The 288,358-nt window shown below is 40.9% G+C and overlaps 9 protein-coding genes across 10 annotated transcripts; 3 read left to right on the plus strand and 6 right to left on the minus strand.

The window, feature by feature from the left end:
* Positions 1-10,079: 10,079 nt before the first annotated feature.
* LOC139198985 (stromal interaction molecule 2-like) lies at positions 10,080-21,803 on the minus strand. The gene is made up of 14 exons (XM_070827981.1): positions 21,719-21,803; positions 21,330-21,492; positions 18,362-18,492; positions 17,038-17,149; positions 16,410-16,521; positions 16,150-16,265; positions 15,795-15,972; positions 15,532-15,709; positions 15,209-15,370; positions 14,928-15,028; positions 14,578-14,831; positions 13,672-13,858; positions 12,015-13,498; positions 10,080-11,914 (listed from the first exon to the last, which is right to left on the minus strand). The coding sequence occupies exons 2-13, from the start codon at positions 21,451-21,453 to the stop codon at positions 12,031-12,033; spliced, it is 3,123 nt and encodes a 1,040-aa protein (XP_070684082.1). The 5' UTR covers positions 21,454-21,492; positions 21,719-21,803; the 3' UTR covers positions 10,080-11,914; positions 12,015-12,030.
* A 1,206-nt stretch (positions 21,804-23,009) lies between these two features.
* LOC139225691 (recombining binding protein suppressor of hairless-like) lies at positions 23,010-30,240 on the minus strand. The gene is made up of 11 exons (XM_070856522.1): positions 30,142-30,240; positions 29,314-29,352; positions 29,106-29,201; positions 28,817-28,982; positions 28,340-28,514; positions 28,111-28,248; positions 27,807-27,919; positions 27,470-27,610; positions 26,074-26,229; positions 25,810-25,913; positions 23,010-25,727 (listed from the first exon to the last, which is right to left on the minus strand). Exons 1-11 carry the CDS (start codon positions 30,159-30,161, stop codon positions 25,385-25,387), a joined length of 1,491 nt encoding a protein of 496 aa, XP_070712623.1. The 5' UTR covers positions 30,162-30,240; the 3' UTR covers positions 23,010-25,384.
* Positions 30,241-30,830: 590 nt separating this feature from the next.
* On the minus strand, positions 30,831-41,413 carry hgsnat (heparan-alpha-glucosaminide N-acetyltransferase). Of its 2 annotated transcripts, none has more exons than XM_070827565.1 (18): positions 41,230-41,413; positions 40,244-40,359; positions 39,992-40,128; positions 38,913-39,031; positions 37,751-37,820; positions 37,402-37,471; positions 37,088-37,191; positions 36,641-36,717; positions 36,499-36,529; positions 35,563-35,723; positions 35,301-35,416; positions 34,958-35,079; positions 34,466-34,592; positions 34,171-34,257; positions 33,956-34,033; positions 33,694-33,764; positions 32,435-32,547; positions 30,831-32,125 (listed from the first exon to the last, which is right to left on the minus strand). In XM_070827565.1, exons 1-18 carry the CDS (start codon positions 41,399-41,401, stop codon positions 31,944-31,946), a joined length of 1,953 nt encoding a protein of 650 aa, XP_070683666.1. In that variant the 5' UTR covers positions 41,402-41,413; the 3' UTR covers positions 30,831-31,943. The 2 variants fall into 2 exon arrangements, with proteins under 2 accessions (XP_070683666.1, XP_070683667.1); XM_070827566.1 differs by lacking the exon at positions 41,230-41,413 and adding an exon at positions 40,696-40,988.
* Positions 41,414-42,243: 830 nt separating this feature from the next.
* Positions 42,244-44,698, plus strand: LOC139198654 (dynactin subunit 6-like). Its single transcript, XM_070827567.1, has 7 exons — positions 42,244-42,334; positions 42,542-42,606; positions 42,765-42,870; positions 43,022-43,107; positions 43,204-43,251; positions 43,396-43,538; positions 44,241-44,698. The coding sequence occupies exons 1-7, from the start codon at positions 42,306-42,308 to the stop codon at positions 44,331-44,333; spliced, it is 570 nt and encodes a 189-aa protein (XP_070683668.1). The 5' UTR covers positions 42,244-42,305; the 3' UTR covers positions 44,334-44,698.
* Positions 44,699-44,822: 124 nt separating this feature from the next.
* gtf2e2 (general transcription factor IIE, polypeptide 2, beta) lies at positions 44,823-56,005 on the minus strand. Its single transcript, XM_070827703.1, has 8 exons — positions 55,830-56,005; positions 54,854-55,018; positions 48,525-48,607; positions 47,750-47,857; positions 47,051-47,233; positions 46,755-46,848; positions 45,779-45,894; positions 44,823-45,618 (listed from the first exon to the last, which is right to left on the minus strand). The coding sequence occupies exons 2-8, from the start codon at positions 55,011-55,013 to the stop codon at positions 45,499-45,501; spliced, it is 864 nt and encodes a 287-aa protein (XP_070683804.1). The 5' UTR covers positions 55,014-55,018; positions 55,830-56,005; the 3' UTR covers positions 44,823-45,498.
* On the plus strand, positions 49,653-52,694 carry smim18 (small integral membrane protein 18). The gene is made up of 2 exons (XM_070828476.1): positions 49,653-49,769; positions 52,210-52,694. Exon 2 carries the CDS (start codon positions 52,215-52,217, stop codon positions 52,536-52,538), a length of 324 nt encoding a protein of 107 aa, XP_070684577.1. The 5' UTR covers positions 49,653-49,769; positions 52,210-52,214; the 3' UTR covers positions 52,539-52,694.
* A 39,424-nt stretch (positions 56,006-95,429) lies between the features above and the next one.
* On the minus strand, positions 95,430-188,752 carry adgrl3.1 (adhesion G protein-coupled receptor L3.1). Its single transcript, XM_070854726.1, has 25 exons — positions 188,671-188,752; positions 173,719-173,884; positions 168,607-168,820; positions 155,461-155,570; positions 148,225-148,239; positions 146,230-147,018; positions 134,201-134,602; positions 132,974-133,077; positions 131,987-132,172; positions 130,410-130,448; positions 124,872-125,055; positions 120,606-120,728; positions 120,179-120,384; positions 118,641-118,817; positions 117,440-117,649; positions 112,200-112,420; positions 109,269-109,335; positions 108,243-108,334; positions 105,195-105,363; positions 103,627-103,806; positions 102,977-103,070; positions 100,804-100,932; positions 100,029-100,046; positions 99,017-99,319; positions 95,430-98,080 (listed from the first exon to the last, which is right to left on the minus strand). The coding sequence occupies exons 2-25, from the start codon at positions 173,876-173,878 to the stop codon at positions 97,437-97,439; spliced, it is 4,836 nt and encodes a 1,611-aa protein (XP_070710827.1). The 5' UTR covers positions 173,879-173,884; positions 188,671-188,752; the 3' UTR covers positions 95,430-97,436.
* A 13,341-nt stretch (positions 188,753-202,093) lies between these two features.
* Positions 202,094-238,344, plus strand: LOC139225717 (multiple PDZ domain protein). The gene is made up of 42 exons (XM_070856552.1): positions 202,094-202,106; positions 202,891-203,057; positions 204,349-204,576; positions 204,862-204,930; positions 205,139-205,261; positions 206,226-206,309; positions 207,920-208,027; positions 208,272-208,374; positions 208,571-208,662; positions 209,101-209,314; positions 209,683-209,757; positions 210,378-210,457; positions 210,670-210,816; positions 211,755-211,940; positions 212,111-212,272; positions 212,676-212,885; positions 213,794-213,976; positions 215,568-215,691; positions 217,718-217,916; positions 221,605-221,934; positions 223,553-223,747; positions 224,930-225,107; positions 225,780-225,890; positions 226,273-226,338; positions 226,835-226,906; positions 227,381-227,480; positions 228,651-228,859; positions 229,274-229,365; positions 229,495-229,624; positions 231,052-231,126; positions 231,230-231,574; positions 231,706-231,789; positions 232,503-232,696; positions 233,948-234,095; positions 234,209-234,280; positions 234,472-234,602; positions 235,185-235,206; positions 235,446-235,568; positions 236,314-236,418; positions 237,073-237,176; positions 237,754-237,877; positions 238,198-238,344. The coding sequence occupies exons 1-42, from the start codon at positions 202,094-202,096 to the stop codon at positions 238,342-238,344; spliced, it is 5,724 nt and encodes a 1,907-aa protein (XP_070712653.1).
* Positions 238,345-243,113: 4,769 nt separating this feature from the next.
* On the minus strand, positions 243,114-248,711 carry tyrp1b (tyrosinase-related protein 1b). Its single transcript, XM_070856619.1, has 9 exons — positions 248,668-248,711; positions 247,393-247,751; positions 247,018-247,126; positions 246,065-246,278; positions 245,533-245,737; positions 244,147-244,314; positions 243,681-243,860; positions 243,442-243,588; positions 243,114-243,360 (listed from the first exon to the last, which is right to left on the minus strand). Exons 1-9 carry the CDS (start codon positions 248,679-248,681, stop codon positions 243,155-243,157), a joined length of 1,602 nt encoding a protein of 533 aa, XP_070712720.1. The 5' UTR covers positions 248,682-248,711; the 3' UTR covers positions 243,114-243,154.
* Positions 248,712-288,358: the final 39,647 nt, after the last annotated feature.

Consider the following 288,358-nt stretch of genomic DNA (forward strand, 5'->3'; position numbering starts at 1 on the left):
GTCTGTATTTGCATGCGCTTTTCTAGACCTTTTTACATGACATCCTCATTCACCCATTCACACATCATTCATACAGGAGGAATCTACGTTGGAGGAGACTATTCTTTCATACTTTCATTTTCTGAAGTTATGGAGTAAGTTGGGCTTCAGTGTCTTGCCCAAGGACACTTCAACATGTGGACTTGGAGGAGCCGGGATCAATGTCACCGATCGTCCGGTTGATGGTCGACCCGCTCTACCTCTGAGCCAAAACTGCGCTCTCAAATAAATCCTCACACGCATATAAGTCCTCACACTAAAATATGTTTATACTTTAACCAAATACATTATTAATAGCTGTAATCCATTTGTGGCAGAACCTTAGTGTTGTGCAGGCTGACTCACTGGCATTGCTTACTGGCACAGTTCAATATAATGGAGCCGTCACTAACATTAATAAATAATTAAAACATTATAATAACCTGTGTTTGTCATACAAAGACAGGTCAAAATGTTGGCTGAGATACATTTTAGAAGAAGAGAGTTCAGAGCTCTGACTCCAGCACCTGTTAACTCGTCCATTCTTCTATGATGTCATAATGAATGAATGAGAAGTGGTATTCATTCGTCACTCCATCATTTAGGTCCCCACTGCAAAGATGAGCAACAATTTACAAGCCAACTAAAACATTATTCAGCATTTCTATTCACCTCTTTTGCTTTGACACATGGTGTCAAGTTAAGAGTCACCCTGCGTCCACTGATCAACACAACGTAATTTGTTTCAAGCAACGGCACATTTGCTGATGGAAGGCCCTCACAGAACTTACAGCAGATTCTGTAGGAAGTGCTGTGATGAGATATCAGAAAGCTCAACAGATCTCAGTGAGCTCCATCGCACATTATAAATAATCAGCTATGCACAGGCCTTGAAGCAGAAAATATATTTGTTGTTGATTCAAATTTGCTTCATGTTTAATTTTTTGATTGAAACTGATCTTCATTTCACAACTTCATAATGGTTATGCTGACTACTCGTCTGTACACAATAGCCACGTTCAAGCAATTTCTGTTTTTATCTTGTCTTAGCCATCAGCCCATATACCCTTTATCATCAGAATAAAAGTCAAAATAATGAATGTGTCCCTTGGACATATCCCAAACAAATATAATTTCATCTTTATATTATTTATTACAGACTGCCCCCACCGCCTTATTTCAAAGATGTTCCAGGATGATAAAGAGTTGACAATAAGGCTAACCTATGTGATCAGTATGGCTCCAGGAAACCCACAGTGACAAACAGCCCCTCATATGACTGCAGAGCTCAGCAGGCAGACACACTGGAGCTGCCGATTAATGACCTGATGAACATGCTCATGCACAGCATCACTGTTTACATTGTTTATCAGGGGAAATTGAGACACACACACACACACGCACACACACAGACATATCACACATCACATCAAACGAGTTCACATAGAAAGCGTGAGTTGTTCCCTTTCTCTGGTCTGGTCTGGTCTACCAACTCCTGAGCATGATGCTGATTAGAGCAGTGACAATGAATCAAAATAGTAACACCTCACAACCAAAACAGTGAGGTGAAAGATTCCAGAAAGGTCCGTACAGCTAAGGGAAACTGAGGGAGTTAGGCATTAATTCTCTGTGGGTGCGTTCATACAAGTGACTACTTTCACATCCAGTCGTTTGATGCATTGCTGAGATGAAACTATATGAGTACAACAGCAGTCTGGGCATGAGATAACTTCCCCTTTGAACACACATGAATTTCAAAAGTGATTGATGATAACCAACCTCACAAACCGGATGATATTGTCATGGAGATCTAGAAAGTCTCACAGTGTATCAAACTGTGGCAACAGACTGCCTGTGGACATCTGAAGGGAAAAACAGTGTAACACATTGCTGTAATGCTCTTCCTCAAAGCAAAGGCAGAAACAAACCATATTTAATTTATCAAAGAGCAATGGTGGTCACACCTTATATGTGTGCATGTGCATGCTCGTGTGCAATATAAGTTGAGCTTTATAAGGAAAGAGCAGCTTTATTGGTCATTGTTGAAGGCTCTGTGTTGTGGGAAATGGCATTTTCAGGTATGAATTAGATGAAAAATTACCTGCTACACCTCCCCTTGTCTGTCACTAATCATACACCCCCACTTTTAACTATAACAATCTCCCATGGGTGTGGTACAGTATTATATGGTATTATATGGTATTCTATGGTATACCATGGCATGTTACAGTAATCTACGGTAATGTTTGGTGTTGTACGGTAATCTATGGTATTCTGCGGTGTTCTATGGTAATGTGTGGTAATCTATGGTATTCTATGGTAATGTATGGTAATTTATGGTATTCTATGGAATGGTGTGGTATCTCTGGTACCTAGATGCAAATTGTCACAATGGCTGCTGGCACCTGGATTCAAATGGCATCTGCACATTATTGATACAACTTCATGTTTTATCCAGAGAAAATAGGTCCTGTTGCATTTGTCACTTTTATCTTTTCAGTCCTTCTTTCTTCACTTTATTGCATTACTTTGGTGAACAGAATATCTTCTGTGTCTGTTCTCTTTAGCTGCTTTTGTTATACAGAGCTTTTAAGTTGTTGTCAGATGTTAGGTGTTATAATGTAACAATGTTTAAATCTTGTCTACAGCTTTCCATAAGGAGCCTAAAGCTGACACCAGAGGCCAGGCTCGTATACCATTTTCATGCCACATACTTCTAATTCTCAGACAAAAGAGTGGCTAATATTTATCATGGCTTCATTGCATTTGGTGTTCCAGGAGTGGGCCCCTTCCACTGAGCACGCTGTCTCGTTGGCATAGCTCACCGGCTCGCCTGAATGTACAGTAATTGAGTCATCATTAATCATCATTAACAAATAACACCTGTGCTTTTGTTCGACAAAATGTTGACCACAGGAAATGTCTGTTGGCTGCCATGTTTCCATGTGTCTCCTACTACAGCCGTCTTTCAATTTCTGCACCTTCTCTCGCTCACAGAAGTCATGCACTGCGGTAAATTATAGTTTTACACCAATTCAAGTCAGGGAGCCACCATAAACGCATCCTAATTATGCAAAAAACCCTGACGAAATCTTTCACACAGCAGATTAGAGGATTAAAGGGACTCTTAAACCAGAGATTACATCATTCGTTTCACTAAAGTTAGTTCAGCAATTAATATTATCAGATATTTCTAGGAAGATTCTCAGTCATTCACCTCATGGGATTTCTAGAGGTGCTAATTCAAAGGCAATTGGACTTGTTGGAGAATGTTTTATTATGTATTTTATTGTGTACAGGTAAAGTTAGTATGAGATATAACAAGTGAAAATTTCTTGATAACCTTGTTTACATCTGAAATCATTCTGTAACTATATCAAAGTTTCTCAGTGTGCCTCTAAAAAAAGAATTTGTTTTTGTATGGTGTTTACCTTAGTGAGTCTTGGCCACAGTTCAGCTACCTGTAAAAAAGCCTGCACAGAACTCACTGTGCAACAAAATACTCCAGGTATTATATGGCTCTTGTCAAAGACGCTTCAGGGGCAGCTTGAAGCATAGTGGGTATGATCTAATCACCAAGTGTAGTATTTACTCTACATGATGCCCAGAATATCACATTCTGTAGCATTACCACAATAGAAAACAACCATCGAAGAAAACGTTCCTTTGAACTAGCCAGTCACAACATGACGCTCGAAGGTTCAAGACATATTTGCTTGAATTTTTGAAAATGATACATTAATTGATGATAATTAAACCTCAGAGACATATGTTCTTGTCAATGTTATCTAGAAAGTGTCATATCATGTCAAACTGTGGCAGCGGACTGGCCGAGAGACAGATTAATTATTATGCCACAGTGTGAAATACCTGCTCTTAACCAGACAAAAACAAAACCACCTTTTGTTCATCTGAGACATGTTTTGTTCTCATTCAGACAAAGCAAACCTTTGTGTTTCACAGAACATTGTGTCTGTGTGGTAAGGAGATAGCTGTTATAGAACAGCAGAAAGTCAGTGGTTTCCCTCCAAATTACACCCAAGACATGCAAGTATGCATACAGGAACAGGCTGCATCGATGGTATTATAGTATGTTTATGTGGCTTTGGCCATCGAGCTTTCAGACATTTTTTTTCCCTGTTATCTCACCTCCTCATATCCCCTGAGGTGATATGTGCTGTCAGACTCTGTGTAAGAGCAGACAAGGGTACAATGTATTTCTAATAGTTGTCATCTGTTAACAACATCACAAAGTTCAAAATGTGAGTCAAGAAAAACAGTCAAAGTTTTCATCAAGACATTTCTCAACAGATCAATCTTAATGTGTTTTTTTGGTAGAAAATAGTTGCTACTTGGTTTCTCTAGAAGGTAATTTCCTTCTTCATAACTCTTATTTTCCCAGTCTGCTTCCATAGATTGCATTGAAACTAATTGGAAGACTGTCCATTTCTGGCTTATATGCATCCAAATAACCATGTACGTAATGGCAACACAAAATATAATGTGAAGCCAACATTTGCCATATAACAGACATAACCAAAAGTCTCCAGGCAATAAGTGTCAGCTCTAACATCTCAGGTGGAGGCTCTGGATTTCTGAAGAAATCTTATTCCAACTTCACATCAGCGCCCAGACCATCACGCAGCATCACACTGGTAGAAAACAACCACAGATGAAGATGTTGCACTTGACTGGTTAATTAACATGCACATTTTACATGCAGAGGTTATTTGACATTTCTTAGTAAGGGCTCTTTGGTTGCTCTCTTTCAACCTCTTCATCATCACACATGGATGGGCTGCACATTATTCTCACTGTCTCATGGTTCATTTTGTCAGAGAACTTACTTACTGTAAGGCAATGTTGCCTTATGATATCTTGTTACCTTAGTGCTTCAGTGACCAAAGAGACAAACACATGGATATCACATGGATGAGATGAGATGCTTTGTACAAGATTTAGCAACTAGCAACTTTCCATTTGCAGCTCCTGTTAAATTATACTCTACAAAAAAATGAAATAGGAAAAATGATATGTTATGTATTACATTGTGCTAGTTTCATTACAGAATATGCATGATTTAGATACAGGCTGTAGTCTATGATCATTTATAAAATAGCAGCTGTCCATGATTTTTATTTATAAGTAACCAGTCAGCAGTGTGCCACTTATTACTGTCCATGAATTTTATTTTGCAGGCACGCAGTTGACATGCAGAGGTTAATATTTCCTGTCAGATAGGGTATTCACTTCCTGGTTAACAGCATCAGAAAAACCCACAGCATGTTTAGACAAACACATCATGCCTTTATTGACCATTAGCATTTAATAGAAGCTTTCCATCACAGCCAACAATGAATGATGGAGAGGAACAGGCTATCTTATCCACTGCTGAATCAAATAAGTCAGCAGGCATCAGCTGTCATGCTATTGTGATTTGACTGTGACTGTGAATTGATTGTCCATACTTAGTCAGCCACAGTGCATAACAATGGCCTCAAACAAAAAAATTAATGCTTTTCAGAGCTTTGGAAATGTGCGTTTTTCATTTTATGTCTTCAGTTCTTTTTGTCTTTTTTATTATATATTTGTGATGAGTTTACAAGAAGACATGATGCAGTTACAGTAAAGTTAATATTACCCAAATCATGTAGCCCATGTGATCAGTAAGGTTCACAGGATACCCACATATAATCATATTTCTGTGTTGGGTTTAGATGGTTTTGGGAGGGTTCACTGTGCCCCAGGTCCTACCTCATAGTATCAGAGCGTGGAGTGAGCCAGTATAAAGGTGGTGGTATATTAAAGACACACCATTCGTCTGCATCTTTTTGTCTGAATCACAAATATCTTGTGGGCATTTAATAGCTTGAAGTCAATATTTTTGCTTGTTTCTCCTCACTAAATCATAGATCAACTGCTTTTAGCAACTTCTTTCAGAGACATTCAAGACAACTGAACTTTTGGGGCAAAAAGAGGAGGGTGGAGAGATGGCAATGGTGTAAGCTCTCAACAGTTGAACATATTGGCTCCAGTTAAAACTCTCCTGACCTCTAGTGGGTGTGATAAGTAATAACCCAAAAAGTCTGCAAGATAAGTTTGGACTCCAAGCTGTCAAATTTAATAATACCCTGCTATGTTGCTTCTAAATACTGCATCTTTTATATCTAATATTATGACTAAATAAACCTGTCAGTATTGCTTCCGTTTGAGAAAATCAAGATCCCTGGTGCAACAAAAGGACAAAGCCAGAAGATTCCTAGAGGAAAGCACAAGAAATCTGATTTTTGAAATTGTTGCCTGAACAGAGAGAATCCAAAGAAAGTACAACTCTTGAGCAAGCAAAAGCAAAACAGTCTGTCTTAGTTGTGACTAGTGACAAAGTCATCATCACCAATCAGGTAATAATGCATCATCAAGCAATATTATGTGACGTTCATATGATTTTCAATGGATATTGAAACAGGTATACAATAAAACAATCAATGCCCAAACTATCACATAGCATTACATTAATAGAAAACTGCCACAAAATAAAATGCCTGCTGCAATGTGCAATCCTGTAACGCTGTGTGTATTTGAATCTGCTTTTACTGTGTTGGTATTCTAGGAGTTGTTACTTGGATTTCTGGATCAGTGTTGGACACTGACAGTCACACGAGGAGACAACATCACTCTCTACCGTGAATGCAAATTATCACCTGGTATATATATAGTGTGGGCCATATTAGGATGAACATATTGTAATGTTGTACTGAACTACTAATGTGAAATTTAAATACATGACATTAGAAGTGTGTGTTTTTCACATTGATCCTCTTATGCATCCTTTGTTTCTGGAAATTTCTGCATTTGAGAAACCGAAAACAGCTTCACACATGGAATAAAAATGTTCCAGAATTATTATAACCTTGCTGGCATAAAATCAATCACCAATGTGTTACATTTTGGTTATGGAGATACTGACAATTTTTATATTAAATTGAATTGAAAATCGCTCTAAGCTGGAAAGATCAGTGAGTAACAAGATGAATGTTAAGCATTTTATTTGCATCTTTTTTTTTCATAGAAAGATTTTAAATGTTTTCCTGAATTCAGGAAAAAAAAAAGCCAGAGGCAAAAAAAAATAAAAAATAGAAAAATGTAATCCACATATGTTTTTTATGTTTCCAGATTCCACCTCATGTTCTCACTCCAGCGACTCAAGCTCTGTTTTTGTTGTGTCCTGGATGGTGGCGTTTGCTCCAACCTTCGCTGTTCTCTCTCTTTATTACTTCTGCCAGAACACAGGTACCTACCGTTATCTCAAGTCAAATTGTGTTAAATGAATTATTCTTTACATTTAAGGGCAGCTGTTAGTTTGGATCACCATATTTACAAAGATACTGTGTGCAGTGGGGGTCTTCTCTGGAATGATGCTGTATTCATTTTTGCAGATGAAGAACCTCAAATTCTCCATTTAGGACCCAACACCAGAGATGAAATCAAGACAGAATCAGGTAATGAACGGTCAGAATTGGGAAACTGGTATTGTAATTCAAAATGACAAATGTCAAATTGCCTCTCAGAATGAAGACATGTATTAAGGAGGAGGTTAAGGATGCACAAACACACCAAAAGGCAGAGGATGGACAGAGAGAGCACATTTGTTTTATTCAACATAAACCAATTAGAATGAAAGACTAGAGTTTGCATCCAGATCAATGGTTTAAGTTGGCATTTCCTCTTGCTTTACTGTTGATTTATACAGTACAAATTAAATATTGATTTAGGAAATAGCATAATATAGAATAATATAATGTAGTACAATATAAACATTTAATCTTAATTTAGAATTGTTGTAATGTGATATCGTTAAGGCTGTTATTTTAATAGAATTTATTTGGGACCATGAAAGAAAACACTTATGTCAAGATGCTCTCTGATTGTGGTTTTTACTTCCTCCCAAATATTTAGACCATCCTGCTCAATGGTAACATTTTTATTAAGAAACAGGGCAGTTTTCTCTCACAGCCAACACTGCAAAGAACGATGCAGGTGAATGAGTTACTCACTGCTGCTCAAATCTGACAGCAGGCATCAGATAACTTGTCACTGCGATTCACTGTGAATTTACTGTCCATTCTGTTGGTGTTCATCTATTTTGTTTTTTTCTTTCATGCAGTCATTTTGCTTATCGTCAGTTCATGCTTTGACCATACATGCCAGTCTGTTTCCAAGAAGTTACAACACAAACACACAGCATGTAGTTCAACTTTACAGGAAACCCTCAGGGACAAACAGCCCCTCACACGACTGCAGAGCTCAACACGCAGACAGATTGAAGCTGCAGATTAGCGGCCTGCTGAAGATTTTGGTGGCTGGAAGGTTTTACTGTTAATCAGTAAAAAACGTATCTTAGATGTTTAGAGCATAGACCATCTGTTATTTTTAAAAACAGATTGATTCCAACACAACATAAGAGTCCTAAAACTAGACCAGTTCACTGGGAAAACTGTTGCAGCCACTCTCCTGACCTCTAGTGGAAATGATGAGTTAAAACCAAACCAAAAAGCCCACCAGAAGTGCTTTGGTGTCTGAATTACGTTATATGGTGTGATTTTTTTTTCTACTTTTCTACTTTTTTCTACATACTGTTTGCTAGAACTTAACTTAATTATTATCTCTGACCAGGCAAAAAATGATTTCTGTATTTCTTTGGCTGTGTATTCACACAACAAGAATAATGTAATAACTTTCATAACTGTGATGAAGGGAAGAAAATGAAAATAATGTAATATAATTATTTTTTTGTTTATTTAGGTACTTTGACAATGTTAATATATTGAGCTAGACCACAAACATTTAGAGCTTTTTACTCACTGCAGAAAAAAACCCAAAGACAGACTGAAAAAAAATATTTCAAAGATCTGATCCACACTATGTTTCTTACCCAGACTGCAGTCCATGCCATGTGGTACCTGTTGTATCTTGGATGATGTAGTCCACTCCAGCCGTAACTGTTTTCTCCTCCTTCTTCTTCTTCTTGATTTTGCTTCATCATTTCAGTCAGATAGCATGTACCTTTTGAGAAAAAAAAAAAGCTGGTGTAATAATGCTCCATTCATTGTGCAGATGAAGAACATTAAGTTCGTCAGAAAAGCCCCCAGAGAAAAGACACTTTTAGAGGGACAAGAAGAGGGAATTATATAACAAAAACTAAAGAACCTCTCGACCTTCCATGATTTCATCAACATTTTGTTTAATTTTATTGAAGTTTTATTGTTGTAAATGTAAAACAGCACCAATGCAACTGTCTCTGAGTAGTGCACTAGAGGCGCTATGTATGTTACTCATTGACAAGGAAGGACAAAGACACCAGTATGCACAGGGCTTGAATGAGATATGCTTTATAAATAGTCATCACTCATCATGAAACTGGCTGGATTCAAAAAGTATAAAGTTAACAGTTCATTTTCATCTTTTTCAGATGTTAAACAAAGTGAGATATGTTATTGATTAACTTTAACAACAACTGCTTATATTATTTCAAATAATAAAATGTCTGATTTTAAGATTGCATCAATTCTGCTTATAGATTACTCACTGGGACTAAATCAGTTGTTCTTTTCTAATGTAAGAACATCACCCATCAAGTTTCCAAATTACTGAGAGTGCCGGCTCTATTCAGCTGAAACTTCAGATTGGACTGTAACGCTCAAGAGGAAAGATTGAGAGCGGCTGCTGGGATTAAATATTCAATATATTAGCTTGTTTGAGTGTGTCACATTGTAATTAGATACCAGTCTCCCTTTCTACCACTGGACGTTAAAAGCAATACTTGTTCCCTCTAAGAATATTCAATTTTCTGTCAGTGTCTGGCTAAGTGTTTTATGGTAATTCTAATGTATTTTATTATGCTGACATTTCATTTCATTTTGCAGTGTAGGAAGAATTATGAAGAAACATGTTTTCTTTATGGGACAACTCCTAATACACCAGCACTATATTCATTTTGTATGTTGCAATTTAACATTTCACATTTCTTTTCACAATGAATTGAGAGGGTTTTTGTGGTGGCAACGTTTAGGTACTTTATTGTAGAACAATACATAATATTTAATTAACTAATTTCACCACTTGTTAATTTCCTCTAGCATCAGTTGTTAATAAATCATCAGATAACAACAGCCTATTAAAATCTTACATTCATATTACAATGCAGTGCCCGGCCTTGTCTAAGACAAGGGAAAACATTGTATTCATATGTTTCTTATAGTAAACCTGAAATAAAGAAATTAATTGCATGTAAAAACTTATTCCAGTAAGCAAATTTTAAATCAATTAAAAGCTACATTTCTGAATTATTTTAATCAAAATAGACAACTCGTGGTACTGACTTTAGACCTGTAAACAATAAAAGACACATAAATCCTCCATAAACATCAACAATTCAAGCATTCAAAATGTGCATTGAAATGCAAACATTTTTTTACAAAAGACGGCTTGTAAGCCAACAGTTGATGAGCATTTGGCAAATCAAAGCAGAACATTTTCAATAAAACTTGGGTTGTCCCAGGCCGATCCACAAGATCAGGATCAAGACAGAATCTTTTTTAAACGGGTCAGTAATGGATATGTTAAGTCAGACCCATTTCCAAACCTGTGCACAATTTGTTTGTTCCTTGTTCACCAGTTTTCAACTATGCTCCATTGCACTTCATGAAAAAACTTCCACAGTGCTAAAACCGAGCATGAAACCAGCATGTAAATAATAGAGCGCACAAAATTAATAAAAAGCAGTCAGTAGTTTCAATTATGACAGCATGTGCACTGGGAAACAATATTTTTATTTTCTTTTAAATTTTGTGTCTATTCCAGCAACGTCTTGCAGGTGAATCACACCTTAAAAGTGCTGATGTTGATTGAAAATGGTATTTGAACTTTTGATCATTCTAGAGATAAAAAGAGGCCTCTTGCTACAACAGTTTCACACTGACACACCTCTTCCCTTGTATTTTTCTACATATGAAGCATGATTGAGTAATCTACACAAAATATCATATGAAAGCATTAAAAATATTTATTTTTTAAATGAATGAATTTATTTTCATAGTACATAGCTGTCAAACATATTTAAGGCCCCTGAAAGTAAGTAAGTAAGTAAGTAAGTAAGTAAATCCTAAGTAAATCCTGAGTAACAATAAATAGTCAAGACTAGATAAGCAGCAAAAAAAATTTAAATTAAAAGAAAAATATTGTTTATTAAGAGTCTAAACTCAGCTAACCTGCTTCATCAGGACTGTGTACGTGTGGATTGATAATTTGATGATCACACAACCACTCCTGTCATTAGATTCTGATTCAAATGTTGCTAAAACCTTATTGTTGGATGGTAATTTGTGATTATGGTCTGCGAGCACTGGGATTGGCACATCACGCTTTTTAGACTACATTTCTATCATAAAAGAATGTATTTGTTATGTACTACAGTCAATGTCTTTATTGGAGGTTTAAACTGAATTCATTGCATTGCCTCTGTCATACAGAATAGCAGCGTCAGTTTGAACAACATCATCTAATCTTTCAATCAAAAGGGCAAAGCCTCAAACAATCCGCATCTAAAATAATATATGGTATATTAACCATATGTCTACATAAGACTTAATATTCGAATAAAATCAGCTTAAAATACAAAATAAATAATGTAACAACTCTGCGCTGAGATTCGTATTGATCTCATACAAGTGACTTATGTGTCTTGTATTTTCTTGAGATATAACAATCGTAAATGTACTGCAATTCCGTCAGTACTTTTAACATCAAACTCAGAATGGAAACATCGATATACTTTCATGCTGTTATTCTGGACACCACTGGCTCTTAAAATGTCTAGCTTTAGGTAACATTATGCTTTCTTAAACTTTGTGTCTGTTCAATAAAATATACCTTCAATGAGGTTCTCAGACTCAGTTTTTTTGGTTCAATAAAATATTAACAAAAAGATAAAAAGATACAATTCTAAGCTTGTTGTCAGAGAAGTCCACTCTGAAGCTTCTCTGGAGTTGACTCATTTTTCTTTTTAAAAAGATTTTTGAGCTTTAAGGATTTCTTGCTCTTTTCTTTGTGCTTGCGACTCTCAGTCTCACGGGGTGATGCAGCAGATGGGATGGAAACCTTCGGTGGCTCCACCTCTGCTTGCAGCCTGCTGTGGGGCAGGTTGGGTGTTGAGGCAGAGAGGCTGGTTGGGGTCGTAGCCATGGCGGTGCAGGACTTCTCAAGGATTCCATCATACACAAGCTGGCTCAGCGGGCCAACAGTGAAGAGGTCTGATGATGACTTCCATGGCATGTGGGAGGTTACCATAAGGTCTGGCTGGCCAATACGACCTGGATATGAACTTAATTCAGATGCCCCCAACTCTTCCCCCAGTATTGATTGTTCAGGTATTTCCGCTGGAACGTCAACTCTGTCCCAAGAGATTTTTCCTGTGGGAGTGTCTATTGAACTGTCAATGTAATCTCTGGGCATTCTTGGTATTCTCCTTCTGAGAGAACCAGCAGACATATCAAGTTCATCTCTCAGTATCCTCCTGCTTGTTGGTTCTAAGATAAACTCGTGCGTCTCTGTAGAGGATGAGGTATCCATAAGTGTGTCGAACCTCTCTCTGGGTAGCATCTTTATGGACGCAGTATCTCCACAATACTCCAGCTCATCTCTGTATATATTTCTTGTTCTGGTGGTCTCTGTCAATTTGTCCATTGCTAATGCCCTCGCAGAGGAATCAAGCTGGTATTCTCCTTTATTCCACATAAGCTTTCTAGAACCTGTGTCTAGGGACATTCCCATTGAATCTCTCGCAAGCTTCTTTCTGGATACCGAGTCAAATGGACGCTCAACATCATCTCGTATTATCTTTCTTGAGGCGCTGTCCATTGAAGCTCCCATCATATCTCTTGATATCTTCCTTGGTGCCACCTCTGTTGGTGCTTCTAATTCATTCCAAAGAATCTTTCTCATGTCCCGAGGTAAATCACTTATCAAATCCCCTATTGTCTCTTTCTCTGCTCTCCTGACTGAAAATTCAAATTCTGCATCCAACTCATTGGAAAACCCCTTTCTGATTGATGCATTAATGGGAACTTCACTCCTGTCTCTGGATATCTTCCTTGATGTAGCCTCTATCAAAGACTCCTCTTTGGGCATCTTCAAAGAAGGGGTTTCCAAAGAAGTATCCAACACTTTATCTTTTGCCAACTTCCTGTAGGATGCATCTACACAAGCTTCAAGCTCCTCTATAGAAATTTTGCGAACTGGAGATTCAATCGGAGCAGCTTCTACTTCTTTACTCAAAGGCTTTGCAATAGAGCTGTCTAAAAGCAACTCAGTCTCATCTTGATAGAGCCTTTGAGAGGAAGTGTCAACAGTGGAACTTGTGAACATTTTGCCGAGAGGAGGTGAAGTCATGTATTCTGCATCTGGAAACATCTCTTGGGAGTCTCTATTAGCGAAAGAAAGGAAAGGAATAAAAAGGGAAGGAAGGGACAAGGATGGAAAGAAGGAAGGAATGATCAATTCCTGTATCAACATAAATGGTGCTGAAACACAGAAGTTTGGTATCAGCAGTGTGTAAAAACAAATTGGCCTCTAAAAGTTGTGGGCAGGAAGACGTACTGTTTCTTCAGAGTTTTCAGGAAGAGCCCCTGCTCCTCATCAAGGCAAGGATATGGGGCTCGGATGGGAATGAGAAGGTCCGGGTCCGAGGAGATCATGGAGGCTGGTGTCTGAGTGATGACGCCTGGGCGACGAGACCGACATATGGTGGATCCCTGAGTTCGAGGAGAGCGCTTCAGTGGTGGAACTGGAATTGGAGAAAGGCCAAAGATGTACCAATCAGCAAAGGTGACCAACCCACACATAACAGACTGTGGTGTAGTGGTAACAATACATATATGCACCCAGTTTATGACCATAAAGGCTTTGTGAAACATGTGGTTCTAGTAGCTTGGTGCCATAGAGACTACTCACAGGGCTTGTTGGTGCAAACAACTGTAATAGTAACCACTGTCATGCTAGTCCTATTCAGTCACAGTAAGTTTTCAAGGTTTCTTTCTATTTGCACTCTGTACTCTGTAAAGCATTGTTAGCTTAAGTCTTCACAGGATAATAAGTTCAAGCATCATTGACTCTTGGTACTTAAGTGTCTGCCAACTGTGTCTCCTTTGTGGAACAGTTAATACTGTGAAAGAGGAGGTTAAATACAAATAATAAATACAACTCAGCTAATAAGCCACTATTGCTTCCTCCATTTTGTAATGTCCAGCTCTCTGGCTCCGTCAAGGTGGCTTGTTGGTCACACTAATTTCATTTTACAGTTTAACAAAGTGTAACTAAATTTGTGTGGATTCACTTCTGCACTGAGAGCAAATCCACTGATTGCAGCATTTCTGTTTCTGTAATTTGGCCTCAGTAATACTGGAGCTGGTCATGCCATGGTCCCAGCAGTCACCAGATCTGAGCTCGATTGAACAATTTGTGGACACTAAAGAAGAAAAAAAACTAATCATTTCTGTTTCTTACCTGGAATCTGTGGTAAGATTGGAGAAGCAGACTCTTCTAACAGGTCCTCTATAGATCCATGGACGGAGCTGTGGCATGAACAAGGTGGTTGGGGCACTCGGGGCAAACCAAGGGCAATTGCGTCTGAGTAGAGCTGGGCAGTGAGTGCTGTTAGGCCAGGATTCCTAATGATGGGGAAGCCACAGAGGCGCTCAATCTGCTGCCAGCGATGAAGGCGCTCACGTAGGCAGGAAGTTACTTCAGACAAGGCATTCCTTTGGGAGACATACAAGGGCCTTTGTGATATCCAGTATGTTACACATACTGTGACAGACACAAGCAAATCCTGCACAGGAAATGTTGTCACTCACTTTGCCTCCAGGATCTTTTGGTCAACTTGGTCAAGAGAGGAGCTGTGGGCGACATGGAGAGTCCCGAGCACAGAACTCCTCTTCTTCTTAATCTTCTCAGCCTGCAAGGAAGTATGGGTGCAGGTCAGTTGACACATATGTAGGTAACTAGTTAGAAAACAGAAAAAATTACTACATTCATAATAATGTGTCTCAACAGGGCCTTTTAATTTTTTGGGGTATCCCGTGCAGACACTAAAAATATCACTGCTATGTTTTTGTCTCCCTTTTTCATCCTTTACCTCCTCTTTGGCGATGGCAAGTTGTAGTTCTGCACTCTGCTTCTTGACATTGTAATACTGGACCTCTACCTCATGCGTTAGCTGCAGCCACTGCTGGAGGGCCTCGGAGGCAGTCCAGCTAGCATGCATGTCCTTTTCTGCCTGCTTCAGTGCTCCAAGGACCTGAAAGGATGGCATCAGTCAAATGTTAGAGATCAGTATGTAGAATAACTTGTGCTGTTATCTGTTTCTTTAAATCATTTAAACTTTCCAAACTATATTAAGTGTCTGGTGCAGTATTTGCCAAGTATGCCCTCTTCTTGTATGGTATGCGGTGTGCCTACCTGCTCTAGCTCTTCCTCTGCATATCGGAGGCGGCTGAGCTCACTGACAGCCCCCTGCCTCAGCTCGTGCAGACGGTGAGCCTCCTCCTGTGCCCCCATGATCTCATCCCTCATCTTCTCCTCCAGGTTCTGTTTCTCCTCTGCGACATTACGTTTTTCTTCCTGGGCTCGCTCCAGTCTGAGAAAGGGAACTGTTTTTAGTGCAATCAAGCAAAACAAATCAGTGTATATGTGCAGTAAATGAGGGACTGCTAAACACTCACTGTTCCTGCAGATCTATGAGGCTCTGCTCAGCCCTCTGCAGACTCTCTAAATCTTTCATCATCCTGGTGATGTGGATTTTACTGGCTTTGCTCTGGGCCTGGGCAAACCAGCAGCCTCCAACTCCCATCACCACCGAGACAATTAGCAGCAGATCCTTCATGTAATTATGAGGAGGGCCTATGTTGGAATTCAAGGTCATGATTATTAATAGATGGATCATAAATGCATCAAATACTGGAGAAATCTGGGGAAACTGGTAGTTACACAAACTAAAGAGGCAAGTAGGCAGAACAACGGACACATTAAATAGACATAAGAGTAGGGAGAGGGAAGAGGGCGAGGACTTCTTCTTACGTGTAGGTGGTCCAAACAGGACGACATCCAAAGCTTTGATATTGAGCTTCTGTTTGTCTCTCTGGTCCAGAACTCTCAGATGGCCACTCAGGAATGAAGGCTCATTAGCTGCAATCCTGCACGCAGATGTCATAGGCACTTCAGTGTGTCAATATGACTCTTAACAACAACTGACTTGTTTTTACAGTGACTAGCCTGGACAACAGCACACAAGAGAGTTAGTCTTGGTTGACTGTAGCATCGTCATATGATATTCTCACCTTGGGAGTGTGTTACCATTGACCTTGAAGTCTTTAAAGTTCCTCTCATACTGTGGCAACTCAACAAACTCCTTCAACCAGCGGATCACTTCATCTTGAGTCCAATTGTGTACTGAGGAGTGAGACACAGTGAGATAAAAAGTGAGACAAAGTAGAGCTGGATACCTTTGGACATAAACACATACAGTACACTCTTTCTGGCTCTCTGGGGGGGAAAAAAAGGGGCACCAGCTGAATGCAGCGCACAGAAAGTCATGATGCATTTTTTGGTAAGCTGAAAGAGTCCAAACCCTGGGTAACATAAAAACTTGTTTTATTATGTGATCCAGGTTATAACTTCTACACCTCTGTAATAAAGACACAGGCAACTATTAACTATTAAAGCATTTAGAAGCATGTTGAGGCCAATTGATTTTCTAGCATTTAGGGCACCCTAGAGGACACTTTATCATGTTGTCTGGACTTGAAGGCCACCTTCAAAGGCACTTTATCGCATTTTCTTGCACATTAGTCCACCCTTTAGGGCATTTCATCATGTTTTATCTACCAAAGAGGCATCCGAGAGGGCACTTTTGCATCATTCTCTTTGGACATGGGTGCACCGGGGGGGAGTAATCGACACACACACCTTCAGATGATTTCCAGCCTCTCCAGAGCTCCTCAATTGTAATGTGCTGGTCCTCTCTGTGCAGGTTGCTGTGTTTGTTGGTCTGCTGCTGCTTCATGTCTTCAATGATGAACTGCAGGGAAGTGAAAGTTTAAAAAAAAACTGTTTAAATTGGGTAGGTGTTATATACTTGGATTTCAATCTATGAATAAGGAGAGGCTGTTTTGAGATTGTGTTTATTTAGAATGCATGCAGAAGCATGAGTGTGTATTGCAAACCTCAGCACTTGTGTGTGTGTGCGTGCGTTCGTGCATGCGTGTGAGAGAGTGTGAGTGTGTTAGTGCTATCTTGGAATGTGTCCTTGGCTGTAAACGGGAGCTTCAGATGATGGCTGAGGGAATCTTGGGGCTGTGCTCTGATGAGCTCAAGCCCCTCCCCTGATGTCTCTATGGCAACTGCAACCCGAGCCCCTGGATACTGTATCCCCAAACTGCATTCTGGAAGGCCAAGGCATTCTAGAATTCTGGGTTTACTACCAATGTCACACACAACCAGAGGCTCACACACTCCTAGGACAAAATACGTGTTCACTCTCGGTATGATTTACCCCGCACACAAAAAATATGCAAAAGCAAACACGAAATCACAAACACACTTTCACATGCAGTAAACATGCTTTTACGCCTATTTTATATAGTCTGTACTTTACACACACATACAAAGCAACCCACAGTGATGAAACACACATGTTTACATGACTAAATGAGAAATGGGTTTTGCGCTTGGCTCATTAAGAAGTTTTTGTGCTTGGAAGATATATGAAAAACCTTTTTTTTTCATATTTACAAATGTATTTCACCAATAACATTTATTCATTTTTGCATGGTTATTTATTTATTTTACAAAAGACAGTCATGCATTTACCAAATACTAAAATCTGACAACTTGAAATACTTCTCTCCTTAGTTTTTTTGCAGAGGGCATCACACTACTGAGGCAAGCAGCGTGTCTGTCAGTTTGTTTGTGATGATTATAACAATCTGGCTGAAGAATAAGAAAAGCTGGAGTCGGGAAACATTAAGAGGAGTTTCTACTTCAGAGTATGACTGTGAAGGTCACCAGTGTTACAGTATTCTATTAGTGCAAACCAATTTTGACCCTGAGCCAAAAGCAAAGTAATACTGTTGCTATCCTTGAAGTAGCATTTGACTCTACCACCAGCCAGGACACCTGTTGTTGTATTGCTTTACACTGTCTGTCTCTAGCATGCAAGAACATACACGCACAGGGATTTACAACAGCTAAGAAATTGGGGTACACGTGTCTTGAAGAATGAGTTTTATACCTCCACACTCTCCTCCACTTCAATCCCTCCATCTTGGTCATCATCCATCATCTGATGGATGCCTCGCAGGGCCTCCAGGCTGTAGCGATCCGCCTCGCTCATACATGGTGGAGTCACCACCATGCAGGGGTCTACATGGGTCATGAAGGCAATGACATTATCATCATTATTTCATTCAGTTTATGCATAGCGTTCCTTTCATTTGTCCCCCTCTTCTCTCTGGGTTTTGTGTCAACTTCTATCGACAGTACTAGTACATATACTGCATTGAGGGAATGTGGATAATAAACTAATTGCATCAGTATAATACATTTGTCGACAAAACAATGTCACCTCAAGATGCATTTAGTAGCTACTACATGGAGTAAATGGAAGTAATACTGATATGATAATCACATTTGTATGAGTGCCTATAGACCATCGGTACCAAAGCAGACTTTTACAGCTACACTTTTAAGTAACTGTGAACTGGCACCCATCAGCTCAAACTACAGAATCCCATCAATGAATGGTCCAGATTAGTGTCATGAAAACAAATGTTTGTTACCACCGTAACAGCTTTGACTGGTTTGATCAACAAATCTGAGGTTCAATCCCCAACTCCAGGACACTGTGTGCCGAATGCACTTGGTCATATGCAAGTGAGGATTCTGGAAAATCAGCCGTCATGGATAAAACTGTTGTAATTAGATTTTAAATCCTACAGTGTGTTCCAGGTTTAAATATGATATGGAAACACTTCAACAGGAGAAGATGACATGTCATACTGAGTCAGAGCCCATTTTTGTCCATGCTGAATGAGGGACTCGAGATCAAAGGTCTGCTAGTAAAACCGACTATTAAAGTAAGCTCCAAGAACACTAGCACCTCCTAGTTCACAGTGTAAGGAGAGCCACGGGAAGAGTGAATTCTTACTTCTGACATTAACCTTTTTCCTAAAATAGTGGCATTAATGGCAGAGGTAATAGTATTTTTCCTCGTGTGGGACAAATCCACTCCCATGGTCAGTACAGGATCATAGGAGTATGTTAGTGTAAGATGATCCTGTGACATCAGCCTCATTACTGCTAGATGAGCATCAAGTGTGTTTGGAGAGGGTTTCTATAGCTGCAGAAAAAAATAATACCAGCTGAACATTAGGGAATAAAATGGCTTGAAGTGATTATTGCTTTTGTGATTTATGTGTGCACTGGATACATGACATTGATGGGCGAGCAGTCCAGGGTGTACCCCGCCACCAGCCCAGTGTCAGCTGGGATTGGTTCCAGCCCCTCCTAGACCCTTAAGGATAGGCGATGGATGGATGGATACACGACAGACGTAAGCCATTCTTTTTTCAAGATAATTATTGGCATGGTAATAAATAGTTCGAATTCTTGACAATCTCTTGCTTCACTTGAAATCGTCAGTATCCTTAAATATTGGAACCTTAATTATCTTTGAAAGTGGTCCATGTTTGGCTGCTAACACCAGGAGCTGTATACCCATGTACAGAGCAAAGACATCAGTCCCGTGGTTGTTGATGAAATCTACATTTCTCACCAGTGAGGAAACGTCTCAGCTGCATGGGTATCAAATAGCAATGGTGTATGCAAAGTCCCTCCGCATATGTGTGTGTGTGTGTGTGTGTGTGTGTGTGTGTGTGTGTGTTGTTGGTGTCCCTGTGGGACCTCTGCCTGTGAACTGGGTTTAACCCTATTTACACAAGTTGGAGTTGTGGGCAAATAGGGCTGGAGCACAAAGCATTTAGAACAACTAGTTGTGAGGTCATACTGTCAAAATAAAACAGTTCTTGACATAGTCCTGCAAAATTTAGGAAAGAAGAGGTTTTTTAAATATTATTAAATGTAATAAGAAAAAAAGGTTTTCTTTGGTAACGTGCAAGATTCACAAAGACTGAAATTAAGTGTTTTAACTGCAGTTATTAATTAGATCTTCGACAGATATTCCCTCGGGACCGAGCTGTTTCTTGTTTCCATACTTTTGTATAATAATACTTTGTACCTCAGTACCTACTTTGTACCTGAGTGAGTCACTGTAGTGTCCAGTCCAACATAATGCTGCCCCAGCTAACAGCTAACATATTTTGCAACGGTACGATCCTGGTGGGTTTTAGCCTTTAAACCTTTACTGAAATGAGGCAATAGCTATACATTTCAGAAGGCACTGCAAGGTTTATTATGGGAGAAGGAGGATGGGAGCAAGAGGTGAAATGCTGCCCCCTATTTGTTTGGAGCAGGTGGTACGGTTCTACACATCGTTCCTTTAATAGACACTAAAACAATGTTATTTCAATATGTCCTGACTTGCCAATATTACTAAAAATTATGACTACAAAAAACTGATGTGTGATTTATTTTACATACATTTTTAACATAAATAATGGCATTTTTTTCCAATAGCTCCCACATTGTGTGACCCAGTGACTCCAAAACAGTGGCAGAAATTATTACAACACTGGACTAATAGGACACATCTCTTCATATTGGATTTTAGCACTTCTTGTGTTGTTTTATTAATATTTCTACGAAAGATCCTTTTTTTGTATGCAGTGGTGACTTCTGGACACCTGGACAAATAGGACAAGCCCCAATATTTTCAATTTTAGCACTTTTTCTATTAGCTATTGAGTATTTTAAAAGGAAAACTGTGTCTTGTGTGGCCTGTTTAGTAATAATTCAGGTATGAATCTAGAGTCACTGCGTCACATTACATGGAAGATATTGATAATTTAAATTTTTTTTTATTTATTTAATATATACAAGTCAGCATGAAATAACTTTTTGTGATTTTTGTGCAAATGAAACTACCAGTACCACTAATACTACTAATATCACTACTAACTACTACAACAGATTTGATTCGATGCAAATACTTTGTCAAACCTAATAATAAGAAGAAATCCTGTCCTTATTTCCTATGTGATCCAGTCTGCCTGTTGCTGCCATGACGCATCATTCAGGCCTACCTGTTGGGTCGAAACCTGCGCTCCCACCGGGGAAGGTGAAACCCTGGAGGTCTCCGGCGCCCTGCGCGGCCACAAAGAGCGCAGCGGGGAAAACGAGGAGCAACAGAGGGGGCAGAGGCAGCATTTTAAGGCGGCAGGTAAAATCGTCTTCCACTGAGAAACTCTTCAGATCAGACGAAGAAAGAACATATAAGGCACCAGCCCCCGTTTAGGAGGCACCAGTGTCAGTCTGCGACAAGTGTTAAGCGATCTGTGTTGCTATTACGGGTACAGCCAGAGGCGAGACGTGATAGCCTACTGAGGATTCACTTGATAAATCTGGTGAACTGAATTTTTACTGTAACAGGAAATGTAAAAAAAAGAAGAGAAAAAAAAAAGTTCACACAAACTTCAGAAAGTTTGCAGAAATGACTTGCAGAGTCATCCAAACATGATGGGCTGTGCGTAGAAATAGGTTACTCCACAAGTGGGAAAATATTCCGGCAAAAATGACAGATAATACTATAAAATATCCATACTGGGCCTGATAAAAAAAAAGTTAACAGAAAAAGTCCCGAGGCACATCCATCATAAATACAATCCACTGTTCTGACCACAGGCACAGCAGACCCCAGGAGAGGAGCATGGAAACACACTTTGTGGGTCAGATGTGGAGCTGGGAAGGTGACATAGGTTTATAATCCTGCTAATGGTGCAGCCTGTCCGTCTTGTCCATGTGGGGTGTTTTGCGTCTAATCGTGCTTGTCCCGTGCTCTGTCCTCTCTTCTGTCCCCCCTTTCCCATCAGAAACGTAGAGATGTGACGGTCTTACCAGGAACTGACTGCCTATCCACCCCGTCTCTCTCTCTCTCTCTCTCTCTCTCTCCCCCTCTCTAGCAACAGGGCCCCTGGCACTTTATTATGTTTCCTAACTGACTCCCCACCCAACACCGGGAGGTCAAAACTCAAAATCTGCTTCAGTGTTGATCCACTGACCTCAATATGCAGGTTTTGGGTAGACTTGGACATTTGTAACAGAATCTAACAACTGCTTATAATGTGAAACAAATTGAATGGATTATTTGTAGCTCAAGTTTTCATCGAGCCTGGTTTGGGTGGAGGATAAATTAAATGCCCGTCAGACAGCACTATGGGAAGTTGCATTAGATCAAGACTCACGCCGTGGCCAGACTGTCTGGGTCTGACAGCTGAATCCTTGTTCACAGATCTTCAAGCTATGTAGATGGACTTAGTAAATGTTTGTACACCTGTTCATAGGCTTTCTAATGTCTATAAGCGGCTTGCAGTTCTTTCAAACACACTCCGACGCACGCTGTATGCCTCCTTCAACTAAAATTTAATCGAAACGTGTGAGCGACACAAACAGAACACAGGAATACACACACACTTTAACAGTAACAAAGTGTCAGGTTTCATTCCAGAAATTCGGCTCCCAGTTTAAAAATAGTGGGGCACATTTAACCTCTACCCTGCAGAGCATGCCCAAGTGACAAGTGTCTCGTAAGGCCCCAGCAGAATCAGGATCAGGATCAGTGAGTATACAGTATAGTATGTGGGTTTAACATGTCTGCATCTAACCATAGTCACTGATGATGATGAGACAGAATGGAATAATTAAAAAAAAGGATTGAAATACTTAAAATAAACAGCACCAAGACACTTATATGAAACATTCAGCGTGTTTTTTTTATTCATGACCTATCACTGAACAGTGGCAGATTTACTCAGTTATACAGTAGGTTGAAAAGAATGCACAAATTTCATCTGAAGGCAAGACATGAGAGTAAAGATACCAATTCCTTAAACAGATGAGCAATGAAAATGCTCATAAAGCTGCCAGTATGTTGATATGATGGGGTCAATTTAGCATTCTAGCTCACAGTTGACCTTGTGGGTTTACAGTACTAACAGTCACAGTCACACAGCGTGTAGCACTTGGTGACTTGACTGACCAAAACATCAAAGTAAGGCACAGGTGAGAGAGCAGAGACAAAGAAGTAATTATCGTGGTAGACCGTAGATCTAACGTCTGGGCAGTACAGTGACCAACACTTCAATAATATGGAATGAACCAAGATTTTTTTCAAATGTGCAAGGAGGGTGACCGAAAACGCCACATCGCTCCACCTCTGCAAAACCAGACAGCTACAACGTTGTTGGAATAAACTGCTGCGACCGATCTGATATAAAACGCTGAATCAAACCAAGAGATGATGCATCAATCTGACGAATGTATACTGAGGGCATGAAAAGAAAACAGAGCCTGTTCTGATGGGGCTCGATGGTGCCACAAAGAGGTGTCGCTGGATTGTTCTGATTTAAATACTTAGCTATACAACCATGAATCTACTTCTTACACCTGATGAAAACACAACAGGAAGACATTAATGATGTACAGTATGATACAAAAAAAAAAACATAATGGAAATGTGGATTCTTTGTGAGAAATTTCAAGCAGGACAGATACTGCTGGTAGTGTTTTTTAGGGCAAAATAACCCGATTGACAAAATGTCATTTCTGACTAGCTTAGTAAATCAATCCAAAATTCTTATTAATACATAATTCTTATGTTCAACTCTCTAAAAAGTTAGGCACAGAGACAGAGCTAGAAGTTTGAATCTGTACAAATCATCCCCCTCATTGCAGAAGACCCAGAGCACAACCACAGCTGACTGTACTGAAATTAGTTCTACTGTGTTTGCAGTCAGATGCCATGTTTGACAAAACACGATTCAATGAGGCTCAATCCCAAAGCACCATAGCTGAGCTGAAGTGGACTGTGGATACAGCGCTACAAGCTACAAGCAGAGACGACGTTAAAGCTCTTCCTCCAGAACGTCAGCACAAACTCAAAGTAAACTCAAGGTCCCTCCAAAAATACTGTGCCATGTACACAGAATGAAATCTTTCACAAGGCTCGACAGATGTTAGTTTTGACTTTCATTCTTTGTTTGAATTAGTAGTAATTTACATAAAGCTGCTTCTGTAATTTTGTTCAAAGGCTTCATAAGCAGCACTGCAGTGTACATGGCTATGTTAACGAGGGAAAGATTATGTTTGGACTTGAGTTTATGCGCAAAAAAACAGCATACTGATTAACCAACACAGACCTTGGTCTTCCATAGTACACTGAAATCATATCACACATTATCACACACATACACTGCGCTCATAAAAAATATGATACTTGATATAAAAAGTATTTTTCAGATTGCTCAGTTAAGCCAAGTGACCCAGAAGATAGGTCAGCTCAGCCAAAACCTTAGCCTCAACATTTCTCTTTCGTTGTTGTCCAGCACGTAGGCCAGTTAAAACTGCTGTAATGACTGTTATTATGAGCAATTATGAATTTGGCGATCTAGTTCCCATACACACCAGTGACGATTAAACGACAAGCCCTTGAGACAAAACTCAAATACCTCCTTGACAACATGACAACTTCTATTTGGTAGCAAAAGTGAACTTAATATGCAGTATCATACAAAAAAAGAAAAACATCAAAATGTACCTCCGCAAAAGCTTATAAAATATAATACGAATAAAATAATATAATAATATTCCTTGGTCCGTAAAAACTATGTTACTCTTACAACAAATTTTTCCCTTGTACTCAACAGATAAATCAACAAGCTTTTCAGTAAAAACATGACAGAGAGCGTAGTGAGAATAGCTTCCAAATCCAAAAGCAAAAAAAAAAAAAAGACCAAAAAACCCCAAAATGGTTCTTGTACAAATCAGGTTGTTGTGGGAGTTAGAGCGCAGATTCATCTTCTTTTAGGTGAAGGTCTTGGATATTAAGGTCCTTTGCGGTGGATTTTTGACGTGTCCACAACAAACCAGGAGATGGAGCTAAAGAGGGGTTTCCTCTAACCTTGTCATTTGCTTCCATCTCTCTTTAGCATTCACAGTTGCTCTCTGGATGAAGAGTTTTCGAGTCAGTGTGCAATTCTTAACAGGTCCATGAGCCTCTTTAGAAAGTACAAGCACACATTTTCTCACTCAGTCATTCAAGGCACGCATACATACGTAACAAACGCACACAGAATAAGTATTACTATGACAGCACCGACATGGTCAACGCCCCTGACGCCATGCCTGAGTCACTACTGCTGTAAGCCCCATGGCCGTCCCCGAGCCCGCCCAACAAGGATGATGGTGAGGACGAAGATGCGGGTGATGAAGAGGAGGTGCTGTGTGATCGCAGAATGGCCCCCGCAGCACTGCAGTGGGGTCGGGGCCCTGGTTCCGGGGTGTAGGTGAAGGTGAGGGCGGTGGAGTAGATGATTCCATCATTGCGGACCAGCGTGACAGGGACCTGAACCGGCTGCCTCACCCAGCGCCAGCCCTCCCTGAAGGCCGAAATGTCCGGCACCACACACAGGACGCTCTCTCCACATCTAAGAAGGCAGACGAGTCAGACAAGGTTTGAGTGCTCGAGCCACGACGCGCTAATGTGCCCACACTGATACAAACTCCCACCTGTACATGGTGTCGGCCTCCACATCTCCGAACCACACTCTGAGGTTAGGGGTGAAGTTCTGTCCTGTCAGCTCCAACATTGCCACATCTCCTCCGCCGTTTAACTTGACACAGGCATACCAAAAAAGGTTGTATGTCTTTAAAAGGTCCCTACAAGCTGAGTAAAAACTTTAAGGGGAAGTAGCTGGTAACCAGAATGGCACTCGTGTTTGCTGATAAAATGCATTACAAGCGTATTTTTGACAGAAAGGGCTGTGTGCGTACCTGCAGACTTTCCACCACAGGGACAGGTGTGACCGGTGTGGGAACGGGGCCCATACCCTCATAAAAGGTGTACTCTGCCTTGTCAGTGCTAATGATAGTCCAGGAAGCTCCATCGTTAATAATCTCCTTGTTAGTCTCTTTGGAGCACTGTGTAGCCTGGGTGGGAAAAAAAAAAACCAACACAGAAGTAAATTTCACTTCCAACGTCTGAGTCTAACAAGGAGAAAAACACACCTGTGCAAGCTACCATAGTGTCAAGTAAGAGTTTTCCAATGATGGGGACAAATACTTGACTTTCTTGCCTTGCCCTGGACTGCTCATTAAAACAGATGGTTAGACCTCTTGTGGGTACTAATTTCACAACACATACCTGCTGGTAGGCAATGCTCTCAGCAGACAGGTTAATATTGTGTTGTCTACAGGCAAAAACAGCATCACTATCTCAGCTCACGGTAACACTTTTTGAAAAAAGCCACTGATAGAAACATCACAGAGGGAACATACTACTAGCTTATATATTCTTACTTTTTCAACATCATTTTCACCCAACAAAATAAGCTAAAATGAGCGAGCCACATTTCTGATCATAAAATTGGCCTTTTTTTTGACGTGCTGGACTTTATACATAATCTTCTGAACAGAGTTGGGAAGTGAGAGTAGCTCTTTATGTCTGCTACAGGTCAAAAATGTCAATTCATTTTCGCTATAAAATATTGGGTGGCTCATAGTTTGAGCACTTACTCTGGCTGGGATGGCATGAAGCCCTCCCAAAAGATAAACAACTGTGTCAGAAATTGTCTGAATAATAGCTTGAAGGTACAAGCTTGTGTAGTTAAAAACGTTCCACAAAATCATCCAATCACTGAGCTGAAGAATGTGTTTACTTAAACCACTAACAGCAGGTGGAAGCTTAAGATTACACTGTTGAGAATACTGATAATACATGCAGAAGCTTAATAATACAACCTGCAGCTTAAACCAATTTGATGTTTGAATGCTGTGTACACTTTGAATGAATTTGGCAACTGTGGTGCCTATGGTGCCCTGTGTGTTGTTGCCAACTGCAACGACAAGGCAAATTGAATTACTACAGCTCTGATTTGCGTCTCCACCAGGCTTCTTATCCATAGCAACAGCAGTCGAGTTTCACGGGTATTTTATGTAGAGCCTTCTATTGTGCAAATCTGACGGACAGAACTTGATTATCAAAAATAAACTGATGGACAATATGAAACTATTTGAAGGAGTTCCATGTTTAAATGTTAAGTTACACCGTTACTGTGTGTTTTTGTTAATGCAAAAAAATGGAACCAAGATTTTACAAGAAAGAAGATTTAAAAAGCTGAAAATCCCTCCAAAAAACTACTTCCTTGTGTGTGTGTGTGTGTGTACGTACCTGGAACTGGATGATCCTCTCCTGTGAGAGACAGAGATACATTCTGTCCGTATCTTTCAGGTAGAAGGCACACTTGTGAAGCTGGGACACTGGGTCATCTGCATCCATTAATGCAGTCTGTTTGTCCACTTTGCGAATGACCTGAGGAATTGAGGCAAACACACCCATCATAAATACACAGACATAAATAATGCACATATGTGCAAATTAAAGCAAACACATTTGCACAGATCCAAACGCCCCTTCGTTTACATTCAAATACACCAGTGGTATGACGGCTCCCTTCCTCACAAACAACAGACAACTGGTATATGAACTGACACGGACAGATGCATACCAGTCTGGGCAGGGCCATGCCAGTAACAGAACAGACCAGTTTGACCGTCTGGCCATAGTGAATATAGCCATCACGCACAGCAAACTCCTCTCCTTCAGACTCCTCGTCATCCACTAAAAAAAAATGACACAGACCACAACAGTCATTAAAACTCCGTCTCTGCTTTTATGCAGTTTATGTGTTTTTGCTTTTATGCAGGTCAGGTGTTTAAAATCAATAGAAATGGCAACCAAGGACAAGACAGGATCGAATAAAATGTAAAAAAAAACAGAAAAAGAACCGATAAAGAGAATTTGTGACTTACAGAGATGGATGTAAAAGGCACCCCATTGTTGGGAGCTAGCAAGAAAGTTTCCCCCTTCCACATGTAGATATCTGGTACTAACTGTCTGGGAACGCAGGCGGTTAAACAACGCCACCTTAGTTCCTGAAGCTATACACACTGGGGAGAGAAGAAAAACAGTAAGACACAAAGAGGATCTTTAAATGAACTAGTGTATGTGTTTGTGTGTGTGGCACATCCTTCAACTCACAATCCGCATTTTTCAAGGACTGTTTCTTCTTGGAGGGCTTGGAGATGACCTTGATCCTCTTGCTGAGGAAGACTCCTATGTTTGCGCTGTTGCCGTACAACATCTTCACTGACAGCATGAAGTGTTTCCTTTTATCTGAGTCGCTGATGTACAGCGTCTTAGCTGTGCAGAAGTGCTAAAGCATGGAAGAGGATTCATGTTAGGGGGTTTTGTGTGCGTCTTTGTTCGTCTCCCTTTCACTGTTTTCTTCATCAGTGGATTTGGTGCAATAGGAAAACATGAGCAAGAACATCAGCTGCAGCACGGACACAGTTAACGGGGTTTTGCAGCAGCAAACAGAGGATATGGTCAAACTGCAAAACAAGCAACTGTACATTTCATGCTGTGGTTACTTTGCATGGTTTATCAGTAGTAAGGCAGAGCAAAAAGTACCTTGTCGTGTGTGCAGTACTGTGATATTATAAAATGCCTACCCACCTTCCCCTCCAGATTGAGCTGCTGCATCTCCTGCTCACTGTTGCCTATCCCAATGAAAGCACATGGCTGGGCCTCCTGCTCTGTACAACCCTCCTTCTCCATTTTCTCTAACTTCTTCTTCCAGCCACTGCCCATTAGATACACACATGGTGGAGGGCAGAAAAACCTAATCCACATAAACAGAGGTCAAAAAACATGGCAGAGTTCCAATGCATCTGTTTTTAACTATACATTTCTCCATGAAACACACACATTCAGTGTATACAGCTTTCCACAGTCCCACACAAACCTTTTTTCATTGCCATATGACTTTTGTGCAACTTTTGCATGTAGTATGAGCACTGTTTGATCATCTCTCCCCTTCAAGTAGTTCCTCATAGCCTCCCTGAAACAGGGGGAAACGTGTTAAAACAGCCCAGCACAATTTGTTCCAAAATCAACTTAAATCGAGTCCTTTTCATTTAGCGTGCAGCACCAATTTAAACGTTTCCCTCTACCTTGTCAAACGCTGAGGCTGCGGTCCCTCACCAAACTTCCTGCAAAACAAAAACATCAGGGTGCTAAGTGTTTACACGTGGTTTCGGTGGTGTGGTGATGGAGCAGAGACAGACCAAAGAAAACACTAAGGTGAAAAAACTAATAGACAAGTGCACAATGTCAGTGACATCTGTAATGCAGAGGTAATGTAATGTGCTGTAATAACTCTCAGATCAACGTGTAAGATCACAGATTCATACTTGGTAAATGGTTTGCCTCTGATTCTTGGCTGTTTTTACACTTAAAACACAATAATGTAATAATGTAGTTTATCATTACACTGGTACAGTAACACTATGAACTCAGTCTCTTTTTGATGTGGAAAAACTTAAACCAATAGATGTATGCTGAGAACGATGCTTCACTAAAGTAGCCACACTGTGCTGTAACTATAGCAACTGGTATCACATTAATGTACAGATATGAGTGACTTTAGTTTGGAGACATTACATTGATGCTGTAAACAACTTGTTGAAACAGAGAATAAATGGGCACAGGAGAGAAAGTTAAGGGAAACTGCAAAACTGCTGAGTCACAAAAACTTTCTGCAATAGTCTGAAACAGAGTCAATATTGTAGGACATCTCAACAAATGGCAGAGGAACCAGGCGACAGTCCGAAGAATAGTTTTGCACAACTGAGCCACAAAGTAGCTCTGTGTGGGGTAAGCTCAGGCGGACAGTACTGACACCAAAAACAACTCCACAAAAACACTACTGACTGGCAACGCTTCGTCACAGGAAAACAAAACTTTTTGTACAACATCATGCTTTAAATTTCAGCACTTACCCCGTAACAACGGGCGCCATCTTCCAAATAAACCCCCTGAAAAAAAGAAGAAGAAAAAACACAGTCCAACAATCGCGAGATCCCTCCCCCAGCCCCTTCACCGAGGCCGACAACAGAGGAGGCAGACTGGAGGGGGAGAGAGAGAGAGAGAGAGAGGGGAGGGGGGGGCGACGGACGGAGAAGAGGGGGAGGGAGTGGCGACGGACGGGGGGCAGACGCCAAAACAACAGGCGTGGGAAAGTTACAAAATCACGCGAGAACTGGAAAACTCTCACAATAGACATGAATGAAGACGGGGCGATTATATCGCGAGATGCGAATCGACTCTAACAACTTGGCTTTTTTTTTTTTTTTCACAAGGCACCATCGCTGTAACTCGATTCCCACGCCTTATTGAGCAATAAAACAAAGTACACCTCTCTGCGTTGAAGAGCTGTAAACACAGCCTGAAAGTGACTAAGTAATGCGAACTGTAACACTGGAAACATACAGTGTATTCATCTATATGTTCTTCACATGAGCTTTATAAAGAATAGTTGTTATTCTTACAGGAACATCAGAACTGTGTGTCCTCTACCTTAAAGACCTAAAGACTGATCAGAAAAAAAAATATTACAACATTTAAAATCACTCTCAAACTCAAACAGCAAAATCAAAATTTATTACATAAAATTATTTTCAAATGGCAAATATAAAAAATAAATGTATAAAAGTTAACAAAATTAATTCCATCAATTTAGACAGTAAGATGTGAACAATTATTCTAAAATCTCTTACAGCATTTGGATATTCTGCAAATTGATTTTACAAAATGTGTTAAGTAATAAGTATACTGACTAATGAAAAAGTAGAGGAGGCCACATTCATACAGTTTTGTAGGAATAGTGGCGACACAGTTTTATGGCGAAATAAGACAGCATCAAATTGAGATTTTCAGATCTCACAATTATACCAATGTACATCGAGAACAGAAACAGCAACTGAAAAATAGCAAACTTTTGGCAAGAGAAAGGCAAATAATAGCGCAGCGTTATACGTCACAAACCACTGGACACATGCCAAGCGAGTGAGCAGTGTCCAAAGGGGGGGGGCAGGGGATTGCAAATGGAAAACACTTGCACCTGAACAAACCTACAGACTCACAGTAATAAATGATGATTAAGCCTACACAGATTAACAGTTAACTAATGTTTAACCTTCATATTTTAAAACCTCTGTATACGATTTCCCCTTGTTTAAATATCACTTTCATCCTCCAATCTGTAGAGAAAGGTCACAATGCATTACTGTCTCCTTCTGCTCTGGAAGAGTCACTTTCACACTTCAGTTTTCAGAGCAATGTGACAGCACTTGAGATGGAAGCAGGGGTTCTCCCAAGAGGAAGTCAACAAGGGCTTGTTAAACCACATGCTGTAGTCTATGGTGCAAGACGATGATGTCTATCACACATAGTCAAACAGCAGAATAACAATGTTAGTCTGCTATTCTTGGACAAAATCTTCCTGAGTCAGTTAAGATATTTGGCAGGGGTCAGCTGCTTCATATCTAAAGGTCTTTGGAAGAAGTCTTTAAACATTTATGGTCCTATAAAGTAGTGCCTAAAGATTTTTAAAAAATGTTAAAACAAAAAAGAGGTGGCGCTTGAAAGTGGAGAGCCATATATGTTCAGAGACAGAGACAAAATAAATCAGCCTCCTCTTTCCTGCTCTGCAGGTTTTCAGATTTTAACTCCAGCAGTTCTGATGCAAACAATGCCCTCCGGTATTGTTGTCTGAACATCCCATCAGTTATGGTCTCCACTTCTAAATCTTCCAGAAGATCTTCTTCCTGTAGAGCACGTAGGAGATGAAGACCCAACAGGAAGTAGCCACGAGGTTCTGGGTGAGGTGCTCAGCGTGGGATTGACTGTTGGCCATGCGCCAGCGGAAGGGGAAGTACTCCTCAAATATTTCGTGGCCCACGTACACGAGGATAGAGTTCATACCTGGAATTATGAGTGAAGCAAAGGTCACAGTTATAGAGATGATCACACTCATAGTCCAGCTCTAAAAGAAGAATTTGAAATTGGTAAATCTTGTGTTTTTATCCTAACAGACAGATCATGGCAGACATTAGTTCAGTCTTGAGACTTGTAATAATAATGTATAATTACTAATATCTCCACAAATACCGGACCTCTGTATCCATATCAAACTTTATAAAAACTCCTGTAACTAGCTTGAGCTGTACTCGTTTAAAGTCAAAAACAACAACTGAATGGCAGGTATGTGACCATGCAATGGTCTTTGCTCACCAGGGTAGTAGAAAGGTGCTCCAGACCACCACTTCTTCACATCCACTGCATAGTAGACCAGCACTAGCAGCACATATGCAAAACAGGCCAGTGTTGTCACATAGGACAGAGACCTAGAGGTGACATACGCAGACACATGCAGCATTGTTAAAGACATATCCCTGTGTGTTTGGGCACCTTTCATTTGCTTGGAGAGTTTCCATTAATATATAAATATAAATATAAATATAAAAGACACAGCAAGTCCACGCCAGTAATTTGAAGCCCATTATTAACAGGGGCTTGTGCTGCCTGTGTCAATGATCGGATGCACTGGGATGGGTGACCAGCTTGGCCTTGAGCTTAAAGTTTAAGCTCATTACACTTTTGACTTGGACAGTATTTTTGTGAAATATCTATCTGATGAACATTTAGGACTTTAGAGGTAGCTGGTTAGGAAAGACAGCAAATGTGGTAAACATGGACAGTACTGGAAATTTGTTATTATACAATATGAGTGTGAAGTTGGACAGGGCTTCAAATAGTGTCTATTTAAATGATTAAAAAACCAAGTGAGGATAAGAATGCACCAAAAGTACAAAACATGCATGAAACAAAAGACCTAGTGAAAAGTCCCATGTTATGCAAATTTTTCATTGCTCAGTACTTGTTTTGGTGGTCCTACTTGATCAGGTTTACATGGTTTAATGTTAAAAAAACAACAACCATTATTTTACTTATACCAGACATGGTTGGTACAACTGTTTTCAGCCTCTGTCTTCACACTCTGTTTTAGCAGAAAAGAACAGTCTGCATGTTCTGCTTTTGCCTTCAACATCTTCATGTGAACAGGAGCTGGTGTTAGTGAGGAAACAATGATGGTGGACAGCGAGGTGAATTCAGGAGGTTTTCAGTGGGCGGGAACAGCCTGCTGAGGGGCTGGACACGGTCACGTGATCAACAGATCCCCTTATGACATTATAAGGGGGGACAAATCTGAACGGTGTATTTCCTCAAACATTTACTGAAAGAAAGAGCAGGAGAAGAAGAGGGAGGAAGGTCTTTTCTCAGAGTCTGATGGTCTCTAGACACACCAGGGACACATTTATGTTGAAAAGACATTAAAGAGCATTTTGCATAATATGGGAGCTTTAACATGAAGTTATCAGACAGGGTGGTACCAACAGTACTTTTAAACTGCCCATTCCTTGCAGCTACTTCCCCAAACAGATACCAAAAAGCAATGGTTTCATCTGAGAGTGCAGAAAAGCAAATCTCACCATAGGTTCTTGTTGACAGGAATGAAGCCCTGGTCCGTGGAACACTTGGTCAGGACTGCTGATATGACTCCCTGTGTGTTACAAGAGACTTTATTATTCACACAGCAAAAGGGTCATGAAATAAATGTGCAGAATAAAATTCACAAACCTATTTAAATAAAAAAATGACTCATTTAATATAGTTAGAAGTAACAATAAATTGATACGTGTGTGCACATACTGCAGAGGCATAAGATGTGATATAACAAGTTAATGTGCTTACCAGGAAGAGTCCCCATATAAGAAACCTTGACATAATACTTCTGTGGAGATCTCTGTAGTGTAAGATTATTTTTCCTGCCTGGGGACAATTAAAAAAATACATTTAAAACATGTATTGTCATCATCATCATCATTATTACTCATTTTAACATCTGAAATGTGAATAAAAGAAAGAGACAAGAAAGCTAAAGAACCAGATAAAAACACATTACAAACCTGTAATCCAAGAAAAGCCATGAGGATAGAGTTGATACTGCCGAGAACACCCTCTGGATCATACGCCATATGAGTTGCATAAATCACCTTCATTCAAACGGAAATAGAATTGGATTTTTGTAAATATACTTAAGCTCAGACACATTGTATCAGCTCTAATGTGAGCGTGGTTGTGGTTCGTAGGACTATATCTGAGAGAAACCTGATATGTAAATTCTAGCTTAACATCCATTGTTATAAAAAGACTAAATGCGACTACTGCTGGTATATTTGGGTTGTTTTGCTGGTCACTAACCCGTGACGAGGGATTCTGGTAGATGTGGTTTTCTCCAAGCAGCCAGCGGTCAATAGCACCAGCTGCACCACCAGTGCAGTTAGCATACAGGCCCATGTCCCCAATCCCACCTGGACCCAGATAGCCTCTGTTCAGGAGAGAGGGGTGAAGTCAGTGTTGTCAATCAGTGTAGGAAAAAGGGCATCAAAAGCAAGGCTAAGGTTTAAAAGCAAACATGAATGTAAAGATTTTAAGGGATTTAATTTATCCTGATTTAGATTTTGGCTCAGCTTATTTTCCCGCTTCTAAATGATTTTTTATCAATTAATTTATGATACATTACTATTAAAGCATAGTGTGATCAGACAGAGCTGCCACTGAGTTTCATACAAATGCAAAGGACCAAAGACACATAAATACTTTTCAGCAGTGGACAAAACCTTGTTGCTTGTTGCGCATTTTCTTTATTACAAGATTACAACAAGACACACAAACATGTGCTGTTTGACTCACGTTGGGCAGTCTGGTACAGGAAGTAGAAAAGTGAAGCAGAGCCAGGCGATTTCTAAGAGGAGCACACACAGCCAGGCCGGCCAGTACAGCAAGATGTCAAGGCCAGGGGACCAACAGGCATCCTGAAAAACATAAACACTCCTCAATCAAACACTATTGTTCTCCTTTAAAATGCATTTAGCACAAATGCATTCATGACGGACAGATAAACATGGAATAACATCAGAATTAATTCATGCTTTTATGTATCCGGAGTAGATATGGCAATTTCATTTTAGGCAACTCTTGTAGCAGTTCAACACCAGTTACAAAGAAGAAGTGTAAAATGGAGCTGATGGCTGACCGTCGTAAGGATGTCAAGATGACCTCTTGCCACCAACAGATCCAGGCAGGCCACAACTAGGTATGACCAGGACAGGCGCTGCAACACCCCAGGGATCCGCAGGTTGTCCCAGGATACTGTGGAATGGATGAGGGTGGAGCCATGAGCACACAACAGCCAGGAAGTCCAACAAGTCCACAGTGTGCACTAGTTTTAAAGATCATGGTCTATTCATCATTTCTAATGTCATAGTCAACATAAAAAAAAAGGTTTTTACACTCACATGGTCCTTGGCAGTAGTTTGGGTTGATGATGAAGACACCGATGATGAAGAGCTGCAGGCTCCTCCACACAACTTTCCCCAGCAGTGAGGTGCGAGTGGAGCCTGCGCGAAGCAGGGAGTTGACTGACAGAGCGATGGATGTCCCCATTATAAACACAAACCTGGTGGAGGGAGTACAAAGTGTGAAAAAATGAGACAAAAAGAGGAGAAACAGGAAACTGAAACAAGGTCCATTCAAATTATGAGCCTTGTTTTTACACAGGAACAAGGGAACAATATGGTTTTATTGGTTTATTCAATTTTCTTTTTAGTGATAAGTGATATTTTAGCATGGAGTCCATTTTCAAATCCAATTGCCATGAAGTTAAAGTTAAAAATCTTTATTGCCTGTTAAAACATTTCGGTTTATGGACAGAGTTAGCAAAAAACCCACAAAAAAAAACCCACTTAAAAATATATGACTCCAACACAAAAAAAACACAAACTGTAGCAACATATACAACAAAGTGGCAAAGACCATTTTGTCAGAGCAACAGAGGATGTAATATCAATATCAGATCATACAATCAAGATGCAATAAATAGAAAATGATTATAATACATTTATTTTATGTGCAATGTCCATAATGTAAATGAATCTGCAGTACGTGTTGGAGGTGTGTTGGAGTGGATATTTTTAAGTGCGTTTTTTATTTTTTTCTAACTCTGTCCGTAAACCGAAATTTTCTAAAAAGCAATTTTAACTTGCTTCATGGCAACTGGATTTGAAAATGGACTCTACGCTAAAATATCACTTAAAAGAAAATTGAATAAACCAATAGACCAAAAGAAAAAGCCTTATCGTTCCCTTGTTCCTGTGTAAAAACAAGGCTCGTAATTTGAATGGACCTTGTTATGCCAGAGGAACTCTGAAGAAGAAAATTTAAACTGAACTCACCAAGGGAAGACGAGGTCTGCAACAGTCAGGCCTGGAAGGAGACAAATGGGAAACACAGACTTCAATATCAACTATAATACCAAGGTCGATATCTGATCAATGTTAGACATGGTTAAAAAAAGCAGAACCAGTTAAGGCTCACCATTCCAGCTTGAGTGTCTAAAGAACCAGTATCGTCCCCCTCCATAGTTCACAAACACCATAATGACTAAGGAGATTCTGACAGAAAATGGAGAAAATGCATCAATGAGAAAACACCAAACAAAGCAAGCCAAGTTACACGGCTATGTTTGTTTCAAACGACGCATCAAAGTTCAGAGAAAACAGAAACATGTGATAAATGGTTTACTTTAGGAGGGAAAAAAAAAAAAACAGAAAAAATGCCGCAAATTCAAGGCAGCAGATCCATGTTAATATTATCAGTAAGGACTCATTAATGAGTGACTATTCCAGTGTCCGCAGCCAAAACGTCACACAGCAGAAGAATCACATGCTACAATATATAATGGCAGACCGGGCCGAGTCGTAACTCAGTTAATATCTTTATTGGGGCAAGCTGAGCTGCAGGGGTGAGGGAGGGTGAGCCTACCCCCTGAATGTGTCCAGAGATCGCAGCCTCTTGCTGGGGCTGGGTGGTGGAGGGAGGATGTTGTCAGTAACTGGTGCCACTGGCCTGCCAGGGGAGCCCAGCTCCTAAATGATGAGCATTAGAAATCAACACTGCTCAGTAGGAAGCGTACACACTTAAGCACACAGAGTTACATTTGGCAAATACTTTATAATACAAATCCTAAGAAATAAAAGGTATTTGGTTATATATTTGACTGTAGTTATTGTGCTGTCTTGACTAAATACTGCTGTACAGTTTGTGGTTGGAGGAACGCCTTCTGCACAAACACTCACCGAGTTGATGAGCCTCTCTGTCTCCATGGAGCCAGCAATTCGGAAGAGGATACCCTTTACAACATCAAGCCTGGACAAGAAGTAATCAATCTGATTAGGAGTAATTCTACAATACACACAAGCTCACATTTCACACTAGAAGCGCACACTCTCTGTGGCAAGAGCCACAGCACTGCTACAAACACCTCAACAAAACATGGAGATCGAATTCATTTAAAATATCATAAGTAAAGGTGGTCTTGTTTGTATATGTACACTAAACTGTGCGGCTTTTTGTTTTCGGTATCAAAATAATCACAACACTACTTTGGAATTTACTGAATAAATAGAAACCAAATATTAAAGTTACCCTAATATTGCTTTTCCAATTGCAGACACCAGAGCCAGTCCAGCAAAGATAAGAGAAGCGACCAGGATTGCTGCGTGGAGAGAGGCAGACATTATTTACATGTAGCATCTTCTTTGCATAGACCTATACCTATATATAGCATCAAACACTTGGCATATATAAAATTCATTTGTTTATTTTTGTCAATTCACAAAATGCAAAGTGAGCGAACAGACGAAAAATCTAAATCAAATCAGTATTTGGTGTGACCACCCTTTGCATTCAAAACGGCATCAGTTCTTCTACACTTGCACAAAGTCAGGCGTTTTGTAGGATCATAGATGTATGATTAACCAATTTTACCAAACAGGTGCTAATGATCAGTAATTTCAAATGTAGGTTGAAACACAGTCATTAAGTTCTGTGTAGGAGGCTGAAAACTGGGCGAGGAAACTCTGCTACCAAGGTGAGGTTGTGGAAGACAGTTTCATGTCACAGGTCATCGTGGCAAGACTGAGCACAGCAACAAGACACAAGGTAGTTATACTGCATCAGCAAAGTCTCTCCCAGGCAAAGGAGGAGGTTCCCTGCAAGTTTGGGGCTGCATTCTGCAAATGGAGTTGGGGATTTGGTCAGAGTTAATGTGTCCTTAATGCTGAGAAATACGGGCAGATACTTATCCATCATGCAACACCATCAGGGAGGCGTCCGATTGGCCCCAAATTTAATCTGCAGCAGGACAACGACCGAAAACATACAGCCAATGTCATTAGGAGCTATCATCAGTATAAAGAAGAACAAAGGGTCCTGGCCTGTGTGGCCCCCACAGAGCCCTGATCTCAACATCGTCTAGTCTGTCTGGGATCACATGAAGAGACAGAAGGATCTGAGGCAGCCGACATCCACAGAAGATCTGTGGTTAGTTCTCCGAGATGTTTGGAGCAACCTTCCTGCCCAGTTCCTTGAAAAACCATGAGCAAGTGTACCAAGAGGAATTGATGCTGTTTTGAAGACAAAGGGTGGTCACACATTGATTTGATTTGGATTTTTCTTCTGTTCGCTCACTTCGCATTTCGTAAATTGATAAAAAATAAACAATTAAATTGTATATGTTTGAAGGCATTCTTACTTTTTTGCACCATATTGTACGTCCATGACATACAAGCTTATGAATGCGACTCACGTATGTAGCTGTTAACAGGGTCTGCATCAGTCACTATGGAGCAGTTGACCACTGAGGAGTCATTCAGATTTTTCACCCACAGAGAGTAGTTCCCGTGCTCGCCAAAGTGGAATGGCACGCTGGAAAATAAAAATGAGATGCTAGCCAGGCAGCAAAACCAGCCAGAGTCTGTCTGTCTGTCTGTCTGTCTGTCTGTCTGTCTGTCTGTCTGTCTGTCTGTCTGTCTGTCTGCTCATAGTCATGACTATAATGACAATTTGTCATGTTTAATCAGTATTTGTGCTCCTCTACCTTTAACCTGTTTGAACTATGACAACCCTTTTGCACTCAGAGGAATTTGGGGATGTGGTTGCTTATCTGTTTGCCACTGAGAGCAGCCACATGGTTCCCATTAACAATATAGCATCATAACCATCATGACCAAAGTCAAAGGCAACTTCATCATTGAGCATCTGTATTTCAATCATCTCTCACCGCATCGATTTAACTGCAAAATTTTTCACTTCAGAGTTTCACATTGACTTTTTATTCTATATATGCAAATGCTTTTCACAATAACACACAATCCTTGATAAAAAAGTGTAAGAAATTCTGCTGGGTGTCAAGTATGTCTGTTTAAGTGTTACATTTTTTCAGTCTGCGCCTCTAGCCCTATGTGGGATTGGCTCCAGCCCCCCCATGACCCTTAAGGATAAGAAATATAGACAATGGATGAATGGATGGATGGATTTTACAGTCTGCTTTTTGTGAAAATGTCTTTCCCTTTTATGCTGGATGGTTGGGCAGTGAATATTATTTTTTAAGATGTGCTGCAGCATTTCAACTGTGAGGTGGATCTGTGAGGATCTGAAAATGTTTTATTCATCACTGCCTTCTGCCTTGTAAGACCATCTCTCTGAAGAATATCAAAAGTATTACATGTGTTTGTAAAACATATATTTAGGTCAGGCTGACAGATAAAGTGTAAGTGAGACTTTAAGAGTGGATTTCAAGCTGATATTCCCAAACATTATATACTGTATGTTTTATATAGTCCCTGTTCTAGTCTATGTGAAACATGTCTGTGCTCTTAAACTTACGTGCAGAGCTCCAGGTTGACAGGAGTGCTGTTGAGCTGTACAGTGATTTCATGCTGTGTGCTCACAACAAAGTCTACCGAACTGGGCTGGCCGGGACTGGGCCCTGCATGTACCACCCCCAGCTGCTGGTACAAACACTGGCACACATGCAAACAAGGGTCCTGATCAGATCATCGCCACCATCCTCATCTCAAACAACTCCTGCAGCCACAGAATCAACTGGAGGAGAATATTTGATGCGTGTGAGCTCACCTGGTAGCAGCGCTCTGACATCCAGGACACCACCAAGTCAGTGTCCAGCTCATTGTTGACTGTCAGAAATGCCGTATCCATCCTCAGGACTATGTGCTTCTGATGAGGGTGGCCAGCTGGATTAAGAGAGAGAGGGAAGATCAGTAGAAATCCATTCGCAAATCCATTAGCTGAACAGAAATAGAAAACATGCACAGTAAAATCCACAGTCCACAGTGCAGCTGACCACACCCAGATGTGAAGACACTGTTAACAGACGTTATGATCATTACTATTCTCATGATCAGAAACCCATAACACGATATACTGGATACTGCACTGATTAGAATCCATCTTTCCTGACTCCAAGATGACAAACACACTGCACAAGTCAGAGAAATCATACCGAGAAGGCTTTGCTCCTGATGCCTTAGCTGAGGCTACAGCTGTGCAGCTAGCTTTCAGTAACTTACCTCAAACCTGTGGTTCACTGTTATCGTTATGGACAGGAGACCTATTCCATACCAAAGTGTGTGGCAGCGGCATCGATAGCAGTGAAATAAGCTGCTCAGTCTAACAGCAGGCTAGAGGCAGTCAGCTAAGGCTGCTGGCTGGAAGAGGAGAGGAGAGCATGTGAGAGGGCTGAAGTTATGGCTGCACAGCTCTGCGGTCACATGCTGAATTAATCCGTAAACTACCAGCTCCGGGAGGGAGGTTCAAACTGCTGGAGCTCAGTCTTGTTGGACTGTCAGCTGTTTACTTCAACTGGTGCTGTTTGGCGATTAACCACAGTTAGCCCCGAGCTAACAGGTTTTATGACCACGAGACCAACATATCTATGGTGGCGAACTTTTAGTTTGTAGATGAAGGTCACTGTTGTTGTAACAAGGCGTTTTAAACGCATTAAGAGCTGAAGGGGATGTGAAACCGTGCTGGACATGTAGGTGGTTAGCTAAAGCTAGGCTAGCTATCCCTGTTTCCACTTGTCAACAGTCCTGAGTACTCACAGGTGGACACTTCAGCGGTCAGTGGCACCACGCAAACAGCTACAACCAAACCAATGGCAGCAAAGGAAAACCCATTATATTTCTCTGGTGGTATCATTTCTTTGTGCCCTTCCTTCAGCCCCACGACTGAAGATGCGTCTTTCGGGCTCTTCCTTACTTTCCTCTTTCCCATAGCAGACACCACTTCCGATCCTTCCTTGTTTTGACATTGTAGTGGGAGCGGTGAGGGACAAAGTACAAGGTTACCGCTACCCTCAACAGATCGATACGTAAGGGATCAATTCTATTAAATTTCTGTCTATCCACCTACTGTCTTCTAAGGGGGGCATTGAAGTCACCATGACGGGTTGATCTCGTGTGTGAGATAAAGTTCGCCCTCTTCAAATTGCTGTTGTAAATGGCCAGTTTATTTTGACTGAATCACTTAATCTGTAGCCTACAAAACACCTCAGAAAACGTGCATTAAAGCTTTTTCTTTATGGTGTTGTTAGGTGTCTTCACACTGTTGTTACGGTGTCGTTGGCCCCAGTCATGCTCTCATGTTACTTCACTGTCAAGTCACTTCGCATCCCTTTGGTTTGCCAAGGGGAAACGTCTGTATCTCTAAATGTATTTTCGTGGTCCAACAGACGTACCCTGTATGTCCGGAGAGATAAAAGGTCTGGCAGGTGCAAAAAACAACATTTAAATCCATTATTTCCGCAGGCTGCCTGGCCTCGTGGCTGTGGCCGAAGCAGTCTGTGGAAATGTTGGATTTACTCGTTTATTTTCCGCCCCGGAGAAATATTTCACTTTCCCAGAACAGACATGACAAAACACATTTGTTGGATCACATAAGATTCACCCCGCTGCTGGATAAAAGCTATAATGTGACACAATAATAATTTACGTCTGTGTTAAATGGTGTCTTTCTATGATAATTTTCAGACTAAAGAGTTTTTTACTCTGCTTACTGCTGCTTCCGTCTTTTATCAGATTGTTAAAACTGACGCATGCGCACACGCTGCGAAAGCAAGGACTCACAATCGATAACCGAGTGAATCTACGGCGCCTCCCGTCGGACTCCATCCACCACAATGGCAGATAAACAAAACCATCAGAAAAGGTAATATTCATGTTAGCCCGTTCATTGCGTTAACCCTCTAAGTTGAAACTTAATAGTAAACAAGAAGATGACTAAATAGCTACAATGAAGTAACAATGTAGTATGTTTTTAAAACCTTAGAGAAATGGCTAGCTAAGCTAGCAACGTTAGCAAATAGTTTCACCCTTTTTCTCTAATTTCCTCTGTCACTGCTTTGCTGTTTTGCAGTGTCAAAATAGCTGCTGGAGCCGTGGTCTGTGTTGAAAGTGAAATTAGAGGAGATGTCACCATTGGTAAGATATTTCACTCTTGTTCAGCTGCAATGAGCAACTGCTGACTTGTCAAAACTTGCATTTCTTTAACTCAAATCGGATCACACTGTCAGCTGATTTCACAGGTTTAAAGTAACCCAACGATATTGTAACCTTTTGAATTTTGTGTGTGTCCTCAGGTCCCAGGACAGTAGTCCACCCAAAAGCTCGTATCATTGCAGAGGCAGGACCCATCGTGATTGGAGAGGGAAATTTGATCGAGGAGCAAGCTCTGATCATTAATAGGTCATTTAATATCCACTGTACCTCAATCCATAACTTGTGCATCACTCTTACACATACAGGATGGGTAGTCTTTGCATAGGAGCTGTTCCTGTGTTGAAGTTATCCTTACCTGCATCATAATACTTACAGAGTTGCTCGCTCTACCCAACAGTTACCCAGAAAACATCACACCAGACTCTGAGGTGGAACCAAAGACCATGACCATTGGCATGAACAATGTTTTTGAAGTTGGATGTGGTATCCTTTTGATGTATAAGTCAAATGATCTCATATTGTAATATTTTTGTGAATGTTAATCAAACATCAAACATTTCCTTAGCTAACAACTAACAGTATCACAAGCTCTGAAAATTGGGGACAACAACGTGATTGAATCTAAAGGTGAGATGTTTGCATTTTTTTATTGACTTTAGGTTTGTTGATGTGTGAGAAACATAAAATCTGCAGAGAAGGAGGATGAAACGTCACAAGCAGATGAATGAAGCCACTCACCGAATCAAATATTGTCTGTCTTCTGTTTTGTAGCTGACGTTGGTAGGAATGTGATCCTCACCAGTGGCTGTATCATTGGAGCCTTCTGTCAGGTCAACACCTGTGAAGTCATACCTGAGAACACGGTCATTTACGGCTCTGGATGTATGAGGCGGGTTCAGACGGAGAGACCACAGGTATGGATGTGGATGATTGGAGTGTAATCGGGCACACTGGGTTTGTGAATAGCTTTGCGATTTCTAAACCAGAGCATGTCATTACATTTTGTACTCACGGGGGGAGAGACTCTGTCAGTTAGGTGTTAAATGAACTCTACGGGTGGTGATGATTTAGTAGATTGTATGGTAATTGTACAGGTTTAATGCTTGTGCACCCACCTTGTATATGGCGTCTGTGTAGACAGGCAATTTCCACGTAATAATTCTGAGCAGTTATGTTTTTGTGGACCTTGAGTTAGATTTAGCTTTTTTTGTCAAACTTTTTTAGATTCATTTCAGACAATATGTAGTGTGTAGTGTGTTTTGTCTCAATAAGCCTAGCGTAAACATGTCTATGAGCATGTCTGTGTATATTGTGCACTATGATAAAACCCTGATCACATAAGAGTTTGCACATTACCGGATCTGCATGCAAAGAACAACAGTGGGATTCTGGGTAACATTACCATAATAAACTGTACCATCATTTGTGTTACAGTATTGCAGCTTTTACTTTTGTTGGGTATTTCCTTACATACTATGCTCAACCTATTCAGGAAAACGCTATAAATGTTTGTATTTCAGGTCTACTGTAGTTTGGAGTTGTTTGAAGTTTGAAAGCATTGTGAAAAACAAGTCTTATGTCCTCGGCTTAACATGTTTGTTTTGTCATCTTTACAGCCCCAGACTCTTCAGCTCGACTTTCTGATGAAGATTTTGCCAAACTACCACCATTTGAAGAAAACTGTTAAAGCAGGCCACAATGCTAGCTAAAATTGGACCGTGTGCTTTTTAAGTTGAATTGTAAACGGAAGAAAAACTCGTATTTAAATAGATCTTGACAGAGGGAAGCATGAATGTATATAGTTATGTATGTATCTAGCTTCATCACTACTTTCTCTCAATTACTGCTAAATATTTTCTACTCTAACTGCAACAGCTGATTAAGCATTTTGTCTTTATCTTGCTGTGCTGTTGTACCGTTTTCTAAGATTAATTAAATAACCTCAAAAATGCTGGTGGTGTGCACCGTGCACTAATTTATGATCACTGTGGTTACCAGGAATTTCATCACTAGGTTATAAACAGTGCAGTAAGAATTAGATTTTCAGTGTACGTCCACATTTTGAAAATGGAGAGAGACACTAACAGTAAACGAAACATAAGTATTTTCTTTAATTCTCAGTTGTAATTTCTTAATATAAAATGGCAACTAACAGATTTAATAGAACTGATGTCAGTAAATCAAACAACGAGGCAGTATCCTATAATGTAACAGTGTCATTTATTAAAATGAATTCAAAAGGTTTTTGTATTTTAAACCACTGCAGTGGTGCTGCAAAGTAAAAAGAATTTAAATATTTTGAAATTCCACGAAAAAGCAATGTCCAGGATGTTTGATACTGGGTGAGAGACCTCATTGTGATGCACTGCACAACACAAGCACGTCTTCTGCAGTTCCTATTAAAATGATGGAAGGCTGCCATTTTCTTCGGCCCCTTCAAACAAAACCTTAAACACACCTCTTTGCAACATACTCAAAATGAAAAAAAAAAAAAAGTATTTACACACTTTAATGTCATTTACATTTTAACAGTAAGTTTGTGGCACCCCCCTTTAAGGATGGTACTTTTGGTAAGGGCATTCAGTGTCCTAGATGGTCTCAGTACTCTTTTCCTCCAATGTCCTTCAGTCGTCACTGATCAATTAAAAAACTAAAAAGGATTCCACAACACAGTTGCTATTAACTCCATGTAATACAAGACCACTGATCACTGAGAGGAGTGCAAATAAAGGAAAAGAAGCTAGTTTGTTTAACATAACAGACGGCAAGAAGTCTTTGTATCCGAGTGTGGCCGGGGTCTCCGTCTCCAGCCATTTCTGATGAACAGATTCTAGGTCACTCCTCCGGGGTCACAAAGCAGTGAGGAAAGGGATTTCACTTCTTAACAGGAACACCATCTGAATAGTCCTCCAGCACGCCTGCCAAGTGGTTGTTGTGGGTCTTGAAGTGTCTCTTCCTCTGCCCACCTTGCTTCTTCCTCTTTTGAACTGGCAACTGCAGGGAGCACAGAAACGCAATCAGCACTCATTATGATGCTTGATTAACAAAGGCAAACATTCAGCGTTTAAGTGTCATTTCTGGTAAAATAAATGATGCCGAATCTATTCAAATTTGGGAAGCTAGAATGGGAGAAGGGAGACCAGGGGACACTGACCACTTTCTTTGGTCCTGTTTCTTGCATGGAGGAGATGCCTTGTTTTTTCAGGTACTCTTCAATCTTCTCTTCATCCATGGAATCAACGGGAACGCTCCTCCACAGTTTCTGGAATTCTACAATTACAAGACGGGTTTTTGAGACAAATGCACAGATCAATTATTTCATGATTCTGACCAAATTAAGTGCAGGCCTAGGTGAAATAGACAGAATTAATGTCAAAGTACACATGGATACTTTCTGACTGTATCTGAGAAGACAAACACGTAAATGTTAGAGTAAGGTGCGATAAATGTGACAGTTTTCAAATACTGTCAAACCATTTCTGATCAAATTATGTGACGTGCACTTATGTTATCATCTCTTTTGTGATGCGTTTACATAACTTCATCACGATACTTCTGTCACTATCCAGGGGAAGGTCATGTAACAACACCCAGATTTAATTGAGTTGAATGCTTTACCTATTACTACCCCTATCTACCCCATTTCACAAAATGAGAACTGTCCCTTTAATAAGCGTTATCTAAAATATAAATTTGCCACGGATAGGACAGACTGACAAACGTTCATCAGAAGTCTGATGCCTGAATGTTAAACGGCCCTTCCCGCAATGATGCAAAAGTCAGTATAAAGGGATTGTTGCTCCTGCTGAACGTGAGAGTGACGTTCACTAACACATTATGATGCTCAGCAGCCAGCTGAGGTTTTGTGAAGCATACTCATTCTCTCTTTTCAAATCTACATGACTGTAAAAGATACTCCACACCGATGGGCCATTCAGGCTGCTGGGTGGTCAACTCAAATCTTTGTCTGTTAGAGCCTTTGGTGTTTTGTATTCTAATATGAAGACTCAACCGATCATCAAAAACTACAGCAGTCAAATACAGAGAGCCAGTAACAGACACAAAGACAGGCAGAGAGAGAGAGAGAGAGAGAGAGAGAGTCAGTTGACTGACAGCTGACTTATGCTCACCTTCATCTACCATAAACTGGCAGTGCTTGTCGTTGTAGAATAGGATCTTCTTCTTATCTGGTCTTGTCACAAAGATGATCTGATCCCCCAAAGCCTGTGAACACATGAGAGCTCACGTCGCGGCTAACACATCCTTATTGTTTAGTCACCATGGCTTTCATTCATCATACAAGGGTGTGAGCCAGAAGTCTGAGTCCCATCTGTTAATCAACAGACTGTAAAGTACAAAGTAAATGTTTTTTTTTGTGTGCAGCCATACGTGTGTTTTAGCATGAATTATATTTATTGTGTGTTACCTTGATGGCCTTGGCTGAGTTGGGCAGTCCCTCCTCCACGTCGTCCAGCAGCACTCCTCCCAGGCCCAGCTGGTCGTGTTTGTCCAGCAGCCTCAGTAAGGCTTTCTTGTCCTTTAGATTGTACTTGGGCTTGAAGCCATACGTCCCATCCCGGACATCAATTTTTGGGTTGTTGACCAAGGCCTGAGATTGGAGGAATGGTTTTAAGTAGCTGCCAAGTTAGGAGATGAGCATTTAAAAAATTTCGTGATTTAAGTATTATGTGAATTTACTAAAATAACAAATTAAATCAAATTCCACTGAACAAATTTGTTTTTTGTGCTTTTCATCTCTTTAAAAATAAAGAGGATAAACAATTTGTGTTACGCAATCAAAACATGCACACTTGTTTGAACAGACGATTTTCAGTTTCAGATTTTCAGTCAGCAGCTGATGTTTTTCCTTCAGGTCTTGCAGCTTTCTACTATTACCAAGGTTATATTCAATAACAAGGTATTGAATGTTGTATGTTGTGACTTCTTTCTTTCACAACATACGGGCGGTTGTTATATAGAGGAGGTGTTGCCAGCGGCTCACATCAGCCTACAGATGACTTTGAGGGAAAACTAAGTGTTGTGAGGATTTCTGTAAAAGACGTCAGTGAAATGGTGTGTGGTGACAGTCAATGGGCAGTATCATACGTAAGAAACATTAACACACCTCAGTCATGAGCCACTGTTTCTGTTTCATGCTGATGTCGAGAAGTTTGGTCTCATCCAGGATCTCATCTAGGGTCAGGAAGTGTGTGTCTCCATTCTGATGCCTCGTCTGAGAGTTAAGGATAGAAAATCACATGGGTTTACATAAAGACAACACAGATGCAGAGTCAACAACTGATAAAGTATGCCACATTTTATCAGCCACATTTTTAAAGCAATTATTGGCCCCGTATTTTTACTTGGGTTTTACCCAAATGTCTACAGTGATTTTCTGCCTTAAATCCAACTGTCGGGGTAATTTACACGCTTTAAAACTCTGTGTATTCAACAGATGGCACAAAAAATGCACACATTAAAAGAAAATCTGTCAACTTGAGTGTGAGCTCTGCAGCGAGGAATGAGTCAGACAACTAGTGTGACAGGCCCTGGCTGCCTCACTGCAGAGCCACAGCATGATAAACAAGCTGTTAACACATGAAAAGAAAGACTGGGGACCAAATGTTACGCCGCGGACACAACTGACTCACTGGGCTGACACAACAGACAACAGGTCAAGTTTTGTAAAGAGCTTTGATGAAGATGACGACAGTCTTAAAATCTATCAATCAAGAGGATGCTGTTCAGACAGCTTTAATCAACTGGGACAGGAATGGCATCCATGAGACTGGAATTCACCATTGTCTAAAAGAGTGCTCAGCTATAGGGGCAAAAAACGTTACCACTTAACTGCTAGAGAACGTTCCATTTAAAAAACAAAAATGCTTCCAGAGGCTTACCTTCATATAATTGACTATCTTGGCTAGGCAGCCAAACTTGTATCCAGAGCTTGTCTTGATGTTGAAGTTACCATTACTGGACTCTGTGGAGAGAAACGACAGTTGACGCGAAACATTTAGATGTCACATTGTTTATTGTGAAGGAACACTAATCTTTATCAATCGAAAAGAATTTGTTAATTTCTCATTAACAAATCCATGAAAACACCAAAATCAACGCTACATGAATCCTCTCAATGCTTTCTGACCCCCTCTCTCGGTCTGTGGCACTCACACTCTATTTGTTCATACTGAAAACAGGTGACAAATATATAATTTCATGTAAAAAAAAGAAAAGGCCATGTAATTTCCTGAAACAGTGGTGCATTCTAGTCTGAAGCCAACTTTACAGGCGTAAATAGTGTATTTCTTGGGACTATTTACAGCCGTAAATGAACACACATTTGGTGTGGTAGTGAGTATTTACAGCAGCAGCAGGACAGTGTGTGAGGGATCGACTCAAAATAAGCTACAGCATGTGTACTAATGCAGGATGAAGTCAACCAGTGCAACAATGTGGCTCACTGTTTTTGATATTTTTTGGATAACAATGGAGCTCTATGTCAGGCTTTGGCTACACAGGCAAAACTTGGTAGTTGGATCAATATATTGTTCGTTTGGTCTTTTCTGGGATTTGTTGACAATAAGGGAAATACAGAATATCACCAGGCTTATCCTAAATATACTGCAGGAGATACTGTGAGAGTAATCTGATGAGAATGATTTGAACTCTGGCCAGCTGGTCCTATTCTCTGTTGGAGTCCAATAATGCTGCCCCCCCCCCCCCCGGAGACCGTCTGAGGTCTGGGCTCGCCAATCAAAGCTGAAAACAGACACTGATTCATGAATGATTCATGGTGTGGGCGGGAGCTTCTGTTGCTGTGAGCTGCACTGTGGGCAGGACACTGGAATTGTGACAGGCCGGTTAGCGAATGGTGCAGAGGCAGGGCTAGAGGAAAAGAGCCAATGATGAGGAGAGGCCCGTGTCGTTCAGCTGAGACATGAAGAGCTGCAAGGAGTGGCGGAGGGGGCGAGCGAGTGCACGAGCGACGGCTGACAGTGCATGAGAGTGCCGAGGAGGAAAACAGGTTGAGGAGTGAACGCGGAGGAGGGAGAGAGTGGAAGACTGAGCGAAAGGTGGAGCACCAAAAAGAGGAGAGTGCATCTGTTGACTTGCATCTTCTAAACACTGAGCCAGACACACAGGTGAGTCTGCATATTTTCCCAAATAGCATCACCAGAATAATGTGCGCGCATTTCACATCAACCAATTATAACAATCCTCAGTGTGAATCTAAGCTATAGGCTGTGAACTGTTCTTGGTCTGAGTATGGCTATGACTGTAAACGGTATTTAGGTGACTAATCCAGCATTTAAAGGGTAAGTCATACATTTTTAATGCTGCAGATCTATTTATGAATTCCCTCTGCAATACATCATCATATCTAGCAACTATGTGCATAAAAATGTAATTTTATCCTCTAACAATAATTAAGATTAGAGCTTTGGGTGGCACTTGTACTATTAAACCAAGATTGAGAAAACACATTTAATAGATTAAACTAAACAAAATAAATCTGTTTGTCTGCAGCTTGAATACCAAGCATCAGAAATTCCAGTGTGTGTTTGTATGTCTGCATGTGTGCTCATGTGCATCATCTCTGTTTGCGGGCAATCCATGAGTCGGTGCAAACTGCAGCTCTTAAGACAAATCAATGAGGGGCTGACAGCTGTGAGGAGCCAGCCTGGGGCATTAGGAGTATATAAGTGTGTTTGGTGTGTGTGTGTGTGTGTGTGTGTGTGTGTGTGTGTGTGTGTGTGTGTGTGTGTGTGTGTGTGTTAGTGAGGGGCAGGCGCTGTGTATCCGGAGAGCAATATCTGGTCCTACATCACCTTTAAGAGCCTGGCTGGGGCGGGGCTCATTTAGGGTGATAACAGATGCTGTGGGGAGCCAATCTGTCCTTATGTGTGTGTGTGTGTGTGTGTGTGTGTGTGTGTGACTGCGCTGACAAAAGAAAGGGGTGAGGGAGACCATGGGTCGAGAATACCAGTTGAGACACATTAGTAAGGAAGGCTGTTGTCATGGCAATGAGTTCAAGTGAAGTTGATATCATGAGTCTGTGATAAGGGGATGCTAAAGAGGGAACAGGGAGTCAAGTTGCATCAACTGAGGAGAAAATACCACAAAATACTTATCACAATCTGTGCACGCTGTAAACAGATGTACTTCAGTCTGCTTACCATCCTCTTAGTAGTCATCATTAGTTTCTTGCCTTACCTAGGCTGATATAATAATAATAATATCATATTACACGTATTTTGGAAGCATGCAGGAAAAGTGAAACATGCCAATTTGTATCTTGAAATATGCACAGAGGCTAAGCAGACTTTGCAACAAATTGATTTGTTTCATAAAGTGCGTATATGTTGTTTTGAGACTTCTTTGACAAAACAAACCCATCAAAAATGGGTTTGTTTTCAGTTGTCTTGAGACAACTGAAGCCACCACAACGCTGGCTTCTATCATGTTACAGTTTCAGGTAACACGGAAAAACAACGGTCGAATCACGCAAAGAGTAATCGCTTATTTCTGCATGCACACCCACAAATACAGGTCTTACCAAGACGTCACCCAAATGTACCGTACGCATTTGAAAACCGAGTGTAAAAAGAAGCACTTCTGCCCCTCTGCCTCAACTCATCCCTGTGGTTCACTCAAGTAATCTGGGTCAGCCTCCTTGCTCTCAGTACATGACATAAAAATGTCTGTGATTTTGTGTGTGTGTGTGCGTGTGTGTGTTTAGAGCATGCATGTGCGTGTGTGTGTGTGGGCAGAGATACTGGCACACTGTTCCCTGAGGATATAAAATGGTAGGCTTTGGCAGAAAATGTGAAAGGATAGCTGAAGAGAGACAAACGGCCCGACTGTGTGCACATTGCTGAGCATCTTTTAACTTCATTACTAGATTGCAGTTCCTTCGCTACAACATTTTTGTCAGGCGTTATGGCCGAAGCGGTGCAAACCGAGCGTAGGTGCCACATCTCACTGTGCAGCTATCCTTTTCTACTCTGCTTTTAAGTCTATTTTTGTTCCGAGCAGATGGCCTCAGTGGGGTTTATGCTCTTTTGAAATATAACCTTTTGCTCTCATAACACTTCTCATTTAACTTAAAACCCATTTCTGCAGGCCAAGGTTCATTTTGTGTCTAAACTGACACTGCAATTTATCATCTTTCAATATCCTATATGATTGATAATGATGTTGTACTAGCATAATAACATTACAGCAGAGAAGTTCTGATGGTTTTAAAAAAGGGAATGGCTTTCCCATTCTGTCTGTGGCCTCCAGTGAGACTGCCCACTTATCAAACAGTACATTAGCTGCGCAGTGAAAATGAAACTCACACATGATCTGTACAGATTCTTTTTTTAAAAGTCATTCCAAAGCCACAGAATCCTAAATATAATGCCCTAAAGAGCAATTCTCCTACAGCTTTCATTTCCTAATCATTCTCTCACCATGGAAACGTAAAAGTATTTTACAACCATCGCTCTCTAATTTGGTCTTCCTATTGCAATTACCACCTCGCACTGTTGCAGGCATTAACAATCTGTCTCTCTCCCTGTTTTTGTTGCTTCAAACCAGAAATCATGGCCAACATCACCACCACTATACACCCAAGCAATCTGCCATGGCACCAAGAGGCGGCCCCTCTCTCCCATGTCTCCTTGCAGGTCCAGGAGGTGTACCCGTTCCATGATGGCTGGAATGTGGCCTGCTTCATCATCCTTTTACTGTTCATCCTCACTGTCCTGTCTCTGGCTGCCTTGGCCGTGCTCTATGAGCTACTGGACTGCGGGTGCTGTGCCAAAGGGAAGACACATCAGCAGCTACAGGAGGAGGGGCCGGGAAGCTGCAGCAAGCTCATGACCAGCATCTGCAAGGAGCCAGCATCCCACACTGAAGTAGTATAGGGGCAGCAAGGATGAAGATGAGGAAGAGCAGGAATTGGGGTTTCATTGCTGAACTGGAAAACCCCACAGCGTTGACCCTTATGCCCTAAGAGAAGAACTTCTAAAATAGCCCAATAGTGGTGCTCACACTGCTCACACTTGAGAGGATGCAAAGGGAAGAGACAAGATGAGGTGGTAAAACGATGTAAAAAAAGGAAGGGGGCAGTTTGTCACCAAATTACAATGCGTCTAATTAGCTTTTCATTTCAATTAGGAGGGAATCTTCACACATCTACATTCACTACCACTTAACACACAGGGCAGATGCTGAAAGCCATATTTTCCACAATACAATCAGAAGAAAGACAGAGCACTCAAATAGTCTAGTAATAAGAGTATTGGAACTAGTTCTAATAGCAAAAAAAAACTTGTAACACTAAACACTTGTCAGAACCAGAAAGAAAAAAAACATTCTAGTTCAGTGTCACCTGCCCTGTGAGTACTGCACGTACTTGTGACCTGCTGGATGCAAATGAGCTTCTATGAGATGCGGTGAAACGTTGTAAACTGACAGAAAACGCTGTCTAATCTAAGGACTTATCCCAGTTTCCCAACAGGACCTCATAAACTACAAACAAGTGATCAAGCTTCGTTGGACATTGCTGCTTTGGACAAAACCTGTGTTTCTCTGTTCTTTAGTCAATTGTATGCCTGTGATGTTAACATGTTTAGTATTGCAACATTATCTCATGACAAGTGACACTTCAGTGCTGCACAGTGATGTAATTTATCATGTCATATTGAGCACAATGTATGATATCATATGCCTTACCCCAAAAATGCCTAATAAATTGTCACTGAATTATGCACCAGAGTTTTTTCTGCCAAGCCTTAATTGTAGTGATCTGTGATGAAAAAGAAGATGTGTTTAATTGTTGCTAACTTTTTTTCAAATGGTTCAACAGAGCCCTCAAATTAGCATCGCATTATTGACTATGATTGTTTGTGTGTACCTTCCTGTCTTAGGTGAAAGTGTGTCCCCTGTAGGCCAAAAACACACATGTAAACATGTATGTTTCCAGACAAAATTTCTACCATGGGAAGCCAAAAGACGCTGCATAAGCTTGAAGAAAGTGGTGCAACAACTTCCAGAGGCTGATGGATGCTCTAAAAGTCTTTAGTTTATCAGAAAACAGAACAGATTTAGCTGTGAAACACCTGTAAAAACACTGGACATTCCACTTCTATTTATCCACGCTCATTTGCAACAGTGGAGCAATGTGGTTTCATGTTTCAATGACCGCAAGCTGCCTTATTCAGGTTTGCTAGGTGCCAGTCAATAAGAAGTTATATTAGCATGTATGCATAAGACAGCATAAACATAAAATATACAAAAACGGCTAAAATATTTGGGGGGTGCATTATATAGATATATGTAAACATTTCATTAACCGAAAAATATGTTTTGTGTTTTTCTTATTGTTGATAATATGTTCTGAAAGGAGGGCAGCACAGTGGAGCAGGTATTAAACTTTTCTGTGTGGAGTTTGCATGTTCTCCCCATGCTTGCATCCTCCCGCAGTTCCAAGACATGCAGGTTAGGTTATCTGGTGACTCTACACTGTGACTGTGAGCATCAGTGGTTGTCTGTCTCTATGTGTTCGCCCTGTGATTGACTGGTGTCCAGACCAGGGTGTACCTCTCGCCCCAAAGTCAGCTGGGATTGGCTCTAGCCCCCCCCCACAACCCTGAAGGATAAGCGGTATAGACAATGGATGGATGTTTCGAAAGGCTTACAAGCAGTACAATTTTAATATATGATCAATATATATGAATTATACAAGAAATAATACAAGAAATGTAATGATGCCAAAAACAACCATCATTACAATTGACATCTTTAGTGGTCTCTAAAGTTGCTGCTCAGAAGAATCACAGTTTAAATAAGAATCAATAAAATACTTTTTTCACTTTCTGATCCATCATCACTGCCTAATCTCCACTGCACAGACATCTGAATTCCCACTGAAGTGTTCTGTGTTACGGATAGCAAAACTGCAAGAGATCTCAACAAGGCCCTTTACATATATACAAAAGTGTTAAAAAAAATAAAAAAAATAAATTATATATACACACACATATATATATATATATATATATATATATATATATAAATATATATATATATATAAAAATATATATATATATATAAATATATATAAATATATATATATATAAATATATATATATATATATATATATATATATATATATATATATATATATAATATATATTATATATTATATATATATTTTTTTAAGTCTTCTTCACTTACCAGCACCATGTTTGGACCCTGAAGAGCTCTCCTTGTCAACTTTAGGCTTCTTCTTCTTGTGTGATCCAGAGTCTGAGGCAGCCTGTCTCTTCTCTACAGCTGGAGTGGACAGAGCTCTTTTCTTGAACAGCTCCCTCTCTCTCAGCAGAGCTGGATCCATCCTGGCTGAAAGGGCACAAAACGCATCAAAAGCAGCAACAATTTTAATTACACAAAATTAAAGGCAACTTAACTTATCTCCCTGTTGTCTGACTTGCTTTAATCTCTCTCCAAACAGAGTCAACATTTCACATAAACCAGATACTTTTCACGTGTTTTCATGTTGGTATGCAAACAGGTGACACACTGTAACCATGGCCGGATTACTACACATGTAAGTCAGAGATCAACCTGCACTTCAGTGCTGTGCTACAGTGCCTGATCCTACGGCTTTTTAAATAGGTCATTTGATTTAAGACACGTACATTTAAAAATATCCACCAGCTGAGTTTTGTCAATGGACTCCTCAACACAACACTGACAATCTTTAGGGTGGGCCTACGGTTCAGAGGCTTAGTCTGTGTGGTAATCCAGCCTTGACTAGATCTGGCACTGTTGTAATTGAACCCAGCAAACAACACCTTCACTGAGAGGTCATATAAATACTGTATGAACACGAGTGATCAGCACCTATTTAAACTGGCGTCAGAGCAGATTAGGCCCCATGAACAGCTAACATTAGTTAGCTAGTTAGTTAGTTCGTCTACCAGCCGGGTTAGTTAGTCCACATTGTTCCAAGGTAGCCTGACGTTGTTGCTTTGTTGTGATAATGTAACCAACAAAATAGCTGCAGCCAACGTTATCTGCTTCTCGAAAGGTTCCGGACTACGTAGGATATTTGGATAACAACATAGATAAACAAACGTAACGACACTTGGCTAGTTAGTTAGCTTAGTTAGCTTGCCCATTTGTTCAACGTTATCTAATTGAACGTTACCTGGCACTTAGTTCCGGTTAGTCCAGGAGGACTATCTAATTACGGAGGATATGAAAGAGGAGGAAAACGCCCTCTTCAGCAAATCACCGCACTGCCTTGCTCCCTCACAGGTAATATAACTTAACGTTAGCTAACTAACTTCATGCACAATACATCTCTTTTTTTCTCATGCTTCACTTCCGGTCTTGTTCGAGTTTTCGGATATCAACTGCCAATCCTTGGACGACGTCATCACGTATGAAAGTATTCACAAAACAACAGAAAAAGACAAAACAGTAGTAGTTTGTATTATATTATACTAGTATACTACGATAAAAGAATAATTTAACAAGAGATAAAATATTCATTTAAGCAAAGTAAAAAATTAGCAGTACATTTAAATGACAGATGTTTAATATTATTTTTACAAAACACATAAAAGGTACAATCCAAATAGTGTAGGAAATAATATTATCTAATTCTTAAAATGCATATCTGATAAAGGAAATGCAATATAGGTAGATAGGTAGACAGGTAGACAAATTGTTGACAGTCCAGAATACATGTTCTCAGTGGTACTGCTGGGTGTGTATATATATATATATATATATATATATATACATATATATATATTATTTTTTATTTTTAAATAACTCTGATTATCACATCTCATGATTTTTTAAGCATCTACACTCCTTGACAAGGGCTGGTTGTAAATTAAACAAGGGCACCACGTAGTGGTTAGTTAATGCCACTGCTTCACACACACATATTTCTTTTCCTCCCCTACAGGTTATAGTGAAAAGTAAATTCTAAAATTCTACCAGGGTTGTTAGGTGTTTTAAAATGTTTTTGGTCTCAAAGGTGGTGGCTGAGTGAATATTTCAAGCAAGGTTTAATCATCTTCAACTTAAAGGGTAATGGAACTCAGCCAAATGATGTGCAGGTTTGGCTGACTGAAAGTGGTGAAATATTGATCTGGAGAAATTGTCTGCTGTGACTTAAGGGCTATCCAAGCGGAACAGGGATTTTAAGGGTAAATATGGAGAGTCTCTATATTCTGACTCTCAAATCAGCTCTAATTAGATTCCTCCAAGCTCAGCATGAATGGCATTTTCAGCGCATTGGCATGAGAGAGGAAACCTTGTGATAGATGCCAGGAGATCAAAACCAAGGCAACAAACAAGGACAGGACCAAAATTGAGGGACAAATATTGATGTGCCGCTACATTTATCATTTATACACTTGTGCACTGTTTGGTCATGCTGCCTGGTGAGTCATAGTCCCTACACACTGTACCAAAATAAACAGATGAAACAACCTCACAAACAAGTTTTCGCTCATTGGCTGTTTCCACTGGTAAAAATATAGTAAAAATGAAATAATGTCACTTCACTAAAACAGAACTGACACAATCTTAGACGGAACATAAATGAATTTGTGCATTGTGCACAAAAACTGCATTTGTTCAAGTTAAGTACAAACATGACATCTGCAGTGTGATTGTGTGAAAAGTTACAGACCACAATGATGAAAACCCTGGCATCCACTGTGTCAGACCGGATTCTGTGACTTTGTAGTTTTCTAGGGAGTAATGTATGGAGGCAAACCCTTCAGGAATTTAGATGTGAGGCTCTTACAGCACTTTTTAGCCCATTGGTGCCCTCTGGCACCCTTTCAAAGAAATATTCCTCTCCCTAAAGGAATTTGCCATCACTATGTGCCTATAGTGCAACTTTGGCCGAGGATGAGGCTATAATCTACTCAGCTCATTGATCAATAAATATGATTTAGCTTTGCTTGTCACTACTCACTGCAAAGATGTGCAATATGGGAGGCTGGAGCTGGTGAAAGTTAAAAGAAAAGGCCATAATGTCTGCACTGCAGAAGCGGTTGTTACGAAACTGAGTATATCAGTACATCAGCTCATCCAACTGAAGCTGGACTTTGCTGACTGAAGTGAGAAGGCAACACCCACACTGTGTATTCAGGTGAGAGAGGAGGTGGCACAAAGCAGCAGTATAACCAAGTGACCAAATCAAATAGAGAGCTAAGCACTCAGGAGCAGCAGAGTGTGGAGTATAAGATACAGAGTAGAGCTGGACTATGTCGTTCAGCTCAAACTGTAAGAGGGGAATAGAGGGCATTTTTCCAAATTAGTTCTCAATTCCTGCACATGTGCATAAGCTTTCACGCATGGATTAATTGGAGCAGGATTTAACATAAAAGATGTTCCCTCGTTTTATTCAAGAATTATGCAGTAACTTAATTGCTTCAATTCGAAAGCCTCTTAGATATTAACATAAAGAATCATTCCACAGCTTTCTTTTTTTTTGTTGTGATTGGCTTGAAGACACTGTAAGAGTGTTTTCTTTGTGAGGTGAGGTGAGCTGCAGCACTTTATTGATTTGACTCTTGACATTTGACTCTAATTCAAATGTTGCAAAAGCTTTTGGTGTCATCACGGTTTCACTTTCTATGACCCTGCCTATAAAGCAGTGTACGATTTAGAAATTGATGAAATGACAACAGAAATCAGTTAAAAAAAAATTCAAAACGGTGAAAAGCCAACAGTTTCACAATAAATGATATGTTCATACACCACACTAGTAGATTTGGACATGCTCCCTGAACTGGTTTTTACAACCCACAGTGAGAGAAAATACCCAAATTTGACACTGAGTTTGCTCTCCTTTGTCTCCTACTGTGTGCTAGCTGGTTATCCCCCATGCATTTGTTTTAAGGACATTAACGTGTAAATAATAATGCAACAGCTCTCTGATTACTTCCTCAGATTTAGTTTATGATGTGTACTGTGCATTCTCTTTTAAAAGCGCCACCAGAGGTTTTTTATACACTGGAAAGCAAATCACATAAACCATATAAAGTGTACTGTTAGCTTCTCCATAGGGCTATGAAAACTTAAATAGGAGCGTGTGTGCATATTTGTGTACATTAGTCAGATATTTCTGGTCTAAACTCAAAATCCTTAGATGTTGATATTAAAAAAAAAAAAAAAAGATTCAATATGCTCTTATTCCAAAATTCATGCAGCAAAAGAGTAAAACATTTTGCAAAAAATATTGCAGGAAACTTTTTCTACGTGCAGGTTCAGAACAGAACGCAAAAACAGGCATCACTTCATTCAGCTTGCGGATCATAGAACAAATTAGCATCTCCAAAACTCATAATTAATGATTCAGCAGGCCAGTCAAAGAAGTGAGCCCACATGAATGATTAAATATGTGCTAACCTAATTTAGGGACTAATCCATAATAAATGAATTACACTGTTTAGACATAGCAGAGAAAGAATGGAAAAGAGAAGGAGAAGATTTGGACATCAGAGAATAGTGAGACTTATGAAGTGACAACTTAAATTATTCTGCTTCGGATGGGCCAACCTCACCATTGCCTCAACTACAGTCACTTTCAAGCCACAGCAACCTGGGTAAGTCAAGGCATGACCATGGCCAATTAGACAGATGCTGTTAACATCATCATGGAGTGAAGTGAAGTGGTGACTGAATTAGATTCATTGTAGGAGTAACGATGTTTCCTTTATCAAACTGTAAAAGTTTAGTGTTCTGTTGTTTTTCACAGGGAGAAACTGTGAGGGGCAGTCATTTATTAGCAAATGTGTGTGTGTGTGTGTGTGTGTGTGAGAGAGAGAGAGAGATAAGAGGGTGTTCGTGTATTATATATTATAGCAACAGAGAGAGATAGTCAGCCCTGTAATCTAGAGGTGAGGAATAACATCAAAGAGAAGAGCGAGTGAAATCCTGGAGCTGCAGCCAACCAGTGCAAATCCCTGTGGAGGAGAAAATCTCAAGTGACAGCTTTCAATTACAACAGTATGAGAGAGAGAGTGTGTGTGTGTGTGTGTGTGTGTGTGTACTACCTGTCAGCACTTCTGGGCTTTACTGACAGTAAGATGTCACAGCTTCTGAATTGAAAGCACCTCATGTATACACAAAAAAGCCACACACACACACACACACACACACACACACACACACACACACACACACACTCACACACACACACACACACACACACACACACACACACACACACACACACACACACACACGTTTTCTTTTTCTTTCTTTGTCTTGTTCTCACATTTTCTGTGCTGTATTCTCAGGTGTCTCAAGTTGAACTGCTGCTGGACCTAAACCCAGCAAAGAGGAGTCAGATACTGCACACTGGAACTCACTGTATTACTGTACATTGTGTGTAGGTGTGTGCAATTTGTGCCCATGAGTGCTTGAGACCGCTTCACGGACATAGATTGTATTTTGCAGTCTTTACTCAGATGAAGCAAAGGCCACCAGTGAACAAAACATAATCAAGGATTATGTGATATTCATTCATTTGTTAGTTTATTTATCAGGGACACTAATACATATTTTCTAACAGAAAAAAGAAACAGACGTATGCAAGACATCCAGCTGAAGCTAATGTCTCTCCCTGTGTATACACACAAACATTACACTCATACTTGACTATAGAAAATATCATCCCAAATCCATGGGCTACAATAATCTTTCAACAGGGAAGGTTTTCCACAAGATTTTGGAGCCTGGCTGCAGGGATTTGCTGCCATTCAGACTGGCAGTGAAGTTGGGCTATGATGGTGGGCGGTAAAGGTTTAGCTCTCAGTTGGTGTTCGACTTCATCTCAGAGGTGTTGAATGGTGTTGAGGTCAGGACTCTGACCAGTCGGGTTCTTCGTTTCCGAACTCTGAAAATCATTTCTTCATGGCTAGCTGTGGCCACAAAACTGGATGCATGTTGTTGTTTGTAATATCACTGTATGCTGCAGCATTGATTGAACTGGAACTGAAGCTCAGGCCATGAAAAATAGCCACAAACCAAAGGTACACAAAGGTATGTGTCCATATACTTTTGGCCACGCTGCACTGCGATATGTAATATACAAAATCAGCTATACAATTTTAGGTAAGTGTGATGTGCTCATCAATTTAACACTAATCCTAGCTTATTGACATTTTAGGTGGGCTGGCACTGAAGTAGATTCAAAGTGCTATGTATCCATTTTGTAAACAAATTGTCAGAATTCATATGCATGCATAACATTAATTAGTAATTATTAACATTTTATTTTACAGTGGGGCCTTGTGGAGACAAGCATTATGTCAGTGGAAGAAAAGTGTGAGTGCCAAATGCTGTATTACTGCAATGAAATAATCTTGTGAGGAGGGATTTTAAAAGCTAAATCTACAATCGAGCTACCCATAAGGTGGCAGTAGAACAGCATTAGTTTCTGCTGCAGCCTGGTGAGTGACTCATCGAACTAGAAGAGCTGCAGCCTCTCAGACAGATAGAGAAGATAAAAACAGCCAAACCTGCTGTATTGACCCCAGTCTCAGGGCTGTAGCTCATCTGCTAACCTTTCAGAATGAAAAGCTCGCCGTGGCTACAGAAGCATCTAGATTTCCCTTTTAAATATAAATAGAGAAGATCACGGAGTAAAGCGGCTCTAATAGAGGAGACGTAGAGGTCTGACATGCTGTCACGCTCTAAACCAGGCCAGCAGTCTGTGGCTTTGTTCAGACACTTTTTTAGTGTGCCCTTTCTTCAGACCTTGCATCAAAGAAATCAATGATCTGATTTTGACTGACTGGTGGGAAGTGCTCTGGTCAAGTCAGGCAGTGTTTGCTAAATCTGACAATTTAAAAGAAGGAAGAGATGCCTCTTAAGGGATTTGAACAAGCTCACTTGCTGTGAGGTGGCTGGTGAGGCATCGTTATGTAAGACGGCACAGACACTCAAGGATGGGGCAGGGTTTTGTTGCCGAGGCAGTTTTTCCAACTGTTCTGTACTTTGTAGCAAAAATCATTTCCCAGAATGAGTCTTATATGCTTGTGAATGTGAGATGGTGAACAGCATTAATGCATTATTCTGCTGTTTATGTAACCGGACAAGGGGGAATTTGGTGAATATACAGCAAGGGTTAAAGGCTCTCCCTCCTGTTTCTACTGTTTACCTCTGAAAAACACACACACATGTCTGTATCATTAATCTTGTGGGGACCTTCAGTGACTATACTCATCCCCTTAGCTTCATTCCCTGAAGTAAACCTCCATCAGGAAATGCCAAACAATAACTCCTAACCTATCGGTGCTTGAGCACAAACATCTGTGTGTCCTACCACTAGATGCATGCACAGTGTGTGTTAGCGTGTGGTTGTGTGGGTGGCACCTGAGCTCTCTGGGACAGCTAGGTGAAACGAGTGTGTGCTGTCCAAACCCTGCAGGGGCAAACTAATCCTGATTCCTGATGTTAATCTGAGTATTGAGCTCCTGTGTGGGGGGCCATGCTGACACCTGATGGTGTGGAGGTCAAAGCTGTGTGTGCATGTGTGTGTGTATGAGCGATGCTCCTTTTGCCCTTTCCAAATGTCACAGAAGGGCCAACTCCTGAGGAGCAGGCCCATAATGTGGGCACACACATTGTGTGTGTGTGTGTGTGTGTGTGTGTGTGTGTGTGTGTATGTGTGTATGCCGTGTGTGTCATGATAATCTCCACTATTAAGCCCCTCAAACGCATCATTTCTTCTGATGTTTGTGTGTGTGCAGACAAAAAAGTGTGTTTGTGTGCAGTCTGTCTCTCTGCTGCATCCCATTCTCCATTCTCTTATTGAATCTTTAATAATCATCGTCCGCATTACAGTGAAGTTCACAAACAAAGTGTTCAAAACAACATCTGCTTACCACGTTCCAAACATTTTTCCCAAGTGTTTTATAGTTAAGTTTCGATTTATATTTATGAAGTATTCTCCTTAAGTTAGAAATGCAAAAGTCAAAGCATTCAAGTATCAGTATAGTAAGTGAATGGAGGCCCACTTTTTCTAATACTGCCATGTTACACTGACTAGATTTGTTTGTTGAAGTAGCCCTGCTATGAAATAATTAGTTAACACGTCCCCATTTATCTTTTTACTCAAATGGATTCCTTACCCATGCGACTAATGTGGATGAAAACAAAAACGAGTGCTCCATGGTGCTGGATCCATGCTAGCATTGTCCGCCTACAGTCTGTCACCAGTCGGTCCTAATCTATTCCTTACGGCATAAAAAAACAATTAGCAGAGCCACAGTGTTTGCCTGAGAATTGTTGACCACCACTGCCAAAGAGAAATAGAAAACGTATGTGTCAAGAATTGCTTTATGATGCTAATGTTTGTTTTTTTCATGGGGATTTTTCAGCAGCACATCATTTTTGCCAGCTGGGAGTGTGCAAAAGAAGACAATGAACAACTGCAAACAGGCAATGTTTGGTGTATGCCTTCTCTTCTCTTTTCATTGCTTATGCTTCATTTTTTGTTTCTTCTCTTTCTTTTTTTGTTGTTGGCTTCTACATTTGAGAGAGTGGTGTTTTTGTTGCACACACTGATTAATTTGTCCAGAATTACAGGTATAATACAGGATTGATTTCCCTTTAGCCACCACACTACAGTACAATTTTCACTCAATTTTAGCCAGAACAATAGAATGATTTGAGTTGCACAGCAGATCAAACTGCACGTCTCACATTGAGAAGCACCTGAGGTGTGTTTATAAGCATTAATTCACCAAAACATTATGAAAAACAATTTAAATGTGCCCATTGCTTCTATATTCCATTAGTACATCCTGATAAAAAGGTACATATTTGCAGCTTTTAGACTCAAACTCTGCAGGAGACTAGGAGCGGTGGTGGTACTGATGGCAGGGGGTTGCAAAAATAAAGCCAGAATGCAGTATATAAAACAGTTTCTATGATAATCATAACACAACAGTTTTTTTTTTCTTTTACTAGATACAACCCATAATGATGATGTTTGAGCTCTTACAAACTGCAAAATATTGTCATTATTAGAGCATCAAAACTCCCAACACAGTGAAGCTTCCACATTACCATTAGAGGCACCACAACTTTAAAGTTTACCAAGAGAATAAAATTACTTTCCAGTGATGTTGTTACATCCTGGTGATATGGTACTAATAGTTTATATATATGTTTCAATCCAAAGAAACTTACTCACCAGACTCTTCAAGAGTAATACTGGACTTATTGTAAACGCATGATTTAGAAAAACAGTCTATGGAAATTAGAACCCATTGAAATGCCATAATTGGGGGTGCACAATGTGATAGGAATATTGTCCTGAGTCTAGAGGCTGGATACTGGGGTTGATGTTTGGTGAGTGAAGAGCAATGCGGAGATCTAGACGAATAAGGAGCAGAACTTCTGATGAGCACGACGGAAGGACCCCTACGAGCTGGATGTGATGAGGAGTGGATGTGAAAGGGGTGGAGGAGGGTCACATTGATTTGCCTGAAATGACAAGTGACAACAGCAGAGAGAAACTTTGACAGCTACGAGATGATTGACTCATGAGGAATGAGTTTGTTTTTAGGGGCATTTGCTTTTTAAGGGCAATCATGTCACGACAAAGGGGCCCCCTTGTAGACGGTTTGACGCAAAAAAGAGAAGAAATTTGACATGATCCAGTGGTAACTTCGGTGAATGATGATAACATTCAGAGTCAACAGCCCGGCGAGGAAAGAGGTAGTGCTTATACCACTCTGGAGTAGAAAAATGAAAAAAGAAAGAAGTAGAAAAGAAGAAACAGGCCAAAAGTACAGGAAAATCTTATTGAGAGCGATTTTGAATTTTTTTTTCCTTACTTGAACTATTTCCATGCTGTTAGTTGAAATGAAAAATGTTCTTTGATAGCAAGCTAATGTGATCAAGGCTACATTAAAATGCTGCTACGGTCCTACCTAACGTTAATATTAGCTCATGCAGTTTTGGATCAAAAGATCATGACACATATTTTATTTTTTTCAATGTTCTTTATATATGTCTTGTTCTTTTTATGGGATATGCTGGCAAAAAAAAAAGATATAGAGAAAGACATTGAATGACTCACCAGAATTATTTAATAAGAATGATTGATGAGCCATGCATGGCACATTATTGCTTTACTAATATTACTGATAACCTGTTAATAAAATGACAAAAATAGCAGTTTTACTAAAGCTCATCTTTTTCTGTTGTGGGCCAACTCACTCATGTTTTGGAGAGTTCCTCTTATGTTCCAGGGTGGATCGTTGTGTCTTTTCTACTCAACCAACTGGACAGAAAACAGACGTTGTGGGAACAGGAAGGGTCAGTCACTTGTGTGTGTGTGTGTGTGTGTGTGTTTGTGTCCCGATTGTGTATGTGCTTGCATGTGTGTGCATGCATATCTGTGTGGGGGCGTGTGTGTATTTGTATGCTTAAATTATCCAGGAATTCCCCTGATATCAGCTGGCACATTACATCCCAGCCTCTCTCATATTCCTCTTCCTTTTTATAAGTGTTTCCCAGGCCAAAATGGAAAACCAATTGAATAATGAAGTACAATCTCATCCAATATTTCACATATTTCCCATCTTATCGCCACTAATGAGGCAAACAGGCTAGCTTAATAGGTTGTTTAGGCTGGATATTATTGACAATTTACAGGCCACCACTTTAGAAAACTGAGAAAAAGAGACAAGTTCATATTCTATCTCCCTACTAGTTCAAATTATATTCAAGAGGGTAATGGATAACATCGTTATTGTGCATATAGCACAGAATGAGCATAACATTTATCCACAAAATTCATATTCCAGCCCATATTGTCATTTGGTATAAACTTCTTCTTTGTTGTATTGTGTCATGTGCTGTCATTTTGTTTTATTTTTTTCACAAAATAAAGACTCATAGATTGCCTCTGCCCACCTGATGAATGGAAGTTCAATATTTACTCTCCTTTCAGCTGTTTCCACTAATGACTGAGAAAAATATCTGTGTTAGGAGTTTGTGGGTGGAAACTTAGGTATGTAACAAAAAGAAGCTAAAAGGCTCCATAGAGTCTGAGGTGAACGTTCAACACTTAACAGTCATTTAATTCATTCAAATCTAACAAAGCTGATGTTTAGCATCATGTTTGCCATGTTAAGCATCATAGTTTAGAAAGCTAACATTTGCTATTAAGCATTGTACATAAAGTAAGTCAGCTGACGCAAACGTCACCCGTTTTTGCAAGTGAGGCTAAAAAATGATTGAGTGCAGCTTAAAGTACATGCAGTGAGGTTATTAATTGCAATATGAGCAACATGATGACTAAAACCCATAATATTTAGATCACTAGGAGAATAGTAATAGGAATGTAGCACATGCTGTTGCATAATCAAGACAATCGTCTAAAGTTGGTGTTCTGGCCTTGTAGGCTGAATGTGGAGCATCAAGCTCTCTTCCATTTTGAGTGAGATTTACTAGTCATTATGAGGAGATGATTGCCTCTGTCCAGCATGCGTCTCTCCTCCCACACGCCCCTTCATCCCTCTTTATTGCAGCTTCCGCAGCACGTCGAGCACATGCAGCCGCAGATCCTTCAGAAGACGCTGCCATAACTACTCATTCACTTTTGTGTATACTTGTTCTGTATGTGTGTGTATAAGTGTGTGTGTGTGTGTGTGTGTGTGTGTGTAAGCGTTTAAACCTGCATCCACACACACAACACCTTCACACACACACACACACACACACACACACATATGTTTACACACAGGGTCTAGAATATCAATCCAGCTAAGTCCCAGCTATCACCAGGCACTTTGGCGTCAATAGATGAGGGTATGGAGGGAACATGGAAGTGGTCTGTGTGTGTGTTTGTGTGTGTGTGTGTGTGTGCGTGTGTGTGCGCACGTCTGTGTATGTGAGAGAGAGAAAGAGAGAGAGAGAGAGAAAGAAAGGGGGGGGGGGGCAGACAGACAGAAAATAAAGCTGATAGAATCTTATATGAGCATTTCTGTTCCTGTGAATCTCTTCATTTCATAAGTGTATATATGAGTATTTAGGCAACAGCCTACTATATAACACTACATGTATATATGGTTATCAAAGGTGACACCTTATGATTCATTGCCTTTGAGATTGATGCAATAGTGTTTAGTTTATGTATTCATTAGGATCTCTCCCCTAACAGCTTGTTGCCACATAGATGTTTATTAAAACCAATGATGGTGCTAAAATTAAATTCTTTGTGTCTCTCACAGTTTTCCACTTCCTCTCCCCTGTTGCAAAGTTAACACCACGAATCCTGTTTTCTCTCTCTGTGTCTTGCTTTCTCCCATCTCACTCTCCCTGAATGAGCCTGGGTGTGTGGCGTAGGCAGCAGTGATATTTCAGTTGTGGGTATTATTAGTCTCTCTGGGAAGCTCCACCTGTAAACAAGTCACGCCACTGTCAGAGAAGGAGGTGAAACCGACTGTGAGGCATGGGCAGCAGGGGGATGCAGTGGGAGTGACACACTAATGAGTATATTATGTACACTTATGAATAACCATGGAATAGAGACAGAGACAGATATTAAAGAAATATGTCACCCAAAATTAGCATTTTTGTATTTATTCTCTCTCCCACTCCATAATGAAATGTGTGATGAAAAAGTTTGCAGCAACAAACTACCAAAAGTCCTACCGACTTCGGATACAAAGTTGATGTAGACCGCACACTAGCAAAAATCTCCCATCTTTTTTGTAAATTGTTTTTTCATTGCACAATTTAATCACAAATTTAATTAATCACTTAATGACTTGTTTTAATATATCAATTAATTAATCAATTATAATAGATAGTTTTAACTCCCTCTGTGACTATTCAGATGCTCAATTGATTATGATTGTGGAGGTTAGAGGGATGTTGCTGTCTAGTTTATGTTACATTATTTTCATGGGAAAAAGGGCAGAACTGAACAGAAATGTTTGATGTAGTAGATTGAGAATTTTCTTACAGGTGAGATGTTGTTATCTGAATGCTTCATTCTCTGTGAAGTTCAAACTTTTCATCTGGCATAAATGACTCATTAAACCTTGTGAGGAGGGGAGAGCGGGGGTGTAGTCGTCCTTTAAAGTATGGACACAGTTAATCCTCTTTTCACCATGATCACAAACAATTATATCATAGTGGCTGGAAGAGGGTGATAATAGTTACAAACGGTGGCACTTTATGAGCACAGACAAGCGGACCACTCTCACCGTAGAAAAATGCTTGGATGTCCTTTATTTGCTAGTGAGTCACATTAACTTCACATCTTTAAATGAAAGTGTGGATGGAGTGGAGACAAATGAGTCATTAGGCATTATGTGAATACATTAGTAAATGGAAAAGTAAAAAATGTCAAATGTAAAAAAAAAGAAAAATCCATTGCAAATTTATTCAATTAGCTATGATTTAAAGATAGAATAATGAAGCAGAATTATTAATTGGCACATGTAAAGTTTTAAAATTGTTTTTTCATTGCACAATTTAATCACAAATTTAATTAATCACTTAATGACTTGTTTTAATATATCAATTAATTAATCAATTATAATTAAGCACTGCAAAAAGGCTTTAATTATTTCAGTGGCACACTTCAGTCTTTATACAAATTGCCCCCAAGGGACATAAAACATATATTGAATTGCGCTGACTGGAATGAACCTTGACCACATGAAGCACTGATGTCTGGTCAGCTTTAACACTGCGAGGCTACAGGTCTGTTACTGAGTCACTGTCACAACATGTGGCAGCTGTTATCAGAGCCAAAGGTGGCACTGAACGGCTTTTCCACTTTTTTCCGGTCACTGAGATAAACTGAAACAAGCAGAGTGTGTGAGTATCTGTGTGTTTGTGCACACACCTATACGTGTGGAGGGTCTCGTAGTTCGAGCAGTCACTATAAATCAGCTTCAGCAGCTTGTTTCTAAAGAACCTCTTGAACTGAGGATTAGTAAACTGTTCTCATTGTGTCACATTTTCACACGAAGCTCCTGAGAAGACTCACATTATATTTCTGAGTGTTGCCTGTTTATACAAATTGCATCATATGTGTCGGTCTCCAAAATAATGTTTGTGTTTCTCTGTAATGCCAGAACATGGAAAGAAATGAGTAATTGATTGGCTGGGTCATCTATATTTTGTTAAATGCCAATATATTAATTGATGGTTTTAGGCTCTCTTTTGCTAGTTCAATAGCAAAAAAAATGTAATCTGTTTCATTAATGGCATTTTGTATCATTGAAGGCCAATAAAACTCAATTAGTTATGAGCAAACTGATACATTCACATTATGCCTGTGTCACTGCATATTGTAAAGTATGTTGTTTCATATTGGATTGTTTAAAAAGATACTTAATAAAGATATTAATGACTTCAGTGATTAATAGCAATGATGTGCATTTCTCAACAAGGTACGCCAATAAAAGATGCATGTGGGAGACGTAATGTAGCTCTGACTTTAATTTTTCTGTGACTGCATGCAGTGCTAAAGCAATTTCTGCACCCAGCTGAGCTGAACACAGCCTCTGTGCTTCAGACATGTCAAATTCACAACTTCTGCCACCCAACCTCCACTCGCGCTCTCCTTTTAACTCCTGCTTTTTAATATCACTTTCACTTTTGCTATCTTCACAAATCTCTTAACGCAACCACTCCTCTCACTCTCTCGCACACACACTCTCACTGTCTCATTTCCTCACACACCCGGCAATCTTTTCAAAATCACTTCCTTGATTCACATCTTTGCCCTCCCTATTTATGAGCACTTTATTGAGAAGCAGAGAGGTGGCAGAAAAACAGACATAATTGCCTAGGGTAGTAAGTTATTGGAAAATGGATGAATTGCTTTCTTCAGGGAAGAGCTGTGAGAGTGTCAGGAATAAAGTAGGCTCTTTAATAATACTGAAGGTCAGGTGCAGGGGTGTTAGGGTGTGATTTCTTTATGCTGCAGCAGTATGGGGGATGAATAAACACATACAGCATTTTACTCTTTCCCTTTCTGCATATGCAATTTATCAGTGTGTGCTTTTGAGGGCATGTGTGTGTGTGTGTGTGTGTGTGTGTGTTACAGTAGGAGATTGGATCCGCTGATGTTGTTATTCTTTGCCAGCTGGGCTTGGCTGACTAAGGTTAGGGCTCCTTTTGATAGGGTCATGCAAGTTCATCTCCATGGTTACAATCAGACATCCACAAGGTGGTTCAGTCACATCAAGTGAGAATGGATCTATAACACAAAGGGATATCACTGAGAGGGGCATACACAGTCAGCCTAATAACAGCAAGTTGGTGTTACTTGTGTCACTTTGTGACATTTTCATTTTCTCATTTCCAACTATTTCAAATCAGGTATTTCTGGTATTAGGATAGTTTTAATGAAGCATCTCTTTCGGCAGTCGTTGCCACTTACACATTTTGGAAGCAATTTTGCTCTAGTCTGTTGCTTCTTGAAAGGTTGATTTTATACTCCTATTGTATTGTTACACCAATCAATTATCATGAACGTTTAGAAGGTAAAAGTTGATATGAGCAAAAAGCATCACTTGGGAAGCAAAAGACTAGCTTTTAGCCTGTCAGCAGGCCTGTCATCATAAATATTTTCCCTTCTGGTATGTCTTCCTGTTAAGAATCTTAACAATAGTACCTTATTTTTTTATTTAATATTCTCTGTAGCAACAGAGTCACGATGATCACATTCTCAGTAAAGGGACAAGGTTGTTTTCTCTGAATTCACATGGGGTCTTTGCCAAGAACAATATATATATATTATGTTGCAGGAAGATGTTGCCAACCAAGATAAATGCAGCTGAAACTATAGACAACTCTGTGATTGTTCACAGATTGTTGATTATTATTTTGGACAAGTGTTTACAAATTGATAAGACTATTAAACTCACAGTATGCTCCGAACCAAATCTGACTTGATGTGACCGTTCAGGCAAAATAGAGGGTTTGCTGCATTTGCTTTTCCTTGCCTAAGTTTAAAAAGCTGTCCAGCTGAGACCAAATCCTACATGCATTCCTGGAAAAGTGATATGATGTAACATCCCAAGTATTGTGAGTTCCTAGGTTGTTGTCATACAGTGAGTTATCAGTTCTGAATTGTTGTTCTTGTATATTTACATATGAAATTATATGGCCTCAGCCTTTAGCAATAGTTGCTCTGACTGACTAATCTAGATCTAGGTGATAGAACAACAGCGTAAAGACTCAACAGTGACAATGTCTTAGCAAAAAAGGGGGGAAAGCGAAAGTGTTATTTAAACAGAATAAAAACCTTTCTGACTCTTTAAAAATGTTCTATATTATTGTTAATGACCAGTCCCTCTGAGACTCAGAATAGTTGTAAGCAGTTATGGAAGAATGAATGCATCCGCCGTCTCTAATTAAAACTGGTATTACCATCCTAGTCTTGAATTGATGATTTAAAAAGAAACTGTATTTCTCAGCATGCCCCTGTGGTGTGATCTTTAAAACCTGACACACAAGAGAGTGTAATATTAAATATATATGTATATATGAATGTAATATAAAATGTGAAAAGTGTATGAGTGAAATCAATTACTCACTTAATGGCCTTTACTTCTATAATATCTCTCGCATCTCCTTAACTTAGCCTATCGAATTAGTCAATGCAGGCAGATGGGCACTCGATGAAAATAGATGTAAAAGCAGTTATGTCCACATCCAGCAGACCAGGGACAGTCAGCACAGCGCTGCCATTCTGTGGGTGGACTCCCTGTGACCAATCAGTGAAAACTGTCCGGGAGTGCCAGGAGTTAGAGCTGGTGGAAGCTCCAGCAGACTTTGTTGATGTTTGTTGAAGTGTTTGAAGGCAGAATGATGGAGTCTTCTGCATTTTTGCCTGTTAGAGTTATTTTTGTTGAGGTGTGTTAATCTTTCCCATTATAATCTGTCATTTGTTACATTACTTTAAAAAGCATTCACGTCTATCTAATTTTGTAAAAAGTAATAAGATTATTTCAGTTGTAACTAATTGAGGAGCAATCATAATAAGTAACTACTGCATACATAATCCCAATAGACTTTTCTTTATTTCTGCATATCTCACCTAAATAACTTATCTCTAAAAGTGATATCAATCACCTGTCATTAGTATCCTGTTCAGGATTTGATAGATAATGTAGACATGGGCAACATTTCCTCTGCTACGCAACCTCATGCAAGATATCATTTCTCTCTGTGTTACTGCTGCTCTACCCATCAAAAACTGATATTAGCCTGTTCGGTAGAGGTTGAGGAATTCTCACAATTTTCCGCAACAGGCTGTTTTCTGATGAGGTGTTTCAACAGATTGCTCGCTGAGGTGGCTTCAGTGGACGGAAGATTCTTAGAAAGACATTTTTTCATTTAGCTTGATACTGACAGCTAATGAGGGGAGAGAGAGGAGGGATGCAGATGCCACATGGATGCACTAGCCTGGATTCAGTTTATGCTGAATGGTTTTTATTCTTTTCCTCCAACGTGGCACCAATTCAAATAAAGATCTCCACGTTTTCCCTCAGTGAGGACAATGAGCCAAGCCAAATTGATTTTCCTTGATAATTAAAAGGGGTTTTATTCAATGGCAAATAACTTTCTTACTCTTCTGTGTTACTGAGAGGAAGAACTGGTGTGAGTACATTAATGTCCAACACTAGTTAGAAATGCCACAAGTGTATTCGTGCCCGGCTGACGTAACATTGAATCAGACTTGTAATGATTTAGGCTTGGGGCAAGTTCGGATGGTATGTTGGGAATATAAAAAAAAAGATAGTGAGGTAGAGAGGTGTGTGTGTGTGTGTGTGTGTGTGTGTGTGAGAGATACACATTCATTCGTGTGTGTGAGATAGGGAAATGGAGCGTCAGAGGATGGGATTGGTAGGGACTGAAACCTATCGTAATTACAAGCCTTGCAGACAGCCCCAAAACTGCAAACGCAGAGCAGCACTTGTGTTGTGCGGTTCTGAGAGTTTGGCTTTTTTATCTGTAGACAAGCGACGCCTCGTGCCTTCTCTGCCTGATCCCCCGTGGAGGACACAAGACCTGACATCACTCACACAGAGAAACACCTCAGTGTACATCCATCTACACATATACAGCATTCAAATGTCTGTACATGCCCACACACGTGCATGCATTTCCCAACAAAAGAGTTTCTCAGTGGGAAACTGGGACAAACTGTTCTGGCAAGGGAAATGTCTGTGCTCAGAGAGCAAATCTAACTGTTTGGCAGCAAACGAAGCGGACGGGCAGGCTTGCTTGTGCGCTGGAGTGGCTGCACACACACATATTTATCATAAAGTAGCAGGCCACAGTGGCAGATGTAAAATGGATGACATCTGGCTGTAGGGAGGTCTTCCCTTTGCGTTCATGTTTGTCCTATTATCCTGAGAAATGGAGGGAGAAGTGGCTAAATTTGGCATGACTTCTCAAGATCCAGCGGTAAACAAAATCCCTGTCACGGAAGAATATTAATATTACCTGTAGACAAATAGTAACCCAATGCATGGAAGATGAGCAGAGAAAGGTTGAGCTGAAAAGGCAATGAGAAGAGCTGAAAATAGGATGTTCAGGAATCAAGAAGACAAGATATGAGAGCAGGGAGAAATAAAAGTAGATGGGTGTGGGGAGGAGGGAAAGCAGAGGAGAGGAAACAGAAAAGGAAAGAAAAGAGAAACAGTAGAGCAAAGTTCAGAGTTTTTTTTTTTTGTGTTTGCTCTCATTTTTTCTCACTTTCATTCAGTCTCTCTTTCTATGTCTCTCCCCCACTGTTGCTCTCATGGGAACTAAGTTTTGAGATGCTGAGTGTTTACCAGTTTGTGTGTGTGTGAGTGTGTGTGTGTGTGTGTGTGTGTGTGTGTGTGTGTGTGTGTTTGTGTGTGTGTGTCGGTGCGTGTATGTGTGTGGGAGGTGGTAAATTGAGCAGGTGTATCAGGAACAAAAGAGCAGGGAAGATCAGTGAGTCAACTATTGCCATGCTGTGTGTGTTTGAACGTATTTGTGAGTGCCTGCGTGTGTGTGCGACTGAGTGAGCGTGCGACTGCATGTGTGTGTGTGTGTGTGTGTGTGTGTGTGTGTGTGTGTGTGGGCGCGCATGACAGAGAAAGAGGGAGTGTAATATAACTGTCAACCTGGGGGATTTGTCAGGGAAACAACACATGGTGAATCCCACTTAATGTGCAAGTAAATACACACACTCATGCACAGTGACACACACATGCACATACACAGAGCTGGATTATGTTGATTTCTGTAAATTCCAGTAGGCACTCAGCTGCAAATATGCTTCTGATTGTCTCTTGGTTTGAGGTGAAGAAGTGGCTCTTGACAAACAGAAAGCCTTCCAAAGCTTAGGTTTTATTTTTTGAACATCAGTCTTTATAAACTGTCACTGTTGTTCCCTTGAGCACACAGGACAAGACATCTTCTGTTCACATACTCTACAGCGGCAGACAAAACATTATGACAGCTCAGCGTTCATTTATTGCACAATGTGGGCACAATGTGTGTGTTACAATATGCAAATCCCATTCAAATGTAATAACCTGAACACGAGTCAGTCTGTAAAATCATTCAGTACCGTTGCCACTGCAAGTCGTGGGCTCCAGGTGATAGCAATAAAGAGCTCCGTCTACTAGGAGGGGGGGGGGGGAAAAGCTATTTTCACCAAAATGACTTTCATGTCGAAGATCACAAATAAACAGTAAACATTTAAGCAGATACACAATTTGTCAAAAAAAAGTTCTCTTTTTTTCTTGCATTTGATCTCTATGTTTCAGAACTTTAATGAGGTGCAGCGTGGGTGCTGCTTCTCTTTCCTTCCCCATCGTATTTCCTGCCTCCTTCTACTCCCACTAATCATCTTTTTTATCAAACACACCCCAGTCCAGCTGAACTACTCCACAGGGGTTACTGACAGTGGTTAAAATGATTGTCAGTTTCTTACTGAGTTGTGTACAACTGCCTCATAAGATCCAAGATGCCACATTTTGAGACATTAAACACACACATAAATATTTAGGGTAGATACTGACCATGCATCTACCCTAAACATTTATGTGTGTGTTTGTAACTGTCTATACTATGAGAGGCTTCCTGCTATGGGCAGTGTTGCAGGGGAGTGATGTTTAGTTAGGCTGTTCAGTGCTGAGGAAAGTTTCCATCCAAATATACCACAAATTTACTAAACATTGATTCATCGAGATAAGAAGTGTGAGGTGCTGATGCTCCGGTCAGGTGCCATTATACCACTGAAGAAGAAGAGGGTGCTATAAGATTAGGGCCAGTCATATCTCAAATGGTGGGAATAAAAAAATATGATGGAAATATGCCATTTTGTTTTGTGTATTAATTTGGGGAGGGTAAGTAGACTGTTGGCGGCTGTTTTTGTCACATTTTGTTTTTTTATCGATACAGCAACTTTTTCACCTACCCCAAGTATAAAAACGTTTTCGAGATTCTACAACTTTTTACATACATTTCAACATTTCCCCTCATATTTTATAAAACATATGTTGAAATACATACACAGAAAAACAGGTGGATAGAAGCCCATCTTTAGACAGTGGCAAAGAGGTACAATCAGGCTTTTTCAACAATGCAAATGACCTGTTACTGACCATTTACTTCTTCAGTACTCCTGTTGACTTGTCAACACTTGTCACTGAAAGATGATGATGTTGTTTTTTTTGATTAAAACAGAAACAGACAGTTAACACAGACACAATCATAGAGCTAAAGTATTCTGCATGTTTTTGCATATTTTTGGTGGGTTTGTTTTGTTTCAAGCAATGACATTTTTTATTTGTTTTTTTGAGACTGAATGGCACATTTATAGAGGATCTTTTAGTCTTACTGGTTTTTCAGAAAAGATGACTGTTTGCATTTTATTTGTCACCTACCTTTTTTTTATTAGTCATTTCACCATGTGTGCTTGCTGCTTTTAACTCCACTGGGATTTGATCCATGTTCACCATGTTCCTCTGTGATTCTGGAGGCGGTGTACTTCACCGCAAGATTATGTTCAGCATTGATGAACACACAAAACCTGAGAGAAACAGGAGTAGGCTGGTGGAAGAAAATGAACCTGATGGTTCTAAATTTACACACACTTAAACATTCACAACACTTTTTCCTTCTTGTGGACATGCTGAGTGGACACAAAGGTTTTGTGGTGGAGGTCCTTGGCCCCCCAGCGTTCAAGCAGCTTCTGGCTGCAGATTCAGACCGGGTCAACTAACATTACTGGTGTTTATCAGTACAGATATGAGAGGGTCAGAGCACCGGATTTAAGTATTAAGTATAAGTATGCTCTAAGTGCTGAAGCCCAGTTATAATGGTCCTTAATGTGTTCATACTTTTGTTGTACAGTTGAAGAAATACAAACATTTTCCCTTTTGTTTTCATTTAGATTATCTGACCATATGTAAATGCTTGAGTCCTTTTTGCATTTCTTTGTTTTCCCAAAAAAATGTGACTCCCAAGCTACAGTTTGGTATGCAGTACATAGTCGATTTTGTGTGGTATTCGCATTAGATAGATAGATAGATAGATAGATAGATATTGCAGGACACTGCTGATGTCAGTGAAGGCTTTGCTTTCATTGTTAGATTTCCTGTTAGTGCGTATGTTGGTGTGTTTGTTTGTGTCTCTGTGTGTGTGAGTTACACTGGTCACAGTGAGACAAAAGTTTCCCTACAAGGAATTATGAAAACTGTCAGATCAAGAGAAAAATGTCATTATCTGTGTAAGGTTCTCATTTGACAGATGGAATGTGGGTGTCAATATCTCAGCCTGCGCTGGTGCCTTTATGTATGCATGTACTGTAGGCGTTCAGTCCCTTTTACCTGCATTCTCTCTCTCTCTCTCTCTCTCTCTCTCTCTCCCTGTTTCTCTGTATGTTCTACCAACCCTCCTTCTCTCTTTAACTATGCAGTAAATTTTGTGGTTTGCAGATAACTCAGGGTAGGAGGAAGAGCCTGGTGCTACGTGGGTGTTTAAGAGGGTTAGATAGAAAAGATGGAGCAAGAGGAAAGGAGAGGCGGAAATAGTGAGAAAGAGAGGGCAGGAGGGATGGTGTGAGCACATGCACACGTGTCCTCTTTACTTGTATATGATGCATTTCATACCTTTAAATCAAAAACCTATTAACAGCATAGGGAGTGTGTTGAAATCAAGTCATAATCAACACTGATTCTCGAGAATCAATTCACATGATCATGTACATTTCAAGATATTGATGGTATTTTCATTGTTCATCCACATGCCCTGGCAAAATAGGTTGTGCTAAAAGTTGCAGATTTTGGTGTCGAGGCCACACTTTGTATTGCAGGGTCATGTGACCCACACTGGCCCAAAAAGGCCAAATGATAAGTCTAAGAGTGGTAACGTTATTTAGAGGGCTAAACGTTAGTTAACGTTCTAGCTAGTAACTGTAACCAGCATACATTTCTGTGAAAGATGAGTTCCCATCTGCATATATTTGAAAATGAGCATGGTGTTACAGAGGTGGGCGTCAACATTCTTTTTTTCTTCACAAGTTCATGACGTAGAAAGGTCCCACCAGTTGGCTCTATCTCAGCATTGTCCTTGTCCAAGTAGAGCTCTGCGTGGAACTGTGTTTATGATCCCAGTCCCATTGGATTTCTGACCATTATTGCCCATACCTGCAATGTAAGTCTTCCACTTCTACCCTCTCACACAATGTGTGTGAGAAGGTGTTAAACGCCCACTCCACATTTGCGTTGGGTCTCGTGGGAAACGCAGGAACCCAATCCTAATGCAATCCTCTAGTGCATACCTGTCCGTAATAATGAAGGGAAATTACGTTTTCCTCCTCTGCATTTAAACAAAAGATACTCTAATAATTTCCTCTGTTTAAACATAACACTTTGATTTGATATTTATTGATCATTTGACTAAATGATTGTCCTCTTTGGTCATTATGAGCCACTGTATCTTGTATCCATGGCAGCGCCAATGAACGTGCTCAGATTCAATCTGTCTCATTCACGTCATGTAAGAGGACTTTCTTAATGTTCAGGTGGTCGTTATTCTCAGTAAACCAGCAGTAATTTCAAAACGGTGTTGATCTTTGATTAACACATAAAGGAACTAATTAATTCTACTTTTTGAGTGCCCGCACTTACCCGCAGCTTCCTGCGAGATGTTCATTGGATCCCATGTGATCCAATCCTATGCACAACACAGCACTCTATCCAACACCGCACCTCAGGATGGGTAAAAACATATTTACAAATGAAGGTAATGAGACATTTTATTGAGGCAGGGACTTCGTCTCTTTGGATCTTTTAGTCTCTCAATCATTCAAGTTAAGCAACTGATTTACCCCAGCTGGGTTGTTTTTTAGTCCCTTCACTACAAACTACACTACAGAGAGGTTTAATAAGAGTATATTGTTTAACACAGCAAATAATCTTAGTTAGTTTCCTCTTTTTTAACTTCTTGGCCATGTTTCCTCTGCTTTTGATTGTCAGACTCTCTGCTCAGAGGTCAGCACTGCCAAGTCCTGCCATTGCTTAAACCTTGTGAGCACATCAATTGAGCAGTGATTCAAGGCCTTTAAACTCCAAAACAAGAGCACTGGTTGTTTCAAATGAACAAATCACAAAAAAACAACACATGTTCACATTTAGGTGACTCTTGTGTGTGGGGAGCAAAGCATGAAGTTGGTGGAAGATATTATAGCGTGGAAGCTCAATGTTCATTTGGAGTCTCCTACTGATAGTCAGTGTCTCTTGGCTTGGGTCATTCCCTGACCTCAACCAAATGGTTATTATTATGACCATGATGACAAAGGTCCCCCAGCCTTATTTATGGTAATTTTATCCCAAAATTACTATTTTGATCTTTCCCTTAACACAACCAAGTCATTTTTCTGTCTAAACCTAACCAAACCAGACAAATTACGTCATCTTGCTGATAGGAGCGGCAGATCAGATATCATGATGGACAAACATATTTTTGAAGGACCTCTTTGTATGCTTTTTTGTTCCAGTCACACAGGATGTCACCAACTTGTAAAAAAAATGGATAATACATTTGAATTTTTTTAAGGAACTCATCTCTGGTGTTTTTGGTGCAAACAGCAGGTGGCAGTTGTGAATCTCAGTTTATCCTTTCTCTATATGTAAAAGTTAGATGATTTTTAAAGTTCCTGCTGAGATCCATGGTGTCTGTAGGAGTGACTCTTTCAGGCCTGAGGTGTTGTTTGGTGTGTGTTGGTGGACTATCCAACTTTAAGTGTGACATAGAATGAATATGTGGGCAGACAACAGTGTCTGGTGTTGGCAAAAGTGCAAAATGCATTTTGCATTGTACTGGCCACCTGGACTGTTAGCCCACTTATGATATATGTGGCAAAAACATAGAAGTGAGTTATATGAGCCCGATTTGTTCAAGGTGGCTCACTGAGTTTACATTGTAAACAGGTAATGTATACTAGTGTTAATGTCAATGTCTATAAGATTAACAGTGTATAGTTGGTGTTCATTTCATCCAGGGGCCAATAAAGACTTTTGAATTTAATGAATTAGTTTTGGGAGGACATACAGAATATACACTATTGTCCAAAATGTATGGAACTCTTACTGTCCATGATACATTACGAAACAGAAACAAAAATAGATATTGCATGAGAGTGAGAGACTGATTAAGTGGTCAGAACATGCCAATTATTTTAGAAAAATATCATTTCAGGCATGTGGTACAAGTGACAAATCAGGTTTGCCAGTTTTAGCTTGGCCAGAGTGCTCTGACATCCAAGGTCATATCATTTAAGTGGAACATTTCGATATCGTGGGTGGAGGTCAGTCGCGGCAAGGTAAAGCTAGAAAACACTATGCCGATGGGAATAAAGACGATGCAGGTAAAATAAGTCATTACTTTTCCCCAAAAAAAACTAAAGGAATTACATGTGCTAGGATTATTTTTCAGATATGGAGAGACAGAAAGACTCAGCCAGCTGACCGGTGGCCAGATGGACACAGTATCAGTTTGGATTGACACTTGCTTTGGCTAAAAGCAACAGCCAAACTCACTGTGGTTTCCAAACAGTGAATGTTTTTTCAAATGACTTTCCAAAAATGTTGCATTTAAGTTGATAATAGAGGAAACTCACAATCTCAAATTTACAACTACGCACATTTGTGTTGGTGGCCTTATCATCAACAATAGGTCAATAGGTGTAATAAGTAACTCCCTTTTGATCCCATAGGGTGCTCTATTTACTCTCCACTTTAAGACCTACATTTAGCACAAACCACTTGTAATTGTCTATTCTGCCAGACAGTAAGTGCAATAGGTATAAATGCAAAGCGGGGGAGTGATCACTTACAATCTAAAGAGTTTTGTTATTTACATATTTCTCACTTATTAGCTATACCATGGGCCTCCATACAATTTTACTAGTGGTATTAACTCATCTAAGCAGTGGTCTTTATCAATAAAATTCAAGATTACATACCATGTGATCATGTCAAAAAATAGAATACTTCATTCAGTTTCATATACACTATTTCACCAGAATCCTTAAGTTTTCTGTAGTACTGCCACTGGAGTATCTTTTTTGAAAATACAGAACAATGTTGAAAACTATGTTGAAATAGCTCTTTGAATGTACACTCTAAGAAATCTTTGCAATATTCATAGAACACATTCATTAGAGATAATACTTCTCTGTGCTGTTTGGGAGTTCAAGGACAAAGAAGGGATAAAGAAGAAGAAAGGAGAGAACATAAATTCACTGTTTGATAATGCAAGGAATAGAAGATATGGGGTTAAAAGAAGAGATGGGTTTAAAAGATAGGTGGTGCGATGGCGTGAGTGGATGGAAGATGAAGGAAGTGGGCTGGAGACTGGAGGTTTTTTCCCGTATGTCTCCCACCACCAGCAGTGAGCAGATGTTGGACCCACAGGCCTCCACCAGCATGGAGCCCCTAAAGTTGGCACTGTGGCAACCACACCAAACACACACATGCAGAGCATTCACATACACTTGCATGCACTTATACATGTGTGGACATACACATCCCAGAGCACTGAACCATTTCTGTTCCACTGTTTTGTATAATGAGGTCGCAGAGTTGGGCGAATGCGCAGTGAGGTGGTGACAGCAGAGTCAAATGCATTGAACAGCTTCATTCATACTCAGATGGCGGTGGGTTAAAAGTGCAATGGGTATTATTTTGTGTGCGAAAAAAACCCTCCATCTTAACAAGTATTTGTGTTATGATGAAATTTGTATTGTGACGAAACTACAAGGCGCATGATGACATTTTGGATTGATTACAAAACAAGAAGAGTTTGTGTTTTCCTAATGCAATCCATGACATACTGTAAAACAGTTTCCTACAAAATCCAATCCTGTGGGACACAATGAGGTTCTCATCTCTTTTCTTGATGATCTCATTTATTTATGTCATGTCTCATCATCAATACTTTCTCGATGGTTAAATGCTACATGAAGCTTTAATAAAATTATTTTGATAAAAGATTGCAAATTTCCCACATACAACAAAGCAGTACCTTCGACCTCCACTTTAATATCCATTGGAAGCTGACATGAACACACACACGCACACACACACACCGACACACACACTCGCGTGCACAAATGACAGCAGGAGCTCTGGGTCAATGAACATGTGGCAGTAGATGAGAGACCACAAGAGAGAAAGATGAATATTTGAAGCTTAGCACAGCAGATCTGTAAGCCATCAATCAATCTGTAGATTCCATGGTGATCCTGTTTTTATGAGGCTACATGTGTGTGTTGTGGGTGCGTGTCAGTGTTTGTAAGCGTGAGATGCAGAGACAGTTTACAAATGTGTCTCTCTATGTTTATGTGCAGGAATCTACTATATGTGTGAGAGTTGACGGTGTCTAATTCACTGACGACAAATTTAGCCTGAAGTTTCAGTATATTTAATATTATTCAGTCCTCACTTCTTTTACTCACTTTGTGAATGCTTGTATTAAAACATAACTGAGAGGTCTAACAGTCTGCTACTAGCTGAGTGATCCTTAAAAAAAGTCACTTCATGGGATCGCAGATCTCAAATGAAGGTAACCAATAGGTCAAGAGGTCACACAGCTCGACCACTGTGCTGTGTTGGCTGTTTTCTACCTACCTTAGGGCTATTGTCCACCTACACTAGCTCATTACAGATTCCAGCAGATAACGTGATTGAGATTCACAAAGAGAATTGGTCATAAAATGTATTAGTATTTGAGAAAAATAAAGAAGAGAAAATAAAATGTATTAGTATTTGAGAAAAATAAAGAAGAGAAAATAAAATGTATTAGTATTTGAGAAAGGAGGGCACAAATGTCTGTGCCAGATTTCATGTCAGTCCATCCAATACTGTCATATTTCAGTCTGAACCAAAAATGTCATCCTGCTGGTGGAGGTGGAGGAAAAGACAGGAGATCACTAAAATCATTTGAATTTGTCATCTGGACACCATTAACTCTGTCCTGGAGTACCTGGCAAAACATTCACTGGTTATTGGGACATTTTACTGAATGAAAAATGTCAACAACATGGTGACACTGATGGAAAAGTCAGGGGATCACCTAAGTCAGTAGGCTTCAACCTTTGGGGACCACGAATGTTTGTACAAAATTGAACTGCAGTCCATCCAATATCTGGACCAGAGGGTGGACCAACTAACTGACTGATTGGCAGACACTTCCTTCCCTGGAGCCACGCTACACTTTGACTTAAAAGGGAAGAAACCTCAGGGGAGGCAATTTAGGGTGGTTTCACACCAGTTTTTGGTCTGATTAAATCGGTCTCTGAATTTTTTTCATCTTTAGTGCAATTCATTTGGGGAGGTGTGAACACAGCAATCATGCTCAACCAGACCAAAAGAACCAAAATCAGAACCACAATCACCAAAAGACCCTTTAGAGAGGGTGGTTTTGGTCCTGTCGCAAAAGAACTCTGGAGCAATTAGTTTGTGGTAGGAACGTGACCCAACCTCGATCTGACCAGTCGTACTCCACAAGCTTGAGCTAAACTGCCCCTGTAGCCATATGTGCTTTGCATTTTAGGATGCAGAAGAGCACTCTGTGGTCCATGTTAACTTGCAGAGCAATGTTACTCTCACAGAAATATTCATTAGTCCAAAGCACAGGATCTTCTTCCTGTGTTTACTTTCTTGCTCCTGCCCCAGACACATATGACCAATAAATGGTGTGAACATTCTCACATATGTGATTTGTAGTGATGCATTTGCCTGGATTTTTCTTCATGTGAAAAAAAACCCAAAACAAGGGGGCAACGCTTTAAGTTTAAAACTCATCAACTGATTTGCACCAGAGTAAACAAACTACAGATATGAAAAAGACATACTCCACCCTCGGGCAGCAATAGGAGCCAGAGAAAGAGAAATTTAATGAAATAATACAAAGTTGTGACAATACAAAAAGGAAGAGGAGATGTCAAAGACACCGTGTTAATGTTCATCTATCCATCTGCTGAAATGACAAGCACTTATATGACAGTGGAGATATTAATGTTGTGCTTCACTATACGGTGAATAGCACGTGGTGCAGACCGCATGTTTCTTTGTCTGTGGAACTACAGACTCCATTCTCCAGTGTCCCCCAGTTTCACAGATAGGTGTGAAATCACCCCTGCACCCAGCTCCACAGTCACCATTGGCCAAAGTGGGACACATGATTTTACGACCTCAGGCCAACAAAACCAGTTTACCCCATTGAACTCTCTTTTTCCCATTGTCTCCCCTGGAGGAGAGACGTCTGTCCTGAGGAGGACAGACCAGCTCTTTTTCCTGGACCTCTCCTCACAAGCCCACGGTAGCGACACAAGGTCCTGCCTGAACTAAACAGACCAGCGCCAGCAGGTACGACCCGGAGTCTGTCAGCTGATAACCAACAACAGCACACCAGCAAGTTGGAACAGAGCTGCTAACTAACAGGAACAAAGGAGTGACCGGATTCCTCCAGCCTGCAACCACACAGCAACGGACAAGAACCACACCTTTCCTCCAGCAACAGGCTGAGAAAGCAGCATCCTCAAGGACTCTTCTTCTCCCCTTTTAAGGACTAGTAACAAACTCTAACTGGGCATAATTAGCATAGCATTACTGCATACATGGTTTACCCCTGTTAATGTATTGACTTGCTTTAATGTTCATTGAGTTTGATTATTGTGATGTGTTGTAGTTACTGTGCAGCCATTAAGTTTAGTTGATGTTAGTTTGTTCACACAGACACAGAGTCTACACACAACTAACCACCTTTTCTTAACCTGGCACCTTTATCTCTCACACACAGTTTTCAACAGGCCACCAAGGGACAAAGCTAAGCTAACAGCACTTAGCCTCCTTTGTCTCCTTTGCCCCACACCCCAGGGGGTCTGGCCATCATCATTTGGGCTCTCCCCCACCTTTGTGGGCCCATCTCACACACACACACACACACACACACACACACACACACACACACACACACACTCTTCCTATTATTTGTTAGTTTAGTCATAGAGACTTAGTTAGATTGTTTGATTGATTTTGTTCTGTTTTAATAAATGTTTTAATACCTGCTGTCTTCTTTAATGTTGTACAAGGGTGAACACTGCCACCTCTACACTGTCAAGAACTCCAAAATCCTTCAGCTAGCTATCAATGTGGTAATTTTGGTAGTAATTATTAAATTAATTATAAAACATAATTCCTAATTGATAGTTTAGTATTTTTACGAGACTAAATCAGTTAAAACGACTATCCTTTCCTCGTTTTTCGAGGTGGTGCCCCAATCGAGGTGGACTTTATTCAAAGTTCCATTCATTTAATAATTATTAATTATCTTTGATAATTATTAATTATTTCTGATAGCCAAATTGAACTTTACCACTTGTTAAATCACAACATTAATAAAGAAGAACCCATATGTGTTGCTGTGGAGGTTTATGCTGTATGTAAATTCACTCTATTCAACCCATGAAAAAAAAAAACTATGTAAAGGGACCAGTTTTCCTGTTATTGTTATTCAGTCCAATCTACTCAGATGGATATAACAGGATGGCTATTGGTATTCAGCCCATCAGTCTGAATTCAGGGTATCAGCACTCAGCCCAGCAGTCTGCTGCCCCTGACCTGATGGGCAGAGATGGCTGTCTGTCCACATGAGAGCTGGGATCCTTTGGGTTGGATTTGTTCTGATGATGGTGCAATCCCCAGATTGTCATCTTATGCCTGGTCCTATGATTGGATGAGCAGGTCTGGATGTGGGACTGTGTGTGTGTGTGTGTGTGTGTGTGTGTGTGTATGTGCGTGCGTGCACATAGGTGTGTATATTTCTCCTCCTGTGTTTTTGTGTGAATTTATATGACCTAAAAGTAAAAACTTTCACCCTCATATTACCCATGCTGTTTCTTCTTGTTCCCTCTTCCTTTTTGGTGTTTATAGAATAGAACAGATGTATTTGGTTTTGGATGGGAAACCGAGCATGTAGACACGGTTCAAATATGTTTTTTACACCACACACACCACATGAACATATGAGGAAACAAAAGAAAAGTTCAAACTAAAGGGGCAAATAAATAACGACGGTAAATAACAAAAACAGATAATTACCTATTTGTGCAAATATAACCACTATATGCTTAATTGTTATATATAGAGATTAGGCAATTAAAATTGTATAATTGAATTAATCATTCTTTTATTGGCTCAGATCATTCTAGATAAACGACTTGGTATTTTCCTCTTAACAATATGCCTATACAGATTCAAATCCAGTTAATTCAGTGCATCTCAAAGTTTTTGTGTACTTCCTGTCTGTAAGCTTCTGTAAGCCTTAAATAATAAAGATAAAATCTATGATCTTAGGAACTGGCACAGGAGTAAGCTGATAAACCAATCTGCATACCTTAATGCTTGTTGCTGGAAGTAATGCTTGCTTGAAATTTCACCAATGATATTCTCTTCCTAAACTGCTTTTTTCTCTTTCTCTGTTTATTCTTCCTCCTATATGGATATATTCATCTACTTGCCACCAACAAGATGTTTGGAGCTGCAGTCCCGAGCATTTTCAAATGAAACTTCCAGACAACTAATAGTCTCTATTTTTAGGAAGAACCTGAAACATCAGATCTTATCAATGCAGCATTCTGATGTTTGTTCTAAAAAGCAGAGCACTTGTCCTTCCTAAAGAGTCCTTCTTTTTTTTTCCTTCTTGCGACATTGTTTTCCAATAAATCAACCATCATTGCTCATCTTTGAGAGACTCTTCGCAGTCAAAGAGTCAAGAGATCAAACCCCCCTTTATATGTCCCTCGACAAACAGAGGTAACATTTGAGCAAAGCGATCCTCAATCAAAGGTTGAGATACCCTTGCGGATCTGAGGGTTAAGAGTGCGTGTGCGTATGCGTGTGCATATGTGCGTGCGTGCTTGAGAGTGAGGGGTAATTGAGGCGCTTCATCCCTGAGTTTTGATAAGGGGACTAATGGTGCATGCGGTTGCCGTGGAAACCTTTGTTTGAACATAACAGTACAAGGATCTTCATTCCTCCACACATAGAGAGTATGCTCTCTTTCTCTCTCTCTCTTTCTCTGTCTCTGTCATATGAGAGCATAGTTCTTGCATCAGTAATTTGAAAAGAGGGAGCAGAAACATAATGAAGAGTCCTTGGATGCAACAGCAAACAGCCAGCTTTTTAATCGTTTTCCCACCTATGACGGTTGAGTATCTACCATCAAATAGTAGTGTCAGGGTTTGAATGTGGCCAAAGCGCAGGAGAATGTTGAACAAGCGCATAAAAAGGCTGCAGTTCATCAAAACACGCACAAATATGGAGGATAAAGGATATACACAACGTAGCACACAACACGCACACATGCATCCTCCCAGGTGGCCGGCATTCATGCCGAGAGCATGTTGGTAAATTGTTAATATTGTGAGGTGCATTGCGGTTTATACATTTGAATGGTTCTTAAATTACATTTTAAATTTAGATGAGCTGTTTCAGTTAGCTGACAAATGTGTTGTCCTGTTCACTGAGGGAGGGCTCGGAGCATCTAGTTGCTACAGAGGCAGTTCAGGAAGGACCAAGCAGCCAATCAAAATGCACGATACTTCATCTTTGCACACCACGCTCATGCCTGGGTTTGATAATCAGGCATCCTTTTTGAGCAGTGAGAGAAGTACAGTGTGTGTGTGTGTGTGTGTGTGTGTGTGTGTGCGCGCGCACATGCGCATGCTCATATGCCTGTGTTAAGTTTTTGGACTGTGGAAATTAATTAACAGTCTTTCAATCAGGCACATCCATTATAGCAGGTAATCATGCTAGCAGAAATTCAATCAAATTGAATGTTTGATGATGCTTTTGCAATTTCTTCTGTAAACTCCAAGATTTACACAGTCCTTTCTCACGCAAAATACCTATTGGTTATTGTCAATAGCCTACTGTACCAACCAGGCTCATCCACTGACTCTACGCAAATATCTATGATCTATGCAAATAATGCATGTACATGCAGGATGGAGATATGAGCCTGTAAATGTTTGCACCCAATATTCAACCCACATACTTCACTAGCAGTGCGCCCAAAGCCAAACACTTTGTTTTCAGGAGTTTTGTGTAGGTGCTCTTCTTTCTTGCATTCACTGATTTATGTGAGCTAACTATAGCTCACATAAATCTTCAGAAACTTGACTGGAGTTTGAGATTCAGAGCCATGGAGCTGCATATATGTGTGTGTGTGTATATATATATATATATATGTATATATAAATATATAAATATAAAAGAGCTCTCTCCTCATTCTATGTTATAAATACACACCAACATGCTCTGACTTAACTGATTTTTCCAGTATTTTCTGAGATGTTCTTAATCTAGGTTCAAATATTTTCTCGGGATCTACAACAGTAACATAGAATAAGAAATAATAATAATAAAAAGAAAAACCTTGAAACCTACTCAAGCTTCATTCTCAACTTAACGCAGGGTTTATCCACAAGGAGCTGGAGGGTGAAGGAGGCTACGGGCCAACTAGAACAGCTTCAGTGAAAGAGAGGAAGACAGACAAAATAAATAAGTCTCGCTGGTCAAATTTATCTCACAAGGTGTCGCTCGGAGCAACGATGTAGTGTAGCCATAGCAACTGGCACCCAGCTTCTCCTGAAGGGAATGCGAAAAAGATTCATGATTCATATCCAAACAACAGCCTGAGACTCCAAATATACTGAGGTAAACTGCCACCCCCAGACAGTCAAGCTGACAGCTGTGAGGAGGAGGGGCCAAGCAGAAAACAAACAAACAAAAACAATCACATTCGGTCTTCCTAGCTGCATCACTTGTGGTCATTGTTTTCTGTTTGCCCCTTGTGATCTCAGCCATGTTGACTTGTACTGACAAAATGCATGGTGGTAAGAGGCGGTAGCTTTGTCATGCCAGCAGGATGGAATACAGTGGAACAAAGTAAGACTGGCAGCTTTGCTAGTGAGTCAGCTCCTGTGGATACACACAGATTAATTTCCAGTTCACCAGTGGACCAGAAAATGGATAATGTAACTGATATGATAATGAGTTTTATATTAGTTAGAGATAAGAACAACTGCCAGCAATATTCTGATCCATAGTTTCATGTTGCTGTACAAAAACAAAAAAAAAAAAAAGTGCAACTTTTTATATTTGCTCCCGAGCCATTAAAACACCACATCCACTGCCAATGAAAACATAATAACCACACCAGAACTACTTGTGAACCACATTTAGTAGACTTGAGAATACCATTCTGAATCGTAATAACCAAGATTAGGATCTCTTCATTACCAATAGTTCCCCATTCTCACACTCACGCTGCAATCCAGTCCTGCTCAAGTAAGCGGCAGCAATCAAGGCCCTGCCTGCTGGGCTCACTATAAGGCAGCTGTGCCTCATTACCAATCAGAAGGAAAGGATAGACAGGCCCCTTGGGAGACATCCGTTTGGACTGGGGTGCTGTGGGAGGTAAAGTGTGGAGGATGCTCGTCCTCTCGCCTGTTTGTTACATGTTTTCCGTGTCTGCATGTCATTCACACCTTACTTGCTGCTGGATAACTTCTAGCAGCAAGCACTTCAGTCATTCTTAGCTTTATTTCCACCTTTTTTTCACATTACATTTTTGCAGTGTTGCCTGCAGATTTTCCCATTTATTTATAATGGGAAAACACCAGTGTAGCAAGTAGGATTATTGGCTAAATTACAATTTGAAGTTGAATTTGTAGAACAGACATGCACAGAAAATCAGCTTATTTAGGAGCCCAATGTGTGTGAATACTACAGACAAGGACACTTAGGTACGTTTTAGATAAGATATTGTATTGCAATAATTGAAAAAAAAAAAAGACAATCGACCTTTTCCGTTCTTTCAGTTTCTGGAGTCCAGAGTTTAGGGGATTCATGGTTAGCTCATTAAAGCAAGTTTGGTGTCTGGGTAGTCAATGCAAACCTGGCAGGGCAACCGCAGAATGTAGCGATTTTAAGAAAAAGAATCAGTTGAGATCGCTGGACATTCAATTCTAACAGCACGCCGACCAGCCAGATTGGAGTAACAGGAAGAGGATGTGACCTCACTTAACCCAGATATTTATACTTTTGGGAGTGGTTGGGGTATTTGTTAACTCTTTAGCCTGGGTTACCCCATCCTAATTTTATTTTTATTTTCCCATCACGACTGAAAACTGATTAAGCCAAAACACGTATCTGCCTCAGTCAGAGGCTACTTCTGTCTGCTCCATTGCAGATATGCCCTGCATCAGTTATTTTCAAAAATACATTAAAAACAAGTTGCGTTGAGTCATATTGCCGCCTTCCCTAATGTAATACATCAGGATGACCACGACCACGATTATTTTAAAACCTAGTAAATAAAAAAATCATAAACAGGTTAATTCTCCATCACATTTTAAATCATTTCTTAAAAGTAATTATTATGAACATTTAATTACCTTTTCTATAGTTTATCTTTGTTTCTTTCCTTGCTTATTTATTTATATTTTTACTGAGGGTTGCAACAATGCTTTGAAAAGTGCTATTTAAGATAGGAAGAGCAGCTTACGTGCTTTGGATATTTATGTTTTACATCCACTTCTCAGTCTGGTGCAATGAGCTCAACAAACAGAGTTTATTTTACAAATGGTTTTTGTTAGTTTGTTTTACTGATGACTGGTGTCAGACATTAGTTCACATAAGCTATATAAGCTACGATAATCGCCCATCAAGACAGAGCGAGTAACAGTGTGAGGTGTGCATGCTGTTTCTCTGCACTAGGACGAGTGGACGGAAACATAGTTCTTTTTAATTTTAGACATTTCATATTTGTTTGGGCACAGCCTGCATAATTATGCTGTCATGGTAAAACCAGAGCTACTTTTTCTGTCCACTAGAAAAATTCACGACAGTTACAACGATTTAACCATCCCTAAACCAGACCTAACACTTATGTCATCAGCCACAGTCGTTATTACAGCTTATTAACATATGCAATTAGCTAGCATTGGTGTTTAAAGTCTACTTGAATATGTGTAATTCTATTTACATCCAGACACACTATTTTCATTTGGCACCAGGCAGAAATGATCAAAGTGTGATAGTAAATTCTGCTTTCGCTTCTCTTTCCTCTGTATCAAGAAGAGGGAGGGTAGACTTTGGTCTCTCGTTTGAGCCTGAAAGTCAGACCAATATGCAACAGACCATAATATGCCAATTGACATAGTACCTCTGCAGTATATGACAAACTCAGTCCTGTGTAATGACTGGCAGCAAACAAGATCCTTTTTTTCTTGTGAAGTAGTGTGCCGGCACAAAAACAGTCCACAGGTTTTAAACAAGTTTAAAATGCACTCCAATACCTTGCTACAGGAAAATGTTCACGCGTGCCATGAGGGTTGATGGTACATCTCTTCATTTGCAGCAGCTTGCCTCCTGTGTGACCATGGTAAATTATTAATTGAGAGTGTTTCCTTTTTCCTGCTCTTTGCTCTATTATACATTTAGAATTATGTGTGATTTGGACATCTGGGACAATCTAATCAGTCCTTTTGCAAGTGAGACTCGATCAATTTTAAAGAAGTGAGTGAATCAATTTCAGAATATAATTTTACATGGGTCTGGCCTACTGTACTAGCTCTCCACAAAAGCACACTGGCTGTAACCCAGCGCATATCTGTCATATACACTAGTGACTAGCCTTCTCCCTCTCCCAGCCATCGCAGCAATAGTCTAAATGTCAGTGTTTTCTGGGTTCCTAATGTGTTCCTAAAATAGTATCTCCATTGCTGAGCCGCCGTGAAAAGGCACGCTCCAGAAAAGCATAGTGAGTCTGACTCACAGCAGAGGCAGCAGAAACACCATGCCATCCCAAAGCCAATTAAACATGCATGGGGGTGTATGTGACCTCAAAAAAGCCATAGGATGGATGGCCACACTTTCCCCCATCTTTTCCACTCTGCAGCTCGCCCTCTGTCACTCTTTCACAAAGGCCCTTCTTTCCCCCTTTTTGCCAATTAGAGTGAATTATTCAGGGTGGCATGTATGTACCTGTTAAGTGTTTTTCTTCCAATGACCACACTCACGGAAAATTGAGGTGATGAGATGATGAGAGAGTGCACATGATGGCTGTGCATTTACACACTAGAATACACACACACACACACACAGAGGTCAGTGCAGGGACCCCTGTGCATTTGTTCCAGGGGTCAGAGCAAGGCTAGCCATTAAGAAGCTAATATGAAGTGGCTTAGAGAAGACTAATTAGCTTTCTCTCACAGCGAGTTCTAATCAACTACGGAATGGCCACTTGATGATGGATGGAATTCCTGGACAATACAATTAAAACTGAATAATTTGATACAATAAATTCCAACGGCAGCCCAGGAATTCTAGAATGTGAGGTCACGTGTTCTATTCCATTCTTTCCCATCAGAACCAAAACCAGATACCAGGCCAGAAAAATACGCCTCTTGAGCTTTATAGTGCTTGACAGTGCAGAAGAAGGAAATGGGATGGAAATCCTGAAATGTCATACTGTATATGAATGGGCTGATTTCCCGCATTTAATCAAATTCAAACTCAGCTTTAAATGTCATAGTTGCCTTGATTAACTGAGACCACAATGTAATATCAGTTTCACAATGGGGGTTGCTTATTATCATGCCATTCATCGCTAGCACTGGAATCCACTTGCGTACCAGGTTGCATCCATCACAAAGTATTTAGGGAATTACTCGCTGGGAGAAAAGAGCACACTGATTAGCTTTAAAACTAGGTCAGCCAAACAACCTTTTGTTTATGGATAAACAATATTAAAACATTTGTATGATATGAGCAAACTCCATCAGCTGATGAAGAATGTCATATATGGTTAAAAGCCCAAGGAAAAAGACAGTAAGTGGAACTTTAGTTATTTGTTGAAATGTGTATTGCATATACTGTATACGAAATATTATTCCCTCAATTACTGACTGAATTTTTCAACCAGTCTGTGAGCACGTCTTCTAAGTGCAGTCTGTGACATCCTGGCTTGCTTGATTTGAATTTTCCTATTGCTATTTCTCAGCATAGTCTGAAGAATTGCAAGAACATTTCTGAATATGTACTCCTTCAAATACTCGGAACTATTTTAAGCTACGAGTGGCTTTGCAAGAAGTTATTCTTGCAGTTCTTGTTTAGATTTTTGTAGATCGCGCATTACACTCTCCACATTTGGATTCACTCAGCTTGCCACAGTCATTAATTAATCATATACAATAAACAGATTGATTCCCTTTAATTTATACTGTTGCTCATCCTCACAGGCTCTGCCTTTGGTTTGTGAGCTGAGTCTGAGAGACATGTCACCTTGTAAGACATACTGAATGCCTTCCCTTGAAGGAGGGAAACAGAGAGAGTGGGAAGATAACACAGCCAGGCAGCACTAACCGATCAGAGCACTCCAGCAGAGATATGACCCACATAGACCGATGCTCGTTTAATCAGCCTGCTACTGGCAGCGTAGCAGGGAAAGAGGGAGTGCGAGGGAAGGAGGGACAAGGTTAGTGTGAGTGTTAGGAGGCTCCAGTTAGTTTTGAAGAAAGCTTAAATACATTTATATAAAATGCTATTTCTTTTTACCTTTCTTCTTTTTCCTTTCCTCACATTCCTTTTTTCTTTCCTTTTTTCACTGGTCTCCTGGCATTTTCTCATTATTTTCCAACTCACCATAGTCTGTTATTTTCTTTTCTTTCCTTTCTATAAACCGAATCTGTGATCAAAGCAGAAAAAAGATAGTGAAAGTCCTCAATAATACAAAGACACTGCAGAGATTACACCCAAGGAGTGTTTGTGGTGGCACTACTACAAATAAAAGCGTATATGGCTATTTTGTGAATCTGTTATTATTTATCCTAAACCAAATTTGTTTTCTCTCTTTTAATACATGTAATAGAAATTCATCACAATTGTATAGGATACTAAACATTATAACCATACATTGTCACTTTTCATAGCATTACTCAGTGGTACATCAAGTCTGGAAGTCTACAGCAACAACAAACACAAACCAAACTAACATCAGTGTGGGAGAAACTATATATGGATGATTGTAGAGTGCAATGTTAATACAGTGCGACTTGTTCCTGTCATGTGTGAGCCTTGTCACAATGTCAAGTATTCAGAAGAATTGAGTCTGAATACCTAGCTAGGATACTAGTGAGTGGAAAGATGTGTGAACATGATTACTGCCTTCCTTAATGGATGCTACTCTGAGTTTCCATGTAGTTATATGCATGAAGGACTGACCTTTAGGGTTTGGAAGACGTAGATAATCACTTTAAGACAAACCAGCTGTGAATTGACTGTGCACCTGTGCATCTAACTCTCATTTAGCGCCATTTTGATCAAATGGAGCTCAGAGTGGCCTCATGTTGAAGAAATTGTCTCATCAATTGGAGAACCATGGCTGTGTGTAACCAAAACTTTTTTAAAGACCAACACACACCTACGGCGTCTTGTCACCAGAAAAGCAGTGCTTTTATCACTTTTGCCTTGGCTATGGGTGTCAATTGAAGTGTGTCGAATGACTTGACACTGCATGACGCTGGAGCATCTGTACACTGCCAGTAATGAGAGCAATGCTGCCTCCCAACAATCTGAGCTGAGATGCCCAGCTTCAGAATGAGATGGTGTACCAAAAAAAGCCTCCATTGTGTGAAAATGTGCATGCAGGGCTACAGCCCATCGCAAACAGGTTATTTACTCTGCATACAAATTGTGTCACACACAAGCAGCGCTGCTTAAAGCAAATGGGTCCGACGCCAACAAGGTTTTGCCAGTCTCGCAAGACGCTACAGTTGAATGGGAAGAGCATAGAGGCTTGCACAGCCCTGCCCTCCAGAGGCAGAAATTAATGGAAAAGATAACTAGTCATCCCTCATCTGGGATTTACCACAGTCCACCAAGGGAATCATTATGAACGGTTATTGCTGGTCTGCACTAAGCACCTGCTCCACAAAGAAGGTGCCTACCTCTACAGAAGGAACAGTGGAACACATACCTCATCCAGAGGGGACCTTCGCTACAATGCTTATGTTTGCTTGATGCCAGGGCTGGAGTGTGCCCTAACATTTGATGTTAGAGGCACAGACCTGTTGTCTAACACCCACAATCCAGTACGAAGGCCTGGACCTTGACAGTGACAGGCCCGGGAGCTCTGGTTTGACAAAGACAAACATGGTCTGTTTTCTAATAGGCTCGTGTTTTATGTACAGCATACACATTCAGGGCACTGACAGGACTAACTTTAGGCAGCAGGCTGCACAAGTCATGGCAGGAATACAGCTGCCTCAATTAGAAGGAGGCAGCAACAGCAGGAGAGCAGCTTCATATAACTGGTATTTTCCCATTCTTGCGTCTTAAACTGCAGCCAGCATTTCCTTGAGAGTACAATGGGGCATGACATTGTCTAGGAATTCTCAAAAAAAGTGCAGCATCACACGGGCCGAACCAGGGAGAGGATATGTCTGCTGTGATCTGCAACATGTCTCAGGAATCGCCCACCTACCTGAGGTACCTGAGGACCCTTCAATGTCTCCTCCACTTCAGGGTGTCAGTATCTAGGATAACATATTTTTAGATTAAATATCTTATGGAAGGTATTTGATCTAAGTAGTAAGGCTGTCCTCTTATGCAAACATAAGTCTAGTACACATACACCAACCTGCTTTCCACTTAGCCCTAAGGTGACCATTGGCGGTTAAGTGCACAGGTACTTTTATGCTGTGAATAGCCATTTGCAGGTGGTTTGTTTGGAAGTAATTAGTAATCGCCTGACCCTTGTGGGTCACTCCTTTATACATATAGAATATGTAAATATATGTAGTGAAATAACATAATGGAGAGCTGTGGAATGCACATATACTTGCCAGACACAAAGTTCTTCCAAAATTAGTTACTTACTATTATTCTGTGAAAGTTTGCCTACGTATCCATACAGACTTACACAGAAATGTATAATCTCATCTCAGAATGAAACAGAAATGCACGTAGCAAAACATTGGCACTCCTACAGTATGTAATTTCCCTAAATGGCTAGAAAGGCACATTTGAAGTGAAAACATTGTTGGGTTTAACTCTGTGTTTGCGTTTAATTTCGATGTAATAGCTGATAACACTCAAGAGACAGAAAAAAACGCAAAGCTATGTCAGTAATTTATTTGTTGGCAAACAACTTTCACTGTTACAACAAATATTAGTTATGAGATCATTCAACTTGGAACCCATACAAAAAGAATAAATAATTAGCAATAATATTGTAATAATAATCATGATCATAATAATTTAAAAAAAGAACCATAAAACAAACCCAGTGCCACTTTATTTACTTTTGCCTAAAGTCAGCTTTCTTTCCTCTAAGCTTGTTTTGCTGTCTTTAAACCAATAAACAGATAAATAAATAATTTCTCTCTTGGGGACATGGAGGGGGCTTGTGGGATACATGTGCAAGCTACACTTCATACACTTATGAAATTTTCCTCCTGAATAAGTAAACATTGGCTTTCCACATTGGACAGTGCTGCTGTGAGCAGAGTTTTCACATCTTCAGTACACATACATGGTGTAATATGGCATTTCACAGGTGGGATCCACCAGTTTTCAAATAGAAGATTTTTTTTTTTTTTCAGTTTAGAGAACAACATTTATTATTCTCTGCATTCTTTTTCTGTACAATTAGATCTCATCCAGCACAGCAAGATAATGTCAATTGGTATTATATTTGGCAATAGAGAGGATATGCTTCATACACCATTGTTTTGTTATACCAAATATCTGGTGTCTTTGTAATATCTTTTTCACTGAGGGTCCTCTTTGTGCCTAAAGGAAGGAAATGCTTTATTCTAAAACAAATGAGATGAGACCCACTTCCAGCAAAGACTAAAACGTAGCATTTCCATAGTAACCATCTCTTTCACAACTTTGTCACTTCATGTTCCCTTCAGTTTTAAATCTACACAGTGGTAAAGTATATAGTAACAATTGATTTGCAAAATGTAAGTGACAGTGGTGTTGCTATAAAAGGACCAGAATGAAGTGTGCGTAGGGTATATGCGTATTAATTAAGGAGTGCTTAACTGTCTCTGTATTTACGAAAGAATGCCATGACAGATTTTTCCTGGCTTGTTCTGCAGTCTACACGTGACCAGAACATATCATGACATTTCAGAACAGTTCCACAGACAAAAGGCTTGCAACTTAAAATTGAAAAATAAAAGACTTGGTCATATGCAACATTTCTATCTGTATCTGTATTCTGTACAATACATAGAAACAGTTTGTGATTTCTTTATAATCCTTTGATAACTGAAAACTTTTACAGAAGAAAGGAGAAGAAACGGAACCCATTCTTTTTTTTAAAACTCAGTCTGTTGTAATATGATCTTCCTTCTTTGTTTTCAGTGAAATACACAGTAGCCGCAGTCACTACAACTTGCAGGAATGTTACACCAGCCCAGACAAAACTCCAGTTTAGCAGATACGGACAGGAAGAGAATTCAGAACATCAGCGTGATATGGTTACAGTTCGGTTGCCCAATAAAATAGTTTTTGGGATGATCGGTAGTGAGGGTATATATCATACATCCTCCACTTGTTTGGCAGGTAGTGGGGCGGAGCCTCTTTAAGGCCAGTTTATGTTGTGAGCACACTCTACCCTTTGGAGGGGTGGAAACGTTTTCCCAGTACGTGTCTTTAAGAGTGAGACAGAGAGACAGACATACAGACAAACAGACAGGCAGCTCCTTTAACCAGGGCTGGGGGCTATGCCCCTGTAGTGGTGGTGGTAGTGGAGACTATATGCTATGATCTGCTAGAGGTCCATATTGGGGAACTTGTAGGGCTTCGGTCAATCCAAGATTCCAAATTAAAGTAACAGGTAGGGTAAAATTACAGAATCCCTCCCCCTTCCTCTCCTTTCCAGGTTAAAAGTTCTATTTCTGTTTGATGTTCCCAGAAAGTCTCTCAGACCCGCCCTCTCAGTCTGCACCATGTATGACAATACATTCAGTCCCTGCTTTCAATTCAACAGCCATACTTCAACCATATTGTCATGAACCATAGTTAAAGTCACACACAGCACATCAGTCCAGGGGCGGGCCAGCTCAGTCTGTCAGTCAACAACACAGAATGTTTTTCGTTGGAAGGTTGGAAGTGTGAAACTGGGCAGGGGAGGGACAGAAGTCTCTTGATTGGCTCTATAGACTGGTAACCAGGTGGGAAGGGTCTATTGGAGGCTCCTCAGGCGACGAATCAGACTCCTCCTTGCTGCCGGACACCATGTATCCATCACTGCCACCACGGCCCATGTGGTAGTAGCTCTGTAGCTCGTGAAGGTGATTCCTGGAGCCCAAGTTTGGCATGCTTTTATAATAGACATCATCCAGCTCTGGAGCAGTGGCACTCTTACAAGGCTGCAGCTCCCCGGAGCTGTCTTCCTCTCCATCTGTTAAACCATTCATCTGCCCATCCGGGAGGTCCGTCAGCACTGGCATGCTGGTGTACAGCGAGTCTCTGTGGTTGGGCGAATGTGTGTGCTCATCAGTATGCTCATTGGTCAGCAGGGGGAAGAAGCTCTCGCTGGTCTCCTGGGGAATGCGCCGTGGTCGGGAGAAGCTGTGGGGGGGTGGCGGAGGTGGAGGGTGGCTGTCTGGTGGAGGAGGCCGTGGCGGCAGGAGCGGAGCATTGGACTCTTCTCTGATAATCTCCAATCCCAGGTTCTCCTCATGAGGGAAGGCTGCAGGGTTGTCCAGCATCATGGGACCATTATCCTCTTTACTGCTGCCCACACACCCACCAACTCCACTGCTGCTGCTGCTGCTGCTACCTCCTGCCATGCTCCCTGAAAGGCAGAAACAGCACTTATAATGTATTTGTGCAATTTTATGCTAGTATGGTGACATGTGGGGACGATTTTTGCACTCCACAGTGGAGATTTGTGTGGTAACTAGTTGTTTTAAAGTGGCTATAATCAATATTTTAGTTGTAACAGTGGTTAAATTGTACATGTTTTATGTGTAATCTGAAAGAGGTTACTCATAGTTACAAACCCACAGAATGACCACCTGACTCTGCAGTTTCCCTCAGTTTTATGGAGGTTTTCATTGTCTTTGAACCCCAGTGGTTTGGTTTGGTTTGGTTCACCATACCACTCTCATCAGCGTCGTTTTCAGGCACAGCAGGCAACTGTTTTCAGCAGAAAACCCCCCATATACCATTGTTCACTACCTGCCCAGCACCAAGCTGCAGACTGGCAAATATAGTGACTTGCTGGGGAACACAGTTGAGCATTTGGAAGCTGAACTGGCAGATATCTGCCTTTGGAGTTGCTGGAGTCCAAGTACAGCAAAATGGAGAGTGAGTTTTGGACTTACATTCACTAGGTGGTCAGAAACACAACTCCAAATGCTGATGTTCCGCAGTACGTGCTGGATTGTAAATAGCCTACCAAGTTTTTCATATTAACTTAGAAGGTGACGATATGTCAGTGTTGTGCTCGCAGGTTGCTTCAGCTGCCCCCAAGTAGCTGAACCAACCTGCAGCTATCAGTTATTGCATGTTTAATCTGTTCATTTGCAACATACATACTCATATTCCTATCAGTGTTATAAATGTTGCCAGCAAAGCACATAGAGGAATCTAAATCTGGCAGTGTTTAATTATTCTTTACAGGAAGCCACCATCAACAATTCCTAGTTGTGTGCTTAGCATCCCTGTCTAGATAAACCAAAAGTGCGTGACTGTCTAAACCGGAAGTTATGTAGATCAAACCAGTCACCTCCATTGGCCATGCTGCTGTTGACCAGCTTGTTCATCAGGTTGTGATTGCGCTCAGTGGTGGCTCTCTCATGGTTGTTGAGGTAGGATGGGATGTAGTTGGAGGTCAGCTCCTTGAGGATCTTCTTCTCTAGGGTCGTCTCCTTGTGGTTGCTGTGGGTGCTGTAGCCGCCACTACGGTCTAGGATCTGGACGCAATCACTCAAGTACTCACTGCTGGCCATGCTGTAGTTGTTGGCATGGTTACCATTAAGAGGGAGTGTATCCATAACACTGGAGTCTCTTGCGTTGTTCAGGATGCCCTCTGAAGAACAAATAATTTAAAAAAAAGTAATAATTATTATGATTCTTAAATAAACTAAGTGGATTTCTCAGAAGAGAGATTTTAATTATTGTTTGATATAGCATGTGCTGTGAATTGAGGATTAAAACGTAGCAATGATAATTTTCTTGGAAGGAAAACTGCTTCAAGCATCCATAATTCATTTAAGAGAAACCTCAGAAGTGCTTTCTTCTCTCAATTACTGCCAGCACTACAGCAATACACAAAAAGAGATTTAGAGTTCTGCAAAATAAGATAAATGTTTTGAAGTGACACTTAAAGTTATTACATTGTGAGTAATTTTAAGGGCAAACCTACTGAATCTCAATTGTAACTCAATTGTCAATTTGCGCATTTGAGCCACAATATTTAAACTAAATGAAATTCAATGGTAATGCATATTTTTTTTAAATATTGTAGATATATTGACCTCAGGAAAATAACTTCTAAATAGAATTCTTTTTTTAGAAAATGAATGGAAACAAGTGTGACAAATCAAATGTATTACATGGACTGATGAAGGATTTGTAAAAAAAAGAAAAAAAAGAGCTTTAGCATGGCTGACAGCCAAACAAAACTACTTTCTGGATGTAGATTGGACTGAAAATGTGAGGCTGAGTGTTTTCAAAGCAAGAAAAGACAGAAGAAAGTCTATGCTATTGAAGTAGTTGAGTATTAATTGAGCCCATACTTGTGTCTCGGTAAGGTGCTAATGGACAGCATTAGAGAGAAGGGAGAAAAGAGACAGATGTGAGTTTAGACATCGAGAGAAACAACTTTTAGCAGCTACAAAATCAATAGTTGCACAGTAATTGGATGCATAATGAAAAATGTTTAACAACCCTGTATTTCAGGGACTTAACTGGCTGCTATGATATGATGTACTATATATTTATCACAGAGAAAACCAAAAAGCATACCTCACAAATGATTTTTAAAACATAGAATATATATATGTATATATATATATATATATAAATATACACACAATAGACATGCATTAAGACAAGAAATACACAAGTCCCATCTGACACATACAAAATTACATTCAAAAATAAGCATGTACTGTATAAAATAATTAACACAAACTAGTACAAACATTTCATGGCTCCCAAGTAGCGTATAAAAGATATAATGAATCTTCAACATATAGTGTGTATCTATAGCAGACAACAATTCAGCATGCAAATTTGTTACAATGCTTTGATAAATCATTAACAGTATTTCTTATCTTCATTTATGTGCTGTGAAAACTGCCCACTGGGTGTCCTCTGTGAAAGATTATTGCAGTTTGATTGATTGCCTCACTTGGGAGCCATAATATAGCTAGATCAGATATGCAGCCAGAAGTGCATCACAATAGCAAACATTTTTAAATTAAATAACCATGCAAAATACATCTAATGTAGTGAAAAAACAACTCTAAGCTAAGTGTTGTATGCTGATAATAGGAACATCAGGCACACCTTGGGTGTTGTACATGCCCACAGCAGGGTTGTTATAGACTGCAGAGTCCCCCAGGAGAGTGTTATAAGGATTGTTAGTACCATGGGGACGAAGGAGAGCATTAGTTATAAGATGATTAGCCATGGCTCCTGGTACAGGCAGATAGAGAGAGAGGAAGAGCAACAGCCAAGTCGAGGGAGGAAGACAGAGGAAAAGCAACAGCCAAGTCAAGAGAGAAAAAGAAAGAAGTACTCAAGAAAAAAAGGGGAGAGATAGAGGTTCAAGGAGAGAGCGTGTAGACGTTGCAGAGTGGAAGTAAGCAAGAAGGAAAAAGAAGGGAGAGTGAGATGGAAAGGGAGTGTGTGGAAGAAAGAGGGAGAGAAGAGGACAAGTGAATCAAACAAGCAAACATAGTTTGAGGTGAAAGCCAAGAAAAAGCTTGACAAGTCATTCTTGCAGCCACTGCATACAGGCCGAGGGAGGGGATGAGAGAGAGACAGAGAGAGACAAACAGAGAGCAGCATAGCTTGGAGAAGATTGTGCTGCAGTTCAACACGCTTGAGCAGAATAGCAGGACTACAGGATAGTTAATGGACAAGTGGACCACAAAAAAGTGTTCTCAGTGCATTTTCTTCCCTAGGTGGGAGACAGATCATGTACACATAAAGACACTGCAGGAAAACAGAAGACAAAAGACCACGGCAGCTCCTGTACATTCATCCTCTCCTCATGTTTCATGAGAATACATGTTTCTCATGTATTCTCTCTCTGTATCAAACAACACAGTACTTATACCACTACTCCTAAGTGTATTTTTATGTCATATATTTTAAAAAACACTGGTCAGAGTGAAAAACCTGAGGCACTAAAGCACCTCTGTGGAGGCATTTATTTTTCTAAGAGGCAAAGATGTTTAGCTAAAAGAAAAATCCCGACATTTTAGTTATCTACAGTTCAGTTCATATTAGTAAAACTGAATTACTGTTGTATTTCCCTGTCAGACACTATACGTTGGCCAGCAGCATGAACTTGGCTAACAAAGTAGAGCCCCAGGTGGAGTAAATAAAAATGGAATGTGGTTCAGAATACTGAGCGAATTTCTGGGAATCAGGGTAGATAAACTGATTATATATATATATATATATATATATATATATATATATATCTCCTATCAGAATATGCCATTCATTCCACCCATCCTTATTCACTCAGTCACTCAGTATGTAGTCATTTCAAATCTACTTGCTAAGTAGCTCTCTGCACTATACATTTAAGTGTGAGGGAAGGAAGAGGCGGGGGTGTCTTAAGCCCTGCCTCACTAAGTGTGTGATAATTCAGGCGCTGACACACACCGTGTCTGCTTTAGCATCCATCTGTCATGCTAACAGCTTATTAGTGGCCTGAGGAAGTGAGGGCCACACCTCGACTTAGAGACTAACAAATGGCACTGTGTGTGTGTGTGCGTGCGCGTGTCAAAATGTCTAGCCATTTGGGTGCCTATGTCCTCATTACCCTGGCCCTCAGACAACTATACTGATGGAATCCATTCTTACTCTGGCGGGACAGCGATAGACAGCTCAAAATACCGTAGAAATACAGTGAACTGAGCCTAATACTCATTTAAAATCTTGGTAACTACAGTAGCCTTCATATAATGAGCTAAGCTAGGGTTCATTATAGAGATTCTCAGGTGAAAAACATTTCTAATGTAGAGGTAAAAACACACTCAAAGTACATTTTAGAAGAAGTAACTTCACCTGAAGTGACACACTACTACATCTGACTAATATTAAAGCATTAATTTAATGCAACTCTGCATAACTGCTGGTGTTCAGCTCAAGATCTGCACACATTCTTTAATTTAAGGTATGATTCAGCCACAAATGACTGTCTTTGAAAAAAAAAGAATAGAAGCTTTCTGTATCTCAGTCAACTCTGCAGTCTGTAGATTTATAATGGGACCACAAACTGATGTTTCAGTTTTGACAAGAGTCTGGTACTAACTCTCCCTTCAGTGAAGTCATCCTTTGAAACAGCAAAAAAGTAGTAAGTGATATTTACACTCTATTCTGCTAATCTTGGACTCCTACCACTTAACTAAATGACAGCGTATGCTGTCTGAGCCTCCCTCTATTAATAAAGTAGATATGGTGACAGTGATGAGGACACAAATGGTAGGTATCCCGTGGTTACCTCTGTTGAGCGTGGCGGAGCTGTTGATGTCTCCAGTGATGAAGGAAGACTCCTGTTTCCTCACAGTGTCATTCCACATTCGCCTGATACGACTCTATACACAGGAGAAAAGAAGCAAGAGAGACAAAGGAGGGGGGGAAACAGAGGTAGAGGTAGGTATGGACAAATACACAGAGGAGTAGCAGTAATGAAGGGGAGGGTGAATAAATGGAAGGTACAGGGACATGTCAAAGGAGAGAAAACGTGACAAAAAAAGTGGGAAAAATATGGTAAGAAAGATAATATATATGGGGGTATGGTGTGCAAAGGAAGAGCAAATTAGTGCAGGAGAGGCAGTAAAGGAAAACGCAAAGCAGCGACCAGCAAGGGAGAAACAGGTGGGGAAAAATAATCACCCGTCAATGCCATTTATACTCCATCTACGTGTGTGTCAGTATCAATATCTGAAGTTGTAAGTCAGGGTTTGGGCTATCTCACTTCCAACACAAAATCCACTTTTTTAAGCCTGCACATATATAACATTCTGACCTAATCACATGTGTGCCACATTAAAAGAGTGTTTTTTCTTTTTTGTTAAAATCCACTGAACTAAATCTAGTTAAAAGTGAACAGCGATAACCCAAGACCCTAATGGCGCGCTCCGGCCTCACCTGAGAGTCTGCTGTGCTGTAGCGTCCAGGTGTGCAGGCAGGTAAGCTCACCTGTGAGCCTGTGGAGTAGCGGCCAGGCGTCCGTGACGTGGTGGTCTTACTGGAGGAGGAGATGGACGTCTCCACGCTCTTGCCGCTGCAGCAGTGAGTACGAAGACATTTGCCGTACTCTTTACGTACCTGCACACGGTGGAGAGAGTTACACACAGACACACTAAGTACATATATAACCCAAAAAGCACAAATGAAGGAGGAGGAACTGATAAATGTTCCATGTTTAACTTGCCCATATTGAAGCATACATCTTAGATGATATAGCCGACCGTAAGAAACAGACTGGAAGAGCTTAACTTGATATAGTGTCCCTGTTCGTTTCTTCTTCTACTCAAATTCCTTGTGCAAACATTAACTCCATAAAAATTTAGACATTAAAGGATTAACTTCATAAACTTTCCCCCCCATCAACATCCACCCCAAATGTTATTATAGCCACGTATCCATCTGAAATGGACATATTCCTTCGGGAGACATATGATGCACTTGTATACACAGAACATCTGCATTTAGATCCCAATCAAGTTAGAACAAATAGGACTGTAATTGCTTTTTAACAAGCCTGTTGGACTGGCAGACGTGTATTGCCACATACTCTGTTTGAACAGCTGTGTGGTGAGTTGCTCCATGCATCTTGGGAGAAACCATGTTGGGCCGCAGCCAAAGAAAACCTCAGCACAGTTCTGAGGACATATCTCTCAGGATACCTGATCCCACGGCCTAACACATACCTAAGTACAAATACACACGCACATACACATTCACGCTGCACTTGTTTACTGGTAGTACACTTAAAACTAAAAATTCTCTGTGGGACGGCAGCCAGACGAGAGTATTAAGAATTTGATGAATTTTCTTTCCATATTCTACTCCTCTTCTATACTCCCAGGCACTGCCAGTGTGTGGGAGACTCTGTAAAAATATCCCAGGATGTGTAGGCTCTTCCTGGAAGCTGTATATAACTCAAATATAAAAAGAGGAACATTTGTACTCACAAATGCATCTAATCCTTTGGGCCAACCAAACCCAAAACATATATAAAGATATAAAGGAGGTCTTTTTTTGTTTGTTTACAAGCCGTGGGCGTTATATCAGTGTGAGCAAAGTTGATGTATGAAATCATAGAAATATTTAGAGGAGTGTAAATATAATCACTTTGCCACTTTGACATCAAAACAGACATATACTGCATTTCCTTTAATTTGAGCTAAATATTATTGAGGACGACCCTCCCTGATGATAAAAAAAAAAAAAAAAAATTTCTTTCTGTTGGGGAAGACAGAAACACTGTAAGACTAACAGCTTGGCTTGTTACCTGCTACAACGAGGCATGACAGACAGCGAAAAAGTGAGAGCGTTGAGCAGCCTGTTGGGTTACAGATTGACCAATCAAAGGTGTGACAGCTCTGCAGATACTTTTGGTGTGTCCCTGCTGATCAATGGTTGCATGCGCGTGCCTGTGTGTGTTTGTATTTGTCTGCCTGTCTATTTCTGTCCAGCTTTGTCTCCCTCACCTTCTTCTGCAGTATGCAGTGAAAGATGAAGATGAACATGCCCTGCAGAGAGTTGAAGATGGTGAAAAGGTAGGCCATGATGACGGTGCTCTCGTTGATGTACATCAGGCCGAAAGCCCAGGTCAGGCCCAGCAAACACAGCAGGGCTATGGCCCCGATCACCCAAGACCTATAGAGGAGGGGAAGTAGTTGAAAGGCTCAGACAATTACTGTATGTCCCATCACTTAAAACTTCATTCAATATCCTACATTCTCATCAATGTCACCATTTGCTATGTCAGATAACATAACAAGTATATATATTAGGTTAGCAGTAACATGAGAGGCGTATCTCTTTCCCTGGATCAGAAAAGCAATTCTGCCAAGTTTTACACATATGGGACCATGAGGTAGGAGAAAAGGGGTTAGAGAGGGTTCATTCACAGTCCCAATGCTATGGGAGTGGGATGGAGAAAACAGTGGGAGGTTTTGCCTAAAAGAATTACACTCTTACAAGAAGGGTGAGAGAATAGAGAGAGAGAGTGGATTTGCTCATCTAGATACCATCTCGAGCAAGGGAGGAGAGGTTATAAGCCAGCTGACGTCAGCCAAGAGAATAGAGAGAGTCAAGGATACAAGACTTTTTTTTTTTTTTCCAGAGTTAGATCCAGACTCTACCACTCACTTCTTGTGCACAAGTACATGACAGAGTGTAAAAGCCATTTCCACAGGCAAAAGTAGGCACTGAAGTCTGTTAGTTCAATTGTGACTATAACAATTTATTGGAATTAAATTTAATAAAAAGTTTTCAAGGCTGTGAACCTCCATTTCAAATAAAGCCTATGCAGAAGTGAGTCATAAAGGCCAAATGTCAGAGGAATCCGGACGAGTCGAGGCATGTGTATGCATTGTAAGTCCTCCCCTGAGCATGTGCATGTGATTGTGCGTGCGGCCAAGTGAGTGGCTCCACTGGGCAGTAAGTAGAGGGACATTACAGCCATTATAAATGACATTTCCCACTAAAGGTCACAGTTTCAGGTCTGCCACAGCCGAGTAGATGGCTGTTAATTTGATTGGCTGACTGGGCAGTGATCACCTCTCATGTGAGGGATGGAGACAAAGAAAGGGGATAAGGAAAGAAGAGGGGGGTGAACTGAGAAAAACACAGAGGGGGGGATATTAGAAGAGTCAGGAGGAAGGAAGAGAGAAAGAGGAGGGAAGTAAGTGAGTGAGACTGAGGTGATTGATTCGATGTTGCCCTCTGTGGCACCATTCAGGCGAGACAGAACCTCCAATAAAGCTCGTCTGACGACCCTCTTCAATAAAGGGTACACTCATCCCTCTCTTTTCCATCCCTTCATTCCACCTCTTCCTCCAGTGCTCCCTTGAGTCATGGTTTCTTTATCAGCTCTGTTTCCCCTCATTCACATCTCACCATTATAATATTTCAATAGCACATTAAGTCTATAGGTCATAGGAGCTCACAAATCACACATCAACAAGTAATCCATTTTACAAGGCAGGTTAATGGTTAATTTAGGGATATGCATAGACTCTAGGTAGGTTCAACAGACAAACAAGACGGCAAGAAAACCAATGAAAAATGTCTCCAGGAAGACGAAAGGCATCCTGATTGGAGAGTGGCCTTACCAGAGCCAATCCACAACAAAGACAACTTATGATGGCTTGGAGTTAAAGAGACAAAGAAAACAAAAGGAAGAAAAATAATAAGAAAAAAGGGGCATGATGATGATTAACAAGTACACGAACCACTATAAGACAAGACTAATGAAGTGAAATAGATTAAAATCTATTCAGCCTTTAGTGTGCTCAGAATGAAGAGGGAAAGTCATTAAAAAGGAAAAAAAAAAAGATTCAAAAGCATCATATTCTAAATCGTTCTTTGATTTTCATCTTTCATCAGGCTTTTTGATTACATTCCCCTGAACTGCACTGAAGCAAAGATCAGCTGGTTTCTGAAACGCTTCCCACTTGAAGTCCTACTTAAAAACTGCTGTCATGAAAGATACATTGGCAGTAATATTTAAAGGATAAATCAAAGGAGTAAGCCATTTTGTGATTTACGTTATAAATTCTGAGCTGCGCCTCAGTAAGGCGTTGCGCTGCGAGCCACAGCATATTGTTTGAATTAGACTGAGCCTTTTGTCTTAAGCTGCACTGGAACGACAAATAACAAAATCCTGATTAGTTAGATTAGTAGACAGAGTTTCAGCGTCTAGTGAGAGTGAAGTCATATTTTAGGACATTCTCTAAGGGAGATATGGGTAATAAAATCAGGACTGAGAATTATAATATGATAAATGCAATGAGGAACATCTTGAAATGATGTAAGACAAAGGTGAAATCTGCTTCATCGGACAAAAAAAAAAAAAAAAAAAAAGGACATTGCTGGACATTTGGGAAATACATTTATTTGCTTTCTTGCTGAGAATTTGATTAGAAGATGGATGCAGCAGCCACTCTGTAAAGTCTGTAAGTCAGTAAATGTGAAGTTAAAGCCAGCAGCCTAGCTAAGCTTAGTCTTAAAACCGGAAAACAGCCAGCTGGGCGGTGTTTACGGGGAAGTAAATCTAAAGCTCGCTTGATTAAATTTTTTTCCTTGTACTGAAAGTTGCGTGCGCGACTATTTGTTTCCCTTCTAAGGAATAGTCTAGCACATTACTTCCCCTAAAACCACAACTTGTTATTCTTTCATTACACTGTACATATCGAACAAACAAGACATGTTAAATTGTGAGCTGCTGATAGAACTTTGTTGTCTTCAGAGAGAAAAGCTGCAAAGTTCTAGGTATTGGCTATTTTGGTCACCTATTTCCCCTTGTTTCCAGTCTTCATGCTAAGCTAAGCTAACCGACTCCTGGCTCCAGCTATACATTGAACAGGCAGATTTGAGAGTGCTATCAATCTTCTGATTTAGCTCTCGGCAACACAGCAATTAAGCGTATTTCCCTCCAATCTAACCCGCAGACGCAAGCATGCGTAATCACAGCACTTTTAAAACCAGGCGTGATGGTGTGATGGCAGGACTGTGTGCATACATGCACTTACTTGATGTTGTCCAGACATCCAGAGTCTGGTTTGAGAATGGCCGTATGATGGAACATCTTATAAAGAGCGATACCGAGGAAGATTACGTTCAGCTGAAACACACAGACACACGCACATACAAGTTAATATTCTGCAGCAACAAGCCTAATTAAAGACACAATGTCACCACAACAATTCACTCACAGGCAGGGCATATCATTTCATTTTCCCTTCCAGCAGTAATTGGCTTGGGGACACAGTATCAGCCCACAATCAACAGCCTTTTATGTGCTCAAAATACAGCAGCTTGAGCATCGGGGAAAATACAGTAGTCATTACATCCATTGAGGATCATTGTTACAATAGAAATCCAATTCTCACAGATGCTGTCTATTCCATTGCCCTGCTAATGCATAGATGGGGCAGTTTAATACTGACTGTCTGCACTGTTGTGCTGGCTCTTTGTGGCTATATATGTTACCAATGGGCATCGAGTCAAAATAGAGAAATCCCACCTGCACCAATCCCACTTACAGCCCCCGTTAGATCAGTGATAGCCTGCCTGACATTTCTTAAATGAGAACAGAGCATCAGTGTACATGCTGACATTCACCTAATTGGGAGCATCATTCCCAAACACTGCTTTTTATATATTCTTCTTCTTCTTTTTCTGTCTGTGTGTCTGCCTACTCTACTAAATTAGCACGGCCGAGAGGAAGTACAGCACCCGGATCATCAAAAAGTGCCTAACAGCGACATCACTTTTGTTGCGCTCTTATCATAATCTGCGGTTTGTGTGCTACACCCTATGTCCAAAGGTTTCCAGTTTGTTGAGAGTTAATCCGCAAGTGGGAATGATTAAGTTGACATGTAATGTTCCTTCTGCTTCCACTTATACTGCTGAGGAGCTCAGGCATACCTTGCGGGAGATTAACGAACACCCTAATGTAACCCGTCGTTCCTGCACAAACACATGGCAGCCATGTCTACTTTGTACATGCAGTGCTATGTCGAGTGTGTGTGAGCATGCATGTATGTGCATCTCACCATAATGATCAGCGTAGCAGGGCCTATGAAGCTCCAGATAAAGTATGTGTCCAATCGCAGCCAGCACCTAGAGGGACAGAGACAGGGAGAGAGAGGGAGAGAGAGAGAGAGAGAGAGAGAAAAAGTGAGCACAAGGGACAGACAGTGAGAGAGAGAGAGAGAGAGACGGAGAGAGAGAGAGAGATCATGCATGAGAAACAGGGAAGACGAACAGAAGAGGTAAAACACGTAGGGATTAAAAACATGCTCTAGTCTCAGATGGATGTAGGGTAGCAAGGATTTACCGTCAGAGGACAGGACATGCATCATAGTTACACACACACAAAGAAAGACACGCACATGTACACACACACACACACACACACACACACAAAAGAGGTAAGGAGGAAAAAAAAAACTGGTACATTACATGACATACAGTATGTCAAATCCCAACAGAGGGAGGACAAAAGGCATGGGGGGGGGGTGAAAAAGTGAAAGAGATGAAGAACAGTGAAAAAGGTGTTGCAGGATGAAGGAAATAGACTGTTCACACACCTCAAACATACATCACACACAGAGGAGGAGACAGCGAGGGATGAGGACCTGTGATAAATAAACCTTTACTTCCCCCTTAGGGCACAGATATATGACACGGCCACATCCGGTCGCAAAAATATGACATGGCTGTGTTCATTTGAATACTGAGTTATGGATGCAGCCCTCATACTGGGCTATTTATGGAGTCTGGGAATGGCTGTGGTGAGGTTAAAAGGAGAGAGGAGGGACACACACACACACACACACACACACACACACACACACACACACACACACACACACACACACACACACACACACACACACACACACACACACACACACACACACACACTCATAATATATACACACAAACATGCACATACACATTCAGAGACAGGAGACATGCATGAACACACATTACCACACGCGCACACAAACACACACACATTCATTTTCTTGGTTGTAAAAGATATACTGCTGTATGCTAAATTATATTGCCCCAAACATCTTCACTCATCAATCGCAGCAAGCAGGGGAGTTAAAAAAAAACACCCCAGAGTGCCCTCCACTGAGGTCAGAACCAACGGGTTGCAGAAAAAGGTGCCAGAGAAAAACCGCTGGAGCAAATGGCCGACTGATTCATGACCAGCTGCTTTTGAATTATTAATCTTTCAATTTCCACCACATTAGAGAGCCCTCCATTATGGGTCCTTGCCTGTGTCACTGTATCCACCATTAGGGCTCCTTTGCTAAGTCATAGCGACCTTCATTATGGGAGGTGAATGAGACTCAGTGCCACTGGCGACTATGGGGGAGAATGGGGTGCATTATGTGACAAGGTGACACAGCAGGAATGGCAGATGATATTTTCAGAGGTTTTGGTCTCAACGTGTTATGTCAAACATGATAAGGGGCAACATTTTCAGAGCTGGTCTGATTAATGAGTCATATAACTTATTTTCTGTTTTTTACTTTGCTATCAAAATACTTCTCCTATTCAACTTCATTACAAACACATGAGGCATGAGGCAATTAAAAACAGAACCATTGATTGGTTGAGTGACATATTATTTCAAAATGCAAGAAAATACAAGTAAATATTTTTCGGTGACGTGAATCTTTTACACCCTCATTGATTAGTGCAATTTGTGTGATAGGCTCTATGTTATTCTCCCAACACATACCACTTCTTCTTGCATTTTTACTGTTAAACCACAGCAACTGTCTCAAGACAAGTCTCCCAGTCTCTTAGCTAATGGCATGCAGTCTGATTATTCATCCAGCACTTGGCATTCAGACTCTCATGTTTTAATGATAATCCCACAATGAAATATTAATCTAAGTGGCATAAGGATTGGTGTGGCTTGACGGTTAAACGCCGCTAAATTCTTCTTCCTCTACGTCTTCAAACCTTTACGAGGTGATGTGTAGTTAGTGGAAAGCGGCAGCGGCAACTAGAAAAGGCCTCAAGAGCAGCAGAGAACGTGAGCATTTGAGCATGTGAATCATTTAACAGTCCTATAGTGTCCTGTCACTTTTCACTTCCTGTATAGAGCTGCTCATTTATTAGCAATTGATGGTAGAGATTTTTTTTAATGCAAAATCCACACTGTTAATGTGCTCTTTATGATTTCATACAGTTATGGAACAAAGGGGATGTCACTGGCTGTGCACCAGATACATTATATGCACATAATATGCTTATGCACTGCTTAACTGAATGGAGTGGACAAGTCATGCTTGTAAAAGTGTTAATATGCTCACTCTGGTGTATTTATAGGTGGCCTACTATGCATGTACTTCATATGAATGAGATGCTGGCTGCCTTTTCTTGGATTCACCCTATGACTTGGGGTTGGATAAGTCAAGCATGCATGAATACGTTACCATGTGCTCTTCATGTATGTGTTCATTCCACTCACCATTCTGCACTTCCTCTAGGGAAGCCTGCTTTTTTTTTTTTTTTGAGCCCACACAAGTGCAAACCAGTATGGCTGTGTGTGCACACCCTGACAGACTACTCCAGCACTTCCGTCTCCATCCCTCCATTCTCACACTCTCACACTTAAACCATTCCTTTTCTCCCCCCAATCTGCTCCACTGTGAATCCCTTCCTTCTGTCCATTAAATCCTTCCATATTCACACACTGTCACTGCTGTGCTCATGCAGGCACTCTGTGGTGCATCCTCCCCTGCTTGTCCCCATACTTCCCCCTCTTCCTTGCATCTCTCCCCTCTCGACCTCTCTGAACTGTATTGATGCTTCAGAAGTGCCACAGCTTGTGGAGTCCACTGTGACAGACGCAGCCAAAATGACAGCAGGCACTCCAGCCTCCCTCCCTTCTTCCCGCGCCCCATCATCCATCCTTCATTCATGCTCTGCTCTCTTCGCCACCCCTCTATCCTTACACTCGGTCAGTGCCGTAGCTCCTGTAGTCCACTGCAGCGGAGACGGCAACTATGACAGCGGGCACCCCATATCCTGCCAGGTAGAAGTACTTAGTCCTGGAGTGTTCGCTCTCAAACACCTCTACCAGCATGATGTAGAGCTGCACTCCTTCCAGGAACATCCAGGTGAAGGCTGCCAAGAAGAAGAAATGGAGCAAGGCTGCAAAGACCGCACAAGCAATCTGGTGATGGAAAGAAAAGATGGAGGATTTTAAAAATTACAGTAGCACTACACACAATATTGCTCAGAGAATATTTAATGTGGTAGACACTTGCACTGATGAGTTAAAAAGTGGGAAAAAGACACAAACTCGAAAGGCGATAAGGGAACAGTACAAGTCAGACAAAAAAAACATTTATCATATTCACATAAGGAATGAAATGTGAGGAATTAAAGATTGGGCTGCAAATACTGGAACAGACCAAAAAGGGAGAGGATAGAGTAAATAGAAACTCACAATCATAACAATAATTACAGGTGACAGACTGACTCAAAATCACTTCAAAGACAGCAATATTAGTTGAGCCCTGTCACACTTTCCTCCACGTCTACAAGTCATCTAAGAAGATAAATGAAAAAAATATAAGTGACAAGTTGGTGCTGCAGCCCCTGCTGATTGACCACATTTCAAATAAAAATAACAAAGTACTTCGAAAAGGGGCTGAGAGAAAGAGAAGGGTGGTGGTGGTGGTGGGGGGTGTTAGTGAGAAGGGCTAACATCTCAGCAACACTGGAAAATACAATGTGATTTTTGTCAATGCTAAGGATGAACAAAAATGAGTGGAGCTGATGCAAAAATGAGTCAGCAGATTGGTATGAAAGAGACAAAGCAGATATAAAATCCGACACACTTCCGAGCCTGGAAAAAGCCAGCAATAACATCAGTGTAGGTTCTAAATAGAGCTGAACTGGATGTTTTAAGTGAACTACCTACTCAAAACATTGTACAAGTTCTTAATTTAGTTTTTTTTGTGAAATGGTAATTATTAATATCAACAAGGTATTACCAGGAACATATAGAGCAAATATCTAACTAAAATGGAAGGAGTCTCTGTCTGTCTGTCTGTCTGTCTGTCTGTCCTGTCATTTTCTCGCCAGCCGTTCATCTAACAGCTACAGCTCGCTCTCCATCGCTCACTACAGTGTTTTCAAGAACAGATGAGAAAAGAGAGACCAGAGATGTTACATCGTAGCAAAATCAAACATTTCAAGCATCAGGAATTTCAAAAAGAATATGGGCTTTATCCATAGACAGTGAATGGGCCTTTGCCTTCATTGAGGCATAAAATGCTTTTGTGAGCTTTTGCACCCAAATGACGAGTGTACTCTAACATTGCTATAGAACGCAATGTCATAGCAGCGGTATTGCTCAGGACCCTAGGAAGTGCAGTGTCCACTGTGAAGTTGTTTGCATGAGCAGTTTTCGAGGATGTCAAGGAATCATTTGCGAACAGGCACATTTTAAACGGCACTGCACTAGTCAAATAAAAATTAGAACATTAGTACCCACCAGCGGTTATAGAGTCACACTGAAATTGAGTGAATGGATTTTAAATCACATTGTTAGTAGCCAGTGAATAGTGACGGATGAAAGGGATGTAAAAGAGTTAGAGAGGCAGATGATAAAATACTTAGAAAACCCAGTGAGAGAGTCTCCTGAATGTAAAAAAAGACAAAAAAACAGAGCAGCAAAGGATGAGCAGTAGGAAAATGAAAGAGGGGTATCAAACCTGAAACCGCATTAACAATTTAGGCAATAGGACGGGAAGAAAAGAGGAGTGCTTAAGAAGAGAGGGCGAGGAAAGAATGAGCAGGGAGATCTAGCCCATCATGTTCATGGCTATGTTCTAATCTAAAGAGTCACTCCTAAATCACTGAATGGGAAAGCTAACAGACAGACTTTTATAATGGAGGGGTTTGCAGTAAGAGACAATTACCTAATGTCTGAGAGACAATGAGTTTAGGGGGCGAGGGAGTCACTCATTTCCATTTCTAATGATCGCAGAGTGTAGCTTACACACACAAAGACACGCACGCACACACAGGTAAAAGAAAAAAAAAAAAAAAAAAGAAAAGAAAAAAGTGGCTGCTCATGCAAAGTCATTTAGTTTTCCTGCTGGAATTACTGGCTTAACCGGCTGCGAGCTAAGTGACGCTGAGGATGTTAATGGAGGTCACAAATAGTCACCAGTAATTAACAGAAGAGCGGCACACACAAATACAGCGGCGCACATACATACAAAGAAACATGATCCCCTCCAACACAAACACACACACACACACAGACAAAGAAAAATGCACAACCCTGTCAAAATACATTCTATCAATTTGTTTTGTCTTTTCATTTGCAATGTTTGAATGTTTTCTCATTGGACCTTCAGCCGGACACAAAGGCCTGAGGCTGCATTAAAGCTTGTTGAATACTATGGAGGAAATAAAGGATACAGCCCTGAGCACTTCCTCCCCCCAGACATACACTATTACGTAATGATTCAACCAGCTCACAGACAAAGAAAGCATACGCTACCTAGCCACGCTGTGCACACACATAGTACATAGTACTAAGACGATGACGGGAACAGGATTTCCAACAGTCTGTGCTGATTCTATTTCAGTGACCTTGCCCAGAGGAATTAAAGGAGGATGTCTCATCTCAGAATCTGACCAAACGATTTTTGTGTAAGTGCTTGCACCCAAGTGAGGTTTAAAGTCCTAATCCATGATTGGCGTATTCAATGCGGACCATATGGATTATACAACATTGGCTGTGATTGGAATGCAGACCATGTGGACTCTGATGGCTGGAGCCAAAACAGCACTGTACATTATTAGGGATGGAGCTTGATATTGCTTGGTTCGCTGATATGTAATAATTGCTTCACAAATTGTAGCTCAGTGATTTTAAAAAACCTCCACACTCTCTGTGGGCAAGACTATTTGTTGTGGGTGTCTTTGCAGTTAAGGATGTATTTGAAAATGTCTCAAACATCTCTATTCCACACGTAATAAAATATAATATTAGAACGCGACACACTAAGTTTAATTTATTAGCTTGTGTAAATTGCATTCCATATGGTATGAAGCTCAACCAGCCACTAAATACACGCACAAGACATTTCACAAGCTAACACCTTAAGCTGACAGCTAATAAATGGGCTTGTTGGCTCATAACAGAGGTCAAGGTCTTCTTTCCATATAGCTATAGATTTTTTTTATTGGACTTCCTCTTATGCAGTTGTGAGCAGCAAAGTAGTACTGTAATAGAAGGTCCCAATCTGGTAAGGTTTGGGTTGTGGGGGGTGAGAAGCAGAACGAGACCAATTAGTTCATAACTACTGAAGTTACTTTAGCCCTAATTGCACACACTTCAGTGGCTGCAGAGAGCAGCATAGCTGTCAGAATCACATTTAACAACATTTCCACCATCCAGTCCACTAGAGCCAGTTAACATGCTACTGTAAAGAAGGTGTCAGAGGTTGAGAGGTTTGGCCATCACCAATAACCGCTATGACCATAGAGATGTAAAGCATGCTGCATTCATGACCAGTTATCAGTTTTTAGTTAAACGCAGAGCTGACTCTGAAGAAGAAGGATCACTATGTGTTACTTGACATTCTGATGCAGACAATGATATACAGCCAGTTCATACTGACACAGTGACCCAGAATAAACCCCAAGGTTGGTCTGAATGTCAACATGAGTCTTCTGACCTGGCCTGAACCCTGCTCACAAGCTGTTTACAACATGGTACTCTAGAGTAATTTTCAGGTTTGACGTGAACAAATGTTTCTACAGCAACTGAAATTAGATGAAATTTCTATACACTTATTATAAATCTATATATTACATATTGGCAGAATGTACTTCACAAACAAAGAATTCTGCTCCTTTCAGTCTCAGAGATACTTGAAAATTATTGATTGCAGAGCATTAACTTTTCATAAGAAGATCAGATAAAGAAAGTCAGTGACAACATTTTTCTTTCATGATCAATATCCAGACAAAGTGTTGCAAAATCACTTTAACAGAACTTAACTTCTGTTAACCATACAGGCCTGGATTTATACAGGGTAATTTTACAGTTTATCAATGATGTGTGCACACTCGGGTCTTGTGTGATCTCGATGTCGGCACTCTATAGGAATGGACAAATGCAGGGTGAACCCATATTCACAATCCTGCCTCTTATGGGCATTGTTCGCGAAAGATTTACTGTTCAGCAAACATCCTCCTCACAACCAACAGGATTTCCAGGCAAAAGGCATAGACTGCAGCTACTGTAGCCTGAGGGGGGAAATGACTAAGAAAAACAACTGAAGACTGAAGCACAGCATAAACGTCATCAGAGCTAAAACAAAGCTAATAGCTTTAATATGTTATCTGGCCAATAAGCAAGTCTGTGTAATGTACACATACACACTGCATTGTAAAATACTTCTGTGGAACAGACCAAATAACAGGAAGATTTGTTTTTTTTGTACCCTACATATTTATTATATTTAAGGCAATTTGCCGTTCAAGAAGTACAATAACCTACCTGTGCTAATTGACTAATGTTAGAACGATGTTTTAGTCTCTTTTTCTGCCTTGGTTGATAATCCTTTCTGAATTAGCCACAAACTGTTATACAGTTAATCTGAGGAAGCTCCTAGTGCTCAGTATAGTAATGATGTCATGGAAAACTGAGCAGTTTCAGTAGAGACAAAGGCGGCATGATATGATTTTGCTGGTTTTTCCTTTAACAATTTATGAGAAAAAAAAAGTTGTATAATCCAGGCTGGTTTGAATACACAGATATGGTTTGTTTAACAACCACCCAGAGAAACTTCTGTTTTCGATTTATTCCGGGAACACTGCATGTACCAAATGTGCTGTTTCTTATTCGTGTAGCAGAAATGTGGTCAACCACTGACAGCAAGTTAGTAAACATTTCACAATTTACTCTGCCAACAATGCAGTATGATCAGTGGTATTGGTCAGTGGACAGTTATGCCAAGCCTGCGCCAACCCAGCATGAATAATGAGGCACATTTTGAAAAGTGGCCTATGTGCAAAATATTTGTTTTTATTGATCTATTTTAACTATTCATTCTAATAAAAGTGGACTGTCTATACCCTTTAGGCAAAGATTATGCAAGCACACATGTTGTACATTGTACACACACAGACGCACACACAAAGAAAATCCCGCCCTTCTTACCGGCTGATCGGCCCTGTTGATCCCGACCAGGAACAGTGACTCAGCGATGAAGAGGCTGATACAGAGGTTCTTGTGGATGGTGTTGCGGTCACTCTGCAGCCCACGGAAGAAGCAAAAGGTGAAGATGCAGATAAGTAGGCAAACCAGCGACAACAGGATCCCCACCCATGTGATGACATCCAGGAGCAGGTCGTGCATGCTGTCTGCTTTCTGTGGGAAAGTGCAAAAAAAAAAGAGACAATCTTAAGTGGGTTATCTAATAGCCAATTATAGCTGCTATATTTAGCTCGGATTAGCCTTGGTTTGCTAAAAACATACATGAGTCATGTTGTTGTAACATGAAACATACTGTATGAGCCGACAAACATCCCCCCCTCCCCTGACTGATGTGAGTCTGGCTCTGTGTCGCGGAGCGTTCAGGGCCACAGCGTTACGCTGTGTTGCACAGGTGTGCTGGCTCTATCCATCAGTGTCCTGCAACCTGGCAGGCAGAGCAATGTTCAACATAGCACTGCTGTGATGGATCTACTGCTCAAATCCTCACACTGTGTTCGCAAAGGGCTGCCAAGCTAGCTCTGACCATGACCCCTTTAGAAGTAACACACATCCTCTGGCCCAGAGGGAGAGACTGGGTGTCACACAATATCCAGAGTTACAAGAGCCGATTTGTGAGAAGGAACTTGGTCTTAACGTAACAAAAGAGGAGACAAAAAGTACTTATCCCACACACGGCGCGACAATGGGATTTTTATCCACCGCCCACATGGCTCATGGATATCAAAATAAATTAGCAACTTCACCTTCTGAACAATCAAATATAATTTTTATAATAAAATAGGACCGGCAGCTTTTGCCTCTGATGTAGATTTCTATGGTAAATTAATATGCATCTGTTTTAGTGATCCACAACTCCATAGACTGAATGTTTTAAAGTGCATATATTTTTGTCAAGTCAATGCCATCATCTGGCTTGACGAGCCAATTGTAAAATTTCTTCTGCCAAGTATGATTACTCACTACTGGAGAGTCTGGAGAGTGATAATCTATTTTCCAGATGTTGTGGTCTCTTTCTCTTCCTTCCTTCCCCTTTTTTTAGAGTCTGTTGACCAGCCTTGCCAGCCCCGGCTAATCAAATGATGAACAACTGACCCTTTGATCCTGCCCATCCCCCTCTGGCAGACACAGCAGAATAAACGCCTACCTTGACCTCCACATGGGCCATGAGCACCGCAAAGCTGGTGAGGTGTGTGCAGGAGCAGCTGGTGTGTGTGCGATTGGTAGCCAGCAGACGACAGTCCTGTGTAGACCAGAATCCCGTCATGGTGCGCTTGGAGTAGCTCCAGAACGAACAGTTGGGATTGAAGTTCTCTTCCGAATGCTATGGGCAAGGGAGGGGGAGGAAGGGAGAGAGAGTGAGAGAGAGAAGACGAGGCCGCGAGGAAGAAATCGTGAGAGACAGCGACGAAAAGGAGGAGGGGTGGGGGTACAGGAAGACGCAGAACAGATACTTAGTCATGGGGAGGTAGGAGGTAGAAACGGGAGTGGTGGGAGAGCCAAAAAAAGTGAGAAAAATGGTGGGAGGTAATGGTGGAGAAAGGAATGGAGAGGAAGAAACACAGAGAGGGAGTCAAGCACACACAACAACAAAACAACAAACAGAAGGGACAGAATGCGAGAGTGCAGCAACAAATAAACATAGAGCCATGGCAGGAGGTGACAGTGCTGCGTCCGTGCTTGTTGTGTGAGATTCTTGAGTGTAAGAGCTGTTTGTGTTGTGTAAACTGATGAAGCTGTGTGTGTTGGGTTTGTTAAGTTACTCTCAAAATGAGCAAGTGAAATCGTGAGGACTTTTTTGCTGCCAACAAGCTGGATCACCAACTGGAACAGCATTTGCTGCATTGAGCACCACAATTCATTCAGTATGAAGTACTGTGGAATTATACCTTAATTCGGTCTGTAATTATTATTAACACCAGAGCTGTTCTTCGTTGGCATCTGGAGCGAGTCAGTGACATAAGTCTAGGAAATCAAGCCCACAGCAGTGAGGGCCAATTCAAGTCTAAGGTCCTCGTTTTTGGGAGCATGACAGTCTCAAGTCGAAGGAGGGAGCATCCGTTACTCTATATTTATCTTACTGCCAACAAATTCCACGAAAAGACATGCATTAGTTCATTTCTCAATACCTTCCAACCTCATCTCAATACTGTGGTACTTAGGCCCAATCATTCCAAAGGAAGACTAAATGATCTTTAAAAATGAGCCAAAATTTAAGTTTCCTTTTTTTTCCATTAAGGTTGAATAATTTCCTGAAACAGCTGGGCACAGTGGGTTTTAGCAAACAAGGAGTAAATAGTGCATTTGCTCTGAACTATTTTTGGCGGTGGATTAACACACATTTGCTGCTCTAGTAAGTATTTATAGCACCAGAATGATGTATATGAAATTGAATCAAGCATCCATGTTCATTCTAATATGAGAACATGTCACCCAGTGCTACAGTGTGGCTCCGTTATGCGTTTTTCTAAAAGTTTTTGGACAACAATGGAGGTCTACGCCACAGAGGAACAAAGAATTTCAAGTTTGACCATATTTGTTAGTAGGTTAGTGGTTTTAGTCTTTTCATGGGATTTATTATAAATAAAAAAAATATTACCAGCCTTATCTGTTAACCTCAATTTCAGTGCCATTATCAAACAGCAAGATTTTTTTTATTGTTTACAAAAACAGTCACTTTCTTACCTGCAGGTGTTTGACAGTGAAGACCACTGGCTCAGACAGGTAAACCTTATTGCTCTCCTTGTTAATGGATGCTGTGATGACCGGGGAGTTGACGATAACAGAGTAATTAGGGTAGACCGCCTCACTGCTCAGTCTAACGCTTGCATTCTCTGTGGACAGGTAGGAACCCAAGTTCCTGTACAGGACAAAGGCCATCCTGATCTCACCTGGAAGAAGACACAAAGGTTCATGGAGGAGGCGCAACTTGAGAATTGTTGGCTTAAACCAAGATGACAGAATAGATGAAGGATGTGAGAAAGAGCGAGAGATTACATGTGGGAAAAATCATTGCAAGTGCGATAGACAGAGGGAGAGAGATAGAGAGAGAGGGGTCATAGACCTCATAATGAGAGTGAGAGGAAGAGAAGATGTGAGATTTCTCTTCTACCGTTTCTGCCGTGTTGCTTGAGAGTGCTGGCTGACAGCTGGATGGAGTTTCCATGTAGTTCTGACTGAGGAAATGTCAGGTCTGCGAGGTTCCCATCCGTGCTCAGCCTCGCCACTTCCAGCTCTGGAATACATGCACACACACACACACCATAATGTCAAGTCATAGCATAGCACGTTACATCAGGTTTGTTTTGCAGCCTCTTGTAATAACTGTGTTTTCTCACTAAGTGCTTCATAGTAGAACACAGGCATGAATCCTGAAGCTGTTTCTAGCTCCTTCTAAACAAAATTAAAAAAAAAAAAAAGGATGACACGCATCAAAGTGAAATAACTTTTTATACTAAAAAAGGCAACAATGTCTCCAGGCAACTGGTCCAACACATCGAGGCAGATAATCCAGCCTCTCTCTTGTATTGTGGGAATCTAATTTCACCATCCAGGTTCGTTAGCACATTCTGATTACGGCTCTGTAATGTATTAGATAAAGTTTCTAATTAAGGACTAATTATACCTTTGGTGTATCGCTATCTTGTGCTTCTGAGTGATTTGGTGATTTAGACACTGCTTTCATGGTGGAAACAGCTCCCTGATCAAATAAACAACACAAGGACATGCTCAGATGGAAATGAGAGCGCAAGAGGAGGAGGAGGAGGAGTGGGAGAAGAGGGTGAAAGGAAAAGATGTCGAGGAGGTCAAGCAGAAGTGCTGGAAAAGAGGTAAAACCTAAAGTGGGTAGTCAAAGGAGCAGAATGGATGAGAGATAGAAATGAGAAGATACAGAGAGGGGGAGAGGAGTAGAGTGGCAATAGGTGGAAAGAAGACCATGTTCTCTACTCTACTCTTCGCAGAGTACGAGGGCGCAAAGGCTTGAGGTACTAAGGTCAGGAAGCGAGGAAATGGAGGCAAAGCGCAGCAGACATAAACACAGACACTGATATGCAAATACTGGCAAAAAGAAAGAGAAACACAGGATAAGTGTTCGTCTTACACAGGAGCCAAACTAAACGTTCAAGATATGTACACACACACACACACACACACACACACACACACACACACACACATAAACATACCCGCACACATGCACATACATGTACATACACATCCACACCCACACACAGCGGCGGGGTATCAAAACACGCTGAGTCTAATCTAATTAAAGCATCCTTGTCATGACAATCCTCCTCCTAAGAAACACACTTGTTCATTATCGTTATCACACACGCACGCTGTTACCGCTGTGTTATCCCTTCAAATCACTGTTTTGGTTCTAATAATAACACTATTTCTTCATCTGCCTAACACTGCACCGCACAGTCGCATACACAATCTAACACAATAATATCACCTACAGTAGCTGCAGTGGCTTCTTTAAAAATGCGTCATTCAAATAATATATTCCTGTCGCTCACTCTCCTCTGAAAGACTTATGAAAAAGAAAAAGAAGGGGGGGTGAGGAAGGGGGTTTAAAAAGTGCAATGAGGAGAGGAGAGAGGGAGGAGACGGAGAGAGAGGGAAGTGAGGATGGAAGAAGAGAAAAGAGAGATGAGAGGCGGTATCGGGCCGGTTATGAATAAAGGGAAGAGATAATCACAGTGGATCTGCCCACTGGATTAGCTGGAAGGGAAGATTAACGGCACAAAAAGGAGAGGAATGTGGAGACAAAATTTCCCACAAAATAGATGATTTCCTGTTTTAAGTTCTTCAGAGATGTGCTAGCCTACATCTCCATGACTGTTTATGTAACCTTGTTCATGCGGTAACGTTCAGGAGGGAACAAACTGGATGGGATACGAGCGCGTAAGGTGAAATTGTGCAAGATGGCGGTTGCGTTCAAACTCAAACGAGAACATGACAAAGCCATGCTGTATCAGGTGACTGTGTGGAACCTGTCTCTGCCGTCTGTTTGTGAAAAGAAAAAATGCTGTGGTGTTATCACCACGTTGTGTGACTTAAATAGCTGTGATTTAATTGCTTACTGATGTGAGAGTGAGCAAAAAAAAAACCCCTTGCAGCATCATTTGACATTCCACCACAACCATCACCCTCAAGCACGCACTCATCCAGTCTTCATTTTCACTCATCTTCCTCTCTCTTATCCTTCCTGCACCTCCTCCGTGACTTTTCATCTCTGACTAAGTTACATACAAGCCCAGTGAATCCTAGTAATGGGGAGGAAATGTTGAAATATCAAATCAAGAGGGGAGTAAACAGGATGATAATCAAGGAAAACATAAGTGAGAGCAACTCTCTGGTCTGGGTGCAGATGAAACGATGGCTCACAGATATAGCATCATCCAAAGGCATGAAAAGAAAAGAGGTTTTTCGCTCTCCAGTATTTCTGCCTCATTCCATGGCCCAATGATGAGAGGATCAGTGAGAGAAAATGAGAAGAGATGATGGAAGGAGGAGAAAGAGAGGAGAGGAAAGTGATGTGCACAACACCATAATAACTAGCTTTGTTCTGCTTTGTCAATTCCGCCTACAAGTGGAGGGAAGAAAATACGGAAAATAAATAAATAAATAAAGAATTTGTCTCTGGCAAACAATTCATCCCTGCCTTAGAAGCCTGGAGCCCATTTTTTCCCTACATTATGTCAGATGAGGATTATTCTCTGTGGATTTGACCCTTTGAAGCCACTCACACAACAACCTGGACCTCTTCGTCATGAGCTCTTTTGACATGTGTTTTATGTACATGGAGTCCGTTGCAAATGCTGTTTTGTGAATGCTACCAAAATGTTGAATTTTCGCACAAATAATTGATCTCATCTCTGTAATCACAGCTATACTTAAATATTTGAGTTATTAATTCTTTTCTTTTTCTCTCTTGCTTCTATATGGACACTTATGGGGGCAGTCAGGTATTAAGGGTACTTTTTTTGATAATGTTTTAGCACAAATGAGTAATTTGTCCATTCTCATTAGTAATAAGTCCAAACAGCCTACTGATGGATAGCTATGAGTAATTGAACAGCATGACCTGTGTTGAATCCAGAGACAGAGAGCCACTCAGGCAAGAGGCCAGGTTTTAGTGTTTAAGATTTAGTATCCGTACAGTTTTACCATACATTTTATGTTTTTTCAGTAGTTCTTTTGTACACTTGCTAGCCAGTTTGGGCCAAAAGCTGCATGCAGTGCAAATTAAACACTTTGGAGCATTGTCGCATCCTGGATAATCAAAATGAGCTCCTTCTGTTTTACACAGTTTGATTCTGATTTTAGACGGAGATACACGAGAATGTGATGGTTATCTTTGACATCCCTTTAATGTTCATTATGGGGTAACAGATTTCTGTTGTGTTTCCTTTGTGTTTATTCATGAACACAAACAAATTATTAATTTGACAGAGTGATTTATCGAGTAGCATACAGAAAAATGATTAAATATTTCACACTAATGAGTCAGTCTGACTTTCCTGTCACAATCCGTCAATATCTCTTATGTAAAATCTATTCGCAGCCATATGAAGCCACAGAGATCCAAAAATGCATCTTTTCCACAATTATCCCCCCAACCCCCCCCACACAGAACTATAGTGATGTTTAACATATGCATTTGATATCCTAAATTAGCTACCTGTCAATACTGCTTCAGCTTTGAAGTATTTCATATTCTTGTTCCATTATACTTAAACAGCCCAGATTGAAACTGATCTTTCAAGTTTCTCTCAAAAACATTGTTACGCCACACTTCTATCCATGTCTATTCGTGTACATTCACATGTTCAGAATGTGAATGTGAGTGTGTAATTATGCACATGAAACATGATGTTATATTTTGACGCACTTTGAAGTTATATGGTATACCTTGTTTCTCGTTTGTACTATAAAACATAGATCTGAGGCGGCGGGTTGCATCTTACAATAATATTACATCATATTCTTAGATCTTTAGCAGCCTGAGCTGGTTTACGCTTTCCTAAGATCTTAGAAAATAGAAAACTGTAAAATCTTTGAAATCTAAGAGCCACATTTCTGTATAATAGGGGCACTCTCTAGAAATTCCCCCCCTCTGCTACACTGTTTCCAGGTAAAGTCAACAAATCGCAAATATCCTTTTGCTCCAGTTGAGCCACATTTCGCACTCCTACAGTTCAACACCTGAGACATGAACAGTGCAGCCACAGCCCTCAACGCTTGGCCACTATGTAGCTTCACTAGAGCAAATGGAGGTTAAGTTCCTCGCTTGAGGGCAATCGCTACAGGCTCCTTAACAGTTCCAAGGTCCGACTGAGTTTGGAAAACGGGAAAATGTACTCACGGATGTTGTCAGTGGTCTCCTGCACAGTGTCAGTCTTGAGGAGGTTGTCAGCTAACATAAAAGCCCCCGTCTCCACAGTATCGAGGAGCAGAGTGGCCGAGTGCAGCTGCTCGCTGGTGGGCAGCTCTCTCCATGCTGTCTGGGCTCGTGGCTGCAGCAAATGATTCACAGTGTCCACCATAGCCTGGGGCAGCAGTAGAAACAGGGGTCACATGGAGGAAGCCAGTGCTAACACTTTCATCACTTTTAGTCAATGATGCTTATATGAAAATTAATGCAAATCCATTCATAGTACGAGTAACATTGCTACATCGTAACTACTGAAGACAGTAGTCAGTGGGATGCAACAGTGAGAATGCAGTGGCGTTTCATTTATCATGTTGATAAATCATGACAACAAAAAAATGTCAGCAATGCAAATGTAGCATTCCCATGCAGACATAACAAAGGCAAAAACACAGAATTTCCTAACTTGTAGTCCACACTTTTCACTGTTCATTACCACCTTTTTTCCCACATTCTCTTTATAAAAGCATGTTGTGATCGAAAATTCATCACAGATGTTCCGAAAATTAAGCTAAGCTAATTAGCAGATTGCAATCAGCATGTGTCTACACCCCCAAAACCTTTTTTTTTTTTTTTTTTTGAAGCAACAGTCTTATCTTTGAGTTGGAAAACTCGTGCTTGAGGGATTGAGAAGAAATTAGTTTTATCAGATAATGTCTGCTGGGTCACATCCAGCCGCGCAGAACAGTTTTGAATCCAAAAATATTACCAAACAGAGAAGAGCTGGCTCGCATAGATGAAATGTTTTCTGTGAAACAATACTTATTTTGTCTCCAGCTCACATTCCTTTATGCTCTTAAGAATTCACCTCCTCATTTTCAGACATGAACACCACACATAAGCAGACGCACACATTTTTAAAAGACCCTGGGAGAGATAAAGAAACAGAGAGAAAAGAGAGAGCCGGCGGAGAGGGGGGAAGGAGAGAGGGGGAGCCATGGGAGAGCGATAAAACAGTCCAGTGAGTCCATGGTGACAGGCGTCCGCTGGGAACAAGGGAGGCGGAAAAACGAATACAGGTGCTATCAAACACACACATCTCACACCGCCGTCTGTCTCTTTATTTTCTCCTTCTCTTGCTCTGACTGTAAACCACCCTTTCCACATACACGCTCCCATCTCTCACATATCTCTCGCTCTTTCAGTGCATCTCTCTCATGAGGAGAGTGGATGGGAAAGTAGAAAAAGGAACACAGGTGCCATTATACAAGCAAAGAGGGTCTCCAGTGGGGAATTGCAAGGGCAGGGGGGATATGTGAGAGACATCAGTTTATTGGCATTCACACATCAACCATTTGACTTCCTCCCTGCCCCTTTTACTCAGGGTTAGGGAGAAGTGAGAGACCATGAGGGAGGAGGGAAGACAACATCAGTGATTGTCGAGAAGTAAAGCGTGTGTTTGTGCGTGTGTGTGCAGTGGTTTGGGAAAGTGCCCTAGATGGAGAAACACTGCAGATGATGACTCACATGAGTGTTGATGGCATGTGCTACAAAAACGTGCAGTTGGCCTCTGGAATTATAACTAATCCTACCTGTTTATTTTGGGGGTGTGATATCCACATGTAGATACAGTATATCAGACACATAAAATGAGTGCTTAGCCAACAACCTAATATGATAATATTATGTCCTCTTTTAGCGCTAGCAACTAATTAGCTGGGATGCATACCGGATGAGTTTGGGAGGGCTACATGTAAACAAAAACTAATTAATCCACTGCTTCGGCAAACAACCAGAATAAGCAGGAGTGGATATGAAGCGCACAGATGCATATACGTACACCAGCAAAACTGTTTGAATCTCATCGTTTCACTGACTGTGACAGAGGACTACACGCTTCAGTGCTCCTGTAAAGGAAAAACCTGATTTATTACAACTTGGGTATTTTTTTTTGTAGTTTTGCCCATCATTTATATCAAACATGATAACACTGCAGTCAGCAAAGTGATGAAATTTGGTAACACAATGACCAACAGAGAACACGAGGAGTCAGACAAATCAGACTGGTGACAAACAAGCTTGAGGAGAATCAACTGATCAATTTGTCAATTAACAAAGCCATTTTTCAAGTACAAAAAGCCAAACAAACTGTAATATCTTTGTATTTTGGGCAGTTGGTCAAATAACTTCAGGACTTGACTTTGGCTTCATGAAATTCATGAAATTCTATTGGGCATTTTTCATTATTCTCTGATATTTTACTGAAAAAAATGAGTAATTGATCAATCTGGAAGATGATTAACATAGTAATCAATAATGTAAATAAGCACTAATTACACCTAAAACCAGAATTTCCTGTTATCTGCTTGCAATGTGGAAATAACACTTTCTCTGCGATCTGAGTGCACAACCAGTGTGTACATGAATGAGTCCATATGCGCTGACATATACTGTACATGCCATACTACAATGTGGCAGTGCATTTGTTTAATGTGCAGGTATGTGTTTTTGCATATTGTATGGGATGCATGTGTGCTCTTATGAGTGTTGGCACTAAAATGTGTGTGTGTGTGTGTGTGTGTGTGTGTGTGTGTGTGTGTGTGTGTGTTTTAGGGTGTGCACAAGGGGCTGGGAGAAGCATTGCAGTGCATCATTCTGCTCCACTTGCTTTACAGTAGCAGTCAAGGCAACAGAGAGAGACAGAGGAGAGGATGCTCTGTAGGCACGGCAAATATGACAGCAGTGGCATTGCTTTCCATTCGCTCAAGCTGGTGCTGCTGCTCCCAAAACGCTCACTTTGATGTGTTTCAGATAACCCCCCCTTTTCTACTCTCATTAAACTTTTCATTGCTTTTTATTGAACTTTTGATTATCTTGCATTTTCAATTTCATATAATTTCTTCATTGAAATTTAATTCGCCGGCGCTGAGATTGCATCTGTAGAGGAGAGAGATAGGTAAGGAGAAGAAGGGGTGTGATTTCCTTGAGGTCCAGACATCTCCACATCAGAAAGTCAATGATGTTGGAATATATGTGTTTGTGTGAGAGTGTGTGTGTGCGTGTGCGTGTGTGGGGGTGTGCCTGTAAGCTTCAGTGCCGTTAGTGACATTTCTATCTGCACAAGTATGAGGACTTGAGGGCTAAAATGGAGACAGGTTTTTTTTAGGGGTCTTCAAAGAGGGGAGAGACTCTGCAGAGACAGATAAGGGTGTCGTTTGTGTGCATGTATGTGTGCGTTTGTGTCTATGTGTGGCTATGTATTACAGGGTAGGCACACACGTGTGTGCACATACACACACACACACACAGCGTGCACGGTCACACACACACATACACACACCAGTAAATGGGGCAGAAGTGAAATGCTTTGAAGCGTTGGGGTAATCCAGCGTAAACAGCAGCAGCAAGACAGACTAGAGCTGGGCTGCTCTACTACTCCCAGCCACACGAGGGGAACACGGGCACACGCACGTGTGCATGCATGTACAGTATGTGTACACACATGCACAGTAGGACACATTTCCTAAAATGTCGGAGTTGGGATGTTAGAAGTATGGAAAGGGGCAAGAGTAAAGGAAAGAAAGGATTTTTTTTTCTTTTACTTGCTTGGCTGAGCTCTGAGAAAGTGCATGTTTTGAAAATGTTTTCATCAGAGAAGCAGGCTTATCTGTCAGTTGTTGTTGGAGTTTGTCTTCCCTGACAGGATGAGTTTGCAGCTAAATCAGGCTTTAAATTCACAGCATGCCGTGTTCTGACCCGCCATCCATAAATAGAGGGCAAATTAGACATTGTCATTGAGCATCACTGACTCCTCGCTGCCCCCTTTATTGTTTTCTCTGTCTCTCACATTCCATTTCTGTTTCTGCGAATCTCTTCTCTTTAATTTCTGATCTCCCCTCCCTCGCTCTTTCTCAGTCTACCTTGCAGACTCTACCTCCCTCCACCTATCCAGCCTACAGCATCAAAGCCTCTCCACACCACCAACTTCATCATGAATAAATTGCCAATTTAGTATACATGAAACAAGTCCCCAGTTCCCCAAACGAAGGGAGAGAGGAGGAGAGATGAAGTGTGAGAGGGAGAGAGAAAGAGAGGGAGAGAGAAGGAGAGAGAGAATTCAATTATTTTTTGTCTCTATTAAGAACCCAAACCTCCTGCCCACTCTCCTCACTTGGCAATTAGTGCTGTAGATAATTAACGAGGAGAGGGCAGCACCACACCACATCCCTAATCACGCACATTTCTATCTGACGGAGTAAGGGACTGTTGGTATAATTTTGTTTCACATTACTAAGGCTAATTATATAATCGATCAATCCCAACCCCCTGCAGTACCCCAAGGTGTGTGGTGGACCGTTTTGAGTTGAACCTATAACTAGCGATCTGAAAGCACCTTCTCTTTCTTAAAAGCATCTTTGCAGCATTTATTGGATTAAGGAGATGCCACCACCAAACGTCGGACTGTTTTGATGCGATGGCATAAGATCATTGTTGAAAATATATTTATATATTTGTGCCATGTCCATGTGAGTGTGTGTGTGTGTCAGCTTGCATATAGTCCTAAGCCATGTTCTATGATGTGACATTGCTGACTGGTGCTGACGTTAAGACTTTTTCAGGGGGAGAGTGGAAAAAAAGCCTGCATCAGGAGAAAAAGAGCTAGCCCATCAAGGGTGTGTATGTGTGTGTGTGTGTGTGTTGGAGGATGCAGAGAGAGAAAAAGAGAGACTCTGCAGTCTATCTTCAGCACATGGATGAGGAAGGTGGGGTCCTTTGATGTTCTGAATAGTGATTTTAGCTGACCAGAAACATGCCTAAACGATGTTAGATTTTCTGTTCATGGGGGTGAGCCCATGGCATCAACACAGACAAACATCAATACAAGCAGACCAACAAGGATGAAAAATTAATTATCACTGAGCCACAAACACAAGCTGGTATTATTTTGAAGGCACTAAGGCCATGACCAAGCAATATGCAAAAGAATATCCATCATACTCAGTTCGGTCTCTCTGATACAGCGGCAAAGAGGGCATTTCATTGAATGGAGATAGATAGCGAGTCATTTGGTTTCAGGCAGGCCTGTTTACAATTCTGCAGACAGAACTGCAAAATAGATGAGCTATTATTGATATTGATCATGGTCTCTTATCAGTACCATTGATTTTGAATGCAAAGAAAAAAGAAAAATTGAAAACAAAAGAATGTCAGTGAACCCTTTGAGGAGACAGACATTTTGTTAGTAAACATCATGTAGATGGCTACCAGCGATTCTGATGCATACCGTGGTTCAGGACCAGAATAGACATATTAAATGGCTGCCCTCCTCAAAGGGTTGGGGATACAAATGATAAGACAACTGCTGCAGCATGGAATTACAATTCTACGTAGAGCATTGTAAAGTGTGATCACACGCATACACACACAAAAGCTTTCTTTGCGGATTACATGCTGAGTGTGAAGAACAAAACAAAAAGATGCTTGCGACTATGGTGTGGCAAAGTAATCAATGACACCAGGAAGCGGAAATACCTGTGTGAAAAACCTGCAGGACCTTTCTCTCTTCTGAAGCTGCAAATTCAAACAATTCAGCTGTTAGCGATATAACACCTCTCAATCATACACACACATATACAAAGGCATTCACACACACTTCATTAACGTTGCACAAGAAGACTTAAGTGGCTGAAGTATATTGCTATTATTTTCACTCACCTTTATTTTCATTGTTTCTCCTGTGACCATCTTTCTTTTGCTCTTTCTGCTTTTTCTACAATTTCTTTTTTCCACATTGTTGTCCTGATTTCCTCTGCTACTCCATTCCCTTTTCTACACATTCTCTGCCTCTACCATCAAGTGAATTGATGGCCTTAATTACTATGCCACTCGTGCGTGATTGGTCATATTCGATTTCCTAACAAAAATTAGCATAATAAGAAGGCATATTACTCAATTAGGTATATATAATTGGGTCATTATTGAAATCAGGAAGAATGCTTTTCCTCTTCTATGGAGGACTTTTTTCTACAAATTCAACCTTTAACAGGCCATTTGGTCAACAGCAAAACACAGATTAATTGATTCCACTTACACATGCTCCAGTATGTATTCACTTCACATGTGTTACTGAATTACTTAGAGAGGGAGCACAGGAGATGTAAAGAGTGTGATAGCGCGACGGAGGCAGAAAAGGAGAGTGAAAATAAAGCAGATCCTGAGACTTACGAGCTAATGCGGAGGAAAAAAGGCAGTGAAGTGACTGTATAAGAGGTGGCACCAGCTGTCAATCTGACTGCAAAACCCCGCCTATCACTGTTGACCTCAGCAGAGACAATCAAGAAACAGTCCGCCATCCAGGCAGTCAGTCAATTAGCCAGCCAAGCCAGCCAGTCAGCCATTCCCCAAAGATTTAACTCACTTTAACTGAATGCCTACATGAACAAAATACAGAACTAAATTCTTTCCTTGTCTACCGGAGTAGTAAAACAGATCCTTTGCATACTCAGGATCAGGTTTCCATTAATGTAATCCTGCAGTAAGCACTCAATCCTGCTTGTCGACAGCATCTTCATAGCCATAGCTCAAAGACTGAACTTCATTAAACAATGACCTATGACGTAAAATGTGTCCCAAGCCTGTTTTCATCTCAAGTACCGTATGTTTTAATGAGAAGAACTCCCAGGGCAAGACAGACTTTTATTAAATTTCGCTCCTGATCTGAAAAGAGTTGAGGAACCGTGCCAAAGACTAAAAGCAGTTATCTATCACCCATAATGTTGAGCAAAACTTGTTACGAAAGCACACACTCATAGAAGAGCATAAAATAATGTCTAAAAGCAGCTATTCATCATCTTGAACTCCAAAGTGTAATAGTTTTTCATCAAACTCTGCACACAGAGATTTTTTTAACCCCTGAAGAAAAAGTGAGACAAAAACACTAACCACTGATGCTATTCATCTTATTGTTAACTTGGAAGAGTCCCTCTACATGTTCCCTTTTCTCTTAATTTCTTGTCTGTACCTTCCCCCATACCAATGCCTGCAAGAAACTCATTTATCTCACTCAATCTCTCACTACATATTGACTTAGCGTGTCGTGGTTGCAGTACCTTGGTGAGGCTGCGGGCCGCGCTGTCCTTGCCCCCGGGGGTGAGGTTCCTGAGCTGGACGTCCAGCAGTTCGACCAGTTGGGCCATGGCCCGCACTGTGGATGGCACATCGCCAGGACGCAGCAGCCCTTTGGTCTGCTCTGCCAGCTCCTTGGCCACAATTGCTGCTGTCTCGCCCGAACGGAGCTGGGGAGGAATAAAGTGAAAGAATGAGAGGGAAGAATTGAAAAAAAAAAAAAAAGTCAGATGAGGTGACAAGTGTAGGGGAAGTTGGGAGGAGAGGAGAAAGTTGGTGAGAGCATGAAGAGGAGGAGAGTGAGAGGACGGAAAGAGAAAAATATAGCAAAAGACAGATGGAAAAATAAAGGACAGGCGAGGAGGGGTAAAGGACAGATGGGAGAGAAGTAAACGTAACAATGGAGGTGAGCAAGACGAGAACAAGGATGGGATGGTGGAGCATGAAGAGTGATTAGGTTATTTGAAGGGGAAGTTACTGCAGTGCTTCCGGCACCTTATAACTGTTATCATAAATAAATTTACTAATACTTTACAGAAACATCTCCCACTGTGGCTTTTTTTTTTTCTCCATTTATTGTCTTATAGAGAAAATCCTTGAAGCCTTGTGGCTCAAGTGAGAACAGACACAAAGCAGTATATTAAATGTACAGTAAGAAGTTAGGATAATTAGGGAAGAGTAAATTCCAGATTAAACGCATATAGTGGAATCAAACACAATAATGTTTTCCATGCTTAAAGATAACAGCGCAGTGTAAGTGAATGACATTATTGGACATTATTTCCATCCCCCTTTGGCTATACAAAATCCCTCTGATCTCAAACAAGACTTAGGTTAACAAATGAGGATGGATACGTGGCCTAAATCTGCCCCTGAGGTCAGAGCGTCTTCATGCGTGAGAAATTGCTGCAGGACTATATCCATACCACATACCCTTAAACCGTGGGGCCAGCAGCAGCATTCAGACTTACTTTCTGCATGATGTGGTTGACCCAGGGCGACGTGCAGTTGCTGAGGTCAGGGCCTTGGGGATCCCAGTAGCCCAAATGAGCCACGCACATGTATGTGGCCACGCCTGCAACACAAGCAAAGCAAGCAGGGTAAGACAGCACTGACATTCACCGCGAGACGTGAAGACTCTTGAGGGGCCTGGGGTTCACCAAGCAGTTTGTGTGTGTGTGTGTGTGTGTGTGTGTGTGTGTGTTTGTTTATGTCTGGTAGTTGGAGGAGAGAAGAATTATCCTTGTCGTCTGAGCTTACTGGTTAAAATAGTCCAAAGGAAAGAATTAGTCCAAAGGAAGTGCATGTGTGTGTTGTGAGGATTTATACTACTACTCTACTAGTAGATTTTCAAAAGGAATTGTATGTGCTGTAATGTCTATGTTTTACTTTTTAAACACCCTTAATTCCACCTTTGCACCCATCTTACTCCTCTCCAAAATCCAAGAGCATGTTCCATTGCTGAAAAGTTTATCCATCACTGTCAGGTCTTCCCTGTGGGCTGCCGCTTTTACATCTCATGATAATGCATGATCATTCATCATTCAGTCTTTTTAGTAATTTCTATCATTTAAATGTCAAGTCAAATCAATTTATTCAAGGCGCACATTGAAAAACAACAAACGTTGACCCATGTGGGGAAATCTGAAATTAAATTAAACTGTTCAAATTAAAATAAATTGAAAATAATTCTCTCTTTATCTTAATTGCACATAATATTCATTGTTTTTAAATGTGTTCTATAAATATATTGACTTGGCTTGAATACATTTAATTACTGGAGATGGTGGCTAGTTACTTTACAGGGTCAGGCTTCATGTGCAAACACACACAACTCATAAAATGTGATGCACTGTTTGAATTGCCAGCAAGCAGCATGTGAAGTATATAGACCAGCTACAACATTCATATACTTTTTACAGCTGTGGTCATAAAAGATGCTGTGCTCTGCTGCTTTTGTATCCAATTGTGGTATTGACACTTTTACTTTAGATAATAGTTTGAAAATGTGCCCACCTTTGGAAATGAAACACCACTAACATGGTTCAGTTAAGATTTTACAACATTTTGCCAAGAGTATGCTAAGAACAGAGCAGATGAAGGTGCAAACAAACAAAACATAAGTAACATATGCTGTATGCAATAAGTCTACTACGCAAGTTCTTCCTGCCATCCACCCACCCATGCAGCTTCCTTACCCAGTGTCCCTACAGGGCAGGGCTGCTTGGCTGTCTGGCCTTGCTGTGTCCGGGGCCATGATATGTCAGCTGTCACTCTTGGATTACAGAAGTCTTGAGGAGGCAGGACAGGCGGCTGTGGTGCAGCGGGAGGGACCTGCACTGGAGGGGAGCGTCCTCCAGCTTTCTGATTGGTGTCGGGGATCTGGTTGGCGTCGGATGACGAGCCGCCGGCAGGAACCAAGACAGGCTGGCGAACCGTGGTGGTGGTTCGATAGCGCTGCCCGGGAGAGGTGGTGAGGAGAGGCCGCGGGGTGGTGTAGTAGGGAGGAGAACGAGTGGTGGTGGTGCGGCTAGTAGATGAAGAAGATGAGCCGCCACCACCTCCTCGATTAGGAGGGATCATGGGAGGTGGACGATAGTCTGGAAAAAAAAGAGAGGATTTAAATTTACAACACATCGCCTTGGTTATTGTGAGAGGTGAGAAGTGAGAGCCAGGACCCAAAATGCATTGCATAGATCTGCGAGTCCAGATTTTTTTTTCATTATGAGCTCTTCATTCCAGAAGGAGAGTTCAAAATATATTCCCAGGATGGCAAAGTAAGAACAAGAGTTAAAAGAATTGTGATCAAGCAAACCATCTGTGTGAGCACAAAGTGATGTGAGCGATGGCCTACAAGCATAAATAATATTATAGTGACAGACTCAAACACATTTGCAGCTCCAAACAGCTTTGACAGGGAGTAGCTCATGTTTCTGATGACTCCCCAATGCTAGTGTTTCATCCCTCATCAATGCAGTTATCTGCCAGGTCTCTGTGGGGGATTATTTATTGTCTCTTTATTAGTGAGTCCTGGATATGTTTTTCAGTCAATGACAATTACTAAAAAGAGCAGAAATGTGTGCACTAAAGTGCTTCAATAATTGTAATAATGTATAAATGCAAGATCTCCAAGCAAGACCAACAATTACCAGTCTCTCCTATGGGACTGGTACACAGTAGTGGTTTTTGCTGCCCATCCTGGCAGAAAAAAAACATTCTTTCAGTGTCATGCATGATTCATAACACCATGACATCACGAGAGGCAGGAAGGCCACTTAAATGCACATGACACACACTTTTATTGTCAATATTTCATTGTAAAGAGGCTCAATTATTCACATTGGCGCTGTTCAGGGGACAGATATAAAGAATGAATGGATGAGGAGAGAGAGAGGAACAGAGCGTGTGTTTGTAAATGTTACAGTGTCCTTTTGTGAACATACTACACTGTCTCACTCCATCTGCCAACCTCCCGTTGCTTTCAACTGCACATGGTCCAGATCAATATTGCAGGATCGAAAGTTGGGTACAGGGAAATAATTATATACAGCTTTCCCTCATTTTCCCTTTGAATTATTTCATTGGCCTCGAATCATTTGGAAGTCATTATGTGTAACACTGCATACAGGTGGAGCCCATTTTCCAGAAAAGTCAGAGACCTTCTTTAACAAAGCAGGGAATAGCTTTGTCTGCCACTGCGAACACTTTTATTGTACAGCTGACACTGCTTAACCATATTTTTGAATATAAATGTAAATTATACTATAATAGGAATTTGTACAAATTGCACAAAACCTGTGCATCAAGTTTGAACCTGTAGAAGTTCCACATCATGTGAATTAGTTTGGATAACTCCAAATGTTTTTTATATTTCATACACTAATATGCTTTTGTACCTGACACTTTCAGATACAGCTACAAATGAGTGCTGTTGAGTCCAAATCAACACTAAATATACTTTGCTTGCACGTCTATATGGCAAAAAAAGTGCTTTGATTTCATGTTCCTTTTAAAAAGTACACATAAAGGAGATAGAGGCAAACAGATTTAATACAGAGGCAACTCCTAGATCACAGAGCTACTCAAATATGAATTCTCACAATTTCTTGTAATAACACTTAATAATTTCACCATGTCAGGCTCCATGTTTAGAATGAACACATTCTGTAAGCACGGTAAAAAAAACCCGTAAAGCTAACAGTGAAAGCTGAAAGCTGAACCTGGCTGAACTTGCCCAAAAAGATTTTCCTCACCATCTACATGCCGACCAGCAACTATGAATAAAATTTATTTTTTTCTGAAGGGTGTCCAATACACCGACATCACGCTACATGATTTCTGGGTAATGGAGTCCTTCAAGCTCTCAAAAATTCAGCTATCGCATGCTGGCAGTTGAGGAAGCAAAAGTGTGCAGTTGCCTTGTGCTGCTTTGACTCCCTGATGTTAAAATTCTCAATTCCATGGTTTTCAGCGAAAATAGAAAGGCACGGGCACTTGTGTTTCTCTGTTTAAAGGGTTGGTGTGCCTAAGGCCATAATATGTACTACATTCTGGCCATTGACATTGAATGGTTATAGAGTTTGTCATCTCTCAGTGGAGTTGTATGTTTTGCTCAGGAAATAGGTATGCATTTAACCAATACAGGCTGGCGTAATTGGACATATTTCTAACTGCAATGGGAATTCGGTGTACTGCAGATAGACTGTACAGTGTGAGAGTGGAATCAAAGTCATTAACATGCGCCTGATGTGAGGGGACTAGATTTCTGTGAGGTCTGATTTGAGGTGTGATGAGCACAAAATTAGTTTACTGCAGGGTTTTGGTAGATGTTACTATTTTTTGATTTCTTTTTTTTTTTCCTGTGGGGGTGAAAGGAAGGTGTGAGTGTGGAGAACAAAGTGTGAGTGTGTGGACTGGTGGGTGGTAGAAACGAGTGGGTATTTATATTATTTACTGTGAACTGAAGTCCCTTCCTGTGGATTTTAAGTTTAATTAAAGACACAATACCTCTCTCTCTTTCTCTCTCTCTCTCTCTCTCTCTCTCTCTCTCTCTCTCTCCCCCTCTGTCTGTCTGTCTGTCTGATTGACTGACAGCCATGTAACATCCTCCTGTACGTTCTGTTGTCTTCCTCCACAACTCAATGGAGTGTTTCCGTACCTAAACTGTGCTGCTCCCCGTTCCTGAATCACTGCCGCCCTGCCTCATGCATTCTCCATGGAACATTGCCATCAATCATGCGTAGCAGCAGTGGCCTAGGGACTAGCTGTCAATCTGTGTGTATGTGTGTGTGTGTACTTATGAAACCTAGTGTGTTTGTGTGTGAGAGTGTGTGTGTGTGTGTGTGTGTGTGTGTGTGTGTGTGTGTGTGTGTGTGTGTGTGTGTGTGTGTGTGTGTGTGTGTGTGTGTGTGTGTGTGTGTGTGTGTGTGTGTGTGTGTGCATGTATCTGCACTCAAACGGGAAGCTCCATTAGAGGCTCTGCCACAACAATAGAAGAGTAATGGTGTGTGTGTGTGTGTCTGAGGTTGATGTCTGCTGTCATTTGAGTACAGGAGGAGAAAACACAGGGGCTGGCAGCTTGAGGTGAGGTAACACAAAAGCCTGCAAGCATCACAGGCAAGGGGCCACAACACTTCACTACCCGAGCATCTCTATCTCTCTTCCTTCCTCTGCTGTTCTCTTGACATTTTCCACCTGATTTGAATCGCTCACTCAACTTTCTGCCACACTTTTTTCCTACCTATTTCAATTTCTGTATTTTCCAACAAGTACACTCCTGTGTCTTTATCTTGTACTCGTTTGCACACTGTTGTGCATCATTTGGATAAAAAAAAAAAGATCTTGTAATTTGATGAACTCATTACTGGCATCACTCTGGATGCAGTGAAACATGCTGTGGGGAACTACAGGAACATGACATAACAGCTTCATGAAACATTTATAGAAAAAAAAGGCTAGAGGTTGTACTCATGGGGACTGACATATCTCTGTGTTTAAGCTTAGGAAGCCTTAAGTAAATGTGCTATGACAACTTCATGATGTCTGCTAACCTAAACGTTGCACTCTTTGCCAACGCTGATGCCACAAGAACAGAAACAGAGCATGTGGCAAAAAGCTACAGTCACAAATTCAGTTAAGATTTTTGCATTGTATTTATCCCCTGCACATGCATGTGAGTGACATGTTTTGACACATATGTTTTAGGAAAATCTTCAGTTATCATATCACATGCCTTTGTGTACCACTAGACAAGTAGATGTATGATAACATGGATCTTCAACAGCTACATCCTACCACAGAAATATGGAAAATCACATTTGTTTGCTCGCTTCCCTCAGGATAAAGTCTTACTGCAGCATTAACTATCCCTTTTAGCCTTGGGCAATATGTTTGGAATCACTCACAAAATATTAATAAGGATATCAATATAATAGAATATGGCATATGCATGCAAAATAGAGGGAGCTTCAAAACGTGCACGTCAAATGTAGGCACAAGGCTATTTGAGAACAGAATAAATGGAAAGACAGCTACGGCTTGTTTTTTTTGGAGGTTGTACTGTACATGCATGCAAGATCAGATGAAAAATCAGTGAATCAAATAATTCCTTTAAAAATGAAGAAAATATTGTTGAACTTTAAATTTAATTTATTGCATTTGGCAATATGCATCTAATATATTAAGAGAACTCTTAATAACATATCACGTATAATATAGTATGACATCATAACGATACAATACCACAAATAGCTGATAGCCCTAATTCTATTCTATTCTACTCATTAAAGTACATCTGCTGAGGAAGATTATTTGGTATGATCGAAAGCTCCATAATGATGAGACTGTTTTCGTCGACTATTCTATTCTATTCTATTCTATTCTATTTCCAGGCCTATAGTAAGCCCAGGGGAAGGTGAGACAATGGCAGACTGGCAGTAAACTTGTTCCTGGAGTTGTCTGTCTGTCACCACACTGAGAGGGGCCATAGAGACACTGTCAGTCTGCCTGGGATGCTGCCACAAGATCATCTGACGTGTGTGTGTGTATTACTGTGTGGAGCGATGTTTCTCTGTGTGGGTAAGACTGCCTGCCTCTGCCTCTGCCTCTGCTCTGTTGCCGAGAATGCTCTTGTTGACTTCTCACTCGGCAAACAGAGGGATCGTAAATCCACAAAACAGAAGGTAGAAGGCAGGGAGGAGAGAGGAGAGGGAGAATGAACTTCCCCTGGCAAGTTTCCCACATAGTCGGAAAAGCTGCCGACAGCAAGCGAGAGAGAGGAAGAGTGAAACAGAGGCAAAGAGAAGAGGGATTGGAATTAAGACGGGAGTTTCTCAGCACTGAGACGAAGTGTCTATTATACTTGTATAGTCTTCTTAATATGCAAGATGATTACTTTCTTTCAGCTTTCTTAAAAGTTACTGACTACCTCCCTCTACACGCACACATCTTTTGAAGAGTAGGGAGGGCTGGATCCAGAGGGGTAACAGCAAAATGATAATCTGGAGGGCACAAAGCTTTCTAGGTTGGATAGGAGCACAGACATTGAATAGGGCTGCATACTGCGATAACGCACAGCCCCTATGGCTGGAGTGCACACACACAAATGTACACACACTCGCTTGTACAGACACTTACTTTTCCTTAAGTAGTGCACCAAGCAACACACGCGCACACACACTTGTGTTTACACACACAGTTGAACAGAAATTTACTTTTCACTCACTCATGAGCAATGCAATACACACACTCATATGCACACAGAGCTTGTGGCGAGGGGCTCCAGCCTGCTGATAAGACAGAATGGAGCACTTCAAAGCAGTGATACTTGGAGATAGAAAACAACCTCAACTAATAGAGCCTCCCTCAAAATGGCTGCCAGGCACCACCACGTTCCACAGCTAATGTGTCACATAGAGAAACATCACCGCTCAGCCCTGTTGGCTTACCAGTTGCATAATCATGTCATCCCTCTGCTGAGGTTGGAGACACCTGCAGCAAGTTTGCCAATTACATGCTTCTTTCTTAATCAGGGGAAGTTCCCTTTTTCAAAGCAAAAAGCTAATGGGACAGACCAATTTTTTTTTTGTTTTTCTGTTTAATAATGGAGAGAACCATCAGCATGTCCCTTTAAAGTCCAGACTGCTGCCTCTCCTATTCCAGACATGCACTGAATTTATGTCGTATGTCGTATTTATGTATTATTTTGTGGGGACAACAGGTATGAATATATAGTAGGCATCCAGCAAAATCCTATTACTGTGTTAGAATCAGAGCCGACCCTCTAGCTAGTGACCCTGTGGCTATTCAATATTTTGCACCCTATAATTCATCACTATAATCCATCATTTAGAGATTAATAGTGTTTCCACTTTGTTGCTCTCCTGCACATTTTTCTACATTTCAAAAATGAAATCTGAATGGAGCACAGCTACGGTGGCACGCTCGGCTCACTGCTCTCTTCCGTATTTACTTCCTGCAAGGCTGTGGGTTTCCCTTCCACCCTGTTGTCCTGGCTACTAGGCCTGCTTAATTTGGCATCTGGTTTTTGGCAGAGGAGAAGCTGTGCAGAGGCCAAATGCACGCAGAGGGCCTGGCTGGGGCAATCCAATCGATAAGGACACACTGCAGGCAAGGAACAGGTGCACCACACACTCTGAAGCAGAGTTCAGTCTCTGCTGAGACGGCTGTGTCGTAATCTGTTTGGGAGAGATGGAGATAGGCAGGCAGGCAGAAGGCAGGAGGTAAAGAGACGAAGAAGAGAGAGGGCAGGAGTGAGAATGGGAGTGTGAAACACACGCTTTATACAAACAAAGTGTGTGTATTCACGTTGGCTTGTACAATAGTGTTTATTTGTATACGGGAATGTGGACTGTTTTTTTTCTTTAACAGTATGAAATCTATTTTCTAAAGAAATGACGTCCAACAACACACATATTGATTCTGACTGAATATAGAATAGGACTGAATATAGAATATAGCATTGATAGCACGTTTTGTGATTGTTTGCAAAACACAAACCATTGAATTCAATTCAGTTCCAAGTAAACCTGCTCTCATTTTGACAGAGCTGAATCATTCCAAGTGATGTGAAGACTGAGGTCTGTCAAGGATGTTGCACTAAAAGGCATGCACACAGAGAGAGAAACACACATACACACACACACACACACACACATCCTAGTGTGACAAGCCCAAAATGTGCTGAGGGTTAGTCTAATCAGTGATCTGGTGAAAGAGGGTCTCCACTTCAACCATTAACTCTTGTTATTCTTCCACTTTAGTGTGTTTCCAACATTTCCTGCACTGCTTTGCCCTGTCGCTTGATTGCAATCTGGTGCCTAGGAAGAAAAAAACAGAGAGGAGAGGCTAAGTGGGGGAGGATGGTGTAAATAAGTGGAGAGGGGGTAAAGACAATAGCAACTCCATGCTTGACTTCCTTAGGAAATGGAAGACTGTGATTCCAGCCATTAAGAGTTCAAAGGTGAACCTTTAAATTTCTCTAAACTGACAGAGTGGCATGTAGAGGTCATCCCTCTATAACTGTGTATTTAATAGATTAGAATAGAATGCCAGCGTTTGATTACTCTCTAATTACGATTGAAGATATCATTTCTGACACTTAAACATTTGGCTGCAGTAAGCAGTGGGTTAGTATAATTGAGTTTTTATTTGTGGATAGATGGATTTCACTCTGAGTTAACTGTAACACAAAAAATTATGCTTGAGCAAAATGCATTCAAACTGTCAAATCAATGAAGACAAATGCAAAAAATACATATATATCTTTTCATTCTGTACAGCACAATTTAGGTTGGCAAAATGAGTTGTGCAGATAGGTGCAGAGGTTTAGGTGTTTGTTTCGAAGCGGCAAAACTGTAGCAACAGTTTTTTTAATTTGCAAACTGAATATTGCAGATGTATGTAAAAGCACTGAAATGATCTTGCACAGTGAATGACCTTAACATAAGGTGTTTTGATAAAGTTTAAGTGATTACTATAAAATACTTGTAATCAATGGTAAAACAGTGTATTTTTGTCTCCTGATTATTTCTTTAACATTTACTTTATACGGCAGAACAAAAATACCTCAAGTGTTGCTTGGGAAACTTTAATGATTTCATACCTTTTCCTGCAAATTTCAGTGCGCTGGTTCTATCCTGCAGAATATGTAATCAGATTGTCTCACCTGAGCTTAAGAATAACTAAAGAGATCATCACCTTAAAGGGCTAAAGTGAGACAGCACTAGGAGGGTAACATGTAGTACTTGTAACACCTTAAGGATGTGAAAATTTGCACCAGAGAAGACTGAGCAAAAAACACAGAGAAGTGTAGCATGAGAAAACAAGAATAGAGAGAGAAAGAAAACAAGGGTGAAGCAAAAATGGGTAAGGCAGCATTTGCATGTTGGGATCTATTCAGTTTTAGCCCTGTTTTCCCCACCCCTCCTGAAGATGCAGATAACATGAATTATTTTTGCGACTTTGTTGGGAAAACTTTCTGAAGTGTGGCAGACTGAACGTGATAAATTATTCAAATGTTTCATCGGAGCCATGCTGCTTGCGTGGGGCAGGCCTCTATAATATGCATGTAAGAAGACATGATGAAACAACTTCATAAACACTAGAGAGTGAGAGAGGGTTTGGGAGGGGGGGTGCAGGGTGGAAGGAAAGGGTAGTGCAGAGACAAGTGACTCTGACTCTGTGTAGACATTCCCGCACTAGGCCTCTATGATATATACATCTAAGGACACTCGATGAAATAGCCCTGTGTGATGTGGGAAAGAGTTGAGTGCAGAAAAGGAGGGCAGATTAAGCGGGAGATAAGGACGGCTGAGAGAAAAACAATGGAAAGCAGAGTTAACGATAAAGACATATGAGAAGGGGAAGTATTGAGATTCCTGCCATTGTGAGTGTATGTGTTTGTGTGTGTGAGACAGGGAGAGAAAGAATGGATATTTAACAGACAAAGAGGAAACACAAACAGACAAGGGAAACAATAAATGTAGGGAGGCAGTTCACTTTCTTCTTACCAAGGGAAAAAGAATATGCTTTTCTGCTGCATGCTGCATCAACGGTGTGATGGAATACATAGGAGTAAACCTAAATCTATTAGCTGTTGGCCTAAGGTGAACTAAACCTTGCTTTTTTATTTCATCCCTGTGATATTTAAATTCTTATGCTTAAAGCAAACCTCATAATAGACAGGACTAAGTTAGACTTCAGTGTGGAGATCAATTCGATACTTATTTCAATACCTTATACATTGAGGGATATAAACTCTTTCTTCCTAAACCCTTTTTGCTTATTTATTCTCAACCACCAATGCTAGAATATTGCTTAAATGTAGAGGTGCTCATTTGGCTTAAATTAAGATATATCTGATCAAAATAGTACTTTAAAATACCTAACCCTACTGTAGATTAACAAAGAATATAGGGAATCTGCAACAGTGAGTCCAAAAAATAAACTGGCTAGTCCAAATGGTGATAATATTTCAAAATGATCGTATTCTAAAGCATCCAGTGAGCTGCCTTTGTTAGCTAGTTGGACAGACAAAACACAGTAATTGGTGCTTTCTGTGTTTTACCCCAATTACACACAGTGCTCAGTGCCCTACCTCGGCCTTCCCTTACTCCCTGGCCCATTTCCTGTCTCATTTTATATGTTTAAGGAGTCCATATGAGCTGAAACAAAAGCAGGGCAAGCATTACGCTACATCAGTAATGAGTGGAAACCCTCAGAATGGCCCCTTTCCTTGGCCTGTTTCCTGAAAGAAAAAAACACCAGGGCTGGAACACAGCAAGTTTGACCATAGTCACCTTACAGAATATGCTAAATATATTCATAGTGATCCTAAAAAGAAAAACACCTTTCTTAGACAAGTCTGAAGTGCAAAATATAGGGTCTGAATACAACAACAAAATAAAACTTGAATGAATCGACTCTTCGCCTCATTTTCCGAAGAATGGGAAAATCATGCAGTTAAAGTAGTTAATTTATCCCTTGTCTTCATTGAGTGAGGGAGCGAAGCGAGGAGGAGAGTAAAGGAGTGGAGCAGCATTGATTCTATGTATTTATCTCCGGCTGGTCAGCAGCCTGGCTTGTTGCTGTGCACTGGAGGTCATTCTCCACATTGAATCCCCATTGATCTCCTCTTTAAAGCCTCCTGAGACACCCAGAGCTCCATTATGAGAATGATCACACTCTCAAGCGTACACCAATAAACACATGTGCACGCTCATGAATAGAGAAACACAAACTCATACTGTAAGTACTTCAGCACATTAGGACAGGGCCATGCACATCATTATGTATGCATAAACACACACATACACACATTTTTACACCACAGCCTCCGTTCACACACGCACACTGATCGGTAGAAACCAAGTTTAATGCTGCCTCTCTCTATAATTCCTTGTACTGCGCCTCCTAACTGCGTGTAAGAGCATGCATTAATTCAGACATCATTTAATAAGACACGCAGCCAGACTGCCTTGACCACTCCATAGAAAAGTGCTGAAAGGCAATTACGTTGGGCAAATAGCCCTTCAGGCTCCAGGGGCCTAAGCCCTTCTATCCAGAGGAAGGAAGGAGGGAAGGGTGGACTCTAACCTCACACCAGAGTTAAAAGAAAGTCACTCTGGGTTAGACAGTATTCCTTGCACAGTGATGCTAGTTAAAATCTGCATTGGTGGTTGATCTAAATCACCTGGGTCAGAATGGGTCAGACACCGTACAGCTTAGATAAATAGACATAACTATAGGTTTCATACAGAAGATCGGCATATGATGTTCTGTTTTTTAACCAAACCTCAACCTGCATTTCATCTGATTTCCTAATTCGAAAAAAAATACGATCATCCCAGGGTAAAGGATAACTTCACCTGAATTACTTAAATGTTCTTGCTTGTCTCCAGTGGTATCTAGTCATTCTGCCACCAACCCAACACAGAGATCAATGGTTCATGTTTGTGATGCTCAAAGGATTTCAAAGCTACACTTAAAGCAGCAAATATACTTAATATTTGTAAAGTTATGGGACTTAAATTCCTAAAAATGATATTGAATAAAATATGGTAAAAGTCTTCATAGAGAGGGGAACTGCTTGGTGATAATAATCTGTTGGGTTTGTCGCTGTGAGCGGCTCCTTTCACATGATATGTAAGCCATTAGATCTGCTCTTGACATAAAAATATTGATGAGTGCAGCTTTAAAAAATTAAACAGCAAAGTGCCTCTCCAGAGAAAATGTTCTGGTTCATCCAAATACCTCACTGGCAACTATTTTCATTAGAAATGCTTTCTAATGAAGAAATAGTAACTATGAAAACTGCTGATATCGTGTTCTAGCGGTAATATGCGTGAAACTTCATTTGCAGATTTGAGTATCTGTGAATGATCACAACCAGAGATAAACCTTTGGCAGCAGCCTCATATGGATAAGTCATCAATAAACAAAAACAAAAAAAGAGTCAAACAAAGGTGTCTTCCGATTGTAATCATAAACGGTATCAGCTCCTCCTCCTTCCAGACAGTCTTGGCTCCATTCTTGAAGAATCCATTATGATTTGTTAAGAAGCTGGGGGAACTAAAGAGAAGGCTGGCAAGTGGTACAGTAAAAGGCTCAAAGCATTTACAGTATGTAAGGCTCAGCGTAACATCACAAGAGATCGTCCTCTGAAAGATCAAGGTAGTCTCTATGATGTGTATGTGAGTTGGTCTTTGCTTAAGTAAAGCAGGAATAGCAACTCGTCTACGATTTAAATGACATTACAATATCGAGGACCAGTTCTTGAAATATTCTCCAGCTGCTTTTTTTTTCATTCTTTCTGAAAACATGCAGATGTCATGGGTGGGACAGTCATAATTGAGAATCGTGACAGCACAGATGGTGCTTTTCTTTTTCTTCCTTTTTAAGTCATTTTACAGAATTAATTATTGGAGGAAGATTAGTGGCTGTAAGCATTCCTTATGTCAAAACAACAACAAAAAAAAAGCATTTATCATTATGATTATTAAAACGAACGAATATTAAAAGCACCAAAAATATGCCAGGGTATTTCATGTGAAGATTTAAAACTCAAATCAGAGCCTGTCCAATAAAATTAATGGGAAATGTACAAAAACATCATATTTTTCATCTCATAGACATTGTAAGTCAAAAACCATGAAGAAAAAAGAGATTAAGTGCTACTACTAGGAACTGGTTTGAAGTTGGGACCTACCATTGTTGCCAAAGTCCAGCGAGTACTTGACCACGTGGTAGTTATTCCACACGTACAGCAGGTTGTCTCTCGGGTTGTAATCCACTGCAGCGATGTACTGGTAGGAATTAGGGAACGGTATGTTAACCGTCATCTCCTTGCTCTTATCGGTGCTGTACATGTAGTCGATTTTGTTCCCCGTCCCTTCATTGTCGTCATCTTCATAGACGGTTTTCACAACGTACAGGACTCCGCAGATCATGAAAGCGTTGGAGGCCGAGCGTTTGTCGTAGCTGGTGTCCCACGAGCCTTCAATGCGCAGAGTGTACGGGTTGAGCTGGCTCACCACGATGCGCCCGTTGTTCTGCTCTGTTGCGTAGATCACCCACAGTCCATTCTCGTCCACCGCTAGGTCAATGTCCGACTTGCCCCCCCAGCGGTATGGTGAGGTGTCATGGTAGTTTGCATTGGCAATGATGGCCTCACCACTCTTGATGCGAGTGCGCAGGTCAAACTTTACAATGTTGCGGGTGCGCTCCTTGTTGAAGAACAGCGCACCATCATAGACGACAAAACCGGTCCCATCTACACGATGTGGGAGTTTGTAGGTGGTGGTGGGACGGCCTGCTATGAAGTCCTCCTTCGACGAGTACTCTGTCAGTGTGTCTGTGCGGTACGGCGTCCAGGGCATGTAGTAGATCTTATCTGAGGCCTGCAGTGGGTCTTTGCACCATGCACCAGACTGGTGATCTGACTCAAAGAGGTGTTCGCTTTGGTACACTCCTCTCAGAATGCCAGGGCAGAGAAACACTGAGGGACCAATGACAACATTTTAACATTAGATAAATTGTTATGCAGTTGCTGTAAAATGTCAACTATTCTCTCTAGATTTTCTGACAGTGCCTGTGAAATGTTTGCCTCTTTTCATAAATGCTACATTGTGTTTTAACTTAACCTTAACCACCAGTGAGTGACGATGACATGATAAGCTTACTGTGTTGTGATTTGGATGTTGTATAGTCACTGTCATTCTTAAGCACGGCAACAGCATGCCTCCTATTCAACAGATAATACCCAGCTCTCACAGCTACGAGAAAAAAAAGAAAATGGCACATTTTGTTCTACTTCCCCCCTTTTCCTCTATTCCCATTTCTCCTTCCCTCCCCGGCTCCTCATTAGTCTCATAGCTCTTTCTTCCTTTCTTGCGCTTTCTATCTCTGTCAGGAACAACCAACTGTAGAACCCAACACGTCTTTTATCGCCTGCTGTTTCTGCAATTGTTACAATAATTCATTTCCCACTCCGCGCTTGGTATTTCCATTTTGGAATACTGGGGTCATGTTTTATGAGTGATGTGGGAGACACAGTAAATTCTGGGAAGCCAGTGCGACCTTTGTAATTTAACTGGAATGCTGTCACACACACACACACACACACACACACACACACACACACACACACACACACACACACACACACACACACACACACACACACACACACACACACACACACACACACACACACACACACACACACACACACACACATACCAGATGTGCATTGTGGTTTTCCCATTCCTCCCAATAATATAATTCCAGATCCTACACAAAGGGCTGGGAATATTGATTGAATTTTCATTGGCCATTCAAAGCACTCGCATAATTTTCATATCACGCAGAAGCATTTGAAATATTAAATGTCAATGTAATTCTCTGTTCATTGGCTCATCATAAAAATGTGCTCAACCCGTGGAGAGTTTGTTAAGTGACATTCTATGCGATACCATGGAATAATATGGGCCTAGAGTGTGTCTAATGAGAACCAGTGTTTCGAAATTGCCTCTATATGCTATGATCAAGCTGTCTTAATATAGCAGCAGTGACTTTGAAAGGGATGTCAGTCTGCCAGAAGGTACAAAACGCTGCAGGCGCTGGCATCAAAAAGTGACACCCAACCCGGATTTTGAGCATGTGTGCATGTGTGAATGTGGGCGTGCTTGTTTCACAGACTTACCTTTTTGTTCTACTTCTGCATGAGCCATAGGCAAAAGATTTGAAGGAAAAAGAGAGAGAGAAAGAAAGAGGTAGAGACAAGAGACAAAAATAGATTAATGATGCAATAATAAGGAAATCATGATAATACAATCTCAGATCTTCATAATCGTTCTCATATTTCATCCTAACCTTGTGAGAGTGCCAGGATGCTCTCCATGTGTGATTGGTAATAACATTACGTAAGCGTCTGAGGGAGACTGCACTGCAATGGGGAAGCTATCTGACAGTAATGCATCTCACATATGTAACACACACAGACACATATGGGGGTACAGACATACTCGTGCCATGCAGACACAGCGAGTGGGAGAGGGATACTGACCGCAAACACACAGGAGCACGGAAACAAAATGGGAAAACGCAGACAAATTCATAGTATCCTTTGTAGTCCTTTCCCCACTGAAGGGCAAAATACAGCAATACAAAATCACCTGAGATAACTTGCTCTTTAATGTATGCTAATAGCAACAGCGCAATGAAAACCAGAAAATTGATTTGATTACTGGGATTGCATTTCAGTGGACCAGCCAAAACTGCCACATTAAAATGCTTTCTGATGCATAGTGGGTGAGCAAATGCTTTGTGTATGTCACCTACTCTGTGTGACTCTGCGTATGAGTGAGCAATCATCTGTGTGTGGAGGTGGGAGCACGCTGAATGCACTGGTTTGCCTCAACCCCAACACCAATTCCCTGTCTATTACATTCAAAGCTTTATCCTTAGAGTTTCGACGCAGGGTTGTAAGAATCGCCCCGCAATGAAATGTGCGCACTTGCTCGAAGCCTCTTAAACATATGAATTCCATTCCACCTTGCTCCCAAGGGAACTGAGTGAAATGTGAACATGGCAGAAACCTAATCCTGCAGGCAGTGCCCTTGTGTCTTTCAAGACCGTTAGAGACCCGCTGAATGGAACTGGTCCCCCGAGACAAGAAACGAGGAGAGGGGAGGAGAAGGGAGGAGAGGAGAGGAGAGGAGAGGAGAGGAGAGGAGAGGAGAGGAGAGGAGAGATGAAGAGTCACAGACAGAGTCCTCAAAGGAAAAACATTTGGAAGGACTTCCGGATGGCACATGTTTATATATAGCACAAGTGCACTACATATTGCACAGTACACGCATAAATTCTTTAACACATTAAAGCCAAAACTCATCATCAACCACAAGACATACACAAACACGTGATGCACAGAAACACACAGATGTACGCGCACACACGCATACACAAGCAACCATTAAATCCTAGGCTCATGAAAAATGCATGGTAACTAGTGCGGCTTAGCACAACTCCCGATAAATAAGCAATCTCTGGAAGGAGATCGTGTTAAACCTAAAACAAGTGTGTATATGCGTGTGCATGCATGTGCTTGTGCGTGTGTGTTGTGTAAGTGTGCTGTTACAAGTGAAGCTTTAAAATGGTTCACCACAAGGAAGCAGTTCCCTTGTGAGAAAAGCCGGGAAAGAAAGCAGATAGTGTGCCGGTGCAGGGCGGTGTGTGCGATGGAAAGGCAGATACTGATGTGCCAAATGCACACACGTACTTGCACACACATTTTTAAACAATACAAAGAGACACATTGTGGTTGAGAAGACGGGAATTAATGACACAAAACAACAAAGATGTCACATCACCCAAGTCTCTTTTCCAACCTCCCAGACACAAAGGAAAACACTCAGAGTTCAAGGTTGCCAGCAAGTAATAGATTTCAAATGAAAAAGTGTGGCAGCAACAAGTATACCAAATGGCACACAAAATGTCAAACAAATGTCATTCAATTTGTATTGCTGCTCGTTGTTTCACTAGATTAGCGGATGCCTCTGCTGGTGACCTCATTGCAGGATTTTTTCCAATGCCTGTTTTTAATCTCCATGACAAGGATGAGAAATTAAAGTTTTTTTCCCCAAATCAAAGAGAGCACAGTTCATCTCTCAGTGCACAGAATCTGAGCAAGCGAGCATAGGTGAGACATTTGTTGAAAGGTTTTCGCAAAGGTTAGCTCAAGCATGCAAGATGATGCAAAAGACGAGATGTGTTTTGTGCCACTGCTAATTCAGTGCAGAGAATGGCTAAAGGAAGTAGCGAGGAAATATGGAATGTGATAACTTGTTTGGAAACAAGGACAAGAATGTCCTTGTTTCCAAGAAAACCTCAACAAGAACGCATCTTCTCTCAATCTTTTTCTCAGCGGGATTCATAATTGAATTCTGCAGAGGTGCTTCATGTTTTTATCCATCCAGTATCTTTGACTGATCATTTGCAAAACCACTTAGACTGCACTACTGAATAGTTAGTTCTGCAGCTACAAGAGAAAAAAAAAAAAAAATCTGCTCATTTATTCATAGCCAGGCTTTGAATGAATATTAGAAAACAATAGCAGAACAATAACATTAACAGCTCAGTTGTGAGAATGTGCTGCCTGTCTAGTTTCACATTCATTAAAAATCATCTAAATATTCATTAATATCTGTGTTGGTATCTTCTCAATTTTTCAAAATTGCTTTAATCACATGAACAGCTTTGACATCATACCTTGGATGTCTTTTTCCCTGCCTCTTTCTATTTCTAATACACACACACACACACACACACACACACACACACACACACACACACACACACACACACACACACACACACACACACACACACACACACACACACACACACACACACACACACACACACACAGAAGCAGCATTAACCTGACTGTACTGCAGTGTAAAGATAATTAGCATTTTTATTGAAAGCATATGGGTTATTAAGTAGGTATTCGTCTAGGAGGAAAGGCAGCGTGTGTGTGTGTGTGTGTGTGTGCTCATGAGCGTGTGTAATATGTGTGTATGTGTGGGGCGGCAGACGAGTGGCGACAGCAGCCCTACCACTATTATCTCTGATCTCCAATCAGCTCAGTCGGCTAAAGCCCAAGGTCATTTATGGACACAGACATTTTCTTCGTTCTCCCTCCATTATTCTATTCTTTCTCACTGTCCTCTCATCCTCACCTGCCATTCCCTTCCGTCATTTCATGCTGTGCCTTTCTCCTTGTTCATTCTCCCTGTTACGTCCTCTAGATTTCCACCCCTTCCCCCGTCCCAAACCCTGTCCACCTCTCACGCTGTGTCTTTTATCAGTTAATTCATTCTTTCTGTTCCTCGTCTGCTGGCCTCGTCTAACCTATTTCTCTCTATCTCTGTTTCAGCTGTCGCTCTCGCTCTCCCGCTCCCTCACTCCGTCTCTCTCCTTCTGTCTCTTTGGTTCTTTTCCATCTTCCCTCGCTCTCTGTGGGAAACACAAAATTGCCTGCATATGTGTACACACACACACACAAACACACACACACACACACACACACAAACATGCAGTATACTGTACATGCACATACAGAAAGAAACGCACGCTCACAAGGATGAGCAGTTGTTTCCACGACAACACACACACACACAGTCATACAGTTCTTCTCCTGTTATCACGATGAAGTTATTCCAAGGGTCCAATCTGACAGAAGTCCTTAATTGGACAAACAAGAAGGTGATTTTATCTTTTAATTAGCTTTCCTACTGAGCCAAGTTCTATTGTCTTAAATAGACTGCATGGGTATTGCATAACATATCACTGGCTTTTCTGATTAATACATTAAATGTGGTAGTGGGCTAATTGCTTCATAATGGCAGTTGGAGAGCGAGGGTCTCCTGCATGAAGATGAAGAAATGGATAGATACATTCCAAAGTGTTTTTCTCGCTTCTTCTTCTTTTTTTTTTTTTTTTTAAATGGATAACTGTGAATGAAACAATACAAATCAGCGCATATCTTTTTCTGCAGCATAGCTTAATTGTGTAGATTAAATGTATTCATGTGTGAGAGCTGCCTCGGAGAAGCACTCTGGACAGTCGTGTGCTAATGTATGGATATTTATAGTCCGCCTGAAGTGTTATGAGCAAGTACTGTATACACAGGTGGCTAATTACTGCCAAAGCTAGCTGGCTAGTTTGGCACATGACTGCCACACACTCATACCACAGAGAGTCAGAGAGAGAAAGCAAGAGAGCACTTGATTTTTAGCTTTGGAAAACAGCCAAAAAACCTGCGGTGCAGGGAGGAGAGATGAAGAGCTGTGAAGGTAGCGCAAGCCAAAAATCCTCAAGAAAAAAGGAGGGGAGATGGAGGGGCAAAATTTCCCTGAAAACTGAACCGTGCATAATTTAATTACCTGTTTTACAACCCACTTTGAGATTTGTTTACAATATCCATGTAGTGGGAAACATAACAGCTCTACTTCAACGTCAGTGCTCAGGAAAAGAACATCTACGGTATGAAGTGGTGTCTCTTTGAAGCTCACCTCATTTTCTTTCCGTGCAATCAGTCTTGATTAGCAGCTGGCCTTAGAGGTGTTCACTAGGGGTCAGGTGTTTACCCTCAACAACCAGCACTACCAGTGGGGGCTTTATGTTGAGGGACACCCACTTGAGTTATGGATGTCCCTTGATGTTACAGCCATTTGTGTGCACTAAAGCCAACCATGCCTTCGAATGTAAATATGATGATTGGTTAAAGTTGCAGCCAGTGAGAGTTTTAGGAATGCGACAGTTTGAGTACACTGTCGTATATTTCAGAAAACAAGCCTCTTTTATCGATCCGTCTTGATTTATGGCAACATTTTGGAGATATATCACCGCTTAATGTCTTGCAAAACGTATCTCTCACAACAGCGCAGCTGACAGCATTGATTTGCTATGTCAAGCAGGCCAGCTTGATCGTAGACAGCTGGATCGCCGGCCTGAATGTCAGCGAACAGGAGAATCTTATTCTAAGATTCGGTCATTATTAAGCCTTTCAAAGAAAATTGATTTCATAAATATTTGAGCGTTCTGTTAAGAGTATTGCCAGGTAAAGCTTGAGATATTCTCAGACCAAACATTGTAAAATGTGGAGTCATGGTAAGACTTGTTTCACCTTTATACAACATATTTTCCTCTGCGACATTGTGCAATATTTCTCATGGTTAAACACACAAGAGCCAGGTAGTGTATCACAGCGCTACTTGATCCAGCCTGGACACTTAGTCAGTACACGGAAACTGCTAATGTACTGTCAAATGTTCTCTCTCTCTCTCTCTCTTGCTTCAAACCTCCTTCTCCATCTTCTGCAACAGTGCTCCATCTCTCTCTCTCCCTCCGTCCCTCCGTCTGTTAGCTGAGCTCTCCAATGACTTTGGTTTCAGATGCTATTTCTATCTATTTTTGTGTGTAAGGGAGGGGGAGCTTTACCCTGACGGCCCCGCTGTTTATCAGATCAGCAGGCAACTCATCTCCCTTTGCACTCAGTTGTTCCTAAGCTACTGTTCTTTGCAGTGATTAATCTATGAAATACGTAGTGCGGTATTTTCAAGCAGACGGGCAGTTACAACAACGATAAAGACGGAACATGCAGGCAAGTTTGGATGAGACAAGAGTGAAAACACACACTGACACACACCCTGTTTTGATGCACGCATACGTGTGGTGTGCGGTGTGTGAGTGTGTGCGCGCGCACTTGGTGGGGCATTAAGTAGGTATCAGGTTGTGTTTCCATCTGCTCCAGAGAGGGCTCTGATAGTCCTATTATTTAATCTGCTGGTCATTCTAGACGCCAGGCAAGAGCCGTTTAGCCAGACATAATTGAATGCTTCAGTGTGAGAGATCACCTTGGCCGCCTGTATGGACCGTGGTGCCAAGGCTGCACACTCAGGCAACGTTAGGCAAAGACTCAAAATAAGTACCTGTTATTTCTGCAGCACAGGTTTTATGTATGTATAAAAATTCAAAAAAAAGTTCAAAATATTTATTGAAACCAGTCAACTCATATCTTACACACACATTTCTTATTGAAAAAATGAAATGCTTATATAAAAAAATGAATATTCTAAACACAAAAGTTTGTCTACAACACTTGAAACTAATTCTGCTTAATTACCTCACTTTTAAAAAGAACTGACAATAACTTGAAACAAAGCAGTTCACTCATGAGATTTTGCTTCACGTGTCTTCGAAACAAGTGAGGATCAGTTGACTATTTTTGACAAAGGTAAGATTTACAGACAAAATGGACTTAAGGACAATAAGATATATTCACTTCATGCGTAATTATGTGAGCTTTACAAACAAAATCATCTATCCAGGTCATGTAATGTGAAATATTCAGTACAATATTATATTTAAAACATTTGATTATCATCTATTTTAATCTATTATTAGTTATGTTTGGAATCTGTGACAAACTCAAACTGCAGCAGGTCTTTTATTTGATTGAAAAAGTTGTATTTTCAACATTGTGTATTTTTTCCTGTGCGCAGTGCCTGTCCTCTACTTATTCAGTATTATGTCTCATCTCATTGTACTATTACTTTGTACTATTTTTTTTTTCAAACAACAACTGAGTTTTCACTGGCTTAGCTGTCTTCTGTTAAGGTTTTCCATCTTGACATACAGCAAAAATCAAAGATGAAAAAAAAAAAATCAAATCAAATTTGAATGCCTCTTGTGACAAGAAAATAATTTCATATTTTGCTTTTTTCAAAAAACAGACACAGAAGTTGCCTTTTAGCTTTGCCTTTGCACAAACCCTCTAAGCTGGAATGTTGCGTGAAATAAACATCAAGGACAAACAGACGCCTCCACCGTGAACCCTTATGCATTCATCATGCAGTGCGCTGTAACCTAGATTTGGGGGAAAACTATGCACATGTTGGGATGTTTTGCAACCACGTCCCATGAATGTCTCACTCCAGTGAGTACGACCTCCCAGTGTGTTATCTGAAAGCCAAAGGTCATATCACCATCTGTCATCACTGAAGCCCTTCCTGGCCCTTTCTCATCCTTCCTCCCTCAGACTTTCCCAGTCATCATAACTTCCCATATTAACTTAAATTACTGGCATTCATTCTGGATTCCAACTGCATGTTGCTGTTGGTAAGTATGAAAAACGTCAGGCTTTTCACAACCTAATTTAAGACCACAAGCAAACATGCATCAAGATCTTAAAATTGGATTACATTAACAGCTTTAAAGTAAAAGACTGGAACATGTCGCTGACATTCACATTAAGTGGATGAATAATGTTACTGAAGACGCAACGCAGTATATGTTGAGAAGTTGTGCCACAGACGTAAGAGGTCAGAGACATTTTTAATACATAGATACAAAAACAAAACGGGTTACTTACTATATGGGACGCACTCATATTGGACTTCCAAGTATTTATATGTGCCAGGGCAGGGGTCAGGGAAGACGTCTGGGCCAGCCACCACTGCACACTGGGTACGGTTGTTACATCTACAGGGGGGAGAGGCAAATGTGTTAGTCCAGAAGCACAGATAAATGCTCACTTTCACCCACTGAAAGATACACGCATGTCTGTGTGATGCAAAATACTATAGCTAATACTAATACTGCTATAATACAGCACTAGGATCCTGACACGTTTGAGATGTTATTGCCACTTACACATTTACCACATTCACCCTGACGCTCAAGAGGCATCTGAGTTTAAGGACCCTTTAGAATGAAAAAAGGGCAGATATGTCCTTACTGGTACACCTGAAGTAAACATCACGTTAATGAATCATTGTGTTCACTCATACACAAGGTGGTTCGCAATGGCTGCTTAAGAGCTGTTGTGCAATACCACTTCTAGTGTATATATATATATATATATATATATGAGTGTGTGTGCGTGTGTGTAGCACTGAGAACAATAACCTATGGCTTTAAGAGCATTTTGCCCTAGACTCTAGATAATTAATTTCAATTATCAGGGGGACCCTCGCCTCTGACACGAAAAAAGTAAGTATTTCTCACTATTATTACATTACAGGTTATGTAAAGCAGCTCACCATCTACATTCACTATGCGCTTTTGAGGGTTTGTGTTTGCATGCACGAAGTGTTGTGGCTATAAAAATGTATATATGACATTTATGTGTAAGTGTTTATAATTAAACATGCCGAGGCCAGTCCTCACAACCAAAGATGATTTGTTGGGGGATAGTTGGAGCCCATATATTATCATGATGGATGCATGTAATAACACAAAATGCTACCCCACACTGACATACCACTTTATCTCAATGGCACTTCCTGGTTCAAATAAATTATTGAAATAGCGTGAATGAAGACTATCATGTGCAAGACTAAGAACAAGGAATGCATGAGGAGAAAATGCCCATTTTGAGAAGGGCGAAGAGTGATTTCTCTTCTCATCTGAATATTTTCTTTCAATTAGTACAACTGTTCCGCCTTTCCCTCTCTCCCTCTCTGTGCACCTGTCAAACAGGTGACATTTACATTAAAAAAGATTCAGATTCTCCCACTGAGATATTTTTAATGAGCATGCCAAACCCCTCAAGTCTCTTTTCTTACAGTATCATTCAACAATTTGAATAATGAAATATGCATGAGAGCTAATTTCATTTTAGTTTAGATATTCACATATAACAAAGAGAGCTAATGTATGTACGTATATTGGTGTCTACTGCTGACCAATGTGTCTGTGGTCAAGTGAGGGGTTACTGGAGTTTCAAAGGTTTAAAACTCTGTGTGTTGCAATGTCTGTCATATTCTAATAACAATACCCTCCAGTCTTCTCTCCTCTCTCCTTCCCTTCTTTTCTCTCGCCTCTGTGCTTTTTAATTTCTTGCCCCGGTGCCTTCATCATCGGTCACCTGTCATCAGTGCAAGTTGTGGACTGGGGGGGACATAAACTGACACACCGCCACAGCTTTGCTCACAACACCCACCAATGGGCGATGACTGACTGGCCCACAATAGAAAATCACAGCGCTAAAATCCCAATTTAATGACCTCAAATACTGGCTTGTGCAAAAAAAAAATCATCCAATAGTTATGATGTCATCACACTTGGAGATGAAAACCCGCGATTTGAGCTACCTGTTTCACTCAAAACTTTGTGCTCAAGAGTGCTGCCACAGGTGTGAGTGTGGGATTAATTATTTCCACACACAAACTCTAAGGAGAAAAAAACCTGAACACTGTTAAGACCAAGAAACCTCAGGAGCTTATAGAAATGTCTCATCCCTGAAGAGGAAGAGGGAAAAAATCCAACTGACACCAATAGATGCTAGCGAACTAGGCAGTGAAACCACATGACATCAAAAAGTCATTGCACAAAGCCAACAGAATGCATAAGTAACAGGAATATAATACATTAAAAAAGCCCCGATGCAGGGAACAGGCAGAGTAGAAGAAAGAGGAGATGCACACGTGTTTGTGGAGAGCAAAAGGGGAGAAATTTAGGTTTTGCACTAGTGTGTGTGTGCATTTATTTCTACTTTATGATACTGCAAAAAAGGCTAAATTCTTGGGACTTTCACGGCTGAGTCATAAAGCACTGAAGGTTATTGACTAGTATTTTAAATAGAGGGTATAGAATAAAGACGTGGCTTAATCTCTAGAATGCTCCATCTCTCCGCTATCACTCCTTCCTCTGGTCTATTTTTGTCAGGACTAACTTTCTTTTTCTTTTCCCCACACTCTCTAAGCTCAGATAATAAACTAATTTCTTTCTCAGCTTTTGTCTTCATCCTTCCCACCAAGGAATTATTCCTCTCCGTTCCTCCTTCTTTGTCTCTCATTCTGACTGTCTGTTTTTTTCCCGTCTGTTTATCTGTCTTAAACCCACTTAGCTGCAGTTTCCGAAGTCACACCCAGATATATGTGGTAGGCCTCTTATTGCCGGCTCTGTCCTCTCTCCCTCCTTAATATCTTTCTCATTCCTGCCTCCCTCAGGGCGTCATCTCCAGCCTCCCTCTGTTTCTCCCTCGATCCCTCCATCCTCAGTAAAGCCAATGCTGACGTCACCGTTCTGTCTGAGCCAGTAGTCTGAGTCACATCCAAAAAAGACTCCCTTATGTCCCCAGTACCTCCATCTCCCCTTTTTCTTCTCTGTTACTCTCATTCCATCTTTGCCAATGTGTTTATCCAGCAGCCTAACAAAACATAAAAACGTTAGCAATAATTCACAATTCAGTCCTCTATGCATTCTGACCCATGATGAATGTAGATGCAGAACATACCTCACCACCTTTGTGACATATTGCTTTTTTTTTTTTACATTCTTTCAAACATAGAAATAGCTCAGTATTTTTCGTGTGTGTTTTTCTTGGTGTTGGCAGAAAAGCTCCTTTTTTTAATTAGCATGACCACATCAAAACAAGGCAGTGGCCTGGATACCGCCTTGCCTGCTGGCTTTCTTCCCTGCAACGTGCAACACACACACACTCGCAAACACACAAACAAACTATTCACTAACAAAGCCGAGCTGTGGCAGGCAGGAAAAGAGAAAGCTGCGATGCTGCAGTGGGTGCTGCTGTTGTTATTGTCTCTGATGTTTTTCACTTTGTTTGGCAGACCTCCCTTCACTCCTTCTCTGTCTCTCTGTCTCTATCTCTCATATAAACATAACTGACTGACTGATGATTTGATGAGGCTGATGCTGGCTAATGGAGTGTGTGTGTGTGTGTGTGTGTGTGTGTGTGTGTGTGTGTGTGTGTGTGTGTGTGCCGGCACATGCGTGTGTCTGCGAGCAGATATGAAACGGAATAAATATTTGTGACTGTGTGTCTGAGTGCATGCATGTCTGCCTGCATGTGTGTATGTGCTCAAGTGCAGATGTGTTGAGGAACTATATAATTACAGAGCAAGAGAGCTGGGAACTAATCCTCATGAGTTGAAAGAGGTGTCTGAGAGTGAGTGACGCACAAAGCCTCAGCTCAGTCTTCTGGAATCAACATTCGAATATAGTCAAAGCACTATGCAACGCTGTCTGAGTCATCTGCAACACTGTGTGAACATGCTTAACACATACAAGCTTTCTTGATGTCTGAATACGCACACAAACACATACACACAGAGCAAAACTAGGAAGTTATCCACATAAACAAACATTCAAGGCCGATAACAGTATATCCAGTATATCAACAATTGAGAACAGAACTGGAGCTTTATGTACATTGAGACATTATACACATATACAAATATTCTAGATCAACGGCAGGACATTAACATACGGCTGCAGAGACCTGAACTAAATAAGCATATTAACAGTGTTCAATGATAACTTTTATGTTGATACATATTAAACTACTGTATCGTATGCGGTTCAATATCTTGCACAAGGTGACTTTCACATAAGGACAGGAGGTGTCTGGGATCAAACTACTGACTCTCCGATTAAGAAGCAACTTGCCCCATCCGAGCTACAACCAATATATCCCATCCTCAGGATAGTGTCATGTGATGCCACTGAACCAACCCGGTGACAACATTGGAAATTCGACCATGAAATGCAATTGAAAGCTCTACAGAGAGCTAATTAGTGGACCTTAAGTGAAGTCATGCTAAATATTCCTTTATAAGCCACAGATCTTATTTTTGAGAGAGTTAGTGTTTATCTTCATGAGTAATTTGGCAAACGTTTAGCCCGTGAAGGTCCAGGGCTCATGGAAAATGGTGTTTGTCAGAGCCTGCTGAAGAATCAGATAAGCAATACCTTTTCAAAAACCTTATCTAAACATATGAAGCGAGCCACTGACATACTGTTGAGAAGGGCTCAGTTCAAAGGCTGGATTTTTAGTTATTAGTGTTGTTACGAATGGCAGTGGGATTTTTTTTCTTACTTCTAGAACCGAACCTTGAAGTTTTCTTTGGCTCTCTAAATTTTATGAAAGATAATTAATGGTAATGACAGTCTGAGCATTTGTGTCCTGATTAAAGATTATTACAACAAAACGCTATAAAAATACACATGTTGTGGTCTGAAAATTCCAGCTATATTTATCAAAGAACAAACACAGGCTGCTTCCAAATCTCTAAAGTATAGATAAGAGTGATTTGGACACAGTCTAAATATTTTCATTTTTCTATTTCTAAAAAAAAATATTTTTTTATATATTGGACAAATCTAAATATTCAGGAACTGAGCTTACAATGCCTGAACCGCCCGCTAGCATCTTTTGGCCTCTCTTTTCGCACCAGTGGGAACATTGATGGTTCAGAATACTGAGAAATCTCTTGGTAGGGAACTAACAGTGCACGTAATGTCACCATTTTATTTTACTCAGCTGGTTCATCCTCGCTGCGAGGTAACTTGCGGAAAACAAACTGGAAAAACATTTCCTGTTTTGGACAGTTGGACCCGTACATGCTCCCAGAATAGGGGTGACTGTGGGGATGGTTGGGAAAGAGAAACACAGGCTGAATTTAATTGAAACAAAAATTGGAAGAGTAGAAAATGAATGTTGATGTCAAACTGCATGCTGATATTCAGTTGTGTGCAAGCCAAATGTAATGTAATGTGATTGTGATCACGTCTTTGCCTTTTCTTTAATGAAGAATCCATTTTGTTAATTCTCAATGCTGTCGCAAATTTAGTGATTTTAGTAATTACTTTTTTTGTAAATAACATAAATCCCATATTTCCCCTTCTGTTTACTGTCATTCAATTTCGCCACAGTTTGATGGAAAATTAAAAATACATTACAAATACACATTTGCCACCATTTAGGTCTACAAACAATAAGATTTAACAAAACATGTCATGGATTATTACTACATAATACCACTATATAGTACACTGTATCAGTACTCCAAATTATACCTAAAAATAGAATGGATACAGTATTGTAGAAGGCCTAAAGCTAGCCTAAGCTTCTAATACATTCTGGGAAGAAATTAAAATCCTCAAACTTGGAGAAAAGGCAGAGGGAGTCGAGCAGTTGGAAAAATGTAAAATAAAAGACAGTTTGTGAAAATAACAAGAGGAATGGGGACAGATGATTTCACAGGGCTCTTTATATCCTGCGGGAGTTCAGGAAACCCATTTGACAGCAGACAGAGCATAGTTACTGTATCTCGCTACAGGATAAAAAGCTGTTAGGCTGGCCACACACTCTCCCTCCCTCCCTCTCTCTCACATACACACACACACACAAACAACACATATGAGATTCTGCTGCTACTGGCCTCATTTCTGGTTTATTAGCTCCCTGATGTGGTTATACACACATATACAGTGGGGCTGTTTGGAGATGGACAAATAGAGTGGTAGGAATGGATGTGGAAGAGGACGCATAAAAATGGAGGATGTGGGCGGATGCAGAGGAACTGGGATGTAGTAAGTAATTGAAGAGTGATGCACGGACTGTGATTGACAGAGGTAAGCGAATAGGGAGCAAAAGACAGGTGTCTGTATGTGTGTTTGTGTGAGTAAGAGTGTGCATACTGTATGTCTACCATAGGGTATACCGAAGCAGATGCATCGCATCCTTTGCCAGCACCACCACACTTACAAAGAAATGACAGATCCGTCTCTCTCCGTCTCCCACATACATACAATACACCCAAACACACACATATACATACACACAAACACTGACACACTCCTCTGCTGTCCCTGAATGCATTTCTGTCAGCTCTCGAACAGCCTGTCAGACAAGCCACAGGTAAAATAATGTTGTTTTCCCTACTGGGAAAAAGCTTTGAAATGTGTTACATTATTAATATGTGGCTGGAGGATGTCATTCTCCCACTTTCCTCCCATTCTTTCTGAGCATGTCAAGCATCATTATTGACATACAGATGTGTATACCAATGTACTGGCTATGCTATGTGTCAATTATGGAGCATCTGTCAAACAAACTGCACCTCCCTGTTCACAATTCTCATGAATATCCTTCGGAAACTTGGACATTTTGAATCCAGCAAATTGCAGGGGCATCACCTGCTTGCACCGACACATTTTTGTGAACGGATTGTTTTAAAAGTTACATGCATTTCTGCAGCCTGCATAATGGCTGTGATATTTTAAGACAATATATGAATGTCAAATATGTGGGGATATGAAATTGGTATACATTTTAAACTGGATATTGAAACTTGGTATGTGATGTATTTTAATTCAACCTTTAAAATAGATTAATTTTCATGGTAATAATAAATCATATTTGAATAATATTTTTTCATTTTTATGTTTTTTTTTTTAAATATGCTAACACGATGGCCTCTCTCTTCCTTGCAGGCCCATGACCAAGGACAGTTTTTGAGCTCCACCATCTCTCCTTTCCTCCCCTCTCCTCTCCCGCTGGTAACCATGGCAACTTTCACGTCGTCCGATTCCAGGACACACTCAGGGAGTCTTCCTCCTGATTCCACCTAGCAACATTCCTGTGCTGTGTTCCTCTCTGCGTTACATCTGTGTGAGCGTGTGTGCATTTCTCTCTTTCACTCTCTTTCTTCACAGTTTAATCCAAGACCACCTGCTTGCACAAACTCCAAATCCTCCTAAAAGCTAAAAGACGAGTAGCATTTCAGACAGCTGGGCTGTCTCTCTTAGTTGGTGAAAAGCAGAGGAGCGTGCAAGACACCATCGCCGCCAAGACGACAGAGCCACGCCACACTGAGACACTGTCTTATAGGATTTAGTCATCCTCCTGTCATTATGCACAAAAAATGCATGCTGTTGTGTGTATGTATATATGTATGTATGTGCATGTGCAGGGGAAGGAGGGCTGCTCCTTGTGTCCTGGTCTGGTTTTGCACTTCAATGTCAATGTCAGTGTATCAAGTCAGTTTGGAAGTCAGTCAATGTCTACATGCCAGCCTGTCTGAGGCACTGACTCACATGCATAGTCTCTAGATGTGTCAGGCATTGTGTGTGTGTATGTGGAAGAGAGAGAGACAGAGAGAAAGAGAGAGAGTGTGTCGTGTCTAGACCACTCTCAAACCATTCTCAGGCAGCCATGTAGCTTAGGTGCTTGGTGAAGCATGGTAACTAAGGTTAGCAGAGCTGTGGCGACAGGAGAAAAGGGTCAGACAGTGTCAGGCTTTGACATGTGGAAATACAGAGGTACTGGGAGAGCGGCACAGCTTTCAGACGGGGTGAATGCATATTGGTACGTGAGTGGGTGGATAGAGAACGCAGCTATGTGTAAGGGACACTAATGTTATGTGTTGATGAGATTACAAAGGAATATTTGTGTTTCAGGACTGACTGTCTGCCAGAATATGTCCATCTTTAAGTGTATCTGCGCTGCAAATTCTCTCTAGATATATGCATCTATCTTTGTATGTGTGTGTGCACATATGCATGCATGTGTGTGGGCCCTAATTACCGCACTGAGCAAGGGTGACAGTTGGGCCCTCAGGGTGCCGCAGGGCATCTCCTGTAACCGTGGTGACTATATGAGGGTGGCAGCACATGTACGCACACACATATACACACACACACACACACACGCAAACACACACACATTAAGTAGGACATTTCCAGATATGACCTCATTCAGCAGGAAGCAGGATAGTTAATGGAGGGAGGAGAGAAGAAGAGTGAATAGATTAAGGCAAAAAAAAAAAACTTAGAGATAGATATAACAAGATATAATTGTAAATATCCCAGTGAGTCCATCCCTGCAAGACAACACACATGTATACACACTCAGAACACCCAGTAGTCACAGTGCACAGCTCAGTGCAAAACTTAAGTTTAGCAGATAATATTGTTTTGTACTTAGAGTCACTGGGTTGGAATAATGATCAAAGATGTTGTGTAAAGTTTAGACCAATTATTTATCGGTGTCTCTGTCATTATCTGTTCAGCATTTCTCTTCTTCTTCTCCTCCTGTGTTTGCAGAGATGGATGGGAAGACAGATGAAATGCAGGTACTCCAAAAAGTGCCAGACTGTATGGCATAGTTCACTGGTTACACAGTCCTGGGCTGCACCACATGGCTAGCACTAGATTGCAGTCTATGATTCAAGTGGTTTTCTATAATTCACAGAGTCAAAGGAAAAGAACTTCAGAGGTTTCTTTACAGTCTCCCGCGTGAATGGTTCAAACGTGCGGGTGCACACTCGCTAACACACATACAAAAGCATACAACTATAGATGGATACATTCGCACACACTGGCACGTACACACAAATGTCTTCACACACTAGCACACTAGCCTGGTGCTTTGAAGGCTGAGACTCAGTTCTAAAGAGACAGGCTGCCACAAGAAGTTGACCAAGCTTGGGAACTGATGAGAAACTCTCTCACTTTCTCTTTGAGTGTGTGCTTGTGGATGTGCGTAAGAGAGTGTGTGAGCATGCATGCATGAACAAGTAAGCATGTTCATGAATGCATGCATGTGTATTCATCGGTGTGTGTGCACACAGTGCTGGTGCATGGTTGTGTGGTTACTGCCATTGTGCACATAGGTTCCCTGGGGCCATTGAAGGCTGGGGTTTGATCTAGAGACTTGGGATGTTTCTCTGACCTTCAACCCTTGTGCATTTGGTCAAGATGGAGCCAAAATGTAGAAAACATACGATTGAATAGAGGCGACACGTTGAACCCCATAAGCCCCTGCACTTCAGCCTCAGCCCCACCTTTCTCATGAGCTGGGAATGAAAGTGAATGGAAAAACAGGAAAAGGCGATGAAAACTAAAACAGATGGTGAGTAAGAAAGGAAAAGTGACAGTGAGGGTGAGAAGTAGGGGGCGAGAAGCAATTTGAGGAACGAGAAGAGGGAAGAAAATAACTGGAAATGGAGTGACAAAAATGGAAATATCAAGAGAGTGACAGAGAGGAGAATAATAGATGAAGCATGTTGTTATTTAATACTTCCAAAAGTAAAGGAGAGAAGCGCAGCAGAGAAGGGGGGGGGGGGACAACTCTCTACCCCTGTCTTTCTTGTTGAAGTGGTTTCCCTTTGTGTTGAGGGACTACTTCAAGATGGGTACTGCAGGAAAAGAGAGTGAAGGGAGAGAAAAAAGAGAGGGAGAAGGGCAAACAAGGTGACAAGGTGGGAGAGGCAGTACAGAGGTGTCAAGGGAAAGTCTGTTTGAAGTCAAGAAGTAATTTTCTAACATGGTAGCTGTGGCAGAGGTAGCAAAACAGAGTTTGTGTGCCTGTGCGCACTGACTACACATTCTTCAGTGTCCACACTTGCAGCCTCAAGTGCCTGAATGCATGTGTGTGAGATTGAGAGGGAGAATAAGAGAGAGTGCGCTGAAAGGTACTCGGTCCATGAAGCACTCAAGTATCAGTAAGGGACAAGGAGTGCATTGTGAAGCATCTCTGTGGAAGCCATCAAGTCACTTTTATGTCAATACATCGCTATAACTTGCAGGCATTCCACCATTTTGGCTTGCAGGTCGCTCGCTGTGCAGAATTGAACAACCCAAACCTTCAAATGCCTCTGTTGTCCTGATATAACTCTCCCCAGTGACACGTTAATGTACACTCAGCTGAACCACACCCTAGCTATAGCCAACACCGCTGCTTACATAATGGTAAATACAATGAAATTGATCCTCAATTTTGAGAAACCAAATATAGAGTGCAGTGGAGAAGATCTGTGCCAATGGTGTGACCCCAATAAAACAATAAGTATTCGTACATTTTCTTAATTAAATAATAAATGTATAATCTAAATAAATTTGAAGTAAGCTGCAACAGGCCTTAAAACAAAGAATATTCAGTAGCCATTTGGAAATAGAGGCTTTTCAGTTCAAAACGCGATAAAACGGAGTGAGTCATTGAACAGAGGCCAGTATATCGCTAAAACAGATTAAGCGTAACTTTCATGGCCACGGCTTTGTTTCCCCTTCAACCCAGTGTATCCCAATGGGGAGATAATCTGGGAAATGCAGCGATATCAGGTCCTCTCTAGGTTGCCTGAGAAGCCTTGTGAGACCCTCTGGAGATATGAGGCTTTGATATCAAGACCAATTATGTGGTATAGGCGCACATACACACACAAACATGCGCGCACACCCATACACACACACTCACTGGCCTTGGAGAGTGGTAGAGAGGAAAACAAAGAGAGAATGTGATACTGAGGAAACACTGGGCAGGCGGAACATGCTCTGATTTTATCAGCCAGTTGAGCTGGGCTTGAAAACCAGAGACGATACAGACATAGAGGGAACGACAGAGGGGAAACCAGACAGGCTAAAACAGACTGAAGAAGAGGGGTGTGTGAGTATGGGAAAGAGCTAAAAGCACACATAAGCACACACAAACCCAACGCAGTGTGTGCAAAAATCCCAATACAGCCTTCAAAATGCATTAACAAGCGAATGAACACTGGCATTAGAAATGTGGATGAACACGTATTCAAAGATTCACTGTGTGCATTTATGTGCAACGCTGGTGCTCTTGAAACACACCACACACTGTGTGCACGGGCATATCTGTGCTTCATTCGTGTTTGTGCGCATACAGTATTGTGTGCACGTAAACACACAAAGGCTCACTCTCAGCCTCTTTCATCACACACACCCACTGAAAATATATGTGATAAACAGTTGTTTCCGGTCTGAGTCACCTCCATAGAGGATCCCTCAAGATTAAGTTTGGCCTCTGGCTCTGCTAATTGGAGCTTAAAGTCTGGTGTAGCCCCTGGGCAGTGTATGCTGTGTGTGGCACATGCAGTGTGTATCTGTGTGTGTGTGTGTGTGTGTGCGCGCATGTGTATAAATTATGGATGGCAAGGGCTGTAGGAGAGTGGCCACACAAGCTGCAGCTGCTAGAGCGAGTGGAGAGACCAAGCCAGGCCAAAGCAATCGCAATCAGAGCACCACCACATGACACAGACAGGTGGTTTGATAGAGAGACAGAGAGAGAAAGATGACAACAATATTGAGACAGAAAAAAGATGAGAGAGAAGCTAATGGGACAGCAGGAAAGAGCACTCAAAGTCAGAGTAACACATGATCTGAAAAATTGAGATACTAATGGTGACATTAATGAATTATTTATATCCAGACATTCTCATTACACAGAGCATTCTTTTCCCCTCACTGCTATTTTTATTCTGCTATTATTTTCCAGTTAGTTCACCATCATCATACCTGCCCAGTAGAAAAAGCTGATTCTGTCGGGTGTAGAGATCGCGTGATATTAAAGACAATACGATTAACTAAAAGCCAAAAGACCACTTCCCCATAATTATAGCTGGTACCTGTAAAACTTAACTGCTTTGTCAACCGAGTAAGTGTTAGCAAAATGTTAATCAAAAACAAAATGACTCAAGCAGTAAGTAAAACAGCACACTGTCTCCGGTTATTAAAAGTACAATCTGTAATTTGGAACAATAGTGACCGCTGTGCAGAATTAAGTGAGAGAGGAGGAGGAATGACGTTAACTTTGGCAGCATCACATAGAATTACAACATTTTGCAGCCAAAATATAAGAAAGCATTTTTTTTTTCCAGGAGAGGTGATAGGTGGAAGAAATTAGAATTAAAATTTAGCATCAGCAATTTATTGATTTCTCTCTCTATTTTATATCTAAAACTGCTGTTATCTACACCCTTAAAATCAAATTTGCATTGTATCAAGCTCTTGCTTAGGCCACTGAGACTCATTTAGCCACTTTTTAATGATGGTTGGGAGTTAATGCATAGTTGGCCAATAAAACTATGAAGCCTAACCAGCCTGTGAAGTGTCATGCTTAATTTGTGAGATCCATATCTTAATGGCTTTGTTGGCATTTCGCAACAGTAAAGTGCACATTTCAGGGATTGCTAGATGACTGAAGAAAATTAAAACTAAGCATGTATTGTAACCCTCGTGCAATGATAAACTGCTAATTCTTTGGAGCACTGCTCAAGGCTTCAGTTGCTGTGCTCCTAACAGCACAGTCAGGAGAGGAGGCGATCACACTGGCCAACAGTAGGGGAAGTGTTACCTGAGTAATTTCCATTGTCTGATAAGGTCCTGCACTTGTACGACATTGTACTGCATGTACAGGAGCAGCAGAACTGCATAGGGTGGGGCTCACAGCACAGGCTGCACTGCTTTGCACACGTTCCCCATCACCTTCCTCCTTTTATCCGTTACACTACATCTGACAGGTGTGCTGCATAATCTTTATGCTGTTGTTGTTTGCCGTCAACTTTGTGAAAGTGGGTTAACGTGTGAGTAATGCAGAACTTGACACTGATACTTCACCAGGATGAATACTGAATGAATAGTTGACGCTGCACACCTACTATAGCTTGGATATCTGGGACTAAGAGATGTTTGTCTCTTCTGCTGTACAATTAAGTAAAACAAGTGTCTGGCTGGCCTGTCATGGCTGTACTATGTGGCAAACCTAATCAATAAAGTAATACACAGAATTATTTTCACTGTGGATGTCCAATTTGTTCTACAGTCCTCTCCAAATGGGAAACTGAAGGTAAAATCATGACAACAACGGTTCTGTGGAAGCATCGGACAAATGGCAGCACTGGGTTTCACCCTCTTACATGCACTTGCACTTTACACATCACTCACACAAACACATATAATGTACACTGACCTGAGCGACATGATCTTGTATGCATCAGGCAGGTAGCATCGTGTGTTCTCCATCTGGGCGGGGTCTGAGTCGCAGATCTTGTCATCTGTGCGGCCGTAGTTGGCGCTCTCAATCATGATGACATCCGTGCCAGGGCAGCGCAGCTCGATGGGGTAGGACTCACAAGACAGCTCCCTGCGCACCACTGCCATGGGGATAGGGGCACGGCCATAGGCTGGACACACAGAAAAACAAACAATTGATACAAAGATTATGTTAAATGTAATGATAACTGTCTCTCCTAACTACTGGAAGACTGGAATATTAGACTTATTTGTAGGGCTGTCTTTAAAAATGTGTGCACTGGAGGCATAAATTGTACAAGCACAGATTGTGTTCAACTCAAACTGCATTTGTACCCTTGTCATACAGACTAATTATCCACACTATCTGAAAACAATAGCATCACTGAAGATTTTAATAAAGGCATGTCCACTGTCGCAAGTGAACTAACTTGGTAATTACAGTTTTGCAGTTAGCAGTTTTAGACATCACTCTAGATAGAGAGTAATTGGCTGGCAATTTCAACAGGCATTTAGTGCTGCAGATATTATTCAAAAATGGCAATGCCTAATTATTCTCAGAAGTTGCAAATTTGATGCATAAATCCACTCTTACTGTACTGAAATAGGAAGCATGTCATTAATTCCAATGAGATTGAAACTACTGATCTGTCCCAGATCTTTTTTACTGCTGTTGCTTTACTTCCTTCTTCCTTGATGGTTTAATGAGAAGAAGTGATGAAGCCACTTTAATGATGAAACATCTGCAAGACCAAACAGCAATCAAGTTGCCACTGGCTAATTAGGTCTAGATGTTCTATAAGTTAAATGTCTGGCAATCTTAACAGAGGGAACCACATTTTGTGGTGCAGAGAGGCATGGCATTTGATGGGGCATGTGCTCTTCATAGTCTCATCAAATCCCAACACAGCACGTGCTGCACCCAAAACGCACAAGAAAATAAATGAATAGAAAATATGCAAAAACGCTTCAGGACAATATGAGCTTGCAGCTCTGCTTCCGCAATGCCTCAAGCACAGGTGAAACAAATTTCATTAAGGATTGCTCGGTTCCATTAAGAGCCCCGGGAAACCATGACACTGAGCCAGCATGCAAAATACCAGGACCCTGAAACTAGCTCATAAATGGAATGCAGGCATTTCTAATGTTATCATTTACACCAGTGCTTTTCCTGCAGTGTCAAAATGTCTGTTGTGAAAAGGAACCATCAGGACTATAATGTGGCAATACACATTCTTTGTTTTTTATTTTATTTATATTATATAGGTTATGTCTAAGTATATATATTACTGGCATTAAATTGTATTAATAATTGTATTATTAAGTTTTTGTTGTAGTAAAAGTGTGATATAGCTCATGCTTAATTATGTGTTTATTAACTCGCCATATGTATTGTCTTGTGATTAGCGTAGGGTGCTGTGATATTGATGGTGTGGGGCTGGATGTTCCCAGGGATTTTGGTTGTTGTGGTGTAGCTTGGATGTTGTTATTCTCTGTTCTTGACAGCAGTGATCCCTGGGTGCATCAGCTATCATCCCTTGATAGATAGGTTATCAGCTGAGGTGTTCACTTGTGTTGTTCGGTTTTGTAATCACACAGCCCTAATGCAACTCCAATGTAGATTTTATTTTAGACAGCTTCGTATTGTGTGTCACATGCTGTCAAGGCCTTCAAAATCATTTCTTAAAAGCACATGCACACATACGCATGTGCAAACACACGTGCATGTACAAACACACACACACAATGAACAGACACCTACAATTCAAACACAGACCTACAACATCCCTGAAAAGCGAGGCATAACACCACCTTCCTTGCTCTCCCTGTCACAATAACCATAGCAACCCTGCCCTCCCTCCCATGGCTCTCTCATTGGCTGGAGGAGCGTCATGGTTACACGAATGCAGCAAAGAATCTGAATGAGCTCAATGACACTCTGCCCGGGCTCTACTTAATACTGCCCTTCACCACTTCACATACACACACACACACGCATACATACATACGTGCATACAAATGCTCTGAGTGATGACATGTAGGGGCAGAAATTCATAGTCAGTGTAGCCAATCTGTGTGGTGCTGGTACCCGAGGGCACTACACTGATAATGGCAGGAGCTAGCTTAGAGATAAGACTGATATATAAGTGACATTTACTGAAAATGTCCTCTTCAATGAACACAGCCACGTATGTCACCGTAGGCTGTGATTAGACCTTAAGCACACATTCAGATAGGGTGTGTGTCTCAGTAGCGGCTGCGGATTTGAAGGACTTTGTGAGGCTTTTTTCTGTGTGTGTGAGAAGGGAGCGCTTAGGGCACTGGGTCATTATTGTGTTAATATGAGTGTTAGTTTATTAGGTTTTCAATGGTTGCATCATGTCCGCCTTCGTGAGCATGAATGTAAATTTTGAGGAGAGGGTTTTGAAGCGTGAGAGGATCAATACATAGTATTGTAAGGCAGCTGTCTAGACTGGCTTTGGATCAGATGTCTTACAGTGTTGCCTTACAGGCTCCCCGCTGGGCATAAAGAGAGCATTATGACGCAAACACACACACCCACACACCCAATTCAAATAAGGGGTCTATCTGTATTCCAATTAAAAGCCAGTCTGCCTTCATAAGCAGCGATAAATTACTCTAACTTGCACACACCGTCCTGTCTCGTCTGTCACTTTTCAATTTATCTATTCAACTGCCTCACCTATAAAACTGCACTTGTTTAACCTGCCACCAAAGGACTGACTCTGCACACAGTGTATTTCTGTCATTTCGAAACAAGCAAGTGCAATCACACAGCACCTCTTCATACACATGACACGCACATACGGTAGGATATGCGCCAACATTTAGCTCTCTGTCTTTGCACGTATGCAGTAATGTGTGAGCTAGCAAGCACATGTTAATGTGTCTGTCATTAGTTGTGTAAGTGGTGACAGAACCTTGGCAGCCACAGACAGTACAGACAATCTTATTCAGACACTCTCATTGCCTCAGGGGGCTGAAACAAAAGGATATCGATTTTTACATTTGGGCCAAGAACAAGAGAGTGGCGAAAGAGGTGGATAGATGGAAAGAAGGAGAAGGACAGGGTGAGTGGGAAAAGGAGAGAGATTTAAAAGGTGATCTCTCACTTGAACTGTCAAAGCATTTGGCCAGTCTTGCTGTCTAAAATGTGGGTCTTCAGAGTTAGAGCAAAAAACAAGACATATTCTAAGTGCAAAAGATATTTTAAGAATAAGACTTGAAATATTTGGCTTTTCTTCCTGTCAAGAAATCTTATGGAAACAACAAAACCAACAATAAAATGATCCTAAAATCAAGTATTGCCTGTGTAGTCAAAGCCTTATGTTATATTGTTTTCCAAAAACTGTTTATGTCCAGTATATTAAAATCACTGCTCACCAAATAAAGGCTTGCAGGAGGGGTTGCAGCCGACACTTAATGTATGATAGGAAAAACAATCAGTACTCTCCAGTCAAGCGCAATTCTTATTTTTACACTCTCTTCCTTTTGATCTATTGAACAAGGTTCTTGACTATACAGCACGTATTGAGGACTATTATTTTGTTGGATGTTGTCTTTTTATGATATTTACTGACAGGAAAATATAGAATAACAACAACCTTACCTTTAATGCTGTGAAATGTCCCTGTATCTGCCACAGTTTGTTTGAAGTAGCATTTTTTCAGCACCAATATGATCAACAAGTCTCACATTATATCACGTTAAACAACGTTCCAGAAATATACTCTAAACCCCTCAACAAAAAAAAAATCTCTGATTTATATTCAAAAATCCATGCTTTCGTATTCTCTTTTATTTGTCTTCACATAACCCTGAAATAATGACAAGCCACGGCTCGGTGGAAAAGATGGGTGTGCTTGCTGCTGTGTGTCCTCAAGCTAAACTGTCTTTGTTTCAACTAATCCTTGCTAAGTATAAACAGCATGATTTGCATATGTCGACTTATTCTTTAGACACTGATACAAATACCTTTGACTGAAACTCATCTCTTGGTGTTAAAGCAAAGCTCCTGGTGTTTGTGTGTCTAAGTGGCTGCCTATGAGCACTTCCCGTGTGTGCTTGTAACAAAGATCTGTGTCCAAGTCGGTATACAGCATTTCATCGTTTAAAGTAAATCATCTGTGCACATGCATGTCAGCAGGCATGTGAACAAGTATATGCTTGACTCTGTGTGTGTGTGTGTGTGTGTGTGTGTGTCTGCACTCGCGTCGGTTTTTCCTCACAACAGTGTGATTGACAGCAGCCATTAATAGGATTAAGTCCAAGTGGGCCAGAGCTCCCTCTAGGAGTCTTCAAAGCCCACCGTCACTGGGGAGAGGAGGAAACATACAGACAACCTACTGGGGCTGCATCTGCACTGCATGTGTGTGCACTGTGTAAATGTGTGTGTGAGGGGGAACGTGGAGGAGTGAGGGAAAGATGTTAACGTGCACCGCAATAAGACTGAGGATATGTGTTAATGAACAAGTGAGTTAAGTGTTTCCTTGGTTTTGCAGCTGTGTTTCGAGCAAGTGCTTGGATGTGTGCGGGTTGATAAGGAGTCAGAGCTGTACAGTCACGGCTTCAGTTTGTAGTTGTGAGCCTATATAAAGTAAATATGAACGTGTGGGACCAAACTGTGGAAACATGCCTGGTAATGTGTGCAGATTTATGTTCATAACCAGGAAAATAGAGACGCCTCTGATGAAATGCCATTCGGTCTGCAACTTATACCATCTCCTCTTGTAAAATGTGTTGCTAATGACATTAACAATGTCTCTGTTCTATTTCAATATCCCAGTAAGCTATGACAGTGTGACTGACAATGGGCCAGCATGCACAATACCAGGACACTGAAACCAAAGCTGCTAAATGGAATTCGGGTATCATTCATTGTACTATTTACACCTGTGTTTTTCCTACGGTGACAGATCCAAAAAAACGTCCATGAAAAGTGGGGTGAAATACAGTACGTATGTGCATTCCACTGTCCAGGATGTACATGTGTATTCAGTCCTGTTCTGTGTGTGGTCTTGTATCTTACCAATGGTGATGGGAGCGAACAAGGTTGAGACGAAGAGCAGGCATCGGATCCACATGGCGTCTGAGGTTGACCTGGAAGTAGATATGGAGGTACTTCCTGCTGAGCCCAGACGGACTTGTGGTGAGCTGTTTTTGTCACAGCTCAGTGTTCCTGACACCATACAGGCCTGCAAATTAACACATAGAGATGATTTGTTCAATTGCATGCCATATCTAAACAAGTTCTCTATGTAATGGACATATCTGTATAAGGCACATACAGTGTATACACCATTAAACATATCTATACTCTCTGTATAACACACAGATTGTATTTATCCCCGTCAGCTGCTGATGCAAGTACCATGAACAACCATTGTCAACCATAATCTAATTATTATATCTGCTAATAAACTGTGAATTTTCACAATTTTGAAAAGTCACAAGCACATATTCATTAACAGTTTACCAAGAATTTACAACAAAGAAGCAACATCAACAATCTCTAAAATTGCCTCTGTAAAGGTTAGGTCTCTTTCAAACAGCAATCAGCTTCCTGATCATTACTGACAAACAGCTTATATAACAAACAGTTATCGCACTTTATTTATAAAGTTTATGCAGCGAAGGAAAAGATTCCCCTGACATCATATTTTCTCTGTTCATTTATGGCAGATTGATGCTTTAACAAATAGCACTTTACAAAGGTCAATGCAGCTTCCTGTAGACATATGTCACAGTAGACTAGACAGTAATCAATAATTATTTTTAATGATGCTGAAAGAAATATGCATGGAAAGCATGGAATGATAAGGAAGCATAGTTTGTTATAGTTTGATTGTCATCAAAAACCCTATAGTAACTCTAGCCTGACACAATATTTTTAACTCTCTAGAATATGAAGTATATGCAGATTATCAGGAAAAGTAAAGCAGGAAGGAAATTTTTTTGTCAATTTAGAACGGCAGTGGTAGTGAATAGAGCCTTCAAATAGAGAAGATATAGAGATGATGAAAAGTTAAATGAGATAAGATTGAGAAACATCATCCAATACAGTTGTGAGTGAAAATGAAATGATACTGAACATGGCACACTAACAAAAACGTGTACAAATGCATATTTCACAAGACAACAGGCCATAATCCACGAGCAACAAAACCTATGAAGCAAATGCAAGACTAGATGTGAAATATTCTGCTTAGTAGACAAAAATAGCAAAACACAATACAATGGTGCGTAAAGTTTGCACAATAATGCTGTTGTCTGTACTAAGATTCACTTCACTTGGTATTCCACATCAGCATCAAAGTGTGAAATATATTGATGTTCCAATCTAATTGTTCATTTCATGGTCTATCAGTGATAAACAATTAATAAGAGGATGGTCTCTGAGATTAGTTACAGCAGTGACAGACTGGTAAGCATCCGTTCTCCTCCTTTTATCTAAACTGATTAAGCTGACCAGTGTTGTTCAGTCACTTGCTCACACACCAACTCGCTCAACCGACAGCTAACTCAATCACTTTGTTTCTGCACTCCCGGATTCACTTTTTAATCATGAAAAATTAGGATATTTACCCATTTCCTCTGTAAAACACACCGAGTTGTGTGTGTTTCATATTTTCTAAGTCTGCAGAAGGGTCATTGCATCACCCAGTCATTACGCAATCATCCTAGTTGATGAAAAAAAAATCATGGGAGTAGTTCAAAAGTGCCCTGTTTTGTCCTTAAATGTTCCCAGTTCTCAATGGAACCCATACCCAGCTCCAAATAAACATGCATGTAGAGTTTCTGTGAGTGTGTGCCTGACTAAGAGAGTCTGCAGAAATTTGCAACAGCCGGGGACAGATGGAGTACAGCAGACAGCCAAAGCCATGGGAAATACATCATGTGTAACAGAGACTATTGATCAGTATGACCATATCATTTTGGCCCAGCAGAGACCAAGACAATAGCCAGCTATCTCAGTCATGCCATGCTGTGAAGGCAAATAGCTGCTTTGGCACAGTCTCTCCCTTAGATATGTTTGGATAGCTATAACTACTGATATAAGAATACTAGGTTTTATTTATAGTAACTGTCAGAATGACACAGACCCCTCTATAACCACCAGAGACGTACCACATATACATAATGCATCTTCTGAACATCCACAATGACAAAAAGCCGCCCGCTGCAGACCGGTCAGATAGACAGATATGCCCAGAGGCACATGTTCACTGCAGAATCTGAATCTCTGGAAACAGACCCATACCAGAGACAAACAGTATGATAAGAGATGTGTAGTCATCTGGGGTTTTATTGTCTTTGTCCTTTTTAGGATGTCAAAATAAATCCCTGGAATTGAAAATTAATTTAAAATTATTGCAATTTAACAAAAACAGGCTGACATTAGAAAAGTCGGAACAATCCCACAAGAAAATTCTATTAGTATTCCACCATTAGATTATCAAAAAAAATGCATCCAGTTTATATTCTGCAGCCTTTTTGATTGGTAGTTCTGAATAGTGGTAAATAGTTTAATCAAGCGGAAGGTAATTCCTTTAGTTCATGCTCAAAGTACAATCTGATTCAGTGACACGAATATACACATTTCCATTTGATAAGTGTGTAAAAGCTTGCCATCGGCTGAGAGGGAGGAAAACAAGTTTTAACTACCAACAACGTTGACATGTGACTTTGAGAAATATCATGGAGAGTTTCTGTTTTTGTTTTTTTTTTCTTTTAAAGTGAGCTCTTAATCAGCCTGGTGTCTTGATATCAAAATTTGGTTTTCAACAGAGCATAGATTTGTTACACAAACCAAAACAGGATCAACAGAGGGAAGGGGAGTAAGAGTAATCCCTTCCAGTTTGGATCACCTCAGGCATTCTTTTAAACCTTAAAATGACCTTGCTGCTCCGACAAACACATTCACCTTTCTAAATATCAGGTAGTGCAATTGATTCAATGGAGAGTGATCGCATCTGCCAACAGTTCCATAATGGCACCAAAGTGATAGAATCACAATAGACTCCCATGCTTTAATCTTCCCCTCGCTTAAACAACTCAACAAGCTGCCCCCATTTGATTGATTGGTCCCTAACTCGGTTGAACATGAGCAATCTGACCAGCTGTCCCCAGCTAGACACAGGAGGCATACACTGACATATGGCCGGACGCCACCAGTCACAGCATTCCACTGTTCCATAATTCAAAAGCTATTCCATCACCCCGTATGCTCCACCACCATCTCACCCATCAGTTGATTAACCCCCTCTTTTCCGCCACACTCACTGTGCCTTTACGGACAATAGTTGCGTGACAGCCATGAGCAGACCAGGACTAATTTAAACTCAAGTCACTCAAGTTATGTTCATAATTCAGCAGGGCTGCATGCTCCCATATGCTCAGATAATGACGTAAAAATGTCTTCCATCTCCATAGACAATGGTAATCGCCCAAAGCATCTAACCTGTTTCCTTTCATTATCTTAATCTGTTGATTGGTTAATATATCATGAATAAACAGGCAGTAATGGTGCTAATTATCAGAACATATGTGATGTGTTTACACCCCATATTCATCAGTTGATTGTGCACATAAGGTTTGACAAACATCATATGCCCCATCTGAACCCACTCACTGCTAAAATGATGAAATAATCGAGCCATATATTTTAAATGAATTCAATATTTCCTTTCCTGAGCGAGTTATATCTCACCGGAGACTCTCCCTGGCAGATAAGCAGCATCTGCATAAAACTGAGCAAAGCATCAACTAACAAGCAGGATCAGACCAAAACAAATAGCCGTTCATGGATCCAAGTCCTTCGCTTTACCTGCTGTTTCTAGCTGTCTCTGCTCCAGTTATATCTGCTTGGTAGATGTCTATTAATTATTCCAGCACTATGAACATGCATTACATTTTTGTTCCTTTCAGACTATTTTGCCACCAAAATTTATAGTGTACAACATTCACAATATATGTGACAAAAAATAGTGATAATAATTAAATTAATGTGACCTTACTACATGGAGGTAATTTTTTTTTAACAACAGCCTATTATTTAGTGTACCACTAGGACAATTTGCTCCCCAAAAGTCTTACATGCACAAGTGACTTGGTTTCTATGTCCTATATTTTCCTGCCCTGAATCTTTATTTCCTACAGGGTGGGCATTAAAAGAGCTGTTGCTGGGGCCACTAACTCACAGACTATATTGCATGCATCCATGAACTAATTGATGTTGGGCTGATTCTGTGCACCAAGGCGGTCTGACCCTATGTGTGTGTGTGTGTGTGTGAGTATGTGTGTGTGTAGTCTCTTAACGAGAGTCCTGCCTGTCACAGCACTCCTCATTCGGGGATTCTCTCTTTCACTAATGAGTGCTGACCGGATTGGGCTACCTTGTCAACGCACATCACGCGCATGTACACGTGCACGCGTCCTCAAATACACACATTTACACACACACACATGCTTATCACTAGGAGACCAGATGCCCTTCTCCCTCAGCCTCCAGGCAGAGTCTCAAATGTGTCCATGCTGCGTTTGTAGTCTACCCCGTGCTTGTGCCTAAAAGAATACCATGTGGACGTGTGTGTGTGTGTGTGTGTGTGTGTAAAATAAATAAAAAGCATAAAAAACAAAAAGGAAAGATCTAGATACTATACAAATTCTAATATTTTGGAGTCCATCTGTAACAATATTTACGTATTCTCCCTAAGCAGAGTGGAAGTAAACTAGGTGGGATTCTTCAGTTGTGACAGTTTTGAAAGAAAGCATGTGCATAAGCCCCTCAATTTGTAAAATCATTTGTTAAAATATTTGTTGAGATAGTACAGCCAGAGGAGGAATTTTTTGTGTTTGTACAAAAGATAATAATGCACTGAAGCATATATGCTGAAATGTTCTATTATAGACATACATATTTAATCACACCTATTTGTTGTGCAGTAGGCTATGATTTTACAGGAGCAGCAGCTCAGCAGCTTCTGCATCCTTTTTTCCCCTTGCCATTTTTTTTCATTTAGTTTTTCTTCACCTGTTCTTTTCCCCTCTCTTTAGTCTTTTCAGTTATTCATTCTTTGCTCTGCTGGAGAGAAGTCTGAGCGGAACAAAGCTCAGGGGGCCATGCACCGTGTTCAGTAAAATGGCATGTGTCCGCCAAGCTACGGTAAATTACCTCCAGTTGGCTTGCTAGGGGTAGGTTTAACCACCATGGACCATTACAGTGTGCATGTGTGTGCGTGTATGCGCGTCAGTGCCTGTATGTGATGGAGAGGTTTGAATGGGGTTGTGTGGGTGACAGAGTGTGAGTAGGTATGGGTAGTGTGGCATATTATCATCAGCCCAGGTAGACAGTCTCTGAGAATTTTGATTAGACTGACCATGCACACACACACATACACACACACAAATTCAGGTAGCTAATTTGGCAGTGTGGAGCTGAAGAGATGACTAATCAGGATAGGAACTGGTGGGAGTCTGGCCTGTGGCCTATAATGAGAGACAGAAGACACAAGCACACACTGTTTGCACATGCAAACAAGCACATACACACACTAAGCGTGCACAATGCAAACAAAGACACACATATACAACAAGCATACACACACTTAAACCATCATGAGTGATTTTGAATAGAGGGCCAACCCTCATAATTGCCCTGTGCTGATGAAACCTAAGATACTGATTAGCAGCGAGTGGCCCCTCCTGTGACCAGAGGCTTAGGGAAAACATACTGTCAACTCCTTACAATATGGATGTCTTGACATGTCGGCCACAACACGTATCTGTACTGTTGCATGTGTCAGGGTGTTTTGGGGTGGGGGGAGTTCACATACAAGCCCCCTCGGACCACATTAAAATCACAATTAATAATGTCACATGTTTGTGCGTGCCAAATTTTAACACAACAAGACAAACAGTCATGTCATCTTGTGTCTCTCGTTTTTAATGCATACATTTGGCTGGTACGGCCAGATGCATTGTGGCTGCTCCCACTGGCTATTTTCTAAAATGTACAGAACATACACACAGATGAGTGACCATATGTGTGCATATGTAGGTGGGTGAGGGGCTGGTTTACTGTAGGAATGTGCACAATTGTCATTGTGCCCCCAAGACAAGTGGCCTGGTTGGCAATTTATTTCATACAGCGCTGGTTGTAAATCCTTTGTGTGGCTTCACAGCAAAGAACTGCAGAGTGGTGGAGTGTAGCCTTAAAGGTATAGGTCACCCCAACATCAATGTGACATGTTTTGGTCATTGTGGTTTCAATTCAAAGTCCTCAGAGAAAAATGAATGTCAGTAGTTTAGCACTGTCTGGTCCGATTGATTTTTGTAATCCCCCTATTTGTTGGTTTAAAATTTCTCATTGCACCTTTTTCATAATTTAATCAAAGCATTAATTTTATTTCAACATGTTATATTCAGAATAATGTGACTGTGGCAGAGCAGAGCAAGGCTGAATCTGGCCTCTTTTGCATTTAACATGAGAAAAACTAATTTTTATTTTAAAGAGATCTATCCCTTTAAAATAATTTCCACACTAAAATAGTTCAAAGCTCTGGGCTGCGCACCTCATCCTCTCCCTCCATGTTAGACATTCTATGCCCGTCAGAAAATTGCGTCTGGGGAGGCTCCGGCTTTGACCGGACCACTGCTGTTTCCGCATGGCTGCCTCTGGCTGCTCCGAGGACGCTCCCAGAAATCCGATGCACCAAAACCACCCTGAAAATCCACCGCCAACGACCTCATCTGTAAGGCACTGCCGTTTTGATTCTGCACCGCCTGGCGGCTAGACACCACACTCTGTTCTGCTCTGCTCTGCTCTGAACTTTCTAATGCTCCAGTCTAATCAACTCTACGCGCCCTCCCTCCCTCATGAGACAAGACAGGCTGAGGCAGAGATGTGCAAGAGAGAATGGAGCATGGAGCAGCGTGAAGCAGAGGTGGGGAGATGAAGGATATGAAAGGAAGGGAGAAGATGGAGGAAGAGATACTTGGATGAGGTCAGAAAAGAAAAAGGCTGAGGGTGATTGAGATGGAAAGATGGGATAAAGGAGAGGATACAGAGGGAGGGATGGAGACCCAGAGGATGGGGGGGTGCAGCGGGAGAGAGAGGGAGTGCCAAAAGCGATCAGAGGGTCGAGAAGAATCTTAAAACAAGTTAATAACCTAAGGCCTTTATCTTTTTCCTTCCTGTCAATCGATTTGGTACCCTCAAATAGCCTCCTTCATCAAGATTCATAAAACAAAACCTGAAGACATCAGATAGCGGTATAAAAAAGATCAAGTGTTGAAGTTAACAGGAAATATATCTATATCAAATTTATATGGCACATTTTTTCACAAAGAAAACATTATAAACTATATTTCCCTATAAAGCCAAAAAGTAGGAAATAGCTACATATTATGGTCAAAACTGAGCTGAGCTTTTTTTTCAACATATAAAAATGATAATGCCGTAGAATTGTATAATTGAAAAGGCAACATGTATGCACATGTACCGTGCACACATGTAATAGTAGTAATAGTAGCCTTGCTTCGCTGCCCCTTAGACTGTCCAGACAGAGTGCAATATCTGATTTTATTAACTACTTCTACCATCTGTTACAAACTTCAGCTAAGTAGCCTTCACACTTCCGACCACCTCAACCTTACTCTTTCTGCAGTAACTGCTGTTACTGCTGGATACAGTTGGTTTCATTGCAGCAAATTACTCTTCACTCCTGTTTGTGTCTGGTCAATATTTGCCACCTTAGAGTGGTTGATTAAGTGGTTGAGTCTTTAGCTAATGACAAAGCAATAAAAACAAAGCAAATATGAATAAATCATAGCAGAAAACAAACAACTGTGCCACATGAAGTATACACGCAAGCACACACGCAAGCACACAGTCTTACAGTACAGCAAGCACAAAGTCTTTTGAATCTGCGTGGCAGTGCAGCTGAGTAACCCATAAGGGGGAAGTTAATGGTTTACAAAACTGCCTCTGATACAATCAATTATGTCAACTAGAGATGCAGTGATGTTGATTCCACTGCCACGGCTGTTGTTTTCCTCCCTTTGATTCATCTGTCTTCTCCTTCATACCACCCTTTCTCTCCCCCATCGCCATCTCCCTCTCTTCCTCTCTGTCACTGCTCTGAACCCAGTACTGTCACAATGGATCCGTCAAAGCCATGCCTTACAGCGAGAAGCAGAGAGGGGCAAAGTTTGTGTGTGTGTGTGTGTGTGTGTGTGTGTGTTTGTGAGACAGAGGAAAAGAGAGAGAGAGGGAGAAAGTTGTCCTGTACTGTACAGAGAACAGCCACCTCAGCAATGAATGATGCTACATCAAAGAGGAAGCAGACAAACAGGCAGGATACGACACTCGTGGCCTAGATTTAAACCCTCATGAAAGGCCCATGCTTGGTTAGCCGGAGAATACACCAGAATGTTCACATGCAGCCTATGTTTTTGAGCTTTTTCTTCAATTTATAAATATTTTTTTTCCAATTCTGTTCTCTTCCTCTATTTATTTTCATCCCCTATTGTTATCCTCAATCCATTCTTGCTCACTTATCTGCTTTTAACTGTAGCTCTTCCCTCTTGCTGCCTTTTTCTTCCATTGAGTCTTTTTTCTCCTGCTGTCCCCTCTATCATCCACCCTGTCAATCCAGCTCCCTCTGTTGCTCTGCAAAGAAGATTAAAAATGTTTGCCGTCTTCAGGTCCTCTATACCCATTGTTCTCCATTTCAAAATAACCTCAGATGAAAGACTTCTGTAGATTCTCAGGCCCTAGATAATGAGATTCCTACTTAGGCAGTGTTTTTTTTTTCCCCTCTTTCTAAATGCTAGATAGATCCCAATACTTTCTCAGAAGTACACGCATGCAAACTTTCAAAGATATTCAGAATCAGCAAATTATAGTTCAAAAACTCAGACCAAATGTAGGTTCCACTGATTCAGTTAGGAAAAAAAGGGATTTCTGCATAAGACATTAGGACCGAACCTTTGCCTCTTGCATTACAGAGCAGATATGAACTGTGTATATCAGAGTCTTGAAATATTTATTCAAAGAGGCCTTTCTGGGGCGCTTACAGGGCCTTGTTCATAATTTAATAATGCATAAGCACCAACATTGGAATATAAATATAAAAGGAGCCACTTAACGCTGGATTGTCTAACTGCTGAGAAAATGGCATTGGAAATACAGAGAGATATAGCTAAAAGGAGAGTACATTCATTTGCAGACTGTCACCTTGACTCCTGTGTAAGAAAAGGCACTAGAGGAAATATTTCCTTCAATGCTATATTGAAGGAACATTAACGCTACAATTTTTTTGAGTCACTTTGCCGGCTGTGTTGATCAGAGCTATGCTATGTGTAAAATGTCTCATGACAGGTGTCCACAGTGGTATGGGAATATTTGTCAGCAAACACTGTTGTTAGATATTACATTTTCACTTCTCTCTGAAAATCAAAACCGAAGAAGAGTTTTTCTTCAAAGTTTACTGGGAATGAGGAGGTGCGGCGGTGGTTATTCAGCTCAAGAAATGTACCTGGCACATTAATACATAAAAATCAAGACTTGTTACTGTTCCCTGCTGGGCCGAGGCTGAGTTTTAGTTTTTTTGTGTGCGGTTGTAAAAAAAGGTTTGGCATATCAACAGATTGAAGTTCAAACCCTCATCAGGCTTATGAAGAAAACCTCCAAATACCATTCCTGTGGTATCAAACATATGTATAGAGTCTTTCACCCCCTATATGCACTGCATCCCGTACTATTATAATGATATTCAATGGTTTTTGAAATGCAAGCCTGTAAGAATGACTATTCTGTGATTGCGAGGCAATGTGGTTATTTTCTTCACCGCCACAGACCACAACTGTTGCATTTTTGATAAGCTGTATCTATCACTATTCTGAGATAGCATAAAACTGGTGATACAATGAGCTCCAGCAAGATGTATGGGTAGTGATTTTGAAGCAATCAATGAGGACAGCAAAGGTAAACACAGTGCTAAATGTCAGCTATGGTGATTGCGCTGCTACAATATCATCTCAGGCGGGAGACCTAAATAACCAAAATCAATAATCTAATCATTTCATATTCAAATCACGCAGGGTAGAGGTCCAGATCTTATTGCAATTTCATATCCCTGGTGTGCTGATGTATTCCAATCAACAAACAAGAGCAGGCAGCTGCATTGAAAATACAGTAATTGAAAGGAGCAGTGGATGGACCACAACGGTTATGTGCTGTGTATCTCCATTCTGTAATAGATTTTTGAATGTTTATAGTTTCCTGTATCTGATGCTGATACACATGTCGTATGCCATACCGTACATGTACATGCTACTGGGCTTTCATTCTATTTCAAACACAATGGCATTTTGCACAATTTATTGTTGAGTTTCATATTTTAAACTGACATATACACTGTTGTATATTACAGTGAGCACCGAAATAGTGGGAGAATAGTTTACTCTAAAATTACAAAGTCACAAAGTTCAAACAAAAGAAAACTAGAGTGTGCAATACTATGTGCACTCCTTGTTTCATCAATGCTTAATTGAGCCAGTGTGAAATATTTGATCAAAAATTCATCCTCTGCTGCTCAGATCTCATATTCAGGTTGTAGCTGGATATCTTGAACATTGATTCCCTATCAAAATTGTAATTCTGAATAGATCCAAGTTCCGAAAACACAAGTTGACTGAGAGGGTCACATAGGATGTCAGTGGGGTGTGCATTATTCCATGCGACAGCCTCAAAAGTTGGCACAGCAGCATATATGCTTTGACGGTATTAACAGCACAATCAGTTTTCTACCTTTAACCAAGTCAGCCATCTTTTGTTTTTCTACATGTTGCATGATAAAACATAACGAAATTAAATGTATTTAAGTTTTGACAATTGGAGTTTTTTTCTTACATTTTAATACACCTAAATGTATCAAGCAAATTGTATATGACTTAGTGCCAGGAGGAATGGAGTTAACACAGGCTTGTGATACTTCACTAACTAGTGTTTTTGTCGGAATCTATGCTGAAGCGCCTAAGTAGAACAACAAATCTCTACAGTATGCGATAGGGATAATTGAACTAGTAAACAGGCACATGGAGGGAAAACATCTGTGCGTGCATCTGCTCGTCATCACGCCAAGCCCGTTGGAAATCCACATTCACAATATACTGTACATTACACAATTAGCAGCGGTTTATGAGCAGAACGCCACAAATAGGAGAAGAAGCAGTGGGGAAGAGAGAGTGATAGTAACTGCCATAACTTGTTTTGTTTCACACAGGCTCTTCACACAAATAAGATGGCTTATCCTTCCAGGAATACAGTGGCCCTAAATAGCTGCTTTCTTCCAAGTTGTTGACAAAGAGCATCTCTCTGGGCTATTCCCTGTTGTCAAGTGTGTGTGTGTGTGTGTGTGTGTGTTGTGGAGGGTGTGTGGGGGATTGAACCACTATGGTAGCAATGTGTTTGGAAGTGGTGTGTGTGTGTGCAAGTCTTTGTTTATACATTTACATCAGTGTGTATGTGTGCTTCTTTAGGTGTCTGAGTGTGTGTGTGTGTGTGTGTGTGTGTGTGTGTGTGTGTGTGTGTGTGTGTGTGTGTGTGTGTGTGTGTGTGCTCCCCTGCTGCCCTGTCCTGATCCTAGGGAAGAAAAAAAGTGCACACGAGGGACAGATTGGTATGTTTAGCACAGTCAACAGGATACTGAGCCACCAGGCAGCATCACGCATTAACAATAAACAATATAATAATGAACTAAAATCAACTGAATTCATCCTGACTGTCACTGATGCAGTACATCAAATTAGTAATGAAACTATTAACACTCAAAGCTGGAATAATAACTGAAAATGCCACCCATTTGTAGGCTATGAAGTCATAAGCCTCATTTAGCGTGGCTCATTGACTACGAAAGAACACACTCATGTTTGCATGAACAGCTGAGGGGGAGCAGTTGAGAGGAAGGAAGGCCGGACCACATTCACACATTAACACAGTCACACCTGGGAGCTGCACAGCACAGCCGCACAGTCTCGCACTATTGGGCACTGAGCTGCTCCACTGGAACAGTTAAAGGTTAAGTGCCCAGAGGTCGCAGCCCTGATGGTAGTTGTTGAGGGATTTAAACTGCCAGGATTTTCACAGCTACTGTACTACTCAGATTTTAAACTGTGACCTTTAAGTCACAAGCTCATTTCCTCTGAGCCTATCTGTTACTGCAGGTCAATACATGACTGGTGAGGCTAAAAGTGGAGATGCTGTACTGAGATAGTCAGGTGGTATTCTACTCGTGTGTATGAGCAGAGATTTGTATCCCTTTAATGTGGTACAGATTTCTTTATGTTGTCTTATTCTAATATAGTTTGTGCCTTGTATTGCTCTGGCTGTATTTCCTAGTTGGGTTCTAAACTTAATGTGCATATTTATAGTTGAGGTTGTGTTTTGTAATGTCACCTGTGTATTTGTTGTTAAGTTTTATGTATGTTAAAGGCTCGATAGATAGATAGATAGATAGATAGATAGATAGATAGATAGATAGATAGATAGATAGATAGATAGATAGATAGATAGATAGATAGATAGATAGATAGATAGATAGATAGATAGATAGATAGATAGATAGATAGATAGATTTGAGTGATGTTTAGTCGTTGCCCTGGCAACTCTATTGTCATTCCTCAGTTTCCCCCTCCATTACAGTATCTGTCAGGTCTAGTGTTTCAGAGACATCTGTTTCATGCACAGCATACGTGTGTCTGTTGTGTTTGTGTGCTCGTGTGCATGTGTGCACACAAGGGAAGACGGCTGAGTCTAATTGCACAGACCCATCTGCTGATTCTGGAAAAAAGGCTTGCATCTTACAGACACAAAAAGTACAGACAAAAACACACAGGCACTGACAAGCAAACACGCACGCGCGCACACACACACGCACACACACGCCACAAGTGCTTGCCTCAAAGCCTTCAACTTGGACCCTGGACAATCTGAACCCATTCTCTGGCAGCTGTGTGGACGGCATTGACTGGCATGGCTTAAAATATGGACTCTATTGTCTTAGGACAAAGGCCTCTCCACTCAAGGCAAAGGTCACATTATAAGACAATAAGCCTGTATTCATGGGGGGTGGTGACAGGGGAGCAAGGAGGGTTTGTGTGCATGCGTGCGTGTGCGTGTGTGTGTATGTGTGAGACATCAGGTGCAATTTGTGTGAGGGCTGCTATAGCAGGAAATTTCTTCAGCTCTTTTATGCATGTTGGTTTTACAAGCAGATAAGGATTTTTTTAAATTCAGTTTTAGACCTAGTTTTCAGTTACAGTGCTTGTTACGTTTGGTATAAATGCACCATGTCCAGATGAGCATATCTGCTTATCTGCCCATGCATATGTGTACTGTACTGCCGTGTGGTTCACTTTACATGTAATCATTGTTTAACCAATGAAACTGATACGCATTGTATTTCAATCTGCACTCTCCTTACTAATGTGGTAAATGACGATTGCGTGTTTGTGCATGCAGATCAGGAAACACCTGTTTTACACAGAGAAAAAGGACACATCCCCCATATGAAGAATGATATATCCCTTTTCCTATTGTTCTCCTATGTCTCTCATTGTTTCAGTGAAATAAAAACAAAATGCGGCCTTGATATCACAGAATTACATTTCAAAGCAACTATTCAGAGTCATGAGAGTCAAAGAAGGAAATCATGCGTGGTGTGGTGACACACACAGAACAGGAAGTGTATTAAAATGGAAAGACAAACACACACACACACACACAGGCACACACTTGGGTCACATCACTAAATAAATCCAAACTGAGACAATGTAGAGATAATGAGGATAAACAAATGTTTTAGCTTCAAGCTGAATTAAAAACCCATTGCCACAACCTCTGTTGTAAAAAATAAAACTCAAAATTAGCAGATCTTTTGATTCTTATAATTTATATTTTCACATGACCTGTCCCACACACGTCCTTGTGTATTTCCTTTAATACTTTATTCAAGTGGTAGGACACTTTAGTGAAATGACCTTGGCCATTAAAAAGATAAAACTAACAACATAACAAACTGCCAAACCACACAGAAGGAGAGCATGGCACACACAAGGGAGCGCACCATCATTCACATTGCTCTCAGTCAATTCAATCAATTAGAAGAAGGATCCCACATGAAAACATGGCCTCAGGGTTTTTATACAGCAAAGATGCAACATATTTCTCCTCTCAGTGAAAAACTGATGTCAACCGGGATACTCTGACTAGCTGTCAATATCCAAGAACTGCATCCTCCTCTATCGTCAATAAATTGAATGTGCAATTCATCAGCCCAACTCTAGGAGACAGTATTTCTAATTAAAAAGGAGCTCGTAAATTCGACATTTTACAGGCCCAGCGCAGCTTGTAAATACACTGTAAATAAGTTGTAGTGAGTGGCTTCATGGGCAGATGAAGGTCTTGGTTTGTGGTTTAACTCCTGTTGATACCTTCCAAGAACGGCAGGCTGATTGCAATTAATTTGATATTTTTTCTTTTTTGTGCTCACAGCACACACTGCCCAAACACATTACTATTCTATTCTATCCTATTTTGTTGTTATATACGCTGCATATTGCATACTGCTCTGTATTCTTTTTGAAGCTCGGTGGGTCATATCTGATTGGATTAGTAGTTTGAGAGGACGCATTTGTCGGGCCAATTAGAGCACTTCCTGGCACAGATGGAACCCTCAGATCTCCAGGGAGAACGCCGGGTCATATTTGGGTTCTAAAAAAGCAAAATGTGTACTGTAGAGTCTGCAAAAACAACACACCAGGTGTGTATATATATTTGCGTGACTATCCCCCAGGCCTGAATAAGCCCGCTGTAAATAAAAATGCATTCTGAGTCAACATCCCTGGTTAAATATGGCTAAAATTATCATAAGGCGAGATACAGTGCAGTCAAACTTGCACGCACACATATTCTTACCTGTTCTTGTGTACTTTGCTTTGTCAAAGTGAAATGAAGCCCCAGAGAATCACATCTCAATGGCAGCTGGACGTCCTAGTCCTGGAGAGACAGAGAGAGAGGGTAGAGAGTAAAAGGGAGAGACAGAAAGGCAAAGAGGGAGACAGAAATATAGAGGGGTAGAAGGGTGGGGGTTAGTCAAGCTCAGTGGAGTGTAGTCCTTGTCATTTTTCACAATAGAGACAGATAGCCATAATATGTAGTGAATGTGGGGTGCAATGTGAATAATGGCCCCCTCCAGATTGCGTGAACAGCAATAACCCACTCAAACACCAAGTACAAACATCAAGAACCAGACAGTTCACAAGCCACTTTCTTTCATGATTGCTTGTTTAGTGTTTGTGCGCCTGTGTGTGTGTGTGTGTGTGTGTGTATGCACACGTGCACATGTGTGTGCTCTGCCTCATAATGACCTCTTAAGTGTGGGGGTATCAAAGTCTATAATGGTCTATTTCTGAGCTCGCTGGCAGTTTACAGCTAAAAAGCTCTCTTGTGCCATGATAACTGGTTTATATGGGTGGCATTTCACTGCCAAATGCCAGAGACACTTTACAGAAAGGGAAATTGTTAGCTCTGTTACTACAATGCAGAGTGGCAGTTATTCACAGTTACAATGTCTCTTATATCTTTTTGTATCTGTGCCTTGTCTCCCTACCTCCCTCTGCATCTTCCCCTGTTTTCCATAACTATATATATTTTTTTCACAATGCCCACCTCCACTCCACCCTCCTCCCCACCGTCTCTTGTGGTTAAGCTTTGCGGTCTCATCTCACCAGGGTTAATCTCAATATGAATGTGTGTATAGTGACTGACACTGTACATGGGTTTGTGTGTGGCCCTCTTGGCACAAAAACATTAGTTTTGTGTGTTTGTGTGTGTGTATATTTTGCTGTTTCTATTGAGAGGGCTGATGGGGCCGAGGAAACAGCATATCTGTGTTTGGCCTTGAATTTTTCTGTTCCAGAGCTTTTGTCTGCGTGCCATGCAAGATTTCACAAGCATACAAAAACAAGTGCATCAACATGCTGTAGTACATATACGCACACATCCATATATAGTGTCAGAGCCTGGACCTGTGTGGAGCTCTCTGGCAGGGCTGTGCAGTAATTAGCCAGTACAGGAGGCCACGAGCAATATCTCTATGGCTTGATGGATGGATAAAACAACAAAAGATGGGTTCACTGTATTTGCTTGTGTACATGCATGCCTTTGCTTGCGTATGCATGTGAATGAGTGTATACCCCCAGTGTTATATGTGTATGTGCACACTACAATGCAGGAGCATTGCCAGAAGCAACAGAGCACTGGCGAGAAATAAGTTAGAGGCTAAGCTCCCCCACCTTTACAGCACCTTCGTTCAAGTCTCGTTTGCTTGTCTCAGAACACGGTATACATTATTCACTCTGAGCTGGTCAACAATGGAGGGATCAATGAATGAGGAATGGAGGAAGAGAGGTGGAAAAGGATCAGGTACGGATGCACAGGCGAGTTGGTGAGGGAACAAGTTTGTATTAGGAGTTGGAACTAGGTGGGGAATGAGACTTTCCATTAGGACTCGTTTATGTGAACAAGTGGAGAGGGGGAAAGGGGAGATTAAAGATGCAGCCTTTGCAAAAGTCCATGTATGCATCGCTTTGTTCCCTCCCTGAAGAGGAATTCTTCATTAAATCCTAATTTTTTTTTCTCGTTGTTGCTTTCAGAGGGCACAAGTCGACAGTTTGCCAGGGAACACTCTGGAAAGCTGCAACTGAATGAAACAAATGATTTATTATATTCTGTCTATGGACACATCAGCCCGGTATCACTAGGAATTATATTCATATTAGAACCTTTAGGGTCCTATATTATGCTTATTCTAAAGTTCATACTCATGTTTGGAGGTCCTACTAAAAGAGATTTACTTGGTTTATTGTTATCATTATTTCCCCCCATAGCAGACGTGGCTGCTGCAGCTGGTTTCAGCCTCTTTCTATACGCTCTATTTTAGAAGAACAGTACAGAAGATCTGCTGTTTTGCTCTCGCCTTAAACATCCTTGTATTACTGGGGCATGATCAACGGGTCCCCTTATGACATCACACGGGTAGACAAATCTAAACAGCACGTTTTCACGCACATTTACTGAATGACAGAGCGGGAGAAAAAGAGAGAGGACGGCCTTTTTTTTAAAGTTTGGTGGTCTCCAGGCACACCGGGGCAAACATTTATGCTGAAAAGCATTTTGCATAATATGAGGCCTTTAACCTCAGGTGGCCATACAGGACACAGCCCTTTCTTTTAATGTCTTTTTTGTTGCTGTTGACCATTTTGCTAACCAATAACCACCAACAACAGTTGAATATAGTCCACGCTGATGTCAACCAATAGCTCAATTTCCTACGTCTGCACAGGCATAATTTCAGGTTTTCCCTTCTATGGTAACTTTTTTTAGTAACCATAGTGGCTGACTACCATTTTGACAGTAAGGATAAGATTGAACAGCGTTTGAGTTCATAAGAGGGGACAGAAGTAAGATTTTGATCAAATGACGGTGAGAGGGCTCCTCTGAGAGCAACCAGCAGAGCAAAGATGAAGACAACACAGAGAGAGATTTAGATGGGAAAATGATGAACGCTCATAGCGTTCTCTACTGTACGAGTGAGGGCAGGGCGCTGGCTGAGAGGGTTTTGGATGGCGAGTGGCTTAGCCTGACTGAACAATGGATGTACGTGATGAGGACAAGGAAGAGGTTCAATGTCTTCCAGCAAAAGAAAAAAAATCAAGAAAAAAAAACAACACAATAGATTGGACATGATAGATGCTGACCATTTTCTCACAGTAAAACAATGGTGTTTTCTATTATGAGAGGCAATGGTTGTATTGATGTCCCATGTCACCCCCATTACTCATGAGCCTGCTGTATGTAATTAGGATGACTCTACAGTATGCTATCATTGTTTTTTTCATGTATTACCCTGTGTAATTATGCTTCAGACAACAAACTGTGCCATAAGAGAGCAGCGTTTGGTACTGATGCCTGTTGGTGGAGATTTACGGCCCTTTCAAATGAGGCAACGTGGTGCCTTATTTTAAAAGGGTGGAGTCCCCTATATGTCCATGTTAAAATCACAATTCTCCCCCCGGCCTTCAATAGATTCGATATAAGCATAAAGAATATGGAGCAGTAGTGTGTATGGTCTACCCAGGCGTAAAATTAAAGACTCTTGTATGTGCCCCACATAAATCTTTGAAGGAAAGAGAGAGAGAAAAAGAGAAAGGGAGAGAGGGGGGATGAAGAGGGGAGGTGTGCATGATGAAACAAAAAACTGGTTGATTTGTCCAGCGATCATGACCCACTGAACTGTAATCAACTGTACTCAGCCCCAGACAATAAGATGTTTCAATACACAGACACACACAAAGAAAACGATACACATCGATATACATCATTCTAACCATAAAAATGGCTGATAGTAATTGCCTGACATTGGTTTTACACAAAGATTGGTTTTACAATTCCAAATATCATTCATCAAAGGCTTGCTTCAGCTCACACTCACTCTACAATAAAGGTCCTTGTCCAATTCCAGCTCACTCCCATCTTGATACTCGCGATGGATACTATCTCATCTATCATACATTCGTCTGAGAGAGAGCGAATCAGAGGGTTCAAAACACACGTAAGCACACTGCAGGAGAGCAGGCATACAATTTCTTACATGGTTAGAAAACAGACATGTGGTCCATGTAAGTTATTGCTGCAGGCCCACAGGCCAGAGAGGTACCCATCTGTCTTGGTGTGACACTATCAGGCTCCCTTGCAAAACACAGAGGTGGTAAAATGGTTTTATTGCGAAATGTGAAAGATATGTCGGGGGAAAAACTGGCGGGTGCTGATACATGCCAAAGGGGCATGGCGCTTTTATCTCAAATGAGTTGTATTATCCTCAGTGGAGACTGAATTGCACAAGATATTTTAGAGTCACATGTTGTGAATGCGCTAAAGGTAGCATAGCAGATTTGAGCACAGGATTTAACCTAAGACAGACCTAACCTAAGGCTATATGTACACTTGAGACTTGATAACATGAGGGTAAAAACACAAAACAGTGCAAATGATATAAACATACATTATCAAGCCACTGATCACTACTACTTCTGTTAATATCTTTGTTCCATCAAGCATGACCATCTAGTCATACTTGCCCTTCTTCAGCCTATCACACTGCACCATCAACTAAGCTCCAGATCAATACTCCCTGGCACATATTCTCACTCTCAAAGACTTGGAATGAAAATGCCATTCGATATCAATCAAGATCACAGCTGTGCCACTGAACAGGCACAATAAATGACAATATTATTTTTTCTAATTTACCATCAACGACAAGTCGCATCAGAGCGCTTCGAGCTAGATCTTTCAGCCTGGTTTATGCTGAAAGGAACCAGATGAACAGGGAGTGGAAGATGTATGTAATGCAGTTAAAGTAAAAGCCCAGTAAGCAGGAAATTTAAGAGGGGCCTAGGGATGATGGTATTACAGCAGACGCTGATTGTAGACAATCTGCTGAAGAAGGAAAAGATATGGAAAATATCATTGGATCCAGTATGGTGGATGTAAAAAGCATGCAAACATTTCAAAAGCTGGGGGGGGAAGGGGAAATTGCCACAATTGAAGAATCTGGAGAGAATCTGTCATATTTCAATGTGATCATTCGATACGAGTGACACAATGTAACTGTTGCTGGTTGGAGTAAACGGTGCTCAAAAAACGAGGTCATTGCAATCAAACCAGAATTCCCCTTCCATTGTCTCAGCCCCTCGCTCACTAGAGTAACCAACCCGGTCCTTTATTTGCAACACTGAATCAGTTTCACAAACAATACTACATTTTCAAACTGTGCTGTAGTTTCCTCCATTGATAAGAAATGCTGTGTTATACCACGGCACTTGGAGATTTATGCCCCCAGCCCTGTGATGACCTCATTGTTCATTGCCCCATAATTCAAATCTGCTCCGCTGTGTTGCATCACATTGTGTATGACTCATTTCCAAGCACCCCATTCTCTAAACAAGTGAGGCCTCCTCAGCACATTATAGTCGACCGCACAAACAACACAGCAAAGAATTTCCCCATCAATATTGTGGTGACTAACTTAAGACTTGCATATGTACGGCACACACACACACACACACACACACACACACACATACAGCAACACACTGTTTAAATGGACTGAACTGGGAAGAGAGGAGGGGGCAAGTGCTATTGTAAATGATTTCCTGCAGAGACCAAAATAATCGGCAGACCTTTGAGTGAGCTTCTTACAATCACTCTGGCCTTGTACGCTGATGCTCCCTAATGGCACTGTGTGTGTCACTAAATATACAGCTGCAGGCAATGTCTATGTGTGCTAGCACACAAGTACGAATGTGTGTGTGGTAATTGATGTGTATCCCATTAACGTGTATTTAGGCTATGTGGGAAGAAATACATGCATGCATGAGAGTGTGTGTGTGTGTGTTTGTGCTTCTATTTAGAGGTGACAGCTTTGTGGGGGTGCAGGGAGGTGAAGGGCAGAGAGGAGAAGTGTGGACAGGGGATGTGTTGACTTTTTTTTTTTGTGATAGAAGGATAACAACTACTGAGTGATTGAAAGGTTTCAAAATGGTTTTAAAAGAACAGTGGGCTGTGGATGCAGTACCTAACTTAGAAAGCAGCTGCTTAAACATGTAGCCCAGAGACTAATCGAGTGCTGACAGTACAGGCTTTTTGCAGTATAAAACAGAGTTAGCCAGCTGAGACTTTTCATTCTATGTCACAGCTTAGACTTCGAGTTGCAACATTTAGGCTACAAGGTTACTGTAAACTGTGCACAGCATGGTTTAAGTCAAGACAGCCAAGATGAACAGTTTAAAAAAATCAATAACGTTACATACTGCCATCTTTTTCAGATTGTTATCTAGAATAATTGCATAAAAAATGGCATTAAAGTACTTTTTCACAGCCTCCTCGCTCCACTTCCAAATGGCACAATAATAACCTTCATCTTCACTTTATATAGCCCTCTTCAAAACAGTATTACAAGGTGCTTTGCAACCAATAAAGCCATAATAAATAAAAGTCAATGATGACATAAAGCTGGACATGAAATAAATTCACGGCTGCCTAAGAAATAAATTAAAGACTAAGACTGGTCAACTGGCACCTGGTCAAAGCAAAACAAATAAAAGTATGTCTTAAAAGAATAAACACTATTGTGAGATGTGTTTACCCACCTAAGCCTCTCAGAATGATCACTCCGAAGCTAAGCCAACGTGATGGTGAAGTACAAGCAACCAGCATGTGTTCAGTGTTACAGCGGACAATTCATAATATCTGATTTTCTCTTTAGGATTTTTATGGCTGGAAGGTAGCAAGAAATACAAAGTGGAGAAGAGCAAAAGACATCAGCACATCGCCACAATTCTAACATCCTAATAAATGGCTGTGGGGCAATTTCAGAATTAATTTACAGTGATTGATTTCTCAATAATTTTTATCCCGTGTGAGATGATTCACAACCTAAGGTCCTTAGGCTTGTTTAATTTGGCTGTTATAAAACTCTGATTAAAAACAAGATGCAATCAAACCATTGAGGATGTTTGAGGACTTTTAACCTTGTTCAACAGGTTTGTTTTTGCTACTTGGAGCTGTTTTCTTCAGAAAATATAGTGTAAGTACTACCCTAGTCGTAGTATTATTACTATTTATGTAATTCACTATCAAATAAGTCATTGAAAAGCAGCATAATTTAGGAGTTGGGACAAGACAGTGATTGAAATTTTTGCTTAATACTTACTTAATATATAAAAAATGTAAATATATATATATATATATATATATATATATATATTAAAAAAAAGATGATTAATTTCTTTTTTGCCAATCCACTCAACTGTCTGTTTCCCCTCTAACTATTAGATTTAATCCCATAATAGTGTATTAAACCAAATCATTTCTGGGCCATCTTTCTTTATCTGACCTATACTTAAGAGCCACTGAATCAGATCCGCTGCTGACTTGGCATCACAGCACTGCTCACCTTGTTTAACAGTATGACCGTAACAAACATCACTATAGCCACTGAGCAGGATTACAACATGTATCACTTTCAGCGATGCACACAAACAGCCCAGTTTGCAAAGGGCACGAGCAGTCAGGCCAACAGTGTACGTTTCCTCCAATCGGCCCCAAAATACAGACAGATAATAGGCTGTGGTGGTCTGAGCAGAAAGCCCTCCAACAGTTCCATATTTAGGCAGAGTGAGACATCTATCTCTAGAGGGCTATTCTAGTCGAGGCCATAGGAGCAATGACTCAGTGAATGCCCTGAGATCTGACAGCCTGTCGTCTACTACTGATTTTCCCCTTTCCTCAGCATATATCTAATCAGGTAGCAAAGTAACTGCGTAGTCCTCTCGCATGATCTGCACCTCTAATGATATCGAAGGCTGGTAGCTCCAGTCGGTGGTGGAAAATTCAGACAGCTATGGTTATTCTTTGAGGGAAGGAAAGGGTAGGAGGAAGGATGTGTTAACACATGACCGAGTGCTTTAGGTGGATGAGGAAGACGAGCAAGGATCTGGCCTCATTATTTCAATACGGGAGAGAGATGTCGTCTAGCGCAGGAAAGGGCTTTTGAATTAGGTTAAACTCAGCACACAGAGTGGGGTTGAGACTAGGAATGTGAATCATCATCGCATTAGGAAACAGTGCAGGGAAATTCAACAGCTCCGCTTTCATTGAAACTTAATATTATTATTGCAGCATTAAGACTTGTTTTGGTTTTCCTCGCAGCTTAAGCCACAAGAGTGACAATTTATTTATGCAGGAAGGCTGGTTGTTCTGTGAACACAATAAACACCACCTTTTGCTTATCTACAAGGCTCTCTGACACAAACCTTTACCTTGCTATGCATAAATTAACTAAATAGAGGACTGGGGCCCGGGAACCACAAATTCTTTTGGAAATGCTTGTTAAAATGGTTCTTGGGAAATAAGCCCTTAGGTTCTATGTGCCCACTAAACAGAATTAATTGCACAAGTGTTAAAGTTCAACTCTCTAATAACCCTTGACGATGGAAATGGAGACTTCAGTAACGAGCAGTTACACTTGCTACAAAACTGATTATATGCCTGCTTGTTTTAATATTCATGGGTGTATATGTGTCTGTTAGTGTCTGTCTGCAATGGATCACGCTGTCCGCCAAGGTTTATTTTCATTATCTCGAGGTTTCGATGTGCACACAAGATGTTCAACATATGATCCCTTATTTAAATCACAGGCTGTTTCATTTATTGGGTTGGATGTCGTTTTTGGAGCCATCCGCCTACACCAAATATTGTGTTACATGAACAGCTCCAAACAAAGGAAGTCAGCCCTCAGTCAATCAAGCAGAACAATCCAAATTAGCACAACCATCGTAATTTGCACCCTGTTTTCCCCACCAAGGAGCTCTGTCTTTCTTGTGCATCATAACAAGTGAAATGAGTCAGTGACCTAATTAAAGGAGGACAGACAGACATACAGTCAGCAGAAAGCTTGATTGCTGCTGTTGCACATATTATACAGCTTCAGGTGCTTCAACAGCATCAATGATGTGTGGGTGACCCACGATGCTCTTTGACACGCCTTGCATTCACGGCGAGATGTCTGACAAACAACCCGTGGCTGTCTGGAGAGGCTATCGGAAGCCTGTCAGATAAGTAAACCAAAAACATCCACTGTGGCTGGTGAAAGTTTGGACAGGCAAACACAAACACTGTTCAGGCTACATTTTCCTCCACTGTTAAAAACAGATGAACAACTTGTCAGACGCCTACAACCGAAGGCTGCAGGATTTGGGCGGCAAAATCCAAGAATGTTTTCAACAAACACATCTTTTAATTTCAATTTTAAGCAAATAATCAAATCGATGTTCAAATGCAACCAAGGAACTGTAGGATCACTTGGTATCCTTTAACAGATGCACTGATGACAGATGATTTAGTGATATTCATCTCATCCACAAACATAATAATCTCCTTGGAGACAGGTCTGTGCTTTAACAGATGCTGCCAAAATGGCAGCCGAGAAAACCTATGTAAAAATTCTCCAACATAGACATACAGATAACTGCCTACACTGACCATTTTCCCTCCTGCTCAGTGGATTCCTTGTAGACACTTTTCCAAGCTGCCGCATTGACAGATGAGTCAACGTATTGTCAACCACTCCAACCTTCAGAGCCTACGTCCACCCTTAATATCACGTTGAAAATCTACAGTTTGTACACAGTATGTGTTCTGATGGCCATTTAGATGTTGAGAGTGATGATTCAAAAGAGCCAGTCCACAGCCACCCAAGCAGACACAGACAGCGAATGACTACTGAGGGGCGCTTTGATTGCCAGATATCTGCATTCATTTATGAGGCAGAGCGCTTTATAATCAACCATATAGTTCATCATCCATATGGACACACAAAAGGATTAGGCTGTGTGTGTGTGTGTGTTTTCAAAGAGGAGCCTGCTGAGTACACTGAATATCTACGCTCACACAAATCTGAAGCGAGGGGGGGGGGTGCTCTTTAACAGTTCAGGTCAAGATTGAAGAATTGTGCAACCTTCAGTAGTTTTCAGTAGCACACCAAGGTCATCTGTAACCCCTGACGCCACTTCAGTAAATAAGAGCCACAGCTTTCACTCATGAATCCGCATGATTGACGTATCCTCGGGTGCACTGGCCTGCTGGATGCTCCTTTTCTTACAGAGTAGCTGGATTTACTCTGGATTTCCAGACTGCGGCTGACAAACCAGCACAGCCACACAAAAAAAACGGCCAACTGCATTCCAATATAGTCAAATGACAGCCACATGAAACAGGAGCAGAAAACCTGAGGAGGTGAACACTGTCATCTATCATGCCAAAAGCTTGTCATTTATCTTTGCGCCCTGCAGTGAGGCAGACAGATGCGGCCACAGAATAATAATCATGTGTATACCTTGGCTTCATAGGATAATGTGATTGCATTGATTATTTGCCGGAGAGGTAATAGGTATCATTGCTTATTACTTCGCCTTGGCGGCATTTCACATCCGAGCGACGCCCATCCAGCCACAAGTCGCTGGACCATCATCTGTACAAATACGTGAACTATATATTGCATTTCAGCCCTCTCGTCCATTAGCCCCTTAAGTACAATAATCGCAGGCCACATTCCCATGGGCATCCGTGAGAACCAAAGTCAGCGCTGCCATATAGCTTTCGGAGCAGGTCAGTGACAGACACAAGTTACCATATAACCGAGAGGTTTAGCGACGTTCACCAGCCATGTCTGCAAAAAAAAAAAAAAAAAAAAAAATCTACAGCATTTGTGCAGGAATAAAGAGCGGATCCTTACCGTATCATCAGTCGCAGCGATATAGGCGCATAAACACACACATCCAGCGCGCAGAGGAGTCAGGAATAACCTTTTCTGCGTTCTTTCATTCAGTCCCCGGAACGCGGGCTAGGTCTTGGATTAGAAATATATCTTCCAGGTCGATAAATAATTTCACTGATTGGCGCCTCGACTCCGGGTCTGTGGTTAATTCTTGCTGCCGCAAAATCAGAACGTCGTGGGCAAATATGAAGAGATGGAGACAGAGCAGAGGGTGTAATAAACCAATAGCTGCGTGCTCAGTATCCCGATCAGCGCTCACACAGAAAGGATGTAACGCGTCCGTCCAAATGCAGTAAGTCCAGTGAAGTGCTTGAGGAGGACAGAGGCGTATCTCTCCCTCTATCCGTCTGTCTGTATCCTTTCCTCCCTCCCTCCCTTTCCCTCTCTTTATCTCTCTCGGCCGCCTTTATGTTCTTACTGACTTCTGCTGAAGTCCACAGACGCAGGGCGCAGCGGAGCAGAGGACCGTGGTCTACTCACACACATACACACACACACGCGGAGAGAGAGAGAGAAAGAGAGAGAGAGAGGGGTCAGAAATGACAAACCAATTTGGAGGCGCGGTGGATGCTCGGTTGATCGAGCGCAGCCCGGCGAGAGGAGCGTTGCGTTGCAGGCGGGCGGGGAGCCGAGGGTGGGTGGAGGGCTGGGGAGGAGGGGGCGATGATGCCTGCCTGGGGGATGCAGAGAGAGAGAGAGAGAGAGGGAGAGGGAGAGAGAGAGAGAGACGAAGTGGGGTGTGCGGTGGAAAACATGGAACTGGATCTGGCTCCTAAATCTCTGGACCTAGGGCTCCACCTGCCGTGTGGAAAAAAACACAGGGGCTCCCAAACTCTGCACGGTTCCCACTGGAGCATCACTGCATGTGATTTTGACTCGAGATGCCCCCCAACTAGGAGCTGCTTTTAGTTGCTGCGGTTGTTGTTAGAGACAACTTTGTATATGATCGCGTAATTGTGCCTTTGGGCGACAACTTACCAGCAGTTACCATTCATTGCCACTCTTGACAGCTAAAAGGAATAAAAGCGAAATCACAAATTACAATGCTCATTGAAGCTTCTCACGGCCTCCCGGAACCCATTCCTTATGGTCCCTGGACCACAGTTTTGGTGATTTGGAAAGCCAGAAATTAAATGTGGACTGTGTGGGCCTACAATAAACAGCGTAAGGCGGTGTGCCCAGCACGGATCTACTGGGCAAACATAATATCGAGAAAACGGCAAATACATGGCAGCAATGAGCTGGATGTGTTATTAGGGAAAAGAAAAGTCAATCAAAATAAATAAATAATAAATAAACATAATGAATAAATGAATTCTAAATTGAAAAATGCTGTACGTAATCCCAGGCCGTGTGCGTAAATCATTATGACTGAATACAATCAAAGTGTGTAGCTACATATCCTTCCATGGTAACCTGCTTCTCTAGCTCCAGGTAAGCATTGCCTACATTTTGACTTCAGTCGTAGTAATACTATTTCTAATATAATTGTAATTATTATGGCAGTCTTTTTTTTCCCCCTCTCTCTCAATACTTTTCCTCATAAGGAGCTATTTGGCGCTGGGACTCTGCAGGCCAACTGAAGGAGTTTGTAGTTTACTTGGTTGTCAGCATACTATTCATTATGGTGACAGCCATTAATTCATTATACACAGCGTTGGACGCAGAGTCCCACTATAATGTATTACAGGATTACTGTAGGCTAGCTTTCATTAGGGATGAGCCCTCTGTGCCTGAAGATCAGAGGGTGACATGCGCACTGCACGGAGCGCTCTCAAGCCGCGAACACAATGCTGGGAAATAAAGCGCACTGCTTGCCTCTTGCTGTTTTTTTTTTTTTTTGCCGTATCTCATTAAGCTGTAATGAATAGTCCCATCGAGAAAGTGTCATTCTTGATATTTGCTACTGGCATATTTGCCCCGCGGACCGGTGGAGGTGGTGGATGCGCTGTGCTTGGAGCTCAGTGGGGACCTGTTGATAGCCCACCGGCGCTGCAATGGAGGTGAGATGAGTCTTTCTGCAACAAGCGATTCTGAACTGTCCGTGATGTCCGTCTGTTCGTCACAGTAATAGGTCTAATGTGCCTGGGTCATTTGTGAAGAAATTAACTTGTGGAATATATATCAAATTAGTAGCTAATGGGCCCGCGTAATTACTGTAACTCATTCATCTGTAATGTTTTTTTTTTTTTCTGAAGCAGTCACTATCGCTTTGAAATCAACAGGTATACGATATTGATTTCATTAGGCTGCCGTGAAGAGCATATACGTACGGCGATACCCCTCGTGCCTATCAATGGCCTCTAATTAGATTTCAGATGAGACGTTGTCATTTCCAGCCCATCGTTTTGCAAATCAAATCATGTCATTGGTACCATGCTTTGATGCTATACAGGCTTCCCCTCAAGTCAGAATGGTCGGGAGGCCATGTGTCGCTGTTAATTACCATCACTGGCTGATAAAGCCTTTTGGAGAAGATTTAAATCCTGCTAAAGAGCATTAGTGCACAAGCAAGGCGCTTGCAAGCAAGCATGGCACAGGCCTCGGAGGAGAGGATATAGAGGTGACATGATACATGTTATAGAATAGATCTAAAGTGCATATCTGTACACTAATTATTCTTTTGCACATGAGCAGGAGGGGCATTACAATCTTTCTGCCACAATCTATCTGGCATAAATGTAATAAAAATGTTTCCACAGTGGTGATGTGTTCAAGGAGAAACCTCACTTTTGGCACTTTTAATGCATATTTGTGTGACACTCAACATGTAGGGTGTCACGAAAATGTAAGATCTGCACAAGGTCATGCAAAAAGAGAAAAGGTTTGTGTTATTTTGCTGTTATTCCTATTGCAGGTGCCAAACAGAGAAGAATGACATTTAACTGAGACAGAAAGCCACAAAAGAAACAATTTACTGGAACAATCTGTCAGACTGCGATGGAGATCATGGGTAAGTGCATTCGATGACCTGCAGATGCAGTAGCGCTGCTAAAAGCCAAACCTGTTCCAGTAACCTCAGTAAGACTCCTCTCGCCAATGCCATCGCCAGAGGCTTACAATTAAGGTGTCAGGCATGGCTGTTACAGCCAGCCAGGAGGGAATAGTTACATGTGCAGGTGGCACAAGACACACAGTCTGGTCGGTAGTCAAAACTTTGTGGTGAGGAGTTTACAGGGTCTTAACCTTCTGCCACATGCAATTACTGCAATTGTGGCTTGCGTTCATTAGCTGCTGCTCCTCTTAATAAACAAGGGCAATATGACCTGACACAATATGCTCTTTTTTTTTCCTTGGCTTTTTAGTTTTTCAGAGGAGTTAACACATCCTCTTTTAATACTATTTTACTGTAATTATTTTGTAGCAATCTTGCCAAGGAACATTTTGCTTAATGGCTCAAAATTGGATGTTTGAATGTCCACTCAAATATCTAAAACACACACTGTTTTTAAAAACTTATCACGCCCGGGGATCGCTGTTGACAGAGGATGTCTCTCTGGATTCTCAAGACACAGATGTGTTTTAACAAAATGATTTTGCAAGACTTGACAAAATTCTCTCTATTTTCCCACCGGTCCCTACTAAGTGTTGACATTTCATAGCTTGTTACCAAAGGTGTGGGTTTGTGTCAGGGTCACACAGCAGCTGCTGCAACATGTGGAAGCTACAGTAGCGCGAAAGCCAAATGGGAGAAATCCTGTTCTGAATGACACAAATGATATACAATTTCTCTGCAGATACTCAGCGTGCCTTGGAGGCTGTGGAGCGACTGCAAGCCAAACTGAAGGAGAGAGGAGAGGCCCCCACACAGGAGAAACTCTCCCTGCTTAAGACTGTCCTGCAGAGTCCCCTGTTCCATCATATACTCAGCTTACAGCAAGCTCAGCGGAAGCCTCTGGTGAAGGTACAGCGTGAGCATGACTGCGTGGGTGTTTGGTGTATATTGAATGGTGGGGAAGAAGCCGGAATCATTCCCATAATACTGAATGCAGGAACCAAACTGGATGAGTAATCAGCTTACCTAAGCTTACCACTAAAGCCCTGAGAAAGAGAGAGAGAGAGAGAGAGAGAGAGAGGGAGAGAGAGAGGGAGGGAGAGAGCAAGAGAGTGAGAAAGAGGGGAAGGGAGAAATGGCTATATATTATGCCAAGTATGGAGTTTGCAGAAGTCTTCTGTAACATTGTCATAAGTTTTGGCAAAAGTTCTGCTTCATCCTAACACACACATATGCACAGTATGTGCTTAAACATGGTGCTGTTTGAGAAATATGACACCATCAAGGTATTTAACTTGTTTGTCCGTGGTAATCATTGTGGCTTTGTAATTGTTTGTTGTGGTGTACAGTAATAGGCTAACTCTATAAGCACCACCGTCTACACACACACACAAGTATTATTCCATTAGCTTTGTGTGGTGTGAGCCTGCAACCATTTAGCATCTCTGCATTCCAGGAAACATGGCGGCAGATTTTCACAGTTTTTGTTAGTTCAAGTTCTTATACAATGTTATGCATGGCATTAGGAATGTACATTTAATCAAAGGAGTGTGAAGGTTTTTTTGATAATGTTGTGTTTTTCTATTCTAATGCTGCTATTTTAACAGGTGGAGACTTTGTTAGAATGGAATAGCAAACAGATCAGAAAAAAGTATCTTCTGAAACTCCCTGTTACACTTTGAAACCGAAAACCTAAAAGACAAAAGGGAGCAGTATTGAACAGAGGCGTTTATCTCAGATCCTTGTGTTCCTGCTCTCCTATCTTTTCCCTCTCGGCTCCATTTTAAGCCTATCTTTCTGTACTTTTTTCATTTGGCTAACACACATTTACTCTCCCTCCCTGTCCTCCCTCCCACATCTTTCTTCATTGTCTCACAATGCCCTCCTTTCTCAATTTCTTTATCCTTTCCATTTCCCTCCATCACTCTCTTACCCTCATCCTATTCCTCTCTGTCTCCATATCTCCCTTCTTCTATTAATGTCTCCACTCTAAACCCATCTCCCTCATCCATTTCCTTCCCAATCTTTCTCCCTTCCCTTGCATCACTCAATCCTTTTCTCACTCATCCACTCTCTATCTATCCCACCCATCCCATCTCTTTTTCTTGCATCCTCTCCTTTTTTACACTTTTGTCCTCTTCCTCTCATTTCTCCACGCATCTTATCTATTCATCCCTTATTGCTCTCTCAATCCTAGCAGGGCAAGGGCATTTCCAAGTCTGTGTCCATGAACTGTGGTCCCTGTCAGGGCATGGCGCTGGGCCTGAAGGCGCTGAGCCATAGTGACTCCTACACATGGGCCGTGGGGAACCGAAGGCCCAGCACTGCCAGATCCGTCTACAGGGACGGCAGCACCTCTTCTCTGGGCTCGCAAGATCTGCCCTTCTCAGACATCTACCAAGATAACTGCATTCACACTGAATCGCAGGTATGTAAAATATCTATCATAAACCAGAGATAAATTACTTTAGCTATAAAGGAGCACTTTATTCTTAGTGCACTCCACCAAACATTTTTTTCCCTTTCAATTGTAAAATGTAACACATCACCGCTCCAAATGTCACATTTTACATTTGAGAGTATTACATTACATTATTAAACTTAAGCACAGCTGGAGCCGTCTGAGGGTTTCAGATGATCGTAAGAGGCTGCTCAGCTAACTCCATGTCATTTCAAGTTTGCTTTTGTTTTACACATGACATTTATTTTTTAGTACTGCACTCCCCCTCGAATCTCCCGCACCATGTCGATGGGGAGAAACCTGTCTGCTATTGCTCATGAGGTACAGTAGGCTTGTGACGTGCGGTGATACTGTAGAGATGGTAAACGTGCGTCTGTGGATGTAGATAAAAAAAGGGAATTAAACACGTTTAGCACTTCAACCAGTTTATGATGTTTCCCTTTTTTTTTTCACAAGTTTAATTTGATGTTCTATCTCTCTTTTCCCTTTTCTGTCTCCCTCTCACTTCTTCTAACCTTTGCCATGGTAGAGGCGTCATGTGGAGATGATAGAGCTGATCAACGATGGAAAAGGGCTTGGTTTTGGTATCATTGGAGGCCGGAGCACGGGAGTCATGGTGAAGACCATCCTTCCCGGTGGAGCTGCTGGACGGGTAAATCACCTGCCAATCACATAGTCAAACCTTAAATAGTTAGTTAAAGGAACAGCTCAAGTTCTTGCAAAGAGTTAGATGAGAAAATCGAGACCACTGAGACCATGTATGTCCATTAAATATAAAGCCACCACCGGGAATTAGTTTGCTTAGCTTAAAGACAGGTAACTTGGCTCTATCCACCAGCACCTTTGAAGATCACTAATTATCACATTTTATATGGTTTTATACCATTGTCTGAGTGAACTCTAATTTCTGATTGGCAGTAGGTCCATTATTATTTGATATTATTAATGTGCTGGCTCTATAGTACCAGCATGTATCGGAAATGACTAATCACAGCAACATGGACACGATCAAAGTTGCGGTTTACAATTAACTGTAACATGTTAACAAGCCAGCGCATCAATTCAGAACGGCGAGAGACAGTTTCGTCAGAATAACTTAATACGTGTCCATTATGTCCATAAAACAGACACCCAATCAGAATCGAGTATTCACCCAGACCATGGTATAATTACAGATAATGGACACCTCATCGGGCATTATCCTTACATAAATTGTTTCTTTAATCAAACAAGGGATCAGGTTTTGTGATGGACTATTTCTTAGACAGACACAGTTGCTGCAGTCTTTGCTGGTTGCTTAGCAGCCTCACAGTGACAAGAAGAAACTAATCAATGCTAAACTAAGCTAACTGTCGCATGGCTGTGGCATTACATGTAACTGACAGACATGAGAGTGGCATCATCCCTCTCATCTAACTCTCAACAAGGACGCAAATAAGCATATTTCAAAAAATCTCAATCTATATCTTCGTATTCATGAATTAAATCTTGGAACAACATTGTGAAATGTTGTATTGAAGTGTGTTCTAGTAGAATCTGCAGAGTGTGTTCGGACTTTTTAGCAAAGAACACTTCACCCTGAATGTTTTTGTTGTAATGTTAATGGGTCTCCACAGGATAAGCGTCTGCGTAGCGGAGATCAAATCCTGCGCATCGGAGATACAGATCTGGCAGGCATGAACAGCGAGCAGGTGGCACAGGTGAGGTATCATTTGTAAAAAATGTAGGAGTTTAAGTGCTTTGTCCGTCTTTGTCTAATGACAATGCTTTACATAAATGGCATTTGAATAACAGCTAAGGCTTACTTAGCCTGACCCCGAGTCCTCACTCTCTGTTTACCCACTGTTAGCCCACTTCCAATAACACTTCATGTATACATTTTAAAGCCTTTGAGTTTCTTGACATTTTAGAGCCAAATATTACATACCTCGTTCTGCTAACCAAGGGTAGAGACACTTGGGCAAACTTTGCAAATCTCACTTCTTTCACCTGTTGTGCTGCCAGCTTAATTGGCATGTTTCTCTAAGCTAAAGAAGAAAAAAAAGCACATAAATGCAGCAGATGGTGCACATAAATGTCAATGAACAACACTCAAATTCTACTACATAACATGCTAACATACCCAGGAGTGAGATTTTGCCAGTCAGTGCGTATTCGAGTGTAAAATGTATTAATTGCTGCCAACTAAAATTGCACTGTGGTTGTCAAGTACTCGTGTGAAGCGGTAATCACGCGGTAACTCCGGCTCCGGAAATAAAGCCAATGTGGAAGTGACAACTGTCCAACTTTAGGGCAGAAATAAATTATTTTACAGCGGGGCACAATAAACGGTTTTGGTCTCTATAGCTGTTTTTTTCATGACAACTGTACGGGAGGTACATTTTTATATAACTCACCCGTTCAGATTATATTCAGTCTTAAATGTAAGCATTTAAATTAAGAGGCTCTTGTTTGACTGATGAAGTCTGTTTATTTGGTGAGACGGGTTCACTGGGACTTTATTGGTACTAGTTTTAAGATTATAAGTATATTAATTAATCACGTTTACTTTCAATCTTGGCGTTAGCTAAGGAGCTAGCCTGCTAAGAGTGTAAACCACTTAAAGCCTGTCATTTTCACCGCAGTTAACCATTAGCTACATACAGAGCTCTCAGTCTAATTCAGCCACGTTGTAAAGTGCCTTAACTTGTGTCGATCATTCAAGACTCATTTTTATAGCACTGTCCACACTTAATAGATTAGAAACAAATAAACCCCACATTTCACATCAACAATAGAGCCTGTTGTTTCTCACCATGTGAGTGCAGCAAGGAGACAAACAGAAGTTCGCGGTCGCAACGCAAGAAGCTCAGCTGCTTAGCTCAGCTCTTTAGCCTAGTTCCTTAGCCTAGTTCCTTAGCTTAGCTCCTTAGCTCCTTAGCTAGCTTGGTAGCGTAGAGCTAGGTTGGCGGGAGGAGGCGGAGTCAGGCACTGCCAAGATGGCGACGGCCCCGGAGCCGCTGTCTTAGCTTCACTTTGACTTTGCTGAAGCCAATGGGTGATGACACGGAGACTTAAGCTAATTCACACTTTATACTATTAATGGCAGTAATGTCAAGTACCCGTGGGTGTTTCCCATCTTACGGTTTTTCTAAGGAACGACTCAAGACCATCTCCCACACAGGTGATGAGACACGGTGCTTACCTGCTGCATGTCGTACTGTCTTTCCAGGGCAGCCGTTTCCTGACACATTTCTCATTTTATGTTATCTATTCATTAATTGTCATGCACTTTTCATCCGTTTACAAATGTTATTATAATCATCACCAGGTACTCCGAAATGCTGGTAGCAAGGTGAAACTGCTCATTGCCAGGGATATTACCAAGGACAACCACCTTTCCTCTCCTGTCCTCAGCCAGGACAGCTTGGACGACAAGGTGTGTGTGTGTGTGTGTGTGTGTGTGTGTGTGTGTGTGTGTGTGTGTGTGTGTGTGTGTGTGTGTGTGTGTGTGTGTGTGTGTGTGTGTGTGTCAAGAATAACAGCACATTATTTAAATCAAATGCAAAGCTTTTTATGTAAAATAATTGGCTAATCACTCACATTAAATGTGCACCACAGTGTTCTCTAAAACCAAAAGATGTTCATAGGATTTATTTTTTTCTGTCTGTGCTTCTTTCCAGCTCAGTGACTTGAATGATGACTATGAGTTCAGTGTGCAGTTCACTAAAAACAGCCGAGGCCTGGGATTTTCCATTCATAGCTACATAGGTGACCTAAACTCAGGTAATTATACCTACCAAGATATAACTTTGTGAAAAATTAGCTAATTATCATTATTTCAAGCTGAGTTGAAAGAAACAAACTGGGCTATGAAACAAAATTATGAGAAATACCTCCTTAGTATAAGGCATTATTGATCTGAGCTACATTCATGCAATCGATGCAAAGTTTTTTGTTTAATTTATCTGGATTTCTTCAGTCTACAGCGCTGGCGTGATGGTGAAGAGCATAGTGAAAGGCAGCACCGTCGATCAAGATGGACGCATCCACATCGGAGACATCATTTTATCTGTGAGTTCCACCAAAAGCACAACAGATGGCCTTTTTATTGTGTTCCTCCGACGACAAACTCCTTGTTGTCTCAAATATATTCTCTGCTGAATTTTAACGATTTCAGCATCTTAAAATCTGCACAGGTTGCAACTTTTGGTGGTTCCATAGACACCAATTAGGATCTTTTTTTAGCTGATGAAGGGGAATTCTCCTATTTTTCTTATACTCCCATCCACCTCTTCATCATCTCTCATTTTTACCTCTACGTTCCATCTCGCTCTACTTTTATGTTTGATTACTATTGATTTTTTTTTTTTTTTTATAAATTTACTTGTACTTGCTGTTCCTCCATCTGTAAAAAAGTTTGCTTCTGTCTCCATCATACCTGTGCTTTAATCTTTAATCCTGGTTTATCCCCTTACTTCTAACTTTTTACATCTATGTCCCCTCCCTCAGGTGGATGGGGTGAGCCTGCAGGGTTGCAGTGAGCAGCGTGCTATGGAGGTGCTGAGGAGGACAGGTCCCCTGGTTAGACTGCGGCTGCTGAGGAAGGCTGTCCGTCTGAGTCACATTCTGCCCCCGGTTCCTCCCCTGCAGCCCCTCCGACACTCCCACAGCTTTCATGAAGGCAATCCATATAGAGTGGGCCTCAACAAGATTCAAGAGTCAGGTGCTTTGTGCTGAGAGAGGGGAACATGTTGGCTCAGTGATATCATAAGGGGATTAGTTTTGAAGCAACTCTGCAAATGGTGAACATGTGATCAAACAGTATGCACTATCAGTGTTGACAGTACGACTTGCATTGTTAAATCATGACCAAATTCATTTTTTGATAAATGTTCAAAGTAGAACTAAAATATATTTTGGCACCTCTTTGCACTGATGATGAACTTTGCTAACTCTTGCATGTTTTTATCTATCAAATGCTTGCTTCTATTTGTATACATTATCTTTTTTTTTTTTTAACTCAAGTACATCACTGTGCATGTTTATTTGGATTCCTGCTTGTGTGCTCAAACTTGTTTCCACGTCTCTCAGGAATCTGCTCACTGCGTGAAATCTCCCGGAGAGCAGCATACGCCAACAGACGACCCCGACATGATTCCAGAAACGGTAAGCTCCCCTTCCCATACTGCAGTGCAGTCTGGAACTGGATCATGGGACTTAGTCTGATATGCTGATTGGGCTCAGGGAACAGAAATATGGCAGCAAGCATGCTCTTTGATTTTAGTCTATTTATAGTGTTGTGCAGTCATGTGTTTATCCAACTCATTCAGCTCATTCCAGATGATTTGTCTCTTGCCCCGCCCGCATATATGGCTTTATTTAGACGAGGATTTTTGGGCTTGATTAGAGAGCACAGCCAAATAAGCCCTGATTGCTGTGCACAAGAAAACATTAGTTTGCCAAGAACTCGTGAGATGGTGGGTGTGAATATACATGTATGTGTGCCTGTAGTGTATGTGTGTGTCTGTCCTTTGGGGACAAAATGCTAATCCTCATAACAGAAAACATTAAATTTTAGGGTGAAGAATTTGTCTGAGGTTAGGTTTAGTTTAAGTTAAGGGTTAAGTCTTGTGGTGGTTATGTTTAGGCTTAGTATAAGTCTCCAGAAAATGAATGTAAGTCAATGTAATGTCCTCAGAAGGGATGGAAACTGTTTGTCTCTGTGCATATCTGTGTTTGTATGTGACCTGAGGGTTGTTGTCTATGTATATGTGCACATCTTACAGGTGTGAAACTGACACCAGCTGAGGAGGAAGACCTGAGGAAGAGGTGGCAGCATGCAGTCGGACCACGATACGAAGTCATTGTACGTATCCCTGTAATGAAGATAAGCAATAATGTATAGAAAAACACCTTTTAAAACCATTAGTATTGTACATATCTAAATCATTTAAAGAAGAAACCCCCAGCTTACTCCACAGTGTGATTGGCACACTTACCCTCCATACCCCTCTTACACACCAAACTTTGCTTCTCTTCCTTCGTTTCCCACCACTCAACTTCACATCACTCTTTCAGGTGAGTCATCTGGAGCGCTTCAGTGAGACAAGTGGTCTCGGCATCAGTCTGGAGGCTCGGGCGGGGCATCACTACCTGTGCTCCGTCTTACCTGAGGGGCCTGTTGGCCAAAGCGGCAAGATCTTCACTGGAGACCAGATATTGGAGGTAATTGACTGATATCATTCCTTTCAGCCACTCACTAGTCATTTGCTAAAGATATAAGATCATATAAACTGGAATGAGATGATATGACCTGCGTTGGACTGATAATTTTGCCACATCTGTGGGATATACACGTTTATGCCTTTCATTCATCACTCTGCAATGACAGCCTGTTCTTCAAAGGGCTTAGAACACCAAATGACTGTAATAGGAGGCAAGTTGCATTTTGAAGATTTTCCCATATCCATATATCTGATTAACAATAATTATATAACAGAAATCAAATGTTTTATTTAAACCATAAACCACACAATATAGTTTCATGCTTCCCTTAAACCCAGCACAATTTCAAGTGCAGTATGCAACTTTTTCCCTTAAGGCAGCAAAAAACAGTCAGAAGGTGGGTGTGCGTATGTGTGCCTCAGTGCATTTGTGCTCGTACTGTAGAGGGAGAGCTTGCCCTCCTCCCTCTCCAGTGGGCAAGTTCACCCACACGCATCACTCATCATGATGAGCAGTCTGATGAACTCTTGGACAATACGCAGTATATTTGCTTGCAGTATAAACAATACTGAAAACTGGCTCGTGTCCATTGTATCTTTGAGTGTCCCGCCAACATCTGTGTCGCAGCTCAACCCTTTGATCTCCCTCAGATGACGTCAGTGTGGCAAAGCCATTGTTCACGTCTGTGTTTAAATGAGCCTCACTCAGTTTAGATACCGCTTTTAACTTTAATTGTTCTTTTTGTGGCTTGATGTGCTCTTGATGTGCTCTGACCACTAATTGTTCCATGATACCAAAAACAGAGTTACAGACAGATTAAAGATTAGATATTTTTCAAAAGCTAAAAGTAAAGCCAAACATTGGCCATATCTGTTTTAGAAAAACTGTATTTAAACATAGATTAATATATATTTATATATGATGTATCTTTCTGGCAGGTGAATGGGATCCCTCTCATTGGAGAGACACATAAGGAGGTGGTCAATATTCTGAAGGAACTCCCAATTCGTGTTTGCATGGTGTGCTCTCGGATTGTACCCCCTTCAATTCCCGACAGTGATGAGGAAGACGACGATGATGTCCAACTCACCCTGAAAGAGCTGCTGGCTGAGTTCAATGACAAGGTGAAGGTTCACACTGGTGAAAGAATGACTGAAGCATTATTACAGTATAAACCACATTAGAATTGTTATACTTCCTCACTCAAAGGACACTCAACAATGCAGCTGACATGCTCTTGACATGCTCTATTTCCTTTCCTGTGTCCTCTGTCTATCCTCTCTGCTTGTCCCAGTTGGACCAGGGCTGTGTCATACCCTGTCCCACAGCTGAGGACATCACCAAGCGTGGCGTACCCCCCATGTCACCTCCTCTGGCCATGTGGGAGAGAGAGGCTCAGGTGGTCGAGCTAGAGAAGGGCGAGTCGGGACTGGGCTTCAGTATCCTGGACTACCAGGTCAGAGACATGCCCCTGAGCCTTTCTACAAATAGAGCAGACTGGAATAGGCTACAGTCTAAGACTGTCAGTGTCGGGTTAGATAAGGTGAACGCTAAGAAAATAGAGAAGCATGTGCATTTCTTGTATTCTATGTATTTGTGCACTAAACTGTTGACTGTAAATTGTCAGTTGCTGTTTTAAATTTTAGATTAAAAACACCTCCAATATTTAGTAGAAATGTGTGTTAAGGCTTTCAAGCCAAAGAAATAATAGTTTTACTATAGTTTGTACTATACACTGGCCCTTTCTATTCTGTGGTTTACTTGCAGTCAACCTTTCATTTTAACTTACAATGTATCTAATTTTTTTTCCATGTATGTCTTCAGTTAACTGTCCTCTACACACTTATGTCTAACTCTAGGATCCTGAAGATGCCACTAAAACAGTTCTGGTAATCCGGTCCTTGGTGCCTGGAGGTGTAGCAGATCAAGATGGTCGCCTGCTACCTGGAGACCGACTCATGTTTGTTAATGAAAGCGATTTGGAAGGTTCCAGCCTGGATTATGCTGTGCATGTCCTGAAGTCCACCGGCTATGGCCCTGTGCGCATCGGAGTTGCCAAACCACTGCCGGTATGTGAACAGACTAAATTTACTCCTCATCAAATTAAAAGTAAGTACTTACATTTACGTGTGGGGTACTTTTGTGAATGTAGTTTATTTTTTTTGATGGGGAGTCTTTGCCCAATAGATTAGAAACTCCACAACTAGTATGGTAGTATGGAGAAAATCGTCATCCCCTATTATTTTGCAATATCACTGTAAATCATGAAGGGCTTAGACAGACATAATAGGATAATAAATGTCGTATTATGGCTAATCCAGCAAATTAAATGCCTGACAAATCAAGGTGTTTCATCAAAATAATGCAAAAAATACTCTTACTACTTGATTTACCACATTGCCCAGAGTCATTAAAGAGATGAATACTATGATATAAATGGTATGACAATGCCTCTGATGGTTAGACAAATGTATATTGTTCAAAAACGATGCACAGCAAAAAATTGTATTCTCAAATGTATTACCACGGGCCGCATTATGTGTACACATGAATGAAATGATTTTTTTTTTTTTTATAAGGATTTTATAAAATTCTTCTTCCGAAATGATATTTCATATTAATAAACTAATTTAAAATGTATTTATTTATTTCTGCAGACACACAAGACAATTATTTCAATGTATATTTTTCGTGAGAGTACAGTATTTCTTCTCTTCCTTTTGTTGTGGACTGTGGCTTAGTAACAAGGAACAGAGAATCCAGTTACAGGCCGTCTGAATTTTTAATGCAGCTGAGAGATGAACACAATGCTTGACCACACTACAGATGGAGAGGGAAGGGGAGAGGAGAAGAGGGTGTCTAATTCACAGTCACCTTCTTTAGCCTGTTTGTTTCCATGTGAATTTACTCACTTTTAAGCACGTAACCAATTTTTGTTCTTTTGTTTTTTCCAAACTCGTTAATTTTGTATTCTCAGCTGGAACTGTGTGGGGGTTTAACGCCCATCTCAGAGAGGAGCACGCGGGCTTCCTGCGATGACACTGACAGCCACACTCAGGTCAGCCTGCTAGCCGATGCAGCGGAGGCTAACACCAACTCCAACTCAAACACTTGCAACTCGGAAGACAACAGCATCATCCAGCCGCATTACACTACAACGGTATGTCATACAACACTGAAACAATTTATTTACTGTTCTGCATAATGGTGGGCAGCTCTTTGCACATACTTCCTACTCTCTTTTTAGCTTCTGTGGTTAGAAGAACTGTAAAACTTTGGTCCATAGGAGAGTAAAGGGCAGAGTTTGTCTCTTAGACTTGGCTTGAGAAGTAGGTGCTTTTACTGCAGAATCATTAAAAATGTAAGAATTGTCACTCCTTAGAATCTGTTATTTGGATCATAAACATAAACTCATTTGTATGTCGTATAATCATTCACAGTCATCTAACAGCATTCATGCAAATGAGCATTTTCTTGACGCTTTAGACTCAGCAGGAAACATCTTTGCAGTGACAGTTACAGTAACACTGCAGCTGTCTGAGTCTTGTAGTGTATCACACAGGAAAAATTGCTCATTACCATGCAAACTTGAGATTCTTTGGGTAGCCATTTTAACTCGTATAAGGGAGATTACCATGACGGTGTCTGTTCTCGCTCTTCAGGCTCTATAGTGGGGAGCTTAGAGCCAGCTATCAGTATCACTGGGTCAGGTATAGAGAAAGTGCTCAGTGTCAAAGACTTGTTCCTCCATTGTGGTCTCAACTCACTCCTATTGAGGCAGCCTTTTGTACTCGCTTTTGCTTAATTACCAACAATCGCCTCTCAATGAAAAGTGCTTACTGCTTGCACGACATTGGCACCTGGTCTAGAGCAAGGACATACAGTGCTGCCTCAGTGTCTCCCACACATAGACGCACACAAAGAGACTCAGAGCAGCAAGTGTCAGTGTGTTCTCATCAAAGAAAGGCTTGTTGCAAAAGGTAGCTTCAGAACTTCAGTGCTGCTTGTACTTTCTGTGAAGGTTCAAAGACAATCTCCTCGTTGCCCTTATTCTTTGGGAGGTGCCCGCAGGGGACCAAAGAAGTCTACCTTTCTGCATGTTTTACATCTCAGAATTACTCCAAAGGCCTTCACCCTGGAAAGTTAATAGTTATTTGAATCCATTTCTGTGTCACACAGGAAATCTGATTGGTTGTTATGATAGTAGCTGATAGGATTTTAGTGCCACTGTCTTTGAAATATTGATTTATTTTCTAGGAGTTTACAAATTTTGCTCCATGGAATGTGCACCAAAGTCTGTGCTGTGTGGAATAAGCATCCTCATCTGATACTGTATATCCTTATTTGTTCACCGGACACAACCCTTTTTAATGGCAAACAGTTAGTTGCAGTTGATCAGTTGGTTGGTCCATCACATTGGTGCAACACAAATATCTTAACAAGTTAAATATCTCAATAGATGTTGTCTGAATTGCCTTTAGAGCCACCCTGAGCTTGACATTTGTGTTTCAGAGTGCAATATCTTGACAAATATTGGAACTAAGACTATTTCTACAGATATTAGTTAGATAAGATCCGTAGATTCAAATGATTGCGGTATTATTATACGTGCATCAATGTCAGCTTGTTATGATTGTCATTGTTAATTGGAAGGGTGTACTACAGCTTGATAGAGCCGCTGGCATGGCTGTAGACTTTTACTCTTGTTTTATGCTCTTACTCACCCATACCCTCCGCCGTCTCTGTCTTAGGAAAACCAGCTTCGCCATCGATTTGGCATCATGGAAGACGACGATAGGCAGCAAACACTATCTCTGCCCCCCCGCACCAGCTTTGAGAGGACAATCACTGTTGTCCGTGGCAACCGTAGCCTTGGTATGTTCTCCGTCTTTCTCATGGTGATGGTGTCTTGGTGTGTGTACGTCGCTGGCATGGCAATAATGACGCAAATAGGCGGTGGTGAGGAAGACTGCCCTGAAGAGAAGTGGTTTAAGTGATGTGCTCCTCACACCTGAGAGAAGAGAGGGTTATTGTGTGTGTGTACCTGTGTGTGTGTGTGTATACGTGTGTGTTTACGTGTGTATGTGTTTGAGGCCGAACTATAGGGGTATTTGAACAATCAAAGTAAGCTGAATTAATATTGAGCAGAAATATTAAAACCAACAAGTATGTATTAATTTGAATGTTGAGTATATTTGTTTTTATACACTGTAGTGCACATTGTCTTTGCAAGAGCAAGTACAATGTTTGGCTATTCAAACACAACAGGGAGGAAACAACTGCGCTTTTTCCAACAAGGCAGTACAAAGCAATAACCAAACAAACTCATTTTTATTCTGGGAATGTGCTCTTATAAGGCACTACACTGCTTGTGTGTATGTGTGTGAAAGTTTAAAATTATGCAAATCTTCTTAAGCAGAGAAAATCAAGGTCATAACCTACAGTCTGCGTGTCACTGCATTCTTTGGTTTTCATCTGTTTAAAATATTGTAGGTCTTCTTGCTGAGATATGTAATGTAGCATGGTTTTCTGGATATCCAAATGTGGAGGATTTACAGTTTTTGTGTGTTTTTTGGTTAATAGAAATATATTTGAATTTGGAGCAAAGCTTCAAATCGGGCAGAGCCATAGCCTGTATCTGTAAGGCCTGAATATTGGGTTTTGTATGACCAATAGTATTGTAGTACAATATTTATGTGTACTACTTTACAGTCTTCCAATTTGTTAGGTGCCATGTACAATTCTATCCATTGTGTAACTATGACTGAACAGTACGTACTGTGTATGGTTGGTTTGTACGATAAGGACTGTATGGCTTTCAGAGCATGTTGTTAAAGGAAAAGCTTTGATGGACTTTAATGAGGTCTTTTTTTTTTCTTGCCTTGCTCATCTAAAAACATGATTATAAGCAGCCTATTTAGAAGTCTTTGCTTATTCTTGAATGGTGTGAACCTATTGCACTTACTATAAGTTTGTGTGGTACCCTAAAAAGTTTTGAACAGGTCAAACCAAATAGTTTTTCTTATGGATAATTTCATGTGGGATATGACCATAAATGATTAGTTTGTAATAGATAAAATGTATTTTGATGCTGTGTTTTAGTATTTCAGCCCTTTTGGATTTTGGGATATTGATCATGATTACTTCAGACTTCCTCTCATGTCTTTAAAATGTGTGTCTTCTGTTTGTTTTGTCAGCGTCAGTAGCTTTGTCTCCAGTGAAATGTATTCCTGGCACTATGATTGTATTGTAATTTGAATGTAATACCAAAAAACAATAAACTATTTATTTGATCAAAAATAAGCACAAAGTCATTTTTTTGACCAACTTCAAATTATGTACGACCATAGTGTTGTGGATGTGCATAGTCCTCCGTTAGGTGGCAATGTAGTATGCAACCTCCATAGTCTAGACTTCCTAATTTGTCGTAGCCTTCCCTGTCTGGAGTGTGTGTGTGTGTATGTGCATGAGGTGTGCGTGTATGCCTGTGTGATGCCTGATTTACCTGCTTCTGCCTGTTTGCATTAATGAAGTGTTTGTGTAATCCGCCTAGTGTCCGATTTGATAATACCTAAGTCAGGTGTTTGTGCGACTGGCATGTGTTACCCCTCTAATCACCTGTGCCCCATGCCCTGTGTGGGTGTGAGTGTGATCGTGTTTGTGCAACTTATACGAGTGTGACTGTGGAGGATGATGCTGTGTAAATGTCAAGCATGTGTAGCTATGTTTGTGTACTAATCTGCCTAGTGTCTGTCTTGATTATGCTGATTATGCCACTGTCAGGTGTTTGTTTGGGCGACTGTCTGTTTGGCATGTATTCAAAGCAGCCTTAACCAACCCTCCACTCACCTGCGCTTATGTGTGTGTGTATGTGTTTGTGTACGTGTGTGCGTGTTGGCAGGGATGTCGGTGAGTGCTGTCAAGGACGGCTCAGGCATGCTGGTGCGCAGTCTGGTCCAGGGGGGCTCTGTTAGCCAGGATGGCAGGCTGGGGGTTGGGGACGCCATCTTGGCCATCAATGGAGAACCTACCTCCAACCTGACCAACGCCCGGGCCAGGGCCATGCTCCGTAGACACTCTGTCATAGGGCCAGAGATGAGGTGAGGAGCCAGTCACTGTCCAACAGCATTACAATATGTACAGATGTACAGAAGACAGGTGTTAACTGTTAATATCATTGCTACACAACTCTATGAAAACTGCGTCACTCTACATCACTGAGCTCCCTCCTCAATCACCTGTTCTCACTGATCCTCAGTCTGTATCCAGAAACACAGCGAAGCTGGATGTAGAGCACTGGGTGCATCATCATCCTCTTTACTGTGGCTCAAGTGCTGCTTGAGCTCTCACATTTCTTTACTGTTGTAGAGAAAGAGCAAAGGCTTTGACGCATCGCATGACATCAAGTACAGTCACAGCAGTAAATGCTAAATTTAACAGTAGCAGGACAGTTTTTTTTTTGTTTGTATCTCGCAGTTTTTACTGTATGCAGTGATGTTACCAGGGTTTTTTCACAGTCAACATTTTGACATGATAGTAAAAGCACAGTTTTTGCTGACAACATTAACAAAGGCTTTATCGTAGTGTCTCAGTAAGTTGTAGTAGAGCTAAATGGAATTCAGCCATCGTTAATTTTGTGATTTGAGCCTTTGTTTTTCCTTCCATTACATGTCAAAATGTCTTTTGTTAAAACGGCCCTTGCCTTGAATTCCCTGCACACCCAGACAGGTGTTTTCAATCTTTCTGGCTAATTAGACATCTGCTCAGTCTAAAGTTGGACAGAGCTATGTTGGATTTACATGGCCAAATGATAAAGGCGTAACTCTCCAACCCGAGTAGGAGAGTCAGAGAGATTTCGATCGAGCACAGACTCTACATGCCCACACACTCCCCAGAAGAGATTTAATCAGGTAGCATAACACTCTACATCAACACACACAGAGAAAACATGAAAAGCATGCAAAATCAGTTCTCCTCTTTGGAGAAGCCAGTGCTGGGTCTATACTAGGAAACTATCAATAAGCCACCACAGAAGGTGAACTGCTTTCAAGAGGAACGTATTTGATTTGTCTAGATAACTCCCACCCAACCTAGTCAGTGAATCTTTTAATCCAGTCCATTTCTAACTGTGGCATAAGTGTGCTGTGGGTCCCTGGTACAAAATGCCAAATGTATGGGATCACTAGATATTGGTATATTGTTAATGAAAAGTGAATAACAAATATTTGCTAATCTGTTTTGATCTCCCTCTGTACGTGTTAAACAACTGCACATCAGTCGGATGCAACCTGTCACCACAGTGCTTTTACTTTAAAAAAAAAAACTGGCACTGCCTCGGAAAGATGAATTGTGTAGGTTATAATGTCACTGATGGTGTGTGTTTGAAATATAACGTATAGCATGGCGCCCCCGCTAGGAAATGAGAACTTTAGGACCTGAAAACAGGTTTTTTGGCCAAAACAAAGCAAGGCTCTGCACTGGGTCCAAGAACTAGGAATGCGTGGGTGGTGTATTTAAAACCGATTCCAGTTAATCTTTTTGCAGTTATTTATAATACATTCATATGCTCTTTCCCTCATGTCATAGTTCAAACACGTCTTTGCTTGAAAAATGAGAAAACCAGAGTTTTTACTTTAGAGAGAATGCAGAAAGGTCCTTTGGGAATACAGAGAACAATCAACCACTGAAAAAAAGTAATTGAATACTCCTCACATTTTCTAGATCTACCCATGCAGATCTTGACAGTCTGTGTGACTTGAATGAGTGAGTATATGTTCATCATGAATCTAAGTATGTGCTGTCCGCAGTCACAAGCATGACTTTGACTGCGTCATGTATAGATGATCTTGTCTCACTTTGGATCTCCATTACCACCTTGTTTTTGACACTGCAGTCATAGTTGACTGAGGCGCTGCGGTTATGTTAAATTAGATTAGATGATGAAATTTTAAAGATTGCCTGAGGTGAAATTGGGTAAATTATTACTTGTTCTAACATCAGCAGTTATGGCTCCACGTTGACAATGCTTGTTTGGCTGATTGGAGATGTGCCCCACCTCCACCACCCTGCTGCCCTGCAAAACACCCACTCACTCTCTCTCTCAACCTCTATGTCTCTTTCTCCCTCTCCCTCTGTCTCGGTTGCTTTTACAGGCACACACATGCGCACACTAACGCACACACATTACACAGCCTTTCAGTGGTCTAACCTCCAAAAACACCTTTTTCCTGCGATGGGAAATATCTCTGAATAATTCATCACTCATCTCACCTTGAACAGTACGCTGTTGAATAAAAGAGCGTTTTAAAGAGCCTCTCATAGATGCACACACAGTACACACAAAGATGAACACACACATGCATCCTGTCTTTCTCTATCTCACACACACACACACACACACACACACACAACTCACCCGCACACACACATGCTCACACTGCCGCCTCCTGACAGCACTGCAGACAAACTAACAGAAAGTGGAGGCAGATGAGTTGCTTTGGCAGCCACAGAATAAGACAGACATAGAAGGGTGAGGGCTTGTCACTATCAAACCGCCCCTGTTCAGACAAGACAGGCTGTCCACATGGCTCAGTCACAACAGCTTAGTGTAGAAGACCTCCATATTCAATCTGCCACCATGAGTGGAAAAGAGAAATTGGCTCTTCCAGCAAATTCAAACGGCAGGTTTATTGGTAGCATCACACAAGAATGGAAGTGGGAGCGGGGGAGGGCTTTAATGATGTCCTTGACACTTTAGTTAAATAACATTGTTTACACCATAGCTTAGATTTGCAAAACACTTTTTTGTTATAAATGTCTTGAATCAGAAATGCATCTTTTAGTGACACTGAAATATACATTTAGTGACATTTTATTCCCATTTTTCCTTTCATCTTGTACCTGCTGCAGCACACGCAGTGTTGACAGATTGTCGATGGGGCGTATCTGTAATTATAGAGCACTTAAAAACATTTGACATCTAAGGCAGCAGTCTCAGTAAATGTTACTGGTTGTTTATCGGTTGTTTTTCAGGTCTGAGATAATAATTGTGTAGCATTATCAAACATCGCTTCAGGTGATCATTTTTCTCCTGTCTTATCTATTGTTATGGTTAAAAACTGCCTAATGATATAAATCCAAAATCCAGCTTGTCACAAAAATCTAATTGCCCGAACGGTGGGTCCAACTACCTGAATTTAGCTGAAACCTGTTTCAGATAGGGATTCAGGCTTTTGGGAAATATGCTTATTTACTGTTTTGACATCATCACATCAAGAAATAGTCCCGCACACGTCCCCAATAAAACTACAGTTTGACATTTTTAAACTTTTGCACAGATTAAACAAAGAAGATAAAATGTGTCAATTGCAGTGAGCTGTATAGATACTAGAAGGCAGATATTTGTACTTTTTGACAGAGCCAGGCTGGCTGTATCTTCATATTTACAGTACAGACATGAGTGTTCTCAGATGTCTCATTAAGACAGTGAATAAGAGTATTTTCCAAAATTTCAGACTGTTCCTTTAAACCATAACGTTCCATTATTCTCACCTTCTCTAGCAACAAATGATAATTCATCTATCTATAGAAACCATTTGCTAAGTGCTATGTCATTTGCCTTGATCCTTGTCATTCTATTAATCATTATTTAATGCTGAAAGTTTAATAAATGTGCAGCTGTGAAAACAGAGTGATGGGAAAACTTGAGTCAAATTAATATTTAAAATGTTTTCACCCCGACCCCATCCCCCCCCACATTTCTTTTTCCCACACTTACCCCACCCCCAGCATAACCTATGTCCCAGCCCATCAGGTGGATGAATACCGTACCCATCTGTGTTTACCCCCTCTGGCATCCATCGCAGCAGACAGCTCTTCTTCCTCACCCACCCCACCAACTCTTTCACCAGAACCTCCCTCGGCCCTGGCCAGATCCCCCGGTCCAGTCAGAGCTGCAGCAACAGCTCCGGCGTCGTCATCCACCCTCAAACCCGCAGTCTCAGTCAAATTCAAAGCTGCAGCTCCAGATCCAGCTGTCGTCAGAACCTCTGCTTCATTCAAAACTCCCTCCAAAGGCCTGGCCATGGTCCCTACCATCACCCCGGCCCCAGACTCAAGGTAATGTAAGATCCAGAGGTCTCAGCTTATTATTTACTGTCACCTAATCCCTACTCAAACCCTGAGACAGCTTTATCATGCACTCCGGGGCCTATTAGACTTCAAGGCTCCAGCTTTATTACATGTTGATATGAATGCTGCAGAGAATTCATTCTGAAATATCTATGCTGTACATTCTGCCTGATGTGAGTCCCTTTAATGTGTTAACCTTAGGCTTTTGATTTTTTTTATAGCAGCCAGGCTTTTATTCTTGTAGCACATCACACATTTCAGTTCCCCAGCAGTCACACTAATGATCTGAGTTATTATCTGACACTTTAATTAACCATATCCATGAGGAAACAATGTGTTTCAGTATGCAACCAGCTCGATGTGAGACTCTTCCAGTCCGCATTTTCTCTTCTCCATTCTTCTCCATGGTAAAGGCAAAAGCTTCTCTGAATGTTGAATCTCTGAGTTATATTTAGCTGTTCGCTTATGGATCTCAGTGCTGACTGTCAGCGAAAATGAATTGTTTCGCTTCTGTCTGTCCCTGCTTTCGCTCCATCTTCATGCCTCTGCCTTTCTCCTCCCTCCCTCACTCCCATTTCTCTCTGCAGCCTTTTCCTCACTCTTATCTTTCAATACGTTGTCTTTGTCTCTTTCTCTGCCAGACTTCTCCCTTGACTCTTTGTGTCTACATCTGTCTCTCATCTCTCTCTCTCTTTCTTGGTCATCTTGCTCTGGCCTTTTTCTCTTTACCTCATTTTTCCCCTCCTCCCTGTCTTGGTCCTATCCCCCTCTCCTGGCCACTTTCTTTCAGCCCTGGTGAAACCATTTGTTCTGCCCTCTTCTGTAACTTAACTGGCTATAGGCTCCTGCTGCACAGATAGCACCACTATCACTCACCTGCATGGGCTTATTACAGCCCTCCACCGTTAAATATATTCATGAAAAATTCTCTCCTTCTCTACCTCTTTCTTGCATGCACACACACACACACACACACACTGTATATATACAGAGATACGGTATACTGTATGTATACGTGTTAACACTCTCACACACACACATAAAGACACTACCTTACTGTGACCTCGCTGGCAGAAAATGTGTATTTTCAGGGCTATTTGCACCTAAAGCAGTGTGTCTTCTCAAGGCCAATATAAGTTGCTATTGGCCATGTGTCACAGTGTGTCAGGACTTGAAACAATAACAAAGTAGATTGTGTCAGGAATTGAAAAAAAATAAAGTACAGCAAGATACCTTGTTATCCACAGCGATTCTGCTAGCGTGATCTTGTCAAATGCAATTTATTTCACAGAAGAGCTGCAACAGTTATTTTCGCCAAGGACTAATCTATAGATTATTTTTTGGATTCTTAGACTATACACTGCCAGGAAATTGTGAAAAGTGCTTGCCACAATTTGATTTGCTGGATAACTGATTGTTAGAATTAATTAATGGATTATTAGATTAATTGTTGCTGCTTGTAATACTGTTTAATCAGTTATATTTACTTCAAGAAAATCATAAAGCATTTTGACCTTAGACAATGATGTACGTAATTAGCATCTGTCATTCAACATTACACATTATTTCAATATTATTTCTGTTTTTCATGTTTTTTCACTATCAGTTGGCAGATTCCAAAATCTATACCTCACAAGAAGAAGGAGGAAGGAAAAGACTATGCAGAGATTGTGAAAAAGGACAAGAGTAGTGCAGGTGGGAGATTACCAAAGCTGGAGGTGGAGATAAAGGTGGATGGTAAAGAGGAGAGAGAAGAGGAGCCTCTCTCATATACCCCAGTGTCTCAGGATCAACCGAGAAGGTTAGTGAATCAGTGATGTAAGTAACAATGTCTTTTTTTTATCATGAGAGTTCATTCAGATTTTCCATATTCTTCTTTTTTTTTTTTTTCAAAACACTGCCCATGATGCCCTTTATCCTCTCTCTGCCGGAGAGGGCTTAGCAAAATCCTAGTGTGTTCCAGTTATGTTCACAGTAGGAGTAGAGCAACACACTTTCAACATGCTCATATTTCTTAGGCCCAGAGAAAGCAGCTACTTTCACAATTTGTATTTATCGCATTTATGACTGCATCCCACTTGGATAAATCACATAAGCTGTATTGCATGCAAAGACCAGCTTTTGTGTGTCTCTCCCTGGCAGGTATAATATTCTATTGTTTTGACTTAATCTCTGAAACTCTATCCACAGCCCTAAGTAGCAGATAGAGGGAGACTGAAAGGGAGAAAAAAAAAAGCCCACCGATTGGATTCATATTCATTCTTGTGCATTTTTATGCCTTCACACCAGTGATAGCCATGGCCAGGAGAATTATGTTTTCTGTCCTCCGTCAGTTCTTCCATTCATCCTATTCTCGTGGACACAGTATCTCAGAAACGCCTTGAAGGAATTTCTTCAAATTTGGCACAAACGTGCACTTGGACACACAGATTAAATAATTAGAGTTCGGTGGTCAAAGGTTAAAAGTCAAATTGATTGTCACCCTGTAAAACACAATTTTTGCCATAAAATTCATATGCTAATAATTAGGACCAAATTTCACAGAAATGTCTCTGACCACTATTGGATGACATAATTCAGAAACGGGAGGAGAGATTTTGATCATACTGCTCATTTGGTGGGATAGTAAATAGGTGGGAACAATCTTGGGTACCCTGTCCCTCCCTAAAGTGTTGAGAGTCTGAGTTCACCTTGCTTCATTTCTATCCCTGGATGAGAACCAGCCTCCTGTTCTTCTGGTAGTCCACCACAAGCTTATTGATGATGTTGAGCTTCAGGTAATTGTTGTTAAACGAGACTGTACAGACGTGGATGTAAACTCTAAGTGGACTGATTGGTGAAGGCATACGAACACGAGGCGGTAATTGTAGTTGCTGCAGTGTTTCAAACCAGGAAGCCATACATTTATCATCACTGTACTCCATACTGTAAGAAGATTTTTCAGCTGTACACTATGTATCCCGTGTCCTGCTTTGTGTTCCAGTGTGCGGCTGACTCGAGCACCAGGTCAGTCCCTGGGTATCAGCATAATGGGAGGCAGAGGCATGGGCCGGAGACTGAGCAGTGGAGAGATGATGAGGGGAGTCTTCATCAAGCACATCAGCCCCGACAGCCCGGCAGCACATAATGGCACCCTACGGACTGGAGACAGGATACTAGAGGTGTGTGTGTGTGTGTGTGTGTGTGTGTGTGTGTGTGTGTGTGTGTGTTCCTGACTGTGTAGAGAAAGAGAAGGAGGCACACTTATTGGAAATTGCAGGAAACAAGTGCGTGCGTGTATGTGTGCCTGTATGTACTATATGAGAGCCTATGAGTGGCAGAGAGACTGAAAGGTGGTGATTGGGAAGTGGGATTATGTGTGTTTGCTGCACGAGTATGTGTTCGTATACTGCATGCTGTTTCTTTGTTATATTTAAAAAGTTTCTGAGTGTGTGGCATGGAGGGCACTCAAGCAGAACACACACAGAAACTTTTTCAATATAACAAATATTTGATTAAAAATGAAAACAAACAATAATGAGAGTGTACATCTCTGAAGGTGTTTTAAATACAAACATTCTTATCATGTCTCATACAAACTAATAACGTACACAGTGTAATTTGGCAGTTTACCTTACTTTGTCTCAGAACAGTAATGAGTTTAAAGAGATTAATTTTATTCTAATCCTCTGACAAAAGAACTTGTGAAACATTTTAAGGAGCACTATTTGATAATTAGACATCAACTTTTCCCTTATCTTTATACCAAGGCAGCTATCTCTTCAATATCCCTGGTTGTATTAGTCACTGCAAATGAACAAGTGTTATCTGCTCCGTGTGCTGATTTGGCCAAGGTGTGTGGTGTGGACCTGAGAGATGCCAGCCATGAGCAGGCGGTGGAGGCCATCCGCAGGGCTGGAGACTCTGTGGTCTTCCTGGTCCAGTCAGAACTACACGGATCTCAGGTACTAGCACACCTCTGCTGGCACAGAATGCACTCCACAATGTACATTCAGGAATGCATACATTACATTGTGTGGCATTTGAGTCTCCTGAGGCTCCACATTCTGTCACACTGAATTTCAATACTCAGCAAATGCAGAGAGAAGGTGCAGTATATTTTCTATTGGACAACTCCATCAGAAGTTTCTGCAGTGTTGTGCGTGGGAGACTATAGCATTACAAAATTATGTCCTCTGGACACAAAGCATATTGAATAAAAGCATCTTTGACTGAAAACCTATCTAGTAGAACCATAGCATATTGGATGCACAATTTGAAGCATCTATGTTTCACAGTCATATAGATATTCTTCTGCCTACTCTTCATTTTGTGTTTCGCCCACAGTCTCCCATGCTTACCAACCATGAGAGACTAACTCCAACACCACAGTCCAACTCGCACAGCAGAAAGGTAACACTGCTCTGTTAGATAATTTGAGCTTCACAGTGCTGTTTTCTGTTGAATGTGGTTTAAAATTTACTACAGCCTTGAGATAATTATACTACAGTATAGAAAATTATATGCACTGAAATATGTATTGAATACCACCCTACAAAGTCAAAGAGCCAGAAGCTACTTTTTTGTGTGTTTTAAAGGCCATGATCAATTTAGATTTCATTGGAACAGATGATAAGCTATGAAATCATTTTAGTCCGTTTCGGATCCCACACAGTTACTGGTGTTTGGCTGTGTATGACTGTAGTGTATAGAAAATATTTTTTATATATATATATATATATATATATATATATATATACACTATATTATATACAGAGAGATGAGTCATTAACACCTACATGGTATTCCTAAAAAGAAAGAAGCTTTAAAAGGTTTTTCGAAAGGTAGATTGCTATTTTGGTGGTGATGTGTACAGGACTATATCTCTGTTTTCCCCTCATGGTCGTAGGAAGCAGAGCCTCTCAGTGGTCTGTTCCTTAGTCTCTCCCCTACAAACCCCTTCACTCCCACCCCCTTTAAGGTTGGTACATTGCTCTGTGCGTGTATGTGTGCCATCATGGGTATGCAGCATCTTAAAAGCAGCCTTGCATTAGCATTTGCACTAAACCAACTTCCAAAAACTTAATTAACGTGCATATTTGTAGATAGAACCCTTGTAGTTCAAAGTCCCTTGCAGCTACCTTGTTTGTTTAAACCCTTTGTTTTTCTCTTTGGTGGAGATGCATAACTCTCTAAATAGACAGTGCATTCTTTTGAAGTTATTTTTCCATGCACTTGTAAGTTGGTTACAAAATAATGCATGATTCTGGTCATCTTTCATGTTATTTTTAGCAGACATTAAAACTGTGTTCATTAATTCATCCTGTTCGTCAGTTTTTTCTCACTGCTACATCAAGCACACTGAACAAGCCTCAGGGGTAGTCCAACTCATGCCTGAAGGACCCCTGAGGCATCTCCAACTCTGCCTGTTCAATAATGCAAAACATCTCCCAAGGTACCTTCGCCGACATCAGATAGAAAGGATCGGAGAAGCCCCATAACTGTCACAACGGCAATCACAGTGGCCGGTGAGGATGAGGACGACACTTGCAGGAGTAAGTCAGCATCATAAAGACCTCACACGGACATACACAGGGAGGGATCCTCCAAAGCCCCCAGGAACTGGAGCTTTGTGGCTATCTTCACACAGTGCAGGTCACATGATACCCTCTGGCCCAGACAGACTCTGTGCTATACACATCCATTACAAACGAAAAAGCTGTAACACACATATAAAAATGTCATGGAGTCGTACACATTCAGAAATTACTCAAATTATGAAATGTCTTAATTCAGAACATTATGTAAAGGTACATTATTTGAAAGCCACCGTATGAGCAAATTATTTTCATGCCTTTTACGTGTGAAGCCAGCTGGCGAGGCCCAGACTTAAATGAGAATGCATTACGAGCCAAGAGCACAAAAAAGCTAAAAAAAAAGCTATTTTTTCTTTACGTTATTTTCTGGGAGAGCAACTTTCATTTGTACGAATGGCTTTCAGAATTTCAGATGAGAACTGAAACTTTCAGTCTCTTCTTTGGCACAGAAAAAAAAAAATTATTCAAGTTTAAGTTGTATCCATTCTTTGTTTTGCATATTGCACATACAGTATTAAAAAGCCCGGTGGAGTTTTCTTGTAAACAAAGAAAGTTTCTGTTTACGCCCAGTGTTATTCATCAGAATCCTTTGTGTGTATCCTTCAGGTCTTACAAATCTGTTGAATATATTTCTAAAAATTAAAACATTTTCAAAACCTGTTTTTCTTAAAAGTTTGAAACACGTGTTGTTTACATCCATGTTTGCTAGCTTAGTAGTCATCTTCTCCACAGTTGACATGTTGCAATTTTCATTACCAAGAGCTCAGAAACCCACACTCACACACATAAATCATTTATTTAATGATACAGTACATGCGCTAACATACACGTGCGCGCACACACACACATACCTCTTGGCACAAGCCTCACTCAGTCACGCTATATATGGGCATGATACTGAAACACAGACATCCGTCATCTTACCCTCAACTTGACTGACATCATCCGTTCAGACAAATTGCAGCAACACACACTCACACAAGCTCCTCTAGGGTGCAATGCTTCTTCTCTTCATGAAGTGTCAGTCATTACATGTTGCATTCCATGTTTTTTTTTTTTTTTTTTTCAGCTCACCCATCATATCCTGCTCCTAACAGCCCTCGTGTTTGTTAACTCTGTGTCTCCTAGAAAAGATGCTGCAGCGTTATGGCAGCCTGTCTGGGAAGCTCCATATGATTGAGCTGGAGAAAGACCCTGCGGCTCATGGCCTAGGAATCAGACTCGCAGGAAACAAGGATGGTTCCAGGGCTCGCATGAGTGTCTATGTGGCAGATATAACCCCTCAAGGACCTGCTGATTTAGATGGGAGGATACGTGTTGGAGATGAGCTACTGGAGGTATGGAGGAGCGTGAAGGGGAACCGTAAGGGACACTCAGTTAGGAGGCTTGAGATTAACGGACGGGAGAGATTTTAGGGGCCAAGAAAGGTTGGAGTCCTGGAGAGAAAATATCAGAGTCAAAATTGAGGGCAGCAAAAAGAGAGCAATGGGTTGTGGGTAGGAGGCATGGAAGAGTAAAGAGTATTGAGTTGCAGCACAGTAGTTTTATCAGACAAATTACCATTTGAATGATGATTGGTGCCATGCTGGATTCTTGAAATGAACAGCCGTGTAATGGAGATGATGAGGAAAATCGAGGTAGAGGGGAAGGGAGTTAGAGGAAGATGGCAGAATGGCAGGCTAATGTGGAGATGGATGGGAGAACGGAAAAGATTGTTGAGAAGATGGTACATGACATGATTTTTCTTCCAGATCAACGATCAGATCCTGTACGGCCGGAGTCACCAAAATGCCTCCACTATCATCAATAACGCGCCGTCTAAAGTCAAGATAGTTCTCATCAGGTAATTCTCATCAGGCGCACAACGGCGTTCTGGTGGCATTTATATTTTCTTCCCAAACTTTTACCAAACGGGATACACGTTTTGATGACCAGCTCAAGGATAATGCCAGATTTGGTTTTGTTGTACCAGGAACAAAGCAGCTCTGGGTCAAATGGCACAGGGATCCAGAACAGAGTGTGAGGACACCGTTGATTCCCAGACAGACTCTGCAAAGCATGGAGGATTATCCAGAGACATCCACCACATCATCCTACCTCAGGTACAGCATCCTCACTAAATCTTGGCTTTAGCCATTGGTCAGGCCTACAGCTGCGCTTATCCAACAGCTCAAGCAACCGGTTGAGTAGCAGCAGGCTCCTATTGTGACACGAGGAAACAAGTCTTGACAAGAGGGAATATAATGACCGTCCCACATCATTGTAAATATGAGAGTAAATACAGATGCTATTTACAACAGTGCTATTAGCTACCCAACTCTTGGTTTAAAGGTAGAGTTTGGTGTTTGTGTTTTCTTTCTTTAGGATCACGTAGGTCTTGGCCTCTGTCTGGCAGAGGAGGATTCCAAGGAAGGAGTGATGGTCATGTCCCTGATCCAGCACAGCACTGCCAGTAAGGTGAGACATCATTAGTAGCATCATCCATACATCATCAATACATCAATTTATCATCAATACGTAAATATTTTTTCTTTATAGGAATCCTATTCCTTTGTGTAGGCAACATACTATTACAGTATCTCAACCATGTCTGTGTCATTTGTTCCTCTCTGTGTATAAATCATCACTTGTTCATTTATTTTGAATCATAATTCTCATAATCAGTCGTAATTTTCATGTAGTAGGAGGCCTTAAGTATTAAAATGGCAACAGAGAGGCCCCTGTCAGAGTGGTATATTATATTATTGGATTTTTATTACCGATGCATTAAGGTGTAAGCAGCTTTTAAAGTTTTAGCCAGTTGAAATGGAGCCAACTTGAAATGCTTCCTATCTTCTGTTGGGCAGTTTAATTTATAACGATACATAATGCACTACATTTGCCAAAAAGATTTAGTGGAATATTTGCGTCTGAAATGTAATGTAGTGGATGTATCAAGTTTTATCTCAATCTCAGTTTGTTCTACATACCTCTCAGAGGAGTCCAAAATACATTTTTGAAATAACCTGCCCTTTATTTTTAACTCCAAGATCATTCTGTATATACTCGGGGCATTGTTGAGTGTCATCCAGTGGCATTAGCCTTCCTCACACTAGATGTCATCCTGATCATTACTTTTGAATCATTTCTGCACACAGGTTGCGCATAGTTTCATCAGATTTTCACATCTATTAAACCTCAGTGGCTTGACTGCAACTTAAGCAATCAATAATCTATCGGAGAAAAGTGGCACGAATGAGCACCAAGATAATGTAAAATATATGCAGCTGTAAACTGTGATGGCTCTAGTCTCCTGGTATTTCTGGTAATATTTGAAGCAGGATAACCTTGAGACGATGGTTGCCATGTATGAAAGTGATGTCGTCATGTGCTAATAAGCTTTAATGTAGGGCCCCAGGCAACAGTTATTCTGATATTTGTCCAGAGGGTGTGTTTGATTTTTAATCTCACATCCTCTCCGTCCTTCTGTTACACTTTCATACATTTAGCTTATCTTCCATTTTTTATTCTTGTTTCTGTCTGAGTGCAGGATGGCAGGATAAAAGTTGGAGACAGAATCGTAGCAGTGGGTGATGAACCTGTGGCAGGACAGTCGGTGGACAAGGTACAGACACACACACACACACACCTACCACACTCAATATGCATATGCTTCAAGGTCAAGCTGATTTAATGATTTATGACTCACCTGTCCTCTTTGTATTCAGGTGTCCAGTTTGATTCTCAAACACCGGGTCACTGTCAAGCTCTCCGTCAGCAGCTCCAAGAGCTTCCCATCCTCCTCTCCTCTACCTCCCCCGACATCTACCGCTTACACCTGCTCTCCCTCTCCTGCCGCCTCCCCAACCCCACCTATCTCATCCACCTTCTCTCCCTTGATCAGTAGCATGCAGACCTCTCCAACGGGCCAGTCGGATTGGCTAGGATCAGCATCCACAACTTCTGACCCCCTGAGCTGCCCAATTGTGGCTGGCAGGGAATCCACCATAGAGATTTGTAAAGGAAATGTAGGACTCGGCCTCAGCATTGTAGGGGGATATGACACTCTACTGGTGAGAACATTTGATAAGTTTTGATCTTTAATTTCATGGCGTTTTCTGAAATACTAATTAGCATAACTATTACATTCAAATGGACTGGATTCTCTGTAATACATAAAGTGTGTTCTGTTTAATCCCACCAGGGGGCAGTAGTAATCCATGAAGTAAATGATGGAGGAGCAGCACAGAGAGATGGAAGGCTGCAGGCTGGAGACCAGATATTAGAGGTATTATGGGTACACACAAACATACAATTAAATAGTCATTCGACTGAATCAGTCAGTTTTTAGTTTTTATGTTAGATGGCATTCCATTAGAGATGTATAATATAAAATAATGATATCTTGTTTTCATTTTTTCCCCAACTGACAACAGAAAACTATTTTTATGGGAACATGACCAAGAAAAAGCTTTGTTCAAATGTAATTATTTATCATTTATGCAGCTTATCAAAATTAAAACCAAAGCTTGCATCTTTCACTGTCCGGTGAATGCTAGACGTCTCCAATGTTTGATACTATTGTAAAATGTTTTCATTTTAACTGATGAATTAAACAATTAAATATGTTTAATTTATCAGTTCTTGTTTTATATGAGCAACACACATTTCTGTAGCGAGTCGTCTGATTTTACACTGCAGTCCTTTTGCAAGATGTTCTTAAACCAATGAAGTGACAGGTTAAGAAATACATGTATACATACACATACACAATACATGTAAGACGTGCACAATACATCCAGTGAAACAGAAAGCAGCAAACTATTGACAGTTCAAAGCAATAAAATGCTTGTAGATCATCAATAAAGCCATTAATCATAATAAAGCACTCCTCATTAGTTGTTGTAAAATCTATTTTTGATATACAAGTACAGCTCCTCTACCATCTCTCCTAACCCCTGCCATCTATGGCCTGTCTCCATCTCTCTCACTTCCTCCCAGGTAAATGGTATAGACCTGCGGCAGGCCACTCACGATGAGGCCATTGGCGTGCTGCGGCTCACCACCCAGCGTGTTCACCTCCGTGTATTCAGGCACCAGGAGGCCTACAGGGAGGAGGACCTGTGGGATGTCTTCAGCCTGGAGCTGAGGCCTCGTCCTGGGGAGGGGCTGGGGTTCACCACTGTGGGGAAGAGGTATATTCACAATGTCGATTAACAAAGAAGGAACATCCAACTGAGTTTTTACCTTCAGGTGTACATGTCTGACCACTTTTCTTTTGAATTTCACTGTACTGTACATATAATGAGTGAGATTGTAGTTCAAACCCCAGATGTACTGGAGCCTCCTGAAGCCATTGGTTCTGAAGCCACTTACTTTGAATTTTCCTGGCCAAACCAGTGGAAGAGGTTTATGATGATAGTGTTGTATTTTCAATTATTTGACATAAGTGCAACCATACCACCTTTCAACTCTAGCACTTTGTGAAAAAGCAGGCTATGTGTTTGTTAAATCATCATTATGTGAAACAGCAAGTAATTTAGAAAACATGTGGTGAAAATGATCCAGAATCCCCTTTTTTTTTGTTATGGTCAGTTTAAATTTGTCCAAAATGCCAGTATTGCTAAAATGTGGACATGATTTTACAGTTTGAACATTTACAGCAGACCCAAGAACAGAAATCATTAATAATAATGATAATAGTTAATAATAATTTAAGAATTTTTTTCATGTACTTCTATTGATAAATCCTCTGAACCAGACAAAGCTCACCAAATATGCAGGCCAGACATGTGAGCTTAACTAAACCACAGTTGTCTTCCTAATGGAAGACTCATATCTGTTCTTTATTTCAAAATATCAAAACAACTTTGAAGATCAGTTCAGCTACCCAAAAGAGGCAAAATTCTTTCAGGATCTATAATATTTGTAATTAATATTTTTTTAGTGTCACATGGTATCATTTACCATACATTTCAGAAGTGTTTTGATTGGAAGTGCATTTTTAAGAATATTTTACTCACAAAGCGTGTGTGATGGTAAAAGAATGTTTTGGTAATGGCAATACTGTAGATGTAACCTCTGTTAAATATCAGAAGAGGAGACGGTCTCTGAAGCTGTGAGGCTTTATTCAGTTAGAGGTCAAGGACTCTGCAGAAACACAGGTACTTTTTGTAAAAAAGGGTGATCGACACATAATGAAATCACAGCCGGCTACAGCATCCAGTAATCACCATAAAGGTTAGAGAGCCAAGCCACAGGGGCACACTGCAGGGAGGAAGCAGGACGCATCATTTCTTAAGAGTTTAGGTGCAGATTTTCATGCAGCTTCATGTATTTGCACAATCAAGTGTGACGTTATGCAAAACAGCGGGCTTACAGGTCACATAATTCATTCTGTAAGCGTGGAAAAGACACAGTTTTTGACCTCTGTTTTCTTCCAACAGTAATGACACGGGCATCTTTGTGTCAGATATCATCAGAGGAGGCGTAGCAGATTCAGATGGCAGGTTGTTGCTAGGTGACCAGATTCTGTCAATCAATGGGGAGGATGTCCGTGCAGCATCACAGGAACATGCACAGAAGCTCCTACAGGTCTGACACATTCACACTTCTACTTAAAAAAAAGTCTATAAACTAATTAGTAGCGGGTTACACTTTTTTATTAACTCAACATCTTATGTGAGATGTGTCACTTTTGTTCTCAGAGTTGCAGCGGAGTGATCCATCTGGAGGTGGCTCGTTTTAAAGCTGGGATGCAGTACTCACAGCGGGGCCAGGTAAACTCTTTCCCATGGCTGTCTGTGTCTAATACATAACAGGCTATCAAAGAAAATGTAAAAATATATGATGTTATCTGTCTGTGTACCCTTTTTGAAAGAGAGACACTCTTCTCAATCATTTTAATGTTGATCGTAGTTCCACTATTACTCTTTTGTACTATTTTAACAACAGTACTTTGTGAACCTAGGAGTACTTTAAGTTGTGTTTTATCCAGAGCGAAGACTCTGACTGTTCCACACGGAACCCCTCAAGTGGATGTGGTGCTTCTCTCTGCCACCAGAGGGAGACAGATAACAAAACAGGGAGCAACTGTGAGTGGCCATCATGTTTAGGAGTGTTGTCTGAAAGCAAAAACACACACACACATATACATATATATGTGTATATATATATACAACACATTTTTCAGTTTATTAGATACACCTAGCTAAACTAATGCAGTCTGATGCAACAGCTGTCAAATAAATCCTCCCCTCATGAAGGTTATAAGTTAAGTTTTTGTTGAAACAGTTTTGACGATGAAACACCTGCCAGTGTAACACAGTGCAGTTCAACAGCACCGCAAACTGCATCCTCCACAATGACCATACAGTTGAATGAACGCCAATCTACATCTATACTACAACAGTTTCAACAAAAACTGAACATTATAACCGTCATGGAGGGAAAGATTTATTGTTGGGCTGATCTATTAGACTGCATTAGTTTTAACTTTAGGTGTGCCTAATAAACTAGCAAGTGAGTGTGTATGCAAATTATTATGGCTTTAATTATTGACACTAGTGTTTCGGATGTTCAACAATTTACTTTGAGTGAAAAGAATGGTATAACTTGGCCGAGCTGTTTATGCAAGCATGTACCTCTTTCCACTCCCACAGCATTTCAAGATTACACTGGCAGCAGGAAAGTAATAATACAAAAGGTAAGGCAACAGATATTGAAATAGTAATCAATAATTGTTTTTATTAGTGCCCATACTGTCTTGGGGAAACTGACTTTCATTATTTTGATGTGTATTTTCAGACAGTTCTGTAGTATGTGACCTGACCTGTCCCCAGGCTAACTTGACATTAGGTGTCATGTGCAGAAACCGTCGTGTGATTCACTGGTATTGTCTAACATCTCTAACATCTATATAATTTATCTGTGGTATCACCACAGGGCCCATGTGACTCCCTGGGCATCGGTTTAGCAGGAGGAGTGGGCAGTCCCCATGACAACGCACCTCTTTTTATTGCTACCATGGATACCAATGGACTTGCTGCCAAAACACAGCAATTACAGGTGGGGAGCGCCGATGTATATGTGCTTGTGAGTGTGTGTGTGTGTGTGTGTGTGTGTGTGTGTGTGTGTGTGTGTGTGTGTGTGTGTTTATGTGCGTACTATGTATTCATCATTCTGTGACAGATCTGTTATTGTCATCACACCGTAAGGGCTCATCTCCTGTCTGTCAGTCCTCACAAGGTTAAGCATTCATTTAAGTGTAATGACTTGATTTCAGGACTAAGATTTGAATAATGACCGTGTTATAGCAAAATATAGGCGAGGCTCCACACAGATATTTATTTATATATTTATGAGCATATTTGCAGATGCCAATGACCAATGTTTCAACAACTCTGTCTTTGTCAGGCTTTAAAGATAGCACACAATAGGTTATATATTATATATAGAATAGAATAGGCAATCCTAATTGATATATTAAATTTTACATAGAAATATGGCATTTAAAACAACATCATAGACGTACTATACAAAAAATAAACTGCACAGTTCATAGATGCAAAAATCAGAAATAAGTACAGTTTATAGAGAGGCTATCTAAATGTACGTGCACATTAGGAAATGTAGAAAGTAAAAACAAAGAGCTTTATAAAACACTTAAAAAGAAAAGGTAAGGGTTTGGAAAGGGTTGGGGTTGGTTATGTAGCAGTGTCGAAGTATGTCTCCAGCAAATTAATGTTGTGGAAGTAGAAAAAAATGCCCTCACAAATACAGAAGTACAAGTTTGTTTGTGTTTGTCAATCAGACAGGAGACAGGATCTTTAGTGTTAATGGTGTGTCCATGGAGGGATTGACTCATGTCCAAGCTGGAGTCCTGCTGAAAAACGCCACCGGAACCATCTGTCTGCAGGTAATGTCACAGTGTGACAAACAGTTGTTACTCTATAATGCCTGTGAGGCGCTAAGCTGCAGTAACATCAGGAAGGTTAAGTTCATTCTTGCCAGAGAAAAGCAGCAATGCACCGTACTGTGCTTTCTCGAGGTCACTTCTGCTTTTATAAAACTTACCAGGACAGAATTTTACATAAAATAACTCAAACATCCAGTCTCTAATAAGGAATAAAAAATTAGATGGTTCACATTTTCAGTTCTCATTTCAGTATTTTGCACGTGAACACTACACTGTAATTTGAAGACAATAGTCGCGTCTGACACTGATTTCACTCTGTTTGTCTTCATGTTAATAAGCCTCTGGAAAGACTTTTGTTACAAGAGATAAAAGGAGGTGTTTGTGGGGGAACCGTATGTCAATTGTTCTTGACAAGTACATTGTGTATAAAAAGAAAAAAACATCAAAAGGTTTTATATTTCTATTACTCCCACTGTATTAACATTAGGACAGGCATGACAGTGTTGTCACAGCAGTACGATATCAGATTATTGTCCAACTAGTTCATAGGTAAGTTCATTAAGAGCTTTCAACTCCATATTTAAACATTGTTTTATCATAATACTTTGTGTGTGTGTGTGTGTGTGTGTGTGTGTGTGTGTGTGTTTTATGTAGGTGGCATCGGGGTCGAGTGGGTGCAGCACAAAGGACCACAATGATGTGTATGCCCCATCGTCAGGCCAGCCCAGCAGCCTGCCCTGCTTACACAACAACCTCTGGTGAGAATCTGTTTCCTCACAGTCTCTTGCTGATCTTACTTTTCTTCCCCACTGGTTCATTCACTGAATATGGATAAAGGCAGCCCCCGGTCCCCTTGACAATAATGAGGAAGTGGAGCCACTATGTGAGAAGCTTTGGGACGAATGTTCATTCAGCTAGAACGAGCTGCAGTTTTTCTTGTGATTTGTATTTTGCTTTTTTTTTCAATAGATTTTTTTCAATCAGTTTTTTTAAAAGGCAATATTCAGCTAAAATAATAAAGACGGATTTCTTCGTTTCATTCATTGTGAAAATAACACTCTGGGTTTTCTGACAGCTTATCGAACAATAATACTTTTACCCAACCCCCGGGTTGAGAAACTGTGTTCTTGAATAGTAATAAAAATGAATCTCTGAATAATTCTGTGGTTCATCACATTTAACTATATGGCACATTAGGTATTCACCTCTCTTTTCTCACCTATTGTCTATCCTGGTGACACTTTTCCACACACACAAACCCGGAGCGTATCTCTGTTGTAACACTATCTCTCAAAAACATGCACACCTACATTGTTTTGCATTCTATTCTCACAGTGCCCGCATGTACAAGACCATCACTCTGGAGAGAGGCTCCTCAGGTCTGGGCTTCAGCATCGTAGGCGGGTTCGGCAGCCCTCACGGAGACCTGCCCATCTACATCAAAACCGTCTTCAACAAGGTGAGAGAACGTCTTCCAGGGAGAAATCCTTCACGGGGATCCTGGGATTCGGAAATCTCATCTCAGCACAGCACAGCATGGCGTGCAGTTGTACCGGCAAACTGTCTGTGCTGGTATGTAAGAGACAGGAGCACAAAGGTAGGAAGCCACAGTTATGAACTGCAAAAGGATTAAGGCTCCGACAGCTGGGGAGTAAGTAATTATAATATAAACATGCCACAGCTTAAAGAGATCATAAATTGAATCGAAGTACATCATTAGTTAAATGCGTCACACCCTTTCGTCGTACAGTATGACGGACTCGTCTTTGTGCTCTGCAGGGGGCAGCCGTAGAGGATGGGAGGCTGAAACGTGGAGATCAGATCATTGCTGTGAACGGACGCTGTCTGGAGGGCATGAGTCACGCTGAGGCCGTGGATATCCTGAAGAAGACCAAGGGAACTGTAGTCCTCACTGTGCTGTCCTGAGACACACAGCCGGTTGCGTCCGAGCGTCGTCGTGTCTTTGCAAAGCAGCCTCAGAAATAATGCAGCTGCCCACTGTAGAACTGCGAAAGCAAGTTACAGTGATAGAGGTTTGTTAAAAATCGCAAGAAGAGTAGACACTGCAAGTGTAAATGTATCTGTATTTACTTTGGGGAAGCTACCTCTAACTGCAAACACAGCCTGGGTGTGTTTCCATGCACACACAGGATTCCCAATATAAACTCACATTCCTGTCACGGTGTTATTTGAACTAATGCATTTAAGTTGAATATGAATCCTCATATCCCACTCGGGAATATCTCTGCATTCATATGCACGTGATATTTTTGAAATTACCGTGGAAGCGATGCTCATAGAATCCAAAGCACCGAAAGCAGATATTAAATCAGCCAATACTGAATTTGTCCCAACTGACGATCATATAATGTGTCTTAGTTGCCCTGTTCGAGGTTTTTCTAACTCACGCAATTATACAGTTATAGGCATCGCACATTCATGAATAAAACCTCTGAATCTGAAATTCACAACAATGTCAGATGCATTTACTGCTGTCTTAAGACTTCTGTTCATTCAGCTGAACTACTGTGATAAACTCCTAAGACCCGAAACATGCCAAGTGCTTCTGCCAATCTTTTGTATGGCAATAAGGTTTTAGGACATTTGTTTTACTTTTAGTCTTCATTTTCATATTCCGATCAATAACAGCGTGTCATGGCGGCTTTAGAAATCAATGTATTGCATGATATGTTGATAATTAGCAACGATAATCACCTTACGTTCAGTAGGTAGAATAGAATAAAGATACATCTGTTCTGTTAAAAGCAGCTGCAGCAGCTAATACTAGTTACTTTAAATATCAGCTGTGTGAGTTATTTATTATTTATTACTGTTTTCATAATCCTTAACAGTTGTTTTTTAGAACTGCAGCTAACTATTGTAATAGTTTTTATTTATACTGTGATATTTGTGTTTTCTTCACAGTCATTTATTTTATTTCAGTAGTCCTCAAAATCACAGCACACGCCTGTGTGTGTTTGTGTGTGGCATTGTGTAGCATTGTATAACTGAATGTACTGTAAGTGAGCTTATTAAATGTTCATTTGTTAGAGTTTTGTATACAAACCTTTTTATAGTTCAGGGCTTCTATTATTGATGCACCTCTGTGTATGTTGTCATAGTGAAATGAGCACTCACCTTAATTATGATCATGTTTTAATGAGGGATGACAACAACCCCGAAAATCTTTATTGTTGTCTGACGCTTTGTGGTGTCTCTCCAGAGTCATACTGAGCAGGATAAGCCAGTGGATATCACATTGTTTGACTTTCAAAGCTCGCAGATGCAGACGAGAAAGAAGTATTTGAGAAAATCTGAGATTCCTGAACTGTGACACAAAGACGTCTGTGCCTGCAGATACATTTTTAAGTATAGAAACAAGAATTATTTTGCATATTTTTGCATCTGTTTCTAAACCAGTGAACAAAATTTTGCCTTGGAGATATTTTAATATAGTGCTTATGCGCTTTGTCTCTCTTTCTTTCTCTCTCTCTTGCTCTTTCTCTCTGTCTTTGTCTAACATGAATTCATATTCCGGATCAGTCAGGTTTAGTCAAGGTGCCAGAATGACGTGTGTGTCATGCAGTATATCATGGAATGACAGGAGAGCACTAAATCACAGAATAGGGATTAGAGTGACAAGAGGAGAGGAGGATTAGTCAGAGGAGAACAACATCGTAGAGAAAGCTAAAGAAATTAGACCAAAGTTAGGACAAAAATGGTTTCAACCTGAGTCAGAATAAGAGTAAACCTGTGCCTTTTTTCTTTTTTAAATGCACAGAACTTTCGCTTTAATTACAGGAGTTACTGGTGACAACTTGACAAACAATACATTTGCACACAAATGTCTCATTTAGGAAATAGAAGGCATCTAGGGAGATCCTGTCTGGAGCCTCCGCATTAATCAAAGCCATCTGTTCACATTGCAAGCTTTATTGAAAGCCAGCCATCGCAGTCTGGTTTATCCTTCTCCAGATGAACGATTGCCTTGCCTAAAGGCTGGCATGAAGAGGGTTTTAAGATGGAGGAATGGTAAAAATGCTTTTTGTGCATCTTACTGAGATGTTTTCTAGAAATAATGGTTCTTATGTCTGCTACTGGTTTGACATCTAAAAACAAATTAACACAGTTTTAATATTTTTATCATGCAAACTTCAATGTTTTCCGTTCAGCTCTTGTGGGAAAAGCAGGGGGCAGATTCATTAAAATTTCCCGTTCTTCTCTTTCATTAAGCGAGAAAACTTATCTGCTGGTTTTCACTACCAGACTCAAATTCCCTTCCCCTCAAACATTTATGAGGAATATGCCAGCAGGCCACAGGCAACTGGACCTTTTCCACCACGTGGCCCTTCCTACCCTCTTTTAAATCCTACAGTGGGTCCTGTCTACTGAGGCTCCAAAACTCAAATGCATTTTTTTTTGCAGTTGGGAATAAAATGACTTTCATGAGAGCACACTTGACATGAAAGCCACTAATGATCCTCTCTCCTGGGAGGGTAGCTGTGGCCAAATGATTGCTCGGTGTGTGTGACTGTCACATCTATCCATATTAATAAATCCACAGGATCGTGTCTTTTCGCTGTCAGTGCTGGTACAGAGAGAACAGCCAACTGACGGTGTATCCAAAAAAATCTCCTCTCCACCCATTCCCATGAGATTCCTTTTCAAGATACCAGCCTGCGCTGCACAAATGCCAATCCTAAGTGCTGAGTCTTAAAATTTAGCTTTCTTTAAAGCAAGATAAAAATATCCCGAAAGAGAGATTTACTGTAGCCACTGTACATACTGTGCATCTGAACATCCAGTATGTCTAGTTACAGTAAATTAAAGCAATAACTTTAGATGCCACCAGTTCTAAGACGATACTAAATTGTCAAAAGCAAATGAGCTGGACTGATGGGAAACTTGGCGCACAGAAGCGTGCCTATGCCTATCATGCCGTTTTTATTCAGTGGCATCGCCTGAAGCAAGAAATAATTAGACAGTCATGCAGTTATAGCAGAGACGCACTGCATGACGCATTGCAATATCTTATCGGTTTCAAAACCGCTCTGTCTTAGAATCAGCTGCTCAAATAATTTCACTCTTTTCAGCACAGATTATTGGGACTTTCTCCATCCTATTACGCTTTAGGCAAGGCTGTAGTCTGGATACTAGATATACTAAAGCTCCACATGACTTTGAATAGACCTGGAAAATTGTTATATTAATTTTGATATATTTCCCTGTTTGATTTATTCATTTCTTGTGTAAAATTAAAAAAAGAAAAAAATCTCATTAAAACTGGCAGAATTTGTATGCATGTTGATTTAGAAGCTGTTTTCTAAGATTGTTCTCTTCTTATCTACTGGTAAGTGTTTCATTTGTCCATCTTATTCTTTTTTTCCTTGCCTAAAATGTTCAGATTGAAAACGGTCTAACTAAATAGTGGCGTCTGTCATCTCAAAGGCCACAAATGTGTAACATTAAATCATAAAAGGTAAAAGGGCCGACTGCACTTCAGTCCCCTACACACCCAATAGTAGCTACAGTCGGGATTAACCCTCAACAAATGCTCCATGGGAACATCATTACGTTCGTGCGTAATTACGCAAGGGGATGTGGCGGTCACTTACAATTAACATCGGCTTTGGTGAGGGAAAAAATTGTTTATATATAACTGGAAAACTAAAACTTAAGTCCATGTGCAAGAACAAAATTCTGCGGAGCTGTGCTGAGGTTAAAGTGAACACTTTGGAGGTGACCTGGGCAGTGAAGTCGTCACTAGCGGGTTTGTGCAAATTGTCCCACTGTAACATTTGCGGACAGAGTGTCTGAGGTGTGCAGCAGCTTCAATGTGACACTGTAGAAGATAATGTTGGATTTTGCCGGGCAAACAGTTTAAACACATTAAGAGTTTAAAGTTTAATGTGATATTTATCGGGTTTAAATTTCCAAATCCTTATTCATACTTCAGTTTTTTCCTTTTGGTCCACCAATTCTGCACAGGACTAATTCATCCCGACTTCTTTTATCTTATTTCCTTTAAGCAGCCAGATATTTTGGTCTTTACTAAATTGAATCGTCTCCTCCTCTTGCAGTAACGTGTTACATCCACGTGAGGGCGGTGTGTGTGCTGTTATGAAGGCATGAGCATGTGCATGGGCTCGATCTGAGTTAGAGGTGAGAGGCAACATTACATCTGAGTGGTTTGATATGCAAGTTAGCCTCAGGCTCCAGACGAGCAAATTTGCGCTTGCAGCAAAAGGCCTCTAGTATTAACACTTGTCAGTGGTCTGTTCATACACTGCAGCATATTACGCACACAGTAATAGGTTTAGTAAGAGATTAAGTTCAAAATGAAAGGAATAAGGAGCGCGCACATCAAACCTGTATTAGTTGCCATCCATCTTACAGATAGAAGAACTTTATGGATGTGCTAGCGACATGTCAGTGGGAGCTGAAGGAGGGTCATTAAAAGGGAGAAATAGTCCCCCATATTTTATACCAATAGCAATTTGCCCATTCATTAGAGGCTGAGCTCTCCCAGGCTGTCTGACCTCTTGGCTGCAGTCTGATCTCTTCTGCTCAATGTGTCATACGAAAGCCCCACAATTCATAGCAAATACACTGAGACAGACACATAGACTTTGGCTTTAAAACCAGTTCAACTTTATTAGAAGAAGTAGGGGGATAAAAAAAAAAAAAAAGAAAAAAATGCATGAACATGTTAAGGGCTCTCTAGTAAGGCGTGGGTTTAGACAACAGACTGTGATTTGTCCAACCTGCGATCATCCTCTGAGTAACGTCTGAAAGTGTCTCCCAGCAGTGGCTCCAGGGCCTCGGCCGAACGGTAGGAGTTGGCGCGCACGGCACAGGCGATGACACCACCTACCACTGTCACCACCAGTACAGCCGCCACAATGGCTATGGTGATGATCTCAGACAGGGTGTAGGCACGAGCTGTGGGAAAAGAGAGGATGGTCATCAGGGGTCATTGGGTTCTGTGGATGTGTGTGAATGTGTGTGCACTGTGCTCCTCACCAGGCCACTGGACCTCATAGGAGTATCCCAGGTTTTCTGGGGCGGAGAGAAACATCTCAGCATTGGTGACAGGGGGCCAAAAAGGAACCATGTTGAATCCCCGGTTGTGCCCAATTGGAGCGTTCTCCTCGGGGTAAACTATTTCACCTGCAGGATGGGAAAAATAGGTTCATCCGTGTATTCATCCTTCTGAGTGAGTTGTGTTTCTGTATCTGCAGCTAGTTCAGCCTTGCTTGTACCCGGTTGGTGCCTCCCGAGCCACTCGTCGAAGATTGCGTCGGTGAATGTGTGCAGCAGGACAAAGATGGGATCATTGGGTGAGAGGTGAGTCTGTCCGCCCGTCCCGTTCAGGAAGAGGTGAGCCAAGTTGTGGAGGCTACGGATCACCGGGTCATACATCCCCTGGGGGGCGCTGTAGCCTAGAAAATGCAGAACAACAAAGCTATTAAATGACAGCTCTGATTTGCCAAAATTAGGAACAACAAATGTTGTGCTTGAGCTAACCATATGTGCATGTGGGTGGAGGGTCTAGTGTTTGTGTGTGCATGTGTGTGTTTCTGGCGTTGTGTCGTGTCTCTGCAGTCACATAGCATTTCAGCAGCTTTGAAGTCTGAGCTGAGCCCCGGCTGCAGCAGAATATCCCCCTTTGCTTGATGGGAGGATGTTAAATCTTAAGTGCTGACCCGTAACGCTTTAACTGCACACCTTCAATTGTGTTCCTGAAGCTCTCTGAGGAGGTGGAGTAGTAAGGTGGAGTGTCGAAGGCGTTGAGCTCCAGACAGTCCAACACATCCTGGGGCTGTGGCAGCCTCTGCACCATGGGCCGAGCCACGTTGCCCGCTGGGTTCCTCCTGATGGGACTTGTCTCCGTGCCTGGGTGATAAAACTCAAGGTCAGAGATAATGTTATCTAATTCAAGTGAAATATAATTACCTCTTGTCTCAGACAAGAGATAATTTGAACAATAACCATTATAGTTTTTTGGCTGAAGGGTAACTCTGATTGTAGTTCAGAGTCAGGCCAGTTGTCCTGATGGAAACGAGAAGACAGATGATTAGGAATGCTGTATCATTTAACTACTTTCTAATTCTATGTGGGAGTCTAGACCAGTTTGATCCATCTTAAACATGACAGGATGGCAGTTTTCTTTTTTAATTATTCACTAAAAGTCAACAGTAGTGAGTGAGCGCTCTGTGTCTGAACAAAAGTTTTTTTTTCCTCTTGCATGCATGACTTTATTTCCTTTTTTTGTGCTTTCTCTCCCACATGTACACAAACACACACACACACACACACAACCACATAAACAGAAGGCTACATAACTGAGTTGTCTGTCTGTTTGAAGATTATTCCCTCAGATCAAAGGAACCCGTAGACTGCTAGATTCCTGTCTTCAACAAGCACATGCACAAATGAGGCAACCCCCCTAACCCATTTAAGGAGACGTTGCTTGTTGACGCAGGAAATACCAGGCCTGTCATGACTCTCTAAGGGGATTAATGAGACACATCACTCGCACGTTGGCCACTCACATGTTCTACCTGTTACCTCAGCTTTATTCTTATACGTATGCAATTGTTCAAAAAAGGACCCCCCCGCCCTTAATGTGTTTTAATGTAATCTGGTGCCAGTGTGGAATGAGATCCAATCCCTGCAAATCTGATCACCTCAAGTCCAGCTTATGACTGTGTTAAACAGCATTGCTTTATTCTAGTTTGAACCACTTGATCCACTGGGAATTAACACTTGAAAACTACTGTGCGTTCTGATGTGTTGTGTCGCAAAATTGGGCTTGCCGTATCAAAAAGTGTTTCAAAATCCAGCATTTTAAGATGCAGTGCTTCGCATGCACCCAGCAACTTGGAAGAAGTTGTTTAACAAGTCGAGTAGTTTCAAACAAACTGTAGTAATAGCAGGCAATATCGAATGCAGCACAACAGCTGTGAGGTATTATTTATAGCAGCTTATGTTCTACATGCTCTCTTTATGAGCTCTTTGCCCTCTTTTCTGATGCAGCTGAGACTATGTTGTATATCAACACGGCTCCCTTCCACAGTGCAGTATGGTGTGTGTTTCTGCAACTGTCCTTACTATTGCAGATGGTACCCAAAGTGTCGTAGTCATCCACACTCTCACAGATGACCCTCCACTGGGAGAACACTGAGTTGGTGCTGATGGAGTTCATGTCGAAGGAGCTCCGGGCTCCCAGCAGGTCGTCGGTGCAGATGTCACACTCGTTGCCGCCGATGGCAAAGTTCCAGTAGGGCAGGGCGAAGGTGGGGTCACCCAGCATGTCCTGCATACAGTAGATGGAAGAAAGGAAAAGTAAGAAAAGAAGACAGCTGGTCATCTCATCAATATATTTATATAATATTATATGTTAAGTATATATTACAGTTTCATGAAACACCGTAGTTTTTGGAACACACTTTTAATTCTAATTTTTTTCACCACTTCCCTCATTTATTTTTATCATTTTCCACCTCTCTGCTCCATCTCCATCTTTTCCAGTCCCCTCACTCTTTCCTTCCTCCTCTTATCATCCCCTCACCCATCCTCACTTCCTTCATCACTCCATCAGCCCAGAAGCCTCCTCTGCTTCCCCTTTTTTCCCTCTACTCGCCTGCATGTCTCTCTCCAGCTGCAGCAGATGGAAACGGTGCCAGGTGACAAAACCCGGGCCCTCGTGGGAGAAGTCTACGCCTCCAAAACTGGCCTGGCCTTGCCCCAGGTAGGTTTTACTGACAGAGTAGTAGTGGCTCCAAACAAAGTAGTTGTAAACAGTTATGTTCTCAAACTGCGGGGTGTTGCCATCGGGCCCAAACACTTCCTCGTACCTACAGATGAGGGGAACAGCAGGGTAATTATAACCTTTTGGTTTTTTTATTTTTTTTTATTTGCTTGTCAATGAAAAAACAGCAATCCAAACCTGTGTTGGTTGATTTGATGTATGAGAATACATGCTTTTAGTTGAAGTACAAATTGGTAGCAAGTGTATGTACATTTTATTTCTGTGTGTAGCTGCCTAGGGGGACTTAGCTTCAAATTCTAGGCCTGTTGCTAAGATCCTGGGCGTGGCCATTAAATACAGAAGAAATTCATTTTTATTAGGAGGTTAAAAGGGGTATTCTACCTGCAAAGAAGAATCGCTTCAAAAATGAATCTACTATAATTCTGAACTGAATTGGAAGGAGGTTATTCACAGATTTATTCACTGTTAGATTATAAATCCCTTTCCTCCTGCCTAAACTGATAATTTGCTCTTTCACCTGCAGCTTAAACAGAAAGCCGCCATGAGAAATGTTATGATTTCACTGATAATTTTCAAAACACAGCATGGGCTCACCCATAGCTATATTAGTTCTGCTTTCAACTGCCAGACTCAGCTAGACGGAGCCTGCAGGATCTGCAGGATTAGAACCCAGCAGTCTTGATATGAGACCAAAGACTGGCTGAGTAAAGATCGATCTTTCTTTGAAATTACTTCATCAGTTAAATATGCTTAGCATTAGGTTTTTTATATCAAGTCTACAGAATGATTGGAATAATGTAATACATATGCTTATATATATGTACCGTCGCGTACAGATGACCAGATCGGGGTGGACAGTCCTCTTAGCTTGGTCCAAAGCGTTCACAAATGCCTGCTTGTCAGCTGTGCTCATCTGCATGATATTCCTCCTTACTAGAGTGGGGTTAATGGTGTGGAGGAACACAAGAGAGCAGGAAGAGAGAGAGAATAAGGGGTTGTTAAGGTGTGGGAGTAACAAAAGAAAAGAGGAAAGAAAAGTGTTATTAAAAATTAACATAGACATTTCCTTTCCCTAACAATAAATGCTGCCTTTATTCCCTTGACTGATTTTCCTACATCTTAGGCCCACTAACATCTTAAAGGGTACAGCAGGAGACAGACATTGAATTTTTAGATTGCCAGTTCATCCATCCTCTTACCCACAGAGATCCTCTGGTCACAGTTCGGTCCAGTCAGCCCATGTCGGCATCGGCCACAGTTGTGCCCACTAAAATTCCCATTACACTGGCAAGTACGGTTAAAAAATCTCAGCGGCCACCTCTCTCTGTCATCACGTCCAGCATAAGGGTATTGGGGTCCGTGGCGCCGGCTGTCTGCTGTGATGGACACACACTGACCCCTTCCTGTGCTGGAGCCACACTCGTCCCCTGCAGCCCCTGTAGGAGACGGGCAGCACTGGCCATTCCGCAGCCCCTCGGGGGTGACGCATTCCCGGGGGAACTGGGCCAGCGTTAGGGTGGCACACAGGGTCACCACCAGGAGACCCGCTCTCCACATGCTGCCAAAACCCAGAGAGAGGGAAGGTGAAAGAAGGGGGAGTATTTTAGGTAAGAGGTTTAAGAGTTGAGTTAGATGGGAAGGTGAGAGTGAAGCAGATTAAGAATTTAGAAACACAGAGAGGAGACACATTTTACATGCTGAGAATTATGGTTTTATATCTATCCATCCATCTTTTTTATAAACCATTTATCATGTTTAGGGTTGTAAAGGGCTGAAGTCTTTCCCAGCACACATTTGCCAAGATAAAAACAAAAAATTCAATACACTGCAGACATACACCTCTATTAAGCTCAAGAACAACTCACTCGGTTTGTGTTCTCTTGTTAAAGCCAATTGTCTTAACATTATTCCAAAACTTCACTTCTAACACGCCCCTGCAGGCAGTACGAGTCATTATTCATAATTCACAAAGCCATTAGCTTTCAACTCTTACAAGTTCAGAAATGCTTTCAACAATAGACGGCAAGAAAGGAGTTGTTTCAACCTTTTTTGGAGTTAGAGTTGCTTGTCTTTTGAAGCATGTTGATTAGAAATGAATGAAGGACTGACTAATAATTTGGCGGGAACAATTATTTTACAACAAAACAATGATAATAACCACTCAAGACGTACAAATTCAAAAAAAGCTCAGAAAAAAAAGTGTTTTACATTTCTTTTGCAGAGATGCTGAATACTATGAATGACTGAATGCAATGCTCAATGATAATACTCAGCCAGTGCCTCGTGGCTGTTATACAGCAGACTGTTGTAAATGCTCATCTGAAATAGATTTTTGTCCTTTGTCAATAGCGTAATTGTACATTAGTCTCATGTCCGCTTTCAGTTTGTAAAGAGTGCTGAAACAATCTTGCACACTGGTTGTGACTTCTACAGTTCATTATGTTAAAAGCATCAGTGTTATGTGTTTCCCCTACCTCTGACTGTGCATGCTGCTCCTCTCTCTGCAGAACTGTAACCCCCCAAGAGTCGGCCCATTCCCCTCTCCCGGCTTAAATAGGAATAGAGCGCATGACCGGACCTTCGTGAAGCTTGTGTAAGTACGCACGCATGCACACGCACACACGCACAAAGACAGTAGACACACAGTACACATGGATACACTTGAGGGTTCAAGTGCTTCTCATTCATATGCCTTGTGATCACAACCCAAATGACACCAGACTGTGTGGTCATGAACACAATAAAAGACTCAACTGTGAGATAACGTTCGTGCTTAAGTCATACTTGATGTAGATTTATTCACTTACCAAGTACCAACATAGTAATTGTTTGTTATATGTGGATGCAGTCAGGTGTCTGGGGAAAAATACGTGATCATTTGTGCGCACAAATTAGTTGTTTGTTCCCTCTAATTGCTTCATTTGTGTGTTAAAATGATCAAAAAATTTCAAGCCATTTCCTGCATAGTAACGACAGAAACATCCATAATGGGAGGCGAGAACGAAAGCACAAATTCAACTTTATCATTTTAATTTGGTAACTGCTCAAATCACAAATGATGATACAAATGTCAGGAGTTATGTAGAATAAAAATCCAAATCAAGTTTTAAACTTCATCTTAATAATGAAAAATCATTTTGTCCTTGTAGTATAGTGTGTGCAGGTATGGTACCACCAAAGCAAATGTGAATAAATCGTAATTAATTGCTGATAAAATTGTTCATACCCACTGCCCCTTTTACATTGTGTTCAATAGCTTTGTACAGTATTACTGATGGTGGTCAGTATGAAAAACATTTCTGAACAATTTCACTCTAGCCTAAAGAGCTTACAGACATCAAACTAGATTCATAACACTTCTATCAACACACACTCACTCATTCACACAAGTGTGCTCACCAGTTAAGGCACACTTCTACCTCCACACATTCACATGCCAAATGTGTTACTGTATCTTTTTCCTCCAATTTACACACAGACTCATACAGACAGGCGTACAGTCATAAACACCAAGTACAAATGTGTTACATTTACAGTAGTTATTACAGTCAGAATCCAAGGCAGTCTGTGTTGGGTTGGTTAGGGTTCGAGAAATCACGGTAATTCATTGGGTGTCTGGGTAAATTGGGATTGAGTGGCATTTTTTGTTTTATCTAGATACAGTAGGAACACACAAAACAGTTGGACCCCCTAGAGAATGGAAGTCCTGAGGTCTTGTGAGGAGTCTGGTCCTGGTCCACTGTTGGCCGACTCCTCTGTGGAGCTTGGGGGGAGGTCAGACATGGCTATCGCATGCTCCTCTTGGTGCTGCTCTTTGTTTTGGGCCAGGGTCGAAGCCACATCAGATGGGTCAAGCGCTGCTATCCTGGTAGGGAGAACAGTATGGCAGGTGGCAGCCGGTGAGCAGCAGCAGTAATGGATAAATTGTAGCGAGGAAAAAAAGACGAGGCAGTTTGATAGCAGGAACAATCACTGACAGAGTGCATGCATTAAAAGCGATTTGATACAAACGAGGATAAAGTCTGCTTTGCTTTACACGAAAACAAAGATGGGCTCATTCTGATGGGACACTTAGGGTACAAGTAAAATTCAAACACAACTTAATTTGATGTGTTCATAATGGAACTGTCGTTGAATATGGTGCCGCGAGCAAATGGGAATGTTTTCACTGCAAGGTCTGTTTATTTAATGACTTCCACACCAGATGGAGAAGCTTACAAACTGTGGTGGAAGGAGGTACGCTGGGAGGTAATGACACACCTAGATATAAATAGATCACTTGACATTATTGACTAATTGCAGGTGACGCTGTCCTGGATGAAAGAATTTATAAAAGTGCTGCATGCGTTTTAACACGACCTAGTGGTTTTACCCTGAAGGGTACACAAACCGCCATCTTATGTGTTATTCCAGGTGTGTAAAGCGTGTGTGCGGAAGGGCTACATCTTACCCAGAATGCACTGTGGTCATTCGTTACTTTATTCGTCTGCTGTGAATATGCCATGGTGCACAATAGACTCCTGCAACCTGCCCGAACCGAATGGGTCCCATGGAAGTACTAGGGTCTCTGGGTTAGGTTGGGGCTATTCTTTTTTATGTTAAATATTTTCTAGAATAATTTATTTTAGGAAATTCAGACTTTCTTTGTTAAAAAGAAAAGTGGCACTGTTATATGGTGCAACATATTGTCAAATCTCAAGGAGAAATAAAGGACAGTCTGTTCAATAGCTACTGGAATGCAGGTTCAGCTGGTCTGCCCCAGGATTGTAGCGCAGCCAAAGTCAGATGCAGTCCTTTCATGTGATTACAAACCTACCATTTTGTCCTTCCATATTCAATATACATGTAATTCTGAGTGGTCTATATTAAAATACTAAATGTGGGAGTACTGATATCTTTGAAGATTTCATCACAACCACTTTTTTACCTGTTGTACGTATCACACACCTTAATTTTCAAAAAGCTAAATAAGAACAATTTAAGTTCCAGAATATACATGATCTCCATGAGGCTTTTGATGAGGCTTCCACAGTTCATCTACACTCAGTGCATTTCCTTGCTTTGCACCGTGGCTTCAGGCATCCTTGTATGTACAAGGCGCAGCACTTTGTGCCTTTATTGTTGCGTTGATACTGCTGCTAAAGATGTGACTTTTAAATAGTATTCTAGTGACTTTTGTTGTTTGTTGGCAGTGTTTTTAGTGATTCCCTCTTTCAATGACAACGAGATTGTCACTGCTGCTATAAAGTCTCTTAACAAGGACACATTTCAAGTTGACTCTGTCGACTGTTTAATAATTCAGTGTTGCTTTGTTATCGTCTGTGCTAGGCATGCATCAGATTTTTCTTTGTGCCTTGCACACTTTCAATTGCACAAGCAACAGACATACATTCATCAGATCACATGCGCGCAACTCTGTGTGTGCACGAGTTCTGTTTCCATGCACAGACTGCCTCAATGTCTGTCTCGATTTCTGTCTCGTTTTCTTTTCATTTTTTACACACATCCTCAGCCCATACTTTCACATGGTCACTGCCCCACGCACATGCACCTTTGGCTTATTATTGATCCAAGCCTGCTAGTCTGATTAGGAAAAATAGTGGTATTACCCAGTAATGCTTTGGGTTCACGGGACTCACACTCTCATGTGACCCAGTGAGCAGCCTCCTGAGCACATAGCTTACAAAACAGCCAGGAGGGAATCAGCTGAGAAGCACACAACTGGTGGTTCCTATGAACCACAAGATTTCAGGTCAGTGCACCACATTTAGTCGGCTGACAACGGACAAGCTTGACATTCGGCGAGTGTTAGTGACAAGGAGACAGATACTGTAAAATTCAGTTTCATTGCAAGCATAAAATAAGATTCTAGTAGCAAAAAAGGAAGGAAGAGCCTAGCAGAGAGGTACTCTCTGAGCTCAGTCAGATCATGTCACAGCAAAGCTTAGAGATCTCTGTCCTTATGTTCAATCTGTGATGAAAGCTGATGAAAACTGACAATGAGATCCTTGTCTTTGATGTATCAAATTTAGTGCGAGCTATCACTACAGTATTCAGATGTTTTGTCTGATTTATACTCTATTTAATTTTAAATTTAATTCATTCTGTAAGTTAAAATTTTCAATTTACAACACGTAAAAAAAAAAGTGCAAGTATATTCATAAATGCTGTAGGGGGGGGTCACTGAAGTTTGATGAGAATTCAAATTACATGAATCACCACAGTATGGAAACGCCTACGGTAGATTTTAGACTGATGTGTCAGATAGCGCTCTCCACGACCATCATCAAAGCACAGAATGAGGAAATATCTTTAGGAAGAGTGTGGTTCATCCCTCCAGTAGAGCTCCAAAGACTTGACATTTCTTGTCATCTTGTCTTTTTCTTTAATTTATAGCCCATCTGTATGAATTTATGTATGTAGTTATCTGCGTAACAATTGTAGATTTTAGATGTATGAACATACTGTTGAGTGTCCCCATTGCCTGCAGGAAGAGTGTCGTCACTGCAGTCACCTCCTGTAGCTGCCTCTGGTTCAACACACCCTTCCTCACATGCCCGCTGTAGGGCCAGGGTGCTGCATACACACATATACAAACACACAAAATCTCAGATATTACCGTTGTATCTGACTGTTGCCCCTCTACAAATTAACTACATGTTGCATTGGGCCATGTAGAAAAATAGTAAAAAAAAAAAAAAAAAAAACAGTGCAGCATATTACTGATGAAAGAGCAGCCTCTTTTGTGAGAGAAATACTGAACCAATACTGTGCACAATCTCCTCATGTCATCATCTATCAGTGTGGAAATGTTAGCTGCAGCTTGGGCAACATCAGAGACAATCATGTACCAGCACTGCTGTAAGTCCCATCTGTGATTGTAGCACTGTTGGTACTACAGCTAACAATCAGATGGCTTATTTCAGCTATTAGAGAAAAAGCAATGGGATATAGTTGGTACAGACTAAGTATTATTCTAATTCCCATTCATAAAAAATACTGAGCCAGTACAAAAATCACGCTACAGTATGGTAAGATTAGGCTTGTAATGGAAATCTATTTCTGTATGAGGTTGCTGGATGTATAATGTAGTTCATCCTTCCCAAATTATATCAAAGGATGGCAGGCTACAGGAAGCAATTCTGGCAAGAAGTGAAGCAATATAAAGTAAAAGACATTTGAAGTGTACTTTCAGTCCATCTGAAAATTTTGGGCTTTTTTTTTTTTTTGAGTGTTCCTGGAGATTAAGTGAACTGAAACTGGAGCTACTTACCTGTTTTTCTTATGACATTTGACCATATAGATAATGATGACAATGGTCTCCAAAACCAGGAAGACTGCAGCAGAAATAGCCCCAATCTTCCATGCCTCCAGGCCCAGCTCACTTGTCTCTGAAGACATACATCAAGGCAAAGAGAGAGGAGGCAGAGGAGGAGGGAGGCATTGTATTCAGAGGTGAATGTACAGTAATTTACCCATCAAAAACAAGAAATCCGATGCACTATATTAAATCATTTGTCCCTCAACTGCCCATAAAGAAGCTGCACACTGACGTCCCATCTATTTACGCTATCACATTTCAGTTTTCCAGAAAAAAAATTAAAATAGCTCTTTTCCCGCTGTCTTTACGATCTGCCTTGCAGCCAAATTATGCTGGCTCAAAGGAGTATGTGTGTGATGTATAGTGGCATAGAAAGAGCACACAGTAAATACTTCTCATCCATTTTTGCGAGGCAGACAATAGCATTTTATATCGTGCCGTGATGGTCCCAACTTTCCGGTCTGCCCCCACCAGTCAGTGTGTGGCTCCAGTGCTTATTCAAATGGAACAACATCAAGTTGGCCATCTGCATATTTTGTTGGCAGAATCACAATGATGATCTGTTTTCTATTTCTTTATTCTACCCAAGTTTTAAGCTGCAGAAAATCTGTTGTAATATATACCCAAACTTATTTATAGCATCATATGCAGTTCTGAAACTGCACTTGAGAACTATATTACACATATTATTTTTATGTTAAAGTTCATATCCCCACAAACTTCTTTTGTGAGACACTAGGAAAGAATTTGATAAAAAAGAAAACTAGGAGAGTGCACATGGGCCCAAAGAGTCAGCTGGAATATACTGTATTGTCCTTTAATATTTTGATTTATTTTTATATTCCATTTTACCTGTGGTTCCAGCTGTATCTTCCACCAGCTCATTGGCCTCCCCTGGTTCCTCACCCTCTGCCTGAGGGGGTTCTGCTAGAATTTCCTTTACAAAATTATCCAGTGCAGGTTGGTCCACAACGTTGTCATGTGGCAAAAGGTCATCAGGAGGGGTGATGGTCGTGCTGCCATGATTAGATTTCTCATCACCAAGGGTGTTTTCACCGGTCTCCACCACACCAAGGGATGGACTTGGGGTTGGAGCCTGGTTCTCAGAGCTCTGCTCTATGGAGGTGTCAGCACCATCTTCAGGCTCTGGGGCAGAGATCACCAACACTTCTAGAAGAGGGGTTTGGTATGTGACACACACATGAAAATGAAGCCAAGAGGCCAAGGTTTAGGGTTTGTCGAGTGGACCTATGGAATGTAGAATAATGCATAGATGTGCTGTAGCTGAGAGTAGCAGGTGGGTCATGATTTGTATACATTTGTAGACTAACTCGTAGTATCACAGTATCTCTACAGTGCAGAGATGTGTTTTGAACATATCAGTTTTTGCACGAGTCACAACAATCACAGGGCTTTTAGAGACTTTTAGAAGTTCCAGCTGATAAATGATTAATGTTCATGTCAAGATATTCTGAGTAAACATTTTCTCAAGTGCTTTCTGTCAAAAGTTTGTTGAATCCATTTCAAAACCTTGCTCATTTTCCAACCAAATGCCACAGCCAGCACAACTAGAGCACCTAATGTTGATTGTTTTTACATTCATTATTCAGCACACAGGCTGGTAACCAATATCATTGTAAAGTATGTTAAACGGGTTTATAATCCTCATTTAAGAGCTTTCGTCTCTTAAAGTAGGTTAAGATGCAAACAATGCAAGCTCAACCAAAGCTGCTGAGTCTAATGCAACAGAATGTTTAAAGATAAACACCATTGCAGTTTTTAGGTATTTGTGACCCAAATTATGAATGTGTTTAACATATTTAACATTTCAGCTAGTTAACAGATAGTGGGGTGCTAGAAGTAAAGTGAATGGGGCAGCTAAAACTTGGAGCTAATTAGTAAAATGGGATACAAAGAAGATTTGGATTTTAAGGCTTCAGATGTTGTTTGTACAGTAGATTGCACAGGGCATGGTGCCACTGTCAGACCACCGCAGTGAAGCCTGGACTATTTGTGCCAGCTTTCAAATGCATTGCACGAACACATCCCCGGTATTCTTGCATTTTGTCCTATTGGAACCATCTCTCACCTTGATCCTCTTTTTCACTGCTATGTGAGGTCTCCAAAGCAATCTGCTCTTCTTCTCCTGCTTGTTGGTCACCCAGTCCCTCATTTACAGATGCCACTGATTCCTCCGTAATGATACTCTCTCCATGTCTTTCACCCTCCTCTGCTGTACCTTCTGCTGCTACCTCCTCTGCGGCTCCTCCCTCCACAACTAAATGGCCTTGTTCGTCCTCTACTTTTGGTCCCTCATCATCCTTCACTGTGTTTACCTCTTCCTCCTCCTCTACCGGCTCTCCCACTACATTTTGTGTGGTCTCCATCTCATAATCAGAAGACGGGACTATCACCTCACCTTCCATTTCATCTAACTGAGTTTCTTCCCCCAGAGCTTGTTCCTTTTCCCCTATCTGCTCAACATCAGTCACCGGCAGGCTGTGGTCAGACTCTACTACAGTCTCTTGCTCTGGCTCTCCACCTGCTGCCACCTCCACAACAGCCGGAGTTTCCTCCGCCTCCTGTGTTTCTGTTTCAGCTGCTCCTTTTTCTTCCGACAACACAACCTGCTTCTCTGCATCCTCCACCCCTGCCTCCTCCACAGCCAAATAACCTCCTGTCTCTTCAGAAGCAGCTACAGTTTCCTCTACAACCTCCTGACTGACTCCAGTGTCTTGAGATTCACCGATAACCTCCACCCCTTCTGCTTCTCTGCCTCCAGTTTGTACAACTGCTGTGGTCTCGTCCACAGATCCAGCCGCAGTCTCAGCCTCACCCTCTGCATCTCCTTTCCCCTCTTCGGCTACATCTTCAAATGCATCAACCTCTGCTACCTCTTGCTCCTCTCCTGTATCACCAGTATCACCCCCCTCACCGCCCACATCTTCACCCTCAGCCTCCCCCTCCACTGCCTGCTCCAACACCTCTGCCTCTGTGTCACTTTCAGTCTCTCCTTGCTCAGCCAATAGCGCATCCTCCTCAGCCTCTTCCTGCACCGCTGCCTCATCTGCTTTCGCTTCAGCTCCTCCTTCCACCTGGCCCATAGCTGCCTCCACCACCCTCTCCAGCAGCTCCTTCAGCACTTCCTCTGCCCCACGACTTTCCACCTGCTCTGAGGCCTCCTGCACGGCCTGCTGCACCTCCTTCAGGCTAGGGGGGGCAATCACGGGTACCACCTCTGCAGGGGGCAGCTCTGATTCCTGGGGTAAGGCCCGGTCATCTTGGAGGGTGACCGCTGTGGAGGATTGGATGGAGGTGGATAGATCTAAGGAGATAGTATCACATATTTTCTGTTTTGTAGCAACCGTAAACAAACCTGGTTGTGTATTATGTTGGAAAATTGTACTGATATTAATGATGAAGAGATTTTAACTACACAGTGAAGTTAAAGGGTTATGGTAATCGCATGTTTGATTATAATGCCAGAATCACCCCAAATCATTTCATGAGAAATATAGCACCATTCTGACTTTTTACTCATTCTTTTACTATGTAAGTGATGCATTACTCATCCTTACTTATACATTTGTTCATTCAATCATACATCAATTCACTCATTTATTATGGTGAATGTATTAAGGAGTATGGTTATGCACATATCACATGTAAGTGCAAGGCTATTGGAAATTGTGAAAACAAAATTGTTTTGAAGTCAGTGTGCAGGTTCTTTTCATCAAAATACAGATATCATTGCACAGATAATCAAACCTAGATGCATAATGGCAGCCTACCTTCAGACGTGCAGTGTTGTATCAACAATATCACAAAGACTCCTTTCAAAAAGCAGTACTCCATGTTGTCAGAGGAAACATAAAAAAATATACTCCAAAACAATCGCAGTCTCTCCAAAGAAAACACTCTATACTTCCTTTCGTTCCTTCAGTCTTGCTCAAATGTCAAATGTGAGTGTGTACACCACCACAAGACATACACTGAGTGTGTGGACTCTGGATGGTTGGACAGTAAATTGGACCTGGGCAGGGAGGGCAATGTTAGCAGGTGACGCTGAAAGGAGGGAGGGTGAAAAAACGAACATCGCCATGTTAAATATTGCCACCCCGAGGTGTCTGCGTACCACCAGGTGTCCCTATGGGAGTTGGGGTGGGGGCTGTAAAGTGACACTAAAGTGTTAAATGCTTTGGAGACCCTTACAAGGGCTGTGGTGAAGCTTGGGCGGCATGTCACACACACAATGAACTCCGGAGGAGCAATTATAGGTGGGCTGTGAGTTTGGGGCGTGAGTGATGCTGCCATTAGGGCTTGACATAGAGCGAGAGAAAGTAGATCTGAGTGACACACAAAAATATTGTAAGCAAAAGTTCATAATAATATCACAATCCACCTGACAAAAAATAGCAATCTCTTGACTTAGTGTTTCACACATGTGCAAAATTGTTTCCTTTCTGTGTGTGTGTTGCAGGTGTTTCTATCAATCACTTTAAATGGCCTTTCTTTCTACTACTACACTATACACTGTACTTCTATGACAGCAGTGTTTTGCGCACAGTGTAGCTTGGGTTAGATCAGCACAGTGATGCCTCGTGGTTTCTACCTGTTAGGTTATCTAACAGAGACATCCATGTCTATCATGTTATGTAATACAAAGAATGTTTATGTTACATGGATGATGTCTAGCGTGTGTCTGCAGTCTCACAATGGCCTGGTTAGTGTCAGAATACACGGAAATCGGAAGTAAGTGATACATTAATTGGGATCTGTCTGTAAATGTACAGTGTCAGCCACTGTGCATTGCTAGAGGCAATGAAAAATCCCCAGCTGAGTATTTTTGCAGCAGTTTATTTATATTCATATCCAGGTTAACGTCACTGAGACATCTCAAGCGTGCACAACAAGCACTTGGACTGAAGTGTTTCTCAGTGAATGCAGCCAGGTATGAGATTAAGCATCTGTGTTTTGCAATCACAAATTTGTCCATTAAGACTGGAAAATAGATTGAAATTGATGCTGGCGTTAATTCAAGGAAGCACATAGATCCTTACGCTGTAAGTTAAGAATTCAAGAATGAAGGACTGAGGTGATCAAACAAACTTAGTGCTGTATACAAATAGTTTATGTAATAGTGGCTTGGGTGATGTTGAGCGGCCCAGTTTTTAACCACGATAGTGTTTTGGCTCAAGGGATGGCACTGTCAGTCTGTCAAAACAAACATTCCCATCTGCTTCACCTATACTTTGTGTTCAGTTCTAATTAGTAAATGACAGCACGCTAACGCACTAGTCCCTTAAGAGTCTTTTAATCTCATTCAACACAGATCAAGCTCTACACACAACAGAGGGAATACTCAGGACCTTGTTTTAACTCATGGTTTGAATATTAATTCTTTATTTTCTGACAATCTTTTTATTACTGATCATAACTGTATTTTATTTGACTTTTTTTTTGTTTCTTATCCTGCCTGTGTATCATTAGCCTGTGCATCTTTAACCATCTGCTGCAGAATTTTCGGACACTTTCTAATTTAAGTCTGTGATCTTGACCACTTGCTGCAATCTTTTAATGAACACCGTCTTAACATCCCCTATTAAAACTAGATTGGCCTCGATGATTAAACCATCCCCTTGGATTATTGACAATATTCACTCTCTCAAGAGAACCAGCTGGAGAGTTAAAGACCTATGGACATCAGGAAACCTGTCCACTATCATCATTTCAAAAGAACATCTTTCAACAATGTGGTAAAGGTTAAATGCCAGAGCCAGAGCTACCTACATTTCTAATCTTGCGTAACAGTTGGTGCAATCCCAAAATTTTATTTGACACCAGCAGTATCATTGTCACTCCTGTGTCACCTGCCTGCACTGTAACAAATTATGTCTTTTTTTGTGAGTAAAATAAGTGTCATCAGATTGAACATTTTCCCCTCACCTGCACATCCAATCTCATGTTCTTCTCAGCTTATGATCTTTGAGAATTTTTCCCCTGATAATACTCCAAGATCTTACAAACCTGGTTAACCATGTGAAAACTTCCTCTTGTCCGCCTGATATTGTACCAACTTCTCCATTCAAAAATGTCATTGGCTCTAATGGTCTTACTGTATTCACTGTAATCAGCACATCTCTGTTATGTGGTCATGCCCCTGCTCATTTCAAAAGCTGTTATTCAACTACTTCCCAGCAGATCCTTCTCTACCTCAAAAATACAGGCCCATATCCAAGTTGCCTCTTACAGCCAAAATCTTAGAAGAAGTGATTGCTACGCAGCCTACAACTGCATTACATGAACACAATATCTCTGATAAGTTTCAGTCTAGCTTCAGCTGACTTCACTTGACAGACACAGCTCTTCTCAGAGTTTTATTTTGATGCAGTATGATATAGGAGGAGAGTTTTTGAGTTGGTGCTGTTGGATGTCACTGCAGTGTTTGATACTGTCGACGATCGTATCTTAATTGAAAGACTTGGACAGTGGGTGGGCCAGTGTCTTGGGGTCAGCCCTGCATGGGTTCTCCTCATACTTCTCCAATAGGAGTTTCGCAGTCTCTGTTTTGTCTGCTTCTCCTCCTAATCTGAAACTCAGTATTGTGGTGATCCCCAAGGTTAAGTCCTTGGTCCTATTCTGTTTGCCTTGCATATGCCCTTGGACATATAATAAGGGGCTTTAAAGATATCTCCTATCATTGTTACGCAGCTGATACCCAATTATATGTCTCATTTAAACTTCATAAAACAGCTAAACTGTGAGTTTTAAATAACTGCCTTAATGCTATAAAAAAAAAAAGTGGATTGGCGGATATTTTCTTGTAGCTTAATACAGACGAAACAGAAATCCTTATTTCTGACCCTCCCAGTCATGTCCCTAAGATAACGGTTGGCCTTGGGTCCTTTACCCTGTTGGTTAAAACCTCAATATGAAATTTAGATGTTATTTTTGACCAGGCTCTGACTCTACAGGCAAACAAATGATTGATTCACTCTTTTCTTTTCTAGCTGAGAAACAATGCAAAGCTCAGACCTATTGTGTCTCACGTGGAGCTGGAAATGTAAATTCATACTTTTATATTGTCCCGTCTTAACTCCGTCTTCAGCCGCCTCATCAAAACTTCCCTTGATCATTTGCAAGTGGTTCAAAATGCAGCTGCTAAGCTCTTCAGCAGGTCCAAAAGGTCTAATGTTACACAGATTTTAATTGCTCTTCACTGGCTCCCCATTAACTTCAGAAACCAATTCAAAGTTCTTGTAATCACTTACAGTGCTCTGCATGGTCAGACACATGCCTGCACCTACCCAATTTCAACAGCAGGCCGTTATGGTCCACTAATCAGGGTTTGCAAGTCTTAAGACTAAAGCAGACTGTCCATTTGAGGTTGTTTCTTCTAAGCTTTGGAACTCTCTTCTGGTGAATTTAAGTTTTATGGACACTTTTTGTTTTGACAGACCTTTGTATAATTTTTCTCTTTTTATAATTATCTCATTTTATGGTTTTGTTTTGTTTTATATCTGTATGTATATTTACCTTGTGAAGCACTTTGTGACATGTCTGCTCATGAAAGGTGCTATATAAAGTCATTTACTTACTAACGTACTTAGTAAACAAAGAATACTGAAAGTATTGTTGGGCATATTAGCATGCTGATGTCAGGAGCGAGCCAATAACTGATGAGTTGTTGGTGCGTGGTGAGTTACTAATGCACAGACAGCAGACTGGACAATAAAATATTGATGATTCATTAGGCAATGATCAGGCATTAGGCAATGATAACTCCTCATTAATTACCCATTAGTTTAATTTTAGTTGCTCTTTTTGTCCATTCAAGTAGGACATCATACTGAGTCTTTACTAAATAATGTGGAATGAAGTCAGTAAATTGAAGAATTCATGAAGTAATGAGGGATTACGTAACTACCCAGTATGATGTACTACTTGGAGGTACACAAACAGAGTAACTAATGAATAATTGATGAGTTATTCCATTCAGTGAATTATTCACAGTTAATTGGGAACCACTCAAGAAGACAGTGGTCAGTATGTCTTTTCACAGATATTTACGAACTAATTATTGCTTAATGATCCATTAATATAGTATCTCCTAGTCTGTTCTTCAGTAACTCATTATCTACCACATACTCCTCAATTCAGAGTTATTCAGGAGCTCAGGATTTCTTAGCAAATACCACAATTTATTAAGTGTTACCTCATTTTTGAGAAACTAGGAATTTGTGTTGTTGAAATCAAGGTTGTTGTTGAAAAAGCATTGCCTTGGTCATATCAGTCCAGCCATGTCAATAAGATACTGAGTCATAATGTAATCAATTTTCATCCATCCATTAAACGTCCATCTTTACAGCCATTTGATTCAATTACAATAATTTATTGCCATGCTAAAATCACTGCACCATCAACTGTGGCAACATGAATGAGCCATTTATACTTAACATGAGTAGCTCTATTTGTTGATGGTCGGTTCAGTGGGAAATATGGATTGAGGCTTAAACAGTTGAGTTTGAAGTAATAAATATGTCTAAGGAATCAAAAGTTGCATGAAAGTTGAAATGTGAGATATAATCTTTTCCCTCCAGTTAAACATAGCAATTCTGTCCAGACATATGTTCAATAGCTGTCCTCTCCTGTGAAAAAACAGGCTAATATTCCTTTGGGAGATGATTACATTGTTGCCCTATGATCTGCCCAAGAGCTACCCCTCTGTGAAGCTTTAATATAGCCTTTCAATGAAATCAGCTGATCCAGACCAAAGGCTCCATTGACTCTCAGACCAAAAGACCAGCGTGACAAAAACGGTGTCATGGAACCAGACCACTGGACCCATGAGCTTATTATTTATGTGGAACACTGACAGTCTGCTCAAAGCTATAAAACTAACTACAGAAATAATAGAGACCTTTTCGCTGTCAGTGTTGGTATAAGAACATGTCAGTGTTAGTCTCTGTGGTCTTTGCGTTGCTTTAGGGTGTTGCACAGTGATCTTCAGTCTGATTTACTTGACAATTCAGTGTCAAATTTGCACTTCTGCATATCAAGAGCCTCAGTTTTCAAAACAAACCAGAGATAGAAACTGAGACTCGAGGGCTTCAGAGGCACAACGAAACATATCTGAATTGTTTTCCTCTCTGTTTATTTTGTTGCCTTCTTTTGAAATTTCTCTAACTTCAGATTTTCTGATCTCTTACTCTTTTTCGCTCTCATTTTCTCTCATTCGTGACTGCAGGAGATTAGGTCTGAAAGGTTAATACAGTCACATGAGCTTCACATTGTGCTTTGTGCTACCAGGCAGTAGCACTTCATACTTGGCTTGTGACTGGGCAGGAGAGGGGGATTATTGCAATGATGCATACTGTATATGGACTGCATGCACATACATATGCACAACCACTTCACCCTTTTTACACACACACATATATATTTTTAGAGATTCTATATCACCTATTCTTGATATATATGTGTGTCTGTATTTGTGTGTGTGTGTGTGTAGTGAGTGTGAGTTTTATACATGAAAATTTCTGAATCCTGACTCCATGTTAGTTTATAACGTCTTTAAAACAAATATTAATTCATATAATTGTTCAGACAAAAAAGGTAGGAGAAAATATGGTTTGATCACCCTTTTTCATGCTATTTAGAAAAACCAAAATGATGATTGTGAGAGTCAATCTGGTGTAGTGTTGTGTAGCTTCTGACACAGGTCTAAGTTTAGGTCTGGGAGGAGCAGCACCCTGTGCAGTGCTGTGAGTCCATAGGAGTTGCTGTCTGTATTTCACATGTCAATGTTGGAATTTCAGATGTGCTCTCCATGAAAAGAGGGCGGTGGAGGTGAGTAATCACCACTAACCTCTACCCTGGTCTGGTTCACTGGCTAAAATCACCTACTCTAACAACTGATCAGCTACAGAAAATATGGCACATTAAGTATTTGGTAAATACTTACAAAGATTACAAATATTTCAGGTGATGCTCAAATGGTGATTAGGACAAAAAATTGCAAAAAATGTCAAAATTTGCAAATATATACTGTATATCTTATTTCTGTCATGTTGCATTACAGTGCATACCACAGAGTTGGTCATTCACAGGAGGATCTGTCATTTTGTCCATAGAGTCTCAAGAAGACTGGCAGTTCACGTTAGGAACCAGTGTGTCGTCTAGCTATCAAGGTTGTTGATGTAAAGCACCCCAAACCAGCCAATACCATCTAGTTGCACAGTGCTGATATTTTCAGGCATACATTTCTAAATTTACAGTTCCAGTCTTATTTGTGCCATTTTTAGGCAAGAAAACAGTAGCAGCATGGGGCACCATCTAGGGGGAGCAGGGATTTTTAAAAGGAACACACTTGCCCCAATAATTAAGAACAGTAGTAATGAATCTTGGAGGAGTGTACAGAGTGGAAAAGTGGGAAAGTGTCTAATTAGCAAATCTCAATCTGGTCCTCACCTGCAGCTAAAGGTTGGATGATGGATGGATGACCGACTCCTGGGTCAGACCGTTTTATTTAATAAAGGATAAGCAGCATCAGAGGCACCTCTCAAACGCTGGCCTACTAAACTCAAAGAGTGTAATTCCTATCTCCTGAACTTATTTTTACTGCTATTGATGAGAGATTCTGCTGAATGCATTGTTGTTTCTGGTGTCAGAAGTGTAGAGAGCAAACTAAACAGTTCCTTCAGTTGCTCCTGAAATCTAAATCAACTGGCCAAGTTGGATGACGTTCCTGCCACTTTGAGGCTCATAGGGTAAGTCAGTATACTTCCATAGTTACATTTCATTATAGAGCACGGTTTTATCTATGTTCTGCAGAAAAATTATGTATGAAGAGTGAAAATTGTAAGAGGAAGTAGGGGAGAAAAATTCGAAAACGATCTAACAGCTTAGCCCCACTCTGTGTGGGATGTCACCTACTCTTACTCCGTACTCTGAATTAAAAAAAAAAAACACTAAAAGTGATAAAGTCTTAATTGTATTGAACATTTTGATGGTTGAATGAAGTTTTGACTTAGAAAAATGTGGAAAAGTGCCAAAAATAAGGCAGAAGGGTACAAAAGAGAGCATAGGTTGTAAATATTTTCCAGCTTTCACACCAATAAAATATTTGCAGGCAAATTTACATAAATTAGTGTTGTTGCTTTCTCATATCTATGTCTCACTTGATTTTCAAATGCACATTTCAAGGCAATGGTGAAAGCTCACAGTGGATTCTGGGTAAGATTTGCCTGTTGAGTTTACATTAGACATTGGGGGGTCAGTCATACAAACAGCCACTTGAGGTTCCAATGTAATCAGCGACTAATGTATTTGAAATGGCAGCAGTGAGGGCTTGTTAAACCACTAGTGGACTGCGCTGAGGGCAAGAGGCTCCTGAGGTTGAGGTCATTACAGTGGCCAGTAGAGGGGGGTATCAACTTTATATGGGCATTCAAATATGATGACACCCCCATAATCCTCAATTCACTGGTCACTGTCACTCAGCAGTGGTTGTGTCAGATTATTTGTTTTTGTAGTATGAAATATTGTGTCTAATATAGAACATATAGAACAATTGAGACTAAAAAAGGTTTAGTGACGAAAGGAGAGCTGTGTGTTTGATTGGTATAGCAGAGAAATTATATGTCATTCACAATACAGGAAGAAGTTCCATTTGATCTCATCTCTCCCTCTACTCCCTCTTTTCTCTGTCTTTCCTCCTCTTCCCTCTTCCCGTTTCCCTCCTGTGCTCTCTGTTTGTAGTTTCAGGAATTTTTCAAAAGGATGTTCCCCAAATATCTAGGACATCTTTTTGGGTCACCATTAAAATGATCCTCCAAACTTATAAAACATGCAGAGAAGTTACCTTTTTTTGCATATATGGAGATCTGAGCCTTCCTGCCGACACAAACAACAACAACATCAACCAGTACCAACAACAGAAATAATGTATGCTCTCATTATTATTCCTATTTAGAGTTCTAATTTATTCGGCCTTAGTGGGGAACAGCAGTTTCAAAGGAAAAACCATGAAGAGTGGCTTGTTGATAAGGCACGAAAGTTAAGTCAAATTATTCAGTCTTCCCCTCTGTTTTTCCCTCTCATTTTCTCTCACACATGAAAACACAAACACATACTCTACATGCACACATCACTCAGCATTCCCACTTCAAGTGGTGACAATTTACAATTAATTAGACAGGATCCATATTTCCTTGCTTGTTTATGCCTTTTGCAAAGGCTCTCTGATCTCCAGCTCAAAGCAGAGCAGTGAAGACAGAAGCCCAGAACCTCCCCCGTCAGGTCCATATGCTTGGAGCAGCCTTTATCACTCAGCGATTGACAACTGTATATGAACTGGTGATCAAAACATCCCAGTCACTCCCCCACATTTAATGTACATCCAACACCAGAATTGAGCCTCATGAGTGGTTAAGCCATCACTCAGTTTGCTTGCACGTTCAGCTTGCAGTTTAGATAGCGTGGTAATGATACGTTGAGTTTCTCAGAGAAGTATCTCTAGTAATAGGCGTTTGTACACATGTATTCTTCTGTGCGAGCACCTTTTGTTAGAGGAAGGGAGCTAGAGAGGGGAGCACATTTGTCCAACTACTTTCAGCCACTACTCTCATATGCTTGCATTATTGTCTGCCAACGTACAACAGTTTCTTTCTTTTTCTGTGATGTTAAAAAAAAGAAGACAATACCTCCCTGCACATTTCTGCTTCTCCTTGTAAATGGAACACTTATATAAGGCACCATTGTGGATTACATAAATGTCTCAAAGTTATCAATATTTCATCCTCTGTGCGTTTGATGTGTTTGGTAATTGGATATTTATGTTGTGGGCTTCCTCTCTCAAAACTCCCATTGCACTTTGGTATTTGTGTATGTGTATGTGTGTGCATGGTAAGCACACACACACATATACATATATATATATGTATATGTTAGCTGAAATGTGTATGTGTGTGTGCATTCATGCATACAGCATGTGTGTGTGCATGCTTGCAAATACACACGCACACATGCAGTTGAACCCCCAGACGTGTGCGTTTGTTTTTGTGTATGCATGTGCCTTTGTGTGTGTGTGTGTGTGTTGCTTTTACCGTTTTCTTGGAATTACAGAAACAGACGTCTCAATAATGGATTAATTACAAAAGAGAAATACAAATTCTGTATGTATGTCTGTGTGTGTGTGTGTGTGTGTGTGTGTCTACTTGTGTGCTAGTTCAAGCCCTTTGAAAGTCAAGGAGGGAGAGAGTCAAGGAGAGAGTCAAGACTGCTGGAGTGTGTGTCTTTGGGTGTGCAGATGGAACGGTACAGTGCTGCTATTATTGCATTTTTGTATTCGCACATGTTGTTTTTTTCTTCTCTTTTCCCCACGCTGGGATGGTCAAGTAGAGAAGAGAGCTGGGAGGTTTGTCTGTCTCGTTGTGGTGTCTCCCTTGAGTAGACAGAGCTGGTGGTTCTTCTTTGATGAAGACAGCGAACAAGGAGAGAAGAGAAGAGGAGGAGGAGGAGAAAGAGGAGGAGGAGCACTAATATGGGACTCCTTAGTGGGAACTTGAGTCTAATAAATGTTTCATGTTTCTGACAGTTAATGTGACAAAAGAACTGCCTGTGTTTAGAAAGTATCTGACAAACCATTCAAGGGCCAACCTGGGTATCGTAGCATGGCGGCTGGCGACTCAGTGGAATATCATAGGAGCAAATGGAGGAGAGAGGGAGGAGTGTGCAACATACTTATGGATGGATGGGGAGATTATGGAAAGATGGAGATACAGAAGGGAGCATGCAAACAGCAGCTGACATCTCAGGATGTAGTTCCCTTTTGTGACCGAGCGAGGGAGCTGTTGGGTTTTAATTCAGTGATCCCAGAGGAGTAGAAGGAGTAGCCTGCCAAGACAAAAAAGAAACAGCGAAAAAAAAAAAAAAAACATAGAGATGGGAACAGAGGGAGGGAGGGAGGGAGGGTGAAACAGTGAGACTGCGAGGAGGAGGGAGCGAAAAGAAGGAGCCTGACTAGTACCTTCATGGTCCATTACATCACTGTTCTCTATGAGAATACTCCTCTCCAGCTTACGTCAGTGGGAAAGACTCCAATCACACTGTTGGTACAGGAGCAACACCTTCATCATGGCTATAACACAACAACAAACACAGCCCTTCAACAGCTCCTAACACCGCAGAAGATATATGACATTTAGTTTGGCACATGTGAGATTTAGACATCAGTTACTGCGCATTCGTGCTTTGAAGGTTAAACTACATGTACTGGAGATGTTAAATATACTGTAGTGTAAAGGAGAACGTGATGAGGCAGAATAGATTTTAGGTTGGCAAACATGAGAGCAAATGCAGTTCCTCATAGCTATTCTGGTGTTCTCGACAGCTTTACTGCTCATCAGACTAACAGCACCTCTGCCCCGCTGCTGATGTGCCTGCTTACCTGCCTGCCTCCTCAGCAGTTCAGCAGAAACTTGTCTCAAAGTACATGAGAGAAAAGAAGAGAAAAAGAGGCAGCAGCAGAGTGCACAAGAATGTGAGTTGGTATGTGCGCATGAGCATCTGCTGGCATGTAAGGGCATTTGTGCGTATTCCCTGCCCTGGTCTGTTGGTACATGTGAATATGGGTTAGGGGGTGTTACAGCCCTGTGTGTGTGGGCTAATGATCCCCAGCACTCTTCCTCTACCATGTGAAAGCAGCTCAGTGCCTGAAGGTCCCAGATAACCTGTTTGTGTGATTTTGCTGTGGCTGCGGATATTCCGGTCTTATCATCAATCATTAGATGTTCTTGCTAGCTGTTTGAATCAGGTTTAGCCTGCTGTGAACACATTTAGTGTAACAGGATCTGTGTGGGTGTGTGTGGGTTTGTGTGAGTATGCGCGTATGTGCATGTCCTGCTGTGAACGCAGATACAGCAACACTCAGCACTGGACATCGCAGCAGGCAGCACCTGAGAGATATAGAAAGGAAGACGCGCGTGTGTGTGTGTGTGTCAGTGTGGTGGGAAAACGTAGCTCTATGAAAAGGTGGAGAGTGGAGAAAGAAGACAGGAGGAGGGAGTGAGTGTGCATTCAAATCAGTGAGCACCAAACAGAGCTGTACAGTAATACCAGAGAGACACGGTGTGCATTGTCTCACAGGCACACGCACACACACAAACATAAACACTCAGCCACACACACATACACACACACACACACACAACATCCAGGTGCAGTGGCTGGTGTCTGCTTGTGATGAAGCAGCTACTCTCAGGCAGAAATAGGTCAGACCTCAGGGCCTCTGGAGTTAGGAAGGCTGGACTCACACACCCACACACCCACTATTTAAATAGTCTATTTAAATATGCAAATTAGCCACCGATCTAATTAATTATGCACAAATTTGCATGCATTTCCAGAGCAGAAATCTAGACATTGGATAAAGGCAGGTTCAAAATGTTTGTTTTCTTTTGTTGCCATATTAAAACCAAAGTTTTTTATGGAGTGAGAGAGCGAGATTAGCCACTCAGTAAATCACAAAATACTGTCAACAGCCATAAAAAACATTTTTACCATGTTTTTTTTAATTAAATATTGTATAAATAAGGTTATGGCTGCTATAAGAGCAAGCCCCACAGTGAAAACCTTCAGAGTATAGATTGGAATAAAACTGGAAAGTTTGGTGTATGAAAGTGCGTTACTTAGAGATTTCTGGCTCAGAGTAAAAGGAAAACACCTAAATATGTATTTTTCGACCTTATGGAGGCAAAATGGCTCAAAATCTCAAAATGGACTAGTGAATGAAAAGTCTTTGCATATGGCATCTCACCTTATGTGTTTGCATCGAAGCATGTGATTAAATAAGGTACTGCCGGTACCAAGTAAAATATGTGATTGAACATCAAAGTTGGGCAAAAACAGACCATCCATACTGTCAATAGTCATGGCTGACAGTGTGCAGCAGGGCTGCATCACAATGACAATGAAACAAAGCAAAACAAAACAAAAAAAGAATGTGGAAAAGTGTGGAACTAAACCTGACAATAGCTACAAAAATATAATCTTTTTCTTTGGAGTGATTACTTTTGAAGAATGCTAAGAAACTGCGATGCTAATTCATTACAGCTCAAAGTGTAGAAAACAGTATTTACACGTGATCCATAAGTGGAATAAAGGAAATACAGAACGACCTTCACCTAGACGACCCAGATTCAGGGGCCATTCACAGTGAACATCTGCCCTGCAGAAAGCTGTTCGTGTTTATGTCATTTCAGCTCTAGTTTTTGTGTTTTGAGGGGAAATGGTGATATAATCATTATTTTTCTACAAAGTATATTCTCTCAATTACCCTCAGCTAACTTTTACAGAAAACAACTATTCAAATTCCTGCCACCAAATAAATCCATGAGCAAATGTGACATCAGTTTGAATTCAGTAAGTTTGTTTCAGAACAAAAAAGCTCTACTTTCTAGTGTCTCTGACCAAATTTTTATGATGAGCTAAGTAAAACATTTTCATTGACAGCAAGATCCTCATGCAGGCTGAGCAATGAATGTTTTTCCTCTCATCACTCATCAAACAAAAAGATGGAAACCAATAACATTTCATATACAGGATGTTGGATTTAAAACAACACAAAATAGTGTTATTCATATTCTAATGTATTCACAAGTATAGCTTTTTTTTAACTTTCACTTTGTGAAATTGTTTTAAACATCTAGTCTTGCTTTCATCTCACAATCTACAATATATACGTTTAGAGTCGAATCAGGTTACGGACAGGTACTGACCTTTTGACAGAAGCCACTGAAATTAGTCAGCAACCATTAGATCATGGTCTTAATATGGTGTCTACTCGCCAGATACACAAACAAACTGACACAATCACACATAAGCTGCCTGTCCCTCACTCTCACCAGCTCCTCTCCTCTGTATCTGGAAGTGGGATTAGTAGTTATGGCCGAGGTATGGGAATGAGGCTTACCTGCGAGTGGAAGCCTAGTCCTCAGTCCCTTAGCAGAGGAGAGGGAGATTAGCCAAGTACATAAACACACTGGGATTACTCACTACCAAGGATTAATGGATGCATGGATACAGTGTTGGGTTATGATTCCACAGCACGTATATTTATGCATTAATATGAGCTATGAAACAGGGCTTTTTCCCTCCATGTTCATGCATCTTGAAGATTACTTGCAGTGAGATTACCTCCACAGAGAGTTAGGGCACATTGAGCCTTTCAAACACTGAAACCGATGGGGGGGAAGATTAGTCAGCAAATCTAAATCGACATATGACAAACTGTTGAGCTACACCTCCTCCATTTCATATTTGATTCGTGCTATGTTGTTTACTTACAAGTTGTGCCTGTGTCAGTCAGTTGGTGGCTATTTATTTGTTAGAATCAATATTGGTATTTTTTATTCTGTTTACTTCCAAGTTCTGCCCAGTCAGTGAGTCGGTATCTATTTGTTTGTCCAGAATCAATATTTTTGTTACATCCTCACCTGCTAAGCAAAGCAGCTGCCATCACAGGGAAAATACTTTATGTAACTCAGCATTGAGCCCGCCAAAATGAACAGATGAGTTACTATAGACAAAGGACATGCTCGTGTATGTGTGTTTGTATATTCCTGCGTTTGCATGGCATTTGTATAGCCAAGGTTTGCTTTAATTTTTACAGGAGCCAAATCAGGGAAGGGCAGTGATTCGTTGTGCCTCATTTGAAGTAAAACTTGGAAATGTAATTGGTCTCCCGACGCATGCAATTGCACGCACACACACACACACACACACAAACACACAAGTTACTCTCTCACTAGCTCATTCTCTGTTTTCCATGCCTTTGAACCCATCAGAATGCATTAGCCAGAGAACAAAGACTGTGTACTTTGGATGATGTTGATTAGTCAATTACACAACAGGGAGCATGATAAGAAAACTCTAGTGGATCTCATGAATATAATGCCTCATTATGTCCTTCACCAACTCTTTCTTTTGAGAGGGTCCCCCTACTTTTGACAGATCATATACACCGCACAATCTGTGTTGGGACAGGCAGCATCATAGGATGTCAATCTGCCACTGGGTACCTCTGAGCAAATGAGGAAACCATTCATTTTCTTAGCTGTGATACATAGTCACAGGAATACCTGTGAACGTTCTACATATTGAAATGTCATGAGCACTGAAGGGTTCATTGTGGGGTATACATGACAATATCCACTATTTAAACACATTTTTATCTTGAAAAGGTTTCACACATTTACAAGGCAGTATATGTGATTAGGAAAGAAGGTCCTTTGATTATAAAAAAGGAAAAGAAATAGTTTCCCTTTTAGACTGGTTCAGACGCAGCAACCTAATAAAATTGTACAATAAAATACAATATGAGCTCATCTCTTCCTTAAATCTACTTTTGGTCCCTGGATACATACGTCTTGACTATCTGTCAAATATTAGGTCAGGCATTTCAGAGGAGGCTTCTTGTTGTTCGTTATTCTCTGGCTGACTGAAGGAGACATGAAGGAGGCGTCTTCTCCCTGCTTCAGGTTTCAAAGCCGTGTTACAGCTACGCACTGGAAACAAAGCATATGTTTTCATCTCGACTTTTAAGAGAACCTACTTGCTATTTATATCCCGTCACTAACAGAAGAGAGATGACAGCTCTCTCTTCCTCTGCTTTCTCTCTATCTAAACTTCCTCTGATAAAAAGAATTAAACAATCAGTCATTTTCCCTCCTCCCTGCAGCATTCATCGTCGTGCAGCATTGGCGCCAGTGTGTGTGAGTGTGCGCTCTGTATCCGTGCATGTGAATGTGTGTGCGTATGACTAGTGTCCCTGTTGCCTCACCTACTTAATATAAAAAGTACAGAACCGGTTAGCTGTCATCCTTGGATGACAACTTCAGCAAATGAAAGGCGTATCACACCTGTAATTTTGTGAAATACACAACATAATTCACATTGCATTTTAAATAAAATAACATTTAACTAAAATCTTTCTAACAAAATGAGTGCTTTCCGAGACGCTAGGTGTGAAGATGAAAGTGGTAATTCTGTTGTTATGCTCGGGAGGGTGTGAAAACACGAATGAGCAAAGGGGGAAGTGAGCGAAAAGGAGAGAAATGTACCGTCTGACAGGTGGCACACTTTTCTTTGCACTATTCCTCCCTGAAACTGAAGATAAGACAACTCGCAAATGATGTTAGACAGAAGAAAACAATTTAACATTGTTCCTACCAGTTGTTTGCTCTCAACAGATCAATGTGCCTCACTGCAATATGTGGTTCATAAAGAAGTGACTTCATCTGAAAAATCCTGTTGGTCAAAAGGTTTCAACATCGTAATACGACTTCGGTTTTAATATACTTTCTATAGAAAACAGTAAAGGTTAAGAATAAGTCTACATTCCATATCTAACCTTCACTGTCATAAAGTCGGTGCTTTTGACCATTGTGCTTCAGATTTCAATGCCGGAGAAGCGTCACAAAGGTCACAGCGAACACACATCATGTTCTTGATAATGATACTTGAATTCAAAAGGCGATCAAGTTGGATTGTCACTAATTTGCCCAGTGTTACCAGTGTTTGATCAAAGTTGAAATGGACGCTGGCAGACAAAAGAATCCACACATCCAAGATAGAAAGATAACAGCTGTGAGCTATCTCCGTAATATGCTAACAGTTACAACAATTAGGAATGATTTTTATGGCCATTGAGTGTTACACATCCTCATCTAATGGGATTCATCTAATTACACTGTTTTCTGGTTGTTGTCTTGCCTCTGGGTTCCCTGACTGTTGAGTTCTCGCGCTCTATCTCGCCTCCAGGAGCCCTGTAAATCTAAAGATCACAGAACCTGAGGAACATTTTAATGGCTGCTGAAATGAGCATCTCTTCAGGCAACAGCTCAACTTTCTCCCACTCAGAAACTTTCCTGGAGCAATACATGCGACCCACCAAGTACTTCTTCACCATTGCCTACTCTCTTTTGCTTCACGCGGGGTCCTCCCACCAGTGCTTACATCCTGTGGCTGATAGTAAGTGGAGCAGAGCGAGGGGAGTTCTTCCCATTCGAACTGCTTCGGATACCGTCTAACTTAAGTGCCTTCAGGGTTTTTGTGGGGTTTTATACTGTGTAAGAAGCCTTCAACATGTGGGTTGTTCTCAGCAACAGTCATTAGCATCAGACATACAGGAGCTTCTGGAGCTTCATCTGAGTGATACCTGCTGTACCGACATACCCTCTGGTGTTCAGCTTAATGTTTCTTGGCCTTGTCTGGTTAGCTGCTTGCAAATTAAATTGTTGCTGGTGCCCATGTTGACATGTCATCTCATCCCTACATTTACAAGGAGCAGCCAACATTCTCTACGCGGACATATTGTTGCTTTGCAGTCCTCAATAGAAATCAGACACAAGCCTCAAGCCTCAAGAAAGTTAGAAAGTTTTTTTGGATGGTCAGTTTTTTCTTTTTAAAGATGAATAATATCATATGCACTAAACTGTTACACTAGTTTAAAGATATGAACATTTTCGCAGCAACTCGTCATTCCAAGAAGCACATGGGTGTAATTATAATGCCAATGATGCTGTAATTCTAGTACATGTCCCTGTAAGACAGGTAAGTCCACCGACATGCACAGTAGACCTTTTTTACTGCAGATTTTGATCTTTCAAAGCAGGACAAGTACATGTGCTACTAATAACATTAATGATGACTGCTTTCCATTTTGGGGTTCAGCTTTAGGAGCCGCGGTGTTATGCATGCTCACAGGCTTTGTTTACAGTGACAGATAAAATGGAACAGAGCCGTCATTAAAGTTATTAGCTACACCTGTGCTTTTCTAGCCATGACAAGTCAAAATATTTGATGTGAAAAGCATCTTTGTGGTGTTTTTAGTACGCACTGTCACAGTTCACTGTAATGATGGTTTGGCTGAAACTAGTTACAGCAATCCATTATTCACCACAAATTTATGTTGCCTTTAATTTGATTTAAAAGCAATTCAGACCAGAAGTTACAGAGGAGCCTAATTTATCTTGCATTGTCATCAAAAAACAGTTCTGGTGGTGATTATTACTATTGATAATTGATAACATATCAAGTTGAGGGCAGTACTGAAGAGCTTTTAACCGAAATATAAAGCATCATAGCCACAAATTAGTGGTGGCATCTGAAGAAAAGAATAATGTAGGTGTAAACAGTCCTGACAAGATAATAATAATCATGAAAATAGTGAAACTTGCTGCCCACAAGAGAAAGACTTTCTCAGTCTTCCCACTCAGCATGTGTGTGCATTAACTTGTTTCCCCATCTTGGCAATTACACTAAATATTCTCAGTAAACACACTTGTTTCCCTCTATCTTTAAATTTATTCATTCTTTATTATTTCATATTTCAACATAATCATAATAATTTTGTGTTTGAAACAACTGCAAGAGAGTGTGTTTTCTTTTTGGAGTTAAACTTCATACACTGATGTCTTGAGTGCCTTAGTTCATAAAATCTTTCATAAAGTTTTGTCACACATACATTTTGCATGTAATGTTAAAAAGAACTTTGTTTCTCCAACAATTCATCCAACTTATTACACATGATAACTGATGAGGCAGATCATCTTTCAGACTTGACTGATGTATCCCTTATAATCACTATAGGTAAACAATACTCAGATACATACTACAGATTATTAAATGTAGTTAATTTGTTTATCTGGTCTGTCAGAGAAAATTAAATTATTAATTTAGTTTGCATGGTTGCATTGCATTGTTTGTTGATTTTAACTAAATTCTCACGAGCATATTGATTGCTATTGTCTTTGTCCCGTAGAAGTACAATGAATTGTTTGCAATCTAAAACCATTTAGGTAGTCAAGGAGTTTGACATGATGGATTAGTCTTGGTTCACAGTTTTCAAAAGATCTTTCTATGCACAGATAATGGCTGGACAGTTCTGGGTCACTGGAATAGCATACAATGTGAATTGATAAATGAGTGAATTGTAAACCTTAATACAGTTGTGATGTTCCCACTTAAATATTGTCATGCTCCATTGTTTCAGTTTCCACTTATTTCCCCTTTTCACTGAATAACCCGAATCCCTTATAAGTGTTACCCTGGTGTCGTGACAGTTCTCTGGCTTTGCTTATGAAACATTCAATCTACCTCTGCAGATATTGTGTTAAACTTCACATTCAGAGTCATTGTGATTACAACATGACAGCATTTTGGGATGGCATATTTAATGAGCATGCCATCAGTGATGGGACTAGTCATTCCCCATTTGCTTTCAACAGTCGAGTTTGATTTCTTTAAACCATGACTGTGGTCCGTCAGTAACCTTAGCCACAAGGTAACTGTATCCATGACAATGTAGTTCCCGTTTGGTTTGGTAACCTTAACAATGGAAACCCCACTCCAAACACACACTAGTAGCTACTGTGCTTTAAAGATGACATAATATGCTCATTTTCAGGTTCATACTTTTATTTGGATGTCATGGGGGTCCTACTAAAACATGTTTACATGCTGTAATGTTCAAAAAACACATTATTTTTCTCAAACTGTGCATATTTCATACTACTGTTTTCAGCTTCTTTCTGGATCTGTTTTATCGTCTCTCTCTTTAAAGCCTCCCTCCCGAAAAGCCCAGTCAGCTCCAACTGGTCAGTGCCCACAGGCCTGAGCTCAAGTCAAAAAGACAAGTCTGACAAATAAACAGTAAAACGGCATAAAACAGAACAAAACCTATCTTAGTCTGGCCCTCGTGAAGAAAGCAGTTTTGTTAAACACAAAAAGTCCACTTTTCATTGTGGAGACATCTCCATCACATTTACATCCAAAATCAAATGATAAAGATCTGATGGATCTTTAATCCCTCAGATAGTGGAAGAATATGATGTCAATTGTGTTTTTGTTTTTGCAGCCAACAGCAGAACAAATTGTTGAACAGACATTTAGAAGTAAACAAAAGTGCATAATAGGCCATGTCCCCTTTGACAGAGTTGTGTATTTTTTGCCTTTGAGTGACACTCTTTTATTCTTTGTCAAATGATGAAAAGCCTTTGTAATTGCTTGATGAAATTTAGATTTTAACCACTGAATTTTGAAGTGCTTCATAAAACCATGATGGCTGAGACATTTCTTTTCCCTCAGAGAAGCATCTAAACCTTCATTTAGAGAACTAGAGATGTTAGATATTGACTTGTCACCCACTCACAGGGATGCATTCATTCATCATTTGACTGTAAGTAAAACAAAAGAATAGCAGAATACCATGGCATAGTAAGTGACAGAGATGATTTATGTGCCATTCCACTGATTGCTGGTTTCAGTAATAGTAGACATAGCTTATTGTTTTTGCATATATTTTCAGGCGTCACTGCTCTGTTTAAAGTGCCTTTCATGCCTAATGTGAAAGCCATGCCTTTTGACATGACAACTGGGCAAACCAGAAATTATCTTTAAATGGGATGTTATTTCTTAACAACATAGATCATTAATTTAGATCAGCAGTGCTCAACCTGGGGACCCCCAGAGGTCCATGAGGGGCTTCAGGGTCCCCAGAAAAATGGGGGATGTTTTAACTTGGACTTTATTTCATTGACTAGAAGTTCACCCAGTTTTTCTTGAAAACTGTTCCATAGGTTTACAACTTGCTTGTATTTCCAAGAGCTTTGAAACATTTCTGCTCAGGCAGTGAGGACAGAGGAATGATTAACAATAGTTTCATCAATTTCATTATTTCAAAAACCCTTGTTGCACTGATTAATTGCTTTCCTTAAACTGTGATCACTCATTCTCGTGCGTATGGGGGTATTAATCTCAAGAGACTTAGCACCTGCATTTGTTATTACTGTGTGCATTTCCACTTTCTCTTCGGCCTCAAAAAGACTCGAAAACGATCCTCTATCACTGTGATCAGTGAGGCCTGAAAAGATAAAGTTATCTTATTCAAAGTCTCAAAGGTTTTGTTCATCCATTAAGCCAAACAATCGAGCGCTTAGTAAATGTTAGTGAATGCTGTGCTGCTCATCTGAAGTTTTGTTACATGAAGTCCATCCGCCTGTTCTTGTATGAACTTTCTCACAAACTATAATCTCATGGAACTATAATCAGTATGCGATTTGAGGGGGCATAAGGAAGGATGATTATGGCCAATGGCACATGAATTACATTATTGGCTACCCCCAACTCTCAGTAGTCCAGTGCGGGCAGAGAGAGGCTACGTCTTCCACATATTGCCATGATGACAAGGGATGGTTGATGTTTCAGCGCAGCTTAAATCTTCTGCTTGGCACTTGTGCTGCACACTCTTGATGACCAGTTGCTTATCTTTGTCAACCTCTTCTTCAGACAGGCTCTTGCAACAGATGTGACCCACCCCTATCACTTGTCTCCTTGTCTAGCCAGAGAGAAGCAATGACTGGTGTGGATTAGGTGTGCTACTGCCTTCAGAAGAATGTTTTGTGATGCTCATAAGTGATGTGACAGCTACTTGTGGGCATATTTCAGAATCCAAGATGGGGCTGACAAAATCACAAGTTCTCAGAGGATCTGGTGCAAGTGAAGATGGTTTCTGAAGAAAGGCTGGTCTTGTGAGTCATGTTGTACTGACCAAAAGGGATGCTGGTATGTATCTAAACTTGTGGTCTGTTGGAAACATACTGCCACTGTTTAGCAGCTGAAGACTGACACAGAACCAATGGTATTTTTGATTATGGGTTACTGTTTGTGTAGTATTTGATGCTGTCAAATTTTAGATCCATTACCTCCACTATTATATCTGTTGTTTCGATTGTCAGCACTGATGCCCACAGCGCTAATCAAGGCATAGAGAGGTCTGGTTGTAGTGCCAGCTTAGACTTTTGTGGTATTTTGAGCTCTAGAGTAGGACAGTCTCTCTAACTGTTCCACTCTGCCTCCATGTTTTTAGAAGGTGGCAAATCCCAGTCCTCTACTTGCTACCTACTCTGTATTGTTAGCGGGGAAAGTAAGCCGAGAGGGCTGTAAATGCCTCTCACCATGGACAGAACACCTTGTCAGAGAAGGATTTCTGCTCAGTAACAACTTGGAACACAAACAAATTTGACGCTATGTTCCAGGACACTCCCAGACTTCGTTACAGGGGCAGATCATCAGTGAAGAAGTTCTGACCTTGAATATCTTTGGCCTGCTAATCATGGCTGAGGGCATCTATGATTGCTTGTCTGTTAGAGGCCACTTCATGCAAACCAAGGTTAGACAGCAAGCATGAGCTTGCTCGAGGACACTGATGGCCTCTTCTTCGATGGGGAAAGGCTTCAATGTGTGATTGACAGAACTCTTGCTCTTCCATTGCTGCTCTCCTTAGACCATAGATGGCAACAGCTAGGGAATGGCTGTTCTTGAAGATGCAGATACGTATCTGTAGTCCATAATGTCATTGTCAAGACTGATGTTGTGATGCCACAGGAACCAGGAACCAAGACAGTCTTTTTCTTTCACCACGAAGCAGTGAAACATGCTGGACTTCAGCAGTGGTGATCACAGATTCCTTCCTGAACCTCTTGACCACCCTTACTATGTGGAGAAACCTTATGTCATCTAAAGAGGGGGCAAGTTTGTTGATAGCTGGGAGTGCAGTAGAAGGAGGACTGACCAAGGTTCCCCATATCTAGCATTGACAGTGAACTAAGGAGAAGCTTGGTACATAGAGATGTGACTAGATCTTTCCTTGACCTGCACTTGACTGCAGCAGAGATGACAGTTGCTTGGATGACCATTGTCTAAGGTGACAGTCTTGAGAGCGCTCACCTCAGAGGGGTCTCCAACAACAGCCCATCCGAGGTACAACTTACGAGTAAATGGGGCATTGTGCAGCTCATTGATTTGTTTGCCTGACTTAATGCACTCTCAAGATGTCTCTGCTGAGCAACAGGAGTATGTTTTATTGAAGATCCTGGGATGGCATTTAATCCGCAATATTTTTCAGGTGACTGCGAGGGATCTGGTTACACTGAAGGAGTGTACATAGGGAAAGACTGATCCTCTGATCAACTGATTCTGACATAATCACAGGCCCTTCATCTGGCTAGTGAATTTTCATACATGCTGAAGACGTGTCTCTTATAACAGACCATGGAACTGATCAGAATCAGAATCAAGTATTTCACAAAGCCCTGTAATAAGTCCACTTAAATTTGGTGCAACATGTTCTGGGTACAAAGATAAAGAGAGGGTCTGAGCTTCTCTATTGATAAACACCAACTGTATAGTGGTGAGTCGGGGATTCTGGAGGTTGAGTTGGAGGGCCTACATCCAAACATGTAGTAGAGTGGGGATTTGCTAAGAAATCCTAGTGGATCAAATCATTGTCAGGAATGGTTTCATCCGTCATCTTCAAGCTTTTCCCATGTCTATACAGAGGCTGGAGACAAAGATGCTGCTTCAAAACCTCTATCTAGTAGCAGCTGTTAGTAGCTGTAGATTGTGTTTGTTTTTTGTCATGGATACGACATTTAATACAATCTATTTCTGATTTTGCTTTCAATCTTGTCTCGTTTGGTTGAGAAATAATTCTGCATGTACTATGTACATGTACATGTACATGTAGGGAGAAAGTTATGAAGAAAAGTACATATATTCTGTTATTTTTTTTTTTTTTACTTTGGTGACATTTTAAGAACCCATGTATCTCGTTATTTATCTCCCCCTTCAGTTAGTTAGATGTTATCTACCTATTATCTAATCTTAGTTGACACACATTTTTCTCTTCAAATTGTGAAAGTTATGTTTTGATGGTCAGAAGAATCACCATTGGCCTTACAGTACAACCTCAAATGCGCATTGTGCATTTTGTTGATTTGAAGAAAGGAGATTTCTGATCAATAACAAACCTCAAATATATGTAGCACCATATTAAGGCTGCTGTATAATAATTTAGATAATTAGATTTGACCTAATTCAGCATGTAGTTTTTATTTCTGTGATCTTAAATATTATATTATATTATATTGCTTTTTCAAAGGCAGCCAGTTCAAAATTACATAAACAACTTGCCTCTCTGTCCTGATAAGTTCAGACCATAATTACTGCTTCCTCCACAGTTGGCAGCCTCAGCTTGAGCCACTGATCGTGAGGCCAAAGAATGATCAATCATGTCAAAGGTGGTGGCCAAAGTATTTGCATACTATTAGCTGAATTTTCCTCGGGTTTCAGTGCTCATGAAGATGCAAAAAGTATTAGTGTTTTGAAGAACATTTGAGGAAGGATACCAGAAACACATTTAATCAAGAAGAGTGACATAAACACCTGAAAATAACAGGTTTGGCAATATAATTGATATTTTTATTCTTAAAATCTCTTTATATAATTGCCTATTTCCTAAATATAGGAGTGGACATTAGGTTGCCCAGGCTCATAGTGTGATCTCAACTCAGTATTTAGTGTTTTGTTCTAATTTCACAGTAATTATAAGGTAAAATGTTTGCTGCATATTATTAGATATCATTTTGATGTGTATTTGAAAGTACAGGTCAGATTACACATGTAGTGAGTGAAAAAGGCCTCAAAGATATCTTATTTTGTCATTCATATATCGCAATATATTATATGTATCATTAATATAGATGTGAGTCAAAAAAGCATAGCTGCATTGGTCTGCCTGTTGCTACATGTCATTTTAATGTACTGAACCAGCATGATGTCTGATTAGACATCAAACTAAAATTACTTGTTACTAAAGTAAGTGACATTTGAAAATATATTAAACCAATTAACCACATTGGAATTTGTAACAATACAAAGTGATTTTTCACAAATATAACAAAGATTAAATAATGAACATGCTGCCTAGGGTGAGGGTGCCCTCACATCCTTGATGCCCTGCTATGATGACCTCCTAAACACCAGGCTAATAGTGATGCCCAATCTAGTCAGCCTGATCCTCAAGTTTCCTGTCAATATCTACATCCTACAGCTGATACTATCAAGACACTGGATCACATCAGAGTTATATACCAACAGGCAAGTTTTGAAATCTTCATCTGCCTCTGCGACATTTTGGGAATGGTTTTGTACATTTTGCCAAACACATATTTTGAAAACATCCCTTTTTTTCCCCTGGGATTCATAGTCACAGGCGGGTCCAAGTCTTCTGGCACTGATTTGTGTGGAGTGCTATCTAGCAGTACTTAAACCTGTGGTTTTCTTGAGTCTAAAGCCACTTAAGTACAAATTGGCCTTCTCTAGGATAATCTGGTTGTGGACACCGGTTTGTTGCACCAACAGACTCTTAGTGAGTTCAGTATTTCACTACCTTACCGAGGTGCAGATTACCATGTGTTGTGTGTTGACCATTTACTGTTGTATTGCTACTCTTCTGGTCCTAAAACGGCCTGGTCCAGGAAAAAAGGCTTAGGCAGAGAGAGGGGATGATCAACATAAAAATGAAGGCTTTTTGGATAATATTGATCCTCACAGCATCAGTTATCGTCATGTATGTCCCCTTTACGATTGTTATGTTTTTTAAAAATTACTTGACACTGCAACTATTTCTGAAAACCACAAGTGTGTTCTACACCTGCACTGCCTTTTCAGGGTTTATCCAGGCTTTGCTGTTCATCCAAAGGTTTGGAAAACTGCCTTTTATCAACTGGCCATAACGTGGAAGTTTAAGTGTCAAAGCTGCATGATGTTTGATGCCGTCTCAATTATTACATTGTAAAGAACATTACTGTTACATTTTTTTTCACAAGTTTCAGCCTTCAGGATTTACAGTATATCAGTCAGACATTTATGCAAAACTACATTTTCTGTGACAAATAATCAAATCCCGACTTTAGCTCATGGACTTTAGTGTGTTTGCATATTATTTGCAAAAGGTTTTACATCAGCACTCGAGTTTCAAACAGCTGAGAGGCCCACTGCAACAGATGGAGCATCTTTTCAAAAAAAGAAAAAGAAACATTAGGGTTGTACTGGTACAAAGGAACGTGCTACAAAAGTAGGATGCCAATTTAGACTGAAAAGTGTTATGTCTCACAACCAAAAATCATCTGGGTTTGTTCATTTTTTGCAACCAAGTTACAACCAAGATCCCATATTTTGCCCTGGTGAGTAAACCGCAGTAGTTTTTGTGTGTATGATTTCATCCTCTGATAATAATCAGTCAGATTATTTTGGTTTCCACAAAGATTAATTTTACTTTTATACCACATGTAGATCCTATGCTTATGGAAAACTACTACTCAGAGTTTTTCTAATGCTACATTGCTACATTGGAGGCAGATCATGACTGTAAATGCAGAGATCAAAAACTTTTGTTCAACAAATAGCAATAGTTGACATTAAATCATCATCGGTCATGCACTAGTTAAGCATTACTTAAGTATATTTGTACCCTTATTATAAGGTTTTACAAAATGTAGTATGCATGCTTACAAGAGTTTTAAGATATCTGATTGTGATTGTTTTGTTAAATGCTGAAGGAAGTGATTCTTCACTAGTCCTATTCCTCCCTACTAGAAGGTAGAATATTTTCTCTAAGTATGCTTAATCTTCTTATAGGGCAGCTTCATGGCAAGATGGACGGAAATTACAGTCTACTGGCTCTTTTACCTTTTCTGAACAACTGTGCAGATGCCCAGGCTCCACTCATAATCAATATCATTCTTGGTCTCCCTGCCAACATGTGTGTTATGTGGTTAATATTGGCAGGACATGGAGATAAAGCTGCAGAAATATTTGCTCTTAACCAGGCTGTCTGTGAGGTTTCCATCTGTATGGCAAATGCCCTGTTGTTAATTGCAATAAATACTACAATGTCCGATGCTGCTTTTTTTACCTACATCTGGTGTACCATCAGATTTTCCTTTGGATTCCTATTTTCAGGGCGCCCACTGTTCATGAGCTGTGTCTGTTTGGAGCGCTATTTGGCAGTCGTACATCCTGTGACATTCCTGAGGTTCAAGCTCCTGAGATACAGACTAGCTGGAACTATAATTATTTGGCTGACAGTTCTGGTGTGTTGTATAGTCCTTTTACGGGTGCCATATCCAACCATTTACTATGTGTCTTTTGGCATGGCTTTTTCCTGTTTTCTGGTGCAGCTGTTTTGTTGTGCTAAGACACTTAACGCACTTGTACGACCTGGACCAGGAGAGCAGAACCAGGAGAGAAATAGCATGAATAGTGCAAAACGGAAGGCTTTCAAAATCATTCTAATCATCATTGTATCTGAAGCTCTCACCTATCTACCCTATGTCACTTCAATAATTTTGTTTGGTCATTTATCAAAAGAGGGCATTTCCAAACTCTTTTGCACGTCCAACTACGCTGCTTTGATTTCTGGATTCATCCCACCCCTCCTATACATTTATAGAACTGGAAAACTGCAAAACTGTATTAGAAGCATTATAAATCCCAGCACATGAAGCTGAGTGCTTAAAAGATCTAAATAATGACTTTGACTATCCTAATAGTAAACTGGAAATATGCAACTTTTTTGCTGTAACTTATCAAAATGAAGTAAATGTTGATTGCGCAGCATAATTGCTATTATTCTATAGCAAGACACCATCTGCTTTCAGATTAGTTCTCACTTTAAGGAAGGATAGTGCTTTTGTTTTCCCTGGTAGCTATTGGTAGCTATCCCCTGCTACTACACACAGACAGGGTCCAAAATTAACACCCAGGAGCTGTTCAGTTTGCTGGTGGATTTACAGAGTCGAGAGTGATGTTGTTGGAGGGTTAAACAACAAACAAAAGACCATTTTTCTCATCAACAGGGGTTGGACAGCTGACTGCTACCACTGTTAGGAGGGGCTGTGGTCAGTAGCCAGGCTGCTAACACTTTTCTTTAAGTCAGAGGCACAAACAATAATACAACTTAGAAATGCCAGGGAGGAACCAGTTGAAAAGTTAAAAATGCTGTCTATTTCCCCTTTAATTTGAATATGTGTCAGAGCTATAGTACAACAGTTTGGGAAATATGCTTACTCACTTTCTTTCCAAGAATGAGATGAGGAAATCAATAACACTTCCATATCTGTGAGTTAGGAGCTGGAACCTGGAGGCGATTGGCCAATCTTAGCAATAACAACAAACAAAACTTGTGGTTTTAGGGGTGGGGGTTGCAATCTTAGCATCTCACTCTGGAAATAAAGTGAATAGGATTACATCCCAAACTGTTTTTTGACAATTTTTCAAATTGTTATCTGCAGGTTCACTTAGCAGGTCTGACAAGGCCAAAGTCTTTCAAAACTTAATTAAAGATCAATTTATTATGCGATCAGTCAGAATTAAGTCATTGATTTATGGACTATTCTTGTACTTCTGTGTAAACATCACACTGTTCAACTTTTAAATGTTTTTTTTTTTTTTTACCTGTTTCTTAGACTACCCTTTCCACACCCTTTTTTTTTACAGCAAATGTGAAACAAAACATTGCAAATATTCACCAACAACATGCCAGAAAACAGTGATTCAAACTCAGATCTCTTATATTAGTTTAGTTTGACTATGACCTGATCAGTTGGTGTGTGGCACTGTGTAGGAGATAGTTAGTTTTTGGGTTAATTGATTGTAATATAAATTTAGACCACATGTTAGAGTGTGTTAATATTTATGATGATGTTCAAAAACTGAACTGAATTTTACTGACCTTACTTACTATGACCTGTGTATATGTCTATATATTGCTACTATCTGCACTGTATCTGTTTCTTTTTTTAAATTCATGCATATTAGAAAAAGACTTTTATCAATTCTTATCTGTTTTATTTACATTTTAAATTGTATTGCGTTCTGCTGATTTCCCAGTTGTTTGGCCTTTTCTCATTCAAGGACAGAATGGCAGCCTCAGTGAGTTTTAAGATTTCTAGGACTTTAAGTGAACCATGTTTCTGTTTTGTTAACTTTTTGAGCAATGACTTCACAAGTGATTATTTGAATAATGCAAATACTGGACCCCACATTAGGGTTAGGCTTAGGGTTAAAACTCTGTCAAAACCAATGTCCTCTTTGTGTCTAAATAGAGGTGATTAAGAAAAAGCATCTATTGAAACATATTAATTAATAAATAATGAGTCTACATAGTTTATAGATGTACTTTGTTACATGCGTTACAGTGATTCATTTAATGTGATTTTATAGTTATATAAATTTGTGTTTGTTTGTGTTTAATTTCTCTTGTTGCATGTTCTTGAAAAGTTGTTACACTAAATGGGTTGTTGCAGAATGAAAACTATCAATTAAGCTTTAAAGCCGCATGTCTGTTAAAATTGAGTACCGCTCTTTTCTTTCTCTCTAACTCAGCTGAGTGCAGTTTCTGTAATGACTGAGACTGAGAGAGACTGTTCACTAGAGACCCTACACACACCCCATCACCACCACCACCACCAGCACCACCACCACCACCACAGCCACCTGCTTGTCATGAACGAAGTCTTTGTGATTGACACAAGTATCTCATCTTCCTTCTCCTCACGACCAGTAAACACCACGGCCAAAAAGCAGTGACCTAGTCTGTTTGATGAGCAGATCATAAACTTGATTTTAAAGTGTTCCCAGAGACGGCATTTTAAATTTGAGTTGGAAGTCACCTCAATTAAATTCGTTCCCAGCGGCAAATTACAACCGCCGTCACTGACTCACAGCTCTCCTTCAAAACACGTGAAATACAAGACTGTGATTTACTTATCCTTCGCCTCCTATATGATCCCTTTTCTGTTTCCTATCTCTGTTCTGCTTTTCTCTCCTGCTTCCTCGAAAGCTTTCTAGTCCTGTGTTTGGTTAGAAGCTGTGTTTGCGTTTACAAATGACAGGCATTTCAAGGATAAAGAATCTGCAATCTCACCAATGAGCTAAATGTCACACCGTGCATCAGCAATACATTCTTTTCAGAAAAATTACCAGTTTCAAAAAGTATCACCACCCTACAGTGTATGTAAACCAGATTTAACCAGTTTGAACAAAGAAAAAAACTGTAGGATCTTCATATTGTTTATCATGGCCAGGCATGTGATGTGTAGGAATGATAGAGGACAACATTTTATTTAATCATTTCCACTGAATCCCAGATTCCTAAAAGTGGTAATTCACACTGTTACGGTTATTTTTGTGTGCTAACTGATACCAAATACAGCAGCCACTTGTATTACTGTAGACTCTGTATTTGTAATTCCAATGGTAAACCAATGCAAAGCAGCCACTTGGTTTGGTGTTGTGCTTCTTGCGTTGTTTTGTAGCTTTATTTTTGGAAGGAAAGTAAAGGCTTTAAGTGCAGCTGCAGGCTAGCCTGTTGGCAGCTGTATGCTAATGGCGTGCCTTGTTTGGCACTTTGAAATCAAAGCAAGTCTTATTCTGGTCAGTGCTGGCCTTAAGGTCAGTTTTCAGAATGCAGTGGGAAAAAAAAAACAATTTTGTTATTCTTATTGACAAAATCAGAGGCCTAAGGCATTTACAAACTCCTTGTTAGCTCCATGTTAAAAGCTTATTTTTTTTATGTCACAGTTAAAGCAGGTTTAGTTAGGAAAAACATTTGGGGCCTTGGAAAATGAAACACTTAATCAGTGGCTTTATCGCGCAAAAACAAGAGATTTGGGGAAAGAATCAGAGGCACGAAAATAAAGTCAGAATCCCACGACTGCACATGAAGTCATCGTCACAACATTTTTTTCTAATCACTTCAATTCCGTCACTCTTTCTTTGTACCTCACACTCCCTTCAACTACTTTTCCCCCTGCCCTGATTCTTTACCTTGCATTTTCTCACCTCGCAACTTTCCCTCTTTGAATCCTTTTCAGTCGCTTTTCGGCTTCTCTTTTCTTCATATCGATTCCCCCCTCTATCTCTACCTTTCTCTTCTCTCTATCTTTCATGCTGCCTCCCTTCCTCTCCATGTAGGCTGTGTGATATGTAAATGTGCAGACAGCTGCTCTCGTTCTCCGAGTTTTGATTCAGCAGTCAGCGTAATTAACGGCTCTGCGAACTGTGACTCATCCCAAACTAGGTGAGAGTGGCTCTGTCAGCCAATAAGCACACTCTTTCTCTCTTTTCTCTCACTGTGGTCTCCTCTCTCTTTCTCCCCCTCTCTCAAACACGCACGCACACATTGTAGGGTATTCACCGGGACATTTACTGAGACGCTTGTACACCCATCCCCCAAAACTAACCCTGAAATATCCGGGGTCATCTCCCAGAAGCTGGCTGGCGCATTGTTTTCTCCGTCTCCTCTTTCTTGGGTCTTCCTTCCTCATGCCACCTTGTCATCTTCCACATCATCTTCCTCCTCCTCTCCTTCCTCTTTTTGACTACACCCTGCAGTAACTTCTCTGCTCTCTGGACCTCTCTTCCTCCTCAAGCCTACTTATCTCTTTAATAGGGATATCAATTAACATGGGAAACTGGGACCCCAAGGCCCTTAGAGAATTAATGCATAACATCTTAAGCCACAGAGACAGGCTCCAATGTGCTCATCTGCTTTCTTCTTGCCCTTCCTATTTTTGTTCTATGGTATTTTGCTTCAGCAGAGAAAAAAAATGATTCATTTTCTCTGAAACCTCTTCCTGGGTTCGAGCCACTTGCTGTTTATACAGTAGCAGAAGGTTTTATGTTACGTTCTTATAATTTGGCAGGGGCTGGCGAGCCGCATCTGCACACCTATCTCAGTATTTTGCAGACATACACTCTGTTTTGACAACATGGCAGGTGTGGAGATTTGACTATGGTAATGGCCCTGGGGTCTGTGGTGGGTATAAACAACATGAAGCAGGCAAATTTACTTCTAGGCTTCAAATCTAAAATGATGAAAATTAATCGTCATATGTGAACGCATATACAGCCGGAGAGGGGCTCATTTTCAGCCTGGG

Source organism: Pempheris klunzingeri, chromosome 3, assembly GCF_042242105.1.
Source record: "Pempheris klunzingeri isolate RE-2024b chromosome 3, fPemKlu1.hap1, whole genome shotgun sequence".
In the NCBI taxonomy this organism is placed as follows: Eukaryota; Metazoa; Chordata; class Actinopteri; order Acropomatiformes; family Pempheridae; genus Pempheris; species Pempheris klunzingeri.

Bases quoted from the DNA above. Each gene is read 5' to 3' on its own strand.
- LOC139198985 (XM_070827981.1), bottom strand. From the start codon at position 21,453: ATGCTGCCTCTGCCCCCTCTGTTGCTCCTCGTTTTCCCCGCTGCGCTC. The intron at 17,150-18,361 runs GTATAAAACTCA...ACTTCCCTGCAG, and splicing joins AAGTGGAGGAGAGTGTGGAG to TTCATCATTGAAGACATGAA. The intron at 16,522-17,037 runs GTGTGTGTGTCG...CTCACTCCTCAG, and splicing joins AGGCTGGAAATCATCTGAAG to TACACAATTGGACTCAAGAT.
- LOC139225691 (XM_070856522.1), bottom strand. From the start codon at position 30,161: ATGGCGCCCGTTGTTACGGG. The intron at 28,983-29,105 runs GTTTGTGTGGGA...TATGTGGATTAG, and splicing joins TCATATGGCAATGAAAAAAG to GTTTTTCTGCCCTCCACCAT. The intron at 27,920-28,110 runs GTAAGTCACAAA...ATTTTTTTTTAG, and splicing joins TGCCTTTTACATCCATCTCT to TGGATGACGAGGAGTCTGAA.
- hgsnat (XM_070827565.1), bottom strand. From the start codon at position 41,401: ATGGGAAAGAGGAAAGTAAGGAAGAGCCCGAAAGACGCATCTTCAGTC. The intron at 35,724-36,498 runs GTGAGTTCAGTT...TCCCTCCACCAG, and splicing joins GCAGACCTCGTCTTCCCTTG to GTTTGTGTTTATAATGGGGA. The intron at 32,548-33,693 runs GTGAGATTTGCT...TGTCACCTCTAG, and splicing joins CCTGTCAACAAGAACCTATG to GTCTCTGTCCTATGTGACAA.
- LOC139198654 (XM_070827567.1), top strand. From the start codon at position 42,306: ATGGCAGATAAACAAAACCATCAGAAAAG. The intron at 42,607-42,764 runs GTAAGATATTTC...GTGTGTCCTCAG, and splicing joins TAGAGGAGATGTCACCATTG to GTCCCAGGACAGTAGTCCAC. The intron at 43,539-44,240 runs GTATGGATGTGG...TCATCTTTACAG, and splicing joins TTCAGACGGAGAGACCACAG to CCCCAGACTCTTCAGCTCGA.
- smim18 (XM_070828476.1), top strand. From the start codon at position 52,215: ATGGCCAACATCACCACCACTATACACCCAAGCAATCTGCCATGGCAC.
- gtf2e2 (XM_070827703.1), bottom strand. From the start codon at position 55,013: ATGGATCCAGCTCTGCTGAGAGAGAGGGAGCTGTTCAAGAAAAGAGCT. The intron at 47,858-48,524 runs GTAAGCCTCTGG...CTTAACTCTCAG, and splicing joins AGATAGTCAATTATATGAAG to ACGAGGCATCAGAATGGAGA. The intron at 47,234-47,749 runs GTGTGTTAATGT...CTCCAATCTCAG, and splicing joins AACAGTGGCTCATGACTGAG to GCCTTGGTCAACAACCCAAA.
- adgrl3.1 (XM_070854726.1), bottom strand. From the start codon at position 173,878: ATGGTGTCAGGAACACTGAGCTGTGACAAAAACAGCTCACCACAAGTC. The intron at 109,336-112,199 runs GTAAGGATAGAG...CTGTCCCTCTAG, and splicing joins AGCTACGGCACTGACCGAGT to GTGCTGGCTGCGATTGGACA. The intron at 103,071-103,626 runs GTGAGGCCGGAG...TCCTGTGTATAG, and splicing joins ACAGCACAGCAGACTCTCAG to AGTCGTATCAGGCGAATGTG.
- LOC139225717 (XM_070856552.1), top strand. The intron at 215,692-217,717 runs GTATGTTCTCCG...GCGTGTTGGCAG, and splicing joins CCGTGGCAACCGTAGCCTTG to GGATGTCGGTGAGTGCTGTC. The intron at 237,878-238,197 runs GTGAGAGAACGT...TGTGCTCTGCAG, and splicing joins TCAAAACCGTCTTCAACAAG to GGGGCAGCCGTAGAGGATGG.
- tyrp1b (XM_070856619.1), bottom strand. The intron at 247,127-247,392 runs GTAAGAGGATGG...ACCCCACTCTAG, and splicing joins TGACCAGAGGATCTCTGTGG to TAAGGAGGAATATCATGCAG. The intron at 244,315-245,532 runs GTAAGGACAGTT...TTTATCACCCAG, and splicing joins TTTGGGTACCATCTGCAATA to GCACGGAGACAAGTCCCATC.